The sequence below is a fragment of the Ochotona princeps genome, chromosome X, assembly GCF_030435755.1.
Source record: "Ochotona princeps isolate mOchPri1 chromosome X, mOchPri1.hap1, whole genome shotgun sequence".
Classification (NCBI taxonomy): Eukaryota; Metazoa; Chordata; class Mammalia; order Lagomorpha; family Ochotonidae; genus Ochotona; species Ochotona princeps.
This window is the reverse complement of record NC_080865.1, coordinates 84,297,972-84,561,564: the sequence shown is the minus strand read 5'-3', so window position 1 is coordinate 84,561,564 and position 263,593 is coordinate 84,297,972. Positions and strand designations below refer to the sequence as shown.

Genomic DNA, 263,593 nt, shown 5'->3' with positions numbered 1-263,593 from the left:
GAGTAAACCAACAGGTGGAAGACTCTCTGTAACTCTGCCATTCAAGCAAATAAAATATTTTTTAAGCATGGTAAGAAGCTTAGATGAAGGTGAGATCCACTTTGTTGTTGAAGTTTCTTAGCAGCAAGAACTCTTATAAAACCAACAGAGAAGAAGAGCTGCAAGAACTGAAGGAATGCAGAAGTAATTTCAAACAGTGGATCATATCCAGAAAATAAGAAGAAGCAGAGAAAAAACTGGCTGTGAAACCCACAAAAGCAACAGCAAACTCTCCCAGACAATACTATTCCCAGGAACTATGAATCTTAAGAGTTCAAAAGTGACAATAGCATGAAAAGACAGAAACCAGACCCTGATCCAGATTGGGAGAATCAAGACACCGCATCCTGCATATCTCTCAGAAACGGTTCCCAGAGAGGCCCCTCCACCTGCTGGCTCTCCACTGTAGCCTGCAACGGCCTCCCCAAGGCCTGGGCAGTGACTTTGATTGTAACCCTGATTGCAGAGGCAGCAGGAACACCACTGAGAAGCCTGTCTCCTCCATCTTATGCAGCAGCGCCTTCCTTGAGCCCACCTAGCTCCCCAGACAGTGCATTGTGGCAACAGGCATCACTACTCTCAGAACACTCCCTCGCCTGTTTCCTGTGCATATCTTCATCTCCTCAACCTAATGTACAAATGTGCCAAAATCCACTTGTGTTGAACACAGCTCTCTTAGTGAAGCAACACGTGACAGAGGTACGATGCTTTCCCTCCTGGCAGGAGCCTGACTGGAAACTGTGGCTACTGCCCTGCCCAACTGCATGAGAAAGGATCACGGTGTGTCACACTAGCCTTGGGGAAGACCCAAATTCAAAGCAGTATCTACAGAGTGCATGCTGTTTTCACAAAACCAGCTCATGTATCACCTTGTCCAATCACAGATTAATGAGCTAGAGAGATGATTGCTGTGGTTTTCAGCCATGAAGTTTGGGACTAGTTTAATACACATCAGTTGATCGCTGGAATTCAGGAGAACCTCTTCTCTTGCTTACAGTAAAAGGCCAACTAAAAAATACAGAAAGGTTGACAGAAATACAGAATCATTATTTGGCCTTGATAGTACTGGTTGATCCAGGAAGCTAAGGGTGGTAGGCAGAAATATTTTACAACATTTATTTGAACCATCTGCTGGTTCACTCCCTAAATCCCTGCAACATTTGGTGCTGGGCCTCATGGAAGCCAGTTGCCTAGAATTGCATCCCAGTTTCCCAAGCGTTTGGCAGAAACCCAAGCACTATGTCCATTATCTACTGCTGCCCAGAAGCATTAGCAGGCCCCTGGATCAAAACCATAGGAGCTGGGATTCAAACCTGCATTCTTGTTTGGAATGAAAGCATCCCAAGCAGTGGTTTAACATACTGTGTCACAATGCTTATCCCATGGTAGGTAGAAGATGACCGATAAGCAACAACATGTTGATATAATCTGAGAAGATCTCTTCACAAGATACTTAACAATTACAAAGACAGAAGAAGGGTCCGGTGTGATGGCTCAGTGGCTAAATCCTCAGCTTGCATGTGCCGGGATCCCACGTGGACACCGGTTAGTGTCCTGACTGCTTTGCTTCCCATCCATCTCCCTGCTTGTAGCCTGGGAAAATGGTGGAGGATGGCCCAGGGCCTCGGGACCCTGTTCCTGCATGGGAGACCCAGAGGAAGGTCCTGGCTCCTGGCTTTAGATCAGTTCAGCTCTGGCCATTGTGGCCACTTTGGCAGTGGACCAGCACACAGAGGATCTTTCTCTCTGTCTCTCTTTCTCTCTGTAGATCTGCCTTTCTAATAAAAATAAATAAATCTTAAAAAAAAAGAAATGACATCTTAATGGTGGACACCAGGTGATCAAGATTAACATCACCACTGTCTGGACAGGTTGGCATTGTGTGCCCTCCATGGATTGAGAGGAAAACAGCATCATTTATAGTGTATTCTTGTCAAGAAACATGGCCTGGGTCTAGTCATGAAGAAACAGGTTGGTTACTCTATAGAATGTAACATTGATACTTTCTAAAGCAGAAAGACACAAAAAGATAACATAGCTATATTATATTGGAGGAGCCTGATGAGATATAAGAGTTAAATGCTAGGTGGAGATTGATGCCAATTAAATATTCCTGGCTGAAATTCTACACCAGAAAAAAATAGATGACCTTATTAGAAGACTTGGTAAAGTTGTAATGGAGTCCACAGATTTTTTTTTTAAGATTTATTTATTTATTTGAAATACAGAGTCATACAGAGAGAGAAATCAACATGGACTTTCAGAATTGAAAAGACATATGCTGGTAGGTTAGGCGAGTGTACTTGCTTTGGGGAAGTACACACTGGAATAAGCACCAAACCTTTAGTGCAGAGAAGAGGAAACAAATATAGAGAAATACTAACAACCAGGATGTCAGGTAAAAGGCAAATGGTCATTCTTCATTCTGCACTTGGGATTTTTTTCAGGTTTGAAAACATTTCAAACTACAGTATTTTTAAAAACCACACAGTCACTTATTCTACCGAACCATTTTAGATCAAAGTCTTACTGCTTAATTTTAACCACTCAACCAATTCTATTCCTCAGGGCAAAGGAGTAAAGGTATGGCATGTATAACCCCAAACCACAGATATGCAAATCACATTGCAAACTGGGCCCCCAATTCATATTAATTCATCAACATTTCCATGCCCAGTGCTGCATCAGCACTCTCAATTCTACTCAAGACATCAGTGTTTGCTGACTTCACTTCCAATATCACAGGTGCTCTTTGCTCAAAACAGTCTCATACCGATGTGATGTAACAGTGGTACCCCTTTGCAGTAACAGTCTTTATCTTTCATTTATTAGTTGGGCAAAACTGTAGCCACTGTCTCCCCTGGCCTTCCTTTCTACTTTCTACAAGACTTTTCCTTGTGTCTCTCCAGTTCCTGCTCCTGGTGTCCTGGTGGCTCAAGCAGCTGTTTTGAGTTTACATCCTATCTAAGGAAGACTTCTCCCGCCTTCCCTCATGATTAATCTTGGTCTACAGACAGATAAAGTAGACAACAAGGATTTTCAAATAACTGCATAAAAGAAGTCCAACAATATCGACAAATTAAAAATACCAACTAAACCACAAAAGAACAGCCACTAATTTTGAATTAGTATCAGTCTTCAAAGCACCATGATGGTAATATATAGCGAGGATCATGAGAATCATGTCTTGTGTCATGTATTTTCCATACAATAATCCTATCTTTAGAACTTTTAACAAAAAAAATTGTTCAAAAGATAGACTGCTATTTGTAGTATCGAGAGAATGTAAATCTGTGATATTCATGTGTTATTAGACAAACACTGATAATCTACTATCACCCAATATATGCTAATAGGGAAGTGTATAAAGATTATGATCAAATTGATACAGTAAAATGTATATAGTCATTAAAATACCCAATTGAGACACTCATGTGAAAGTTTTCATGAAATGATGCCAAGTAGAATCCAAAAGTTTATAGGTACTACGCAGAATTACATACATCCTTGAAATTATAAAAATAATATGATAAAACTACATAGAATATAAAATACAACAAAATTAACATTTTTATATACCATGTACACCATACACAGATTAAAACTAAAACAATATACCTAAGTGCTTAACTATTTTTTTCAAATTCTCATGGAATCTCTAGTATTGTTATTCCCATGGTGAAAATAAAGAAAGTGAAGCTCATGAGGATTCTAACGCAACACTAAAACATAAGTTGCACAAAATAATGCTTTCGTCTGTCTTGTTTACTGTTGTTTCTTTAGTGTCTAGAATAGTGCTTCTCATCTAGCAGACACTCAATAAACACTCCGTGACTGCCTGAAGTGACTGAGTCATCACTTGGAGCCCATGTCTCTCTCTGAGCAAGCATGACCCTTCAAATAAACTAGACCCACCAGGCCCACACCTTACATCCTTGCCTCTCCTTTCCTTTCTCTTTTATGGCCTGCCCTCTGGTGGAGGTCCTGATGAGCAGCAGGCGTGCAGGATCAAAGGGGCCGCCAAGCTCACCAGCCTCTTCCTGATATGTAATGACCACCCAATTTCCTCTGCTTCCCTCTAATGTGGAAACCGCTAGACAGATTTTCACCAGTTCAGAGGTTATGTTTCATATGATCTGAGTTTAAAAACATGGTAGTGACAAAATCCACTTTGGGAACTTTGTAGAACATCTTGGTCACTTTTTTTTTCCTTCATGGTAAGTTTTGTGGTCCATCCTTGCAGTGATTTGTATGAGTTGGATTTTTAAATCAATGGGTTTTTGTTTATTTTGAGGGAAAAAAAGCCATACATTCAAAAATTCCATTAATTTTTCCAAATTATTTGTTTACATTTTTCCCTCCGGATAATGAAGAAACTAAATGCTACGGAATTGTTTTCAAAGATGTTATAAATAAGGTTTCAAAGGACCCCAAGATTTTGAAATGAAAATATTTCAGAGATGGAAGCCTAATATGAAAGGGCTGCCCCTGAGAGGGTCAAAGGAAAACAGGGCTGTCACCCGGAACGAGCCCATCGGGCGCAAGGACTCCGACTTCCTGCCTGCTGTGAAGATCCCGCAGCAAGCAGAGCTGGTGGACAAGGATGCCATGTTCCAGATCTGCAAAGTGTACGACACTATGTGTGTGGTGCTCACCAGCTGTCATAAGAACCTGGACACTGTGGCGGGCCGTGTGGACCACAAGTGACATCAAGACCTCGGTGGACTCGGCCGTGGCATCAATGACCTCTCGGTGGTAGTGGACCTGCTGAACATCATCAACCAGAAAGCCTCCCTGTGGAAACTGGATCTGTGCACCACTGTCCTGCTGCAAGTCGAGAAGCTTCTACAGAGCAAATATGGGAGCTATGTGCAGACAGGTTGCACCTCCCTAAAGCTGATCCTGCAGCTGTTTCTGCCCCTCATCACAGGCATCCCAGGCATCCTGCCACCCTCTGTGGGTGTGGGCATCAGCCAGGAGGAGAGGCTGCACAAGTACCGGCTGTACTATAAGCAGCTCAAGAGTACCAGCGGCCGCGAGAGCAAGTCAGGCCTGAGTGGCTGCCATGGAGCCACACCTGCTTAGGGCCATTTTAGACTGAGCATCCCAGCAGGCTTTGGGCCTGGCCTCAGCGTCAACTCCTGCTCCCTGTGTGTTCACCAGCCCACAAGCCCCTGCCTGGCCCCCAGGCTATCCTGGAGGAGGCAACGCTGGCTCCCCAGAAACCTCTGCAGCCTGGAACGCAAGATGATGGACTCCAGCGATGGCTGCCCAGCTTTGCCTGACTTTTGCCTGCTTAGGGCAGTGAACTGAGCCCCAGGGCTGCTACTGTAATTTATAAGGTGAGTTTTATTAAATTTGTAACTCTTTTTTTTTAAAAAAAAAAAAGTGCAAGCAGAATGCTTGGTGCAAGATCAGGAGAACTGCGTTCTTTCATGGGCAGTCGAAACCAAAGTCCAGTTCAAAGAGACATTTGGCTGCTGGTCAGGAGACACATGAGATATAAATTCACATGCTTCTGTTAGAGAAAACAGTGCTTTTAAACTTGAGCTCCAAATCAATTATGCCAAAGAAACTACACCACTTCTATGTCTGGAATCTGAAAGGGTAAGCCTACATGTTCCAATGAAAAGGTCACACTGGAATCAAGTGCTAAGCCTAAAAGTGGCTAAAGTCATTATTTACACTCACCCACAATTGTAATATCATTAACATATAAGAAGTGAAACTGTATATTTCAATAGAGTACAACTGAAAGAAATCAATACTTAATGCCACAAACCCCTGATTCCCTCAAACTACCCCCTTCATCTTTTAAATACCAGAAATGCCAAATGAGTATATTTCTCCTCCTACTGGCTATTAATAAATCCCAAATCCAGATGCCTCAAATAATTTTCATTGTTGTTTTTATCAAGCCGCTTCTCACGTGGGCAGCACTATGTAAAATGATGCTGAGCAGTGAGCGACAGATTTACTCCGGCATGATCAGCGTGTAGCCACAGATACGACCTCTCCAGAGACTTGTTACAGTTAAATATTACTGCGGCTCTCAATTATGCCAAGGAGAGAAAATTATTGTAATTTCCACATTAATATTTTTAGTGTTTCTACTAAACTTTATTTAATGAGAGTGAATTATTTTCCTGTCAAGCCTGGAGAGTTTGTTTCCTAGAGTCACTTTCTTTCCTGCCACTGACAATGAAGGTGCACAGAGTTAACTCCCAGTTTTCTCTCCCTGACAAAAGAAATCAACCCTCCCCATGGCTAGTGCAGCCGTTGGCAAATAATAAGTTCTTAGTAAATATTTCCCGAGTAATTTAATGAATTACCTTCATATGACTTAGGTGGGTTTTTATTATTATTATGAAACAAAATCTAACTCTGGATAATTTAGGGGAAAAGACAATTTGTCAGGAAGATACCCAGGAAGCAAATGAGTTTAAAACAAGTACAGGGAGTGTTCGGCCAGGGGGGCTGGGGCGAAAGGAGCCCTTTGCAGCGTGGTGGCTGTGGGGGGTGCCCGAGCCAGGCCAGACCCCAATGCTTGGGACTCAGGCCATGGACACTGCTGGCAGGCAGTGACCGAGTCCTAGGCTTTGGGCAGCGAGCTCTAGGGTTTTTAGGGTGTGTTATGCTGCCTAGGGACATCCATGGATAAGGCCAATGTGAGTGTAGGTGAGGGATGAATCCTGGGTGATTCTCAACAATGAGGTCACAGAACTTTCTGGCAAGCATGGGGACTGAGACCTGGTGGTTTGGAGGGGAGAGTCCATAAGATCTATTTGGGCCAAACTGATTTACCAGCCCACATGGGAATCCTGAGATGGACTGTTAGCATAGAGCATCACTGACTGCCACACACCAGTCCACACGAAAGCTATGGCTAGGGGCCTGTCTGACAGGGCTAGGTACCAGTACCTGACTGAGTGGGGGAACAGGGGATGGGTCACACTTGGCAGGGTCGACACTAACCAGCACACGAGAGAACCAGGTCTGGGGGTAGATTCTGTGGGGATGTGTGGGCTCAACCCTGTGGAAATACAAGTCCTGCTGCCACTCAAGAGTTGGGGTGGTGACGGGCTGAGCTACATGTGACCATGGAACCTGCCATCACTCATGGGTAAAGGAACCAACAACAGTCTGGGCAGGTCAAGGCAGCAGCACCCAAATGTGCATCCTAAAACAGGATGTGGGGTGGGCAGGGCTGCAACTGGAAGGGGACAGACTGGGCAGGGCCAAGCAAACCTTAGCTCACAAGGAAGAACAGTAATCAGGCTAGAGCACAGATCATACTGAGCTAGGCTCTTACACCGACTGGTCTGCATGAGCCAGGGATGCTAGGCCACAGCATTGAAGGCAAAGGCCAAATCAGATGAGGGGCTATGCCAACTGGGTCAGAGCAACCACTAGGCACAGGCTCAGTTGGGGAGCTATGAGAGTATACCCTTGCTGGGTTAGGGTTCCCACTGGTGAGTGTGGGGGCCAGAGTGGGGGCTGTGTTCTGGTCTGGATATGGCTGTAGTAACCCTCGGCACAAGTGTGAACTGGGGCTGGGTGTACTGAGCCAGGCTAGACTCCAGCACCATCTGGAGCTCTGGAGGACCAGGGTAGATGTAGGACAGACTAGGCTAGGTCTCTGCCCCTACTGAGCCATGTGTAAGCTGTGTCTGGGTATGGATGAGCCTTAGCTGGGCTGAAACATCCAACAATAAGAACCGGAATGGGTTGAAGGCCAGTCAGGAAAGGCCACTGTTACTGCCAGGACAGGAGATGGACTAAGTAGGGCTGGCCCATGGACCCGCCAGTATGCGCAAGATATGGCATTGGGAGAGGTTCGGATGGAGAAGCTTGGGAAACTCCTCTGTCGGGACACAGTCCCTGTAGGTGAGTGCAAGAACCACAATTGGGAGCAGCCCAGACCAGACCAGGGAAAGGTACCCACCGGCATACATTTGGCATAGGTTGGGGCAGACCAGACTAAATCAGTTCACATCACCCACTGGTGAATCCAAGCACAAGAACAGAGTGTGAGTCAGACCAGGTTCAGTCACAACACACACCAGTACAGATTACGGCTGGGATGGGGTGCCGGCTGGGCTGGGCTAAGCTGTAACCTCACCAGGGTCAGCTCGAATTGGGGGTGGGCCGGGCCAGGCTACAGCACCCACTGTCAAAATTCGAGACGAGGCAGGCCATGCCAGACTGGGCCTCAGCACCCAACGAGCACATGTGAGAACCGGAGGGGAGGGGGCAAAGCAGAACCATGTGAGAGCTGGGTCTGGGGGTAGGCCAGGTGGAGTGGGGCTGTGGTACTCAAAAAGAAGACCCAGAATGGGTGTGGGCTGGTTGGGCAAGGCTGTTGTACCTGCCAGGACAGGAGGTAAGCCAAGTCAGACTGGGCCAAGGACCCATCAGTGTGTGTGAAAGATCTGTGACTAGCAGGTGACCTGATGGAGGAGCTTGGTGCACTCCTCTGTCATGATACAGTCCCTGCAGGTGAACACAAGAATCAAGGCTAGGAATAGCCCAGACCAGGCTAGTTTACAATACCCGCTTGCATACGTGTGGGTCAGGTCTGAGAGTAGGCCAGGCTAGGTACCCACTGGCAGATGTGAAAACTAGGGTGGGGTGCAAGACAGGCTGTGTTGGGCCACAATAGTAGCAAATTCACATTGAGCAAGCTGGGACGGGGGCTAGCTGGGCTGTGCTAAGCTATAGCACCCACAAGCATGAGCTGGAACTGGAGGAGGGCCAGGCCAAGCCAGGCTGCAGCACCTTCGTGAATGCCAAGGTGAGGTGAGCCAAGCCAATCTGAACCACAAGCTTCCACCAGCACACTAAGACCCAAGCTGGGGGCAAACCCAATAGAGGAGCTTCAGGAGTTTCCCTGCTGGGCCACTGCTCCCACTGGTGAGCATGAGACCTGGGTTTGGGGGGCAGATCAAGCTGCGCAGGGTGACAACACCTGTTGGCCTGCATGTGAGCTGGGTTGGGGGAAGCACCAGGCTGGGCTAGCTGACTGCACCCACTGGTGCATTCGTGAGCCAGAATGAGTGCAGGCTGGTTGGGCTTTGCCACAGCATTGGCTAAAGCAGATTCTGGGACTGAGTGCAGGCTAGACTGCAGTACCACTTAGAAAGTGCAAGATCTGGGTCTGAGAGTGAGCCTAGGAGGGAAATTGTGAGCGCCTCTCTGATACGCTGCAGCTCCCACTGGTGAACATGGGAACCAGGGCTAGGGATGGGCCTGGCTAGACAGGTGGCAACACTGCTGGCATGAATGTGGGGCTGGATAGTGGGGTCAGTTGGATTGAGGTAGGTTCCAATTCTCATTGATGTGTAGGCAAGCTGAATGGGATGTGGGGCAGACTAGATCAGCCTACTGCTCATACCAGCATACACAGGAACCAGGGCTGGGGGGGGCAGTTCCTGCTAGTGTATGTGACAGTTGAGTGTGTGGTGGGAAGGGGTGCACTGGGCTGCAGCATCCATCTGTGTATGAGATGGAGCTGGGGAAAGAACTGACGAGGTGACTGTAGCCACCAGTGTGTATGTAGGTTGATGTGGGTGAAAGACTGAGCCAGACCCCACACTGGCTGGTACACACAGTGGTCACGTTGGGGTCACCTCAGACAAAGTTTTTTTGGGGACCTCCCCCGACCACCCAACTGGATCACTGGACTCGGAACTCCAACCACAGGAAAATCACAGCATCATGGAGTGCATGTGTCAGAACTGGGTCTCCACAGTTGCTGAATCCAATGTAGTGGGTTGCATGCCCAGATGCTCATGGGGGACATAACAATCAGTTCATTGAGGGCTGTAGGGGATGTCTTGTACCATGGAAAGCCTTACAAATTAGACAGCTCTCCTGGTCAACCTTTGACAGCAAGTATCTGGGTAAATCAAGACTCTAAGGCAGACTATGTTGGCAAATGGACCTTAGAAGGATTTCCTCAACCTTGGAACAACTTAAACAACAGCATCTTGCAACTATTGAAATCACTTAAGCATTAGCCTCAGAACATGCTCCACATCAGGCACCCTGGGATGACATCGGGTGGCCATTCCCCATTCTTGGGTACTGACACATTTGGGCTGCTGGGAGTCACCCTCTCCCATTCTCTCTTCACTTTCTTCAGACACAACATGAAAAAAGGAGATTGGAAACAGTTGTCTCATCCACTTTCCCCCATTTCTCACCCTCCCCACACTAATTGGTGGTCCACATGGGCATGCATCCTTCACAGCTATATAAACATCATCAAAAAGTAAGATGAATTACTATTAAAATATACATATCCCCCCAAAAATGAAGTTAAGCCATATTATATTGCTTTGGTTTGAGTTCCAGTTTCATTTTCCATTTCAGTCTCCTGCTAATACACACCCCTGAAGGTATCTTTGTGGGAGACCTCAATTATGTTCTTGGATCCTGGCTTTGCCTGGGCCTAGCCCAGGCTCTTGCGGGCATTTGAGGAGTGGCCAGTGGATAGAAGACTTTCTCTCTGCCCGTCATTGTAATTATAAACAAATAATACTAAAACTCCAGAAGTAAGACCCATCTAATCTTAGGCTTAAATGTACAAAACTGTGTCCATGATGCTGGTAACTATCATTTAGAATTCCCCCAGAAGAGGTTCGGCGTGATAGACTAGTTGCTAAATCCTTGCCTGGCATCCACTGGGATCCCATATGTGTGCTGGTTCATGTCTCAGCTGCTCCACTTCCCATCCAGCTCCCTGCTTGTGGCCTGGGAAAGCATTAGAGGATGGCCCAAAGTCTTGGGACAATGCACCCACATGGGAGACCTTGGAAGAAGCTCCTGGCTCCAGATCAGCTCAGCTCTGGCCATTGCGGCCACTTGGAGAGTAAAATAGTAGATGGAGGATCTTTCTCTCATCTTCTCTCTGTAAATTTAACTTTCCAGTATAAGGAAATAAGCCCCAGAAGCTATATGAAAATTAGAAAAGGAAATTATGCCCTTTGCCAGTATTTATAGAGTCACTGACTTAATCACATCCCATGCCACACTTAGCACTCAAGATCAGCAGCAACAAGTTTCTGCAAGGGATCCTTGTCACAGGTCTACTTGGAGAAGAGAGAAGAAAGAGTTAGAAGAATCTAACTTGGGATAATGTAAGTGAAAAGAAAACATACTGGGATGATACAGCCAGTGATACATTGGCAAATGTTTGCCAGATCTTCAGGGCACAATCATTTGATTCATGATGTTTGCTTATTCCCATCATATACATACTCCCTCCATGGCCAACTGCAAACTTCCATTATGACATCCTCAGGCTCACAAAATGCCTGAAAAGTTAACAAGAGGCATGAGCTAGTAGGAAGAAGGTGATGGGATGGAGGCAGAATTAGCAAGTACTTGGTTCCAGCAAGAAGCACTCAGCAGAACTGGAAAGTCACCACTGTGTAGCCTCTGCACAGAACTCTGTGTTGTCCCCTGCACTCTCCATTGGTTTATGCCCTTGAAGAGGAAAGTCATTCATTTAACTCATTTACCCTTCTGTGCAAGTCAAAAGGAAGACTTATACCATAGTTGCATTGCAAAATACCCTTCTTAATAGGTCCTGGTTCATACATGAAAGTTCAACTTGCAACCTCCTAAACTGTAGAAAACAAGTTATAAGGAGACATCAGGAAAAATCTGAATCCATGGCCTCTTCCCTTCTTATATTTTAAAAGCATTCCATACATGTGGATCATGTCTGGGGACATGCCAGGCTGAGCCAGTTCATAACATCCACTGGCAGAATGGGGTACAGGAGGAACAGAATAGGGCCACAACACCAACCAGTCCACATTAGGGCTAGGACTGGGAGTTGGCTGGACCAAACCAGGCTTCAGCACCCACTGGTGGATACCGAAGTAGGGGAAGTCATGCCAGTCTGGGAGAGGTGTGTGTTGAGTCTGTGAGCCCCAGGGGTGGGGAATCTGGTGGGGCCCAGATTGCTTGGCCTGGGTCCTTGGCCCACCCACACAAAGGGTGCCAATCCATGAGCCCTGGAGGTGGGGGGTCCTTGGCCTATCTGCACAATGTGTGCCGGGTCTGTGAGCCCCTGGGCCAGGGGGTACTTAGCCCACCTGTGCAGTGGATGCCAGATTCATGAGTCCTCAGTTCTGTGTCGCCTGGTCCAGGTCCTTGACCCACTTGTGAGAACTGGTCCTCTTCACTGGGAAAGAGAGTAGTGAACAGCTGGCCCAGATCCCCATAGAGGATATGGCAACCCAGTGAGCCCTGCAAAGGACATCTGGTATCATGCTAGAAGAAGGAAGACAAATTGGACAATTACCCCAGCCAAACGATGACAGCAAATATCAGAGTGAATGGAGATTCTAAGGTTGACTATATAAGCCAAAGGTCATTGAATGGGTTCCCTCATCCTTGGATTGGCAAGATCAACAACATTTGGGCCCGGCGGCGTGGCCTAGTGGCAAAAGTCCTCACCTTGAACGCCCCGGGATCCCATATGGGCACCGGTTCTAATCCCGGCAGCTCCACTTCCCATCCAGCTCCCTGCTTATGGCCTGGGAAGGCAGTCGAGGACGGCCCAATGCTTTGGGACCCTGCACCTGCGTGGGAGATCTGGAGGAGGTTCCTGGTTCCTGGCTTCGGATTGGCGCAGCACTGGCCGTTGCGTTCACTTGGGGAGTGAATCATCGGATGGAGGATCTTCCTCTCTGTCTCTCCTCCTCTCTGTATATCTGACTGTAATAAAATGAATAAATCTTTAAAAAAAAAAAAAAGATCAACAACATTTAAGAACTATCAAAACCACCCAGGCAGAACCCTCAGAGTGTGCACCAAATTGCGACCCTGTGTTGAAACCAAGTGAACATTCCCCATCCCAGGATTTGGGCCGGTTGGGAGGCTGGATATAGCTGTTCCTCTTGTCTTTCCCCTCACCCCAGAAACAGGAAGAAGAAATAGAAAAATTGGAAACAATCATCACACCCACTTTTTCCTAACCCTTGATCCTGATCTTTCCCACCCTGAAAAACTATATAAACATCATTTAAAATTTTTTTTAAAAAAATTGAAAAGCATTCCATTATGGAAAATTTACACCACACTACTACTACTACTACTACTACTACTACTACTACTACTACAATGAACTCACTCAACATCAACTTACAACCAACATTACACTGGCATTTTGGATCAATTTCCCATTGTTTTTTTTTCTGATTTGTGTACCCCATTGTTTTTTTAATTGTTTATTATTTAACTTCATTAATTACATTGTATTATGTGACACAGTTACATAGATACTTGGGTTCTCCCCACCCCTCCCCAAACCCTCCCACCATGGTGGATTCCTCCACCTTGTTGCATGAACACAGCTCAAGTTCCGTTGAGATTACCCCATTGCAAGCGTATACCAAACATAGAGTCCAACATCTTATTGTCCAGTCAAGTTCAACGGCTTCTTAGGTATGCCCTCTCTGGTCTGAAGACAGACCCAGCAGAGTATCATCCCAGTCAATTGAAAGCTCCAACATACCATCAGCAAAAATTTACATCATTATGGAATTAATTGACATAGTAATGAGTAACCAATATGTTAAAAGTAAATGCGAGTTCCCAGCCACCTTCTGTGACCACCTCACCTATACTTCAATTTTAGTTTATACACAACATATAACATTCAAAACATAACATGTTATACATAACATCATATCATCTTAAATTAAGGCAAACATGTGGTATTTAACCTTTTGGGATTGGCTCATTTCCCTTAGCAGTATGGTTTCCAGTTTGGCCCATTTGGCCACAAAGAACTGCATTTTGTTTTTTTTAATAGCTGAGTAGTATTCCATGGAGTAGATGAACCATAGCTTTCTTATCCAATCCTCTGTTGATGGGCATTTTGGTTGCTTCCATGTTTTTGCAATTACTGATTGTGCTGCTATGAGCATAGGAGTGCATGTTGGTTTCTCATAAAACAAGTGTTCTGGATATATTCCTAGGAGTGCTATTGCTGGATCATACGGTATGTTGAATTTGAGTTGTTTGAATATTCTCCATACTGATTTCCATAGAGGCTGTACCAGCCTGCAGCCCCACGAGCAGTGGAGTAGGGATCCCTTTTCCCCGCAACCTCGCCAACAAGTGTTGTTGGTGCTTTTATTCATGTGGGCCAGTCTTACTGGCGTTAGGTGGTACCTCATTGATGTTTTAATTTGGATTTCCCTTATTGCCAGGGAACTTGAGCATTTTTTCATATGTTTATTTGCCATTTGGGTTTGTTCCTTTGTGAAGTGTTTGCCCATTTCCCGTGCCCATTTCTTGAGTGGCTTGTTTGTTTTGACATTTTGGTTGTTTTGTAGCTCTTTGTATATTCTGGAGATTAGCCCTCTATCACCTATGTCGTGTGCGAAGATCTTCTCCCATTCTGTGGGTTGCCTTTTTACTTTGTTGATTGTTTCTCTAGCTGTACAGAAGCTTCTTAGTTTGATGAGGTCCCAATTGTTTATTTTGGTCTCGATTTCTACTGCATTTGGAGTCTTTTTTAGGAAGTGAGGGCCTACCCCTAAGTGTTCCAGTGTTTCCAACATTTTCTTCCAAAAGTTTGAAGGTTTCTGGATGTAGGTTTAGATCTGTTATCCATTTAGATCTGATCTTAGTGTATGGTGAGAGATGTGGATCTATTTTTTTGTTTCTGCAGGCTATTAACCAGTTGTCCCAACAGCATTTATTGAACAGACCTTCCCATTTGCCTGGATTGTCGTTTGTCTTTTTGTCAAAGATTATTTGGCTGTATCTGTGTGGGTTTCCTCCTGGTGTTTCTATTCTGCTCCATTGATCTTCCTCTCTATCTTTGTGCCACTACCACACTGTTTTGATAACCACTGCCCTATAGTATGTCCAGAGGTCCGGAACTGTGATTCCCCCTGCTAACTTCCTGTTCTTCAGGATGGTTCTAGCTATCCGTGGTTTTTTGTGCTTCCAGATGAACCTTTGGATCATTGTTTCCACTTCCATGAAGAATGTTTTGGGCAATTTGATTGGGATTGTGTTGAATGTATATATTGCTTTTGGCAGTATAGACATTTTGATGATATTGATTTTACCTATCCAGGAGCATGGGATGTTACTCCATCTTTTGAGGTCTTGTTCAATTTCTTTTTTAAGTAGTTTGTAGTTTTCTTCAAATAAGTTTCCTACATTTTTGGTTAGATTTATTCCCAGATATTTCATACTTTTCTCTGTTATTTTGAATGGTATCTTGCTGGTTAAGTCTTTTTCCATCTTGGGGCTGTTCGCATATACTATGGCTGTTGATTTTTGTTCATTAATTTTGTACCCTGCCACTCTACCAAACTCTCGTACAAGTTCTAGCAGTCTCTGTATTGAGTCTCTTGGCTCTTCTACATAAAGAATCATATCATCTGCATATACTGAGAGTTTGACTTCTTCGTTTCCCATTTGGATTCCTCTGATTTCTTTTTCTTGTCTTATGGCCTCAGCGAGTACCTCTAGGACTATGTTGAATAGTAGTGGAGAAAGTGGACATCCCTGTCTTGTTCCAGATCTCAGTGGGAAGGGTTCCAGCTTTTCTCCATTTAGTATGATGCTGGCGTTGGGTTTTTCATATATGGCTTTAATTATGTTGTGGATTTTTCCATTTATGCCTACCTTGGTTAGGGTTTTTAGTAGGAAGTGGTGTTGGATTTTGTCGAAAGCTTTTTCTGCATCTATTGATACTATCATGTGATTCTTGTTTTTCAGTTTTTAGATGTGGTGTATGTCATTTATGGATTTCCGAATGTTGAACCATCCCTGCATTCCAGGGATGAATCCTACTTGATCTGGATGAATGATCTGTCTGATGTGTTTTTGAATTCTGTTGGCTAGGATTTTGTTGAGAATCTTAGCATCAATGTTCATCAAAGAGATAGGTCTGTAGTTTCCTTCTCTGTTAGTTCTCTGTCTGGTTTTGGGATTAAGGTAATGTTGGCTTCATAGAATGAGTTTGGAAGGGTTGCCTCTTTTTCTATTCTTTTGAAGAGTTTGTAGAGGATTGGGGTCAGTTCTGTTCGGAATGTTTTGTAGAATTCTGGAGTGAAGCCGTCTGGGCCTGGGCTTTTCTTTGCTGGGAGGTCTTTAATCACTGATTCAATCTCTGCTTCAGTTATGGGTTTGTTCAGGTTGTTTGTTGCCTCTGGGCTAAGTTTTGGCAGGTGGTAGGAGTCTAAGAACTTTTCCATTTCTTGATGATCTTCTGATTTGTTGGAGTACAGTGCTTTGTAGTAATTTCTAATTATGGCCTTAATGGTTGTAATGTCTGTTGTTATGTTGCCTTTTTCATCTTTGATGCTGTTAATTCTTGCCTTCTCTTGTTTTTTCTTTGTCAGTCGGGCCAGTGGGGTGTCTATCTTGTTTATCTTCTCAAAAAACCAGCTTTTTGATTCATTGATTTTGTGTATGTTTTTTTTTTATTTCTATCTGGTTGATTTCCTCCCTTGTTTTGATGATTTCTTGTTTCCTATTGGGTGTGGGGCTCTTCTGCTGTTGTTTTTCCAATTCCTGGAGGTGTGTGTTTAGTTCCTGTATTTGGCGCCTCTCTTGGGCCTTGACATGAGCTCCAATTGTGATGAGTTTACCCCGTAGCACTGCTTTGGCAGTGTCCCACAAATTTTGGAATGTTGTGTCAGAGTTTTCATTGGTTTCCATAAATTTTTTGATCTCATCTTTAATTTCTTCTCTGATCCATTGTTCGTTTAATAGCATATTGTTCAGCCTCCAAGAGTTTCTGTATTTCCTGGGGCATTTTGAATTGCTGATTTCCAGCTTCATTCCGTGATGGTCTGAGAGGGTACATGGTATGATTCCTATCTTTTTGAAGTTATTTAGGTTTGCTTTGTGTCCTATCATGTGGTCGATCCTGGAGAAGGTGCCATGCACTGCTGAAAAAAATGTATAATCTGTGGCCTTAGGGTAAAAAATTCTATAAATGTCAACCAAGTCCAGTTGTTCTATTGTTTGTATGAGCTCTGTTGTTTCTTTGTTGAGTTTTTGTTTTGTTGATCTGTCTATTGTTGTTAGTGGGGTGTTAAGATCACCCACTATTATTGTGTGCATATCTATGTCTCCCCTTAAGTCCGTGAGTAATTGCTTCACGTAGCTAGGTGTGTTTGAATTTGGTGCATATATGTTCACAATGGTAATTACTTCCTGATGGATCAGTCCCTTCACCAATATATAATGTCCTTCCCTGTCCTTTTTGATGTGTGTCAGATTGAAGTCCACATCATCTGAAATTAAGACAGCTACCCCAGCCTTTTTTTCTCATCCATTGGCATGAAATATCTGTTTCCAACCTTTCACTTTCAGCTTCTTCGAATCTCTTCTGGTTAGATGTGTCTCTTGTAGGCAACAGATAGTTGGGTGCTGTTTGATAATCCATTCTGTTAATCTATGCCTTTTGATTGGTGAGTTCAGGCCATTTGTGTTAAGAGTTAAAATTGAGAGGTTGTGATTTTGCCCCATTTGTGATTTGTGTACCCCTTTGTTTTTTAAGATTAATTTTACTTGAAAGGCAGAGTTACAGAGAGACACACACACAGATTTTCCATCTGCTGGTTCACTCCGCAAATGGCAATAATAACCAGGGCTGGGCCAGGCCGAAGCCAGGAGAAAAAAAAGTATCATCTGAGTCTCCCATATTAGCAGTAGGGCACAATTATTTAGTCCATCTTCTGCTGATTTCCCAGGCACAATAGCAGGGAGCTGGATCAGAAGTGGAGCAGCAGGGATCTGAACCAGCACCCACATGGAATGCTGGAGTTACAGGGGGAAAAAAGCATCACAAGAAAGATCAGAGGAATAGTTAGGTCATTTGGAATTGGAACAAGTGGGTGAAATAATAAGAGTTAAAATATTGAGAATAACCATGGGTTATATACTTATACAAATTGATTTAGATCTTCCCAACAGTTTAGATTAGCATTATTATTAGTTTCTCACACAGGAAAATCGAGATCAGAAAGAGTTAAGCATTTGTCCGAAGTCAAAAGACACTGACAGAATTTGAATTCAAACCTCAAAGGCTAGGAACTATGTGGTATGCAAAAGCAGCAGATGCCTATAGCTGATGCAATTATGAGATTTTAATACCTTGTTTTTGCCCATTTTTTCTGGCAGCTCTATAGTTATTGTTTTTATATTTATTTATTTATTTATTTATTTATTTTGCAGATGGCTGGTTAGCTCATTTGGTTAGAGCATGGTGCTGATAATATTTTTTTTATTTTGATAATCTTACATAGTTGATTAGGGCACAAAGGGTCAAGGGTTACAGGAAAGTAGATAAGACCATTGTTTCCACATTAACAACCCTTGGTAGTATATGCATGGCAATACGATAAGTGGAACCATGATGTTTTTCATCATGGGCTAAATTAGTTTGCCACTATCACATTTCCCTGAAAGAATTTTAAGAAAACTCACTTAAACAAGCTCCTGGGCTTTTTTTTTTTTCTTTTTTGTAGCATTGGCATTAGGTAGAAATGAGCCCAGCAGTCATCAAGGAATTGTTGCTACCTCACATTCTTAAATGTGCTCTGGGCTCACTAAACACAGAATTCAGATAAACACAGCAGTCCAGCCATAAAGAAGTGATCAACCCTCTATTTTCATCACCAGTCCTCTTGCACTACTGCACCTTTTGCTAATTGACCATGACCATGAAGCTGTTAAAGGTGGTGATTAGTACAGAAATCATGTTAATGTGTCAATTACTAAAGACCATTCTGTACCACAATGAGGATACACCTCTCTGCCAAGGTGAACTGGCTGCACAGTGAGTCCACGGTGCCTGTGCACCCCACACACTCAGGTGCATGAACCACACAAAGGATGTATGTGCTTCTCAGGGGAAGTGCAGAGCCCTCCGTGATGACATACCCCAGAGCAGGAACTCTGAGCCTCTGAAGCCAAATACAGTGATGGCCCACAGATCCAGCTGTACTTCATGCCATACTGCACACCCTTAGTGTCCCCATGGTCACAGAGAACAAGGGATGCACTCTCAGCCCCACCAGACTCCCCAACCAGCAGGAGAGTGACGGGGACCCCAGAGCCAGCAGCCTGTCTGACAGACATCATTCAGGGCTCTGCCTCTGCAAGTTAAGTCTGATGCCTTGATAGAGTGAGGAGAGGGAAACAATGTGACCTCACTTCATGACTTCAGGAAATTCCACGTCTCACAAGGTCCAAGTCAATGGGGACTATGCATTTGTCCCTCCAACAAAATCCTTCCATCATTCAGGGTCAACAGCAGTCTCTACTCACCTTGTTAAGGTGGTACTTTCCTCCTGGTGGACAACTGGCTTCTTGGTGGCAGAACGGGAGGAAAGCAATGTAGATATTCCATATAGCATATTAATCACTATACCAAATGCCCATCTCAAATCTTTGAAGGGAGAAATTAGACATGCTTCTAGTTCTAACCTCAGTAACTAGCACAGTGTCTAGGACATAGCAGTGATGAATGTTGAACTAATGAGTGAAACTCAGAACTCTAAGGAGGACAGAACGGGTATCATACAGTACAAATGGAAGAATGCACTTTGAATGGATCAAGAAACAGGTTCTCATTGAAAGAAGAAATAGAAAAGAACCAGAATAATGCAGGAGTGTGCAGGATATGTTGTAAGACCACCCTTTGGTCAGTTTTGGTACCATGATAGTGCAAGATTAAGTCATCAGTGAGTGATGTTACTAAGAATGAGATTGAGGGGCAGCACTGTAGTACAGCAAATTAAGTCTCCATCTCTATGATGCCAGCATCCCATATGGGTGCCAGTTTGAGTCCCCCAGCTGTTTCAGTTCCAGTGCAGCTCCCTGCTACTATGAACTGTGAAAGCAGTGGAAAAATGGCCCAACTGCTTGGTCCCCTGTACCCATGTGGGAAGCCGGGAAGAAGCTCCAGGCTCCAGCCTGGTCATTGCAGTCATTTGGGAACTGAACCAGTGATCAATCTCTCTCTCTCTCTCCTCTCTTTCTCTCTCCTCTTTCTCTCTTTCCTCTCTTTCCCCTCTCTCCCACCTCTCTCTCCTTTCTCCTCTTTTCTTTGTCTTTCCTCCCTCTCTTCTTTCCATAGCTATCTTTTAAATAAATAAAAACAAATCTTTTTTAATAAGAGTGGGATTGATATCTGAGGAAAATAAATCATAAAATATTAGAACTTAAAAACATTTGTGGAGTAATTATAATTAACAATTTTGTATTGCACTTAAATATTCCTTTTTTATAAGTTTTTATACTTCTAGGCTTAAGTTTCATTTTTTTTGAAAGGTAAGAGAGAGAAGGAAATAGAGAGAAAGCAGAGAAAGATTTTCCATTTGCTGTTTCACTCCGCAAATACCCACAACAGCCAGCAAAGGTCTGGGCCAAAGCCTGGAACTTGGGACTCAATCCAGGTCTCCCAGATGGGTGGCAAGGATCCAACTGCTTGACCTTGAACCATCACCTGCTACCTACAAGGGTGCACATCAGTAGGAGGCTAAGCCTAGGCACTCTAATACAGGGTGGCAGGTGTTCTAAGAAGCATCTTACCTGGCCCAAATGCCTGCCCCTCATATAATTCAAAGTAGCTAGAAAAGAAGATTTTTAAAGTTCTCACCACAAAGAATTAGTATTTCAGATTCTGAGTATACTAATCACCTTGACTGCATCCTTGCACAATGCATACATGTATCAATATGTCACACTGTGCCCCATAAAATTATGTATGACTATTACATGTGAATTAAATGCTTTTAAAATTAGAAGACCATGGAGAGGATCTACATAGCTTTCCTTTTATACATAGGAAAATTGAGGCTAAAAGAAAGGCAAACATTTGCTCAGGTCACCAAGCCAAATAGTTTGGTTCATTCATACATCAAATATTTACTAGCTGCTGCTGTGCGCCAGAAGGACCTGGGTGAGGGCTGGAATACAGTGGAGAGCAAAGTAGATATGAGTTCTGCTCTTGGGAAATTTTTAGTATAGTGCGTGAGACACAAAAGCATGGTAAGCACTATTGTGGGAAAAGCTTAAAGTACTTAGGGGAGCACAGAGGAGGAAGTGTAAGAGTTAGCAAAAAATTGAATAGCAAGACTGGTCAGTTGAAATGCCAGCACAGCTGAAGGCAGACAGTGACTTGGCTGCTAACCCGGCAGCAGTTTCGTGACCTAAATGTTATTTCTAATTCCAGAGAGAACGAAAGAAGGCAACTCCCAGGGCCTTGACCCTGGGTCCAACATTCCTTTGTATTTGCTCTTCTCTTCCTATTTCCCAGGTGGACCAGAGGCAGGGGAGGAAAAACACTTCAAAACTTAAGTTATTCAACTAGTGGATTGAATCCTTTCAGGTTCAACAGACCAACAAGCAGGAGCAAAACTCAGGAGTCTTGCTGCACTTTGCCAAGGGCACTCGGGATGAGAAGAGCTGCCAGCACCAGGATTAGCAGGGGTCTTCCCGAGGAAAGCAACATTTGCAATGAGATCCAAGATGACCAGAGAGTGGGCCGCCCATCTGCATTCTGATTCTACTACGTCAACACCTCTATCTGAGGCCCAGTGGTGCTGGAAGCCAATAATAACTTGAGACAATTGTATTTTTGGAAAAGAGCAACTTGAAGTGCATTTTAAAAGTACGACTGATTTAGCATGAAGTAAAACAATTAAATTTTGAATATTTTTCTAATGAAATGATCCCAGCCCTTGGTTTCAGTTCTCATTAGAATCTGCCTCTTCTGCCCTCCCTCCCAGAGTACTCGGTCACAAGAGCTCTATGAATCACAGTGCTGCAAACGCTTCTGGAAGGGTCAGCATCTGCCTCCATGGCCTCCTGAGCCTGCCTAGGAACTGTGTTTCCTTCAGCTGTTGTCCATGTTGCCACAACACAGTGTTGTTAGGGGTCCAGCAGCTCGGCCTCATGCCCGAGGCTGGCAGGTGAGGTCCCCACTGGCACAGTGGAAGCCACTTGAGGTGTAGGAGCAGCCATAGGGCAATCTACAGGTCTCGGCCTCCAAGCCTACCAAGCCTGGGTTGGGGCAAACCTGTGTCTGTAACCAGATGTAGGGACCCCAACCATCTGGTGGGCCTTTCTCTCTTGAGGAGAACATAGTTTCTAAAGGAAGAGGCTGGAAAGGCTGGAGGGACTTTGGGGAAGTGAAGTTGAGAGAGTGAGAATGAGAGCAAGGGATCCCATGCCAGACACCACTACTTAACAGAAATCCAGTTGGGTTTTTGCAGGGAGCAGGCAGACACACTAGATCAGGAACTGGAATTTTGTCCTCAAGTCTCTCTTGCCAACCAGCATTACGGGCATTTCCAGCCCTCATTGTTGCACTATTCCATGCAACGTGCACAAAAAGGAGGTAGATCAAGCACAGGACTCCTACTTGAGACTGAGTCACAGAGGGAACACGGCAACTGTAAGCTGGCACAGCTCAAGGTACCAGCCCCAGCCCCTGATCCTCATACATGCCACCTACTCACATGTGTTTGTTGTTGAGAGAGCCCCCTACCCAGATCAGAGCTCGCCACATGGTGACTGCGTGTGTGTTCTGCATTGTGATTGTAAAAGTACAGTTCCACAGGAAAAGTTGGATTCGATTAGGAGTTGGGGTTCTTCTGTGCCATCACAAAACATCTCATTATAGTCTTTCTTTTTTTAAGATTTATTTTAATTGGAAATTTGGATATACAGATAGAAGGAGAGAGAGAGAGGAAGATCTTCCGTCCGATGGTTCACTCCCAAAGCAGCCGCAACAGCCAGAGCTGAGCCAGTCCAAAAGCAGGAGCCAGGAGCCTCTTCTGGGTCTCCCATGTGGGTGTAGGATCCCAAGGCTTTGGGCCGTCCTCGACTGCTTTCCCAGGCCACAGGCAGGGAGCTGGATGGGAAGCAGGGCCACCAGGATTAGAACTGGCGCCCATATGGGATCCCAGCGAATGCAAGGTGAGGACTTTAGTCACTAGGCTACCACACTGGGCCCATTACAGTCCTTTTCAATAAAGACAGTGAACTGCAAATATAATTATAATGGTCATAAATTTTAGAATAATGATAAAAGAAAGTGTTCAAAAAGTTTGTGCTACCAAAATTTCTTATAAGGGTGACAATGAAAAATTTGAAGAATCACCATTAAAATCCTGGTAGAGAATAGTGTATTCATTTCAAGGACAATACCTGACACAAAAAATTACGTTGAGGGAAGCAAGGTAAAGTTTTTCACTAAATGTATTTTAGGGGCTGTCGCTATGACTGCCATCCCATATGGATGCCAGTTCATGTCCTGGCTGCTCCACCTCTGACCCAGCTCCCCGTTAACAGTCTTGGAAAGAAGCCAAGAATGGTTCAAGCCCTTGGTTCATGCACGCATCTGGGAGACCCCCATGAAGATCCTGACTTTGGATTGGCCCAGCTCCAGCTGCTGCATCTACTCGGGGGAGTGAACCTGTGGATTGAAAATCTCTCTCTCTCTCTGTCTCTTCTCTCTCTGTAAATTTCCCTTTTAAACCAAAATAAATAAATATTTGAACACATTTTTTTTGTCTTAGGTGATGTTTACATCACCTTGATTAAAGTGGGAAGGGTCGAGGGTTAGGAGAAAGTGGGGGATACCATTGTTTCCACCTTTTCTTTTTCTTCTTCCTGTATGAGGGGATCTCCTGGATCTTGCACTTTCCAGGTGGTCTTGCAGTCTAACTTGACAGGATTTACCCCCCCCGTTCCAGCTCTTGTCAGCTGATACTGCAGCAAAGCCCAACCACCCTGCACTCATTCTGCCTTATGCATGCACCAGTGGGTACAGTTGGTTAGGCCCAGCTGGTTCTCCCCCAAACCCACTCACATACAGACTAATAGGCATTGTAGCCCTACCCAGCCTGCTCTGCCACCAATCTCAGCTCTCACGCTTACCAGTGCAGTGGCCCAGTAGGGGAGCCTCCCCCAACCCCCCCCCATCTGCTCCTGGGCTCACACCCCACCCCTGGTCTCACTTGTGCTGGTAGGAGCTGAGGCCCAGTCTGCATGGTCCACCTCACCTTGGCATTTGTCAGCGGGTTCTATAACCTGGTCCGGCCCAGCCTACTCCCACTTCCAGCTCATGCTAGTGGGTGCTATAGCTTAGCCCAACCCACCAGCCCCCAGTCCCAGCCCTAATATGAACTGGCTGGCATTGCAGCCTGATCTGGACTGCCTTACACCCCACTCTGGTTCTCACATCTGCCAGTGGGTGCTATGGACTGGCCCAGCCTGGCCCGCCCCAAAACCTGACCCACACGTATGCCGGCAGGTACCATAACTTGGCCTAGTCTTGGTTCCCAGCCTTGATTCCTGCACTCACTTGCAGGAACTGTGTCCTGGCAGAGGAGTTCCCCAAGCTCCTCCATCAGGTATCCTCCCAGTGGGAGGCCTTGCACATACCACTGGGTCCTTGGCCAAGCCCAACTTAGTCCACCTTCTGTCCTGGCAGGAACAGTAGCCTTGTGTAACTGGCCCTCACTCATTTCAGTTCTTACCACAAGATCTGTAACTGTGTACAGTCCTGGTTGGGGAGCTAAGGGGATGCCCCGCCTGGGTTGTGGTTCCCACTGGTGAGTGAGACAGCCAGAATGGGCGCAGCCATAGCTGGTCAACACCCAGACATAGCTATCACGTGGCTTAGCAGGTATCAAGACCTAGCCCAGCCTGTCTTACATCCTCCCTGGCTATCACGAGCACCAATATGTGCTGAAGTCTAGTCCCAGTCTGGCATAATCCAGACCCAGTCCACACCCATGCCAAGGGATACTGCCGTCATGTCCAGACCAGATTGCTGCGCCCATTCTGGCTGTTTCACTCACCAGTGGGAATCACAACCCAGGCAGGGCATCCCCTTAGCTCCCCAACCAGGACTGTACACAGTTACAGATCTTGTGTGTGCTAGTAGTTGCTCTGACCCAGCTTGGTATAGCCCATCCCCTATTTTGGCCTTTGCCATTGGATGCTGCAGCCTGACCTGTTCTGGCCTGGCCCTAGTCCCAACTCACTGGCAGGTGCTGCAACCTGGCCCTACTTAGTCTGTTCCCATATCTGGCTCACACAAACTGGTAGGTGTGATAACCTAGCCTGGCATGACCCACACTCCAGCCTGGCTTCTGCATCTGCCAGTGGGGTAAGCTTGGCCCAGCCCTGCCTGGTCCACCCTGCCTGCAAAACCAACCCACACACTTGCCAACATGTGGAGCTACCTTTCCCAGCCTGCCTAACACCCAGGCCTCTCCAGTGGAGGTTACAGCCCACAAGGGCAGTTTCCCAAGTTCTCCCACCAGGCACACTCCCAGACCCAGATCTCACATGTGGCAGCGTGAGCTAGGCACTTACCTGCTAATCTGCTATAGCCTATCCCTTCTGTTCCAGCCTTAGTATGAGCTGGTGGATATTGCAACCTGGCCTGCCCCACTCTCTATTCTTGGGTGTGACTGTGGGTGCTACAGTCTAGTTTGTTCCCAACCCCAGTACCCATAAGTGTTAGAGGGTTCCATGACCATGCCTACCTTGACCTATCACTACCTCCAGCTCTTAAGCTAACCAGCAAAAATTACAGTTCCACAGGGTTGGGCCTACATATCCCACACAGAATCTGCTCCTAGACCTGGTTCTATTGCGTGCTGGTTATTGTCATGACCCAGCCTAACACTATCCGTACCCTGTTCTGACTCTCACTGGTGGGTACTATTATCTAGCCCTGCCAGGTAGGCCCCCAGTCCTAGCTTTAGTGTGCACCACAGGGTAGTGTTTGGCTGTGGTCCATGCTAACTAGCCCAGCTGGGATTTCCCACATGGACTGATACATCAGTCTGACCCACAAAAGTCCTGAAGCTTCCACCCTCTGAACAGCCCCTCGCCTTCCTGCAAGTACATTGTCTTTGTAGATGGGAGACCCTCAGAAGTCAATCCCTGCCTGCAACATATTCCCTCAGTGGTCTTCCTTCCCACATATCTTCTTACTCCCTCTGTGATCAACCCACAGACCATGCATGTGGGGAGCTCTCCAGGTTCGCTCCGTGTACCTGGATACAAAGTCCCAGGTTTCCCAGGTGCCCACCAGCACCATCCCTCTGTCACCCCCAAGCCTACACCCCGAGGCTCCCAGGAGCATGGGGCTGGGCTCCTTGCACCCTGGGCGGGGGGCAGACTGCATGACTGGTGCTCCCCTTGGAACGTGGATATTATCTGTCAGCTCTACCTTCAGACCAGAGATGGTCTCCCCAAGAAACTGTTGAATTTATCTGGACAATAAGATGCTGGACTCTATGCTTGGTATATGTTTGCAAAGAAAGAATCTGGACTTAATTTGATCTGTAATACTACAACAAGGTGGAGGAATCCACCATGGGAGGAGGGCACAGGAGGGGTTGGGGGAATCCCAGAGCCTATGAAACTGTGTCACATAATGCAACGTAATAAAAAAAAAAAACCTATTTTAACTTTTTACATTTTTTAATTTGCTTATTATTTCAACAAGAGATTGAGTTGAGATCTGCTGCTTCATTCCTCAGATGCCTGCAGCGCCACAGATGGACCTGGCCTAGGTGATGACTGGATGGGGGATGCAAGTATTATAAGCTCCCTCTTGCTTACAGTTTCTAGACCTCCATTTCTCAATGCTGCATCTCTTGGAACGTTCATTCCTGTCTTCAGATTTTCTGCATGGAGCAGGAAGATGGACCTTAACAGGCCTATATCTTTATAGCTTATATCTAAGCAGGGAAAAACTCTGAAGAAGGATTTTGATTGACACACAGATCAAATGGTTGCATTTTACCAATAACTCAGTCTTTTGGCACAATAATCACTGAGTGAATCACAACTCATAGCTCTGGATTAAATATATATATGTGTGTATACATAAATATACACACACACATATATATGTGTATATAAGTATATATATATACACTTGAGAGACATAGGAGAAAGAGAGGCAGAGATACGGATACCCACCTGTTGGTTCACGTGCTGAATGCCTATAATGGTGAGGGCTGGGCTAGGCCAAAACCAGGAACTGGGTACTGAATCTAGGTCTCTCAAATTAGTGGTGGGGACCCTATCACTTGAAACATCACTGCTGCCTCAGAAGAGTCTGCCTTAACAGGAGGCTGGAGACAATAGCTGAACCAAACACCAAATCCAGGCACTCCAACACGAGGCACAGACATTTCAATCAACAACTTTAAACATTATGTACATAACTGAGGGCCTGGCACAGTGGCCTAGCAACTAAAGTCCTAGCTTTGAACTCACGCACCATGATCCCATCTGAGCACCAGTTTTTTTTTTAATATTCATTTATTCATTAATTACATTGTATTACATGACACAATTTCATAGGTACTGGGATTCCCCCCCCTTCACCCCAAACCCTTACCCCATGGTGAGTTCCTTCACCTTGATGCATAACCACAGCTCAGGTTCCGTTGAGATTCCCTAATTAAAAGCTCACACCATACAGAGTCCAGCATCCCACTTGTCCAGTTCAAGTTCAACGGCCTCTTAGGGAGGCCCTCTCAGGTTTGAAGGCAGAGCCAGCAGAGCGTCACCTCGATCAATCAGAAGCTCCAACATATCATCAGCAACAGTCCAGGTATCATGAGGCTGGTGCAGAGTCCACTGATTGACATAGTCCATCTTAGAATTTCCCCTTGTCCAGTTTTCCGCTGGAAGCATATAGCTGAGGTGGTTGATTGATCTACTCCATTTTCCATCTTTTCTTGGTTAATGCTTTGATTCCTCTATTTTGTTCAGGGGAATCCCCTAAGAAACTTTGAGGCAATTCCCAGTCCAGGTCCCTACATGTACTACTAGTAAGCACAGTGCTCGCCACCGTCCATCACTCCGATCAGCTGGTGGTTTTAACCCCTGGGTTGGTTCTCTTCTGAGCCCCGACCTCTATTGGAACCAATTAGTATTGCAGCTCTTCCCGGCTCTGCCCATCACACTCTCGTCCCTCACCTAAACCAGTGGGAGGTGTGCTGGTCGGGTGTTGCACTCCCTATTGGCACAGGCCATTTCACCTTGGCATTTTGTGTTTTGTACCGTTTTTGTTTTTTTTTTTTTTTTATCGCAACCAAACCCGGCCAGGCCCCCACACAGTTCCAGCACTTGGGCTTGCCAGTGGATGACGTGAACTGACTCAGCCTGGTCTGCCCCAACCCGAGCCAAGTGTATGCCAGTGGGTCACATTCCAAAGCCTCTTCTGGGTTGTTTACCTCCATGCTTCCTGCGTTTATTTGTAGGGTCAGTGTCCTGTCAGAGGAACTGTTCAGATTCCTCCCTCCGACTCCTTCCTGGTGTCGGGCTTCACGCATACCAGCAGGTCCTTCGGCCAGCTCCACTCTTCAATCCATTCTGGTTCCTGTTGTTGAGAGTTTCAGCCCAGCCACGGCTCGTCCATACCCACGTATATCTCATATATGGCTCAGTTGGGGTTGAGGCCTAGCCAAGCCCGTCCCACATCTACCCTGGTCCTCCGGCGCACCAAACTGTGCTGTGGTCTAATCCGGCATGGTGCATCAAGTCCGAATCGATATTTGTGCCAAGAGATTACAACTGTGACCCGACCAGAACTCAGCCCCCTTCCAGTTCCTGCGTCCCTTAGTGGTAGCCTCCACGCAGCCAAGGCCTCCCCCACGCTCCCCAACCAGGCCTGTTGCCAGCCAGTGTTAAGTATGCCAGAGGTTGCTCTGGGTCAGCCCAGCGCGACCCATAGACTGTCATGCCTCCTGCATAGACTCCACTGGCCCTTCTAAACCGTCCAATGGGGTCAGAGTTTCTAGGGGATTGGTCCACGCATGCCTCACACATTCTAGCCCCGAGTATGGTTCTCGAATGCCAGTCAATGTCATAGTCCTGCCTTCTGTGACCCCTCTGCTGATCCCTCATCCTATCAGGTAATGGGGTATCCTGCTAGACAAGCCCGGAATTTTGCCTTTTGAGTGAACTGATGTTGGCAATCGGCACTATAAAGTGAATACAGGTTCTTCAGAAGAAGATTAAATGCCATTGAAAATCTTAAGGACTAATACACATTCTCAGAGTACTGTGGGTTCAGCATGGAGCAACTCATGCAGCATATTAAAGAAAACAAATTCCAGGACTTCCTGGCCGGGCGGCCAGCAGGTGCAGCCCGGCGCCAAATGGCGCACTGGCCGCACAGGAATCGCTCACCCCATGTACGCACGTACGTGGTGGTAAGCCTGGCTGTGCTAGGCTGGAATCGTGGCAGGGACCCGAGTATCCGGGCCGCATGGCTGCCCAGGGTCAAGCCGCTCGGGCCCCCGCCTGGATCCTGCTAGCTCCTCCCCCGCTCCAGCCGCATGGCGCGCTGGGGCATTCCCAATCCGCTCCTCAGGGTCCCAGGACGACCTCCCCACTCCCAAAAGGAGGCCATCAAACCAGGACCCCGGCAAATCAGGAAGCTGCCTGAGAGCTTCTCACCCCGTGTACGTACGTACGTGGTGGAAAGCTTGGCTGTGTTAGGCTGGAATCGTGGCGGGGACCCGAGTACCCAGGCCGCATGGCTGCCCAGGGTCAAGCCGCTCAGGCCCCCGCCTGGATCCTCGAGCACCAGTTTTAATCGTGGCAGCCTCGCTTCCCATCCAGCCCCCTGCTTGTGGCCTGGGAAAGCAGTTGAGGATGGCCCAAAGCCTTGGGACCCTGCACCTGCATGGGAGACCCAGAAAAGTCTCCAGGTTCCTGGCTTCAGATCAGCTCAACTCCAGCCATTTTGACTGCTGGGGGAGTGAATCATCGGGCGGAAGATCTTCCTCTCTGTCTCTCCCCCTCTCTGTATATCTGACTTTCCAATAAAAATAAATAAATCTTTTTTAAAAGGCATGAATTAAAAAAAACCTAGTGAATCCTATGAAAAATGAATCAAGAAAATAATTTTATTTCCAATAACTACAGAAAAAATACCTAATAAATTTAACCACCCAGATAAAAATCTTTACAATGAAAACTGTAAAACATTGATGAAAGAAATTGACAGAAAGAAATCAAAAGACATCCTATGTTTATGGATCAAAAGAATCAATATCACTTAAAGTACAAAGTACCAAAAATAACTTAGAAAATTGAAAGAAATCTCTATGAAAACCCCAATAACATTTTTCACAGAACTAGCGAGAACGCTGCTAAGAACTGAATGGAATCACGAAAGGCCCCAAAGAAGCCAAACTGATTGTGAGCACAAAGAACAGAGTGGGAGGCTTTGAAATACATTCTAAAGTGTCAGTGATTGCAACCTCATAGTGTTGGCATTAAAACAAATCCATAAATCAATGAAACAGAATGGAAACCCTCCAAGTAAACCTGTACATCTACAGCCATCTGCTCTTTGACAAAGGTGCTAAGAGCATGCATTGGTAAAAGGATTAGTTTTTATCATGGTGCTGGCAAAAACCCATATACACATACAGAAGAGTGAAAGTAGACCCCTTCATATAAGCATGTATAAAAGAAGCTCAAAATGGATTATACAACTCAAATGTGGCAAGTGAATCTTTGAAAGTACTAGAAAAGCACATATGGAAAACACATCAGCATGTAGGAATGGGCAAGGATTTTCTAGACTACATTCAAAAGGCACAGGAAATGAAAGCACTAAGAGGCAAAAGAGATTTCATCAAGTTAAAAAGCTTTTGTGCAGCCAAAGAACAATCAGAGACCAGTATGGTGGCATAGTGGGTTCAGCCACAGCCTGCAGTGCTGGTATTTCATGTGGGTACCATTTCAAGTCCTGTTGCTCCACTTTCAATTCAGCTCTCTGCTTATGAGCTGGAAAAGCAGTGGAAGATGGCCCAAGTCCATGGGCCACTGCACCCATGTGGGAGACCCAGAAGCAGCTCCAGACTTTGGCCTGACCCAGTCCTAGCTGTTGCAGTTGTTTGATGAGTGAACCAGTTGAGAAAAGATTTCCCTATGTCTCTCCCCTCTGTCTTTCTGTAACTCCCTTTCAATAAAATAAATACATCTTTTTTAAAAGAACAGAACAATCAGTAACGTGAAGAGAGAACCTACAGAATGAAAGAAAATGTTTCAAGTTATGCAGCTGATAAAGGGTTAATACTGAGACTGTATAATGAATTTTAAAAACTTAATAACAAAAAAGTTTTTATTTTAAAAATTTGCAGGTCCAACACGGTAGCCTAGTGGTTAAATTCTTTGCCTTGCATGCGCCGGGATCGCATATGGGCACTGGTTCGCGTTACAGCAGTCAAGGACAGCCCAAAGCCTTGTGACCCTGTACCCTCATGGGAGACCCAAAAGAAGCTCCTGGCTCCTGCCTTCAGATAGACTCAGCTCCAGCCATTAAAGCCACTCGGGGAGTGAACCAGTGGATGGAAGATCTTTCTTTCTGTCCCTCCTTCACTCTGTATATCTGACTTTCCAATAAAAATAAATAAATTTAAAAAATGGCAATAGATATAAACAGATATTTCTCAATTTACAAAAAACCAAGAGGCATTAGAAAAAAGTGTTCAATATCATTAATCCTTAAGGATATGCAAATCAAAATGACAATGAGGGCCCGGCATGATAGTGTAGTGGTTAAAAGTCCTAGCCTTGCACACGCCGGGATCCCATATGGTTGCTGATTCTTATCCCGGTGGCCCTGCTTCCCATGCAGCTCCCTGCTTGTGGCCTGGGAAAGCAGTCGAGGACAGCCCAAAGCCTTGGGACCCTACACCCGTGTTGGAGACCCAGAAGAGCTCCTGGCTCCTGGCTTCGGATTGGCTCACCTCCACTCGTTGCAGTCACTTTGGGAGTGAACCATCGGACAGAGGATCTTCCTCTCTGTCTCTCCTCCTCTCTGTATATCTGAGTTTGCAATAAAAATAAATAAATCTTTATTTAAAAAATGACAATGAGGGCCCGGCGGCGTGGCCTAGTGGCTAAAGTCCTCACCTTGAACGCCCCGGGATCCCATATGGGCGCCGGTTCTAATCCCGGCAGCTCCACTTCCCATCCAGCTCCCTGCTTGTGGCCTGGGAAAGCAGTTGAGGACGGCCCAATGCATTGGGACCCTGCACCCAAGTGGGAGACCTGGAAGAGGTTCCTGGTTCCTGGCATCGGATTGGCGCGCATCAGCCCGTTGCGGCTCACTTGGGGAGTGAATAATCGGACGGAAGATCTTCCTCTCTGTCTCTCCTCCTCTCTGTATATCTGGCTTTCCAATAATAATAAATCTTAAAAAAAATGACAATGAAAGGGTCAGTTTTACCACATAGTGGATTAAGCCAGCATTTGCAATGTCACCATTCCATACAGGAAGTGATACTTCTGATCCAGCTCCCTCTTAGTAGGCCTGGGAAAGCACCAGAAAATGGCCCAAGTGCTTGAACCCCTCCCGAGACTTTGTCGGAGTTCCTGCCTCTTTGTTTCGGCCCTGGGCATTCAGCGAATGCGCCATCAGAGTGAAGATTTGTTCGCATTCATTCTCATCCTCTCCTTCCCTCCGTTGCCCCTTCCTTCCTCTCCCAAGCTTTCAAATGCCTTTATATATATATATTTATTTATTTATTTATTTATTAATTATTTTGCATTATGTGACAGTTTCATAGGCTCTGGGAATCCCCCCACCCCTCCCCCTCCCCTCCCCCTCCCCTCCCCCCTGGTGGATTCCTCCACCTTGATGCAGTATTACAGTTCAAATTCAATCAAGATTCTTTCCTTGCAAACGTATACCAAGCATGGAGTCCAGCTACTTATTGTCCAGATGGGTTGAACAGTTTCTTGGGGAGACCATTTCTGGTCCAAAGTTAGAGCTGGTAGAATATCATCCCAGTCAATTAAGAGTCCCAATATAACATCAACAGCAATTTGCAATATTATGGAATTGACATGGTTTTGAGTAACCAGTATGCTAAAAAAAAAAAAAGCAAGTCCTAACCACAACCTATAATTAGCTCATTGACATCTCAATTTTAGTTTATATACAGGACCGGACCGGCTGCTATATACCTTAAAATGGCTATAGGCTACCATTCAGCTGTCTCGTGTCTATTTCATTTTAGTATTTAGCCATTTGTTGTGTTGAAGTATAATTTTGTTGATCTTGGCAGATTTTGGGATAATCTAAACTGGCTTGTAACTCTAACAAGATATTTGTCGACATTTAAAGTGCAGAACATTTTTTGGGGGGGGGGGTGTGCAGGAAAATCATCAACACCATGGTGAGGAGTGACTAATCTTTGTGTCCCACCCAGCAAGGCATGAGCCAATCCACGCCAGCTCTTTCCTGTCAGATTTCAAGCTCTACTTTCTGTTGTTTGTCTATTTATTTTAGGTTTTTTTTAGTTTGTATGATTGTTTGTTAAAACACAAAGTGGTAGCACATCACTACAGTAAGACCGACCATTATCGAAAACACAACAACTGTTGGTGACAGTGTGGAGGAACACTTGCACATTGCTGATGGCCGTGTAAATGAGCACCTGGATTGTGGAAAACAGCATGGGAATTCATCAGAAACCTAGAAGTAGAAATGCCATGTGATCCAGCAATCCCACCCCTGGGCATTTCAGTAAGGCAAATGAAATCTAGCTGCCTGAGAGACACCTGTGCACCTGTAATTACTGCAGCACTAGAGTCAATAGCCAAGAAATGGATACATCCCAAGTGTCCATCTATCGCTGAATGAATAAAGGAAATGTGGAGAATGTCTGAGATATTGCCAGCAAACTCAGAAACTGGGAGATGGCCAAACGTTCCCCAAAACAGTACAGCGTCTCACCTCAGTAGTGCAAACAATTCTTTTTGGGAAAAAAAAGATTAATTTCTTATTTTTATTGAAAAGTCTGATATACAAAGAAGAGGAAAGACAGAGAGGAAGATCTTCCATCCAATGATTCACTCCCCAAGTGGCTGCAATGGCCAGAGCTGAGCCAATCCGAAACCAGGAGCCTGGTGCCTCTCCCAGGTCTTCCACACAGGTACAGGGTCCCAAGGCTTTGGGCTATCCTTGACTGCCTTCCCAGGCCACAAGCAGGGAGCTGGATGGGAAGTGGAGCTGCCGGGATTAGAACCGGCACCCATATGGGATCCCAGCACATGCAAGAGGAGGACTTTAGCTGCTAGGCTACCGTACCAGACTCAGCAGTGCAGACACCAACCATATCATTAGGAGAACTCATGAGATAATGTGAGTCATCACATTGAACATATGCAGAAAAACATCACCAACCTCATGACACAGGCTGGGGTAGATGAACAAGAAGGTGAAAATAAGATACCTGTCACACAACAGAGTTGAAGGTTGCCCAAGATTTACACTGAAATCTACAACCATGTGTGTTTCAAGCCAGAAGACCCAATGGTCTTTGACAACCAACCAGTAAGTATACACAGGCTTTATATTGTAAGTGTGCATTCTTGTCATATACAGCTACGTTATACAGTAATTCCCCACCCTCTCCTGTAAAGGAAATCATATTCATTTCTTGAACATGCTATCATAACATCTTGGAACTTGGTTTGTTATGCACTTAATTATTAGCTAAAATGGTAGTTCATAAAAAAAAAGACAGAGAGAGAGAGAGAGAGGAGAGGGTAAGAGGGTAGGAGAGGGAAGTGGGGGGAAGGGCAGCTCCTGGCTTCTGACTTCGGCGTGGTTATGACCTGGCTCCTCCATGGTTGTTGCAGGGCTCTCGCTCGCGCTCTCTCTTTCTCCCCTCTCCCTCACTATCACTGTAATTATGACATTCAGTTAAACGAATAAATAGTTGAAACAAAAAAATGTACATAACTAGAATGGCATAAAACTAAGCCAAAGAAAGGACAAAATCTTGTCGTTTGCAATAACGTAGATGGAATTGGAGGTCACTGTGCTAACTGAAATAAGCAAAGCACAGAAAGACAAGTATAAGGTGATCTGGCTCATATGTGGGCTCTAACACGTACATGATGTCAGGGGCCACTGCAGTGCCTCAACAGGCTAATCTGCCACCTGCTAATCCCATTATCCCACATGGGTGACACTTGGTCTCCCAGCTGCTCCACTTCCCATCCAGCTCCCTGCTTGTGGCCTGGGAAAGCAGTCAAGGACGGCCCAATGCATTGGGACACTGCACCCATGTTGGAGACCCAGAGGAGGTTCCTGGCTCCTGGTTTTGGTTCAGCTGGGCTCTGGCTGTTGTGGCCACTTGGGGAGTGAACCAACGGACGGAAGATCTTTGTCTCTCAAATTCTCTGTAAGTCTGACTTTCCAATAAAAATAGATAAAATCTCTTAAAAAAAAACACCTTAATGTATCATTATCCCTTATATGTGGGAGCGAAAATTTTTTTAATCAAAAAAAAAAAAAAAACAACAGGAAAAAAATACCTGTATGCATCAGTATAGCTGCAAATAGTTTCTACAACTGCACTGAATCTGTTAAAAACTAATTAAAAATTTCAAACAGCCCTTTAAAAGGGAAAATAAAAATGCATTACTGCAGCTGGAAGGCAAATCAATGAGCTTGAATTTCAGTAGAATGAATTATCAATCATACTTCACAGACAGATAAAAAAAATGAAGAGTTAAAGAGAAAGTGAGAAACATAGGAAACAGAAGAATGTGCTAACAGTGAATTTCCCATTAGTGGCAAGAACTGTGTGGTATAAAGGCAGGGAAAACAGTGAGTAAATGATTTAAAAGACATTTTAGTGCAAACCATTTTTGAAATGTAAACTGTGTTTTTTAATTGAAAGTCAGATTTACAGAGAGATCAATAGAAAGAAATATCCTCAACTGCTTTCCCAGGCCACAAGCAGGGAGCTGGATGGGAAGTGGAGCTGCTGGGATTAGAACTGGCACCCATATGGGATCCCAGCACATGCAAGGGGAGGACTTTAGCTGCTAGGCTACCATGCCAGGCTTGAAATGCAAACTGGTTTTTTTTTAATAATACGCATTTCAACATATTACTTTACTTTTGGTGTGTTTCTGCTTAAACATTTTTATTTGATATGTGCAAAGCAAGCAGCACTATAACTCAAGTCTTAATGAAGCTTATCTAACCCGTGCATTTTCACAGCCTTTTTATCCCAAGAGACAGTGGACCAACAAAAAGCATGAAAATGGAAAACATACAACACTGGATAAACGGCAAAGCGCATTCATTTACTACAGTGGGAGAACTGAAACGAGACAGAATAGCACCTTGGTTGATCCCAGCTGGGAACCTGCACTTCAAGTGAGGCAGTTTTTCCTACTCTCAGCAAGTCTGTGAATGATCAGGAAGGTGTTGATATATGGTCACAAATAAACTCCAGCAAGTACGTCAATTTGCAAATATGGACTCTTCAACTAATGAGGATTAAATCTATTTATCAGTGTTCCAGACAGGCAAGAAAAACTACGAAAGACAATATTCTGCAAGATGACTAAGAATTTTCTACAACAGACAAAGAGCACCAATTGACAGAATAAAGAAATCCACTGAATCCAAAGCAGCATAAAAGAAACCCAGCCTTTGATGTGTTACAATGAAAGTGCTGGAAAACCAAAGGCGAATATCTCAAAAGCCAGCCTGATAAAAAGAATAATTTCAAACAACAATGATAAAACTGGTATCAAATATTTACTCAGCAAAAAAATGGAATTCTGGAGAAAGCGAAATTGTGTACTAAAAAGGAAATAACTGCCAACAGTATTTAGAAACTAGTGAAAATATCTCTCAAGAGTTGAGGTGAATCATGGAACAAACTTACATAATGTTTCTTGAGGCTTACTGATCTTTCACAAAGAAAGACTTTTGGGAATGAACCAGAGGATACAAGATTCCCTCTCTGTAAGCCTGTCTATCAAATAAATAAATCTTTGAAAAAGTAGTTGGAGGTGAAATGTTGCAGTGTCATAATGTCGCTCTTAGCATTCTAAAGAGAGGAAGCGAGCCTGGCGCAATGGCTCAGTAGCTAAGTCCTCGCCTTGCACGCTCCAGGATCTCATTTGGTCGCCAGTAGGTTTCCTGGCTGCTCCATTTCCATTCCAGCTCCCTGCTTGTCACATGGGAAGGCAGCAGAGGACCGCCCAAAGCTTTGGGACCCTGCACACATGTGGGAGACCAGGAAGAAGTTGGTTCCTGGTTTGGGATCGGCTCAGCTCCAGCTGTTGCAACCACTTGGGGAGTGAACCGGTGGATGGAAGATCTTTCTCCTCTCTGTAAATCTGCCTTTCCAATAAAAAAAAAAATCTTTTTTTAAAAAACGGAGGAAGCTATGAGAGAAATAGCAAAAGAAGGAATAGAGTGAGAAAGACAAGAAAATGAAGAGAAGAAATATGGCCAACTATTAAAAATTAGCAAATGCAAGTAAATGTGTATAGGTATGTATTGCCCAATTCTTTCAATTTCTGTAAGTTTGAAAAAAAAAATAAAATATATCCAAAAGGTCACATGAACAAGCATGAAAATAAAACAAAGCAGAAAATTTAGTGAAAAAGGAAATGAAAAAATGGTCATATTGTTATTTTTACATGTTGATCTAAGTAATTCTAATAAAAAAAACTAAAGTTTAAGTTTTAGACAAGCAAAACCTAAGAGGAATTTCCACTAAAAGACCCACAACTAAAGGAAAATCTGATGTAGCGGAGGCAGAATCCATAGCATTCAAAATATAAGCATGGAGATTTTAAAAGAAATGAAAAGCAAAGATACCAATATGTACATTAATATTGAGTATAAATTTTGTTTAAATATTGGATATATTGGGCCCCATGCAGTAGCCTAATAGCTAAAGTCCTTGCCTTGCTCACTTGGGATTCCACATGGGTGCTGGTTTGTGTCCCAGCTGCTCCGCTTCCCTTCCATCTCCCTGCGTGTGTCCTGGGAAAGCAGTAGAGGACAGCCCAAAGCCTTGGGACCCTGCACGCACGTGGGAGACCTAGCAGAAAGTCCTGGCTCCTGGCTGATCAGCTCAGCTCTGGCTGTTGCGGCTACTTGGGGAGTGAACCACTAGATGGAAGTTCTTCCTCTCTGTCTCTCCTTCACTCTGTAAATCTGCATTCCCAATAAAAATAAATGAATCATTTTTTAAAAACCCACTGTTAGGTTGTGGCTTTTCATTGGACGGTATAATATTCTGCCAGCTCTACTTTCAGACCAGGGATGAAGAAACTGTTGAATTTATCTGGACAATAAGATGCTGGACTCTATACATCATGGTACATGCTTGCAATGAAAGAGCCATGACTGGATTAAAGTGTAATACTGCAACAATGTGGAGGAATACAACATGGGGGGAGGACCTGGGGAGGGGTTGGGGAATCCCAGAGCCTATGAAACTGTGTCATAAAACGAAATTAAATATAAGCTGTCATTGCCTGAAAAATTAAAGACTTTTAAGTAAAAAAAAACCCACTGATTAAAAAATATTGAATTATTAAGGCACTGTTAACAATTCTTATGTGTATTTTTGAAAATTAAATATTTCATAATATGGTAGTTATCCTGGTAGTTAAAAACTAAGGCTACTCTCAACAACTGAATTGCACATGCCATGACCATAAATAGTTATGAGGTACAGTTAATATCGAATATGAATACTGGAGGAGTGAGTCTTTGATCTAATGGTTAAGATGCCAATTGAGATACCTGTATTGGAGTAACTCTGACTTTCAAATGCATGAACACTTACCTTATCTATAATAGAATTGGGCTTTTATTCAGATGGGAGTGATAATGATGAAAGGGTCAGCAGGTGTTAGAACAGCATACTCTAGTCTCCTTGTGCCGAAGCCCAAACTGCTTGGTTAAAGCTGGATTCTACCAAGTCTTTGCTCATCCCTCGGTATCAGCTGTCTAGTTAATTTTTTATTTCATTTTTTTTTTTAGTGCTTAAAGGTTATTTATTTGAAAGACTGAGAGAGAGAAAAGAGTTCTTCTGCTGGTTCATCCCCAAATGACCACAACAGCCAGGACTGGGTGAGCCTGAAGCCAGGATGCAAGCACTCCACCCATATCCTACAACTTTTTTCTAACTCTGAAATTACAGTAAAATAAAAAGTTATCCAACAAAGTTTGCCTTCTGGAGATCCAAGCTTAAAATAAATCTTGCTTCATATGACATTGGCTTTAAAAACCGTGTATTTTAAACTGTCTCTTTTTAGTTCTTCCTTTTACAGTACATTAAAAGTTTATATCCTTAAAAACTCCAATATTCTTTTTTTAATTAAATTATTTATTTATTTATTTGAGAGCAAGCAAGGCAACATTTCTGTTTGCTGGCTCATCCAAAATGCCCACAACGACCTAGACTGGAACTCCATTTAGGTCTGCCACCTGCGTGGCATGGGCCAAACCACTTGGATCATGGTCCACTACTTCTCCAAGCACATTAGCAGGGACCTGGATTGGAAGTGGAGCAGCTGGGATTCGAATGCATACTAACATGGGATGCTCGCAGAGGCTTTACTCTCTGTGCCACAATGCTGGCCCCAGTTTCAATGCTTGTCAAAATCAAAGTTACTTCTCATTATCTTTTTATAAAGATTTATTTATTTTTATCGCAAAGTCAGATATACGGAGATGATGAGAGACAGAGAGGAAGATCTTCCGTCCGATGATTCACTCCCTAAGTGATCGCAACGGCCGGTGCTGCACCGATCCCAAGCTAGGAGCCAGGAGCCTCTTTTAGGTCTTCCACATGGGTGCAGGGTCCCAAGGCTTTGGGCCATCCTCGACTGCTTTCCCATGACACAAGCAGGGATCTGGATGGGAAGTGGAGCTGCCGGGATTAGAACTGGTGCCCAAATGGGATCCCGACGCATGCAAGGGGAGGACGTTAGCTGCTAGGCTACTGCAAGGGCCCAATTGTCTCCTTATTGTAAGAAGCCTTCATAGATATGGTAGAATTGCCTTAATTTAAGATGATATGATGTTATGTATAACATGTTATGTTATGAATGTTATATGTTGTGTATAAACTAAAATTGAAGTGTAGGTGAGGTGGTCACAGAAGGTGGCTGGGAACTCGCATTTACTTTTAACATGTTGGTTACTCATTACTATGTCAATTAATTCCATAGTGATGTAAATTTTTGCTGATGGTATGTTGGAGCTTTCAATTGACTGGGATGATACTCTGCTGGCTCTGTCTTCAGACCAGAGAGGGTGTACCTAAGAAGCCGTTGAACTTGACTGGACAATAAGATGCTGGACTCTATGTTTGGTATACGCTTGCAATGGGGGAATCTCAACGGAACTTGAGCTGTGTTCATGCAACAAGGTGGAGGAATCCACCATGGTGGGAGGGTTTGGGGAGGGGTGGGGAGAACCCAAGTACCTATGAAACTGTGTCACATAATACAATGTAATTAATGAAGAAAAAAAATAAAACACACAAATCAGAAAAATAAATAAATAAAATAATAATAATAAAAAAGAAAAAAAAAGAAATGCTTTAATACAGAAATCAATGGAGACACTAACAATCACTTGTAAATTCACACAGAAATGATTGGCCATTAACATTTTGATAGACACACTTCCCCGAAATCTCCCCAAGTAAATAGAAACCTGCCCCCGCTCACACTGCCACACCCACGAGCATACTTCGCATTTCGGTAACTAGCAAACATCACTCTGTTTAACTGATTCCTAGTGGCCCACTAATTGGATGTTGCATAACTTACTTAATCAATTCCCTGTTAATATCACTGTAGTATGTTTTTAATAATTTGACACTATAAACAGCACTGCAATCAACAATTGGATAATTACATAGTTATGCACTTCTATGATCACTGTAGAATTAACTCTTAGAAACAGAATTTCAGAATCATCAAAAAATGTTATACTAATATTCATTCCTACCAAACAGTAAAACTCCTTAGCACATGAACACTGTTTTGCTAACTGCAGGTTTTTAATAACTCAACAGGTCATAAAAATCCACTTAGATGGTTAAGAACGACTTTCTAAAGGTGTGCAGAAGAGAAAATGTCAAAAATCGTCACATCCAGATATCTCACAGAACTTTGATTTCCATTATTGTATTTGACAGCTAATGATGTTTGGCAAATCACTCCAAAACTTAGTGGTTTGATGTAACAGCATTAATTGAGAGTGTGAGGATTGGTTGGGGAGTTCTCACCTGGATTATCCTGTGTGGTTACGGTCGTCTATCAGCTAGGGTTGGGGTCAGCTGCAGTCTTCGCTGGGCCCAGAGTGCGAATGTGTGGCTGCAAAATCAATGCTGGCTGTGTGCTAGAAGCTTTCGTGCCTTTTCCATTTCAATCTCACCATAAAACTACTTGAGTGATCTCATTAGCAAGGCAAGCCAGCTAAGACAGCCAGGTAAAAGTTGCAACGTCTTATGGTTTTGCTTCAGAAATTATAGCCCAACACTTCTAACATACTCTTGTTTGAAGCTATTAACAAAGGTCAAGCTAAGTTCAGTGGTCGGGAGCCTGGATAACGCTCTCTTGCGTACTACCATCCAACCTCCCCCTTCCCTCACCTCCCAGGGATGGTTTTCTCATTTTTGTTTGCTTGTTAACAACATCTCCATAAACTAATGACGGGGGAAACACCATTTATCCTGGTTTATACAGTACATATTGTATACATGTATTGAAATGTCACATTGTGACACTCTCTAGCCATGCCTGTTCCAATCCTGGTTCTCATGCTCACCTGCTGGCATGTATGGACTGGATAGTGGGAGTGGTTGGGTTGAACCAGGCTTCAATGCCCATTGACATGTATGAGAGCTGAATGAGATGTGGGACAGACAAGACCAGTCTGCTGTACATACTGGCAAGCACAGGAGCTAGGGCAGGAGGCAGGCCTCATGAGGGTTACTGCAGGTTGCTCCAACGAGGCTGCAGCTCCCACTGGTTTGCGTGGGGGCTGAGTATGCAGTGGGCAGGATCGGCCTGGACTGCAAAACCCATTAGTTTGCACAGAAGACAGGGCTGGAAACAGAACAGACCCTGCAATTGCAATGACCAGCATGTGCATAAGCTGATTGGGACGACGGACTGTGCCGGACCCTGTGCTGGCAAGCACACACAAGAATCAGGTCTGGGATCACCTCAGACGAAGTTTCTTTGGGAATCCCAACTGAACCGCTAGACTAAGAACTCCAACCAAGAAGAGAATTGCAGTTGGAATGCATGTGTCAGAGCTGTGCCTCCTCAGTGGCTTAGACGGCACAGCATACCCAGGTGCACGTGGAGGATATGGCAGTACACTGGAGGCAGCAGAGGACACCTGGCACCACAACAGATGACAGAAGACAGAACAAATCGATCAACTACCCCAGCCAAGTGTTGGCAGTGAATACCTGGGCAAACGGAGACTCTACGGTGGACTATGTCAGCCAGTGGAGTCTGGAGAGATTTCGTTGTGACTGGAGTGGCAAGCTCGGCAGCAATACAGAACTGTTGATCAAAACCACCTGAGCATGCCTCACATCCGGGACTGGGGGTGGATTCTCACCTTACCGCTCCTCTTCCCCCCAGATATAGAAAGGAAAGAAGAGAATGTGAAAACAATGGTCTCACCCATTTTCCTCTAGCCCTTGACCTCCACACCCTAATCAAATATGTAAAAATTATCAAAAATAAAACTTATACAATTAAAAAATACACAGGAAATAAAAAGAATGTCATATTGTAGTTTGTAAATATGAACTTTAGCTTAAAAAAATAAAACTGCCGACAGCTGACCTTCCCCACGCCTACATGTCAGCACCTGTGGCTTATTGTACTCATTGTAGCAACCTTACAGATCACTAACATCAACCTCACCGGTCATTAACATCAACCGGTCCAGAGCCAGACAAGCTCTGCTCCTTATATACTGTCCTCCTCTTCAAAACTTGCCCCACTTCAAATCGTTCTTCCCCGCCCATTTACGGCCAGTATAGATTCAGTGCAAACAATTCATGCTTTCCTTTCCCAAATTCTCATTATAAAAACGCATTTGGCTCTTAGGTTCCACAGACATGTTTCCAACTGCTATCTGGCCTTGCTGCTGCTAGCTTTGGAATTTGTCCAAGATCTGGTCCTTTTGCAGCTAACATCTTTACAGCTAAATAAACCCATTCATTTTGAAGTACTGTCAGTCTCAAAAAGTTTTAATTTAACAAGCAAAAAAAAAAAAATTAATTCAAATCCTGCTGGTTGGGGGGCAGGTTTTGTGGTATGGTATTGGTTGAGTCACCACCAGGGAAGCTCATATCATATTTTGCAGTGCTAGGTTTGTGTTCCAGCTACCCTGCTTCCGATCCAGGTTCCTGCTAAAGGGCCTGAGAGATAAGCACGTGATGGTTCAAGAGTTTGGCCCCTGTTGCCCACATAGGAGACAAAGTTCTGGGCTTCTGGCTTTGATAAGCCTAACCCTGGCTTTTGTAGGCATTTGGGGAGTTAGCTAGCAAGTCGGCAGTCTCTGTCTCCTTCACTCTACCTTTCGAGTGAATAAATTAATAATATTTTTTTAAAGATTTATTTATTTTTGTTGGAAAGGTGGATATACATAGAGGAGGAGAGACAGAGAGGAAGATCTTCCATCCAATGATTCACTCCCCAAGTGAGCGCAACGGCCGGCACTGCACTGATCCGATGCCAGGAACCAGGAACCTCCTCCAGGTCTCCCACACGGGTGTAGGAACCCAAGGCTTTGGGCCGTCCTCAACTGCTTTCCCAGGCCACAAGCAGGGAGCTGGATGGGAAGTGGAGCTGCCGGGATTAGAACTGGCATCCATATGGGATCCCAGCGCGTTCAGGGCGAGGACTTTAGCCGCTAGGCCACGCCGCCGGGCCAAACTAATAATATTTTTAAAAATAATGGGGACAGAATTGCAGCACAGTGAGTTAAGCCACCTCATGTAGCACTGGCCTGCCTTATGAGAACTGGTTTGAGCCCTGATGCTTTATTTCCAACCCACCTCCCTGCTAAGCACCTGGGAACGCTGCAGAAGATAACCTGCGTCCCTAATCCCCTGCAACCCACCTGGAGACCCCGATGGAGTTCCAGGCTAGCGGTTTCAGCCTTGGACCAGCCTCAGCCTTCGCAGCCATTTGGCAAGTGAACCAGAAGATGCGATCAATCTTTTTCTTCACCTCTCTGACACTCCCTCTGCCTATCAAATAAGTTTAAAAAAACACATCTTAAGAAAGATATTTCTTTACTACCCAGAGATGGTTCACCTTCAGTAGTTTCCCAGAAAAATATTTACATCCCTGATCAAAACATCATTCCTTCCCTTTTTGTCCCATTGTCATAGTACATTTGTCTGAACTGGATGGGGTGGGCATAGGGGACAAAAATAGAAAAAGTAGAGAGGGGATAATGGCTAATATTCATAGAGGAACACAATCTTATTTGAAAATTTCACTCTAAGAGTAATAGGATTATACTTCCTTACACATTTTTTACATGAAACAAGTCATATCAAAAAGCCAGAATGTGGCTACTTAACAGCAGAATCTTGAAATAATAATGGAATCGATGCAGATATGTTTAGACTTTTATTGGACAAATATGCCAAAATAATTATACTGTTTTTTTACACTTATGGGAACTTAACTTTTTTAGAAAAATTAATTTGTAAAGCAGAGATCAAAACAAAGAGGGAGAGAGAGAGAGAGCTATTTGCCATCTATTGCTTCACTCCCCAAATTGCCTCAGGGGCCAGGGTGAGCCAGACAGAAACCCTGAATCTGGGACTCCTTCCAGGTCTCCCATGTGGGTGACAGGGGTCCAAGTAGTTATGCCGCCTTCCACTGCTTTCCAGGTGCATTTGCAGGGAGTTGGATTGGAAATGGAGAAGCTAGGACACTATGTGAGCCAGCATCACAGTCTGTGGCTTAATCCATGTACCACAATGCTGCCCCCAATAACACTTTGCAGCACAATTTTGAAACTGCAATTATCCTTACAAAACAATGACCATTTGTGTTCAAAAATATCTTTACTTGCATGAACTATATTCTTGGGTTTTTAAAAATAGATTTTTAGTGGCAAATGTGAGCTTTCAAAGCCAAAAACATGGCTGACATAGAAAAGCGGCTATGTATTCAAACTCCTTTTCATCAGCGATGATCCCTTTAATGTACTCTGTACACACAGGCTGTTGAGTCAACTTTATTATAAATTACATAAGCTGGCTTAGATCCTGTCAAAAATGTTTTCTGAGTTATTGGTGGAATTTTAAAATGTTATCACTTTTACCTTTGTATAAATATGTGTACATATGTATGAGGCCCAATGTGATATTTTGATTTCTGTATACATTTGGGCAATGTTGAAAACAGGCTAATGAACACACACTCATCTCCTTGAACTGTAATCATTTTTTTATGATTACTGCATTCAAAATCTTCTCTTGTGCTTCACAAGGGAGCTTGAAAAAGTTTGTGGAGAAATGCAATTAAAAGATGTTTATTTTGCTGCAACAGATTTCAAAATTCATAGTTTTTCATAACATGTTTTTAATAAACTAACAACCCTAACCCCTTTGCCCTTAACCCCTTTTAAAATGTATTATGTCAATGAGGTGGTCACAGAAGGAGGTTAAGAACTCGCATTTATTTTTAACATGTTGGTTACTCATTACTATGTCAATTAATTCCATAATGATGTAAATTTTTGCTGATGGTATGTTGGAGCTTTTAATTGATCGGGATGATACTCTGCTGGCTCTGTCTTCAGACCAGAGAGGGTATACCTAAAAAGCCTTTGAACTTGACTGGACAATAAGATGCTGGACTCTATGTTTGGTATACGCTTGCAATGGGGTAATCTCAACGGAACTTGAGCTGTGTTCATGCAACAAGGTGGAGGAATCCACCATGGTGGGAGGGTTTGGGGAGGGGTGGGGAGAATCCAAGTACCTATGAAACTGTGTCACATCATAGAATGTAATTAATGAAAAAAATAATAATAAATATTTTTATTAAAATGGAAAAAAAAGAAACGTAAAAAAATATATTATTGCTAACTATATTCACCCTATGAGTCTTAGAACACTGGAACTTATTCCTACTGTCTAACCATAACATTATACACACTAACCACACTTTCCTCAAGTTGTCTCTCCCCTACTCTCCCTGGTCTCTTGTAACCACTATTCTACTTTCAATGTCTATTAGAACATCTTTTTAGATTCCATGTGAGTGAAATCAGGTGGTATTTGTCTTCTGGGATAGATTTATTTCATTTCATAGAATATTGTCCTAGCCTATCCATGTTTGTCATAAATGACAGAATTTCATGCTTTGTTATGGCTGAGTAGCATTCAATAATGGATACATATTTTTTCTTTATTCGTTCACCTGGTGACGAACATGTAAGTTGATGACATATCCTGGCTCTAGTAGTGCCGCAATAAACACAGACATACATATTTGACAGGTTCATTCATTTCCTTTTGGTATATACCCAGGAGTGGGATTGTTACCACATATGGAAGTTTCATTTTTAGGATTTTTTTTTCTTGAGAAACCTCCAACGTGTTTTCCCTAATGTGTATGCTAATTTGTATTCCCCAAAATGGCGCATCAGAGTTCCCCCTTCTCCACATTCTTGCCAACATACACTTTTTATTTTCTCTCTTTCAAAGTTTTGTTTATTTAAAAGGAAGAGTTACAAAGAAAGAAGGAGAGACACAGAGAAAGATGGGGAGAGGTTGGCCATTTTCGGATTCATTCCCCAAAGCCCAAAATACGGGCTGGGACAATCTGAAGTCAGGATTCCAGGGCTCCATCTGGGACTGGCACAGAGGTGGCAGGGGCACAAGTATTTTGTTATCATCAGCTCTTTCCCAAGTACCTTAGAAGGAAGCTGGATCTGAAGCAGAATAGCCAGGACTCGAACTGGCACTACTACAATGGACTGTGTGTATCTCAAACAGTGGCTTCATGTGCTGCACCACAACATTCATCTCAATTTTTATCTTGTTGTTAATAGCTATTCTAACTAGGGTGAGGCGGTCTATCATTGTGGTATTGATTTGCCTTTCCCTGATGATTAATGGTGTTGAGAATTTTATTAAATGTCTGTTGGGTTTTGGACGACTTCCTGTAAGAGATACTCATTCCGGATGTCAGCCCGTTTTAAAATTATATTATTTGGAGTTTTTTCTATTTAATTGTCTGAATTCCTTTTAGGTTCTGGAAATTAATTCATTTTCAGGTATATAGTCTACAATTTTTTCCTCTCATTTGATAGGTTATGTCTTTTTAAAAAATTATTTTTATCATTTTCCATGATACAGTTTTGTAGATACAGGGATTCCTCCCTTTCCCTGCCCCCTCCCTCTCCACCTTTCCCTCCTAGTCTCCCTCCCCCCGTATTATTACACCAGTATAGTTCTCCAGCAACAGTTACAAGTTTAACAACCTGCTACCCATGTGTATCATGGCATTGTAGGTATAGACAAAAGGTAGAAAATTTGGCATATTATTGAGGCATATTTAACAGTTTCATTGGGAGTTCTTCATTTATTCAGAATTGTATACTGCAAGGTATCTGCACTTCCAGCCAGCCTTCACATACAGTGCATCTATGAGAATATGTGTATACACACGCACACACACACTTGTTCACCTATATGTCTAGTTGTTTTGTATTTTGCATGGAGGTTGCCTTATATAAGACAGAGCATGTGACATTTGTCCTCTTGGAATTGGTTGATTTCACTGAGCATTAATGGTCTCTACTTGGGATTATTTTGTTGCAACTAGTAGAATTTCATTTTTTAATTTTTATTTTTCATGTTATGGTTCCTTAGGCTCAAGGACTTGCCCTTCTACCATTTCCCTCCTCCCCCCGCCCACCACTGATTTCCCTGTATTATTACAACAGTATAGTCCTTCAACAACAGTCACACGTCCATCATTCTGCTATTTAAGTGTATCCTGACACTGTAGGCACAGAGACTGGTATAAAGTCCAACATTCGATTGCCAAGATACATTTAACAGTTTCATTGGAAGTCCATCTTTTATTCAGAATTAGAGATGCATACTGCAGTGTATCTCCACTTCATGATACACTTGCCTGCATTATATAGTTCCTCTACATAAATACAGGTATATATGTTTACCTATATATCTGTTGATTTTATATTTTGCATGACAGAAAGAACATACAATATTTGCCCTTTGGGGATTGGCTTATTTCACTGAGCATAATGGTCTCCAATTCGGACCATCTTATTGCAAATTGTAAAGCTTTATTTGCTTTAATGGCTGAGTAGTATTCCATAGAGTAGATGTACTACAGTGTCTTTGTCTGTTCCTTCAACAGGCATCTCAGGTGTTTCCATGTCTTCACTGTTGTCGATTGTGCTGGAAAACAGTGGAACAAGGCCCAATATTTTGGCCCCTGTCACCCATGTGGGAGACCTAGATGGAATTCTAGATTCCTGGTTTCAATCTGTCTCAACCTTGGCCATTGTGGCCATCAGGTCAGATGGAAGATCTCTTTCTCTCCCCCATCTCTGTAACTGCCTTAAAAATCAATAAGTAAGTTTAAAGGTACAATGGCAGTTGTGGCCTTTTCATATATGGCCTTTATTATATTGTGGTATATTCTTTCTATACCTAGTTTATTAAATTTTTATCGTGAAGGAGTGTGGGACTTTATCAGTTTTTTTCTTCATCTATTATGATAATTTATGGTTTTCATCCTTTATTCTGTTGATACAGTGTATCATATTTATCTATTTGAATATGTTGTACCATCTTTTCATCTCTAAAGATTTCTACTTGATCATAGTGAATGGTTTTAAATATTCAACTTTTTTAAAAGTATCGATTTTGTTTCAAGGCAGAGAAAGACAAATGGAAAGTCCAACTATTAATTCACCCCTAAAATGCCTACAACAGCCAGGACTGAACCAGGCAGAAGCCAGGAGCCTGGAAGTTATTCCAGGTCTCCCACAGGTGAATGGCAGAGACACAAGCGCTACATAAGCAGCAGGATGCTGAAATTGGAAAGTGTAGCATGAATATGAAGCAGGTCACCTGATATGGGAAACAGGAGTCCCAAGCAGTGACTAAACTACCACAATACATGCCCATCCCATGAAGGATCAGTTTACTGTACTTTTGAATTGTTTGCTAGTATTTTGCTGAGGATTTTTGCTCATCATGTTCATCACAGATACTGGTTTATAGCTTTCTTTTGTGTTATTGTTGTGCCATGGTCTGGTTTGGTAACGGGGTAATGTTGGCCTTCTGTAACAATTCTGGAAGGATTCCCTTCTCATTAAAAAAAAAATACTTTGAGAATAATTTGTATTAGTTCTTGAAAAATCTGGCAGAATTTAGAAGTCAAGACATCTGTCCTAGGCATTTCTTTGATGGAGATTTTATTCTATTACAGATTCAATTTCATTGCTTATTTTTGGTCTATTCAGGTTCTTCATGATTCTGTTTTGGTGGGTTATATGTATCCAGGAATTTTTTAAATTTCTTGTATGTTCTCCAGTGCTATTGCATAGCTGTTCATAATATTCTCTTATCCTTTTTCTGTGATTTCATTGTAATGCTTCCATTTTCGCATGTGATTTTGAGTCTTCTTTGTAAGATTTACTTATTTATCTAAAAGGTAGAGTTAACGAAAGTTAAAGTAATAGAGAGGGAGAAAATAGAGATTTTTTAAGATTTATTTATTTGTTTTAATTGCAAAGTCGGATTTACAGAGAAGAGAAGAAACAGAAAGATCTTCCATCCGCTGAAGCCAGGAGCCAGGAGCTTCTTCTGGGTCTCCCACACGAGTGCAGGGACCCAAATATTTGGGCCGTCCTTGACTGTTTTCCCAGGCCACAAGCACAGGACTGGATAGGAAGTGGAGCCGCTGGGATATGAACCAGCACCAATATGGCATCCCAGAGCGTGCAAGGCGAGAACCTTAGCCACTAGGCTACCACACTGGGCACAAGATAGAGATCTTCTATCTGCTATTTTTTTTTTCCCACAAATGGACCCAATGGCCAGAGCTGGGTCTCCCACATGGGTGCCAAGGCCCAAGAACTTGGGCCATCTTCCTGTGATTTCGCAGGCCCATCAGCAGGGAGCTGGATCAAATGTGGAACAGTCGGGTCTCAATCCAGTGCCAATATGGGATACTGGCACCACAGGAGGCATCTTTGCCACTGTGCCACAGTACCAGCCTGCTTCTGCCTTTTTCTTGGTCTAGCCATAAGAGTGCCAATTCTTTTCAAAATCCAACTTTTCATTTTGTTAATCTACACTTTTAAGTCTCTTTTACTTCTTCTTTGATGTTTTATTTTTTTCCTTCTGTTACTTTTGGATTTAGTCTCTTCTAGTTTTTCTAGTTTTTTTCAGATGCATTGTTAGGTAGTTGACATCTCTGTATTCTTTTTGATGTAGGCATTTATTGTTATAAACATCCTTCTCAAAATTGCTTTTGTAAATAGGGGTGGGAGAAATGAAGAGGGAAAAACAAAAATCCTTAAAACTTTTGTTGTATTCTGTAAGCTTTTGTAGTTGGGTTTCCATTTTCATTACCTCAGGAAACTTAAATTTTTCTTTTAATTTTTCACCAATTTATTGATTGTTCAAAAACACGTTATTTAACTTCTATACATTTGTAGTTTCTAGTTTAACTCCATCAGTCGGAATAAAGTTGTTGGTAAGATTTTTGTTTTGTTTTGTTCTAAACACAGGGAAAGAGAAGGACAGAGAACTGCAAATGTCGCTGGAGATGGTCTTGCCCGCCAAGTCTCCCACACGGGTGACAGGAATCCAACTACTTGGGCCGTCACCTCTGTTTCCTAGGGTCAGCATAAACAGAAAGCTGGAATCAGGAACAGAACTGGAATCCAAATGCAGGTGCTCTGAGATGCAGGTTATTTTAATTTTTAACTTTATTATTTCTTAAATTTGCATAGGGTCTGGAATTCCCCTTCCACACTCCTCAAATTCCCACCCCCACGACTGACTTTCCCCATATTATTACAATAGTATAGTCCTTCATACGCAGTCATATGTCCATCAGTCTGTTATTTAAGTGTGTCCTGAGATGCAGGTTCTTAACCAGTACCTTCACTGCTAATGGTGGGGTAAATGTTTGTTTACTGATTCTGTTTTCCATAAATCTGTTAAGACTTGTTTTGTGGCCTAACGTGTGACCTATACTGCAGAATTTATGTACAATTGAAAAAATGTGTATTTTGTAGCTGCAGAATGGAATGTTCTGCAAAATGTTTGTATCACTTAATAATTTCTTCTCAGGGCCAGTGTGGTGGCATAATAAGCTAATCCTCCACCAGCATTGCCAGAGCCCATTTGGGTGCAGTTCCTGTCCTGATGACCAAACTTCCAATCCAGCTCCCTGCTTTTGGCCTAAGATAGCAGTGGAAGATGGCCCAAATATTTGGGACCCTACACCCACGTGGGACCCGGAAGAAGCTCCTAGCTTCTAGCTTCGAATCTGCTCAGCTCTAGTCATTGTGGCCATTTGGGGAATGAACCAGCAAATGGAATCACTATTCTTTACTTCTCTCTACAAATATCTGCATTTCAAATAAAAATAATTCCTTAAAAAATACTTCATATTAACAGCATATCTCCCACCATAATCTAATCTTATAGAAGTAAAATAAGATGAAGCTGTTACCAGGTGGTGAAACCAACAATAAAAACTCCATGCTTTATTTTGTTTCACTTAAACCTATGTTTTAGTAGTGAAAGATATATAGCTTTCTTTAAAGCCAAGTATATTGACTTTTTACATTTTCTTCTGATGATAACTTGCTAGAACAATAGAGAAAAAGGAAGGCTTATCTGGATAAATATCTTTGATGAAAGTACACACAGGAAACCCAGCCACTGAGCTATTTCCACTCTTTGATGGGTGTTTAGAGCAACAGAGAGAGGGACATTAGCCTTTCACTTTGGAAGAGTGGCTAAACCCCTCCCCAGCACCAGTTTTATCAGCAGACACCAATCAGCAGGTGGCTTAGAACATTAGGGAAGAGCAAAGCAATGTGTTTGTGGTAGTGGTAAACCTGTCACAGTTTGCTTCTGTTTTTCAATGTACTAGATTTACATTGTCAGAATAAATAGAACAATGACCTAAATGTATTTTCCCATCCTAACACATTTCATATGGTTAACCTGACCTCATTAAACTGATACATTCATGCTAATCTCCGAAGTCCTCACTGTATTATTTTACAACAAACATTGAACATCATGTAGATGCCAGGCTTGGTCCATAATAACCAAAAGACTTAGAAGCAAAGCATTTAAATGGAAATTTCCTGGCATCTAGTCAAGCAGAGAGCTATTTTGGAGGAGGAGTTGGTTACAGAGGCAACTGGCTTGAGGCTCCTGTTCTGTTTAATACATTCCCTAATCTTAATACTTGAGTCAGCTGAAGATTTACAGGATTCCATAAGAATGAGAAAATTCGGCAATAAGTACAAGCCTTTACAAGAATTTAAAGAGAAAACCAAGGTTCTAAACTCTTGGTTTCAGTAGCTTTCCAGTGACTGAAACTGGTGGGGAAGCTTAGAAAACCCTACTTTTGGAACAGCAATTGCGAATGTGTCCTCAACAGTTGTGCTGTAACACATCACTTCACATTCCCTGAAAGAAGCTATGGTGTCAATTCTATGCTCATGGTTTTTTCTGTTTTCTCATTAATGGTTTTCATTGTCTAGCTTGAGGTACACCATATTCTGTTAAGGTATCAAGATTTGATCAAGCAATATTTCAGAGTGATTGCACTTGAATAAGATACTCCAAAAGGCATATAAAATACATACAAAATGAAATCATGGGACAGACTCTGAAGACACTGGACATAATTGAAATACTGTCACATATGCTTCTTCAAGCTACTTCCAGTTGAAACCCATCAGTTTATATGCCCTTCAATAACCCCTACTGTCTTCATATTGTAAAACAAACATCAGTGTACAGGTGCAGGTCCAAAGGACTTTGAAAGAAAAAATAAGCAATATTTGATGAGCATCTCCAAGGATATTCAATGTCACATAGACTGTACACTTAAATGTTTCTCATGCAGGTCAGTCTTCCCTCCATTGTGGTTTCCTTCATCTTGTACAGTAGATAATATTTGAGGTGTCTACACAGCACTGTTTCTCTCAGTACCACTTTTTTGCCTAATAGATAGGAAATCATGTTTATACTGCAATTGCTCCTACATTTAAGGTATTTAGATTAGAGGTGGCACCTCATAAGACTTTACCAGTAAGATTCTCTATTCTGGGAATTTTTCGTGGGGACAAATCTGCTAATCAGTTTCTGTATAAACAGAAGCCAAGAAACACCCTACAAAAACAGATGCAAAGGTAGGATGGCAAAAAAAATAAAATAATAAAATAAAAAATAAAAAAGAATATGTTTCCTAGGATGCCAGGCTGGCTTTCTGGTTCCAGGGTCTCACTTCAGTCTGAGCTGGGACCACATTCCTGCCTAGATGCCATGAGACCTCTACCATCTTCTTTTTGTAAGTGACCAATTATTTTTGCTTAAGCAGGCTTAGGATATTGTTTATTAGTTAAAAGACTAAATTTCACCATGGAAGACTCCACCAAAGAGTAATGAGATAACCAGATTAGTTGGCATCTGCAATACACATACCTGGCACCGGCAAGCAGGAAACATGTAGGAACAGTTTCTCACTTGTTACGCATGCAGGAACTATTCAGAAATCCAGGAAGCTGTGATCTAAGGCCCAACTATGATTTACAGACTCCAGGGACATTAAGAAAGCCCATTCTCATTACCAAACCACACCTTTTGTGACGTAAACATTTGACCTAGTGATAAGGCTACTACTTAATGGGACATTAATGTCCCACATCAGAGTCCCTGGGTTCAACACTCAACCTTCCTAACAAACACCCTGGAAGGCAGCAGTGATGCTCAGGCTCTTGGGTCCATGTCATCCACGTGGGAGAACTGAATTGAGTTCTCAACTCCTCAGTCCAACCCCAACCTTTGTCAACATTTGACAGACAGCAGAGAGGAGCTTTGTCTTTCTGCTTCTCAAATAAGTAGATAATTGTGTCCATGGAATAAATGAATTCATAAAAATATTTTAACAGATTCAAAGTTAGAGGATATTTACATACTCAAAATATTTCACCACAAGATATTTAGCACAAAGCAAAAGGTAGTGACAGTGGAGAAACCCACCATCATAGTTACCAAGTAATCAAATTTAAAACTTGTAATGGGACAAATTAACATGTCTCTCCTGATATGTGCCCCTGCCAAAAGTGTACAGGTTCAATCTAATTCATCACAAGGAGATATCAAGCAAATTCAATCTCAGCAACATTCTAAAAACAAAACAAAAACTGGTCTGTACTCTTAAAAAAAAAAAAAACTAAGGGGGCCCGGCGGCGTGGTCTAGCGGCTAAAGTCCTCTCCTTGAAAGCACCGGGATCCCATATGGGTGCCAGTTCTAATCCCGGCAGCCCCACTTCCCATCCAGCTCCCTGCTTGTGGCCTGGGAAAGCAGTCGAGGATGGCCCAAACCTTTGGGACCCCGCACCCGCGTGGGAGACCTGGAAGAGGTTCCTGGTTCCTGGCATCGGATCGGCGCGCATCGGCCCGTTGCGGCTCACTTGGGGAGTGAAACATTGGATGGAAGATCTTCCTCTCTGTCTCTCCTCCTCTCTGTATATCTGGCTTTCCAATAATAATAAAATCTTAAAAAAAAAAAAAACTAATGAATAATCCAGATTAAAGAGAGACCAGACATGACACTTAGAATCAATATATCAGTTTCTAGACCAAAAAATATTTTTCCTCTTGATATAAGACATGTTAGTTGAACAGTAAGAAAAGCTTAAATAAGTCATACAGATTAAATAATACTATTATGTCAATGCTAATTTCCTCATTTTGTTCATATTTTAGTGACAATCCTAGGGTATTAGGCAATTGTTTAAAGCGTTTAGGACTAAAGAGATATCATGTCTATAATGTCTTAAGTTGGTAAGAAAAAATGATAAATATTGTGAAATATTAACCTGTAAGGGACCAAAGTGAAAAGGCTTACAGGAACTTCGTATACTAATCTCTTCAACTTCTCTGTAACTCAAATTACCTAAGAAACCCATATACCTTTACAACCCAGCTGATGCTCAGGGGCTGAGCTTTAATCAGCACCATGTAGACCCCTACACTCCAAATAATTTTGACTCATTTCGGCATTTGTCAATGTCAGCCTTGGCAGGCCTTCAGGGAACCCCTGGGACTTTGCAAGCCCATGAACTGTGGGATTCAGCTGTGATCAGCTTGAGGCCAATCTGGTAAGCCAGGGAACTGCTTCTTGTCTAACCCTTTTCCAGCCCAGAGCAGGTATCATAGGAACAAGGTCATGGCAATCAATGCAGGACTACTAAAGCCCAAAGCTGGGCACATCCTAACAGTTTCCAACGTCAGCTCAATGTCTGAAATGGAGTCTCTGGATTTACTTCAATATCACATAAAAACAGATTCCCTAGAGAGACAGATTTGCTTTCATGTTTACCACTGCTGGACTCTTGTGGACCTGGCAGATAGCACCAATACTCCACAGGCCTGGTGACTATGAGAGCTAGGTGTGACCCACTTTAGGACTGCCTGAGGAGCTGATGAACTGCCTATTTCATTCCTCCTACAAACTTGGGCAGATGGCAAGGAATCACAGGAATGTTTGGAATTCAGCGACAGGCTAATAAAATTCAGCACTGTACAAATTCTGTTGGTCCCTGGCTCAAGGTCAGTGCTTGCAGACAGGGCCCTCTGCTCTGCCTCAGCGTGCAGCAGAGCTTTGGGTCCTTGGTTGCGCAGTCATACACCCCAGCCAGCAACAAACAACAATAGCTGGTAAGTGCAGCAGCCAGTGAGTCCACTGTGGCAGCAAAACTGGTTCAAAAGTCTAGGACAGGGCCCGGCGGCGTGGTCTAGCGGCTAAAGTCCTCGCCTTGAAAGCCCCGGGATCCCATATGGGCGTCGGTTCTAGTCCCGGCAGCTCCACTTCCCATCCAGCTCCCTGCTTGTGGCCTGGGAAAGCAGTCGAGGACGGCCCAATGCTTTGGGACACTGCACCCGCGTGGGAGACCCAGAAGAGGTTCCAGGTTCCCGGCATCGGATCGGCGCGCATCGGCCCGTTGCGGCTCACTTGGGGAGTGAATCATCGGACGGAAGATCTTCCTCTCTGTCTCTCCTCCTCTGTGTATATCTGGCTGTAATAAAATGAATAAATCTTTAAAAAAAAAAAAGTCTAGGACAACTACACATGAAGCTACATTACTGAAACTAATCCCTCAATGCGCAGAGGATATTGTAGCCCAAAAACATGAGCAACTTCCAGAGGACCACAGCCTCTCCGAAAGAGCAAAACAAGACACCAGAAAGAAACTATCTAGAAAAGGAAATTGTTGAATGTTGGAAATTTTCAAAATAGCAGCTTTATCAAAAATAAATGAAACTAGAGAGAACACAGAAATAATTATGTGAAAATGTAAAGATGAAATTAAAATCAAGTGGAAATACTTCAACTGAAAATTACAGCAAGTGAAATTAAAAACATACTACTATCAATAGAACAGACCAAACAGAAGTAGTAATGCATTTGAAGACAGGCTATTTTGCCAGCATCCCATGTTAGAGAACCAGTTTGAGTCCTGTATGCTCTGCTTCCAATCCAGCCCCCTGCTAATGTGCCTGGGAAAGCAGAATGGTCCAAGTACTTGGGGCCCTGCCTAACATGGAAAACTTAAAGTTCATTAATCCTGGCTTCAGCCTAGCGCATCCCTGGCTGTTGACAATATTTGCTGTATGAATAAGCAGATGGAAGATCCCTTTCTCTCCTTGTTATCACTGTCTTTCAAATATAATTACACATTTTTTTAAAAAAAGTTTGCAATGTGTAGGAATGGAGTACAATTTTAGAGCACCGTATTATGATTTCTTCTTTCAGAACCAGCACCATGGTTTAGGAGGCTAAGCCTTCACCTGCACGGCCGGCATTCCATTTAGGCACAAGTTCGTGTCCTGACTGCTGCACTTCCAATTCAGCTTCCTGCTTACGATTTGGCAAAGTAGTGGAGGATGGCCCAAAGCCTTGGGACCCTGCATCCACATGGCCGACCTGCAGAAAGGCCCTGGCCGTGGATAGGCCAATCTCTGGCCATTACTGACATCTGGGTAGTAAACCAGAGAATAGAAGACCTCTCTATCCTTCTCTCCAAAACTCTGCTTTTCAAATAAAAATAAAATTTTAAAAAGAGATTTCCTATCTTTTTATATTTGTCTCTTTTATTTTTTTTATAACTAATGGCAAGGTGTTATCACTTCAAAAATTGCCAGAAACCAAAAGAAGTTTTTTTTTTTTAAAAAAAAATAACATGTTTCATGGCAACTACAAAGCAAAAACACTTTTATACAGACCTCCAAAAATATAAGCAAGGTGAATGATACTGCATCCAATCCAGCTTCTTGCTAATTTACCTGCAAATTAGGAAATGGAAGATGGGCTAAGTACTTGGGCCACTGAACACCATATGGAACACCAGAAAGGTGTTTCTGACTCCTGAATTCAGTTCGATGCACACTTGGCTATTTTGGCCAATTGGAGAGTGAACCATGAGATGGAACATCAATTTTCTGCTCTGGCTCTACCTTACATTTAAATGATTAAATAAAAAAAAGAAGAAATTAAGTATATCAGTAGATATTCACCTAATTACAGATTAGGATTAGAATTTAGGGACAAAAAAAGAGGGGTCAGTGCTGTGGCCCATAAGGGTGCCAGTTCTAGTTCTGGCCATCACACTTCGTGAACCAGCACAAGGAAGACCTCTTTGTCCTTCTCTATAACTGCCTTTCAAATAAATATGTAACCCTTAACAACAAACAAACAAGACAAAACAGAAAACAGGAACTGCAGTGAAAACGCTAAAGAAGTAGCAAAATGGCAATAGTTAAGAACATATCTAGCAATAATTACCTTAAATTTCAGTGGACTGTCTATTTCATCTCTCAGGTCACATATAGGCAAAAAGTGACAGAACGGAACAAGATATTCAAGATGCACTAGACCTTGGAAAGATTTACTCAATCCTTAAGCAATGAATCTACTAATGTCTCAGAACTATCAAAACCAAAACCTCACATCACTCTTCCCCACATAGGGGTCTCTAAGGTGTCATTAAATGATCATCCCGCCACCCCAGGGTGCTGATACAGTTTGATAGCAAGGAATGGCCTCCTTCTCTACCCTTCTTGCAGAGGAGAAAAAGACTTGAAACATCTGTCTTAACACTTTCTTCAATTCCTTAACCTTCCCCACCCAAATGGTTGCACATCACTCAACTATGTAAACAGTGTAAAAGTTTTTAATAATTTCTTTTAAAAAAAATAAACAATTAAAAAAAACCTTTTGGGCCTGGCAGCGTGGCCTAGCAGCTAAAGTCTTCGCCTTGAACGCACCGGGACCCCATATGAACGCTGGTTCTAATCCCAGCAGCTCCACTTTCCATCCAGCTCCCTGCTAGTGGCCTAGGAAAGCAGTCGAGGATGGTCCAGAGCACTGGGAACCTGCACCTGTGTGGGAGACCCAGAAGAGGTTCCTGGTTCCTGGCTTCGGATCAGCGTGCACCGGCCGTTGCAGCTCAATTGGGGAGTGAATCATTGGATGGAAGATCTTCCTCTCTGTCTCTCCTCCTCTATGTATATCTGACTTTGTAATAAAATAAATAAATCTTAAAAAAAAATTAAATCAAATGTAGTTAAAGAGACCAGAGAGCTTATTATATATTAACTGGCTCAATCCTCAAGAGGAAAATAGCGCCCATAAATTTACACCCATTCAATACTGAGCAACCCAAATTTATAAAGCAATTATTAGTAAAACAGAGCCCAATACAGTAGTAGGAAACTTTAAGAAATGGACACTTTCAGAAAGACAGAAGATCAAAAAGAAAAATCAACAAAGAAATAAGAGAGTCAAACAGCAGCTTAGATCAACTGGACCTAATGGACATCTACAGAATTTTCTACCCAACACATTCTCCTGAAACAGCAAAGAGAATGCATTCCAGGGTAGGCCATATAATGGGTTAACAAGACCCAATACATTTAAAAGAATCAAAAGCATATCAAGTATCTTCATACTGCAATGGAATAAAACTGCAAATTAATAAGAAAAAAATGTTGCAAGCTTCACAAGTAAAACGAAACCAGACAGTTTACTCTTTAATAACCAACAGATCAAAGAGCAAATTAAAACATTTCTTGAAATGATTGAAAATGGAGACATAACACTAAAATACCAAACAAGGAAGTTTAGAGCAATCAATGCCTACATATTAAAACAAAATACCTCAAATAAACAACTTACGACTATACATCAAGGATCTAGAAAATCAAGAACAAGTCAAATCCTAAACTGTTAACAGGGAAGAGATAACAAAACTCAGAACACAAACGACACAGACAGTAACAATTGTACAAAAATCTTAACGCAGAGTTTGTTCTTTGAAAAGATAGTAACTTTAAGCTACACGAAGTTAAAAATAAAAAGCATTTTAAGATATGGAGTCAGAAGTGAAAATTGAGACATTACCAGTGGCAAAACAGAAATAGAATTAAGAGATTACCACGAACACTTCTATGTCGAAAAAGTTTAATAACACATAATGAAAAAAAAAATCTTAGACACATAGACCTTACCAAAATTGAATCACAAGGAAACAGTATATGTAAACAGGCTAGTAAGTAGTGAGAATGAATCAATAATTTTAAAAGCTACTCTCAGAGCTAGCAGAATGTGGAATGGCAGGTAAAGCCAACACCTGTGGCACCAGCATCCCATATCGGCGCCGATTCACATCCCGGATGCTCCACTTTCGATACAGCTCCCTGTTAATACACCTGGGAAAGCAGCAGCAGAGGGTGGCTCACGTCTTTGAGCCTCTGCACCCACGTGGGAGACCTTGAAGATGCTCCTGATTTCTTTCTTTAGACCATCCAGCTGTTACTATTGCAGCTTAATTAAGTTTCCCATTAAAGAAAAGTCAAGACCTAACTTTTAAAGAATTAATATCAATCCTTACTACAAAAAACAAAAGAGGAAATTCTCCCCAAATCATCCTGACTTTAGCATTATTTGATACCCAAATCAGACAAGTACAAAATGAAACAGAAAGCTATCTGGCATTATCCTTAATAAATATGGATGCAAAAATGCTGAAAATTCCTCATAAAAATCCTCAGAATTCTCTGACACTACAGTGACAGTATGTGTAAGTTACTAGTATGTTTAGTAAAAGGACTAATAGAAATTGTGACTTTAAACACAAAATGTGGTGATGGGGGATGTATACTTCAATTTTTTTTACACAAATTACAGTTATCAGCTTAAAATAGCCCTGTCATGATGAAAAGATGCTTAATATAAGTAAGCTTCATGTTAAACACAAAGCCAAAAAGCTATAGTAGATATACAAAAGATTAAAAGTAAGGAATTAATGCATACTAGCAGAAAATCACTTAGCCACAAAGAAAGGGAAAAGGAAACAAAGTAGCTACAAGAGGCCAAGAGGCAACCATAATCAGTAGTAAATCCTTACCTGTCAATAGATGGATTAAAATCTCCAATCAAAAAGGGTTCTGAATGTACAAAAAGGAAAGACCAAATTACAGCCTGCCAAGAGATTTTGCTTCACCTTTTCAGGGACCAACCAAGTGGAACAACAGAGAATGGTATTTTACATAAGTGGAAACCTGAAGAGAGGAGAAACAGCTAAAACTTCGGGTAGAGTCCAGTGCAGCAGCCTAGTGGCTAAGCCCTTACCCTGTATGCTCCAGGTTCCCATATGGGCACAGGTTTTTTTTTCTGGCTGTTCCACTTCCCACTGTGGCCACTTGGGTAGTGGACCAGTGGGGAGAAGATCTTTCTGTCTCTCTTTCTCTTTGTAAATCTGCCTTTCTAATAAACAAAGAAATCTTAAAACAAAAGACTTCAGATAAACTAAAAAAGGAGTGAAGGAGATTATATGATGATGAAGGGATTAATTAATCAGAAGGATATAACAATTACATATACACCCAACACTTTAGCACCTAAATACATAAAGCAAATGTTAACAGGAAGAAGAGTTACTTTATTACACTAACATCAGAGAACTTCAATACCCAAATTTCAGCAATGAGCAAGATGGAAACACCAGAATTACATTGCCTGTTAAATTCAACGGACCTAACACACACACATAGAACTGTACATCCAACAGCAGTCAAACACACACTCTCTTCAGGAGCAAATGGGAATGTTCTAAGATAGATAACAGGCTAGGGTACCAAACAAATCTTAAAAAAACAAAACAAAATAAAACAAAACCAGACTGATACCAAATATTTTTTCTAACCACAGCAGTTTAAAATTATGAACTGCAGCCACAGTGTGGAGCAGTGCATTAGGCTGCCACCGGCAATGTGAATATCCTGTATGGATGTTGGTTTGAGTCCCAGCTACTCTGCTTCTGATCATACTCCCTGCTAGTATGCCTAGGGAAGCAGCGGAATATAGCTCAAGTACTTGGGTCCCATGTAGGAGATCCTGATGATTCTCCTGGCACATGCTCTCTCTACTTATGTCTCAAATGAAAATAAACCTATCAGAAATTAATCATTAATTACAGAATTTTCAAAAGCACACAAATGGAAATTAAATGTTCACAAACAAGCAATTGATCAGTGAAAAATTTAAAAGTGATATACTGAGATATATTGAGACAAACGAAACAAAAACCCAAATATTAGTAATGCACTCAAAGCCAGTTCTATGTGTATAAATAAGCTCTATGTAGAAAGAGAAAAAAGATCTCAAACACAAACAGAAAATGTAGCCCAAAGCTAGTAGAAGGAAAAAAAGACGAAGATCAAAGCAGAAATAAACAGACAAGGAAAGTAGAACATTTCAATGAAGCTAAGAGCTGTTTTTCTTTTCCTGCAAAGATAAACAAAAATCACAACCTGTGTTTGCTTAAGAGACAAATTTAAAATCAAGACTGGAAGAAGACATATTACAGCTAAATAGCAAAAAAAATAAAAAATAAAAAGCACAATATCATATGATCATGAACAATTTCACGCTAGCAACCTAGAACAAATTCCTAGTCACGTCTCATAAAAACTGTTATGAAGAAATTAAAAATCTGAACATACCCCTATTAAATAAAATTGAATTAGTAATGAAAAGCCTGCCATCAAATAAACGAACAGGACCCGACAGCTCCACTGTTGAATTATACCAAATACCTAAAGAAAAAATAGCGATTATTCTCAAGTTCTTTCAAAAACTTAAGGAAGCGAACCTAGTGGCTAAATCCTCGCCTTGAACGCCCCGGGATCCCATATGGGCGCCTGTTCTGGTCCTGGCAGTTCCACTTCCCATCCAGCTCCCTGCTTGTGGCCTGGGAAAGCAGTTGAGGACGGCTCAAAGCCTTGGGACCCTGCACCCATGAGAGAGACCTGGAAGAAGTTCCTGGCTTTGGATCAGCTCAGTTCCGGCCGTTGCGGCCACTTGGGGAGTGAATATCTGTCTGCCTCTCCTTCTCTCCGTGAATCTGCCTAACAACAATAAATAAATCTTTAATAAAATAAAACTGAAGAAAGAATACTGCCAACTCATTTGATGAATCCAGCATTACTCTAAAAACAAAACCAGAAGGATCTTACAAGAAAATGTAACTACAGGACAGCAGACCCTACTGAACATTAGTTTAAAAAATTCCATAAAACACATCCAAATTCAAGAGTACACTAAAGGGATCACTCAGTATCATCCAAACGGGATTATAGGTACACCCACATTTTAAAAATTTTGAGAGACAGAGGAGAAATCTCCCATCTGCTAATCACACCCCAAATGCCAGGGTTCAGACAGGCTGAAACTTGGAGCCACAAACTGGATCTTGACCTCCCATGGAGGTGGCAAACACTGCTGCCTCCCAGAATGTACACTCACAGGAAGCAAGGACTGAGAGCAGTAGCACCCCAATGAGATGGAGGCCTCTCAAGTAGCATCTTAATGCTTGCTAAATGCTGCTCCCTAAAGAGCAAAGATGACTCAACATAAACAATTCCATAAATTCTATATTAACAGTGGAAGATAAAAAATCTTACAATTAACAAATTAAAAGCATCTGATAAAATTCAATACTTTCTCACCATTTAGAACAGAATCTCAGTTACAGAAGGAACGTGTTTTAACATTGCAAAATCCATTTATGACATCATATTCTAGAGTGAAGACTAAAGCTTTTCCTGTAAGATCAGAAACAGGAAAAGGATGCTTATTTTTACTCAATATAGTATCAGTGATTCTAGCCAGAAAAAATTAGGTAAGGGAAGAAAATAAAAGGCATTTAAATGAGAAAGGATGAACTTAAACTGGCCTTGTTTGGAGATAACATGATTTGTATCTATAAAACCCCAAATACTGCTTGAATAAACAAATTCAGTGAAATTGCAGAATACAAATTCAAATACACTGGTACTCATCCATGCAGAATCCTTAAAAGCTCTCTTTGTAGCAAGATATACAAACCTTTTAGGCCATTCCACTTTTGTTATTTCCCAACTTAACTTTCCTAATGGGCACAGGGCTCAATTAGAACTTAGATCTTTTGAGAAGCTAGAAAATCTATTAAGAATGGTATTTATTTACACTACTCAGTTCTACAGGCAGCTGGACTCATTAAAGATGCTCCATTAAACAGTGAATGATGTAGCATTTCATCTTTCTCAAGTTATGTATATTATCTTTATGTGCCAAACAGCCTCCATGATCCCTGGTACTTTTGGCAACCAACCTTGCTAATGCTGCATATTTCTGACCTGTTATTTTAAGCAGGGGTGGAAGCAGTGTGCAGGAGTTGAAGCATAGCAGTTAAGCCTTCACTTAGCAGACTTATATAATACATGGGCATGCCACTTTGAATCTCAGCTACCCCATCCTGGACCCAGGTTCCTGATAATGCATTCTGGGATGTAAAAGTGGTGGTTCAAGTGCTTGAGACACTACCCCCAACATGGGAGACCCAGACTGAGTGTCTAACTTCTGGCCTAGCCAGGCCTGCATAGTGTAATCTTTGGAGAGTAAATAAAAGTGGACAGAAGACCACCAGGAGACAAATGCAGATGTCTGGCATGGCAGTTTTTCTGCTAGTTAGGATACCTGTGTCCCATATTGGAGTGCCGGGATTGAGTCCCACATCTGCCATTCATCCAGCTTTCTGCTGAAGCACAACTGGGGAGGCAGCGGATGATAGTTCAAGTGGTTGGGTCCCTGCCACCCACATGGAAGACCCACACTGATTTCCCAGCTCTCAGCTTCAGTCTGGCCAAATCCCAGCTATTGTAAGCACTGGGGTGTGGGGCTAAGGGTGAAGACCAGATCAGTATATGGGAAATCTTTGTCTGCCTCTATCTTTCAATACGAAGCAGGGGCAAATAACAGACCACCTTCATGAGCAAACCATTAAAAAGAGTACTCAGTTACAATTTATTATTTCATGTACTCATTTTTGCATTTTCCATGACCTATAAACTACCTCAAGGAACATGTTAATATGAATGTTCTAAAAAAAATCATCGAAATATAGTCAGCAAACCAAAGACTAAGTTTTTGTTAAGAATTTAATTAGTAAATTTTGTCTGAAAAGTTCGGTCTTTACCTCCACGTCAGGAGCCCCTAATCTAAGACAGGTGAGGCTCTCGGGCTCTTCTCTAACTCAATCTACCTTGCCAATTTTCTTCCTAGCACTTCTTACCTACTGGATCATGACACATGCCCACAACATAGGAGGCAAGCAAATGTATCCTGAATGAACAGTGTAGGCTTTTGAAAGTAAATTTAACCCATACTACATAAAAGCTCAAGCAATAATGATTATAGGTTCCTATCTTAAAGTAATAATCCAGTTGGGGATTTAGTCTCATTAAAAATACATATGATTTATTAAAATAAGAAACTGTTAATTCTGTCTATAAATTCTTCCCACTCGAACACATTAAAATGTGATAGGACATAATTTGTATATCTGTATAACCACCCTCCCTCTTCGATTACAAGAGATAAAACATACAACACACTGTAGGTTTATTTTTATTCAAAAAGTTACTGTCTCAAGACATAAATACAAATCAGAAAACAGTACAATTAGGACAATAGAATGTGGAGGACAACAGGTTAGAGTAATATATAAAACATTTTAGCTGGTTGAAAACAAAGCTGTAAGAACTGCTTTCACAAAGAAGTACTCTTTCAAGAGTGAGAAAAAAAATCAACTTAAGTTTAAAATCATATATACAGTCCTCTCAGCAGTTCCAGTAAATGCAGTGGTGTGTGAAACAACATATGCAATACTTTCTGCATGTAACAATATTTGCTGATGGAAAATCTGTTAGACAAGTCTCATTTCACTTGTTATTAACCATGATTTAATAAAATAATTGTATTTCAACATGATCTTTAGCTAATCTATTGGTTTTTGGCTACCACAGCCCAATGCTTGTTTGACTTCTGACTCTAAATACTGGGAGCCTTTTGGTATTCACCCATCTGAAGATACTCTTGTATTGCAAGCATATTAAGGCATGGAATGATTAAAATAATATACCTCAAGAACTGAGAGACGACTGACAGGATACACATGTAATATAAGTTAATATTTTGTTTTAAACGATGTCTAGCTGCCTAAGCCTCGCAAAATGAGTTGATGTCAAAATGGCGAGAAGCCACTTTCTGTTTTAAACTAAATTTATTTGTGAAAGGACATAAAATGAAGTTTAAAGCTTAGCTTTCAAAGAATATTATGGGTTATGAATTCTATTATCCCACCTAATTTACATACAGAGGAAATGTACTGTAACCTGTTAGAAGTATCTTTAACCTGAAGACTGCTTGCAAAGACAGATAGATAAAACAATATAAAATACAAATTTAAAAATCATTTTAAAGCATGAACACTCATGCTTTTCTATTTTTAAACATTGTTAAACTTTCAATATATTTCTGAAACCTCATAATTTTAAGTTGGAATTTAAAAGTAAGAAAAAACTAAACAAACTGCGCAATTATAAAATCAGCACCAATTTATATATATATATAATTTTATTTAAAATTTAGAACCCTATTCCCACACTCTAATAAGCTGTATAATTTTTGTTTAGAATTTTTCTGCAAACATACTACAATAAGCTTCTTTTATTTGGAGACAAAATACAGTGGCACTACTGGAAGGAATATCACAACATTACATTTTTATCTTAAAGGACAAGCAAACTTTCAGGGTCGATAATGGGATAAGCAGGTTGGAGACTGGTTACCTTCTGGCAGTTCACTGCATCTGGATATTTCTGAAAAGTATAGAGAAGCTCTTGGATTTTAAAAATATCTTAAAATACATTTTAGATGAAAAAATTGTAAAAGTTCTGCTTATAAGTTTTATTTTTCTCCACAATTACAATATTCAAAACAAAGTTTTGTTGATTGACGTTTTAAGCATTTAAATTTAGAATGCTAAAAACAATTCTATCCTACAATTTCAGGGTGGGGAATAAACTGATTCTTAACTTTGTTTCTTGGATGTAAACAGAAATCCAGCAGAGGTCAACATTATTTAGTACAACCAGTAAATAAATGTGAGAGGATTCATCTGTACCAAATGCCTCTTCCGATTGTTATATTTTTTTTAAAAAAGCATGAAATAATTGATTTAAAAGCCAACTAACAGCGCATAAATAAAATATTTACTTTCTAAGAAAAACTGTAGCTTATCATCAAATTGTTTACTTGTCCTTTACTTTATTCAGGCAAACAAAACTGCCCCTCGATGCACTTGATCTTGGTAAGCATTAAGCATGTCACATTCTCCTTAGAGAAAAATCTGTACAGAATTTCGCTGTATCTACCACACTTTATTTTTAAAATTTCCTCTTCCACTTAGAAAATGACTTCATCACAGATTTAATTGTGTACTGGTATTAAAACATTGACACTCCAAGAACCTAATGAAAGAGAAAGGAAAAAAATATTGTTAAAACAGTCATTGATTTCTTTACAAGTTATATCTCCAAACGCTTTACACTTGTTAGACATCATGCTAACAAAAAACACTTTCAAATTTTACTGCTTCTTTAATTACATAATTCTAAAGTTATTCATCATTAGTAAATTACAAAATAATCACTTGAGGACTAACCAAGATGCTACTTACCTCACAAGTATAAGAGGAAGGGCTTTGCTTTACTTATGTTTTTTATATAATCCTACTGCTCTGAATATAGGCACTCAATATTTGTTGAATTAACAAATGAATGTGCTTCCTGACATACTAGGACACTTCTAAGCTACATCAGCTGAAGAGTTGAAATCTTGCAAAGTAGGCTCTGTGACCCTGAAGTGAGTACTATCTTTAAACAATTAGCCAGACCAAAAAAAAAAAGGTATGAAAAAAAAGAGAAAACTTTCTTTTCGAAAACCTGGCCTGAGTAAATGAACAGATCCATAGATTTAAAGAAATTATACAATTCAACAAGCTCGGAGTTCTCCCTTGCTAGTGAGAGCAAAAGTTTTGGATGATCAAAATGTTTGTATCCATGAAGCCTAGGTGATGTTTTAAGGACAGATGAAAAGGTGAACATTTTTAATTAGCAACTCTCTGAGTGTGGCATGGAAGATGAATTCAAGTTCTTTCCAAAGTGCCTGACTAGAAAGCACCTGAAATCGCTTTGACTGTTGTACACAGATCAGGTCGTAACTAGGTCTTCCTATTGAAACATTAAATTAGCTCCCATTTTTCTGAGTCTTACTTTACCAACTGTACATTACAGCCAATTCTAACACATTGACTTCTACACAAGAGACGAGTAACATGAGCGACACTCCTCTATATTAACATACACCTGTTTCTGATGTGAACATTAACATTTATAAGCCCTTGAAAATATTTTAAGTACAAATATCAGGCATCACAATTGTTTCTAGAAATAAAACCAACTAAATATAAATAATAGTATATTATTGTATTATGCAGCATATTGTACTTTATAGATAACATAATATAAACCACATAAACCTGGAAGCCTATGAATATATTACCCAAAGATGATGTGCTCAGATTTTTTAATATTATCACTCATGATATGAAAATCATGTTACAAAAGATATTTGAGAAGTATACTATAGTAATAATATAGGGGAACTGGGCGGGGGAGGGTTACTTGGGCAGAGGATAAAGGAAATTCTAGGGCCTATGGAATTCTATCATAAAATAATAACAATCATAAAAATACATTTTAAAAAGGACTTAGCAAGACATCTGAAGTTATCTGTATTAGCATGACTTTAGTTACTTAGAATTGGGTTTAAATTTCTGTTTTACTATTGTTTGGATGACTCACTTAGCTTGATTGTATTATCTTAAGCTAAACACATTTTCCTATTCAAAAGTTTCTAAACTATTTTTAAATTTGTAGTTGAGGCAATGTAGAATGAAATTTAATGTTATTTAAAAATAAGCTCATATTTTTTAAAAACATGAAAGATATCTAAGGATACCTGGGATATTTAAAGAATGAGTATTCAGTTATGCGACTGCCGCCATCATGTGGCAATAGTATAACACTACAGTTGTAGGCATATGTGCTTTATCATTGTTTTAGTAGCTGAGGACGCTAAACTACCAGCAAGAACAAATAAAAGCATCTGCAATGATACATTCAGTATACATAACATGCCCAAATTGTTGTAAACAGCATGATGATGCTATTACATCACTATTTTGGGTCTAAGTAGGGCTTTCGTTTTCTCTAAATGTTAAATATTTCTTAAAAAGACAGTTTATACAACTATCTCATTATTTTAGTAATCTGAAGTAAAGAATACCGTTTTCTGAGTGAACGAAGTTTTCCTGACATTAGCTGAATACCCGAAAGAACCAGAAGATCTCTAACTGCCAACATAACTCTGACTATGGCTAATCATTTACATTTCCCAATTATTTTTATACGTGTTTCTCCCAAATGAAGTCTAAGTTTAGTTTTGGGAAGTATTAACGGTAGAGAGCATGAGATTATTAAGCCAAATGGAAGTGGCATCAAATGATACTGCCTTCTGCACTTCTCACAGGGATACTTAAGGGCCACTAAAATATTAACGACTCAAGGATAGGAAGCATGTCTAAAATTTTAGCACCAACTTTCATAAACTTGAAGTATGAGCCTCTCTCTATATATTTATGGATATGTATGAATAGAGCCTTACTGTGGAAAGTGGTCTACAGACCTCAGGAAACATTGCAGACCTTCCGAAGCACAATCTATCTTACAATTTATTAAGATTTCTAGATGATTCAAATGCACATCACACATTGAGAAATATTGACTTCAAAGATCGGGGGTCTGTCCAAAGATTTCTTATCTACTACTCTATGAAATCATCCTTTGGATCCAGTGACCAATATTATTAATACGTTATTATAAATTAGTTTCTTAAAATATTTCTATAAGTTATATAAAAAAAATTATGAGATATGGGGAAGCAAGAAGGGAATGAGAGAACGAAGGGGCCATCCTTGTAGCACAACAGGTGTGGACGCCACCAGGAACGCTGTGTGTGATGCTGGCATCCTGTGTGGTGCCAATCTGTTTCAAGGCTGCTCCATTTCCAATCCAGTTCCCAATTTAAAGGCCTAGCAGGGCAGCAGCAAATGGTCTAAGGACCCCTGCCACGCACAAGGGAGAGCCAGTTGAAGCTCCTGGTCTTGGCGCAGCCCAGGCCTGGCCACTGAAGCCACGTGAGGAGTGAGACAGAGGATGAAGGATCTCTCTCTCTCTGACTTTTAAGTACATTTCTAAAAAATCTCAAAGAAAAAAAAGTCAGACCATAGAGGACTAAGCTAAGAGGATGGTACAATATAGTTACCTGAAGTAGTAGGTGTTAGGAGGAATGACAATAAATGGGAAGATAAAAAGTGAGTAAGACGATTTAAACTGTAAGATCATATATGCATTTTAAAATCTAATCTCAAAAGAAATATCAAGGGGGGAGTGGAACAGCAAAGTTTTAAAGGCTCCACAATAGCATAAGTGAAAATGGAGCAGAACTTGAAGAACGAGGAATTGAGAATATGGCACAAGGGACTTAGGAGAGGGACTTTCTTAAAGAACTGGAAAAACTCATTAATGACCAATTAAGGGTTGGAGGAGGATAATGAACTATTCATTCTATACATCCCAATACCTTATCTTCATTATCAACACTTTTGTTCAAGTTCTCATTATTTTTCACAATGCCTTCAATAGAACAATTATTCTCCCATTCATCTTACATATCCATAAGTGCCAAGAGAATCTTTCTGAAACCTAATTCTGATCATGCTGTCCTCTCATTTAAAATCCTTCAATGGAAATTTCACAACTACAGAAAAAGATCAAATTCTTTAACAAGTCCCAGTTAAGTAGTAATTTGAAAGCATTTTTAATTTATCATCACTGCTCCGTCACCCTCTCCTCTCTCAACAAATTCCTGACTATCTGCCTGCCTCTTTCCCACATCCAATTGTTTCCATCAATTCTCAATATGCTGCCCAAGATCTTTAACCTTCAACACAGAGTTTGCCTGTATTTCTGATTCTGCAATACTGATGTACACTCAAATTAAACGTACTGAGTCATCCATAATTGAAGCTGGATCAAAGAAATCAGGCTTCAGTTCTGTTCTCTCCCGTCTGTTCTTTGATGGTGGCTAAGAAATAAAAGGAAATAAGGTGACATGTGCAGTATCTATAAAGCAGACAGTATCTGAAAATAACCAAATAAATAATTAAGTGTTCAAAAGGTCTGTGATCACAAATATAACTTACAATATTTCAAACAATATGTATTCAAGCTACAAAATGCTTAAAGGTACAAAAACAATTCATTTGTAAAAAACCATTTTCAAAAAATAACTTCCCATATGGCAATATACAAGATAAAAAAAATCCCTCAAATCATTTTCTCTTAAAAGTGCCAAATTATACTACTCTGAAGAGATGCCACAGTAAATTATTTCTTTCATTTAAAGGAGAATATATGAGACATACAAAAGAGTAGAATCAAAAGACCCAGCTTACAATTAAACCTCAGCTTTATTGTTTTGTTTCCAGGGACATGCTAAACTAAGGTTTAGTATCCCCTTAATTCTCTCAGCTTACCTCACAAAATCAAATGAGATATTCAATAAAATATGCAGAACTTCATATTCTATAAGTTCTGATCATGCATTGGATTAATTATTTATAAAAATTTATTCTCATGCTTCTAACTTCAGTTCAAATAATTTTCCTGCATTACCTGATTTGGAAAAGTTGACTCAGTAACACAGTAATATCAAGTTAGCATAGTTTTGATAATGGCAATTAAGTGGAATAATGCAAAATGAAGTGAAATTTAGCATACAAATCCATATTTTTGAGAAAACATAACTAAATATTTGACTTTTTGTAATCAAATTGACATCAAGCAAAAATGTCTGTTAAACACATGTCCTTTATCTCAAAAGCAAACATACAATTTTTATCATTTTAAAACAATTAAAATCTAATGCCTACAGGGCCCGGCAGCGTGGCCTAGCGGCTAAAGTCCTCGTCTTGAATGCCCCGGGATCCCATATGGGCGCTCCCTGCTTGTGGCCTGGGAAAGCAGACGAGGACGACCCAAGGCTTTGGGACCCCGCACCTGTGTGGGAGACCTGGAAGAGGTTCCTGGTTCCCGGCATTGGATTGGCGCGCACTGGCCCGTTGTGGCTCAATTGGGGAGTGAAACATCGGATGGAAGATCTTCCTCTCTGTCTCTCCTCCTCTCTGTATATCCGGCTTTCCAATTAAAAAAAATAATAATAATAATAAAATAAAATCTAATGCCTACAGCAACTTTATCCTCACCTCCTTTGTTTCTTACATAAACCCCTAGCAACTACTTCATTTATTATTTGTGCAAACATATTTTTGGTGGCAAGTATTTCTGTAATAAATATCCATCTTAATTTTCAAATGAACTAAACTGAACATGTTTTTACAAATACTAAATTTCTTACCAAGTCTATATCCATAGTATCAAAATCCATTCCCTCGTTAAGATCCTCAATCCTCCCTTCTGAGGACATCATGACATCTTCAACAATTGGCTCTTCATCGTCTTCCATTAGGCTTGCACCACGCCGACTAGAAAAATACAAAACCAAGTCAAGATCTGAAGAAATGTTGTAACTACTAATACATAGGAAGCAATTATGTGGCTCTCTATATTCAAGTATAATGGAAAATGATGGAATTAAAGGTCAGGGAGAATGATTAGGCATTGATTATGTTGTCGATGATGCCAAAACCCCAATGTTCATGTTTGATTGTCTAAAATGATAAGGAGTTATATTTCTTCTACATTACTTCAACACAGCTTGATAGTTCTGATATCCCAAAAATAATAAGGTTCAATGAGTTTCCCACATGGTAATGTACAAGATACCTCAAATCCTTTTTGAAAGTAAGCAGGGCACAAATTAATAAACAAATATAAAACAGAGACCAAATAAATTGCATTTTCAAAATATATATTTTCATCAACATGTAATGCTAATTTTACCTATCACTCACTCAGCACCTAATTTTACCTATCACTCACTCAGCATGCATGTGCTCACTCATTCCCACAGTGTCTACTATGTGACAGGCTTCTCCTACACCCTATGAATAACCAAGAATAGAAAACAAACGATGCTTAAGAGATGGTTCCTGCCCCAAAGGAGCTCACAATCTACTACAGGAAACTGGGATAATCAAGATTAATAACTACAAAAGAACATGACAATAGAAGTCAGTGTCAAGTATTTTAAGTATAGTGAAAGGAATTAATTAACATTTTGTTAAGAATTGGATTATTACTCCCTGGAAAGCCCAAAACTAAAGCTACACAGAAATGACATAATGTAGTGAATAAGCTAAATTCACAAATGAAGCACATCAGCATAAAGTTACCAAAGTAACAGTGAAACTGAATGTGACTTCTTCCCCCGTTTGGCTAACACTGATTGTTTTGCATTTTTTTTTTTTTATTTTTTTCAAATCTAAAGACCTCCTTCTTTCCACATCGCCCAAAAGTACCAGAATCCTAACAACCATTTACTACATATTTAACATTCTACAAAACACTATGCTGGTAAAACATTTTGTATAAAAAGGTAACAAAACATTACATCATTCAAACTACATGAAAAAAAAATCCATTTCTTCACTACTCAGGACATCAGAAAAACTGATTTCGCTATGTATAATGGAAGCAATTGAGAAATGAATATATATGTTTTGGGCTCCATGTTACCAAAAATCAAGAATCTAGTCTGTATTTGGTTTGGAGTATAAGGCAGAAAACATGTAAGGTAAACTATGAAAATAATATAAGCTTCAGAACATTTTCCAGTTATAGAGCAGGTATTATTATAGAAAAATCACTGCATAACAAAAACATTAAAAAGTTCCATGCAACAGTCCATTTACAGTTCAAGAACAACCCAAAAGAATCCTTGGGTAATGGTTGTTTAACTGAAACAACAATCCCTTATAGTAGCCTGGGGCAGATGACCCAAAATTAGAAATTAAAACAAACTGCAAACAAAAGAATATTGATAAATGGATTGAGTAATGAGAACCTGTAGAGGATCTAGAATTTTTAGGGGACAGTTACAAACCAAATGATTGTATGGCAGAATTCTGGCACACTTGGACTGCTAACTGGTTGGAAGAAATAAGCATTAGCTCCCAGCATGAAATAAGAACAAGAATGTGGCTATAGAAATACAGAAAATGAAAGTCAAGGAATAGTAGAGATGATGGCCCTATGAACTAAGCCAGGTTATCTACACACACAATAAAAGTAAACTTCATGGGACAGCTAATGTGAATTTATATAGGTTACCTCTCTTACGGCAAGTGATCATTTAAGAAAAAGCAAGTGAAATGCTCATCATTTCAGAATCAATAAAGACAGACAAAATGAAAGTTTAAAAAAGAGGGTAACAATTACTATCTCACAGCACTAAATCATGCCACATTATGTAACAAGTACAATGCTTTCAATTCAATAACTTTATTAGTCAAAATCATTAATTTTTCCCTTGTGTAGCGATCAAGACACAAACAACATTATCTGTCTGCTGTTTCTTTTAGAGCTAAGGCTTTATAAAGTTCTCATAGAATTCAGTAAAAGCAAAGTATCTAAAAGGCAAAATACAATTTCTTAACACTGCACAGATATTCACTCAACAAACATTTTTACTTAGTACTTTTCATAAACCAAACACTGAGAGGCAATGAATGCAGTCCCTGCCCTTGAGGAGCTCACATTCTAGAGAAAAGGGACAAATTCAGACATATAGTTATAATACAAGATGGCAAGTGCCATAAAAAATATAAATGTATACAATGTTACGGAAGCATCGATGACGGCAGCTTCACTTAAGGTGACACCTGAGCTTGTTCTTTTATGACGATTTCACCAGTTGCCAGGGAGTGGAATATGATACTAACTGTAGGCAGGGGTCATTTTGTCAAAGATCTTGCATGCCATGAGCTAAAGAGCTTGGAATTTATCCAGCAGTCAATGGGGAGTCATGGGAAGATTTTTAAGTAGAAAAGTTACATGTTAAGACTTTTATTCTAGAATACTAACTCTTAATGGCAGTGTGAATGATGGAGTGGTGGGAGGTTGTGAAGGGAGGGGTTTGGTGAGAGGATAAATGGGAAGTCTGAGGGAAGAAAACCAGTTAGAAAACTAATACAATAGTTCAGGTGAGAGATGAGGGCCTGAACTAAGGTGGGGAAATATATTAAGATATGACAGAACTATATTTAAAACTCTGTGTACCAAAATAAACAAGGATTCATATTTAAACTTTTCCAACAGATAAACCTAAAATTGGTCCTTTGGCTGAACTGGTTAATATTTAACTTAAAATATATATTTTTTTCTGTTGGAAAGACCAATTTTTAGTTCCTTGATTATTTCAGCTTAGTTACTTTAAAGAGCTTGCTGAAATTTTAGATAAGGCACACATTCAAATGTTAAAATGAATTAGTGAACTTCCTAGACTCAGACAATAAGGCACTCTCACTTACATGGCATGCTGAAGATTAGTTCGCAGTTTAACATAGCTCACTGCTGCTCTCTCCTGCTGTTGCCTTGCTTCCTCTTGTTGTCTTTGAGCTAACATCCATGTTACCTGCGTGCTTCAAGGAGAATTTTATTCTTCTTTTAACTTAACTTTTCTCCATGTAATTAATAAAGTTCTAGTACAGAAAATGATCAAGTGCACTTACTTATAATCAAGAGGAGTTTGATGATGTTCACTCTGCATTGGATAGACACTCATGAAGCTATCCTCAGGTCGTAACCTCTTGGGCTCTCTCATAATAGTGGAGGTGAGCTGTGGTGTCTGCATCATCACAGGGGTGTGCAGCGTTTGTTCTCTGCTTAACCACATACTATCACTACTACTGCTTTCTTCAGCTGAAAGGGATAACAACAATCAAGGTCAGACACTAATTAGGATTAATCTATTTGGGTGAACAAACATTTCTGGTTACTTTCTTTCCACATACTAATGGATAGGAAAAGGATACAAGGGTATGGAAATCATGGTATCAAGTATGACCTTACATATGTAACAGTTACACAGAGAGAACAACCAGGCAATTACACTACTGTGTGCTAAGTGCTAGGAAAGATGGAGGGTGGGGCGCAGAATGGGAACAGTCAGAGATCAGAGCTAGTTACCCCAAAGTAACTTCAAACTAGGTACTGAGGCATTAAACATTAATGAAAGAATCATAATAATCAGTTGACACTGACTGACACACTTATGGTTCAAATGGGCACTCTGTTATTCCTGGGCCATAAGCATGGTAGCAGTGGTGAATGATTGAATAAAGAAGTCTAAATCAATTGATGCAAAGTCTTGTAAGCTGTGTTGAGGTGACAGCTGACGGCTGCTAAAGGCAAGCAATTCAATGTGTAGAAGACAGACTTATAATATTGAATGAAAAGGAAACAGGTTCATCAGGAGGCTAGATGTGCAGCTCATCTGAGATGTGCTAATAGGAAATGGACACTATAGGAGATTTGTTTCCAATATATGCGATACAGACTGCTGAGCAGATAATGAGAACAATTACAAGGGGTTCACAAGCCCATACGTAAATTCAGCACTAAAATCAAGGAAAAACATCTTCTACTCCTTTTTTCCATATGTTGCTATGATTAATAAAAAGACAAACATACAAATGTCACTGGGTTAATGTGATTTAATTTTTTAAAAACTTAGCTTAAGGGGCCCGGCGGCGTGGCCTAGCGGCTAAAGTCCTCGCCTTGAATGCGCCGGGATCCCATATGGGCGCCGGTTCTAATCCCGGCAGCTCCACTTCCCATCCAGCTCCCTGCTTGTGGCCTGGGAAAGCAGTTGAGGACGGCCCAAAGCCTTGGGACCCTGCACCCGCGTGGGAGACCTGGAAGAGGTTCCTGGTTCCCGGCTTCGGATTGGCGCGCACTGGCCCGTTGCGGCTCACTTGGGGAGTGAATCATTGGACGGAAGATCTTCCTCTCTGTCTCTCCTCCTCTCTATATATCTGACTTTGTAATAAAATGAATAAATCTTAAAAAAAAAAAACTTAGCTTAAAGGGAAATAGGAGACATGCTGGGGAAAGGCGAGCAAGCAAGGTTATTTTCACTCCCTTAACACCTTCAACAGCTGAGGGTAGGCCAGGCCAATTCCAGGAGGCTGGAAACCTATCTGGGTCTCATACATGTGTGGCAGGGACCCAAGCACTTGAAACACCATCTGCTGCCTCCCAGGGCATACGTTAGCAGGAACTGGAAGCTAAGACTGGACTCAAATCCAGACACAATGATATGGGATGTGGTCATCCCAAGTGCTGTTTAAATGTATTAAGCCAAATGCCTGTTTTGACAGTTAATGACTTAAGAGGTAAAAGCACTTGGGAGACTGTGAGTGCAGAGCAAAACAATTATTAGAATACACACGTTTCTGAGGACAGAGTAGAAAAAGAAATGTATTAATACCGTGGTAAAAGGAGGATTAGATATAAACTTCACATTTTCCAATACAAAACTAGGAGAGAAATATCAGCCTTTAAGCTCTACTGTCTTTAGCCTCCAAGAGTACTTTGACTTTTCCCATCTTATAATTTGGTTCACCATCTTCTAACTAATGCCTCAATTTTGACACCTCATCCCAAAAACTAGATGAAAAAAAAAAAAAAAAAACTAAAAATTGTATCTTGTTTGATAATTTGTAAGATGACATATAAAGACCAACTCCTTAATTATTTCATGAATTCTAAAGAAAAGGAGAAATGTGATGCCCTGGCACAAATCTACAGCTATTGACTATTGCTTCAGAATTAGAAGAACATTTTAAGACTTACAATAGCAAACAGAAAATATCTTTTCAATTGATAACTTCAATATTTAAAAGAGAATTGCTTTTTCATTTGCAATAAACCAACAGCCTGAACAATGAGAGTAATTCAAAACATTCATGAAAAAATTATGCTTGGATTTCAGAAAGTTTTATACTAAAATAAATTTATGTTTTAAGCCTGATTTTTCATGAGCATTTTTTAATGCCCTCAAATTTTAACTAGTCAAGGATACCTGAAGATAATATCCAATCAAGATAGTATCCCAATTAAGATATTTACTAATGTTCACTTATATAAAAAAGTAAAACAAAACAGGGATTCTATAACTATATAAAATAAGTCTAAAACTATCCATGTATAAAGTTGTACCTTTATTCTACTGAACAAAATGAATCCATAAGGCAACTGAGCTTTAAACATTAAACATCTGATGATAAATATGGCTAACAAATAATGTTGCAATTTTCAAATACAACCCGCTCAATGGTGCAAGCGCACCACTTGGGACGCCCACTTCCGCATCTGAATGCCTGATGTGCATAATGGCCCCTCCATATTTGTGACACAGCTTTCTGCTAAATGTGACCCTGAGACAGCAGATAGACTAGTTACTTCCTGCCACCATATGGGAGACCCACTGGGTAGTTTCTGGATCCTGGTTTTAGCCTGGCCCAGCACTGACTACTTCAGGCATTTGGGGAGTGAACTACTGCATGGGAAGACTTTTATCTCCCCTACATACCCCTTCAATATTTCAAATAAATAAATATATACTTAATAAAAATAACGCTCAGAAACAACTATCACCAACACATTAAAAAGTGGGGGATTTATGTCCCCTCCACTACAGTTTCAGTGATGGCTTGGCCAACACAAAATGGTAAATGCTAGGTTCTGTGAATTTTTGGATCCAGTCCTTAATCAAGTGGCAGTATCCAATTCCTATCTGTTGGAATGATAGCCACTGGAGTTCAACAACATGTTGACATGGAAAGGTCTTACACAGGTGTCTTCCCTGACAGACTAAATTCCCAGCCAGCACCAAGCATGTAAGCAAAAGTAGCTTCATGCCATTCTTTCAGTCTTTTAGTCTTATGAGCTGAACCACAGACATCATGGTCCCTGCTAACAATGGGCTGTTACTCCATGAAAATTACCACAAAAATTTTGTCATGCAAATTTGTTTAGAAGCTGCTCAGAAAAGGAACAAAAATCTCCCCATGGACTCATTTTGAACTAACCCCAGACAGCTAGTAGACCAAGAGAAGAGAATCAGCTCTGTAGTGCATTTCTACCTCTACTATGAATTTTTATGACGTGTTTCATGATTAATGAACGATCTCCTCATAGAAATCCAGAAGTTGCATCTCTCTGAATCTCACTTGCAACCAGGTGATAATAATCAATCTATTTCCCTGTGCATATCGTACAGCACAGAGATTAAAAGGCAAGCATTCTACACTCAGACTACTGGGTTAATATCTATGTAACTCAGGCAAATTATTTACCTCTGCTAATTTTCTCATTTATAAATGAGGATATATCTGAAGAGTCACGCGACCTGAATGTATGCTTTAAATGACACATTTACATAAAACTGATACATAATGTAAGCTATGGTTGAACAATATATTTCCAATATAAAATAAGGTAAACCTTAGTGATAATTCCATCAGCAAGACATTAGGGATTTATAAAGAGAATAAACTATATTCTTACTGAGCGCAAGCTGCATGCCCTCAACCACTTTCCGTTTGCCTGTAGATGGTTTTGATTTTTTACTCCGCACAGTTGACCCCCGACTGCTGATTCCACTGATGACTGACATAGTGTCATCATCACCACCAGCAAGCAAAGAATTTCGGTAAGACATGAGTGGAAGCCACACATCTTCTCTTCGGAGTGACATCTGAAAGGTCATGAACTTTTCCAAGTAAACATACCTTAAAAAGAAGTAAAAATTGTGAATTTTGAGATATAAAACTACAAGTTCTACCAACTTCTAACTGTCTGAGCATGGATACAATCCTTCACTATTCAAATGTCAGCATCATGAGGAGACTGATTAATAACTGTGCATCTAGCAAGACTTTCACACTGAATGAAATAATTAAGAGAATTTCAACTTAATATTTGTTAAGTATCATGTTCTATGCATGAGGAATAGAAACAAAGTTGAATTATATATGGCCCTCGCGGGGAAATTCAAAAGAAAAAGTTCAGCACGACAGATATAATAAATGCATCCTTGGATTCAACAAGGAGTTTACAAATGTCTAATTTTGTCTATCAAAATTCAACATTCATGTAGCAACTATAGGTTAGGAATTTTCTCTCAGCTTCTTCATTACTACAGTTTTGTAAGGGAAATACACTTTCAATTTACAGACAAGGAAATAAAGAACATGAAAAAAATGAGTAGGCAGCATAGTCATGATTGAAGAACCACACTTTGAATTAGAGTTCAGTAATGTTAATCATGCTAAAAATAATTAATTGTCACCTAACTAAAGTACAACTCAGTATCTGCTGTGATTACAATGATTAATTCTAATCTATTTCAATGTATCAGCTGAGAACAGAAGACACCAATTACAAAACATACTGCCCTGTGTTAGTGGTTCAGTGTGCCTCTTTATTTACAAGCTGCTCAGTTACACACAGCAGTACAACACTCCTCACAGTGTGGCCTGGGAACTGGCTACCCTGTCTGAAAACTGTTACCAATCTGTGACAAGATACAAAATTGGACTCAAGATAAACTCACTAATGTACAAATACATACTCACTACACAGCTTGACAGAACATTACAGATAAGTAGTCCTCACCAAGTCATGCACTTTTCTCTTCCTTCCAACTCCTCAAGGTGAACCACTAACCAGAATTTTCTATTTATCATTCCCATGCAATTTCCATAGTTTTAATACAGCGGTTTCTTGAAACATTACAGCACAGTTCTGTATGTTGTCATTTGTACTTAGTGCTATGTTTTAAAAATCTACCCATTTTGAGCATTCTCTGATACTCCATTATTTACCAATCTTCTGATTTGTTTTCTAGTTGGTGGTTATTCTCTCCTAATCAAACACTGTGACAACTAACATTTGTAACTCAGTAACATGAGTCTCCTTGTGCAAATGTTCAAAAGTTTTTATACAGTATCTATCTATGAATGAAAAATTAAGTAGATTCTTAAACTTTACTAGGCAATGTCAAGTAACCTCACAACTTACTGTTGCCAGCAATGGATGGCCCTATCGATCTACAAATTTGGCTGAAATTTTCTGTTAAGCTGCTAAGAAATGGCACTGCAGGGGGTGGCACAGTTATATAGCTGGTAAAGCCACCACCATGATGTCAGAATCCTTTATGGCACCAGTTCAAGTCTCAGCTGTCCCACTTCCAACCTAGCTCCCATTTAATGTCCCTGGGGAAACACCAGATGACAGCCCAAGTGCTTGGGCACCCGTACTGACATGGCAGACCCAAAAGCTCTTGGCTCCAGGCTTTGGATGAGCCCAGTCAGGCTGTTGCAGCCATTAGGGAAGTAAACCAGTAGATAAAAGACTTTCTCTCTCTTCCCCTCCCACCCTGTAAATCTGACATGCAAATAAAATAAATAAACCTTTAAAAAAAAATGACACTGCACTGCTTAAGTTAATTTTATCATTAACAGTGCCAATACACAGTTTTCAGAAGAGACTAGCTATACAGTCAGGCATTCACATTTTTCTACCCACTTGTACCCTCAAAGTCAAGGGGAGCAAATGCAAAGATTATGAGAATTTAAATCCATTTTGAAGCTGTATTACAAGTCATTTAGGAGGCAGTATTACAACCATTTTAGGAGGATATCCCCAGAAAAGTGCCCTATTTAAATGGTTGTCTGAGGACAAGCACAATCTACAAAAAAAGAGATAAAGCAGGGAGTTCTACTTTCTACTGTAGAACTGGAGAAACAGGAAAACTAATCTCTTCAGGTTGGATCATAAATATTTAATATTTCACTTTTAAAAGATCCCTCCTTAGTTGAGTAAAGCAAGAATGCAAGTAAACAAAGAAACAAATCTCAAAAGCCACAGCTAGGGGCAAGCATTGTGACCCAGTGTCTAAGACTTTGCTTATGACCCTAGGCCATGTTGGAGCGCTTGGTTGAATTCTACCTTCGCTTCAGCTTCCTGCAGATATACACCCCGGAAGGAAATAGATAACTCTTGTGCTTTGGTATCTGCCACGCAAGTGGGAAACCCACAGTGAGTTCCTAGGCTCCTAGCTTCAGCTTGGTCCAGCCTCGGCGAATCTAGGCATTTGAGCAATGAGTCAATGGATGAAAGATCTCTGACCCTGATGCAAATAATACTTTCAAAGTCATAACTATACCTGGGGACGCAGTAACTTACAAGTTCCAATGCAATAGACTGCACAGAATGTAGTCTATAAAATTCTTAAATTTTATAAATCACTGAAGTACATAGTTTATACATTCAGGCAACCCTAAAATTCTATTAAGAACTGCAAAGTGAATGAAATAGAGTATCTCTAGCAAATACATACACTGTTCTTTTGTCTTGTCGTAGCAGTTTGGAGGAAAATTCACTGAGAATATCAAGAAATGCCAAATTTAAAGGAGGGTGACTCTCCCCTTGTGGATTAGGCTCTTTAAAAGCAAATTCTATGCCGTCTCTATAAAGAAAAAAAATGGAGATAAATATTGTATAATTGAAAGTTTTAAAACTTAGGAGATTTTACTCAATTTTCTTTCTACTACTAAGATACTACCTTGGTCATGCTTTTGAGCTCAGGAATATTGAAAAGGAGGTTGTGACAATGAGTCAATCTATTTATATTTCATATCACCATTCCATTCTTTAACGCTAAAGACATATAAAGATAGGCAGGCATACATACACACTCATACACACACACGGCATTCAATGTAAATGTGGTTTGGTATTTCTACAGTCTATACTCCTTTCCCACACAAAACTACCAAAACTATCACCAATAGGGGTCAGCATCTGGCCACACTGACTTAAGCTGCAGGTTGTAACACTTGTGTCCCATATCATAGGGCTGGTTCAAGTCTCAGCTACTCTGCTTCCATCTAGCTTCTTCCAACTCTGCCTGGAAGGACTTGGGCCCCTGCCACCCATACTGGATATCTAGACAGAGTTTCTGGCTGCTGACTTCAGCCTGGCCTAGCCCTGACTGTTGTGGCCATATGAGGTGTGAACCAACAGAAGGAAGATCTTTCTCTCTGTATCTTCCTCTCACTGCATTACTCTACATTATCTCTATTTTCTAAGATATAAAGATGATCTACCCTCAAACACACGACTAATGAAAAAAAATTATTCGTGAGTGTTTGAAACCCCATTTTAGAGCAAAGTTTTAAAATTCAACTCCAACCAGAACCCAGTCTATTTATATATTATGTGGCTATAAATAGCTTTACTGATCATGAAATCCTAACATTATGCAATATGAAACATAACTGGGTAAGACATAATCCAGATGGAGTTAGGGAGAAACAGAAAGTTACTACAGAGAAACTCATGCAATACCTCTCAAAAGAAGTTGTTGAATGTGTGAATCTTAGATAATACCTAAAAACAACATCTCATATATTAAAAGCATAAAAGTGATTTTAAGAGTTTTAAATGTGGTGAAAAAGAGGGTCAATTAATGTTTTAATAGATATAGGCAAAAATTAAGGAGCAGCAAGATTTCTGCTGAGGCATCTACCGGACATGACGGTCAAAGTACATAGGTTCCTATGACCCAACCACTTGGGTCTCTGCCTCGAAAGTGGTCAACCTAGGTGGAATTTCAGGCTTCCAGCTTTGTTCCGAGAAGGCCCAGCTGGTAACAACATTTGGAAAATGAACCAGTAAAATGAAGTGCTCTTGCCCACTCGCTCTCTCTCTCCCTTTCAAAAAATTAATCTTTTAAAAAAGAGCAAAAGAGGCTTAGGAGAGATTAAAACAACAGAATTGCCAATGAAAGTCCCAGTCTTGATTTTCCTGAAAAAATGCAAGGTTCTTTAACCCACAGTTAAGAAATAAGGAGCTTTAATATACAAATATTGGTTACACTGAAGCTCTACAATGTACTTATAATAAAAAGGGAAGCTTCATCATTAAATTCCATGCCTAATAACAAGTTAAAAGAGTGGCAGCTCTAAGGGAATGAAGATACAGAGAGAGAAGGCTGTGGTTCCAAGCAAAAGGTCACTCTAAAAACAAAATTAGAAGAAAACTTAACACAAAGGAATCAAATCTAAATGATCTCTCTATTTAGCAGAAAAATTATTAAAAATAAATCTGGTAAGAGATTTTTGCAATTTGATGGACATAAGCTACTTCACATTACTTATAAGTAATTGAAAGAATGACTTTCTTGTAAAGGGAATTATAGTCCCAAATCATTTGTTAATTGAGATTGTACTATAAGTGATACTTTGAGAAAGGAAACAGCATAGACTTATGAATAATAAAGCGTAAAAATAATATAGCTACTTCAAAAAGTTAAAAGATTTTGATTACTAGCAACTGGGAAGGCGGATGGGGAGGACATATAGTGGATAGTTAACAGAAAAGTTGGATAAGGGGCAGGCGTGATGACTCAACAGGCTAATCCTCCACCATGCAGTACCACCATCCCATATGGGCACCAGTTCTAGTCCTGAGTGCTCCACTTCTGATCCAGTTCCCTGCTCATGGCGTGAGAAAGCAATGGAGGGTATCTAAAGTCCTTTGACCTCTGCACCCATGTGGGAGACTGGAAAGAATGTCCTGGCTTCAGATTGGCTCAGTTCCTGCCAATACAGCCTGTTGGGTAATGAACCCAGTGGATGGAAGATATTTTCCCCCTCTCTCTCCATCTGCTTTTCAGATAAAAGCATAGATAAATCTTTTTAAAAAGTTAGATAAAAGGAGTAATATCTAATTTTATACAGCATAGAATATTTATGTAGTATTTACAACAGTAAGTTGTACATGTCAAAATAGTACATAAGATTCTGAATGTCCCAACACAGAGAAATGAGAAACACACACACCATTATATATACCAACTATCTTGATAAGATCATACTACACGCATACTGAAACCCAGCTCTATGCAATAAAAATATATAATTACTACACATCAGTTAAAAACAAAACACATTCTAAAAGTATAAGAACTGAATAGAATTTTGGGAGATTACTTATGCAGCATGGCAATGGCTTCTCTTGTTTTCAACTGATCAAGTCCAAAAGTTAAAGCAAAACGCCGAGCAAGTTCTTTTATGCCGCTAAATGTTGAAGATGATCTATCAAAATTATAACCATTTTCTTGGATCATTTCATTAAAAAGCTGTTTGGAAAGAAAGAAAGCATGTTAAAGGAGGTATTAATATCTATACATTAACATGTTTTAAAACATTTTCTAGTTAAAATATAGTAGATGTTCAGTAAGACATATCATTATTCCATCTTAACACATAGACTTCAGGCATCGGGATTGTGATGTATCAAGTTGAGTCACTGCCTGCTGTGTAAGCATTCCACATGGGTATCCGTTCAATACAGTTTGATTCCATTTCTTGCCCTGCTTCTATCCAGGTCCCTACTCGTGTGCCTGGGAAAGCAATGGAGGATGGTCCAAATGTTCGACCCGGCACACACTTATAGCTTTGATCTGGCCACTGCAGTGATTTGAGGAGTGATTCTGCAAATTGAAGATCTGTCTGTCTGTCTGTCTCCCCCTACAATGAAAAATCTTTCAATGAAAATAATAAACACTGAGGAAAGAAATCATCACTGACACACACACAAAGGAAAGCTATTCCTTGCTCATGGACTTGAAAAATTTATGTTATTAAAATGCTCATTCTATCCAAAGCATTATACAGATTCAAGGCAATGACTATTAAAAAATACAAATTAAATTCTTACAGAATTAGATAAAATAATCCTAAAATTCATATAGAATTTTTCCCATCTGAACCAGGGTAGGGGGCAGAACTGGTGGGGGTTATGGAGAGTCACCCCAACTAGGCTGCAGCTCCAATTGGTTTACGTGAGGAACAAGTATAAAGTGGGTAGGATCGAGCTGGACAACAACACCTGTTGGTTCACGAGGAAGACAGGGTTGGAAACAGAACGGACCCAGCAATTCCAACGACCAGCATGTGCATAAGCTGATTGGTGTGACGGACGGTGTTGGACTGTGTACCAGCAAACTCGCGCAAGAATCAGGCCTGGGATCATCTCAGATGAAGTTTCTTTGGAGATCCCTCCAACTGAACTGCTGATCTTAGAACCCCAACCATGAAGAGACTGTCAGCCAGTGGATTCTGAATAGGTTTCATTGCGATTGGAACTGAGAGACTGGCAGCAATCCAGAACTGATGAACTGTCAAAACTATTTGAGCAGGACACTCGGAGCGCACCTCCCGTTGGGGATCTGGGATGGGTGGGAGGTTGGGTGGGGCTTTTCCCTTTGTTTCTCCCCTGACCCCAGATACAGGGAAAAATAATAATATTAGTGTGGAAACAATGGTATTACCCACTTTCACCCTGTAGCCCTTGACCCTTTCTACCCTAATCAACTAAGTAAGATTATTAAAAAATATTAAAAAAAAAAAAAAAGATTTTTTCCCATCAACAGCCAACATGATGAGGAGCAGGAATCAAGTTGGAGGCATTAGAATATCTGATTTCAAAGCAAACAACAAAGATGCAGTAACAAAAACATCATGGTACCATGAAAAAAACCTAGATTGGTCAATGAAAACAAACTCCAGAAATTAACATACATTAAGTGAAACTAATTTTTGACAAAATGCCAAAAACATACACTGGAGAATATCTCTTCAACAAATGGTACTGGCAAGATTGGACACATACATTAAAAATTATATTAGATAACCAGCTCTCAACATATACAGGAAATCAAGCAATGATGGATCTAAATATAAAATTCAAAATGACAAAACTGCTAGAAGAAAATATAGTGAACGCACCTCAATAGGCTAATGTCGGCAGCAATTTATAGATAAGACTACAAAATTACAGGCAACAAAAGCAAGAGTAAAACTAAATAAACAGTATCACATCAAACTCAGAAGATCGCACACTGCAGTGGAAATAATCAATAGAGTGAAGAGACATGTGACATAATGAGAAAATATTTTCAAGCCACACAGTCAGGATTAATATCCAGAGTATCAGAAACTAACAAAAAAGGGAAGAAACAGGAAGGTCAAGCAATGAGGCAAGACAATATGTTGTGTTTCTCTCCCACCTTCCCCCAGGAAGAGGCATTGCTTTTCTATTACACCCTAGAGGTTATGGAAGAAAAGATAAAGGGTCAAGGTTCTATTGACTGGATGAGCCCTCTCCTTGGTCCTCCTCTCGAGGGTCCTGGCTGGGAACACAGGAGGAAGGCTGCGATTGTTTGGTTGAGCTGCTCAGGTACCTAAGCTGACCTCCCAAACCCTAAGCCTCTCTAGTTCAGGAGGTGACCCTAGGTGCTGCATGAGAACAGACAATTCTAGCCTGTGTCCTCTGTATCTGCAGTCTGTCAAATGAGCCCCAAGCATACCTCCTGCTCCACTATCATTTCCTGAGAGGGATAACCTTTGTATGCTTGTCAAGTTTATGAATTATCAGGAGGGCCCATTTATTTTACACACAGATGTTTACAAAAAAGAATAGGAAAGAAATCAGTATAGCTGAATAGGAAAAAAAAAATCTGTATTCACCTCAACCAGGAAAACGTTGAAGAGTAAGGGGAAAATTGCACTTCTAGAAGATTGTCTGGGGAAAAGTTTTAGTGAAGAAGTGATGGGAACTACAAATATGAAGAGTTTGAAAACCAACAAACAGAAATATAGTGCACTGCCATTCAAACAACCTTGCTAGGAAATAAGTTAGATATATAAAATATTAGTAGGACTGTGTCTGGCATTGTTGCACAGCAGGTTAAGTTGCCACACTGTGACACTGGTGCCCGATATCAGAACATGGTTCAAGTCCCAGCCACGCCTCTATTGATCCAGCTTCCTACTAACCTACCTGGAAGGCACCAGTTAAAAGCTCAAGCACTTGGGCCTCTGCCACACACACGGCTGACCAGGACGGAGTTCTGGGTTCCTGGGTTGAGCCTGCACTAGCCGCAGTCACTGCGGCTGTCTGAGGAATAAGTAAGTAGATAGAAGAGGCCCCTCCCTCCTTCCCCTCACCCTGTAAATCCTCAAGGACTTAAAATATTAGAACTCAACACAGTGCAGTGGAGTAGGAGGTAAAGTTGTCATCTTGCAGCTCTTTTTCAAGCACTGGCTGCTCCACTTCCAATAAAGCTCCCTGCTAATGTGCTGACAAAGCAATTGAGGGCACAAGCGCACCCATATGGGAGAAGCTTCTGGCATCTGGCTTCCGACTGGCCCAGCTCCAGCTGTTTCAGCTATTTGGGGACTGGACCAACTGATGAAGATGTCTCTCTCTCCCTCTCATACTCACTTTGGCTTGCAAATGTATAAATAAATAAATAAATAAATAAGCAAGTAAGCTAGAGCAGAGGAGAATGATGGACACTTCAGTTGGAAAGTGACAGCAACTGAAAATAGCACAGACGCTGAAAATTAGCAGATACAGAAAAAAAAAAAAAAAGCCCAGTAGACAGAACTAAAAAGTACAGTGACTGCTGCACTACTCACTGCTCCTTCCCCAGCTGCCCTCTAAAGTAACACCATCTTACTGCTAAGAGAGTCACTGGAATGCATCTGCGGTGACCTACCTGCACCACTTCAGTTCTCCCGACCAGAGCCCTCATCACAATGCGCATTCACTCTTTTTGATGGCACAAAGTTCCCTTAACATCTCCCAGTTTTGGGACTGGGGTTTGTGGTGCTCCAGACCCAGTACCAGTTCCTCTCACACAACAGCACCTGGGGAAGGACCTATCCACATCCAAAGAGCCAGTCATTGATGCCACAAGCCCCAGCATCACTCATCCTTGCCTGACACAACCACAACCTTTATGTCTCAAGGCACCAGAAAGAGGGCTACAGCCTAGTGTGATTGCTTCCCAACTCTCTGGGAAGTAAAGATACACCCTGTCTGAAGCTCACGTCTACTTTAAAGGTGTATTACTTCCTTCACAACCTGCTAAAAATTAGACAAACTGTGATTCTAGGAGACACTAACAAACTAAATATCAGTGAACATATCTCCCAGAGCCTACATTTCAGGGCTTACCTGGAAACAAAGCCAAATCAACAAAACAAATGACACCACACAACCCATCTAAACAAAGAACTCTTTTCCAGCAAAACATACTTAATAAAAAGGGGAACTATTATAGCAGATGCACAGTCAATGGAGGGATACAGGAAACTGGAGGAAGCAAAGAAGCAGGACACATCCAAAAGAACACGTAATTCTCCACCAAAGATCCTGATGTGAAGGAGGCCTAGGAAATTCCTGAAATGGATTAAAAAAATGCTCCAAAGGAAATTCAATCAGATGTAAGAGAATACAGCTTGATAGTTTAAAGAAATACACGATGTGACATGAATGAGAAATTCATCAGACATAGAAATCATTAAAAAGGACCAAACAGAAATTTTGGAGCTGAAAACTTTAATGAAATTAAAAATAAAATTCAATTTAGAGCTTCAACAATAGAACAGAACAAGTGGAAGAATGCATTTCTAATCTGGAAGTCGAGAATGTTGAACTAACTCACAAAAACAGACTAATCAGAATCAACAAAGCTTATCTGACAAATGGTGTATTATTAAGAGTGGAGATATTTACAATAGACACCTGAAAGAGAAGGAAAATAACATTAAGAATCCTTTGAATGAAATAGTTGAAAACTTCAGATGACTCAAATCGAATACAGATATCCAGACACAGAAAGCACAAAGGACATCAAACAAAATTCAGCCAAAAAAGAGCTACTTCAACACAGATTATATTCAAACTGTCCAAAGTTAAACAAGGGTGGAGCTAGCATGGTGGCATAGCAGGCTAATCCTGGTATCCCTTATGGGCAAAATTTCCAGTCCCAGCTGCTTCACTTCCAATCTAGCTCCCTATTTATGGCCAGAGAAAGCAACAGTGGCTGTCTAAAGTCCTTGGGCCCCTGCACTCGTGCTGCAGCCCTGGAAGAAGCTCATTGCTCCTGCCTTTGGATTGGTTCAACCCTGGCAATTAAGGATATCTAAAGAAATCAACCATCAGATGGAAGATCTATCAAACTCACTTTCTTTCTCTCTCTCAAACTGTCTTTCAAGTAAAAGTGGAAGGACTTAAAAGTTAAACAAGGAGAGAACCCAAAGAACAGTAAAGAGAAAAAAAGCCAAGAGACATAAAGATAAAGCAGTTGGATTAGTAGTAAGAGAAAACACTGTGTTGAAAGCAAAAGAAAACTTACAGCCAAGACAATTATACTCAGTGAGACTATCCTTTAAATGTGAAGGAGAGGGGCTGGCATTATAGTGTAGCAGATAGTCACTGCCGGAGAAGCTGGTACCCTTATAGGCACCAGCGCAAGTTCTGGTCATTCAATTTCCAATCAAATTTCCTGCTTGTGGCTTGTGTGAAAAGCAGTAGAAGTGTTTGAGCTCCTGCCATTCATGTGAGAGCCCAGGAAACAGCTACTAGTTCCATTGTGACTATCTGGCAAGTGGACAGCTTTACAAGAAATCCTGAATAGAGTCCTATATTAGAAGTAAACCTCATGGGTCCTGGCACAGGTGAGCATAGTATGCTAACCTTTTTCCTGTGGTGCCAGCATCCCAAATGGGTGCTGGTTAGTACCCCAGCTGCTCCACTTCTGATCCAGCTCCCTGCTTATTACATGGGAAAGCAGCAGAGGATGGATCAAGTCTCCAGGTTCCTACAAGAACATGGGAGACCTGGATGGAGCTCCTGGCTTCAGATTAGCTCAGCTCTGGTCATTGAGGCCACTAGGAATGAAGCATAAGATGGTAGATCTGTCTTATCTCCTCTCTGTAACTCTTTCAAATAAAAATAAAGAATTTTTTTTAAAAAGAAAATATAACAGACAAGTGCTGTGGCATAATGGATAAAGTTGCTGCCTGCAACACCAACATCCCATACAGGTACTAGTGTGTGTCAAATCTGCTCCACTTCTCATTCAACTCTCTGTTAACGACCTGAGAAAAGCGTCAAAAATGGCCCAATATTCGGTGCTATCAACCATGTGGATGACCCAGACGAAACTCCTGGCTACTTGCTTTGGCATGGCCTAGCATTGGTGAGTGAACCAACAGATGGAAGATCTCACACTTTGTCTGTCCCTCCTCTATGTTTTCTTTTCCTTTTCTTTATTTATACTTTTAAATTTATTTTTCATGATGCAGTTTTATATCAAGATTTTCCCTTCCCTTTCTTCTCTTCCTCACTTTCACCATTGCTATTCAACATAGTATAGAAAGTCTTTGGTAGAGTTATTTGGCAAGAAAAAGAAATTAAGGGAATTCAAATTGGAAGCAAGGAAGCCAAAATATATCCCTGTTCTCTTTCTCTATTTGTTAACTCTCCCGAGCTTGGTAGCAGGTCAGGCCAGGCAGGGCTACAGCATCTGCTGGGACACAAGCGGGCCAGGTCTGGGGGAGGACCAGGCTAGGCCAATCCACAACACCCACCAATTCACATGAAGGCCAGGATTGGAAGTAGGCCAGGCTGAGCAAGCTGCAGTACCGGCTGGTAAATGTAGCCTGGCCATTTCAGAGTGGGTTGCAGCACCTGCCAGCATGTTGAGGACCTGAGGTTGGGAGCGGGACTAGTGTGGGATCTTTGGGTAATCCACTATTGGGCTGCTGCTTCCACTGGTGGGCATGAGAGCTAAGACTGGTCGCAGGCCAGGGTAGGCTAGGTTGCTGCACCTGCTGGCACTTGCCTGAACCAGAATGCGTGCAGGCTGGAGTACACGTTGGCAAGTGCTGCGAATGGATACAAATCATGTCAATTTAGAAAACAGTAACCTCTGGCAGTGTCAAGATCCTGGGCTGGAAATAAGCATGACAGAGAACTGTGGAAATTCTCCTGCTATGCTACAACTTCCAGTGGTGAGCACAAAAGCCAGGACTTGGGAGCATGCCAAGATGAACCTGGGACAGCATCATCATGCTTGTCAGGCCAAGTCTGAGGATGCAAAGGGCTGACTTAGCTCACAGTACCCAAGGCATGCTCAAGAGCTGTGTGGGATGTGGGCTGGGCTGTGCTATGCCACAGCACAGACCAGCATGTGCAAAAAGTCAGGTTGGGGGTGGGTTTGATGAGGATTTTTCAAGTTCACCTTGTCTAGGCCATGGCACTTGCTGATGTATGTGAGGACCAGGCCTATGGTAGGCTAAATTGGGCTAGGATGCAACAGCTGTTGGTTCACATGAGAGGTGGGATTGGTTGTGGAACTGACCAGGCAACTACATCTACAGTAAGAGCAATGGATGCTGTGGTGGACAGACCGAACTTGACCACGCACTACCTGGCACACACAAGAAACAAATCTGAGCCCACTCCAAGCAGTTTCTTGGGGGACTCCCCAACTAGGTCGCTGGACTCAAATTCAAGCCACAAGGAAAATCACTGTGTGGTCTGACATTGGAGTACAGGTATTAGGACTGAGCCTGCTCAGTTACTGACGTCTGTGCTCAGATGCACATGGGGGACATGACAACCACCTCATCTAGGCCAGTAGAGAATGTGGAATACCTTGTCAGAGGATAGAAACTAGAAAAGGATGCACAAGATCTCCTGGCCAAGAGTCTGGGTCTGTTGATGCAATTAACTGGGCTTGCCCAGTCAGTGTATCTTGCAGACTTCCTCAACCCTGGTGCAAAGAAGCTTACAATGTCTTCACACCACCATGGGAACATTATTCTGCACATTGGGGTCTTTAAGCCATTATCAAATGACCACCCCTGAATCCTCGGGTGCTAATGTAGTCTGGCAGCAAAAAGCGGCCCCCTCCTCCACTGCAAACACAAGAGGAAAAAAAGAAACTAAAACATTTGCCACCCCCACCTACCTCCATACCACAACTCTCCCTTCCTAATCACAGACCCACATGAGCATGTATCCCTCTCTACTATGCAAATATTAAAAATAAAAATATTTTAAAAGAAAAAGGCATTATATACATACTGACACAATGACAAAAGGATCAATTCAGCAAGAGATAACAATCTTAATATGCATATATTATATACCAGATGTTACTAGAACTAAAGGGAGATAGATTCCAATACAAAATCAGAAGTGATGTCAACAACCTAACTGTCATCAGTGAACACAGCAGCCAGAATAAAAGATCAGCAAAAGAATCAGAGCCCAGTAATAACACTGAGGAAATGAACCTTACAGCCCTTTACCATCATTTTATTCAAAAGCTACAGAACATGAGTTCTTCTCATAAGTACACAGACAACTTTCTCGGATGGACCATAAATCAGGGTTCAATAAACTAAAAAAAAGATTAAAGGGCTTTTATTGTGTCGCAGAATGTCAAGCCACTGCTTCTTGACAACAGTATCCCATATCTGAGCACCAATGCAATTCATGGCTTCTCTCCTTCCCTTCTAGCTGTTGGCTAATATGCTAGAAGGGCAACAGAGTGAGTTCCTGGTTCCTGGCTTAGCCTACCCCTGGCCATTGTAACAATTTGGGGACTGAACCATCTCACTCTGTCAAGGTGCCTTTTAAATAAATGAATGAAAAGATTAGCATTTCTTTAGAAAGATACTGAAATTATACTATGTGTTTTCTCAGGCCAGAAGGCATAATAACAAAAGCCAACAATAGAAATTACATAGAAATTAAACTAAGAGAACAATGCATCTTTAAGGAAATTAAAAAGAAAATCAAACTGTTCTTCAAACAAATGAAAAGACACAGCATATCAAAAACTGTGGCACACAGCAAAAGCAGCATCAACAGGAACTCGCAGGCAATAAATCATTAAATAACAGAAAGATGCCATACCATCCAATCCTGCATCTCAAAACTTAGAAAAATAAAAACAAATAAAACACACAGTAAGAATCAGAAGAGAAAAAAGTAACTGGAAACAAAAAAAGAAGATGAAAAAGGGGCCAGTGTTGTATAGCGGGAGACTGCATCAGAAGCTAGCATCCCATGTTAGAGTGCCAGTGTGAGTCTTGGGTACCTCCTGCTAATGTACCCGTAGGAGTCAGCAGGAGATAGTCCAGGTATTTGGGCACCACCACAAACAAGGAAGACAAGGATGGAGTGCCAAGCACCTATTCTCAGCCTAGCCCACTGCACTCATTTGGGGCAAACAGCAGATGCAAGATATGTTTTCTTGCCGTCTGTGTGTCAAGCTGCCTTTCAAGTAAAAATAAATCTTCAAAAGTTAAAAAGCAAAGATCAACAAAATGAAAAGCTTTTTCTTGAGATTAACAAAATAGATGAACCTTTATCTACACTACCAAAGAAAAGCACTCGAAATCAGTCACTACCACAGAACTGATACCAAGGAAAACAGGAACAATTACAGGGCAATAATTTAGAAAATCTCAAAGAACTGGATAAATTCCTGGATTCATAAAAAGATCATGAAGAAAATCTGAACAGAGCCTTCCTAACAAGCAACAAGACTGAGGCAGTAATTAAATGTCTAAATCCTGATGGCTTTGCTATTGAGTCATCAAAAACATTAAGAGGAAGTAGGTCCAATTTTTTTAAATATTCTGAAATTTTCAAGAGGATAGAGCTCTAACTTTTTTTAAAAAAAGATTTATTTATTTTCATTGGAAAGGCAGATATATAGAGAGGAGGAGAGACAGAGAAAGATCTTCTATCCAATGATTCACTCCCCAAGTGACCACAAGAGCTGGTGCTGTGCCGATCCAAAGCCAGGATCCAGGAACTTCCTCCAGGTCTCCTTTGTGGGTGCAGGGTCCCAAGGCTTTGGACCATCCTCAACTGTTTTCCCATGCCACAAGCAGGGAGCTGGAAGGGAAGCGGGGCTGCCAGGATTAAAGCCGGTGCCCATATGGGATCTGGGAGCGTTCAAGGCAAGGACTTTAGTAGTAGCTACTAGGCCACCGCACTGAGCTCTCTGTCTAACATTTTATAAGATCACCAAAACTCTCATCTCAAAAAAAGATACAAAACAAGAAAACCAAAAGCAAATATCATTAATGAATACAAATGCAAAAGTCCTTGATAAAATGTCATTATTCATATCAACAGAATGCAAAAAAAACAAACCCATGATCATTTTAACACACATAGAGAAAGAATTCCATAAGGTTCAACAATCCTTAATGATAAATATCCTCCACAAATAAGGAAGAGAAGAAATAATATATAAAAATGATAAAAGGCTTTAAAGTGACAAACTAACAGTCTGTATCATATTGAAAGGAGAAAAGCTAACAGCGTTGGCAGCTCTACTTCCCATCCAGGCTCCCTGCTTGTGGCCTGGGAAAGCAGTGGAGGACGGCCCAAAGCCTTGGGACCCTGCACCCGCATGGGAGACCTGACCTGGAGGAAGTTCTTAGCTCCTGGCTTCAAATTGGACCACTTAGGGAGTGAATCATTGGATGGAAGAGCTTTCTCTCTCTCTCTCCTCTTCTTTGTATATTTGGCTTTCCAATAACAAATAAATAAACTGTGAAAAAAATAATAATTATGCACGTAATTTAAAAAATGAAATCCTGCCACTTGTAGCAAAATGGATGGATCTGGAAAATATCACGTTGAGTTAAATGAGTCAGACAGAAAAAGACAAATACTGTGTTCTTTATGTTTGGATGTTTTAATACAGGAAGCTCTAAGTCTCCAGCAACAAGAAAAAAATGAAATGTAGAGTATGCTCACTTGATCAATGTACTTCTTTATCAACTATTGAGGTTGAATATTTTGCATTCGTACTCTTATGAACTGTCTGTTGCATACTTTGCCCAATTATACCTGCTACCTTGTACACTGCTAGATATTGATTCCATTAGCAACAGTTTGTGTTCTCAACAACTTACCTGCTGCAGGCTGAGAATGAGGGTCTTAGCACACTGAATTTTGTCTATTTGCCTTGTTTTGCTCATTGTTTCTTTGATAATATCTCCATAGTCATTATAATACTGGAAGAGAGATTTGTACAAATTAGGTTTTACATCTTAAAATAAGACAGGAAAATTAAATTTAATTGGTAAGCATGTCACTTTGTATCTGACCAAAATTATATTTTCAAAGGTACAAAGGAACGTTACTATAACTTCAAGATTATTAATAGACAGATAATCTGTATCTTAAAAATATTCAGAATTATCAAACCATTAGGATGCAGATTTTTGAAAGTAACAGAAAACATATAATTCCTCCTTATGAGCCAGTAACACTATGAGTACTCCATTATCATAAGCATTCCCAGAATTTATTCATTTCTGTTGAGGACACAGGCCATGAGCAGCTTATAACTTTTCTAATTTAACTTAAAGAAATGGCCTGTGGACAACCTAAAAAGACAACTTATCAAATTACAGAATTTACATTACACACTATGCATAACATTTTTTCTAATGTAAGATCATGTTTCAAAATACATGTGACATTCAGAGATATCAGAAAAACTGTGATCCAAAGACCAATAATATGCAGCATAATCTAGACTATCTCACTGTAAGACTTTAAAAATTTGTTAAACAACTTCATAAACACTAGCATTTTTAAGTGTAACAGTTATGCCAAATATTTTAAGTTCCAGAATATCTTTTATTGGTTTTAGAATTCTTTCATGAAGTTAAATAGAGGACTAACTAGACTTTGGCAAGTTTACTACATATTCCTAATTCCTAAAAGAAATTGCTTTAATGTTGGGAGCTAAGGAGTTGATTAGCCCCCAACATTAAAGCAATTAGCCAGTTGATAAGCTGAGCCAGGAAATGGGCTGGTGGGCTAAAAGCACCTGGTCTAATGGGACTCATTGGCATCCTATTGTTTGGTTAAAGGGCTTGGGGGAAAGAGTATATAAGGAGTAATAAAGGGAGGCTTCAGGGAGACTTCCACCATCACTGGTCTCCGTTCAGTGCCTCATCCCCAGACCCTCTTGTGTCCACGTTACTGGCTCTGCTGGCGAGAGCACTTTGAAAAGTTTACATTTGTGCTCTAAAAATATCTTACCATATTTAGTCACATATTTAGTTAATAAAATGAAATAGTAGCCTTTCTATTACTACTACTACAAAATTAAACTCTAACATATACTTTAAAAGTTAGTAATAATCTATTATAAATCAAGTTACTTTAAGAGCTGAGAGGAACATTAACAGTGGAACAAACGGAGAAAAAATCTATTGAGCTTTCTCAGGCTCACAAGCTCCAGAGTAATCAAGCCAAAAGAGCAGGTGTTTTTTTTTCCCCACTGATTTTTTTTTTATTAATTATTTTGCATTATGTGACAGTTTCATAGGCTCTGGGAATTCTCCCCACCCCTCCCCACGCCCCTCCCCCCTGGTGGATTCCTCCACCTTGATGCAGTATTACAGTTCAAATTCAATCAAGATTCCTTCCTTGCAAACGTATACCAAGCATAGAGTCCAGCTACTTATTGTCCAGATGGGTTGAACAGTTTCTTGGGGAGACCATTTCTGGTCCAAAGTTAGAGCTGGTAGAATATCATCCCAGTCAATTAAGAGTCCCAATATAACATCAACAGCAATTTGCAATATTACGGAATTGACATGGTTTTGAGTAACCAGTAAGTTAAAAAAAAAAAAAAAAAAAGCAAGTTCTTAACCACAACCTATGATTAGCTCATTGACATTTCAATTTTAGTTTATATACAGGACCGGCTGCTATATACCTATAAGGTACCATTCAGCTGTCTCGTGTCTATTTCATTTTAGTATTTAGCCATTTGTTGTGTTGAAGTATAATTTTGCTGATCTTGGCAGATTTTAGGACAATCTAGACTGGCTTGTAACTCTAACAAGACATCTGCCGACAATTAAGGTGCAGAACTTTTTTTTTTGGGGGGGGGGGGTGTGCAGGAAAATCCTCAACACCATGGTGAGGAGTGACTAATCTTTGTGTCCCACCCAGCGAGGCATGAGCCAATCCACGCCAGCTCTTTCCTGTCAGATTCTAAGCTCTACTTTTTGTTGTTTGTCTATTTATTTTAGGTTTTTTTAGTTTGTATGATTGTTTGTTTGCTATGAGGGGTTTTCGGAGTGATACCGATGGTCATTGGGAGGGAGATGTTACACCAAGCAGAGGAAGATCACTATTTCATTGTGCTTAACTAAATAAAAATGCAAAGTATAATCATGGAAATTTAAGACAGATTCTTTCCAATATGTAAATGAATACAATAAATCCAAAATGTGCACTGGAAGGATTTGGAAGTCTGAGGAAGTGTTACAAAAATTAGGAACTGTTTTGAAATACATGTATATGAGAAACGTAATTCACAGTGGAAAAATTACAATGGCAACAAGAAAAATGAACCATGGTTACATTTCCTATCATGCATTTAAAACTATCTTGCCATCCATGTTACAACTTTACCTTCATGTACTGCTTGAAGATATCCGCAGCTGTATTCATCTCCACCACAGTATATACAATCAGCTTACAGAAGGCTGCAAGTAAATTTCTCCTCTTGTGCAAAGCTTCAATTTTACTGGCTTCATCTTCCTGTTGACCATCTGGGAAAAAGTTTCAGACATTGAACTACTTGTGTTTTACTTTTTTCATACTGAAAAAAAAATCCTCACCATAAAACACCAACTTATAGAATAATGTAAAAAAGGCACACAGCTAAGTTAAAATGATAACCATTCAATTTATTCCACTAGATCAAACAATGCTACTTGAGATAATGAAGTTTCTTAACAAACATTAAGTCAAAGGAATTGGTGTTTAAGAGGTCAGATTAATTATTTTCTACTACGTTCAGATACTTCCCTAACAAGAGAGTCTTTCGATGGAACCTGCACAATGTCTGTTACCTTAAGGCTCCTTCATACTCAAACACAGCCAATTTCAGAAATGCCATTCCTTCCAACGATGGTCTTACCCTTTGCAACTCTGATTCCTGAGGGCATTTTTTTACTAAATTTCTCATCAGGCAATCTCCGTTGCATTTTCCAAATACTGCTAAAGATTGCATTTAATTATTTTAAAATGTTTAATGGTGAATATATAAGCTATGCATTTGTTAACGACTCTATCACAATAATCAACGGCTGCAACTAGTTAACATTTCCAATCATGTAAGTACTGCACACAGGAACTATAGGTATGTACTCCTTTCCCCGACAGAGTAAAACTTTATAAATTTTAGGATTTTAAGCCACAAATTTTATTTTATTTTTTTTTTCAAAAAATTGGCTAACATTTCTCTTGTGGAGACTGAAGAATGTAGAAAATTACCTAATACACATTATGCCTCTCTTAGGTGCCAGTTGCAATGATTATTATGTTATCTAGTAGCATGTACCACCTATATGATCATTCACACAAAAGATCCATGGTTTAAAAATGTGCAAAATCAAAGTGTAGACGTACGAGTTTTTGTTTGGGAAAGCAATTGTCTATAAGAAAAGTGAAAGAATTATGTGATTCCAGTTATACAAATGAATTCTTCTTGTATAACTGCATTTAACTTCGTTTTTTTCTTTTATTTTTCAATAAAAACCACTTGAAATAAATAGGACAAAATTTGGCAAAAATGGTGAATGGTTATAAACAAATTTTGTTTTTCGTGTTTTTCCAAAGCACTTGAATATACTTCATTTCAACAGCGTAAACTGAAAAACCACATTTCAAGAGATGAGACTGCAGGTGAGGAAGGAGAACAGAGCAAACAGGAAAACTACCCCAGCAAACAGTGGCAGCAAAAATCTGCATGAATGGAGATTTAAGATCAACTATGTCAGCCACTGGGCATTAGGAGAGTTGCCTCACCCTTGGACAGGCGAAACTGCAGCATTTCAGAGCTATCCAAACCGCTTGGGCAGAACCCTCAGAACAGGCACTACAGCGGGACCCTGGGTTGATACTGGGTGGCGGTGCCCCATCCCCGGGCATTGGGACATTTGGGAAGCCAGGATTGGCTTTCCCCTTTATCTCTCCCCTTCCCCCACAGACAAAAAGAAACAGAGAATTTGGAAACAATGATTTCACCTAACCCTCAATCCTTCCCACCCTGGTCAACCATGTAACCATCATCAAAAACGAAAAAGATTTTGAAAAAAAGGACTTCAGGTGATTTTATGGGGCTCCTGGAAGACTTAGAAATCATTGAGAATCATTCATTCAATTTTCCATGATAATTGTGTATGAAAGGAAAAAGGTTCTAAGCCCTATATGAAGCTACGGCAGTTGCCAAGTAACAAAATGGTTATATGTTGAAAATTATTTTGTATTATGTTTTAAAATACAAGTATGTCTCATAGAAGACATTCTATTCATCCTTCAAATCCTTCTCGTATGTAACCTAACTTCTGCTAAAGATGGATATACTCCTGCAGAATAGTTAGAACACTATTATATTTTCCATAACACTTCGTAAATGCTTCCATTGCTTTGTTTTACTGTTTTGCACCTGAATTTAATTATTAAACATTTGCTTTAAAACTATTTATTTATTTACTTATATTTATTTAAAAAATTCTAATCCAACTGCAGCTGCTATGAAAAGGCTGCTTGCAAGCTGTTGTATACTCATCTTTATAATATAACCTAAGAAGCCAAAACCTTCTCATTACAATGTTAAATCTCCCTCTTAAAGTGAATATAGGAAGCAAATAACAATTATGATAATTTAGCGAGTGTATACACCCATTTTAACTATGCCTAAGGCATCCTAGAAGTTCCCTGAAATATAAAATATATGACCATCCTAAATAAGAAGCAGGCTCTGGTGCAGTGGTTAAGATAAAATGAGGGATGTGTACAAGCTTTACCAAAGGGCCTAGGTTCAAGCCACAGCTCTACTGCAGATCCAGATTCCAAATCACTGCTAATGTGCAGTGCATATGAGATAGCAGGTGATGATTAAATTGGATTCCTACAACCCTTGTAGAAAACTGGATGGAGCTTCATGCCCCTTATACCTGACCCTACCTTGGCTATTGCAAACATTTGGAGAGTGAAGCAGCCAAAATAATTTAATTCTCCCCTATACTTCCTCCCTGATATCATCTATATATATATATTTAAAGTAAACTCTAAACAACTACTGGGTCACAAGATGATCTTAATCCTGTTTGGCCAATCCAACTAATATAATTTTTTTCCGCTTACAGCTCAAATCATCGTCTCCAGGATTCCACTGGCAAACATAGCAGACAAGAACTGTTGGATATCTTGTATGCTTACAACACTCAGCAATGCTGGTATGGTTATTACCCCATGAACATTCTAGACTATCTGAGACTTTTACAATTCAGTTTGTAACATTGAGAAATCACATTATTGTATAAATATCCTGTTATACCAGTATAAGCAAGAAAGTAAACACTTCAATGTTTTCAAATTACCTGAATAAGTGTAATTAATGAAAAAGGTGAATTAACTTTATTGAGCACCTACTATAGGTCCATTCACTGCAGTAACCACCGTTCAACTGTAATTGGTACACAGTCAAATGAGGGACTACAAGTTGGAAAAGCATGCCCAAGGCCAATTTGAAGCAGAGATTTGACTTGAATACCTAAGGTCCGTGAATACAACTTCCTTATTTTTACAAAATTTTAATGAACAAGTATATGGTGGAATGTATACCTGTGCTTCATATTTTAAACATTAAAAAAAGTTTCACAGTGAATAAAACAGATCAGTGGATAGACAGACTTAACAAAAAAAGTAACAATAATATTACCTGCACTATTATTATCATCATCCTGTTCAATGAAGACATGATCCAAAATAAAGCTGAGCAGTTCAGACTGTAGTGAAGAATCAGGTGTGTAAACTAAAGGCTCTAACATGTCTCGGCCTCCCGACATAATCTGATGGCTGAAGATCATCAAAATATCACACAGAATAGTGAAAGCCTATTAAGTAAAAAAGGAAGGAATACCGTAATTCAAAATTTCTCACAAACTACTATGAACAGCTCACATAAATAATGTACTTTGCATATCTAAAACTCAGAAAAAGTGTATTTTCCAAAGATTTTAAAATTCAAAAGTAAACTTCCTATAACAATGATTAATTCTTGAGTAATGCTCTATTACTAATAATTACTATTATTAATTATACAATATTTTCACAAATATCCTCTCAGTATCACTGACTTGTATAGTATGTTAACATTGCAAAAGATACAGATTTTTCTGACTCCAGATCCCCTATCATGAACTTGATCACAATGTCAAATGCTCTTCATTGCCATGTAAAAACCTGGTACCACTGATCATTTTGTGCCAGATGAGTAAAAGAGCAGACAGCACAAAGTCTGTGGCACTTTTGAAGTACATTTGTTTGTTAATATGTGTAGGGATCAGGCAAAAGATAACTAGATGTGGGCTTGCCTACTACTCATCAGACAAATGCAGCAGTCCCATCATAAACATAAGGCTGAGAGTATAGCTCAAAGAATTTAATAAAAACTTCTTTCATTGTTTTAAATGCAGTCAAACACTAGAAAATTAGTCAAAAGATAAGCAAATAAGCTAACTATTAGGACAGAAATGGAAAAGAATTTGAGAAAAATATGCTTATTAATTGTGACAAATATACTAATAACAAAAAGCTTGGAGTGGGTATACAGGAGTTTTTTGTGCTAGTTTGAAATTATTATTTTGTAAACTTAAAAGTTTTCTAAAACTAAGTTTAAATCTTAACAATCCTGAATTAGGCAAAGACATCTTATGTATTACACCAAGAACAAATTGTATTTCTTCAAAATTAAAACCTTTTCGGCTTCAAATGACACCATTCAGAAGATGAAGACAACTCACAGGATAAGACAAGTAAGTTTATAAATTATATGTCTGGCAAGAGAATTGTAGTTAGCATACAAAATCAGCTTATACAACTCAAGAACAAAAATGAATGGAGTAGTAAATAGGACAGTCACAAAGACTACACAGATATTATTCCATTTATATTACATGTCAAAAATAGGCAACTCTATGATAAACAAAATACTAACTGTTCAGCGCTTAAAATGGGGTGGGAGCTTTCAGGGGAAACTGGGAGCTCCTACTAATGGGTATGGGATTTCTATTTGGGATACTAAGAACATTCTGGTGATGATTGGCCATTTTGTAAATATATTAAAAATCACTTAATGTCACACTTTCAGTATATGAGTTGTATGGCATTTATGAATTAGATCACAATAAAGCTATTAAAATGATTTAGAAGAAAGCCTACTGCTAGAAAATTATAATAATGAGTATAAAACAGGTTATTGTAATACTTATCTTTTTAGAACTAACTAGCTTTGCTTTTTTAAATGACTTTTATTCCTTAAACCTCTTCTCATTTTATTAATATAGTATTATATTAAATCCATCAAAACATTTTAAATTTTTAAAAATGCAAAATTGTTAAATACAGTCATATTTACTATTAAGGTGAAACGGCTACTCAAATGGGCTGACCAGGACATATTCCAGAAAATTATATTAAGATGGACACAAAGAACATTTAGAAATCATAAAATTAATATGAATTAGTAAAGAGATTATAAAGGAGGTCACATAGTATAACCCACTAAGATTATATGATAAAGCTCTAAAAACAGGTAATGTTAGACTGAAAATCTTTTTTGAGGGGGAAAAAAATGATGCCATCGTATACTTCATGAGCACGTGATGAATTCTACTAGAGAAAAGATATTATTTGGAAGCAACCAAACTGAGATAAAAACATCAAAACACATGGGATACAGCCAAAAAAGCAAACAGACAATCAAAAAAACAGTATAGATTGGACTGTTGGAGTTACACTTTCCATGTTGGCTTCCTTATATGAGAGAGAATATGTGGTATTTGTTCTTTTGTGATTGACTCATTTCACTGAGCATAATGGTTTCTAGTTGGGACCACCTGGTTTTAAATATAATAATTTCATTCTTGTTAATAGCTGAATAATATTCCATGGAGTAGATGTACCACAGTTTCTTTAACCACTCTTCCTTGGATGCACATCTGGTTTGTTTCCATGTCATTGCTATTGCAGATTGTGCTGCTGCAAATATAGAATTACAGATCCCCTTCTCACATGCAGATTTCACTCCTTTTGAGTACATTCCTAGGAGCGGGATTGCTGGGTCATATGGCAGGTTTATTTGCAGCTTTCCAAGCACTCTCCATACTGATTTCCACAGTGGTTGTACTAGCCTACACTCCCACAGCAGTGAAGGAGGGTGCCTTTCTTCCCACATCCACGCCAGCAGGTGTTGTTATTTGAGTTCTCAATGTAGGCCAATCTCACTGGAGTTAGGTGGTACCTCAAGGTGGGTTTCATTTGTATCCCTCTGATGGCTAGGGAGGCTGAGCATCTTTTTATCTTTTCATATGTCTGTTAGCCATTTGAACGTGTTCTTTTGAGAAATGTCTGTTCATTTCTTTTGACCATTTTGTTACTGGGTTGTTATTTTTGCTGTCCCGGGGTTTCTGAAGCTCTTTGTAAATCCTGGATATCAGTCCCCTATCACTTGTGTAGTAAGCAAAAATTTTCTCCCATTCTGTTGGTTGCGTCTTCACTTTGTTAATTGTTTCCTTTGCTATACAGAAGCTTTTTAGTTTGATATAGTCCCATTTTAGACTGAAAATCTTGATGGCACAAATATAAAATATTGTTTCATTTATCAGATCTAATTTGAGCATACTACACTAAAATCATATGCCAAGAATTTAAATCTAAATGATATACTATCATCAGAAATATTTTTATTTGAATTATGATGGTGAATATTACCTTTATATACCCTTTATTGCTACACTTCAAAACTCTGTACTTACCATGAATTCAACAAAGAAATCTTTATGACACTATGCTTCAGATGTTTTATAAGACAAATACAAAATTTTATTGCTACTTCTTGGCCATTAAATAACTTCTAACTTATGTTTGCTCAAACACCCCTGTATTGGAGATACAAGAGTGAAGACATGTTGAAGCATACATCTCTAGTCCTGAGTAAGAGGAGGGCTCCCAAAGAAACTGTTAGATCTACCTTGACAATAGGATTCTCAACTATCTTCCAATGTCTATGTGCACAATACCAGCAAGTAGTAGGATGCTGCACTTGTGACTGTTGCTGAAGACTATGTGATTATAATAATATGGGGGATAATAGTGAGGCAGGGATGGGGAGGAATCTCTGTGTCTACAGTAACTGAAAAAAAAAAAGTTTAAGTAGACATAAAAACAAACCGTTGCTTACTGAACACAAAATTTTAACTACAAGCAAGCCAATTAAATTCTGCTGAAATTGCTATTGATACTCAAAATGTATTAACACAGACCAAGTGACAAATCACTAGCATATTTCAAAATATTTCATAGTAATTTTTAGAATTAACTTTACTCTAAAATAACATTAAACTAACACACTCAACATACTATAGCTTGTAAAAATAGCATTCGGGTGTGACTTCAAGGATTCAGACCAAAAATACCTAATGTTAAGCCATATAAAATTGTCATAAAACCCTTGGGGTCACTAACTATTATAACTATCATATATTCATATTTTCATTTGAAATATTTATTATCTCAAAAGCATGTCTCTAATAAACCTTGATTCTCTCTATAATAGAATTAGAACTAAAAATGTTATAAGTCCAAGGATAAAATCAGGTCTTTTCATGATCAAGGCTTATAACATCAAAAGCATTGGATAAGAAAGTCAACACTTGGAATAAAGTGATTCAAGTTTCTACTTAAGACAGAGTTCACACAAAGGTCATGATAGGCAGGACTGTCAATGTTCTTACAAATGACAAATCCTATGGAACATTCCCCCTGGAAGTAAACTTGTTACACTTGTTGCAGGCAAGAATGACTTCGGCTATTTCAAATGTGTGTTGGGAAGAAACATTGTAAAAATAACAACAGGGAATTGTAGCGAAGTGGCTAAAGTCCTAGCCTTGAATGCATCAGCATCCTATATGGGCACTAGTTTTTATCCAAGTAGCCCTGCTTCCTATGCAGCTTCCTCCTTGTGGCCTAGGAAAGCAGTAGAGGATGGCCCAAGGCCTTGGGACCCTGCACGCATGTGGGAGACCCAGAAGAGGTTCTGGGCTCCTGGCTTTGGATTGGCACAGTTCCAGTTTTTGCAGCCGCTTGAGGAGTGAATCATCGGATGTAAGATCTTCTTCTCTGTTTCTCCTCCTGTCTGTATATCTGACTTACCAATAAAAATAAATAAATCTTAAAAAAAAAAAGAAACCCACAACATAAAGGCTTTGTATAATGTAATCACAAACACATAAAATCAATTAATTACATTGTGTACAAATTCAATATAATAGTATAAAATGTTCTGTATTACTTCGCATTTCATCTATGTTACTGTAGTAATTACTAACCTGTTCCTTAACAGTAGTATTCACATTGGTCAGGTAATGCTGACATATCTGACAAAATACCCTCATCTGTTTTTTCAAACGAAGTAAGTCCTCCTTGGAAGAAATAAATAGAAAACATGTTTTACTGAAATGCTCTACTACAAATGTTTTTCTACAAATACACACACACATTTATATATAAAGTCAATTATTTTTACTGATACAGTCATATAAATCAATATCTACATTTGATTTACAGCTACATCTAATTTTATCGTTTTATCTTCCCAAATGGCAATAGTTAAAACACCTGATATATTAAATGATAGAGCAAAAGTAATAGAAATATTAAATAAAACAGGTTCAACCTGAACATCACATTTTGTGAAAATTCTACCAAATGTTAGCACAAATAAAGTTCACCTTTTTTAATATTCAAGCTTTTTTTCCTCCATTTTAATTTTCAATTTTCCAAGTACAGGCAGATAAACAAATAGGTAAATAAATACTATTTTGAAGGCCATAAATAATGCTTCTTCAAATATAAACAATTCTTAAATTTTTTTAAAAAAATGATTGATACTCTTGAATTATGTATCAAACTACAAAGAGAATGTCAATGGTACATGTTCATAAAGACATGAGAAAGCAAGACAGACTTAATTGAAATAATTGGTCTTATTAAAGACTTTGTTTGCTGAAAAGTGTTGATTACATTTATTTTCATGGAAATACCACTAAGGCAGCACAAACCTTTGTAGAGCTGCTCTCGGTAATCTTAGCAAGCTGCCAAAGGATTACATAGTGCGTACACTGCAATGCGTGGATGACAATCTGTAAAGAAAATCAAGAGAACACACTTAAAGTTCAAGTCTTAAGACTTTATTGTAAAAGTTAAATATGCAATTTGAATACAAATAAAAACCTGCTCAGGCATGTCTCCATTTTCAATCCCGGTTTTCAAGAGTTTGTAGTTACAAGCAAACAAATCCCACTTTGAAAGGTCATGAGCACTGGAAAACAAAATTACGTCACATTACAAAGCTAATCAAGGTGTGTTAGACTGCAGGGTTCACAAAATGTTATGAAATTAATACAGTAAACTGATTAACATGCTGCAATAATAAAAAGTAAATTTATCTTTTAAAAAAAGATAGATAATAATTTATAAGGCACTCAACTCAAACCATAGCTTAATCAAGGACATCTCTCCCAGGAGACCAAGTGTGGTCATGAATTTGGTGACAGTATCACCTACAATTCACATGAGTGGATTTGAATATTCACATGAGTAGTTTGAATAAATCAGAAACTTACTTATGAAATGCTGTGATCCTTTTCAGTGTTGATAATACCTGATATGCATCGTCTTCATCAGGTTCTTCACCCTATGAATATTAATTATACATTAAAAACAAAACAGGCAAGTTAAAAACAGGCAAAGCGAAAACTATTATCCTATCAAAATGCTGGTACCAGATTAAAATAAATAGCATCCACAAGTTAACTTTGTCATTTAATATGTCAATTTGGTCAAATTAAGACAACTGTGGCTATGACAACAAGTCAATACAAAGTTGCTATCAAGAGTACATTCTAAATAAGAGGGAACCAGATTGATATTATTCTACATTTTACCATTAAGTAAACCATTAAGTAAACTGGAGAAAAACTATGAAGATACTTAATACATCAAAATAATGGTGCGACAACAAAGAAAACCACACCACAAAAGAAAATACCTAAAAACAAAAGCAATATTAAATATAGTAATTGTGAGCAAGATATATCATACAAGTAAACAGGGTAAAAAAACCACATGTAAATAATAACTAGATATTCTCATCCTATCTAGATATCTATATATGTATACAAACTTTTCCAATTTAAATAAGTTCAATTTTGGAAAAAGCCTGGGTACATGAAAACAAAGTTGTATAAGCATCACTGAATTCCAGGTCTTTCAAAAAATATTTACTTGTTCTTAAACTTTTTCTACAGAGTAATTAAACCTTAATAATAAACACTTTTCTGATTCAAAGTAACTAGTCCTAATCAGAATCATATTCAGCCAAGATTAGAACCACTATAACTTCTAAGCATGTGACCACTATACCAACATATTTGCACAAACTTCCTATCAGCAATGTTATGCAAAAAAGTTGAATAATTAACTGATAAAACAGGAAAACCAGTTATGAGAAATCCCATTATTATTTTTACAGTATTTATAAAATTGGTACACAAATAACTAACAACTTTGACAATTTTAATTTTTTTTTACTCAAATTAGTAAAAATCTAAATACATATATCCAGGGAAAGTAATTTTTAATTAATAAATGGCTAGGACAGCAAGTGTCAAAGACCTAAATGCCCTTCCTCACGCAGCACTGCCAAGTACTAAAAATCCCATGTGTTTAGGTTATCTGCTCTCAGCCCTCACTTCTGTTCCATTAAGAGAAAAGAGGTGGGAAAGTTCATTTTCTTTCACATTATGCTAGTTCAGATTCTTATCACTTTCCTGATTTGGTGGAGAGTAAGTCACAGCATGAAAAAGCCTGAACACTTTACTGGGTGACTACACAGACAGGGGCGTAGTGACAAAATGCTAATAATACAAACCTCCTGCAGAAAATCTTCAAGAAGACGGTTAAATTTATCTGCTAATTCATCAATCAGTTGGCTTCTTGAAATATCAACTCTGTTGAAGATTGTGAACTCTTCATTGCAGAGTGCATGGTAAGTTTTAGAACATGCCTCCAAAACGTCTGTATCTGTGTGCTTCTCCACAATGTTCCGGATCTGTCGCAATAAGGCATCCAAATGCTAGAAAGAAAAATTCTTCTCATTAAAACTAAGACATGTAGAATAGTACTACACTTCAATTCAGGACATACATTTTAAGGTGTTTTTCTACCCATGGTGAGCAAACACACTGAGTCACTTGTACTTTCTTCCACAGCATTAAGGGGAAAAATAAATCTCATGTGCATGCACACACGCATTTGTACTGTACAGTTAAAAAGAATAGTTCATTTAATGTAGTACAAGAGTTCAATGAATATTAGATGTTTTATTCTGTTTTCCTATTAACAATTATCCACCAATTTTCATTAATAAGCACTAATATAGTCACATAATGACCAAAAAAGAAGATATTCCTGTGGGTATGACATAAAGTGAACCCTTATTAAACACCATTCTCTAAATTCAATCAATCTAAGATGTTGAAAGTAGTAGTTTTCTTTTAATATTGCAAATAAGCTTTATTAAAACATAAATAGCATGATAGACTAATTAATTAAGCTTGAAGGTTCGCTATACACAGAAAAAAAACTTACCTTTTCTAATCGTCCAGTGGTATATATTTCGAGATCAAAGTACTGAGGCAATTGTAACAAATTAGTCACCTTTTCAGCATCTATAGAATACTTTGAGATATAAAGATCATGTTACAAATAACAGAAAATGGTAAGTAAACACTGTAATCTATTTTGAGTAACTCAAAAAGAAACCTGTGGTCTCTGTGACAACAGGTTGTTGATCAAACTTACTTTAGCTAGCAACTGAGGAAGGGCCACAGCAAAAAGTTCAGTGATTTTTGTCCTGTCATCCAACTGGGTTTTCTTTTCTTTTGCTGTCAGCACCTTAATTAACGCAAATTTGACAAATATTTGTTAAGCCCATAAACAGTATTAAGTGCTCAAATTTCAACAAAACATACAAATAACAGAAATAAATCTTAAATGTGGGATACAAAAATGTATACTATAATACTATACCCCTAATGTAACACAAAAGAAAGTAATTTAACACACTGTATCAGGAAGTTAAGCGGCAGACAGAAGGTCTCTCAGTCCCATCCCCACCCCACGCCCACCCCAGTGACTCTGTATTTCAAATAGAATAAAATAATTCTAAAAAATAAAAAACACTGTCATAGAGCATCATCTCCGCTTACTCCAGAGGCTGTGGACCACGTATTATTAACTGAAAATGGAAAACTGCTAAGCAGCAGTTGGAAAAAAGCAGAATAAAAAGTTTTAAAAACTAGAAATAGAAAAAAATTATTTGGCTGTTTCAATTTTTAATGGAATTTTGCCTTACCTATACACTCAAACACATTACACATATACTCTAGGTTACAAGTGTTTTTAGCTTTACATTAAAAACACTTTAAAATTCGGTGCAACTGTAAATATGCAAAATTACATACTATGTAATATTATATTAGTAACATACCAGATAATAAAAATGTAACAGTTTTAATGAATAATGCCCATTTTTAATTTCTAATTTTATATAATAACAAGGACAAGAAATCAATAAATAAACCAAAACACAAAAAATGACCTTTCTAAACTGGTGTGCTACATGACTTCCAAGTAGTAACGGATAATCACTATATCCTGTTCAATAAAATATGGAACCCATTCAAATACCTCAAATTGCTAATGCTTATAAATTTGCTAATACCACACATTTCTAAGCACAAGTTATTTGCAAATAAAAATATAAGTTCCAAAAATTTTTACCATATGATTAAACAAGGATTTTTTAAAGAAACACTAAGGAAAGAAAAATATTATTTTAGAATAGTGAAAATACATTGACATACCCTTTTCCCCGTCCCTCTTCCCACAGGAGGATGACATTCAGCTGCTTGTCTAATAGTACAAAGCATTATTTCAATCAGAGCACTTTCTTGCCTGTCTGTCAGTGCTATAAAAGAATTTAAAAATAAAAGAGTTAACCTATTTCTTCTCCTTACCTGCCACTTACAATTATTACATAACAATTTCTGCTGCCTGTGAACAGTCTGACCTAATGTACTAAAGAAAATCCCATTACAGAACAAATTAAACCTTCCTGAAATCTCAGCATTCCAAGTTGTCCACCACTGATCTACACATTTTACCAGAGAAGATGTAAAGCTAGATATTTTAAAATGTATAAACATCAATGTGGCATCTTTCCTTATAGCATGACACACACATGAAAACAAAAAGGTATTCTGTCAATTATTTTAACATAATAATAATAACAGGCCAGCACAATGGCCAACTGGCTAATCCTCTGCATGCAGTAGCTGACATCCCATACAGATGTAGGCTCATGTTCCAACTACTCCGCTTCCCATGCAGCTCCAAAGCCTTGGGACCTTGTACCCACATGAGAGCCACTATTACAGCCATGTGGGCATGAACCAGCAGATGAAAGACCTCTGTCTTTCCTTCTCTCTCTCTAAATCTGCCTTTCCAATCAAAATAAATAAATCTTTGAAAAAAGTGAAATGAGCAAAATGTTTTAAAAACTGTGTAAACAAACAAACCAGAATTAAACATGCTTACCTTCCTCTCCACTAAGTGGCTCCTCCAACAACAGGCTATTCATACATTCCCAGTCTTTCAGCAGTTCAGTAGCACAGTCCCACATGCTATCCACAAGGTAAGCTGCATGCTCGTGTAACTAAAATTAAAAAAGAGGAATGGGCTCACATACTGTCCTTGAAGATAAAGAAATGAAGCTTTTGTTGACATGATGTTAAAACTCTGAAAAGTCATCTATATTTGCTTTCTACTGTTTAGTGAAGAAAGGACAGAAAAGAAATTGTGTAAGCATACTATAGATAAATAAACCAGGTAGCATCACTCAATGTTCTTCCAAAACAACCAATAAAAAAGTTACATGAAAATTAATTCTCATAGAGTGCTTATCTGGATAGAACATTAGATCACTTAACTCTCCATCCTCAAATATACTTCGCATTTTAACTGAATGCAAATGATAGTGGCTAATTAAACCAGAAAATGTACTTGTCAAGTCAACAAATAAACAAATCATTCTCCACAATCTAAGACCCTATGCTTGCCAGCTCATTGTAGGTGTTCAATATAACCATGATGTCAAAATCTATTAAATGTAGTTTCAAGAAAGTTTTAAAGCTATAAACAATACTCCCTCATGAACCTAGAGGGATCTTTTCAAAAACTGGCAAAGTAATTCAATCATGAAGTCTTCAAAATTTATAGAAAATGAAATGATCTTCTAATTCTACCTTCCACAAATTTTTAAGTACCTTCATACCTAAGGACCAAGCTGACAAGAATTTCTGAAGGGAGTCCTGTATTAGAACCCTCCTGGTGCAATGGTGTTGCATGCTGATCCTCTGCATTAAGTCTGTGCATCCTACATGAGAGCTACTTTGCAACTCAGCTGTTCCACTTTCAACCCAGCTAATGGTCCAGGAAAGCAGCAAAGGATGGCTCAAGTCCTTGGGCTCTTGTCACCCACATGGGAGACCTGGAAGAAGCTCCTGGTTCCTGGGTTCGAAATGGGTGCACTTTGACTAATGCAGCCATCTGGAGTCAAACAGCATACAGAAAATCTTTCTCTCTTCTCTGTCTCTCCCTCTCTCTGTAACTGACTTTCAAGTAAAATAAATAATTATTTAAAGAATATAAGATTAGCAGATCATGACCAAGAAAGTTGTTTCCCTTGATTCAACAGTCAAAAACTCCTAAGTAATGGAAGGAAAAAAGAATCATCTTAAGGAATGCAGAATTTTTTTTTAAAATACAATATCCATTCATGTAAGAACCTGCCAGCAACAGATGGTATAGGAAACATCCGCAATCTGTTAATAAATAACTACATAACACTACATAACCATAACATAATTCACTTTTAAATACCGGATATCTATTTGCACCATAAGATCAGAAACGATTACAAGTATGTCTATTATCACTACCTCTACTCAACACTCTAGTTATAGTCCTACTCAGTAAAAAAGGCAAAAAAATATAATTGGAGAACAATGCTGGAAAGGAAGAAGCAAAATTAATATAATGAGTATTTATATTTTAGAAAACACCAAGAAATCTATTTAAAAATCAGTAAAGTAAGTAAAATTGTAGATAGGAGTTCAATAATCAGATGATCATGTCTCCACACAGAAACAGGTAAATAGAAAATTAAACCAAAAGACCACAACACCAATGAAACAGTATATAAATCAGAAATGAAATTTTAGTTCTCTAAAAATCTACTAATCAATTTTCAACTTTAAGCACACTGATACAATTCTATACCAACAACAGTAATACTAATATCAATTAAAAACTTACATTGTGCTGGATTTTTGTTAGAGTTTGTTTATATGGAATACCTCAATGATAACTAAGAAATAATTACCCACTTTTTCAACTGGGAACTGAAATGTGGTTACTAAACGAAGATTACAGAAAATAGCCCAACTAGCAATCAAAATTTTCTAACTCCAAATTCCAATTCTCTGTGTATACACATAGATGGTAATGTTTGACAAGCTTGCTAAAAATGTAATTCATTTCTTAAAAAAGTGTGTGAATCTCTGTTCTATTCAAAATTTTCTGCGTCATATGAGTTTAAATTTTAAATCTTCCCCGAAATTCTTTGAATGAAAATATAAACATGGGCAGCTAATTGAACTGCCAACTGCAAAAGCAGAATCCCATATGCATGCAGGTTCAAGTCCTGGTTACTTAACTTTAAATCCAGTTCCCTTCTAACTTGATTGGAAAAGCAGAAGATGACATAATTCCTTGGGCACCTGCACCAATCAACAGGAGGCGCCTGAACAGAGTCCAGGGCTCCCAGCTTCAGCCTGACCAAAACCTGATCATTGTTGTCATTTGGGAAGCAAACCAGCAGAAAGATCTTTCTCTATTTCTAGATCTTTAAAAAAACAAATAAGTAAGTCTACTTTAAAAAAAAAAAAAGAATAAATATTCACTAACCTCACTTTCAAGAAAGAAAAAAACCAATGTCTTAACAAGGTTGGCATTTGGACCTTGTCTTCCCCTTCTTTTCATCATTCCATCCTCCTCCGGATCTCTACGACTGAAGAGCCTGTGACAAAGGACACATTAATATTAAAACAAAACACATTTAATTTCAAGAAACCCAATGCCTGTATTCCACACATAAGCAACTACTAAAAGAATAAAGGGAAACTGAGGATGGCACAATGCCAGCTCTATGGGATGCCTGGGCTGAGTTTCTTGTGTCTTCTGTTTCCAAACTCACCCATTCCTAAATGCTCTCAGGATTTAGGGAGTAAATCAACACATAGGAGCCCTCTGTCTCTCTACTTCTCAAATAAATAAATAAGGCAAGTGTTCATGGTAGTCATTATAATCCTGCTTAGGAGTCCTATATATATTGGAGTGCCTAAGTTCAAATCCCGGCTATGCTTCCAATTCAAAGTTCTTGTTAACACATATCACACATCATGAAAAGCCACCAGTTGTTGATGAGGGAAGTACTTGGGTATCTGTCACCTATGTGTGAGACCAGGATTGATTTCCAACTTCCTGCACTCAAATTACACAGCCTCTTTTGCGAATCTGAAGACTGAATTAGTGGATCAAATAAAATGAAAAAGAATAAAAAACTAAGTATACATTTTTCTTTGAATCAACACATATGTCTGCAGTAAACTCAGCACAACTGCTTGAGATTCCTGCATTCCACAACAGAGTATCTGGGTCCAGCTCCTGACTCTGATTGCATCTGTAGCTTCCTGCTAATATGCACTTGGGAAAGCAAAGGTGACATGTTAATTACTTCTGCCCTGGCACCCATGAAGGAAACTTAGAATGATTTCTAGGTTTCTGTCTTTGAGCTCGTCATTTGAGGAACAAACCAGCAGATAGAAGACCTCTCTGTGGCTGGCTATGGTATTCTGTCATTCAATAATATTTTAAACATAAAAATAAATAAAATTTAGCATATTTTTGCCTAATATCCTTAAAAAATATCTACACTGAGTAGCCTCTTACTCTGGCCAGCAGAGGTACTTTTCTCCATCAACCAAAAAAGGAAACCAACTCTGGACAGAACACCAATTGGACATTTCATAAACTCATGTCACAAAATTAGTTTCATCATGTAATTCAAAATTTTGTTTTTAAAAGCCATTAGATATTTTTGTGATTAAATATTCACATTATTAAGAATTCTTAGGAGTCTCATGTCAAGAATTAGGGCTAATAAGTACCTACCTGAAGAACAGTAGTTAAAACATCATGAGCAAAGTAAAAACAAACTTATGACTAAATATGTCAATGCATGCAATATTAGGAATGGAGCCAGATAAAAAGAAGAATGAAAAATGAGGAAGAAGTCATCCTAAAATCTTCATATAGGATAAACACATGTCTTAAAAGACATTGCCTCTATTTCCTCTTAAAGAAATTAACTCACTAAATCAAAGAAAATGGAGTAGAACTCTATTCTGTAAAAATACAGAGACCGCCATTATGGCACAGAAGATCAGGATGCCAGCCACAGCACCGGCCTCTTGTATGTGCTCTGGTTCAAATCCTTGCCCTTGCTGTTTCTAATCAGCTCCTTGCCAGCATGCCTGAGAAAGCAGCAGAAGACGGCCCAAGTATTGGGCTCCTCCCACCTATCTAGGAGACACAAATTAAGCTCTTGGGTCTTGGTATTGTATTGCCCTGGCTCAGCTATTGTGGCCATTTGGGGAACAAATCAGCTGATAAAAGAGCTGAATGTCTATCTATTTCTCTTTATATTTTATTTGGTTTTTTTTTAAAGATTTTATTGTTATTGGAAAGCCGGATATACACAGAGGAGGAGAGACAGAGAGGAAGATCTTCCATCCGTTGTTTCACTCCCCAAGTGAGCCGCAACGGGCCGATGCGCGCCGATCCGATGCCGGGAACTGGAGCCTCTTCCAGGATCTCCCACGCGGGTGCAGGGTCCCAAAGCTTTGGGCCGTCCTCGACTGCTTTCCCAGGCCACAAGCAGGGAGCTGGATGGGAAGTGGAGCTGCCGGGATTAGAACCGGCGCCCATATGGGATCCCGGGGCTTTCAAGGCGAGGACTTTAGCCGCTAGACCACGCTGCCGGGCCCTATTTTATTTGTTTTTTAATTTTTCATGATCATGTTCCACAGACACAGGAATTCCACCTTCCACCGCCAGCTTTTTCCCCCATACTATTACAATAGTATAGTCATTCAGCAACAATCACAAATCTAGCATTCTGTTAATTTTGTACCTCAAAAAATAACTCAATTATTTTCAACAGTGTGGAAGTTTCAACCGAACACAAACTAACACCACTGGAGACACAGATATTTGGCTCAAACACTTGTGCCCCTGACATCAATATGGAAGACCTGAATGTAGCTCCTACTCCCTGGCTTCCGCCTGGCCCAGCCCTGGCTGTCACAGGCACTTAAAAAGTAGATCAACTGATAAAAGAACTCTGTCTGCCTATTTGCCTCACTGCCATTCAAATAAAAACTTAAAGAATTTCTTGAAACGGATAAATTAAAAAGTGAATATACTGGGCAGTGCAAAAAAAAATAAAAAGAAACTCATACATGAACTTTTGAAAGACCTCATGTATACATGGATTACAAAGATTTTTTTTTATAATTTTAAATCCATTTTCTAATATCCTTGTAACTTTGAGTACCTATATGTAGAATAAATTAACTATTCTTAAAGCATACTTTAGAAAAATGATCTGATGGGGTTGGACTGTGGTGTGGCAGGTTAAGCAATTCTTGCAAAAGCTCACATCTCACAGAAGCGTGAGTTCAAGGTCCAGCTGCAACATTTCCAATCCAGCTTTCCACTAATGCAGCTGGGAAAACAGCAATTGATGGCCCAGTTAGAGAAACAGTTAGAACTCCACACTCCAAGTTTTGGCCTGATCCAGCTCTGATAGATTTCTCTTTCTCTCATCTTTTCCCCAAATTGCCTTTCAAATAAATAAAATAAATGTTCAAAAGCAAAGAATATTTTCAGAAATACAGATTTACTTTTTGTAGAGAAATTCTCCAGCTGCTACTGCTACTGGTCGGTGAGCTGAATAAACCAGATGATAAACATTTTCACAATCTTCTGCAGTAAGGACTTCTTCACTACTCCTAAAAAAATTAACAGAAAGTTAGTAGTGCCATTATCTTAGGCATAGTAAGAGTACAAAATTCAGGCCTATATATTTCACATATTTGCATTAAAAATAAATTAACATTACCTAATTAGCATCCATTGGTAAACACTGATGCCAACAAAAGAATTGAAACTTATTGCAAATACAGATTATAAAATGTAAATACATAAATATTGAAGGTAACAGTATGGCATGGATGTTAAAGACAAAATATGGAAATTTTTAAAAATGATAGTACAATAGTACATTAAATACTTAAAATGTGTTTCATAAAAACATAAAGAAAAAAAACCATTAATGTTAGTCATCTACTTATCTAAGAACAAGGAAGAAAATCAGATTAGGCAAATGCCAAGTTATACCAAACAATTAAAAATCAAACACTATGCCAAACATCTTTAATTGCAATCTATCATTGGGAAATCTCACTAAATTACAGCAATCATCATCCTGACTGTATTTGTATTTAACAAAAAAGCTTAATACAATCTTCTTGTTAAATCATCCATTATAGGAACCTATCAACCGAAGCGTTCCAGAGTGAAATGTCTTGTCTTTCTCCCATGGGACAACATTCAGGGTTCTACCACTCTGGCAGATCTTTCCTTCCTCTAATGCTTCTAATCGCCTGTACATCAATTTTGGTATTTACCTTCTAACCACAGAGAAAAGCAAAACATCAGGTTTTAACTCAAACAGCACTTTTTACTTCTTTACTGTGGTAAAAAGCTTCCACAAAACTGATTTTTAATATATATTATTTCTTTAAGACAGGGAGAGAAATTAAGTTTTAAAAAGTTTAATTTAGGAATTGATGCTACGGAAGAACAGGTGGCGTTGCCACCAGTAATACTGGCATTCCACAAGGACACTGCTTCAACCCTAGCTGTCCCACTGCAGATCCCTGCAAATGGCCTGGGAAAAGCAGCAGACGCCTTTCACCTGCAAGATTCAAGTGGAAATTCAGGCTCTTGGCTTTGGCTTGGTCATTTAGAGAGTGAATTAATGAATAGACGGCATCTCTCTTTCTAAAGCCACCATGTAAATGAATTGTTAGAAAACAATACGAGAATTTTTAGAAAAAACAAAACATGTAAAACTGTACATTTTTTCTTTATTTTTAAAGGGAAACCAGCCACTCTTTTCTTTTTTTAATTAATTTATTTTTTATTGCAAAGGCAGATATACAGAGAGGAGACAGAGAGGAAGATTTTCCGCCCAATGATTCACTCCCCAAGTGACCACAATGGCCGCAAGCTGAGCTGACCTGAAGCCAGGAGCCAGGAGCTTTTTCTAGGTCTCCCACATGGGTGCAGGGTTCCAAAGCATTGGACCATCCTCGACTGCTTTCCCAGACCACAAGCAGGGAGCTGGATGAGAAGTGGGGCTGCCAGGATTAGAACCGGTGCCCATATGGGATGTCAGCGCAGGCAAGGCAAGGAATTTACCCACTAGGCTACCACGCCCGACCCGAAGTGTACTTTTAATCATTGGAATGTGGACCATTTCTCACAAACATGGAAATTATCATACCATGACAAGTCTGTTGTAATAAGTGAAATTCCTATTCTATTGATAAACATCTCAGTTGCTTTCAAAAGTTTGGTTTTACCCGTCCCCCCCCAAAAGTGCCAAACTATGAACAGGTCAAGTTTTCACAATATGAAGAAGTTTTCCCTGATGGGATAAGACAAACTGATGTTCCCACTAGTTACAAATCAAGGAGGGCCAGTGTAGTGGCACTGGGGTTGGTTCCGATGAAGCTTCAGCTGGCCAAGCCCTGTCTACTGTGGCCATTTCGGGAGTGAATCAGCAGCTTTCTCTCTCTCTCTCTCTCTCTCTCTCTCTCTCAGTTCATAGGGACAGGTTTTTGCTCTAGCAGTGAAGAATCCACTTTAGAGGCTGGCACAGTATCTCAACAAGCTAATCTTACACCTGCAGCACAAGGATCCTAACTGGGCACTGCTTCATGCCCAGCTGCTCCACGTCCAATTCAACTCCTTGCTTATGAACCGTGAAAATAGCCGAGGATGTTCCAAGTCCTTGGGCGCCTGCACCTGCGTGGGAGACCAAGAAGAGGTCCCTGGCTTTGGATCAGCTCAACTCTATTAGGGCCATTTGGGGAGTGACCAACAGATGGAAGATTGTCTCTCTCTTTCTCTCTCCCTCCATCCCTGTGTGTAAGTCTCCTATCTGTAAATCTGCCTATCAGATAAAAGCAAGCAAATCTTTTTGAAAAAAAGTTTTGCCAATCTCTTCAATAGCTCGAATTTCAGCTATTGCCTCACTGACTGCATGATGCAAAAGGTATGCATAAGAAGTGCCACTACCATACTGCACGAGTTGCAGTTCATTCAAGAGATACCAAGTGCTCCATACCCGCTAATAAAATGCCACCATCTTAGGTATTACTGCGGATTACCAAGCAGAAGTGAATCAAGGAGCCAAACAGATTATTCAGCAAAGCATCAAATCATAAATATCTAAAATGCTGCTTTAGACCCCCAGATTGCATATCGGAATGCCTAGGTCTTACTATTAACATGCACCCTAAATAGTGGTGTCCCAATCACAAGAGTGGGAGACCTGGAATGGATGCCTGGCTTACATTTTCAGCTCAACACAGTTCGGGAAATTTCAGAACTAATCAGTAGACTTGAAGTCTTGTCACTCTGCCTTTTAAATAAATGAGCAAATCTCAAAAAAATAATTTTTCTTTTTAGTTGTTTTTATTTAAAAAGTATTGTATGTGCTTAGTTCAGAGGCTAGGGATCTGATTAAGCCACTAAGGAAGATGCTCACACCCTGTATCAGAGAATCTGAATTTGAAACTCAGCTCCAGCTCTTCATTTATTTATTTATTTTATTGGAAAGTCGGATATACAGAGAAAAAGATCTTCTATCCATTAATTCACTACCCAAGCAGCTGCAATGGCCAGAGATGAGCCAATTTGAAGCCAAGAGCCAGGAGCTTCTTCTGGGTCTTCCACACAGGTGCAGGGTCCCAAGGCTTTAGGCTGTCCTCGGCTGCCCACCGAGGCCACAGCCAGGGAGCTGGATGGGAAGCAGGGCCGCCGGAATTAGAACTGGTACCCATATGGGATCCCAGCGCGTTCAAGGTGAGGACTTCAGCTGCTAGGCTACTGTGCCAGGCCCAGCTCCAGCTCCATAAGCCAACATCCTGTTAATGCAGATCTTGAGAGGAAGTGGTAATGGCTGGTGCTATGGTTCCTACCATGAATAAATATCAACCATTGCAGGCAACAGGGAACTGAATCAGTGGGTGAGAGAGAGCTCTTTTTCTCTCAATCTGCCTAACTAATTCTACTTTTTTTTTTTAACTAATTCTACTCTTTAAACATAAACTACTGGGTAATGAGAATTCCAAGATTTTTTAAACTGCTGATGGGAATGTCAACTGTTTTGACTATTACATAAAACATATTTTGGTTTCTAAAGAAAATTAAACATCACATGATTTAGCATTGTCAATTCTGGGTAAACACAAAAGGACTGCAAGCAGGAATATGAATGCACACTTGCACACCTAGGTTCAGATACATTACTTGCAACAGCCAAAGGTTAAAACAGCGAAAATATTTGCTAATAAACAAACATAATCTGATACATATACACAACAAAATGTATTACAATGTGGAATATTAAACGTATGTTAAACGAGAAAAGTCAAACGCAACAGGACAAACATGGTATCATTTCACTGTTTAAAATGGGCAGTCAAAAAGAACAGTGGCTACCAGAGTCTAAGGATACTGGGAAAATGAAAATTAGAATTATGGGTGGGTGGGGGAATTAGTATTTAATGAGGACAGAGTTTCACTATCTAATGATAAAAAACTACTGGAGATAAATAGTGCTGACGGCTATATACCAATGTGAATCACTGAACATATGCATCAAAATTGTTCATGTAGTAAAATTTGTATTATATGCATATCATATTTTTAGGTAAGAAAATATGAATAGTGTAACTAAAAAATTAACAGATTATTGTTAAAAAAAATCTTATGATCACATTTTAATATACTCAAACTAGTAAGTTTATTTGAATAGAACAAAATAAACAAAGTAGGAAAAAATAGGCCAGATGACATGAGCACAAATTCTGAGCTTAGAATCTCACAGGCTCAGTAGTTCTAAATTCAATTTTTTCCTTAAATTTACAAGAAGAAATTAAACTTCTAGCTATTAAGACCCCATAATTTCAGCTATTAAAATTTAAATTGAGATGAATTAGATGAAAATACCCTAATGTATTATTCAGATTTCCGCACATTTGTAATATGCAACAAATACATACTTACTGTAAAACAAGAGTGAGTAATTTTATTGCTTGTACTGCAACATCATATTCTTTGTCAAGGGTCATAGACACAATTCTGTCCTGTTGCCAAAAAATTTAAAACATTTTTAAAATAAAAGCAAGAGAAAAGTATTTTAAAATTACAAGTAGTATTTCAATATTTGTAAAGCAGTACTAACCTTGAACCGACTGGTGAAAAGCTCCAGTTTGGAATTAAGCTCTTTGTTATAATAAAGTCCTTGTAGAGCAGTAAGACACTTCAGTCTTACCTCACCTTGCTAAGAGAAATAAAAGAAGATATACCAAAATTTCTCAAATTTTCAACTTGAACATCCAAAATTTACACAAAATTTCCTACTCCCAACTTTTAAATATGTTCTATACAATAGTGTTTCTTTAGAAACTTCCATCCTTGACATAGAAAAACAATGAGCAGTATATACCAAATTATTGGTCTTTTTCTGGAAGTCAAATGTATTTTTGAAAACTTCTTTAGAATAAAACTATCATAAAAGCAGCATTATTCACAATAAGTTTCTGTACTGAAAGTATTATTGGGGAAATACATGCAAGGCATTTAATCAGGGCTAGTGAAGAGGGATCCTAAAAGAATGTAGTTTTTAAAAAGATAGAGAACACACAGTAAGACATAAACTGGCAAGTAAATAAATCTTTAAAAAAAGAAAAAAAAGGAAATGTCTCACCACTAGTACCTAACCTTAACACCACAGCACAAAATCACTTCAATAATGACAATAAAATCAAGTGTTCGAGAATCAAAAAAATCCAGGGGCCTTTATAAGAGAGATCAAATATTCACAAAGAAGGAAGAAATTATAGAGCCTTGCAGGAATATGGCCCTAAGTGTGCACCTATGCAGACAACTAATTCATGAGGCAACGCTACAAAACTGCACATCTACATATACATAAAGAAGCAGCAGTCTCTAGGGCGGCCCTTACCTTATCATGCATAGTCCAACCAACATATTTTAAATAACTGTCATTAAGAAAGGCATCGCTATACATCTTCATCCATATGCCAATCTCTTCAATGCATATAGCTCGAATTTCAGCTATTGCATCACTGAATGGAATAAGCAAAAAGTATGCATAAGTAGTGCCACTATATCACACAAGTTCCAATTTATTCAAGAGATGCCAAGTAGAGTCCATGCCTACTATTAAAATACCACCATCTTAGGCATTACTGAGGATTACAAAGCAGAATGGAAGCATGGAGCCAAACGTCAATGTTGTGGTTTATTCAGCAAGGTGTCAACACATAACATAAAATTAAGCTAAAACTTTAAGCAAAATTACTTCCCATCTTCTACACCATGCCACATTGAAGATTTTACTTACCTGTTAAGCACAGTATTTTCAGAATATAGCACATACTAACTGGACGCAGCACTATTTCCAGATGACAGGTACTTACACAAACCCTGAGAGCAAGCTTAATAGGGATTCAAGTAAATTGCTTTAATTCTGTTCAGGCCAGTGTCATGGTGTAGAAGGTACAAAGAATCCTAAATGGGCACCAGTTCATATGAAAGATGCTCTATTTTCAATTCAGCTACATGTTTATAGCCTGGGTAAAGCGGCAGATGGCCCAAGCATTTGGGCCCCTGCCATCTATGAGAGATCAGGATGAAATTTCCGACTTGGATGGGCCTGACTCAACCTTAGCCATTACAGCCATCGAGGAGTAAATCAGAAGATGGAAGCTCAGTCATGCACTTTCTCTATCTATGAATATATGTATGCATAGTTCTTCCAACAAATCAATAATAAATTAGCTAAATTTCCCACTGATATTCAAATGGAAGAGAAAAATCAGGATTGAATATACACCGTCTCTAACCAATTGTGCATCATAAGAAATCAAGTGTTTGGGATCTGATGTGGTAGCTCAACAGGCTAATCATCTGCCTACAAGTGTCAGTATCCCACATGTGTGCAAGTTGGTGTCCCAGCTGCTCCACTTCCAACCCAGCTCCCTGCTTGTAGCCTCGGAAAGCAGCAGAGGATGGTTCAATCTGACCACTGCAGCCATTTGGGGGGTGAACCAGTGGACAGAAGACACTCTCTCTCTCTCTCTCTGTGTCTCTCTCTTTTTCTGTCAAAATTGCCCTTCCAATAAAAATAAATAATAACATTCAAAATTTTTTTAAAGAAATTAAGTATTTTGTACCCAGACTCATACTAGCAATAGCTCCCAATGGCAACAGCTACAAGTCAAATACAGCATTATCCAGTCATTCAGATGAGAAAAACCAAGTTTACAGCAATTGACTAATCGTGATCAAAGTGCATTAATGAAAGTTTAGATTCAAACATTCATCTTACTATAGCTCTATATTCACTAGTTTATACTTTCCAACCAAGTAATTATTCAAATTTGAAAAACAAAATTAAATAATGTTACATCTGTAAAAAATTGCTCTGACTTACCGGTATCTATGTACAAACACTCCTTTAAATATTGCATTCATCATATTCTCTATTTCATCTTGATTTTCTTGAAGCTATAAAAAAGAAAAGTATTTTTTATTATAAAGAAAGACAATAAACTATTACAACCAACAGGAAAAAAACAAGTTTCTTAAATATTTGGTCAATTACATCAAATTCTAAGTTCTGACAGGCATTAGAAACCACACAGAAAAATTAAGTATGTAACAGCTAATTTAAAGACTAAGATTGTTGAAATATATGAGATTTGACTTTTAATATTTAGCTGGCAGATTAATTTCTTTCTAAGGCATAGTTTCTACTGCATAAAGGAACTATGAAGTAATCTGTTAAGTAATTTACTGTTGCATATCGTCTATTATATAGCATGCATTCCTACAATCATAATTTTTTTCTTTTTCCCAGTCTTCATATTCTAAGACACAACAGTTACACGTTAAATAATGCCCACTCAAATAATAAAAGGAATTAGAGAAAACCACCTAGAAAAAAAGTTAGTATCCCTGTTCCATTCTTTTGAGAATTAAAGATCGACCTGAAACAAACAGGTTAACGGTTCTAATCTTTGCTAACCTATCTAATTAAATATACTTTCAATTTGGGGCTTACAATCTAAAGCGTTCAATTCAGAGCTTAGAATCTAAAAACAAATTAGCTTTTAAAATGTTTTATGCTTTTGAAATTTGTATTTTTCTTTTCATGAACATAATCTTGTATTTCCAAATAATGCTGATAGAAACATGCACTTGCTGTATTTGCTATCACAAAGACACAGATTGTATTTCCTTGCATTTAAAACCTGTCATTGGCAACAAAATGGTTTCAACTGGAAAAATCCAGTACTAAAAGGACAAATATATGTTCTTTCTAATATAAGACCACCTTTATGCAAATTATAAAATAAAGATACAGGTAATCAAGTATACACATACATTCTCACAGATGAACAGGATAATGAAGACTAACATACTGGCAAGTAAAGCCATGTCGCAGTTTGTGTCCCTACTCACAACTGGAAGTAGGACTCCCAATTTGAAATATGTAAATATAGCTGAACACTATGATACTGATTTTCAAACTTTCTCCATACCTATCAAATCAAGATATTTGAAATAACAAAAAGTTAATCATGTAATTGTTGCCAAGGGACTACATTATAATTTGGGGAATAACAGCAGAAGTGCAAAATGGGGAGGGAGGAAAGAATCCCTATACGTGCAAATGTAGATTATGGTAAATATGAAATTCATTTTTAAAAAAACTGGACGCCAGCCCAAATGCAGTAATTTCTTACATCTGTATGGGAGTATATTAATGTTTAAGCCTTTTTTATCTTTACTATTTCATTCTATACTCACAAGCATAAATTCATGTCTCAAGAATTTCAATAGCTAGATGAAGATAAGCTTTATTCTCATCTAATAAAAACAAGTCAATCTTTCACTTCAAGCAAATTATGGAGTACCATAACTATTGGACCTCAAATGTATTATCAACATTTCTGAAGTATTAAATTTGAGACACAAACATAAATTTTTCATGGTGAAACAGAATATTTTGTCACCAATGAAGAGAGAATTTAGATGACAAACCACCAAAATATTTATTATTATCTACCCTAAGGAGAAAAAAATAAATTCTCTTTATTCAAAGCTGAATTCATGGTGTGCAATCTATGTTAAACAAGTATTGTCTTTCGTAGAAAAAGCAAACACTGATGGTAACAAACAGCATAAAAAGTTATTTCTCCAATGATCTCCTAGAACTGGGAAAGCTGGAAACAATGTGAGAGAAGTAGTGAGAAGATATATTTTGACAGTGAGAATGAATATTAAATATTGGAAAAATTGTCAGACCGAGGACTCCAACTGTAAAGGCTAATATTTTGGTACACAAAAACAGAAAGCATATATTTAATATATTATTGAAATGGATTTTCAATGAAAGCTTAATTTACACATATAGACTATTTAAAATGTACTTACATTGAAATGAGAAAAAAAAATGCATGAGTAACCATAAAGATGTATAAGAATTATCAATCACACTGGTCAAACAGTGACAGCGTGAATATTCACCAGGAAAAAAATATACCTCTTTTCGTTTTTGTAGCAGGAGTTCTAGCCTCTCATTGGCTCGTTTTCCAATCATTTTACTCCGTTCAGCTTCATATTGTCTTTGTGTATTATCCATATTAATGCTAAGATTTAGTGCCACGTTCACCAAAGCTGTCATCAACTTCATAGCTATTTTTAAAAGGGTAGAATGTTGAAATTAGTATAACAAATGCAAAAAGTGATGAAACAAACAAAATTAAAAGAAAACAACCCAAATACCTATGGAAAAAAAAAGTACCTATGAAACTGTGTCACATAATACAATGTAATTAATGAATTGAAAATAAAAAAAATTAAAAGAAAACAAAGATAGGGCACACAGTTTCCAACAAAAATCTACAGCTTCCAACAAAGGCTAAATATGATAAAATAGCTATACTGTGTAAATACCAACTTGTAGATTATCTCCCAACCCTTATATTACCCATCAAAATATTATCCCAATTTCTTTCATGAAGAAATTGAAGCTCAAGAAGCTTGTATTAGATCACATCATTCATATTAAACAAACCAAAATTCAAACAAATGTAATATAACTGAAAACTACTGTTAAAATTCTGTATTCCAAAATATGTCCCCTACGACAGATTTTTTTTTCAAATAACATGATTCCTCCTAAAAACAAATTTTAATTCACATGGAAGTCAATTAGCTACTCAAAACATAAAATTTTAAGGTGAGAGAAAAAGATGCTGCTAGATTTACAAATGTTCAAGAGTTCTATCAGCATATTCTTAAATGTCATTCTTCTACCTAGCATCATAAACACAATGATGAAATTGTGACTAGATCTTATGAAAACAAGAAAAAAAATGCAATAAGATGGCATTCTATAAGGTCCTTCCCATAAAATCTCCAATGGCTACCTTCTGTTCTGAACTCTTATCCATGAGGTAACACTCCAGGGATTTAAAATATAATAAATGGAATATCTGATCATTTCTTAATTATTTAAGAGGCACAGAGAAAAACTAAGAAAAAGTTCACATCTAGTAGTTCAAACCGCATTCCCAAAGCTGAACCTAGACTGAGACTAAGAACCCAAAACACAATTTATGAGCCTTACTCCAGACTACTTCTCAGACTTACAACATTCTGTAAACACTGTATAAAACAGTATTTCAATTTTCTACTCAAAGCTAATTTACGTATTCAGAAACCTAGACTGTCAGCCTGATCTAAATTCATTCACATTACGCCATATTTGTTTTTATTTGTTTTCAGCTTCAAGTTCTTGATATTGAATGCTACCTTAAGTACATAAAACAAGGGCTGCTGCAATGGCTCAACCGGCTAATCCTCCACCCGCTAGTGCCGGCATCTGACATAAGCACCGGTTTATATCCCAGTTGTTCCAGTTCCCTTCCAACTCCCTGCTTATGACCTGGGAAAGGAGTAGAAGATGGCCTAAAGCCTTGGAACCCTCCACACAAGGAGACCGGGAAGAAGCTCCTGGCTTCTGGCAATGGATTGGCACAGCTCTAGCCATTGTAGCTATTTGGGGAGTGACCCAGTAAATGGAAGATCTGTTCCTCCTTCTCTCTGTAAAAATGTGTCTTTCCAATAAAAATAAAATAATTTGTTCCAGAAAGTATACAAACTGATGAAGCATTCATTTTCTCACTTTGAATCTAAACATGAAAAAATGAACTTATAGAAAACCATGTTTTATCTTTAAAATGCAAAACAGAAAAGCGTATCTTTAATCGTAGCATTCATTGTTTGAGGATAAAGCCTAAAGGAAAAAAATCTCAACAGACATACAGTGAAAATTATATGAAGATTGAAATCAAAATGCAACCAAGACTTAAGAGACTAAAATAGCAAAGCAAGAAAAAATACAGGCTATATGATTTGTTTAACCTCAAACCAAATAGACTATATTCACTAACAGTGTACTATTATCAGCAATTTTAACCTTAACACAAAGAAATTAGCAAAGGATTGTATTCAGGCAAGCATCACTAACCAGTGTCATAGAATTAACTAACTTTTGTAAAGTATCAAATTGCAATTCTTTTAACTAACATTGAAGAATCAAAAGAACTTGACAAAATATAAAGTTCAACTACAAACAGAAGAAAAATCAGCTTTTCTAAGTGTGGTTAGCAGAATAAGCATCAGTCAGTAGGATTTATCCTACCTGGAGGAGCTATGCATAAACAAACGTTAGGGTCATTGGGAGTACATACTTAAAATAACTGTAACAGCCTTCCCAAATGTGCCCATATTATCTTCCCTGATAATACATCTCTTAAGAAGCCTATTGGCTATACAGTTCAGGCAATCAATTATGTTTATCAAAAAAATTACTACGAAATAAATGTGTACATCATTTGCTCACATTGTTATTTTATATGAACTTTTGTATACTAGTTATAGTATACCTTCACAGAAGTAAAACTGAAAATACCATCTTATTCAAGTAAAAAAAAAGGAAATATGCTTTCAGTGAACACTTTATAAATAAATGTAGTTCATATCACTATTATGTCCATTGCTGTTTCAATTATTTTAGAGATAAAAAATGGCAAGGTGGGGCCTGGTGCAGTGGCCTAGCGGCTAAAGTCCTCGCCTTGAACGTGCCAGGATCCCATATGGGCGCCAGTTCTAATCCCGGCGGCCCCACTTCCCATCCAGCTCCCTGCTTATGGCCTGGGAAAGCAGTCGAGGACGGCCCAAAGCCTTGGGACCCTGCACCCACGTGGAAGATCCGGAAGAGGTTCCTGGCTCCTGGCTTCAGATTGGCACAGCACCGGCTGTTGTACTTCCTTGGGGAGTGAATCATTGGACGGAAGATCTTCCTCTCTGTCTCTCCTCTCTGTATATTTGACTTTGCAATAAAAATAAAAAAAAAAAATAATAAAAAAAAAGGGCAAAGTGGAACAGACCAACGAAGTCAAAGTCAAAGCCTGGAGCCAAGAACATAACCCACAAGTGCACACTTGAAAGCTAAGTCAGGCACTGAACCTAGGCATTCCACAATGTGACATGTGTGTCTCAAATGGTATTCCCATGCCAGCCAAACGTCCACTCTTTTTCTGTTATAAAAAGAACCTTTTACAAGTATAACCTCAGCAACACATAGAGAATCTAATTACTAACCTGCCAGGGTGCTTGTATGTCGAAACGCTCTGACCTGTGAGTCAGACAATCCTGTAAGAAGTGAGATAACGGTGTCCATCATGTACTCGTCGTATATGATACTATACTGACACTGCCGCACTAATACACCAATGAATTCACAAAAACTGGATTTGAATTTTTTCCATTGAGGACCAGCCATGGTAAGTGGATAATCTCCACTATCCTAGAAGAAAAATTATAAAGAGTGGTTTACTTTTTAAAACGTAACTTAGTGTGTAACTTTGTTTTACTACAAAAGTTTCTTACTAAACAACTAATATTAAAAGATCAAGAAATATCATTATTCTCATAATTACTTCTCAACCACCCAGGGGCTGATTAATAACACCTTACCGATGACTTGTTTTAAGATGATACTTAAAAGTTCCTTTATGAGAACAAGCAAGAAAAAAATAACTACATAAAATTCCAATGAGACTTTTTTGCTGAAAATTCATAATGAAAGCTTTTCAAAAGGTAAAACTACTGGTAACTAGAACAAAGCTGCAAACAAAATAAACAAAATCTCACTTCCCAGAAGGAGTTTACATTATAGTAAATTTACATTTGTGTTTACTGGTAACATTGAAAAATTTGCAATAGTTGAAAGAGAAAAGCTTTTATACTCTATTTAAATCTAAACTACTATTTGGTTATTCAATGCTGTTTTTAATATTCCTAGGCAAAACACAAAGGATCATGCATATCCAGTTCTACAAACTACCTAATCCCTTAAATATTATCCAGATATCCCTTTTACAACATATCAGGTTATACTCCTAGACACTACATTACACTTTTTTTCTTAAAATCTTGACAAGAGTAGGCATCCTATATTAAGCTCTTGCTTTATGCCAGAAATTATAAACTGCTAATCAATTTTCAAATATTGCTTAATTCAAATTTTATAACAATAACTGCTTATGGAAAAGTGTCATTAACACCAATTAACAGATAATGAAATTGATTTAATAATTAATCCAAGGTCGAATATTCATCCTCTGATTAAACCTAATGGTAAAAAGAAATACAACAAAATTTAACAGTAAAGTTGTTATTCATTACATTAATACTAAAATTTAACAATACTTTCAGGAATAACATCATCAAAACATTCAGGCTAGTTACCTCATCAAATTCTTCAGTCATTTTTCGAATTATTTCAGAGTTCTGCATATGTCTAAACATTTCTGCAGTGACAACTCCTGAAATATGCAAGTGAGAGAAGTAAATAAAACCAATAAATAAAGCACAAATAGCAGCAGCTCTTCGCTTCTAACAGAGCAGATTCGGCCATTTCTACTTGACTTACTTTACTCATGCTAGTACAGTGTTATCCCTGAGAATCCACCCACAATTGGCTTCAAGAATCCTCCACATCAAAATCTGCTAGTATGTGCCAATATCCTACACATATCTTCTTGGATATTTTAAATACTATCAAGACTACTTAAAAAACACAAAAAAACATAAATGCCATGTAAATACTTGTTCCTACCAATACAGGAAATAATAACAAGAAACAAAATCTATACTTACTAAAGGAACACTTTTTTCCACAAAAAGTTCTATTATATATATGCAGGTATGTGGAAACCCAAAATACTTAAAGGCAACTGTACTGATTTTGCCCATTTGGCACGAGTGAGGCAACATGGGGGTGGGGTGAAGCAGGCTAGGCCACCTCTTGCGACACCAGCATCCAATGATCTAAGTCTGGGCTGTAGTTCTGCAAAGTTGCTTCCAACCCAGCTCCCTGCTAATGCCTTTAGGACAGCATGAAAGATGGCTCAAATGCCTTGGCCCCTGTCACATCTGCGGTAGGTCAGGAGGTAGCTCCTGGATTAAATCTGGATCAGCAGCAACCATTGTGGAACATTTGGGGATTGAATCAGTAGATGGGAGATATCTCCCTCTTTATTTCTTTTTTTTTAAAGATTTATTTATTTTTATCACAAAGTCAGATATACAGAGAGGAGGAGAGACACAGAGAGGAAGATCTTTCGTCCAATGATTTATTCCCCAAGTGAGCACAACGGCCGGTGCTGTACCGATCCAAAGCTGGGAACCTCTTCCGGGTCTCCCACACGGGTGCAGGGTCCCAAAGCTTTGGGCCATCCTCGACTGCTTTCCCAGGCAACAAATGGAGCTGCTGGGATTAGAACCGGCACCCATATGGGATCCTGGCACGTTCAAGGCGAGGACTTTAGCCACTAGGCCATGCCGCCAGGCCCTCCCTCTTTATTTCTAAAATAAACATTTTTTTAAAACACACACAAAGCCTTGAGAATAAACCAAAAGTTAATAGGGAAAATAGTAGTAGGTAAAATTCACTTTAGCCACACTTTTTTTTTTTATGTATTAACTAGCACTATATATAAGGCAACAATATGCTAGCATCCTCCAAAGGGGTTGTAAATAAGTAACATCTGAAACATTACAGTCTCTACTCATTGAGAAAATAGTAATTCAGCTGAAAGCAAAAAAATAAGAGTGGGAAAAAGGAAAAAAGAAATAAATTATTAAAGATAGTACACAGCAGAGGATAGGCCAAAGCCTTGGGACCCTGCACCCACTCAGGAGACCTTGAAGAATCTTTTGGCTCCTGACTTTGAATTGGCTTTGCGCCGACCTTAGTGGTTACTTGAAGAGTATACCAATGAATGGAAAACCTTTCTCTCTGAATCTCCTTCACTCTGTAAATCTGACTTTCCAATAAAAATAAATAAACCTTAAAAATAAATTAAAAATAAATGCCCTAATTAAGAGGCAAGAAAGAATTTGATAAAAACCTTCAGAATTTTCAAGGAAGATGGGAGATCACAGAAGAAAGAACACACATTAAAACAACAGTGAAAATTATACTGATGGGGCACAAAGATGAAAAGCAGTATTTCCGGGAAAACAAATTTTTTTTTACAGGTAACAATGAAAGCAGATCAGACGCATGAATTTCCTATGATGGGACAGCAACAGAGAAAAGGAGTCAGGGCAGAGAAGGTAGGGCAAGGATGACGGAGGCAGAGAGGGAAGTAATATAACTGCAAACACTGCACTTTCAAAATCATATTCTTATTATTGGATTATTTACCTACCAGTCTTCCTACTAAGAATATCATAAATATAGTAATATCGAAAAGAATGTCTTATCACAAAAGTTATAAAACTGGTTATAATATATATGCTTGTATTTCATGTGTGTATGTGCACATAGCAGCAAGGTTCTGAATATATCATGAGGAAATGAACTCTAATGCTCACAGAAATTCAGTAATTTTGAGATTAGTCATGCATGTCATGTACTCCTCCCTGGGAGAAATTAATTTCTAGTGGTGCCCTCAATGAGCCCCTATTTACCAAAATCTGAAAAAAACACAAGTAAATGCTTTTAAAGACAGGCTCATTAAGTGAAAATAAAGCAAAATTTCTCTGGTTAGAAACTATCAAAACTCTTTTCAAAAACCTGAATTGTAACCTAGATTCATGTTTATCTTTTCATAATCCTCACATACTAATTTTAACTAGGTAGAGCCTGTGTACCAATATTACATAAGGACAAGTACTCAAACCCTGAAATAATTTATCTAAAAACAAACCTATTATGCATCCCATTTCTAATTCACTCTTTACACACAAACTATATCACAGCCAGAGACTCAAATACAATGGTACTCAGAAGCAGAAAAGAAAAGTATCTTTAACTCCAGAAGCAGGCGTGAAGCCACCAGTATGACAGCAGACTAGGCCCTAGTGCCCTAAACATATGGGGGACATGAATTGAGACTGAATATTCAATGACATAATTTTTTTAATTAGATAGCATCCTTTGGGTAATGGTTGCTTGAATCTAGAAAACTTGATATGCAAGAAAATATATCCAAATGTTAAGTCAGGTGGAACAAGAAAAAAGGTGACTCTTTAAAAGAGTTTCTATTTCCAAAATGCACACAGCTTACCTTTACAGCCTGAACACTGAATAAAAAAGTTGATAAGATCAAGGAGTGCTATATCTCGGTCATGCTTGTATGATTCTATCCAATCATCTACCACCGACTACAGAAAAGGGAAAAAAATACAACAATCAGCATTTTCTTTTGTTAAGAATCGAATAAATCTGATGAAAGGCATAAAATATGACAATATGAAGTATCACATTAAATTAATGTTTGTACAATGAAATTTGAAGTTCAATATAAAAAGTAAAACAGAAACAAATTTATTAACGTAACTGCCTGATAGTATGAATTTACAATCTGCTGTAATTATAAGACATCTGAAAACTCCAATTCTGGTCCAAAAAGTATAATTACTTATTATTTCTTAATGGCATTAAAGGCATCTTAGAAAATACAAACTTTCAACACTCAGTTTCTAATTTTGTTTAAAAAAAGTATAACTGACAGTATTTGAATATTAACACTATAATACAATAAAACTTCAAAACAATTTAAAGACACAGAAACCTGAGAAAAATGAGGAAATGTTAAATAAGCATTTTTTTTGAAAAGTCAGCAATCCCATATACAATCCCAGTTTATGCATCTGGAGACCAAGTACTATATCAGATGTCCAGGCTCCAGAGTTTACCCAGAGATTCATTCCAATTTCTTATCAAAATTTCAATTTACTGTATTGCAGAAAATAAAGTGCTGATTCCAAAACTCTTATGACAGTGCAAGTGATCATGAATAGCCAAATGAATCTCAAAAAAAGGAAAGTTGGAAGATTCACACTATGATTTTTGAAACTTATGCTACAATTGGCAGGACAGACAAGTGGATTCATTGAATAAAATAAAATTCAAAGTTCAGAAATACACTCTTATATTGATAGTTATTTGATTTTCAATGTGTCAAGACAATTCACTGTGGGGAAAACAGTGTTTTCAACAAATGGCCCTAGGACAGTTAGATATCCTCCTGTAGAAGAATGAAGTTGGGCTCTAACACTCTGTACTATTAAGTTCAAACAGATCAAGGACCTAACCAAAAAGCTAGAACTACCAATGTCTTAGCAAAGCTAAATCTCTGCACTCTTGTATTTAAAAGTCACGTCAAAGACTAGACAAAAGGCAAGAGCAATGAAAGGGGACGTAGGGAATCTGATTCCATTAAAAAAAAAAAAAAAAAAAAACAGAAAGAAAGAACAAATCACAGAATGGGACAGCATAACTGCAAATCATGTATTTGATAATATATGTGACAATTCAAAAAAAAACCCAATTAAAAATATGGGAAGGAGTGGAATTTTGGTACAACATTTGAGATGCCTGTGTATGAGCTTCATATGGCTTCACATGAGCCCTGGCTAATATGCTTGTGCACAGTTTTTTCCTAATGAACATCCTGGGGACAACAGGTACTGGTTCAAGTGCTGAGTTCCCTGCCAACCATTTTGGCAAACCAGACTGTAACCAGAATCTTGACTTCAGTCTGGCCCTGCCCTAGCTAGCTGCTACAGGTATGTATGTGTGTATGTATATACGTATGTATACATGCATATATATGAAAAAAATCATCCAAATAAACAAGATATGCACATGAAAAGTAAATGCAAATCAAACTAAATACTACTCGCTCTATAATCTATTAATATGTTTGTCACAAAAAACGTAGACAACGCAGAAATAGAATACTCAAACTCTTCTGGTTGGAATTTAGAATGGTGTAGCCAGTCTGGAAGAAGTTTGGCAGCTATTCAAAAGGTTAAATATAGAGTCACCATATGGCACTGCAATTCAACTCTCAGATATATTATTACCCAAGAGAAATGTGAACACATGTCCAAACAAAAACTTGTATGAGAACACACTTGGCAACATTTTTCACATTGGTCAAAAAGTGGAACTAAGCCAAGTGTTCATCAAGAGATGAATGGTCAAAGATAGGTGGTATATACATGCAAAGGAATACCATTAGACAGTACAAAGGAATGAACTTATAATATTAGCCACAACACGATGAACCTCAATATGCTAAGTCAAAGAAACCAGACCTAAAAAAACAAAAACTGCATGATACTACATACATAAAAATTGCAAAGTAAGCAAATTAAATAAAGTGAATCCAGGGTGTCCTATAGACCTTTGAAAAGGAAAGTGATTGCTAATAGATATAAAGGTTCTTTTCCTAGGATGGTGAAAATATTTTAATATTAGAAAGTAATTGGTTGTCCACACAACTGGGCGAATACAGTAAAATCATTTAAAAAGGTGAATTTTATGGCATGTGGAATTAAAGTTACTCTTTGTATTTTTATTTATTTATTCATTTATTTTTGTAAGCTGTTTGTAGGACAGTGGGTAGAGAGAATGGGAAGAAAAATCACCTAACTGCTTTATCAATCATTAAATGCCGTTCACAGCACCTAAGACTGGGCCAGGCCAAAGCCAGGTGCCAAGAACTGTGTCCCATGTGGGTAGTAGGAACCCAAGAATCTGAAACTGCTGCCTCTTAGGGTCTATATTAGCAGAGAAATGGAAACAGTCACAGGGGGTGGGAAGGCAGCATCAAGATTCAAATCCTAGTGCTCAGAAGGGATGGTGGTATCCCATCAGCATTTTAACCACTATGCCAAATGCCTGCCCCTCGTAATGTTTTTAAAAAGAAAATAGGACAGCACCAAAAATAAAAGCAGTACTTCATTCCTTGGGTGGCAGAAAAAGTAAAACAAAACTGACTTTTAGAAAAAATGTAATAAATAAAGCAAACCAAAATCAGGATGATAAACAATAACTAATATTTCAAAACAAAAGGTCATGAGGGAAAAATGTTCAAGTTATATATGAATATAGAGCTCAGGCATAAATAATGACTAAAAACATTATTATTACTATTTCTATTTCACAGTTTTGTAGCTTTCTCCCTTTACCTCTCCCTCCAATGAACAAAAAAAGATATGATTACACAATTAAGAAAAATGAAGGAACCAGTACTTTAATAATTCTTGGCTGACACATATTGACTGGAATTATTCTAAAAATTATCTAACTTTCACCTCTTAACCTTTTTCTGAATTTCACAACAGCTTCTGCACATTCACCAAAAACATTTTATAATTTATTGTCCCAAATACAGTATGAGAAACAGCAAAAGAAAATATTACAAGACTGTTATAATTTAAAAATATGTACATATTCCTTTAAATTTAAATGAACTTGAGTACAGCTCTAGCCCAGATTCCAGTTTCCGTCAATACAGATCATGGAAGGGAAGTCGATGGCTCAAGTAGCCGGATCTTTCTCCAACATGTGGGAGACCCAGACTGAGTTTCCAGATCCCTGGTATTTGGGAAGTGAGCCAGTGCACTAGAGGGGTAGATGTGAGTGTGTGTGTCTTAAGTCAAATTTTTAAAAGAATGAAAGTGTAACTGCAAATTCGTTTGCATTTCTATAGTAAGAGGTAGGATCTATTCACCTTTCTCTAGAATAGAATACAGTGATGTGACCAAGATTAGATCCCAGAAGACCATGTAACCATCTGTATTGGTCTGCTGAAGCACTAGAAAACTGAACTCTGCCTCTCAGAATATTTTCTCCAGGGCCCAGCGTGATAGCATAGCAGCTAAAGTCCTCGCCTTGCACACGCTGGGGTCCCATATGCCCGGCAGCCCCGCTTCCCATCCAGCTCCCTGCTTGCGGCCTGGGAAAGCAGTCGAAGATGGTCTAAAGCCTTGGGACGCTGCACCCGCGTGGGAGACCCGGAAGAACTCCTGGCTCCTGGCTTTGGATTGGCTCAGCTCCAGCCGTTGCGGCCGCTTGGGGAGTAAACCATCAGATGGAAGATCTTCCTCTCTGTATTATCCACCTTTCCAATAATAATATTATTTTCTCCAAATTCAGCTGTTCTATAAGCTCAAGCAACACAGAAAAGACAGTTTTGGGAACCAGAGATAGCAGTTCCAACAGAGCCAGTCTTACAGTTACTATAGACTAGTCATCAAATATGAGAAAAGAAGCGTCCAGCTGATTGTGTTCTCAGCGTTACTAAGAGGCATGCAAGATATCCCAACTTCAGTCTCAGCCATCATGAAGCAGAAGCAAATCCCACAATACACTGTTAAACTGCAGACCCACAAAATCATTAAACATAAAAAATGATGGCTATTTAACATCACTATAACACATAAAGAGATCATTACATCAAAACAAATTTGTAAAAGGTAGGGCCAATCTTGTGGCACATCAGTTCAAGTCTCCACCATGCTGGCAAGTCATATGGAAGCCAGGTTGTATTCCTGCTGTTTCACTTCCAAGCCAGCTCCCTGGTAATAAACCTGAGAAAGGTGGCCTACATGTCTGGACCCCCGCCACCCACATGGGAGAGCAGGATGGAGTTGTTTGTTGGCTTCTGGCTTAGGCCTGGCCCAGCACTGGCTGTTGTGTCAACAGGCAGGCAGAAGATCTCTCTCTTCCTCAATAAGACTGCCTTTCAAATAAAGAAAGAAACAGTGCCTGGCTTATAGTCAATAAATCTTTTCTCTCGTTTTTCTTTCCTGGAGAAGGGAAGGATCTAGAACAGTACCTGGCATATAGTCAAAGAAAGAGAGAAAGAAATCTTTCGTAAAGTTAATAACCCATCACATAAAGGTATGTCCAAACATTTTAAGCATAATATAAATGTTGATTGGTCCCATTGATAAAATTAACCCAAAAGGGTAAGCAGATGGGAAGAGGAAAGTAATTTTTTTAAATAAGGAGCAACTATATAAACCAGACAGTAATTTTTAAAGCCAAGTGTACATTTAAAAACAATCACTTAAGACATTAAACAAGACAAAATTCTACATTCTGACTTTAACTAGAGAAAAGAAAATTTTAATAGACAAATATGTTTCAGTAAGAATACTGAAAATGAATATGCTATCAAATTTCTTTGCCCAGTAAAACTAACAAAAAATACCAGATAACTAATATTTTTACATGCAAAATAGCCCATTAGTGGGCACAGTGCGATGGCTCAAGAAGCTAATCCTCCCCTTGCACACAGAAAGATCCCATATGAGATCCCATACGGACGCAGGTTCATTTGTCAACTGCTTCACATATGATCCGGCTCCCTGCTTCTGGTCAGGCAAAGCAGTGGAGGACGGCTCAAAGCATTGGAACCCTGCACCCATGTGAGAGACCTGGGGGAGGCTCCTGGATTCAGTTCAATTCAGTTCCAGCTATTGCGGCCATTTGGGGAGTGACTCAACGGATGAAAGATTTTTCTGTCTCTCCTTCCCTCTTTAAATTTGCCTTTACAATAAAAATAAATAAATATATATTATTTTTAAAAATTATCCGTTAGTCCCAAATGATATTTTGATTTTTATTTGCAGAAACTCAAGTATCAAGTAAACGCTGTTTTTATAAGTTTTGCACTGTACCTAAAGACTAGATCGCTACTTCTCAGAAAACCAACAACTGTATGTGCCTATTCATGATTAAAGTTGAAAAATTACTCCACAATTTGATAATTGAAATAAAACCTCAGTATGCATATTCACTGAGTTTGGTATTCAGCCTCTAGAAACCATATGGGTTTAGCCAACAACATTAAGCCCAAGTCCGTTAATTGTCATAGATTGTGCAGATAGAATATAATTAGGAGGATTTGACATGACTATAACTCCAACTTTTTACTCTTCTCCTTTAAATCAAGCAAAAATAATAAAATCTACAATAGACAACTGTGATCAAAATCAATCAATCCACTGAATTGATGAGCATTACATTGGATCATTCAATCAAGAAACCTACATGGTTCAGGATTTCATATTTTAACAGCACCTATAAAAATTTAGGGAAAACTTGAGCCTCATAGCGAGGATTCATCAATACAAGTTTTTGACAACAGCTTTTTTATTATAGTTCGTACCATTAGAGGAAAATAATGCTGCCAAAAATCAATCAAAACACAGCTTTAAGGTCCTATGTCTGGACAGATCCTTAGAATTTTTTTACTACTTTTTTCACTTTTTACACTTTTTTCAAGTATGCAGTTTATTTTTGAAATGCAACATAAAAAAAGTTTAAAACTTAAAAATTAAGTGGGAAGAATAGATTTAGATTTACCTGCATAGCACTTTTGCCCATTTTAACAACTTCAAACAACATCATGTTTTCCACTCCATTCTGTTGATGATGACCATTCATTCGGTTTGGCCCAGAAGGAGGTTTCCCTCCACCATTTCCACTTTTGGCCTTTTCTCCTGGGGCCTTTTTGCCTTTTTTACAAGTCTACATAAAAAAATACAAGTTGGTTACATTACAGTACTATCCTTAAAGAGTTCAAAACAAAGCCACAGAAGCAGCAGACATGGCAGAACAGTGTTAAAACTTAACTTACAGATGGCTATCATCCACATATGAGGATACTTCAACCAACTTACAAACAATCAAAAGGGAACTTAACATTGCCACAAAAACATTTTTTGAAATCCATTCATAGGGTTTTCACAAAATATACTCTGCATTCACGTTTTGCAAATACCAATGACAGAAAACTACTACTAAAAAGATAACTGAAACATAACCAGAGAAATTTCTATTAGTGTTGTAAAACAAGGATGGCTATCTTTAAGCTTTACAACAGCTTCTCTTGCTTCATTAGGGTACAGAGCAGGGTAGAAAGTAAGAAAAAAACTATTAAGTACCTTATTCTTAACTCAACATTTTAACTATTTTATTGTGATCCTTATAACTTAGAACAAGTAATTCTGAACATGAATAGGTCCTCATTCTTGTGCTAGATTCCCACTCCAACGCTTATCATGAGTATCTGATCATAACCACTACAGAAATGAAGTCCCCCTACAATAAATTGTCAGTAGATGGTGGGTACTTCAAGCATTACTGAAATGTTTCCTAACGTGCTTAAGTTACAAACTACTTAGATACAAACAACACATATATAATACCTTGGTAAAGAAAAGAAAGGCTATTCCATAACATCTTCCTAAAATACCAGAGTTGTATCAAAATGTGCAGGAAAAAAGTTTCCTAAATCTTGGATTTAATGATTTCTAAGGTCTCTTTTAAGCCCACACACTTATATAGTCTATGTAAAGTGTCAGAGAAGGGATATTTTAGGTTTTGTAGGCCACACAGCATCTCTGTCAACCATCTTTATCTTTTACAATCATCTTAAAAATGTAGAAAAAAATGAAACTTCTTAGCTCTTACCAAAAAACAAGACATTGCTCGTAGATCCCTAATCTACATTCATGTCTTACAAATTTCCGTGACAGCCTGAATGTTTCTGCACTTTCTCCCAGAGTCGCACTTGCTTCAAGACTGCAAAACTACTTCCTACTTTTAATCATCCCCAACAGCTTAAAGTTTATTACTTGCTAATTCAAAGTATTCCTGTTAATGACATTCAGTCACATCTAAATCACTGAAATTCTTAATCACAGATCTAAAGGCTTTTGTTCCCACTACAAGGAATTTCAGATAAGGTTGAAAAGATAACCTAAGAGGTCATCCCAGTTAAAACGCTTAATCTGCTGCCTTGCAGCGTTGACACCCCTGAGTTACTGCTGCTTTTTCAATCCAGTTGGCTACTCTTAGAATTGGAGCACAGCGGAGAATGGTTCAAGTCCTTCCACCACTGCATCCATGTGGGAAACCTGAAGGAAGCTACTGGCTCCTGGTGTTGGATCAGATTGCATCGGATCAGTTCCAGCCATTGTGGCCATTTGGGGGGTGGTGAACAATCTATTTGTCCTTCCTCTCAATAAATGTGCCTTTCCAATAATTTTTTTTAATCTTAAAAAAAGAGGGCCCAACGTGGTAGCCTAGTGGCTGAAGTCCTCCCCTTGCATGCACCAGGATCTCATATGGGCACCAGTTTGTGTTTCAGCTGCCCTATTTCCCATCCAGCTCTCTGCTTGTGGCCTGGGAAAGCAATTGAGGACGGACCAAAGCCTTGGCACCCTGCACCCGCATCGGAGACCAGAAAGAGGCTCCTGGCTCCTGGTTTCGGATTGGCTCAGCTCCAGCCACTGTGGCCACTTGAGTAGTGAATACTCTGGAAAAGTGAATATAAAATGGGGCTATGTGTTTGTTTACCATTATGCCTCAATATTATGTCAGTATGAAAAACCAATTAACACAATTAAAATGGTTTTCGATGGATATGTTGTTCCAGGAGAAAAAATGTGCAAGAAACATTCAAACCTAAGCAATCATGTAGAGAAAAACCAAAAAGAATTCAGAAGATGGTATTGTACCATTAATTAGGAGCACAGAACTGGACTCAAGTCCTCTAACTACTAAGCATCTCTGCATCCAGTCTCCTACGTATAAAATAAGCAAGTTTTGTTATCCATAGAGTTGTGAGGGATTAAATTATATAACCTATAAAATTATAAGCACAGTGTCTGGAGCATACATTGTACAGTGTCAAAATGTAGTTGCTCTAACTGTGATACATCCTTGATCTGATCCCTACCACCTCGTATCTCTAGCAGTGGCTATCCAAACTTAGCCAAACTCCAGCATAAACACATTATTCACATATTACTGGGGCATTTTGTCACAACTAGTAAATTAAATCAATGCACAGGTTTTTTTTTAAAAAAAAAGCAATTTTATAATGAATAACTGTCTTACCAACTAAAATTATGGCCATCTTTGTCAAGTCATGGGTTAACATTTTTATTTATATACACTCTTTCTAAAAACTTTTTTGAGGAAGATTTTGTAAAACTATGAACACATGAATTATGGGCACTCCAAAAATATTGTCAAGGGTTAACTGAACAAATCATGTTCCATACATAAGATGTGATATGCCACACTTAAAATTTATAGAAAAGGGGAGTGGACATTTGGAACAGTGATTAAAATGCAGTTTGAAATGTTAAATCCTGGTTCCTTTTGATTCCAGATCTCTGTTGATGTCTACCCTGGAACACAGCAGTGAAAGTTCAAGGATATGAGGCTTTGCCACACTAGTGGGAAAGTAGGATTGAGCTGTCAGCTCCCGGCTTCTGCATCATCCAGCCCATTACTGCAGGCATTTGTGGAATCAACCAACACATAGTAGATCTGTGTGTCATTCTCAATGGCTTTCAAATGGACAAAAATTAATTAATATAATTTTTTTTAAAAAAGAAGAATCACATTGGGGCAGAGAATGGCTCAACAGGCTAATTCTAAGTGGCTGGCCGAATCGCTCAACTGGCTAATCACCAGCTTCGAACTGCTGCATTCCATACAGGTGCCAGTTCATGTCCCAGCTGCTCCATTTCCCATGAAGCTCCCTGCTTCTGCCTGGGGAAGCAGTGGCCCAAGTGCTTGGGCCCTGTACTCAAAAGGGACATCAGGAAGAAGCTCCTGTCTTTGGACTGGCTCAGCCCCAGCCATGGCAAGTACATGGGGAGTGAACTTACAGATGGCAGATCTTCCTGTCTCTCCTCCTCTTTGTACATCTGCCTTTCCAATAATAATATATAAATCTTATATAAAAAAAAAAGACTCACAGTTATATTCCCTGATTGGAAAGTTGCTGTCAACATATCACTGATTTTTAGGAAACATTAAACAGATTTTTTGCTATGATTCAATTTATTTTTGAGAATCTATGTTTAGATTTGTGTTTGTATAAAAGTATGTTTATCAAAATATCCAAAAATTAGCTTATAACCAGTTAACATGAGTTTAGGAAAACATTATTTTGACTCTATTACTTACATTTTTTAAAAGTAAGTATTTCAAGAGAAAATACAGATCCAAAATTCATTTTGATGGATAGTACTGGAGAAAAACAAGTCATTTTTTGCACAAAATATTTATACACATTCATTCCAAAAATCAAAGTGATTTAAACTTTCACCAAGTCATTCTTAATCCTCAGTCAACCCATTTGAACTTTACAGTGTAATTTTATCAATGCAGAACTTCATCAATTTTCATCCTTGACAGTATTTTTTTACATTATACTTTACTATTTATGGGGAAATTTTTAAAGTAAACATATCACATTTGTTTACTATAATGTTCCTCCCCCAAAAAAACAACTAGTACTAGAAACAATGATATATTATTAATTCCAATTTTACAGCAGTGGAAATATGTCACAAATAATTCCAAATGCTCTGGTCTAAAAGCCAAAAAGAACACATGCATTCAGAATGCTGCCTTACTATACCAGCCTCCCCCAAACCAATTGTTAAAAGACAAAAACACCTTAGATATACCTAAAAGTGTTTTCATGTGAGTGTGTCTATGAGCTTAAGGATCAAAATAAAATAACATATTTGGTACATACTTTGCCTTTGCCCTGCTTTTGGTTTTTTCCTTCAATGTCTTCAAAATCTGTGTCAGATGAAAAATGTGTCTCTGACTCCCTGTGACACAAAAAACATAAAATAAAACCTTCATTAGAAATGTAGATGGCATTTATAATTGTTGTCATACTTTTCCAAAAAAATCAACAATTCATAACCAACTAAAAAAGCAGCAATATAATCATCTGAACTATTAATTGTACTTTAATTTTCAATCAAAACCTACAAAGTATACTAGTGATTCTCAATTTTTAAACCTAGAACCACAGAGTCCTGTTATACTGGCTGCTTCAAGACCTCAGTGCTAAAGGAAATTGCATTTTAATACCAGGCAACAAATAAACTTTATTAAGGAATGTTATCAGTATTATGGAGCTTCTGATTTATCTTGCCAAGCTTATCATTTATAAATCCATGATCCACTAATGACATGCCTTTCTGAAAGGGGGCATATAAAGCATGTTTAGCAACAAAATCATTTGAAACACAGTAGAGAATTATGCTAACCAATCACAATTCCTTTTAAAATGAAAATGTGCTAATGTCAGGAAAATAAGTTCTAGTATTTTTTGTGTGATTTTGTGTGATCTTTTTGTGTGATCTTCCACAACAGGCATCTTTCAAATCTTAAATAACTATAAACAGGAAAGAAAGAAACCTCTGAAGTATCTTCAATGTCCAAAACATAAACCTTCAGATCTATGAAATCATGCTTTATTTTGTGTTGGATCTTTTCTATTCTCACATATAAGGAAGCTGACTGATTTAAATAAACATGTGTGGTGCTTTGTATATATATAAATATGAGTCTATCTAAAGAACAGTGAAATAGCTTCATTTAAATGCTTAAGGCAATACATACCTACATAGTTATTTGGGCCACACTGGATATCAGAATGTAGCCACACCCATTAAAGATAAAGATTAAAGACAGTCTAGATTTTTTCTACTTCCATTTTTATTGCTAAACTAACTTGTTGTTTGGATGCTATGAGATTGGCATGTCACATACCCAGTGATAGTTAAAATGCCAAGAGTAAAACAGCTATTTATAGCACTTACCTGCAAAGAATTTAAACAATGTAAAGATAGCAATGGCAATCCTACTGATGTCCTATAATATTCATGTTCTGTAATATGTCCTGTAATAAACACCGTTTTCCATAGTTCACACACTAAAAACTGAATAACCACTATTTATTAATTCTGAAGTTCATGACTGCTACAGCTTGGGAAGACTGACAACAAAATTCTTCTCAAAAGCATGTATGGCTTTGAAACAACAGTAGAAAATGTTTTAAAATATTTTAATTATAAGTAATAGTCCTTTCATCCCAAGACATCTGTGTGAAAACCAGCTCTCTCAGCTCAGTAAATGCTATTAACTCTGAACAAGAAAACACCACTAACAACAGAATTGTTATATATTAGGTGAAATAACATATTTACACATTTACAGAGTCATCTATCGTACAACTGGGTTTTTTTGCCCCCTTTCCTGTGCTTTCCTGCCCACACACTGTCTCTATAGGGTAGGTCTTGTTTGTCCCAGATATTCTAATGGACAATACTTTCTAATTAGTGTCTAGGTAACAAATATGTAAATTAATTCCTCAGAGAATCTTATACAGAAAAATATGAAACTCTAACATAACATCAAATTCAGATGCTGGCTGCCATTATATGCTGTTCTTCCAAAACTTTTAGCATCCAAGCTCTTTTCGATCTAGTGTCATAAAGAGTCTAACAGGAAAAGCAGACACTGCAGCACAGTAGGTCAAGCTGCTGTTGTTAGAACACTGGCACGCCAAACATTCCTGGCAATGCACCTGAGAGGGAATGATCATCAGCTTCTCCCATCTGGGTGATAGGAAACCAAGTACCCGAGTTCCTGGTTTCAACCTGGTCCAATGAACCAAGATGAACAATCCCAATTCTTTTCTCTCTGAATTTCAGATACACATGAAAAAAAAAAAAAAAAAGGATTTCATTTACAAAAGTTTAATGGAAAATTGTGTGTATGCACATTAGAATTTACTAGGTTTGCTTCACTGAGGCTCCATGTGAAACTAGATCTTAGTATGGAAATCAATGTTTAATATGCACAGTCTTCCAAACGTCCGTGAAAAATGCATATTATACAAACAATGTGCATGATTTCATTTTAGACCCAAATAAACCTAGCCATTGAGTCTATCAAAAAATTTTTAACTGTTCTCAGGTATTACTTCAACTTATTTTCTATCTTAAAAGCCAAGGATCAATTATAATAAAAGTAGTCTACGGATACAGACTACTAATATCTTTTAAAACAGGAGAGGGTAAACAAAGCTGAGAGAATAGTTAAAAATATATTTATGTTGAATCACTTTAAGGGATAGTTATTTGTTTTTGCAAAAATAACAATCTTCCCTATTTTCCTATATTTGTTTTAGCCTTTGAAATCCAATATTACATGTTAAATGTTCCTGGATATATTGTGCACCAATTGGAAATTGGTTCAGAATGCCACTATGCTCCCTCAAACACCTGTTATTGCGAACCTAAGTGCAGACTCAGAACACCATAGAAAAATGTGCAATATATGTAAACTGAAAAACCAAAAATATTAAATTACTATCACAGAGCTCAATGCACATTAATATAGACTGTTGCAAACTACATGCAATTTTATATATTAGATATCCTCAAGAAGAAAAATTTAACTGAAATTCATATACATTCCCCATCCTATGGGAAAATGCAAATATTTTTAAATTATCACAATACTATTTACTTACTGTAGTAGATTAAAATCAGTTGGTATTTCTGGAGCTGCTATCATTTCTTTATCATCTTCTGGAACACTCCAGTGTCAAAAATATATTCATATATTTATGTGAATTATAGTTTGCTTCTTTCTTCTAAGGCAAATAATACCTGTTTAAAAAAAAAAGAAATAACACACTATGAACATCCCAAAAATACTGAGAAAGGGATATCCACACATTAAAGCTAAATTCTCTGGTATCAATTAATACGGTTTTAATAAGTAATATTTATTTTTCCTTTACATTTGACTGTTCTTTCCAGGTATGGAAACACCAAAATAATAACAATGTGAAGGAAAACTAAAAAGCAGGGCTGGTGCATTGGCTTAACTGGCTAATCTAGCACCTACAAGCACCACACTCAGTAATGGGCATTGGTGTCCCAGCTGCTCCACTTCCCATCCAGCACCCTGCTTACAATCTGGGAAAGCAGTGGAGGACGGCCCAAGGCCTTGGAACCCCACAACCACATGGGAGACGACTGATTAGATCCCCGATTCTTCTGCTTCCAATCCAGCTCCCTGCTAATGCACCTGAGAAAGTACTGGAAGATGGCCCAAGAGCTAGGACCCCTGTCACCCTAGTGGGAAACCTGGAAGAAACTCCTAGCTTTGGAGTGGCCTAGCCCCTGCCACTGAGGCCATTTGGGGGACTGAAGCAGCAGATGGGATACCTCTGTCTCCCTGTCTCTTTCTGGTAACTCTGGTTTTCAAATAAATAAAGTATTTTAAAAACAAACCACTTTAATAACAGGTTTTTCTACTCTAGAGGAAATGCATTCCAAAGCCAAGCTTAGAAATAAATAACCACCTCTTGGTAACACTGCATTGCTGCAAAAGCCAAGACAGAACAGGGAAGATATGATCTATTCCCTTCATGGAACTTACAATCAGTTCAAGCACTAATGTCACACGAGTAACAGACGAATGTCACTTGTGAAAAAAGTACAAGCCTGGCCTTAATAAGGGTATAATTTATAAGTTTAAAGGTCCAAGATGTATTTTCTAGGTGAGAAGATAATCTAAAAGCAAATGATAGCCTAAAAAGAAAAAGAAAAGAAAAAAAAACAGGCTAAAGTTTCTAGTCTTACATTTTATAAATTTCTTATGTTTTTCTTTTATTATCATACACGTGACTCTACCACGTTTGGTCACCTGAAGTCACCAATTAATAACAAATATGCAGTAAAACATAATGATGAACCAAGAATGGGCATTTCACAAAAAAACACAGGGTCCCATTTATTTGACAAATATGAAACATACATAGATCCTTCAAAAAATTCTTAGAAAATGCAGGGTTTTTTTTTTTTTCACACAAACTTTTTGAAGTTCTCCTGTACAAATTCCTAATGGAATCAATCTTAAATAACAAAAAAATGCATAACCTTTCAAAATAAGAAAGCACTAAATAAAACACACACAGTGTGGTGTACCACATTCCTCTAAATAGCACAAAGTTAACAACTTGCAGTATAAAACTAAAAAAGTCTTATCTTAGATGGAACCTGAGCCTCTGAAACAAGGAACTGAGAAACAACATGAATTTCAGATTTTGGAGCATTTCAGATGTTCCTATTAGGAATGCCTAACTGAAAATATTCCAAAATGCTACATTTCTGGAAAAAGAATATCCAATCGACCTATTCAGCAAATAATAAATATTTGATAATGAGATCAAAACAAAAGCAAACCCTAATATTAGAATCTCAAGATAAGGTACCTATATTTTTAAAAGAATGTTGCATTAGAGTAGGACAATTTTGGGGAAAAAGTCATTCAGCTGCTCAACTGTTTGCCAGTGAAATACTGCATCTAGACATTTCTAAATATTAAACAGTTATGCAATCAAATATACCATGTGTCAAACGTGGTACTGGACACTAAGAACACAGCAGGGAATAGGAAAGTCATCAAAATTACTGAAGTTGTTTCGTAATTCAGCAAGGAAAATAAAATGGTAATCTGGCAACAGGAATAATTTAAAGAGTACAAACTTTACATGAAGGGCTGATAATGTCTTTATTTTAACATAAAAAGAATCAAAATGTATTTAAACGTATAAAATTATTTGACGAGTAGAAAAGTTCAAATTAAGAGTTTAAACGTCAAACTAAATACAATTTCTGGGCTAGTACAGGTTATTCATTTCTTTAAAATATATATATATATATGCTCAAAGATCACAAGGTGGAGCTCTCACCTAGTGTCGAGAAGAAATTTTGAGGTCTTTATCGCATGTAAAAATTCACTATGCTATAAAAGAGTTAACACTCCAATAGCTTTGGAGGATAAACCATAGAACTGAAACCTACATGACGTCTCAAATCACTACTTCTTTAGGGGTGGGAGGGGATTCTAACAACCAACACCTACCCCAGCCTTACTAGAAAACTAAGCATCACTTTTGCAGACTGAACAACATACATCAAAGGAAAATTATTTATTTAACTTCATACTTACACAGTAGTCCCCTCACCCATAGTTTAACTTTCTATAATTTCATTTACCAACACTCTACAAACCCTTTGAAAGCATTAAACAGAAATTCAACAAAAAAGCGACTGCTGATTTTTACAGTAACTGTTGTTATAAGTAACAGGATGATATGTGGCACTATGATGCTTCAAGCCACCCAGGATATGATTCACCCCTTTGTCCAGCTTATCCAAATTGTATATCCTACCCATTGGTTAGTCACTTCATCTTCTCTATCAGAATACCTGATGCAATGTCATTTACTTTATGTCCAAGTAATCCTTACTTCATCTAATAATGCCTCTGCAGTGCAAATTTTTATATATTTATATATTGCCTTACATTGTCATTGTTATTTTCTTCTTATTTCTAATTTATAAATCAATTTTGTCATTTAGTATGTATGTGCAGGAAAATAACAGTACAGTACAAGGTTGATCACATTCAATAGTTTCAGGTTTTCACTTAAAGTCTTAGACTAACTTCCCAATAAATTAGTTTGATTACAATGCTATCATTAAAGGTTTCAAACATCTTACGTAGTACTGTTTCTGATATAGAGATCTTTTTTTTTTAAAGATTTATTCATTTTATTACAGCCAGATATACACAGAGGAGGAGAGACAGAGAGGAAGATCTTCCGTCTGATGATTCACTCCCCAAGTGAGCCGCAACGGGCCGGTGCTGCGCCGATCCGATGCCGGGAACTGGAACCTCTTCCGGATCTCCCAAGCGGGTGCAGGGTCCCAATGCATTGGGCTGTCCTCGACTGCTTTCCCAGGCCACAAGCAGGGAGCTGGATGGGAAGTGGAGCTGCTGGGATTCGAACCGGCGCCCATATGGGATCCCGGGGCTTTCAAGGCGAGGACTTTTAGCTACTAGGCCACTGCGTTGGGCGCCGAAAATTAACTTTTTAAAAACATATTTTAAATCTATGATTGTGTGGCTAATAATGACAAATAAATAATTAAAATCTGAACTACCTAAGGAATTACAAACTATACTGTTAAAGCCTGATTATTCCACATTTCACATCTATAACACTAAAGCATATGAAAAAAACTATGATTTCTATCATAATATTTTTCGTGTTTGCATACTCAAGATCAATAGTGGATAGAAACTTTCTTACTGACATTGAAACCCAAAGATACAGTCTTTTATTGGCCTACCCACTTTCTTAGGAGCTGGAAGACAGAAGTCTGTTATTTAGTTCAAACTTATAAATGCTAAAAGGCAGATTAGTTCCTACAATAGAACATTTGATGAAAACACTAATGTTACCACTATTCTTATGACAAATGATACATAACGACTTTGAGCACATAGAACAAGAAGTGAAAAGTTCACCAAATATTTAAATTAGCCAGAAATACCTATCCAAAAAAGGAGTAAAAAACTCCTGCTGCCCCCTGTATGACCGAATCACTAGATAATCTTTTTTGCCCTCTGATAACCACTCCAATTTGCTTTTATAGTCCTTTGAGTAATTCACACAGTGAAAAGAATGGTAAGCCATGTGTTATCATAGTAGTAGTAGTAACCTAAAGGTTTCTCTTTTTACAAAATTCTTGATTTGAAAGGCAGAATGGAGAAATGGAGAGGCAGATTGGCAGGGAGGCAGAACGAGCTACAGAGTGAGAGGGAGAAAGTGAAAATCCACCCATTTTTACCCATTAGATCACTTCCTAAATTCCTGCAACAGTCAGGTGGAAGCCAGGAGCCAAGAGCTCCATTCTGGGCCATCCACGTGAGCAGCATGGACCCAAGTACTTGAGCAATTATGCGGCACCTTCACAAGTGCATTTACAGGGCCCAGCGCCATGGCCTAGCGGCTAAAAGTCCTTACCTTGAACACCCCGGGATCCCATATGAGCACCGGTTCTAATCCCGGCTGCTCCACTTCCCATCCAGGCTCCCTGCTTGTGGCCTGGGAAAGTAGTCCAGGACAGCCCAAAGCTTTGGGACCCTGCACCTGCGTGGGAGACCCAGAAGAGGTTCCTGGTTCCCAGCTTTGTATCGGTGCAGCACCGGCCGTTGCGGCTCACTTGGGGAGTGAATCACTGGACGGAAAACATTTCATTTGGATACAGAAATTCCAATCAGTGGCTTAATCTACTAAGCCATGATGCCTAAAGGCTCCTTGATAACATATATTGTAAATATATAAATAATGTAAAAAATTTGCAAATAGTATCTTTTCCACAAACCTAGATGGAGCCCTAAAGAATATTTGTAGCCCCTGGAAAAATGTGTATAGAAGTCATCTGCATACATAAGAAAACTGACCTTGTCTACATCTCCTAATTGTAAAACAGACCCAATACATTTATTTGCAATCTTTAAAATCAACATTAAGAAGGGCGATCAAAAGTTAAAGGTTTCTCTGAAATAAGCATACAAGCTGAACATCTGTAAGGCCAAAAGAGTTCAAAAATTAGTTTTGTTTTCAGAAAGAGAAGGAGTAAGCTGGGGCAGTCTACACAGATATGGCATCAGTACACTCTGCCAGAAACTAAAGCCAGACAGAACTGGAAGCATCCACCTGTTCCTCTCCTATTTTTAAGTATATGGTAGTAGCATATGATTGCTCAGCAATCTTCCTACTTTCCTTGTCAAGCAAAGATTCCCCAGTATTTCCCAAATGTTATTCAAGCCCTCACCACACCAGATGTCGCCTGGACCAATCTACCATCTCAACCTACTCCGGTTTATAACCATCAATTCTGATTTCTATAGAAAATCCAGCATCCCACTTCTCAACAAGTACTAATCAGCTTGTTATGGAAGTGGCAGTGGAGCAGGTGAGAAACTGGAGATGGGAGAGGACAAGAAGAGTCCATCTATCTTATTCCTACAGCTGCAAAACTACCGACTTGTCTTCAGATTTATTTTGTAAATGTATATACAATGATCATACTCTATCTGAAATGTCCTTTCTGTAATACATTCACCACCCAAGCCCAGGAATTGTAATCCTGCCCATGAATCCAAACTAAAACCAGACTCCCTGTGTTCTTTGAGTTGCCCTAAACTAAACGCCACAATATTGTCCTTTCATTTGTCTGACCTTAGTGACACCAGCTAGACAACATGTATCAAATAAAATTTGACACAGTTCTGGCTTAACAAATGACAGGTGAGTAAACAATATCTGACTCTATTCCAACACAAATATCAAAATAAAACAGTTATATACAATCATCTTACAAATCACTTCTCTGGAACCAGTGTTGCACCTAGTAGGATAAATTGCTGCCTGTAACACCAGTATCCCATATCAGTGCCAACTCAGGTCCCAGTCGCTCCAGCTCCTAGTAAATTCCCTGAAAATGATCCTGGGAAAGCAGCAGAATACAGCTCCAGTACTTCACTCCCTGCTCCCCATCTCAGAGACCCACGAGGCTCTCTTATTTCTGAAGTGTGCCCGACCCAGCCCTAAGCATTGCAGACGTTTAGGGAGTAAAACAGCAGATGGAAGATTGATCTCTCTGTAACTCCAGATTTCCAACATATACGCTAAACCTCCATCTGCAACGCCAGCTTCCCCCATGGGTGCCAGTTCAACTCCCAACTGCTCTACTTCTTATCCAGTTCCCTGCTAAAGCACCTAGAAAAGCAGCAGAGGATGGACCAAGTCATTGGGCCCCTGCACCAACATGGAAGACTGAAGAAGCAACTGGATCCTAGATTTGAACTGGCCCAGCTCTAGCTATTGCAGTCATATGGAGAGCAAACTAACAAATTGAAGACCTTCTCTTTGTCTCTCCTTCTCTTTCTCTCTCTCTCTTTCTGTAAAATCTGCCTTTATACACATACACAACAAATTATAGGATGCAAATTTCAGCTGCATTTCAATGCATTAAAATTAAATTAATAAAATGAAAAATATAAAAAGATAATTAAGAAAACTGGAAATAACATCAAAAAGAACATAGGACATAGACGTAAACTTAACATAAGAATATGAAGATATGTGTATCAGAAATGTAACGATACTGAGAGAAATTAGAAACTACACACAATCAATAAAAATGTTCGAGCACTAATTTTGTTATTTTGTTATGCTATCCTTATCACTCAAATTAATCAAGTTCAACACAATCTCTACCAAAATTCATTATCATTTTTTGTAAGGAAAAAAAAAAACCACAGAAACAAAGAAAACCTAATCTTAACATTCAAATGGTAACAAGGGACAAAAACAGGCAAAATGTAACAAAAAATTTGGAAGACACATTCCATGATTTCAAAAGAGAAAGAAAAACCATGATAATGCTATGAAGACAAATGAACCAATGGAATATAGAATATGAAAATTAATCCAGACATGGTCAAGTGCTCTTTGACAAGTCTGTCAAGACTACTCAATGTGGAAACAACAGTCTTTTTAAAACAGTGCTTGGAAAACCAGATGTTCACATTTTTTAAAAAATGACATTAGAACTTTATTTTATACACCATTCAAAAATTAATTCAAAATATATCAAAGACCTAAATGCAAAACCTAAAGCTATAAAACTTCCAGAGAAAAACAAAACAAACAATAAAAAACAGGCCTTATGAACACTGCAACCAGCAATCCACTTATAAGACACAAATCTAAAACACAGGCAACAAAAGCAAAACTGGACAACCTAATTATATCAAGCTTAAATTCTTGGCCTAGTCAGTTTGCATACCAGCTGCTCTACTACCTACCCAGCTCCCTGCTTATTGCCTGGCTCAAGTCCTTGGGCCATCCTCCAATGTTTTTTCAGACCATAAGCAGGAAACTGAAGGAAGTAGATGAACCAGAACACAAACTGGTACCCTTTTAGGATGTTGGCCCTTGAAGTTGGAAGATTAGCCAGTTGAACCATCTTGCCAGGCCAATGGTTACTAGTTTTCAATGATCTATTTGAAAGCTAGAGTTAGAGAGAAACTGAGAATAAGAAACCTTCCATCTATCTAGTTCACTTCCTCAAATGGCCCCAAAGACTCAGAGCTGGGTCAAGCCAAAAACTGCAGTCAGAAGCTCACCTGGGTCTTATACATGGGTGGCATGAACCCAAGCACTTGCACTATCTCCCACTGCTTTCCCAATCACATTAGTAGGGAACTGGATCAGAAGTGTAGTAGACAGGACTTGAGCCAGCACTCACATGGGTTGCTGGTGTGCCAAGTAGCAGCTCAATCCAGACTCACAATGCCAGCTCCAGAATGGTTACTATCAAAGGGAGTAGGCTTTATGGTGCAGCAGGTTAGTTAAGCCACAGCTCCCAATACTAATATAATTTATGGAGAGTCAGCTCAAGTCACGCCTACTCTTGCTTCTGATTCAACTTTTTGCTGACTCACCTAGTAAGACAGCCGATGATATCAGAAATATTTGGTTAGCACACTGAAGACCAATTGATCATGCACTCTGCCAATCTGCTTTACAAGTAAACAAGTAAATATCTTCTTTTTTAAAAAATAAATTATCGTGTGTTAGGAAGAATGAATATACTAGAAACAGAAATCCCTGTACTTGCAGTGGGATTGTAGCAAGCTAGAAAAAGCTATGTAAAAAGCATGGGTGTTCCTTAAAATTATATAAAAATCATATAATTCAGCATCACCCTTCTAAGAATAGACCCAAAAGGCCTGATACTTGCAAACCTACCACATTTTATAGCACCACTATTCACATCACCAAAGAGGAAGTACCTCAAATATCCACCAACAGATGAATGAATAAACAAAATATGATATACACATAAAAATGGAATATTACTCAATCTTAAGAAAGTCTGCTACACACTACAACATGAAAGAACACTGACAACATTATAAGTGAAATAAGCCAGTCACAAAGATAAATATTGTATAATTCCACTTACGAAGCATCTAAAGTACTGAAATTAATAGAAATGACAAGTAGAAAGACAGTGAACAGAGTAAGAGTAAAGAGCAAGTTTTTGTTTAATTTGCATAGAATTTTGGATAAACCAGGGTGAAACATTTCTGGAGAATGTTTTTACAAAAATCAGAATATACTTCAGAGGCTGGCATAGTAGCACAACAAGCTAATCCTCCACCCTGTGTGTGGTGCGCGAATCTGCTATGGGCCTTGGTTTATGTCCCAGCTGCTCCACTTTCAATCCAACTCTCTGCTTGGGAAAGCAGAGGAGGATGGCCCAAGACCTTGAACCCTGCACCCACATGGGAGACCCAGAGAAGCTCCTGGCTCCTGCCTTCAGATGGGCTCAGCTTTGGTTGTCACAACCATTTGGAGAGTGAAACAGCAGATGGTTTTCTCTGTCCCTCCTTCCCTCTCTGTAAAATCTGCTTTTTACACTTAAATAAAACAACCCTTTAAAAAAGAGAGAATATTCTTCAATTTACTGAAGTTTATATTTTAAAATGGCTAAGATAATAAATTACCACCTTCTGCTGCAAATAATTACAAAAAAAAAAAAATGTGCCTCAGGGTAGGTATTTGGCCTTGGGGTTAAGTGGCAGGTGCATATCAGAGCACCTGGGTTTAAGTCAAAGCTCTCCTTTCGATTCCAGCTAACAAACACTACAGAAAACAGCAGTAATGACTCAAACAGTCGCTCTCTTCCATCATGTAGGAGCCTCTGACTGAGCTCCTGGTTACCAGCTGCATCATGGACTAGTCCTGGCCATCATGGGCATCTGGAAAATGAAATCAGTGGGCAAGAGTTCTCTGAACATCTATTTGTCTCTGCCTGTAACATCATATTAAATTTTAAAAATGTAAGAACCTAAATTGTAACTCCTTATCAAATAAACTTTTCCCATATAGACTCACAAGAATTTATTTAAATCATCAAACATCTGAGAACACTTTTCTACTAAGCAAGCATACTATTAACATTAAAATGTTATCTTTTAAGATGTTATTTCATAAATTAAGATACTGGCAATTGCTTTCTAAAGCCAGATTACATTATGTTGGCAAGACATTTTGTCTCCTACTAAGACAAAAGAGCATCACATATATAGTTTTAAACAAAATATAAAAAGAAATGATCTAGTTATTACTTGGTTAAACAACATTAGTTGTTATAGCTACATTTTTAGTTACTTACTGCAGAGTATGAAAACTGTAACTAAAATCCCTTTTAAAAATACTCAGTACTTCCATCCCTTGTTCAAAATTTGCCAGTAGGGGCCAGCATTCTGTACAGTAGGTTAAGCTGCCGCTTACAACAACCAGCATCCCATATCCTAAGTTTGCATCCTACCTACTTCAGTTCTGAAGCAGTTGCCTCATAACGCACCTAAGAAAGCAGCAGCAGGTGGCTCAAGTGGTTGAGCCCCTGACATCCACAGGAGTGTCAGAGCTCCAGGTTCCTAGCTTCAGCCTGGACCAGCCAGGGCCACTACTCTGCCCTGCTCTCAGACCCGCTCCCCGTTGCTACCAGTTTCTCTTTCAAACTAACATAAATAAGTCTTCTAAAAAATGATGGTATAAAAATCAAGGTTCGGGCCTGACGCAGTGGCCTAGCGGCTAAAAGTCCTCACCTTGAACGCCCCGGAATCCCATATGAGCGCTGGTTCTAATCCCAGCAGCTCCACTTCCCATCCAGCTCCCTGCTTGTGGCCTGGGAAAGCAGTCCAGGACAGCCCAAAGCTTTGGGACCCTGCACCCGCGTGGGAGACCCAGAAGAGGTTCCAGGTCCCCGGCATCGGATCAGCGCATCGGCCATTGCGGCTCACTTGGGGAGTGAATCATCAGACGGAAGATCTTCCTCTCTGTCTCTCCTCCTCTGTGTATAGCTGGCTGTAATAAAATGAATAAATCTTTAAAAAAAAATCAAGGCTCATGGGTACTTATCAGAGTAGAACACACAAACTCAAAGACAGGGGAGAAAAAAAAAAACCACCAGGTGTTTGGCTTATCAGTAAAGACACTTACATTCCTTATACAGTGCCTGGATTCTGAATCCTGACTCTACTCCCAACTCCAGCGTCCTGCCAATATGAACTCTGGGGTGCAGCTCAAGTTCTCGGGTCCCCGCCAAACATGTGAGAGATGTGTATTAAGACCCTGGCTCCTTCCTGGCTTCAATCTAGACAGCGCCAAGCCATTGCAGGTAGCAGATGAAAATTCTTTTCCCTCTGTCTGCTTTATAAATAAAAATTACAGCAGTTTAATAAAAAAAAAAAAGAACATGCTAGTACCAATGCAATCAAGCTGTTCAAGGATTACCACACTACTAGACTCATGTGATGAAACTCTAAAGACAGGCAGATCAAGCTGCTATTTAGGATCCTCACACATCTCATACCAGAGTGTTCATTCTAGTCCTGGCTACTCTTCTTTCAATCCAGGTTCCTGCTAATATGCTTTGGAGGCAACGACTCCAGTGCTTAGTTTCCTGCAAACCATGTAGGAGATCCTGATGGAGCTGCTGGCTGCTGGCTCCTGGCTTCAACTTGACTCAGCCTTCAGCTATTGCAGCCATTCAGGAGATAAATCGCATGTCAGATCACTTCTGTTTCTCCCTTTCTCTCTGTCATTTAAGAAAGTAAATTTAAAAAAAAATACTTAATATCGAGTCCTGTGCAGTGGCCAGGAGCAGTGGCCGAAGTCCTCACCTTGCATGCTCTGGGATCCCATGTGGGCACTGGTTCATATTCTGGCTGATCCACTTTCCTTCCAGCTCCCTGCTTATGGCCTGGCCAGTGGGGGGGGGGGGGGGGGGGTAGAGCACAAGCCAAAGCCTTGGGACTCTGCACCCACATGGGAAACCTGGAGGAAGCTCCTGGCTCCTGGCTTTGGCCGTTGTGGCCCCCTGGGGAGTGAACCAGCAGACAAAAGATCTTTATCTCCTTCTCTCTGAAAATCTGACTTTCCAATTAAAAAATAAATACATCTTAAAAAAATACTTAGTAGTTGGGCCCGGCGCAGTGGCCTGGCGGCTAAAGTCCTCGCCTTGAACGCCCTGGAATCCCATATGGGCGCTGGTTCTAATCCCAGCAGCTCCACTTCCCATCCAGCTCCCTGCTTGTGGCCTGGGAAAGCAGTTGAGGACGGCCCAATGCATTGGGACCCTGCACCCGCGTGGGAGACCCAGAAGAGGTTCCAGGTTCCTGGCTTCAGATCGGCGCAGCACCGGCCCATTACGGCTCACTTGGGGAGTGAATCATCAGATGGAAGTTCTTCCTGTCTCTCTTCCTCTGTGTATATCTGGCTGTAATAAAATAAATAAATCTTAAAAAAAAATACTTAGTATTCCTAAAATGTAATATTTGATCCCATTAATCTAGGAGGAAGTTGAGGTAAGTAAATATCAGGGACAAGTTTAAACCTAGCAGTTAATTTCCAATTCAGGTTCGTAAGTTCAGATCTCCACAAATGCTGATGCTGGATGGAAGTAGTGACAGTCCAATTAACTGGATTCCTGTCACCTGCACATTAAGTCTGGATTCAATTCCCAGTTCCAAGCTTCAGCTTGGACCAGCTCAGGCATAGCCCTTGTGGGCATCTGAGGAGCGAATTATCAATATATATTGCTGGAGTCCGTGTGATGGGTGTGGAAGACAGGAAGGCGTGAAGAGTATTGTTCCATTGCAGGCAGGGCCCAGTGGATGCCTCTACAACCACCTGAATGCAGTTCCACCTCCCTTTGCATGGACACTGGACAACCCCACTGAGAATTCTGTAATCTATTTATGCATTGTCTGCCTCTGCGGAGTTAATGTTTACTACCAATGTGAGCTTGGAAGTTGATGTTGCTATTACCCTTTTAGCAAAAGGGCCCTTTATTATTGCTGCCCCCATTGACCATATGCTAATCAAGGGTCCTTCCAGTGGGAATCTATTCTTTCTCTCTGTCCTTGATCTTTAGGTCCTTCCTTCTGTGATGCATTTCCTCCCTTAACTGACTCAAGATTAAGTTGTAGAATGAGGATTGTAATAGGAATGTGTTACTGATTGATATGTACCATCTACTCAGAACTTCCTGACCACAGGGTCAGGATGGATAACACCCTGCTTTAAGGTGAAACAAACGGCAGAAATATCCTTGGAAACACCCACTTGACCATTATGTAAAAAGTCTGAGCCAGAGTTTGACTGCTTCTGTATAAATAAGCGCACAGCTTTCCCACATTGTCCATTATGATCATGAAATCGTAGTGGTCCATTTTGTCTCTCTTTGCGCCTCATCCATGCACCCTCCGCGAGTTCCGAACTCAGCTGGAGCTGGACACACACACACACACACACACACACACACACACACACACACACAACAGTATACTATTCCTTAAAAGTATGTTATATGGAGGCCATTTCTCACTACAGGCCACCTACATGTCACTTATGATCTACCAGATTTCCATTGTCTTTATACACCCATGAGTAAATGTCATCCAATTTACTATGTCATTCAATAAACCCACTCCCAATCGGAGCTCAAGATCACATTAATTTTTTAAGATTTTTCAAAGATGGCAATTGCAACTTTTTAAAGATGTGTTTTGTCTATTTAAAAGGCAGATGGGGAGAGAAAGAGAGAAATCTTCCATCCCCAAATGGGCGCCACAGCCAAGGCTGGGCTACACCAAAGCCACGAGACAGGAGCTTTATCTTGGTCACCAATGTGTGTGTAAGAGCTCAAGGAATTGGGCCATCCTCAACTGCTTTTTCAAACACATTTGCAACCACTGAATCAGAAGCGGAACAGTGAGAACTCAAACTAGCTCTTATATGCAATGGCAGTGTCATGGAGGCAGCTTTAACTGTCAAACTGCAATACCAGTCTCTACATGGCAATTTTCTAGAAATACTGACACCAATACAAATGCCTTAAAGCATTCCACAAAACACCAAAGGACTACCCAGATGATAAGAACTAAGAAGAGCAAAATAATGAAGCAGCAGATTTATTATTATTAGGAACAAATATATACTGGGGCTGGCGCTGTGGCATGGTATGTTAAGCAGTACCAGCAACTCTTATGGGCACCAGTTTGAGTCCTGGATGATGCACTTCTTTCCTTTTTTTAAGATTTATTTATTTTTATTGGAAAGTCAGATATACAGAGAGGAGGAGAGACAGAGAGGAAGATCTTCTGTCCATTGATTCACTCCCCAAGTGAGCACAATGGCCAGTGCTACGCTGATCCGAAGCCAGGAGCCAAGAGATTCCTCCAGGTCTCCCACGCAGGTACAGGGTCCCAAGGCTTTGAGCCATCCTTGGCTGGATTCCCAGGCCACAAGCAGGGAGCTGGAAGGGAAGTGGGGCCACCAGGAAAAGAGCCAGCACCCATATGGGATCCAGGCATGCTCAAGGTGAGGACTTCAGCCACTAGGCTGCAGCGCTGGGCCCAAGATGATGCACTTCTAATCCAGCCTTCTGCTTATGACATGTAAAAGCAGTGCAGAATGGCCTAGGTACTTGGGCCCCTGCACCCATGTAGGAAATCAAAATAAGCTTCCAATCAGCCTGGCTCCGGCCATTGCAGCCATCTGAAGAATAAGCCAGTTAATGGAAAATCTCTTGTCTCTTCTCTCTGTAAATTCTACTGCTTGAATAAACAATATTTTTTAAAATATGCATCTTACACACACAGAGAGATGGACTAATATTTTTAAGACTTGAAAATATATTAGGGTGGGCTTTGTGGTACACCAGGTTAAGCCATCACTGGGGATAACAGTATCCCAAATCAGAGTACCTACTCAAGTCCCGGCTACTGCACTTCATATCCTCCTTGCAAATATGCCTGGGAAGGTAGTCGCTAATGACCCAAATACTTGGGATAGTGCAACCACATGAAAGACCCAGATGAAGCTCCTGGCTCCTGGCTTCAGCCAGGCCCAGCTCTACCTACTGCAGTCAGTTGGGAAGTAAAGCAGCAGATGGAAAACCTCTCTGACTCCTTTCTCTCTCAGCCACTCTTTCAAATGAGTAAATCCTTTTATTAAAAATAAACAGTTGTAGAAAACCTGAAATAACTATCTTAAAGAGATTCTTAATTACTGCAACGTTGCTGTCATGACTTTGTTTCACAAATGGTTTATCTGCCAAGTCATTAGCCAAAAAAGAAACACTTCAGTGAAAAAATTCTTTGTACACAAAAACATGCCTTGTAACAATCTACTTCACAAATAGGCATCTGCCAGAATAATGTAGCAACATTGACAACAGGATATGGTAATATGCTAGGATCTCCCATCCTTTTTATCCTGTAACTTTGTGGCAAGCATACTCAAAATCATCTTGTTAAAGGCCAGCATTCTGACACAGCAAGCTAAGCACCACCTGTAATGCCTAAGACTCATATCTGAGCACAGGTTCAAGTCCCAGCTGATCTGCTCCCAATTCAGTTTCCTGCTAATTCTCCTGGGAAGACAGCAAATGATGGCCCATAAGCTAAAATCTTTCACTTACAACATCAGACCTGCTGTTCAAGTTCAAACTGCTTTGCTGGAAAGTCTGTCCCTCTCGCCTCTAACACTGTATCTTAGAAATGGATAGATAGATGAATAAATAAGCATGCTTTTTACTTGATGAACTCTATTAAGTAGAATCATTAAGCTTTTGGTTGTATAAATTTAAAATGCTATCTCAAAAAAATTGTACATGTCGCCCCAAAAAGAATGATCAATATAGGGGTGCAGCACAATAGCCTAGTGGCTAAATCCTCGCCTTGCATATGCCAGGATCCCATATGGGTGCGGGTTTGTATTCTGGCTGCTCCACTTCCCATCCAGCTCTCTGCTTGTGGCATGGGAAAACAATGGAGGACAGTCCAAAGCCTTGGGACCCTGTACCTGCATGGGAAAGCCAGAAACTCCTGGCTCCTGGTTTCCAATCAGCTCAGCTCTGGCCATTGCAGCCACTTGAGGAGTAAACCAGCAGACAGAAGATCTTACTCTCTGTCACACCTTCTCTCTGTGTATCTGCTTTTCCAATAAAAATAAAATAAAATAAATCTTCAAAAGAACAAAAGAGTCAGTATAGAAGATTCAATGTCACATCACAAATTGCCCATAACACAACTCTGAAGATGGTTATGGTAAATCTGGAACCTAATATCAAAATTCACATCAAATCATGTTGATCAATAAGCTACCTTTGACACGGTTGGGATGGGGGGGCATTTTGCAAAGTGATTTAAGATGACACTTAGAAGGGACAGCACCTTAGCATAGTGGCTACTGCTCTAACTGTGGTGCCAGCATCCTATATGGGCACCAGTTCATGTCTCAGCTACTCTGCTTCAGAGAAGGATATCTCATTGCAGAAGAAATCTCCTGGCTTCAGATTGTCTCAGCACCCATTGTTGCAGTATGTGGGATGCTAATAAGCAGATGGAAGACCTCTCTCACTGTCTTTCCTTCCCTAAAAAAGGGATGACACTTGGAATACCCACATGTTGTGTCAGAGTACTTAGAGTCTGGCTTGGCTTCAAATGGCAGCTTTCTGGTAGTGCACACTGTGGAAGGCAGTGAGGATAGCCCAAGTACTTGGGTCCCTGTCACATATATGGGAGACTAAGCTTGAGTCCTGGGCTACTGGGGGAGACATGGCTGTTGCAGCTATTTAAGGACTGAAACAACAGATAAAAGTGATTCTTTTTCCATCTCTCTCTTTCTCTCTCTGTCTTTCTCTCTCTGTCTTTCTCTCTCTCTCTCTCTCTCTCTCCCCCTCCCTCTTGTTCTCTCTGTCCCCTTCTTCCTCCTTGCCTTGTCCTGCATGTGTGTACCTTCCAAAAGAATTATGAAAAGATAGATGCATTTGCATAAAACATACTGGATGAACACACTAAAACAGAGGATACCTCTGTTTCTTTCTCTCTTAAGCAACTTGCCTTCAAGGGGGAAGGAATAACAAAAGCATTATAGGAAGTAGGAGTCTGTGCAAGACTTTGATATATACCCTTCCATTTAACCTGCGCTAAAAAAAATTACCCAAAATAGGCATACTACTCAAAAAACAAACTTAATTTGTAGGTAATATATACCATGAAAGTTTAGCACACTATTTATCCATAGCAGGATGAACTCCAAAGACCCCCCCGCCCCCCAAAAAACCTTCACGTAACAGTTATTTCTTATACTATTTAATTCTACTATTCTTTTTTGTTTGTTTTTGTTTTGTTTTGTATTTAATTCTACTATTCTTAAATTATTTTCTTTATGCTAAAGGAGAAACAAAGCAAGCAGTCAGGCTAACGATGTTCAGAATCAAGATTTTAAGTGTAAAAGAGATAATTAGCAGGGAAACTTTTAAAACACACTAAAACTGAATTTAAGGAAATCTAAATTAAAAATCACAATGATAGAGGTACACATGACCTGTAATGCCATCCTCTCATATCCTGGCTGCTGCATTTCCCATCTAGCTGCCTGCTAATAATGGACCTGGGAAAGAAGCAAAAGATGGTCCAAATACTTGGGACACTACCATCCATACAGGATTATCCAGATGGAATTCCAGGGCTTTGTATTTCTGTCTCCCACCAGCCTATCTTGCTTTTGAATTCAGCCTTCCAAACAAATAAACAATTAAAAAAAAAAATGAGGCTGGCGCCACTGCCTGAAACTGGCATCCCCTACAGCAGTGATTGCACTCCGACTGCTCCACTGCCAATTCAGCTCCCCACTACATGCACTGGAGAATATAGGAGAGAAGAGCCCAGGTCCTTAGTCCCTTGCACCCACGTGAGAAATACATAGGAATTTCAGCCCAGCTCTGCCCTGCCCTGGCTATTACGATCATTTGGAGATTGAACCAGCAGATGGAGGATACCTCTGTTTCTTTCTCTCTCTCCTACCCACGCCCCCCACCCCACTGTAGATCTTTCAAATAATAAAATAAGTCCTTAACAAAACAAAAACAAAAACCACAATGAGTGGCAAAAGCACTTCCCCAGCAATTAAGATGCACCTGTCTCACACTCTAGTATCTGGGTTTGATGCCTGGTTCTGGCTCCTGACTCCAACACCCTGGCATTGGATTCCCATCTCAAGATCTTGGGAGGCAGCAGTGATGGTCCAGCAACAAGGTCCCCAAGATCCATGCGAGACCTCGACTAAGTTTTCCCATTTACCAAACTCTGTCCAAGCCATTCCAGGCAACTAAAGTAAGCCATCAAATGGGAATTATGCCTTACAACTAAATAAGAAAAAAATTGCAATGAAAATGAGATCTTAGTACACCAAAACAACAGCCACAATAACAGTGACCAAATGCTAGCAAAGAAGCCAGAAGTCAAATCTCACACACGGCTGGTAGAAACGTAGAATGATATGGCCACCTGGTAAATTATGTAGAAGTTTCCTTTTAAACTGTATACACACTTCACAAATAACCTGCAATCCTATTTCTGAGCATTTATCCTGGAGAAATGAAATTCATATTCACATAAAAACATGTACATGAATGCTCACAGAAGCTTTCTTTATAATAGCCAACAACATAGAGCAATTCTATTATGGATTAAATTATCCAAACCAAACCGTCAAAATTAAAACATGTCCAAGTTCTAACCAGCAGCAGCTAAGAATGTCATCTGGTTTGTATGCAGGGTCTTTATGGAAGCTACCAACCTAAGATTGTCTTGAGAGCAGGCATTAATCTAAGGAGCTGTATCCTTATTAATAGAGGGAAATATAGACCGACATGCATAAGAGAACAAAATGTGAAAATAAATTTAGAAATGAAGTGGTGTTTCAGCAAACCAAAAATACCAAAGATTGCTTGCATACCACCAGAGGCTAAGTAAGAGAAGGTGGCAGACTAGATTCTTTCTTACAGCCCTCAGAAAGAACTGATTGTGCCACCTTGATTCTGGATTTCTAGCCTGTTATTTGGGGTACTTTTTTCTGGCAACCCAAATAGATAGCTCTCAAAGAGTGAACAGCTAAACAAACTCTAGTACATTTATAAATTAAACTACATCTCGGGGGTCCAGCATTGTGGCATAGCAAGTTAACTGCCACCTATAACTTCTGCATCCTGTATGGGGGTCAGTTATGTCCATGCTACTTCACTTCCAATCCACCTTCCTATTAATGGTTTGGGCAAAGTAGCAGAGGACAGTCCAACTGCTTAGGCCCCTGAAGCTCCTGGCATTGCAGGCATTTAAGGGATGAACCAACTGACGGAAACTCTGTAACTCTGCCTTTCAAATAGATAAAATACATCTTTAAAAACACCTCTATGCTCCAGAAATCAACCAACTGTTAGGGACCAACATGATGGCTCAACTGGCTAATCCTTTGCTGGCAAAGTGCCAGTATCCCTTAAGAGTGCTAGTTTGTGTCCCTGCTATTCCACTCCCCATCCAGCTCCCTGTTTGTGGCCTGGGAAGCCAGTGGAGGACGGCCTAAAGCCTTGGAACCCTGCACCAGCATGCGAGTCCCACTGGAGCCTTGAGCCTTCAGCATCCTGGATCCTAGCTTCAGATTGGTTCAGCTCCAGTAGTTGTGGCAATTTGGAGGTGAAACAGCAGACGGAAGATCTTTCTCTCTGTCTCTCCTTCTCCCAATAAATTTGCTTTTCCAACAAAAATTTAAAAGTCTTTAAAAAAAGAATTGCTAGATTTTAATAACTTGTTTGAATCAAAAGGGAATTGTGTAAAATACTCTTCATAGGTAATATAATGTTTGATTTCTATTTTCATGAGATTCTGAGAGTCAAATAAATATTCAGAGTAGATTAGTGATTAATCCCCAGGGTTTAAGGAAGGGACAGATTAAGAGGACAGGTAAATGAGCAGCACAAATAATCTGTCATGATAGGACAGTCTTCTATCCTGATGGTGGTGGTGGTGATACTATCTCCATGTTATAAAACTGCATAGAGTTGTATACAAACATTATCAAATAATTCATGCATAATTACCAAAATTCAAATAAATTATATGTAAAGTACTAATGTCATTTTCCCTGTTATCACACTATAATTACGAAATTTATTACTACTGAGGGCACCTGAATGAAGGGTGCCCAGGATCTCCAATTTTTTCAACTATATGCAACATACAGATTTTAAATTTAATTTGTTTGACAGGCAGAACAACAAAGGGAAGAGATACAGACGGAGATGGGGTCAGGGGGGTGACGGAGGCTGAGGGAGGGAAGTTGGGGGGCAGGAAGATTAAGAAACACGTCTGCTTCCTCACTCCCCTATATTACTGCAATGGCCTGGGCTGGGCCCAAAGCAGAACTCCATCAATTCACTTGTTATTTAGGCCCTCAAGAGCTGCATTCAGGAGCTCATTAACAGGGAGCTAGACAGGAAGTGGCGTACCCAGGAGTCAAACTGCCACTCTACCATGGAATAGTGGCATCACAAACAGCAACTTAAACCACAGCCCCACCACTCTAATACACAACCTTCTGTGTAACACACAAGAAACTTTAGGGCCCAGCACAATAGCCTAGTGGCTAAATCCTCACCTTGCATCTGCTGGGATCCCATATGGGTGTACAGTTCATTTCCCAGCTGCTCCACTTCCTATCTGGCTCCCTATTTGTTGCCTGGGAAAGCACTAGAGGATGGCCCAAGGTCTTGGGACCCTGTACCCATATAGGAGACTCCGGAAGAAGCTCCTGGATCCTGGCTTCCAATCAGCTCAGCTCCAGACATTGCAGCCACTTGGGGAGTGAACCAGCAAATGGAAGATCTTTCTCAGACTCCTGTTCTTTTTGTATAGGTGCTTTTCCACTAAAAAAATAAATCTTAAATCTTAAAAAAGATACAGGAAGCTTTTTAAAAATGTTTTTTAAATAATAACATGATAGTATGGATTGGAACAGATATTTGTATATCCATATTCAAAGCAATATTATTCACAACAGGCAAAAGGAAATCATCCCAAGTATATTTACCAAGGGCTGAATGGATTAGAAACATGGTATGGGGGAGCCAATTAGGCTAACAGACACCAGATGGTTAACGTCAAGCACATCCAGGAGTTCTGCTCTTGACTAGAGCTCCTGACTCCACTCCACCTTTCTACTTATGCAGACCACACTTGGCAAAAGCGGTGATTCATGTAGCTGGGTTCATGCCACCCACATAGGAGACCTGAACTGAGTTCCCAGTTGCTTCAGCCCAGCCCACCCTACTGCACTGCAGGTATATGGGGAATGAACCAGCAGGTGCACATTCCTGCTCCAATGTGACAGTTGTAACACAGCAGGTGAAGTGACTACTTGTGATGCCAGCATGCCATACTGCAGTGCTGGGTGTCATCCCATCTACTCTGGTTCCAATGAAGCCTTTTGCCTTCCCGGGAAGGGACTGGAAGATGATCCAAGAGCTTGAACCCTGCCACCCATGTGGGAGATCAGGGTCCTTCAGCCTGGACCACCCTTAACTCTTATTTGTGGAATGAACCAAGACATGGAAGATCTTCACTTTTCTCTCTCTGTTTTTCTGCCTTTCAAATAAATAAATAAATAAATAAATAAATAAGAATTGAATTTCACAGGCAGTAAATGGCTTAGCGGTTTACAATACCAATTGAGATACCCGTGTCCCACATGTAAATGCCTAGTTTTGGTGTCTAGGTCAAACTTCCAGTTTCTGCTATCTGCGAAAGAGGAACTTGGACAATACCAGGTCATAGCTCAGCTGGGTCCCTAGCACAAACATAGGACCTAAATTTCATTTCAGGCTCTAGGAATCATCCTGGCTCAGGCTGGCATTGCAAGTATTTGGGGAGAGACCCAGCAGATTAAGTTTTTCAAGAAGTATAACTGAGGGGCCAGCACTAATGGCATAGCAGGTAAAGGTGATGCCTGCCATGCCAGAGGCCATGGGTGCCAGCTCGAGTCCTGGATGCTCTACTTGCAATACAATTTCCTGCTAATGTGCTTGGGTAAACAGCAGAGGATGGTACCTGTGCCAATGTGGGAGATCTGGATGAAGTTCCTGGTTCCTGGCTTCAGCCTGGCCCAGCCCTGGCTATCGTAGCCATTTGGGGAGTGAATCAGTGATAACTGATAGTTCAATATTTATCTTCTCACTCTCTCTGCTTCTCCTTTCAAATAAATAAATATTTTTTAAAAAGCATCACAATTGGGCTCGGCAGTGTGGCCTGGTGGGTAAGGTCCTTGCCTTGATCCCATATGGCTGCTGGTTCTAATCCCGGCAGCTCCACTTCCTCTTTATCTTTCCTCCTCTCAGTATATCTGACTTTGTAATAAAAATAAAATAAATCTTTAAAAAAAAAAGCATCACAATTGAATGTGCTAAAGTTCTCCTTTAAAGGAACCAGCATATACAGAATGAAAGACAGAAGTTTAAAATTAACACAAATCATAATTAACTCCAGTGAAAGAATTAAGGCTTATTTGCTTTTTTAGAAGTATTAGGTATAATATCATCACAAGATTTAATTAAAAACAAAACCATACACTCTGAAAAAATATTAGGGATACAGGTGACATTGAACTGGCCATCTCTTAATTTTCCCTCAAATTATGTTTTACTCACAAGTTAAAAACCAAGCACCGTAACAGAGGTTGAGTCACTCCACTAAGCCATATTAACTATCATCATTAATGTGTCTCCTGAAAAAATGTCAAATATTTAAAAATCAGCTAGAATGTGTTCCAACAAAAAATATTTAGCTTCAATTCATGAAGGCTTTAAATGCAATCCCCACTATAGGAAACACAGGGGGAAAGATTCTCAACCCGACATAACATTCATAGGAAGGACAAGAACAAAAATGGCAAAAAGAAAATGGTTGTCCCTCTATTCAACAAGTTTTCACCACTACAATTGAAGAGATGTGGCAGCAAGTGTTTGGCACAATGTTTAAGCCACTATTTGGGATGTGCACATTCCACATCAGAGTGCTTGGGCTCATGTTCCAGCTCAGTTCTCCATTTCTGCTTCACTTTAACTTGTCCTCTGGGAGGCAGCAAGTGATGGCTGAAGGACGTGGTTTCCTGCTACCCTAGTAGCAGGCCCAGACTGGCCCTCAGCTTCGGATAGGCTCAGCTCTGACCATCACAGCCATTTCGGGAGGGAATCAGCAGATGGAAGACCTTTCTCTCTGTCACTCCTGGTCTCTGCATTGGTAGAAAGTCTAGTATCTTACTGTCAAGATATACATTAACAGTTTGTATGAAATAAGGCAATCCGAAAAGCACAAACATATGTTCGTTCTGATATAAGGCAGCATTCATGCAAAACGTAAAATAAACATATAAACATCTACATATATTCTCACATTTAAACTATATAACAGGGACTAGCATATATGTTGTAGTATAAGGATTCCCAACAAAACTGGCTTTCAAATTTATGTACAAAAAAGTTTTAATTTTATTTTCCATAACCGTCTTCAAGTACATGCAATATTTACAAGCATTTATGTGGGCCTAGCACAATAGCCTAGTGGTTAAATCCTTGCCTTGCATATGCTGGAATCCCATATGGGCACTAGTTCGTGTCCCAGCCGCTCCACTTTCCATCCAGCGCCCTGCTTATGACATGGAAAAGCAGTGGAGGATTGCCCAAAGCCTTGGGACCCCACACCCACATGGGAGACCCAGAAGCTCCTGGCTTCAGATTGCCTCAGCTCTGGCTGTTGTAGCCACTTAAGGAGTGAAACAGCTATTGGAAGATCTTTCTCTCTGCCTCTCCTTCTCTCTGGAAATCTGCCTTTCCAATAAAAATAAATAAATCTTTAAAAATAAAAAGAAGCATTTAGTACTCAAATTCAAAAAGGTACTAGGACTTAGGTGTGGGGAGAACTGGAGAGTTATTGTTTATAGGTATAGAATTTCAGTTTAAGAAAATTAAAAACTTCTGGTGGTGGATGGTGGCAACAGCTGCAGAATAAGCAAAGGTAATATTGCCACTAAACTATGCACTTCAAAATTGGTGGACAGGTGAGTGATTGGGACAACACTTGCGATGCCCGAATGCTTAGTGCCTGGCATCAAGTCCTGGCTCTTCTAATTCCAGCTTCCTGCAAATGCACCCTAACAGGTAGCAGGTAATGGGTCAAATACATGGGTCCATATCACCCCAGAAGATCTTTCTGTCTCTGCTTCTCTCTATAAATCTGCCTTTCCAATAAAAATCAATTTAAAAATACACATTGAGGGACATCAGCTTTCAATGCTGAATGCTGGTTTGAGTCTTAGCTATTCTGTGCTTCTGTTAATGTGCCTAGAAAGAGCAGTGGAAGATGGACTAGGTACTTGGGTTCCTGCCACTGATGTGGAAAACCCAGATAAACTTCTTGCCTCTGGATGTACATAGCTCTGCCTAGCTCTGGCTGTTTAGGAATTTGGCAAGCGAATCAGTAGATGGAAGATCTCTCGCCTTTATCTTTATTACTCTGCCTTTCAAGTAAATAAAAACAAAAAACTTTTTCCCCTTTTATTTAATGGGAAGGAAGGCAGAATCAGTATTAAGTTCTTGATACCTGGCCCAGCCCTAGCTGTTGCAAGCATTTGGATTGAACTAGTAGATCAAACACTGGTTCTGAATGGAGTTCTAGGCCTCTGGCTCTGCCTGGCTCAACCCAAGCCACTGCAGCCATTCAGGAGTGAACCAATTAATAGAAGATCTATATCTATATCTCTACCCTCCACCAATTCCACTCTTTTTCCCAATTCTACTCTTTTCACTCTACTTTTCATTTAAATCTTTTAACAAAAAAAGACACAGTTTTTAATGTTTTTAATTAATACACAATATCGGAGTGCTGGAGATCATTGCCAGCTCCATTTCTAATTCCAACTTCCTGCTAATGTGCACCCTGGGAGGTTAGCAGGTGATACAGAAGTACATGGGTCCCTGCCACATACATGGGGCACCTGGATTGAATTCCAGGCTCCTGGATTTGTCCTGCTACAGCCCTTAGCTATTTCAGGCATTAGGGAGGGATCCAACAGATGAAAGGTCTAGATTTAAACATTAAATGCTAAAACTATAAAAAAACTTCTAGGTAACTATATTTGTAATTACCAAAAATAGACACAATTCAAATGTCCTCTACTCACTGAACACATAGCTAATTATGTTATTTCAATACAAAAGAATACTAACTAAAAAAGAACAATTTTCTTCTATACATAGTAACATGAATGAATCTCAGAAGCATTATGCTAGAGTGAAAGTAGTCGCCTTAGGTCTAGCACTGTGACATATCAGGATAAGCTGCTGACTACAACCACAGCTTCCCATATCGGTACTGGTGGGAGCTCCAGCTAGTCCACTTCCAATCCAGCTCCCTGCTAACGCACTTGGGAAAGCAGCAGAGGATGGTCCAAGTACCTATAATCCTTTACTCTTGTAGGAGACCAGAAAGAATTTCCTGAATCCTGGCTTGAACCTGCCCCAGACCCAGTTATTCAGCAATTTGGAGAATGAACAGCAGATTAAAGACCTTTCTCCTTCCCTCCATCTTTTTGTACCTCTGCCTTTAAATTAATAAATCTTATTAAAAAAAAAAAAAAAACAGAGGAACCAACTCAGTGGCACAGCAACATAACCCTATGCCCTGTGGCACCAACACCCCAGAAGGACTGTTCCACTTCTGCTCCAGCTCCCTGTTTATGACCTGGGAAAGCAGCGCAGAACGGCCCAAAGCCCTGGGAGCCTGCACCCACATGGGGGACGCAGCAGATGCTCCTGGCTCCAGATCAACTCAGCTCCAGCCATTGTAAACATTGGGGAGTGAATCAGTGGATGGAAGATCTTTCTCTCTCTCTCCTTCTTCCCATACAACCTGATCTGCCCTTTCAATTAAATTTAAGGAAAAAAAAAAAAGAATTCTTACCAAAAAAAAATTAAGCACATAATGGCATCCCATATGGACACTGATTTGAGTCCTAGAGCTCCAATTCTGATTCAGTTAATATTAAAGCATCTGGGAAAGCAGTGGAAGGTCGCTCAAATACTTGGGCCTGGCACTCGTGTGGGAGACCCAGATGAAGCTCCTGGCTCCTAGTTTCAGCCTGACAGAGCCCCAGCTGTTGCAGTCATTTGGGGAGGGAACCAGTAGATAGAAAAGATCCATGTGTGGGGAAGCGGGTGTCTTTCCATTCTATCCTAACTCTGCCTTTCAAATACATAAGAAAAAAATCTTGTAAAAAACATTTTAAAAAATAAACATAACTTCCTCTAAATACTAATCAACACCAAATATTTTTGTAAAGGCTAAGAGCAGCTATTATGAGGCAAAAATTTGAGTTTCAGCCATCTTCTACATACCCTTTCAGAAATACATGGCTGTTTTGCTAAAAAAAAAAAAAAAACTGCCTAAGAGCTTTGCATAAAGGAAATTATACTGTTAAAACTATCCTGAACTGCTGGTGGGGCTGCAGATTGGTACAGCCTCTATGGAAATCAGTATGGAGAATATTCAAACAACCCAAAATCAACATACCGTATGACCCAGCTATAGCACTCCTAGGAATATATCCAGAACACTTGTTTTATGAGAAACCAACATGCACTCCTATGTTCATAGCAGCACAATCAGTAATTGCAAAAACATGGAAACAGCCAAAATGCCCATCAGCAGAGGACTGGATAAGAAAGCTATGGTTCATCTACTCGATGGAATACTACTCAGCCATTAAAAAAAACAAAATGCAGTTCTTTGTGGCCAAATGGGCCAAACTGGAGACCATAATGCTAAGGGAAATGAGCCAATCCCAAAAGGTTAGATACCACATGTTTGCCTTAATTTAAGATGATATGATGTTAAGCATAACATGTTATGTTATGTTATGTTATGTTATGTTATGTTATGTATATTATGTCATATGTAGTATATAAACTAAAATTGAACTGTGAATGGGGGGTCACAGAAAGTGGTTAAGAAATTGCATTTATTTTTAACATGTTGACTGCTCAATACCATGTCAATTAATTCCATAACGATGTTAATTGTTGCAGATGGTATATTAGTGCTTTTATTTGACTGGGATGATACTCTGCTGACTCTGCCCTCAGACCAGAGAGGGTCTACCCAATAAGTAGTTGGACTTGACTGGACTATAAGATGTTGGACTCTATGCTTGGCATATACTTGCAAAGAGGGAATTTCAACTGAACTTGAACTATGGTTATGCAACAAGGTGGAGGAACCCACCATGGGGGGAGGGTGGGGGGAGAATCCCAGATTCTATGTAATTACAACACAATGTAATTAATGAATAAATTTAATAAAAAAAAACTATCCTGAATAACTCAACTGCAACTGTAAGTATCTAGAACCATCGTATAAAAACTCATAGAATTGCTTACACATTATTCAAAACATGAAATAAAAACTGTTAGGGCCAGTGTCAAAGCACAGCATGTTAAGCTTCTGTCCATAATGCCAGCATCTCATTTTGGAACCACCAGTTCAAGTTCTACCTCTTCTGTTTCCCATACAACCCTCTGCTAATGTGCACCTGGGAAGGTGGAAAACAGCCTAAAAGTGTCTGTACCCCTGCCACCCATGTGAGAGACTCCAACGGAGTTCCATACTCCTGGTTTCAGCCTGGCCCAGCATCAGCTGTTACATCCTTTGGGGCAGTGAACCAGTGGACAGGGTATCTCCTTCTCTGCCACCGCTGCTTTTAAAATAAACATTTGGAAACAGTTTCCTTGCAGCTGTTTAAAACAAACAAACAAACAATATCTCTGGCAAAATCCTGTGCAGCAGAAAATATCCAACAGCTGTTTCTTATCATCAGTCTTTCAAAGCAATAGGTAATTGTTCCTGTAACTGAAATCCCTGAGAAGGGAATGGCACAGTGGCTCAACTGGCTAATCCTCCACCTCATGTCCACCATATGACATCCTATATGGGTGCTAGTTCATGTCCTGGCTGTTCCACTTCCCATCCAGCTCCCTGTAGCCTGCGAAAGCAGTCAAGGACAGCCGAAAGCCTTGGGATGCTGCACCTACATGGGAAACAAGGAAGAAGCTCCTGGCTCCTGGCTTCAGATTGGCTTGGCTCCAGCTGTTGCAGCCACTTGGGTTGGGGAGCGAACCAGTGGATGGAAGATATTCCTCTCTCTCTCCTTCTTTTTATAAACATAACTTTCCAATAAAAATAAATAATAGATCTAAAAAGAAAAAAAAATTCCTGAAAAGTAGCTTAGTCCCATAGTGCCTATGACTATTTGATAAATGATGGAAAATTCTATTCCTCCCAAAATTTTCTCTTTTTTGGCTTTTTTCCCCCAAAATTTTCTTAAATTCAACCTAAGAATCACACAGGGGCCACCGTGGTGGCACAGTACACTAAATTTCCACCTGTAAGTACTGGTTGGCATCTTACCTGGGCACCAGTTTGTGCCCAGATGCTCCACTTCTGATCCTGCTCCCTATGGTCTGGGAAAGCAGTGGAAGATAACCGAGGCCTTGAGCCTCTGCACCCACATGGTAGGCCAGGAAGACGCTCCTAGCTCCCAGATTTAGATCAGCTCTGCTCTGACCACTGTAGCCACTTGGGGATTGAAACATAAGAAGGAAGGCCTCTATCCCTCTTCCTTCTCTCTGTAAAAATCTCCTTTCACATAAAAAGTGAATAAATCATTTGAAGAAAGTCATAGAAAATGTTAGGACAGGTTTTTGAGATTGTTTGATACCTATATTCCACTCAGGTGCCTGGGAGGCTAATGCACCTGGGAGGCAATCATGACAGTTCAAGTATTTGAGGCCGTTCCCAACCACGTGGGAGTCCCAGATGGAGGTCCAGGCTCCTAGCACAGCCCTGGTTGTTGTAGGCATTTCAGAGTGAACAAGTGGACAAGAACTCTGTCTCTCTTATTTTAGAGAAATAAACACTAAAAAAGGTGGAATCACAGGCTTACTCAATAGATCTGTAAGTAAATTTCATGGTCATATATTCCCTAATATAGGTGGATTCACAGCCCACTTTAAGAAAACTTGTTTGTAAAATCACGACCCAGTTTATACGACCCAGAAGGCTCGAGCAGCTAGGGAAGGGGAGTAAAACACACTTCCCCCTTCCTTCAGTGGGCCACTTAATCCTCTAAACCTGATTCACTCAAATACCAGGACTCAGCTCAATGACACATTTCCCCTAAGACGCATGTCCTTACGATGCTTCCCAGAGACTAAGCCACCAGTGACCACCAGTTTCTTGCTCCAAAAAATATGCCTTTTTTGAAAGCTACCTCCCAAATTTGAAATTACCAAGACTGAAAATCTCCAGAACGTTCATTCCACATAAATTTCAATTCAGCACTTCAATCTGCGACCTATTTGCTTCCACAGAAACACTAGAAAGCTACCAAATTATGGTCTGAATAGTAAAATATTCAATCAAAAAAATCTAACAGTTTTAAAAGGCATATTTTCTGAACAGTGATTCAAAAAAATACAAGGCAAAACTTCCTCAGGCATTTATTTCAAAACCACAAATCCCTATTGCAATCTAAATATCCTGCTCTTTTAAATTAATGAATCAAACCAGGGCTGGTGGTGCGGCACAGCAGCCTGCAATGTCAACATCCTATGTGGCCACTGGTTTATGTTCCAACTGCTCCACTTTCGATCCAGCTCCCTGCCAATGGCCTGGGAAAAGCCATGGAGATGGCCCATGTACCTAGATCCCTGTCACCCGTGTAGGAGAACCAGATGAAGCACCTGGCTTCAGCTTGTACCAGCCCTAGCTATTGTGGTCAATTTGGGGAGTGAATATGCAGATGGAAAATCTCTCTTACTCCCTGCCTCTGAAACTCTTTCAATGAATTAAATAAATCTTTAACTTTCAACCTATTGCTCTAATTATACTTACTTGTTTCATTACACAATGCAAAGTGCCAACTGCCATTTCTGTTTCTCCAGGCTACAAGCATAACTACGTCCCCTTTTAATTCTTTCTTTTTAAAGATTTATTTATTTTTACTACAAAGTCAGATATAAAGAGAGGAGGAGAGACAGAGAGGAAGATCTCCCGTCTGATGATTCACTCCCCAAGTGAGCCACAACGGCCAGTGCTGCGCTGATCCGAAGCCAGGAACCAGGAACCTCTTCCAGGTCTCCCACGTGGGTGCAGGGTCCCAAAGCCTTGGGCCGTCCTCGACTGCTTTCCCAGGCCACAAGCAGGGAGCTGGATGGGAAGTGGAGCTGCCGGGATTCGAACCGGCGCGCATATGGGATCCCGGTGCGTTCAAGGTGAGGACTTTAGCTGCTAGGCCACGCTGGGACCCCCTTTTAATTCTTGAAGCACAGTTAAAAACCCTAGCTGCAATTTCAGCCCTTGGTATCTGCCTCAGTTTACCTACAAACAAGCTACTAAATCCACTGCCTAGCTGCCCTTTTCTATTGACTTTATTTCAGTCTTTAAACCAGGGGTGGGGAGCATCCAGCCCACAGGCATGACCCACACAATCATTCAATCTGGCCTTGCAAAGGCAACCACAAGCAGGATTTGAAACTCAATAAATCTATAGAAGGCTAACTTATAGGTTGATAATTTTGTATGGCACACCAATGTTAAAATGGCCCCTGGCAGAAAAAAAGATTCTTCCTCCTTGCTTTATACAAAAAATTCATATAGCCATAATAATCTGTTGCATGAAATTTTCTTTACTGTCATTTTCAATGAATGAATTGCTGCTTTCAACACATATGCTTACATACAAACACAAAATTTACATTTTCAGTATAAATACTGTCTGTATTAACAGCACAGTAATAATTCGAATGATAAAAATAACACAATTTTTAAGATTTGAGGATTAAAAACTATAAATTACCATAATTTTATCTTAAATTTGTTTTAATGTTTATGGCTTTAGGAGTACAGTAATATCTACAATTTACTGTGAAGGGAGCTGAAGAAAGATGAACAAATATCTGACGAAACAAATATGTCAAACTATCAAAGGTCAACAATGCTGTGGCACAGTGCGTTAAGTCACCAACTGCAATATCAGTAGCCCATTTCAGAGTGACTAAGTCCCCACTGATCTGCTTCTGATTCAACTCCCTGATAATAAGCCTAGAAGGCAATGATGGAAAGTTTTGGGACCCCCTGCTACTCATGTGAGAGAGTGTGATGGAGTTCTAGCTTCATTTAAAATATGTGTGTGTGTGTTTCTTTCTTTCTTTTTTTATTTATGGAAAGGCAGATAAACAGAGATGAGGAAAGACAGAAAGATCTTCCATCTATTGATTCACTCCCCAAGCAGCTGCAACAGCCAGGGCTGCACCAATACAAAGCCAGCAACCAGGAACCTCCTCCATGTCTCCCACGCGGGTGCAGGATCCCAAGGCTTTGGGCTGTCCTCGACTGCTTTCCCAGGCCACAAGCAGAGAGCTGGATGGGAAGTAGAGAAGCCGGGACAAGAACCAGCACCCATACGGGATATCAGCACTTGCAAGGCAAGGATTTAGCCGCTGGGCCATAGCATTGAGCCCTGAATTCCAGGTTTTGGGGATGAAGTTCTGGGCTCCTCGCCCGGCTTTCACTGATATAACCATTTGGCTCATTTGCCTTTCAAACAGATTACATTTTTAACATTAAAAGCCAAATCTACCTGATAGGTATATGAGTGTCTCCATTGTACAATTACAAATGTTTGAAGTTTTTATAATTAAATCTTCAAAGAAAATGAATAAAGCACTCTCCCCTATGTCTTTACATGACAGTACTGTGAAGTGTCACACAATTACTATAGAGTACACTGAAATCACACTGACACAAATATGTACAAGAAGCATAAGGAAGTGGCTCTTGAGTGAGAAAGGGGAGCAAAGGCATGACTGCCCGGTGAGCCCAACCGAAATTTCGAAGGTTATACATAACATTATGCCGGCAAGTGGATGCAGGAAATTTCTAGGCATCTTGAATAGCTCAAGCACAGAAAATATCTAGTAACCAAATAAGTCCGATATTTTCAGGGCACTAAGAACAATTAGACGCTAGTCCAATGTATGACAAGAATGGGATATTGGGTAGTAAGTTCTCACTGACCCTCAGCCCCGACCTCCCGTTCCAAAACACAGTCTCCCAGATCACCACTGCCACTTTTTGTTCTATACTTTATATAAGCTTCCACCATTACAATCAAAACTGAATTTTAACATTTGCGATCCTCGTATGGAGGCTGTGGACTCTTCGGGTATGTGAACTGCATCTTATACACAAGTAACTTAGAAAAGACACCATTACAATACATAAACTTTGTTATTTTACTATAAAGTACACCCTAAATCATATTGCCCATGAATTTCCTACACCATAAAAAAAAAGTATGGCAACTTCGTATAGAGAAATAATTATACAACACAATTTTTCCAGGCACACACTCAAAAAAACACTAAATAACATACATACCCAAATTCTTTTTTGCATTTTTCATGTTACATTAATGATTAAATTTATAAATATAAAATATGCTGTGCTAAAAGATGTGGCTGATAATGCAAAATGTAAGATAGTATCATTAAGTAAAAATAACAAGTTAGGGCTCAGCGGCGTGGCCTAGTGGCTAAGGTCCTCGCCTTGATCCCATATGGCCGCTGGTTCTAATCCCGGCAGCTCCACTTCCTCTCTATCTCTCCTCCTCTCAGTATATCTGACTTTGTAATAAAAATAAAATAAATCTTTAAAACAAAAATAACAAGTTACAGAACAATATGTAAGAATTTATTTATTCGTAAGGCAGAATAACAGAGAAGAGACAGAGAGGTAAAGATTTTCCATCTGCTGGTTCACTCCACAAAAGGTCCCAAGAAAGGTCTGGGCTAGGGCAATGCCAGAAGCCCAGTTCCACATGCGTGGCAGACACTCAATTACTCGACCCATCTTGTGCTTACTGCATTCCCAAGTGCATTAACACAGAGCTCAACTGGAAGCAGAGCCTGCGCAGTGGCTCCTATATGGTATGCCAGCTTCTCACAGCAGCTTACCCTGCTGAACAATGCCAGAGCCATACTGAGAAAACCACTAGGAAACAAAGAAACTAATAGTAAAAGTAGTTTACTCTAAAATTTGGAATGGAGGGATCAGAATTTATTTCATACTCACTTTGCAATGAATTTTTTTCATGGGCCAGAATCATTATGTTTATATAATTAAAAAGTTATTTTTTGTTGTGAAACAGTAATGTTCTAAACATTTAAAATTCAAGGCATGGTGTTATCCAACAGGTTAAACTGCTACCAGTATCTAACGACAGAGTGCAGGCTTCACTGCTTCCAATCCAGTTTCTCACTAATGTGACTGGGAAGGCTGCAGGCAGCTGACAGCAGATAACGGTCTTCAATTACCAGAGCCCCTGCCACTGAGAGAGACACAGATGGAGTTCCAGGTCCCTGGCTTCCACCTGGTCCAGTCTGGCTGTTACAGGCATTAAGACAATGAACCAGAAGCAAGGAAGACATCCCATTCTCCCTCTTCTTATTCTGTGCTTTAAATAAACAAACAAATATCTTAAGCAAAAATTCCTTTATGCGGCTGCTGTTAAGACTTCTGGATACTACTTCAACACAGAAAACACACAAAAACCAAGAAAGTTTTCAAAGAATCACAGTACAAACAACAAATAACTCAGTCAGTGGTTTTGCTTGCAGGCATTCCATCCAAGGATTATTTTAAAACAAGTGACAACAAGAAAAACACAGATATGCACACTGTGACAGACACACAGAGAGCCTTATCAGTTTAACAATATGCTAAACTGAAAACAACTGGTAAACAAACCAGCATTCTGATAAATTTCAAACAACCAAAACTGATACTAATTAACTTGCAAATTCTGTTCAACAGGCTTCTTTTAAATCTGAATATAAATGAGGAATGCATGATCTATTGTATTACTCAAATGAGAAAGAAAATGTATCGAACAACTTAACCAATCTTTTAACAGAAGCAATCAAACAGAAAAGAACACAAGTACCATAAAGTGCATGAAGTAATTCAGGAGACAGAGAGTACTTTGCTTTACTGATTGACAAAGTAAGCTACACAAAAGCACTGGGAATAGAGGATTAAGATGGATAATTTTCCTTATAATACTGCAACGGACCATATATCTGTGCTTAAGGCATATTTCTTTAATAACACCCAGAAGTTAAAGATTCTCAAACCCATAAAGTACAAAAAATATATAAATCTACTTACTGCTGCTGTTAATTTTCACAACAGAAAATAAACTAACACCTTAGTAAAAATGTAATCAGTTGAATGATAATGGGCACTAACTTTACTAATAAGGAATAAAATAAACAGCAGTTGAAACCATCAAAGGTTCCACCAAAATAAAAGAAATAATCTACAAGAACATGTCAACTAAGTGCAATCCTAGAATATTTTAATATCACTGTTCTTCAATACACATTATATAGGAAGTATATCACTGTTTAACCCCATTTTATCATGTAAAATTATCATCTAAAAAATTAAAAACAGGAGTGGCTGGTGCAGTCAAGACATCACTTGGGTTGCTCTCATTTAATGCCGGAGTGCCTGGGTCGGAATCCAGGTTACCCTAATTCCTATCCAGCTTCCTGCAAATGAACCCAGAGAGGAAGTAGATGATAGCTCAAATTCTTGGGCACTTGGCCCACACTTAGAAGCCTGGAAATGGTATCTAACTGACCCAGTCCCAGCACTGCAGACATTTGGGGTATGAAGCAATGAACAGAAAATATCTTCGCCAGCACAAGTACACACAGCAACCCCCTATCACTCTACCCTTTAAGTACACAGAAGAAATACGCATTTTAAAATGACAAATGTAGTGTCCGGCACAGTAGCCTAGTGGCTGAAGTCCTCACCTTGCATCCATATGGGCATTGGTTCATGTCAGCTGCTCTACTTCCCATCCAGGTTCCTGTTTGTGGCCTGGGAAAGCAGTGGAGTGGGGCCCAAAGCTTTGAGATCCTGCACCCACATGGGAGACCCAGAAGACACTCCTGACTCCTGATCAGTTCAGCACTAGCCATTGCAGCCACTTGAGTGAACCAGTGGATGGAAGATCTTTCTCTCTGTTTCTCTATAAATCTGACTTCCCAATAAAAATAAATCTTTAAGGGCCCGGCGGCGTGGTCTAGCGGCTAAAGTCCTCGCCTTGAAAGCCCCGGGATCCCATATGGGCGCCGGTTCTAATCCCGGCAGCTCCACTTCCCATCCAGCTCCCTGCTTGTGGCCTGGGAAAGCAGTTGAGGACGGCCCAAGGCTTTGGGACACTGCACCCGCGTGGGAGACCCGGAAGAGGTTCCAGGTTCCCGGCATCGGATCAGCGCATCGGCCCGTTGCGGCTCACTTGGGGAGTGAAACATCGGACGGAAGATCTTCCTCTCTGTCTCTCCTCCTCCTCTGTGTATATCTGGCTGTAATAAAAATGAATAAATCTTTAAAAAAAAAAATAAAAATAAATCTTTAAAAGAGTAAAAGCACAAAAATAAAAATGACAAATGTGAAGTTACTAGCATAGTGCCTGATGCTCGGTAAAACCCAGGAAGTGCAATTTGTATTAAAAATCTCACGTTCACTAAAACTTAAGACCATAATAGTTATGAATGTTAACTGGTATGAAACATTTGATCAGTGGCAGAGGGGAAAGGAAAGAGTGGGAATATAATCCAGGTCTCTCAGTAGGTGGCAGGGATCCCACGACTTGAGCCATTACCCTTGCTTCCCAAGGCTGCAGCAGCAGGATGCTGGAGTCAACAGTTCGAGCTGGTATTAAACCTAGCCACACTAACATGTGGGTTTCTTTTTTTTTTTTTTTTAAGATTCATTTATTTTATTACAAAGTCAGATATACAGAGAGGAGGAGAGACAGAGAGGAAGAGCTTCCGTCCAATGATTCACTCCCCAAGTTTGCACAACGGCCGGTGCTGCACCGATCTGAAGCCAGGAACCTCTTCTGGGTCTCCCACGTGGGTGCAGGGTCCCAAGGCATTGGGCTATCCTCGACTGCCTTCCCGGGCCACAAGCAGGGAGCTGGATGGGAAGTGGAGCTGCCGGGATTAGAACCGGCGCGCATATGGGATCCCGGGGCGTTCGAGGCGAGGACTTTAGCCACTAGGCCACGCCACCGGGCCCAACATGTGGGTTTCTTATGTTAGGTTAAACACCGGCCTCTCATTCCTGATATTTTATAAAATGTTAATATTATCAAACACACTCCCTATGTCAGAGTATCTTCAATTATGTCAAGGCAAGTGTTATCCTGCCTACAGAGAAGAAATTAATATCTAAAAGGGCAGTGAGTTAAGAATGAAAGGCAACATAGGATTCTAATTTAAACGTGCTTGGCTCTAAAGCTTAAGTTCTCCCCACCATTCTAACATTACTCCAAATAAATTCCAATGTTTTGGGAAAGCAGTCACAATTACAAATACAGACATGCACTGAACTAGAAAAAAAATTAAAAATTAAACACCAGGGCCTGTATGATGTCATAGTAGGCTAAGCGTCCTTTTGCAGCACTGACGTCTAATATGGGTGCTGTTTCAAGTCCTGGCTGCTTCACTTCTGCTCCAACTCCCTGCTTATGGCCTGAAAAAGCAACGGAAGAAGGTCCAGGTCCTTGGGCCTCTGCACCCATGTGGAAGATCCAGAAGCTCCTGGCTGCTACATTCAGATCAGTTCAGCTCCAGCCACTGTGACTATGCAGGGAGTGAGCCAGCAGATGAAAAATCTCTGTCTCTCATTCTCTGTATTTTTTAAAAAGAAACCTGAACACCTTTATTATGAGGTAAGCAAATCATTCAGTAGCATACACATTTCCTGGTCCAAATCATGTAAGATTAACAGGGGGAAAAAGGAAAAAACAGCTAATCTGAGGAGATCTCAGATGGAATCCTGGTTCTGCATATTAGCTTTGTAATGGTAATCTATTTCATTCACATATATGAATAAAGAAGTGTCATTCCTTAAGGCTTGTTCCTGCTCTAAAATTCTATGGTATAAAAACCAGGAATCAGAACCAAGGGTGAGAGAGTACATGGCCTTGTGCTTATTTGACCAATTCTACTTGTGGGAACTACTTAGGCGAACCAAATTGCCTACCTACTTTTTTAAAGGTTTTTTTTTTAGTTGGAAAGGCAGTTTACAGAGAGAAGGAGAGACGGAGAGATCCCCAGATGGCAGAAACAGCTGGAGCTGAGCTGATCCCAAGGTAGCAGGCACCAGTTTCTTCTGTATCTCCCATGTAGGTGCAGTGTTCAAAGGACTTGAGAGATCCTCTACTGCCTTCCCAGGCTGTAAGCATGGAGCTGCATTGGAAGTGGAACAGCCTGGACTAGAACTGCTGCCTATATGGGATGCCAGAGCTGCAAGGCAGATGATTACCCAACTGAGCCATCAGGCTGGCCTCTAGCTACTTCTTACAGTTCATTTATTTACTTTAAAGAGAGGGAGGGGCCCGACAGCATAGCCTAGCAGCTAAAGTCCTTGCCTTGCACATGCTGGCAATCCCATGGGAATCCTATGAAGAGAAGTTGCAAAGAAAAAAAAAAATCAAGTATTGGCAAAAACTAAAATGAATATAAAACAAGATGGTTATATGGAAATGGAGAGGTTGAACCTCGCAGATTGTATTTAAATATACAATGTGAGCCCAGTCTTGTCGCTTAACAGGTCAAGTCACCAACTGGAATCCCACATGGGGTTTGTGTCAGTTTGTGTCCCACCTTCTCCAGTTCTGATCCAGCCCCCTGCTGATGTTTCTGAGCAGGCAGGAGATGTATCATGTGCTGAGGCTCCTGCACCCACTTGGGAGACTCAACTCCTGGCTCCCGGCTCCTGGCATCAGCTGGCCTACCTGTGACCACTGTGGTCATCTGGGGATTGAACCTGTGGGTGGAAGCTCTCTCTGTAACTCTAACTTTCAAATGAACAAATTTTTTATTTATACATGTATGTATATATGCGAACATATGTAAATAAAACATGATCACTTTAAGCAAGGCCCTAAACAAAACATTTTTATCACCCCAAATAAACCTTAATCCACAAAGGCGGCTGTAAAATTATTCTGTATTTTCTTTTTCTCCCAACTTTTCTTTCTGGACCTGGAACATTTTCCAAGAAGTTGCCAGTGTCTCTTAGATTACCCAAAATTAGACAGCTTAGACTATTCCCAGATCTTGCAAGACTTGTCCCTAAGAGGGAAGAGTTTGGAAGACCCACATCCCATATCAGTATGTCTGCTTTGCTCCCAATTCTAGCTTCCTGTTAGGGAACCCAGGGAGGTGGTAATGATGGACTACTTGAGTTCCTGCCACCCACGTGGGAAATATGGATAGTTTCCAGCTCCTAGCTCTGGCCTGGCACAGCTCTGACTGTTGCAGGCATTTGGGGAATGAAACAGCAGAAAGATATCTTGTTCTTTCTCTGTCACTCTACATAAAAATAAAAAATAATTTTAATTTGATGCATTAAACTTTTAAACATGAGAAAAAAGCAGAGGAGATTTCCATGTGGCCGGTGCCAAAGGAATGTGATCCTGTAGAAGTTGATAATGCAATATGGAAAAGCATTTGAAGCTTCAGGCTCTCATTTCACTTAACAGACACATTTATAACCACATAAAACATATACATGGCCCCTATTACTTCTCCCTTGTGTAACATACATGTAACTATAACTGCTTATTCAACATTTTCCCCGACACTACAAATTATACATGGGCAAATACCAGGCCACTCTTGTTGACTGCTACATCTCCAATGTCTACTATTATCCCTAGACATTCAAAGCCTTGTGGAGCAAATCCATTTGAGGATATATACCAAAGAATTGGAAGGAAACGGCTTCAACGGACATTTATACCCCAATGTTAACATGAATATTCATAATAGCCAAAAAGTAGAAGTAACTCAAACATTCATCAGTGAATAAACACAATATGGTATCTATGTACTGTGGGTTATTATGCAACAATAAAAATGAATAAAAGAGGGCCAGAATCCATAGCATAGCAAGCTAAAGCTAAGCCTCCCATATGGTGCCAGTATGGGCACCAGTTCACATCCCACCTGTTCTACTTTCATTCGAGTTCCCTGATTATGGCCTGCAAAAAGCAGTGGAGACTAGCTTAAATCCTTAGGCCCGTTGCAACCATGTGGGAGACCCAGAAGTTCCTGGATCCGGATTGGCTCAGCGCCAGCTATTGTGGCCATGGAGAATGAATCAGATGGAAAAACTGTCTTTCCCATTAATCTACATTTCAAATTTAAAATATATATATATTTTTTTAATTGTTTATCAGAAAGTCAGATTTACAAAGAGGAGAGACAAGAAGATCCATTCAATGGTTCACTCTCCAAGTGGCCATGACAGCCAGAGCTGAGCTGATCTGATGCCAGGAGCCAGGAGCCAGGAGCTTATTCCGGGTCTCCCTTATAGGTACAGGGTCCCAAGGCTTTGGACCATCCTCGCCTGCTTTCCCAGGCCACAAGCAGGGAGCTGGATGGGAAGCAGGGACCCAGCACCCACATGGGAGATCCAGAAGCAGCTCCTGGCTCAGCTTCAGACTGGCTGAGGTCTGGCCATTGAGGCCATCTGGAGAGTGAACCAGCAGAGAGAAGATCTTTGTATCACCTTCTCTTCCTAAGTCTGCCTTTCCAATAAAAATAAATCTTTAGAAATGTTAAACAAAAGAATCACATAAAAGGACAAATGCTACATGATTCTACTTACGTGAAATTTCTAGAATAGTTACAAATCAAGACAAAGTAATGGTCATTACCAAGGATGATGGCTATTCCATATAGATAGAATCATTTAATGGGTACAGTTGTATTATGAAATCACAAAATCTCCTGTAGATGGATGGTGGTAATGGTTGTAAAACAATGTATACTTGCCTAATGTCATTTAACTTTACATTTAAAAAGTTCAGATTGTAAAATGTTTGTATATTTTATTTCAAAATAGCAAAATGTTTCAAAATAATAACAAGTAAAGTATTCTTGGTATAAATAAAATAATACAACTGAGTTTATACCGAAATTAACTTCTCTCTGAATTATTAATCCAAGCAAAAAATTCTGAAGCATATTGTAAGATACTCATCTCTAGCATATTTCTGCCCAAGGGACAGTTGCCACACATTTTGAAGAAAAACTAAAGCGTTTGCATATGTACGTATTTCACTGGAAGTACACAAGCAAAAAGTTTTGCTTTTCAAAATAGACTCCAAGTTCAAAAATGCCAGAGCTATTTTGAAAAGAACAAATTGCGGCACTGAATTATCCTAATATCATTTATATGAGTTCTATTACTAACACAAATATTTCATACAAAATTCCAATAAAAATTTACTTGGCTTTTTGGAACTCAGTAACCCAGATACATTGTCCCTTCTTTCCCAGATTAATCCATTCTTCTAACTTTTTAAGAGATTACTTAAGAGAAAGGGGGACCGAGACAGATATTCCACCACATGGTTCACTACCTAAGTGCCTGCACCAGCCAGGGCTGGACCAGGCTACACTAGAAGCAGGGAACTCCACATCTCCGATGTGAGTGGAACGAGCCCTCGGCTGCTTCCCAGCACGAGCATTAGCAGGAAACTAATGAGTTGGGACTTAATCCCAGGCACTCCAATATGATACAGGTGTCCCAAACGGTGCCTTAACTTGCTGTACCACAAGGCCCGCCCCTTATTCCCATTGGTTTTTTTTTTTTAATTATTGAAAAGGCAGATTTACGAAAAGATAAGGACCTTCTGTTCACTGGTTCATTCCCCAAGCAGCCACCATTGCCAGAGACAAGCAGATCTGAAGCTAGAAGTCAGGAGCCTCCTTCAGGTCTCTCATGCGGGTGCAGGGTCCCACGGCCTTGGTCCATCCTCTACTGCTTTCCCAGGCCACAAGGAGGGAGCTGATGGGAAGTAGAGCAGCTGGGGCACAAACTAGCACGTGCAAAGTAAGGATTTAGCCACTGAGCCATTATACACTGGCCCTATTCCTATTCTTGATAACCCAAGATCCCACCCATGTGGGAAAAGAACCCAACTCCCATGAGACATCACAAAGAAACCAATCTTCATAAGCATAACTGCTGCTTTGATCAGTTTTAGGTCAGTTGAAGGACATAACTGAAAGAAATTTTTATGCTGTTTACAATTTTGCAATCTAGATTACATGGAGATACCCTGGAGCGGAAGGGGGTAGAGGAGAGGAGGGGAATGTAATTTGAATTCTTTTCAAATTTGAGGCACTTACAATTTTTCTATCTTACATTATACTAGTCTCTTACACATCTCTGCCCTACTTCTTTAAGATTTATTTGACAGAGATCATGCATCCACCTACTTGTTCACTCCACAGGTGGTTGCAATGGCCAGAGCTGGGTCAGGCAGAAGCAATGAGCTTTTTTCAGGTGTCTCACATGGGTAGCAGGGGTCAAAACGTTTGGGCTATCTCCCACCACTTTCCAGGCCATTAGCAGGGAGCTGGACTGGAAGTGCAGCTGGGACATAAACTAGTGCGTGTATAGGATGCCAGAATTGCAGGCAGCAGTTTTACAAGCTATGCCACAACTCCCACGGCTCTAATTCCTCCTACCTACCAGAAGATGAGGCTTTCACCCCCTCATACACTGCTCTTGAACTGTTAAGTTTTCCCCTTTAAAGACCAATATACCCTATGCATACTGATACCAAACGCACACCTCCTGGTCTTACCGAACTACAATGGCATATTAATGTAGCATTAGTCTAAAATCCAATGTCACTTTTTCTCTGAAATCAACTACTATTGTATGCAGAAGTCAGTGCACAGGAGCAAGCATTGCAGCAGAGCTAGTTAAGCCATCCATCCCTGTGATAACAGCATCTCTTATGAGCACCAATTTAGGTTCTAAACTTCCATTCCAGCTCTCTGCCAATGCACCTGGGAAAGCAGCCAAAGACTGCCCAAGTGCTTGGGCCCCTACACCACCCATGTGGGAGAAACAGTTGGAGTTTCAAGTTTCTGTCTTCAGCCAGGCACAGCCGAGGCCAGTGTGGCCATTTGAACAGTGAAGAAGTAGACAATTCTCTCTCTTTCTCTCCCTCCCTCTCTCCCTCCTTCCCTCTTATTCTCTTTCAACTCCAACTTTCAAAGATAAGTGAATAAAATAAGATGAAACCAGACTTGTCGTGCAAGGGGTTAAGTCACACTATTCAATTCTAACCCAGCTGCCCACTAATGAGTCTGAGAAAGCAGAGGATGGTCAAAGTGTTTGGGCCCCTGCAACCAAATGGGAGACAGATAAAGCTCCTGGCTCCTGGTTTTGGCCTGACCCAGTCATGGAAATTGCAGCCATTTGGTGAATGAACCAGTGGAAGGAAGATCTCTTTCTTGCTCTCTATAATTCTGCCTTTCAAAAAATTAAACAATTCTTTTGAAACATTAAAAATATGCTGTCTACATTACTGCAAGAAATATTTTCAGAAAAAGAGCATTAGAAGACTATTACTATCAAAATATTACATATTAACTAAAATTAAATATCACAAAATTCAATACATTATATAGCTGTAATATGCACACATCAATGTCTCTAGGAATATAAATATATGTATGTTATAGATGTTATCTTCTACATTATAATTGGCAAAGCTATCTGAAAGCAATTCAGTGTTTCAAATGTTGTTCCATATTCAGCACATCACACATATACTATAAAATCATTGAAAAAAAAAAGCTTCAGTCAAAATGAGCAATCAGAAATTGAGACACAGGGGAGTGGTGAGTTGAGCCCCTATTTGGGATGTCCACATTCCAATATTGAAATCCCTGGGATAGAGTCCTGTCTCCACTTTCAATGCAGCTTCCTGCTAATGGTGCCAGGAGGCAGAAGATGGTATGAGCAGGCTTTAGGTTCTCACTACCTAAGACAGATGTGAATGGAATTCCTGCCTGGCCCTGCCTCCAGCCCTAGTTTTTACAGGCATTCAGTGAATGAATCAGCAAGGCTATCTCTATCTCTATCTCAACCTCTTTCCCTTGCTCTCCCTTCCTCACTCCCTCCCATCACTCTGCCTTTCAGATAAACAAACTTTTTTATTTTTTTAAGAGATATAGGCCAGCACCATACCGCTGCGGGTAAAGCTGCAGCCCCTAGCGAAGGTGCCTGGAAAAGCAAAATCCTAATCACTGTGCCAAATATCTGGCCCAGGATCAGCGCGTCACCCAATCCTCTTCCAACCTCCCAAAATGCCTATAAAAAGGCAAAAACATATTCCACAATTAAATACCCACTATCGGGAAGTGAATATTTGGTTTATTGGTTTAGCCACTGTTTCGGATTCCTGTGTCCCACGGAGTACAGATCCTAAGCTCTGGACCCAGCTTTCAGCTCTCCTACAAAGCTGCAGTGGTGACTTTAGTAATCAGATCCTGACACCTCATAGGAGATCAGGACTGAGCTCCTGGCTCCTGGCTTCTTATCCATCCCCATTACAGATCTGCAAAGGGAACCAGTAGAGAGCAGCTCTGCCTCTGCTTCTCACAAAAATAAAATTTGAAAATTAATTTTAAATTTTTTAAATGAGGAAACCGTTCATTAACATTAATGTCCATTCATCAGCAGGATGAAAAGCAAAGTGCCAAGAACACAGACCCAGCCGCCACATTTCCCTGTGTTCAGATCCAGGCTCCGTCGCTTCCTGAGCATGCATCCCTGAGCCAAGTGAGCTTCTCTGAATCTCCACTTCCTTACCATGAAACAGGAAATTATAATAGTACATATCTCACAGGGTTGTTGAGATTATTAAACTAGTTAGCTTCTTACACCATTATTCTTTTGGTGCCTAACACACAGGGCTAAGTAAACAACATAAAAGGAAAGAAGATAGTTATCAACATTCTTTCTTTGGAGAACCTTAGAAATCCTAAGATACTGGAGCTGGTGGTGAAAACTGCAGCTCAGCAAGTTGAGTCTCTACTTGGAATGTCCACATTCCTGTACTAGAGTGCTGACTCGAGTGGATTCTGGTTGCGCTGCACATGACCAAGCTTCCAGCCGATGCACCCGAGAGGCAGATGACGGTTACCCACGGGGGAACCTGGGAGGAGTCAAACACTCGTGTCTTGCACTGGGCCCAGCCCCACATGCTCCAGACATTTGAAGAATAAGTCAGTGTGTGGAAGATTTCTCTGCCTCCCTCACCCCACTTTTCTGTTTTTCCTTCTCTGTCACTCTTTCAAAAAAAATTTTTTTTCTTTAACATCCTGGAGGTAGAAAGGTGGAAGAAAGGCTACAGAAACAATAAAACACAAATGGGCATGGACGATGTTAATCTAGATAAAGTGTTTTTTTTTTTCCCATAAAGATTTATGTGAGAGTTACAGAGAGGTAGAGGTAGATGTGTGTGTGTGTGTGTGTGTGTGTGTGTGAGAGAGAGAGAGAGAGAGAGAGAGAGAGGTAGGACTAAGCAAGGCAAGAGCTGTGAGCCTAAAGCTCCGCACTGGTTTCCCACATGGCTGGCAAAGCCACAAACACTTGGGCCTCCCCTCTGTTGCTTTCCAAAACACAACAGGAAGTTAGCAAATGGTTAGATTAGAAGCAGAGCAGCCCACATTCAAGCTCACATGGCATGACCTTCTGCACCACGGCTGGCCCCAGAAGCTGTTCTTATTAGAAACAAGGTATACTTTAGCAGGAACAATACTTTTGAGCCGGTGAGAAATACACCAATGTTTCTGATAACATTTTGTTTCAAAGTACATTTTATAAAAGTTCAATTGTTCTCCCTTCTCTGGTAGCCAGCAGGATTCGTGGTCTTCCCTGCCTCTGGGACCCCGTGTCAACGTCCACTTTGAGCACGATGAGCCTATGAAAGGAGGTGATGACATTAAATCGCCCCCGATCATTGGAAGATTTGGAACCTCACTGAAAATTGGCATTGTTGGGTTGCCGAATGCTGGGAAATCTACCTTCTTCAATGTGTTAACTAATAGTCAGGCTTCAGCAGAAAACTTCCCATTTTGTACTATGGACCCTAATGAGAGCAGAGTTCCTGAGCCTGTTGAAAAGTTTTTCTTTGCCAGTACCCCAAACTTGCCAGCAAAATTCCTGCCTTTCTAAATGTAGGGGACATTGCTGGCCTTGTGAAAGGAGCTCACAATGGACAGGGCCTGGGAACTGTCTTTTTATCTCATATTAGTGCTTGTGATGGGATCTTCCACTTAACACATGCTTTGTTTTTTTAAAGATTTATTTATTTTATTTGAAAGGTAGATGTACAGAGAGAAGGAGAGACAGAGAGGAAGATCTTCCATCCAGTGATTCCCCAAGTGAGCACAATGGCAAGTGTTGCACTATCCCAACCTGGGAACCAGGAACTTCTTTCAGGTCTCCCACGAGAGTGGCAGAGTCCCAATGCATTGGGCCGTCCTTGACTGCTTTCCCAGGCCACAAGCAGGGAGCTGGATGGGAAGTGGAGCTGCTGGGATTAGAACCGGTGCACATATGGGATCCTGGTGCATTCAAGGCGAGAACCTTAACCATTACGCTATCACGCCGGGCCCAACATGTGCTTTTGAAGATGATTATATCACCCATGTAGAAGGAAGTGTAAATCCTATTCGAGATACAGAGATAATACATGAAAAACTTCAGCTTAAAGATGAGGAAATGGGCCGGCGGCGTGGCCTAGCGGCTAAAGTCCTCACCTTGAACGCCTCAGGATCTCCTATGGGCACCAGTTCTAATTCCGGCAGCTCCACTTCCCATCTGGCTCCGAGATTGTGGCCTGGGACAGCAGCCGAGGACAGCCCCAAAGCCTTGGTACTCTACACCTGTGTGGGAGACCTGGAAGAAGTTCCTGGTTCCTGCCTCCGGATCAGCTCAGCTCCAGCCATTGCAGCCACTTGGGGAGTGAATCATCGGACAGAAGATCTTCCTCTCTGTCTCTCCTCCTCTCTGTATATCTGACTTTGTAATAAAATAAATAAATAAATAAATAAAGATCCTACTCCAAATTGTTAAAGCCGTTCAGAAGCCATATCACTCTCATGGTGCTTCATTAATCTCCATCATATACGCCAAGCCTGAGCACAATGTGGCCAAGCCTGAGCACAATGTGGCTTGCTGCTTTTTGAATCTTACAGATAATACATGCTTTACAGTAATCCAGATGTCTACACTCAATAAAACACCTGACAAAACAAAAAAAAGTTCAATTGTTGCTTTACAAAAATTATAACAATGTAACAAGGATGGGTGCCTGGAGCAACAGTGTAGACTGCTTAGGTTAACTCCCAAGCTTCCCAGAGAGCCCCAGACTGCTTAGGTTAACTCCCAAGCTTCCCAGAGAGCCCCAGACTGCTTGGGTTAACTCCCAAATGATGCAAATGATGTTTCAAAAAGAATACACTAACAAGTTTTATCAACTCCTATCCATCAGATCCTTTTCTAAGTATTCATATTTATTGTAAAATACAAAGCATAAGGTACTACTAAGGATGATTCAGCTACCACCAATTCTCAGCCAAAAATAAGGTTTTCAAGTACTCTGAGAATTTTGACTTTAACTTCCTCCTGTATCTTAACCATTTAGAATTGCTGCCTCTAATTTTATGTCCCCAAGAGAACGTTACCATTATGTGATCTATAAATCATCCCACTGGAAGGCAGTGTATCATCCTGTAAAAAAAAAAAAGGATCTGAAATTTGGCAAACTAGTTCAAAAGTAAGTTCTGGCTCTTACTAGCTGGACCTCACTAAATGAAAATACCACAACTACCTCACATGGGTTATTGTAGTAAGCAAAAAAAAAAAAATAAAATCAAATAAATAAATAAAATGTTAGGAAGACTAACAACTTGCTGTATACACAGATGCTGTAAATGGTATCCTGTTGATTCAAACTTTCTCATTAATGCAAAGCCAACTAAGGGAAACTAATTGACTACTTCTCTTCCAATATACAGCTCTTGACCATGAATACTAACAATGTAATTACAATGCAGGACTACATTTCTAGAAAATCTAAGGGTTTAATTCAATTACGGTCCAAGAACCTGTATAATGTATCCTGCACAATGAGACAAGGATTCAAAATCCGATAAAAACATAGCTCCCTGACAGGAAAGGTTAATCTACTTATAAAAGATAAATGTGAAAAAAAAAAAAGTTAAATGTGGATACAGTCCAACACTATACATTTAAGTAGTATAGATTTCCATACACACCATACACAATTGTTAACCAAGTTGGATTTGCTTGGTTAGGAAACTTGGTTAATTGATCCAGTCTAACTTCAAATGCTCAAGATCTATTTATTTAAAAGACCATTTCTAATAAAATGTTGTATTGCCCAAATGGTGCCTTTAAAATTTTCCAAGTATATTTACTTAAATATGAATGCTATTACTGAATTAACCTTAGCGAGCAGAACTTTATGTATTGGCATTCAACCAAAACTCAGAAACATAGCTATACTCAGACTTGAATAAATCCATTGGTCAGCAAGTCTGCTTTTCAAAAACACACCTTCATTCCTCTGCTTCAGAAGTTCAAGTCTACAGAAAGTCTCTGGGGCTAAATGAGCGGTGAAGAGGGAGGAACACAGCCCAATGGAGTAGTATTATAGCTCTGCTAATATTCCCTACATTTTCCTTCCTTTTGTGTAGTAGGAAAATTTGCAAGAATTCATGTTCATACCTAACTTCAATACTATTTCTTTAAACCACAAAATAACCTTATTAGTAAAAACATATCAAACAAGCTCTTTGTAATAACAATTCTGTCATCAGAATATGTATATTAGACACACTGGTGAGTGAAAACAAATACTTGAAGTTGAAAAGAGAAAAAATTGGAAATCTAAGAAAGGAGACATCACAATTTAAAAAAAAAAGATTAATCTTATTTTTATTGGAAAGTCAGATTTTACAAAGAGAACGAGAGACAGGAGAAAGATCTTCCATCCACTGGTTTCACTCCACAGCAGTCACAACGGCCCCAAGTTGCACCAATCTAACACCAGGAGCCAGGAGCCTCTCCCGGGTCTCCCATATGGGCACAGGGTCCCATGGCAGCAGATGACCCAAATCCTGGGTCCCTGCCACCTGTTTCAGAGACCTGGATGGAGTTGCAGGTTGCTGGCTTCAGCATGGCCCAGCCCTGGCTTTTATAGCTATCCACGGCACAATCCAGCAGACAGAAGATGTGTCCTTTTCTGTGTCACTCTGGTTTTCAAATAATTGAAGGTGCTCTTAATAAACTGATGAAATGCACACACGCATTTTGTACATAACCTTAGGTTACTTCTAAGCTTCCATTCTACCCACACACCCACTGGTCACTAAGTCACCAACGTATTTGTTCATCTGATTAAAAACACAATACTTTTTCAAGCTAATCACACTGTGGTTTCAATGAACTAGAAAATACTTTTTAAAAAACTGAAAGAAGGGAATAGGTGTTTAGCCTAGTACCTCAGGGTTAAGACACCCATGGTCCTACATCCCAGTACCTAGCTCCAGCTCAGCTCATGGTTTCAGGTTCCTAGTAAGATTCCTAGGCAGCAGTAATGGCTCAATAAATTGGGTGCCTGCCACCCACATGAGACCTGGACTTGAAGTGCACATGGGTCCCCATCAGAGTGCTAGCTCCCAGTTTCAGCCTGCTGCAGCCCAGGTTGTACCAGTTATTTGGGGAGGTAATGAACAGACAGAAGGTATATCCCCCTTCACCTTGCTTCGACTCTGCCTTTCAAATCCTAACAATCTTTTTTAACAAGTTAAAAAAAGGGGGGGGGGGGGGGACCTGGTAGCTCAGTGGCTAAAGTCCTCACCTTGCACAAGTTGGGATCCCATTTGAGTACCAGTTCTAGCCCTAGCAGCCCCGCTTCCCATCTGGCTCAGAGATTGTGGCCTGGGAAAGCAGGCGAGGACGGCCCAAAGCCTTGGGACTCTACACCTGTGTGGGAGACCTGGAAGAGGCTCCTGCCTCCTGGCTCCGGATCAGCTCAGCTCCAGCCACTGCAGTCACTTGGGGAGTGAATCACTGGACGGAAGATCTTCCTCTCTGTCTCTCCTCCTCTCTGTATATCTGACTTTGAAATAAAAATAAATAAATCTTTTTTAAAAAGAAAAAAAAACAAATTGCTCAGTGAAATAATAAAATAGCCAAATATGAGCACAGAAAAAGCCTGAAAGACTTCTTCACATCAAATCTCCACTACTAATTCAGGAAAGAAAACAAAAATCTTAGTTTGTAATATGGGCGACCCACAAGCATGTTAAAATCATTTTTCCTGATTAGAATTCACCTTCATTAACTCTGAAGGGAGTAAGAAAGGGAACCACAAATACAAAGAGGTCAGACATGCAAATTAAATAGAAATAATCATACATTGAAAAGAACTATTATTTCTGGAAATAATATATGAACTTCTGCAAGACCAAACTCTCAAATTATGTTAGGGTCAGTTTAATTTCAGATAAATCTCTAGACATAACTTTTTCCTTTTTTAAGATTTATTTACTTTTTATTGGAAAGGCGGATATACAGAGAGCAGGAGAGACAGAGCAGAAGATCTTCCTTCCTATGAATCACTCCCCAAGTGGCCACAACGGCCGGAGCAGCGCTGATCCGAAGCCAGGAGCCAGAACCTCCTCGTCCGGGTCTCCCATGTGGGTGCAGGGTTCCAAGGCTTTGGGCCGTCCTCGACTGCTTTCCCAGGCCACAAGCAGGGAGCTGGATGGGAAGCGGGGCTGCTAGGATATGAACCGGCGCCCACACGGGATCCCGGAACATTCAAGGCGAGGACTTTAACCACTATGCTGTCGCGCTGGGCCCTTTACTTTCTTTTCTAATATTACTTCTTCTTAATCACAAAATTATTTATCCTTTCAGTTGTCTTCTCAAAAGAAATTTTTCTTGGCAGATTCCCTATAATATCATACAATCCACATTTCCCCCCTAGCAAAATGTAAAGTAAGACTGGGTAATGGAAATAAACTCAAATATAGCTATCTTGGAGTTTCCTTGTTTTTGCTACTTTGATGAACATTATGAAGTTGCTTTTAAACATCAAAAAGTATAATCACCCCAGCCTAACAGTCACTTGCAATAACCCAAGTGTAAATTCTCCTGGGTTTTAAAAACACTGTATCTTATCTTTTACTACTGACCCTATACCAATAAAACTCCCCCAAAAGAGTAAAAGTAAACAAACTCACTCTCAGATTATGACAATTTAAAGTAATGTAAATCACTTTCATGCCCGCAGAAATCTATGTAGGGGTTTCAAGCTGCTTCTTAGCACTGACTCTTGGGAAAGTTACTTGGCCTCCTTAGGATCTAGTTGCCTCTTCCCATCAAAGGGGTATTGCTTAGGGTCAATACCCCTGAGACAGTCCTAGTTTATGTTACTAGCCCAGCGTGCAATGGTTAGGTGCCCCCCCCCTTTCACTCTCTGGTTTGAGCAATAAATCACACGCTTATCCGATGTACAGAGCTGTGAAGACTAAGTGAGCATTTACACAGAAAGCATTTAAAGACTGTATAGGATAAAATAAGAGTTCAGTGGGAAGGCAGCACCTTGTCAGGGCAGCCACAGCTTCCATATGGGTGCCAGCTCAAGTCCAGGCTGCTCCACTTCTGACCCAGCTTCCTGCTAATGACCTGGGAAAGCAGCGGAGGATAGCCCAAGTCCTCAGGCCCCTGAACCCACATGGGAGACCTGAAAGAACGAATCTCCTGGGTTCAACTAGCCCAACTCCAATATCTGCAACCACAACTGAAGAAAATCAGCGAATGAAAAATCTCCCTCCCTCCTTCCTTCTGTAATTCTGCCTTCAAAATAAAAATTAATAAATCTTTTTTTAAAAGCTAGCATGTGGATATTTCAAAAACTCATGGGAAAATTAAATTAAAAGTACAAACTTATTGTGATACATGTTTCTCAGAACATAAGGAAAATGAGTATTAGGAAAAAAAAAACTGCATGTGAAAATTCTGCTTAGTACCAAATCAGGACCCTTAATATTCTAAGAGTCTTGTCTAAATGAAAGTTACTCAGGTTATCTATGGAAAGTAGAAATTTAGTAACTATTTCCTGAACTCTCCCAAGGGCAGTACCCAACTATCTTTCAAGATGGAGAGACAAAAAATGATTCAATGGGTCCAGTATGACGGCTTCAATGGCTTCATTGGCTAACCTTCCAACACCACATGAGCTCCCTGCATATGGCCTGGGAAAGCACCAGAAGATGGGCCAAGTCTTTAGAACCCTGCATCCAAGTGGGAGAACATCTCCTGGCTCCTGGTTTCAGACTGGCTCAGCTCTGACCACTGCGGCCAGCTGGGGGCTAAAACAGTGGAGATGTTCTCTCTCTGCCTCTCCTTCTCTCTCTAAACCTCTTTCAAATAAAAATTTTTAAAATATTAGGAAAAAGTGATTTAGGGCCCAGCGTGGTGGCCTAGTGGCTAAAGTCCTCACCTTGAAAGCCCCGGGATCCCATATGGGCACCGGTTCTAATCCCAGCAGCTCCACTTCCCATCCAGCTCCCTGCTTGTGGCCTGGGAAAGCAGTTGAGGACAGCCCAAAGCCTTGGGACTCTGCACCCGTGTGGGAGACCTGGAAGAAGTTCCTGATCCTGGCTTCAGATCGGGATAGCACCGGCCGTTGTGCTCACATGGGGAGTCAATCATCGACGGAAGATCTTCCTCCCTGTCTTTCCTCCTTTCTGTATATCTGACTTTCCAATAAAAATAAATAAATCTTTTTTTTAAAAAAAAGAAAAAGTGATTTATTATACACAATGAATATATATACTTGGATATACAGTTCCTCATATTCTTGGAATACAAAAGACAAAACATGAATAAAAAACTGAGTATTAAATACACAGTTTGGAGAGTGTTTTCCATCGCCTAAAAACAAATACTTCCAACAGCACAAAGCTTAAGGGAATGATCAACATAAAATACTTAGGGAGCAGTGTAAGTACTGGCATTCCATATGGGTGCCAGTTCATGGCCCAGCTGCCCCACTTCCCATCCAGCTCCCTGCTTGCTTGTGGCCTGGGAACACAGCTGAGCATGAGCCAAAGCCTTCAGACCCTGCACCCACAAGTGAGACCCGGAAGCTGCTGGCTCATGCCTTCAGTTCAGCTCGGCTCTGGTCATTGTGGCCCCTTGTGGGAGTGAACCAATAGATGGAACATTTTTCTCTATGTCTCTCCTTCTCTTTGCAAACCTGACTTTCAAATAAAAAATATTTTTTTAAAAAGTTACATATGCAAATTCTTCTTTCCATATGCAGGCCTCTCAGAACCTGCTAATCTTCAGGAAGATCTTCAGTTTGATGATTCATTCCCCAAGTGGCCACATGGCATGGAGCCGCTTCTGGGTGTCCCACAAGGCTTTGGGCCGTCCTCCACTGCTTTCCCAGGCCACAAGCAAGGAGTTGGATTTGGGAAGCTGAGCCGCTGGGACTAGAACCAGTGCTATATGGAATACCAGCTTGTGCAAGGCAAGGATTCCAGCCACCTGGCTACCACACCAAGCCCTCCACTAATTTATCTTAGGTGAAAAAAATCGAACATCCAGATTCCTTCAAATGAGACAAGCTTTAGTTTATAAAAAGCAGGAAGGAAAAAGAACAAGAGAAAGAATAACAGATCAAGAAACTGATCACTAACGAATAATAATTTACAGTCTAACAAAAATTTTAAAAACAAAGGGCAATAAATCTAAAAGGTGAACTAAAATAGAATAATAAAAGCAAACGGGCCCGGCGGCGTGACCTAGCGGCTAGAGTCCTCGCCTTGCACGCCCCAGGATCCCATATGGGTGCCGGTTCTAATCCCGGCAGCTCCACTTCCCATCCAGCTCCCTGCTTGTGGCCTGGGAAAGCAGTTGAGGACGGCCCAATGCATTGGGACACTGCACCTGCGTGGGAGACCCGGAAGAGGTTCCTGGTTCCCGGCATCGGATCAGCGCAGCATCGGCCCGTTGCGGCTCACTTGGGGAGTGAATCATCGGATGGAAGATCTTCCTCTCTGTCTCTCCTCCTCTCTGTATATCTGGCTTTGTAATAAAATAGATAAATCTTTAAAAAAAAAAAAAAGAAAAGAAAAGCAAACAAGAGACATATTAGCAAAAGGAATGAGAAATTTTTTAAGCTGTCATGAAATAGAAAACATTACGAGGCCCAGCACCATAGCATAGTGGCTAAAGTCCTCGCCTTGCATCTGCTGGGAGCCCATGGCCGCGCTTCCCTTCCAGCTCCCTGCTTGTGCCCTCGGAAAGCAGTTGAGGAAGGCCTTGGGACCCTGCACTCGCATGACAGAACTGGAAGAAGCTCTCAGGCTCCTGGCTTCAGGTCGGCTCAGCTCCAGTCATTGCAGCAACTTGGGGAATGAATCACTGACGGAAGATCTTCCTCTCTTTCTCTCCTCCTCTCTATATATCTGAGTTTCCAACAAAAATAAATCTTTTAAAAAAATATTCCCCTACAGAACTGAAACAGCACAACAGTAGATTAGCCTAAATTCATTTTTATTATTTCAAATTAACCACTCAAATAATAAGCCATGAGACTAGGGAACTAACAGACACATTTAGATGTGAACACACGACAACAGAGAAGAAAAACTATGACACTCTTCTACATATATGATATGCCTTCCAACACAAAGAATTCAACATATTATCCCACAGACTAGAACATGCGCAAAACCAAATGTCATTTATTTCAATTCTTTCAACTATTCGTATATAACACAACATAAACTGGGGCTGGCACATCCCATAATAGGTGTCAGTTCACATTCCTGCTGCTCCTCTTCCCATTCCACTTTCCCACTTGTGGCCTGGGAAAGCAGTGAAGGATGACCGAATGCCTTGGGACCCTGCACCTGTGTGGGAAACTTGGCAGTGGCCCCTGGCTCCACACTTCAGATTGGCTCAGCTCGGCTCAGGCTGTTGTGGACACTTGGGGAGTGAACCAGCAGATGGAAGATCTGTCTGTCTCTGTTTCCCCTCTATGTAAGTCTGCCTTTTCAGTAAAAATAAATCTTAAAAAAAAAACATATAAACATTATATTTGGTATCACTCATCTGACCCTGAGTTAAAACATCTGCCTTTACTTTGCACTCCATACAAAAATACTTTCTAAGATACTGAAAGGGTGATGCCTGCCTTCCAGTTAAATCAATCATAGATACCACATCCACAAACACACTGAGGCCAGGCCATCCAAGCATGACTTGGGACAAGTCACCTCTCCTGAGAGCCTCAATCTCCCCACCAGCAAAATAAGGACCACCTAACTTGCACCTTAGTTGAAAAGATCAAACACCTTATGTTAAAACTTCTGCTCTGTATTACAAAGGCATTCAAATTAAATTTCATCAGAATACCTCTGGTTTCACAAACTTACAGGCCAAACCTTATTAAAACAAATATTATTCTTGCAAAAATGCAAAGAGGATTTACTTTTCCCCCCATGAAACAAGGTCCAGAATTTAATTAGCCTGTTTCTTAATAAAGGACTTGTACCTTAGAGTTGTATAGCTTTCCAGAGTTCTAGTCATGTGTTTTCCAACCATAATATAAGAAAGGATCAATGATAATTCTTTATTTTGGGGATAAAGTGTGTGAAACAATTTTAGTAAAACTACATAAAAATTTCTTGGTGTCTACTGGCTAGTATCAAAGAACTTTAGACTGCATACATCAAAAATACAATTCACGTCGTGGATTTCCATAGCTTCTTAAGAAGCATACATTTCTTACATGTGCAAAATACTCCACAAAGCCTTATCACTTACACAAAATGCACACAAGCTTTGATTAAAGTGATGCAAGAGCTTAGAAATCTGACAATTTTGTATTCTCATACCTTTGTCAAACAGAACATGCAATGACCACCATATATGATAACTTGAGTTAAAAAGAAATATGAGGCTGGCTTTTTGGCATTGTAGATTAAGGCACTACCTTCAACACTGACATCCCACATGGGTAAAAGTCCAAGTCTAGTCATTTTATTACAATGCCTGCTTAATGTGTCTGGGAAAAGTACTGAAAGATGGCCCAAATACTTTGGCTCCTCCCACCAATGCTGGAGAACCATATGAAACTTTTGGAGCCTGGCTTCAGTCTAACCCAGCCCTGGGCCACTGTAGCCACCTAGAGAATGAACAAGCAGATGGAAGATCACTGTGTCTCTCCCTATCTCTTGATAGAAATATACAGAACAAACTTTCAAAACAACAAATCTTTTTAAAAAATAACGTATTTTTAAAGTACTGAACAACAAATGAAAAACCCTAAAAATATTTCACACAGAAAATTACAAAAAAAAAAATGTAATGAAATTCTAGAATAAGCTCTATCTTTCAAGTTCCTTCTACTCTCCAGAAAAAATATTTCAGGGTATACTGAATGACTTCCATAGCCAACTGAAAATAACCCCTTCCTTTTTCTCCCCCAACTTCCAAAAACAGTGCTCTACTAAAACTTGAAATTTTTTAAAATTTTATTTGAAAGGTAGAGTCTCCCCACCTCCCCACTCACACAGACAGAAGAGAGAAAAAAAAAATATTTTCCCTCTACTGGTTCCCTCCCTTAAAGACTGCAACAATCAGGGCCCAGCGTGATAGCCTAGTGGCTAAATCATCCCCCTTGCACTTGTCGGGATCCCATATTGGAACTAGTTCATGTCCCGGCTGCCTCACTTCCCATCCAGCTCCCTGCTAGTAGCCTGAGAAGTCAGTAAACAATGGCCCAAGGACTTGGGACCCTGCACCTTGGGAGATCTAGCGGAGGCTCCTGGCTCCTGGACTCAGATCAACTTAGCTCTGGCCAGAGCAGCCACTTGGGGAGTGAAGCAGCAGATGGAATATCTTTCTTTCTCTACTCTCTGGAAATCTGCCTTTCCAATAAAAATATATAAACCTTTAAAAAGAACTGCAACAATCAAGCCTGGACTAGGCCAAAGCCAGGAGTCTGAAATTCAATTCTGATCTCTGACATGTGACAGGTGCCCAAGCACTTGCCCCATCTTTTACTGCCTTACAATGGATATTAGCAGGAAGCCAGATTAGGAACGGAGGAACCAGGACCAGTCAGAACTCTCTAATATTGCCAGTGATGGCTTAACCCACTCCACTGCCCTACAGGTGGCCACTGTAAATTTTAAGTTCAAAAGTTAACCTAAAAAAAAAAAAAAAAGTTAACCTATAGGCCCTCGCCTTGAAAGCACCAGGATCCCATATGGGCGCCGGTTCTAATCCCAGCAGCTCCACTTCCCATCCAGCTCCCTGCTTGTGGCCTGGGAAAGCAGTCGAGGACAGCCCAAAGCTTTGGGACCCTGCACCCGTGTGGGAGACCTGGAAGAGGTTCCTGGTTCCTGGCTTCGGATCGGCGCGCACTTGGGGAGTGCGGCTCACTTGGGGAGTGAATCATCGGATGGAAGATCTTCCTCTCTGTCTCTCCTCCTCTCTGTATATCTGACTTTGTAATAAAAATAAATCTTTAAAAAAAAAAGTTAACCTATAGTATCAAAAACTGAAGTTTTACAATTATAAAGATCCCAAAGGAAAGGGGGCAGAGCAGTGGTGCAGCAAGTTAATCTGCTGGCACACCACATGAGCTGGCACACCATATGTGCACAAGTTCGTGTCCTAGCTACTCTACTTCCCATCCAGCTCCCTGCCTCTGGCCTGAAAAGCAGTATAATGGTTCGATGATGGTTTAAGTCCTTGGGAACATGCACTCATGAGGAAGATTCAGCCTGGCTCCCAGATTGGATCAACTAAGCGCTGGCCTTGTGGCCATTTGGGTGTGAACAAGTTGATGAAAGACCTTTTCTCTCTCTCCAATTCTTTCAAGTAAAATAAACATTCCAAAAAGAAAAAAAAAACAAAGGAAAAAACAGTATTATTCTTCACTGTTTACTACCTTCCCACACATGACTGTGGGTGGTTTCAGTTAAACATGCAGAATATTAAGCATTACTAAACTGTCAAGCGCATATTTTCACATCTGACCATATATTTCCAGAAGAACAGATGAATCTGTCCCCACCCCCCTACCTCATTCATTTTAATTTAAAGTTCCTCAGGGGAGCACAAGAGTCAGTAACGTTGAAAAAAAAATGAAAAAATTTAGAATTCAGTTAACAAAACTTTGGCTATTTGAGATATCCAAAAAAAAATCCTAAATCAGGACTGGCACCAGGGTGGAAATAAGCTAAGCCTCCTTCTGCATTGCTGGCATCCCATATGGGTGCCAGTTTGTATCCACTTCCCATCCAGCTCCCTGCTTGTGGCCTGGGAAAGCAGTCGAGGATGGCCCAAAGCCTTGGGACCCTGCACCAGTGCAAGAGACCAGGCATGGTAGCCATGTAGGGAGTGAAACAGCGAATCGAAGCGATCTCTCCCTCTCTGGGTCTCCTCTCTGTAACTCTGTGTCTCAAAAACTAAATAAATAAGTCTTATAAAAATCCTTAACAGGGCTCAGCATGGTAGCATAACAGCTAAAGTCCTCACCTTGCATGCCCCGGGATCCCATGTGTGTGCTGGTTCTAATCCCAGCACTTCCCATCCAGCTCCCTGCTTGTGGCCTGGGAAAGTAAAAGACCAGGAAGCAGCCCCAGGCTCCTGGATTCAGACTGGCTCAGCTCTGGCCCTTGCAGCCACTTGGGGAGTAAATCAATAGACAGAAGATCTTACTTTCTGTCTCTCCTCTTCTCTCCTCTTCCAATAACAAAATAAATAATAAATAAAAATCTTTAATAAACTTCAAAGTTACCAAGTTCAAAATCGGTTCATTTAGAAGTTTAGCTTATTGCCTCACCACAATAAATCTGAAACCACAATCTCATAATTTACTTAAGAATTTACATATAAGTAAAAATATAAAATATGTAAAAACTTCCTTTAATATCCTTCTAAAGCCAAGACTTTGAGTATGAAAATACAGACTAACGTTAGCAATTACAAGATATTCACCCCCACCCTAGGTGAGATTTTGCTATAATTATGGTTTTAAGAATAAACGCACTCCACCAAATATAAAGATGAAATGTCCAATATTTTAGATTCCTCTAGAATTTTGACATATGTTCAAAAATACAACTCACAGGGAAAAAACAGACCTCCCAATAAACAATGAGAAACTGCAAAACATAAAGCACTTAAAAGAATTGAGGAGCACTTCATAAAAACACAATCATAAGAAGACCAAACATCTTCATTGCAAAGTACTTTTTACTCCTAATGAGTAACGGTCAGGAAGCACTGAAACACCCTGCATAGCAATTTTTGACTAGTTCCAGGACCAGGTCATTGAGCGGATGTTAAATAATTTTAAATATCAACACTTATTTTCATATCAGTTTAAGAAAAAACCTACTCCACCCTCCCTGCTGGCCTCTGATACCTTAGACTGCTGGTGTTAATTCACAGTGAGAAGGAATGGTTAATAAGTACATTTCCTTTCCAATCTGCTTCTCTACCCAGGCATTAAACAACAAATACTGAAAGTGAATTCAGCTACCTAGATCCTCCTACCAGAAATGTTCCCCACAATACCCCAATCCGTTCCACTGTTACTCCAATTGCCAAAGCCCCTCCTATTAATAGCAAATCCCTTTCGTGCCTGCTCACTTTAACTCCAACTTGATGAAGTAGACACCACTCAGAATTTATAAAATTGGCAAATGGAATTTTCCTCTTCTCATACAATCAAAAAGGAAACTAAAAATAGGGTACATTCAGAGTAAGACACAAACATTTAAAGTTCAAGCAACTTATACACATTTGTGGTGCTTGCTCTACACTGGTTCAGCTCAAATTGATTTTGTGAAACTTTGTTGCCAAGCATTCTGTAATTACTTTTACCTCAGGTGAGTTTCCTGTGCAATTTCACATGTAAATATAAACTAAAATTTTTACACCAAAACTCTAAGACAATTAGGAAACTTCAAAATTTCGGGTTTGGAGAAATTTTCACATACTCACAAAACTAAAGAATAAAAAGGAACTCTCCTGGATACATGCATGTACAATCATCAACTGGAGGCGACTTCTTTTTCCACTTCTCCCTCCTACTCATCCCTTTCCCCCATTAGCATCTTCAATAATGATTAAGACATGGTGCTCAATAAGTAAACAGAAAAAGCACAAACACAGCAAAACTATCAAGGCCCATGAAACTGCTAAGTCCAGCAATGTGATTATACAGCCACTCAACAACTCCATGATAGGTGATAAATCCAGGAAGCAAACCAAAAAACCAAACAACCATCTTTAAGAAATGCAATAAAGACCAAAAAAACCCAGATACATTTAAAATCATATATAAAAGAAATATGTAATGAAAATGAACTTAAACATCTGCAATTAGGTTGTATCCACATAGCACCTTAGCTCAAAACGGAAAAAAAAGACTATTTAACATAATGTGTCATAAAATTACAATTCAACCACTTGAAAAACCGCTGAATACTTATGCCTTAACTGGTCCTTCTGAACCCTAATTATAGATTGTTATCAGTGTGGAAAGAAAACCAGGCATTTTAACCTAAGTGGTTTTAAACGTTCAAAATTAACCCCACTGTTCATTGGAAAATATATGAAAGCAAGTCTAAACTACCTGAATTGTATGTCATTAACAGAAATGTAGCCACTTCCCAGGGCCGATTTTCTTAAAAAAAAAAATAATAATAAGTTCACATATACCCTTAAATACAACGCGCTAGGCTACAGACAAAATTAGGAGACCGCCTCCTGCTTTCGCTGCTAACCAATGCGCAGAGAGAGAAGGTTGGCAGCAAAGTGCAGCGAGGACAGTAACAAACACCAGCAGCTCCGAGCAGGCCCTGCTCGAGCCAGGAATGACGCACTTCGGTAACCCGACTCTTTCTCCCCTGCACCCCCGCCCCCAGCAGCGGTGCTGACACCGCCAACAGCCCGGAGTAGGGAAAAAAGACAACAGAAAAAAAAAAAAAGGCAGAGGTTGCACCGCACTAGGTTTCATCAAGAAACCTCGATTATTCCTCTTTCGACACTAACCACTAGGACTAAACAGGAAAAGAAGCTTCGTGCTTAAGCAAGTCCCATCATGGTGGTTTAAGAGTCACTAAATTAAGCTGATAATGAGTCCAATCCACAGAGACAAATACAGGGTGTGGCTGCTGTGAAATACGGCGGTCCGTGGGAGAAAAGGGGTACGAAATTTACACTCCGGCGTGAAGGAAAGACGGGGCTTGACGGGGGGTGGGGTGAGGCGGCCCGCGCATTTTAAGGAACCATTGCAAAGCAACACAAGCTTCTCCTTGACTTAAACCTAACCCTTTACACGATCAAAAGTTTCTAATAGGTCGCATGGAAGCGCCAAATAACCAATTAATCAGACACCATGACCCCCAATTTAAAAACTACACCCAAGAGAAAGGAGGAGGGAGAGGGAAGGGGGTGCTGGGCAACAACATAAAAAAAAAAATTCTAGGCCACGGAGAAAAAGTCTCACAGACCGGATGAAAGTACTAATGCAATATTAAACATTTCAGCCCAACACCGAAGCCCGAAAAATCACACGAGAGCCCATTACTGTTAAGGATTAAAAATAAAATGACACACCGAGGAAGAGCACAAACTAGATGTCGAAAGTACAGCGCTTCGTAAAAAACTAGAGGCAAAACAAGACATTCTCGCGACGGGGGCGGGCGGGGGGGAAAGGGGAGCCGAAATCAACAATACGTTTAGAATTCTAGGCCACAAGAAAATGGGAACGGGGCTCAAAGTTTTGCGGAACTACTTGATGCTGTTTCCCACACCTTCTCTGCCATGGCCCATCCGATCCTTTTCGTCCTAAAAAATCGCCGGTCACGGATCTCCGGGATAGAGAAGAAAAAGAAAGTCGAGCGTGAGCAAGAATAAAAAGTGTGGAGGGAAAAAGCAGAGGCTGCCTACCTGGGGCAAGGATCAGCTCGGTTCGTGCCTTGCGAAAGACAGTGCGGTGGGGGTGGGAACGAAAAGCAGCACTAAAACTAAAACAAAAGTGGCGCCAAAACCCCCCAACAAACAGCCTTCCACTCCCGCCCTTCCCCCCCTCCGCCCATGCCAGGCAGGCAGGGCCCCCTTCGGGGCAAGGTCTGCGCGCGGGGGCCAACGCCGCCAGACCCCAACCGATTTAGCAAATTGTTGCCCTAAGAAAACTGACCGAAGTCGGGCCTCGGAAGGGATGCAGAGATCGATGCCAACCGCTTTCCCAAGCAGTTCCCCCACCACGCGCTGGAGATGATGGGGCGGGGGAGAAGCAGAGGGGCCCGTCACATGAATGTTGTTCCCTCTCTAGGAAGGGAGGAAGAGAGGGAGGGGAGGGAGGGAGGGAGGGAGGGGAGGAAGGAGGGGAAGGGAGAAGGGAGGGGGCACGAGGGAGGGGTGTGATCCGAGTAGATTTTTCCTCGCCTCCCTCGGTCCGAGGCCCAAATATACACAACTGAGCCTCCTCTTTTTCCCCTCCCCCCCAGGCTCCCAGCACCACCATTTTGCTCTCGTCTTTCCCCTCGCCACGGTACCGCGCTCTGCCCCGACCCCAGCCTCGGCCTCCCCGGCTGGCCTCCCCCGACCCCGGCTCGCATCCCACCCCACCTCCAGTTTGGGTTCTCAGAGGCTTAAGAGCCTGCCGGAGAAAAGGAACCTAAATCGACTGCCACATAGAGGAGCGGAGCCTCCATCTTGCGCTGCTCCGCGTTCTCCATTTTGGGCCACCCATTGGGGCGGGGGGGGGGGGGTCCTCCGTAGAGGCCCCGAGGGAGAGTTGGGCGAGGGAAGGAAGAGCAAAGCTTCAGCGAGGGTAGTCGAAAAAGAGTCGTCCTGCCGTATAAAGCCACTCTAGGAGTAGGAGGTAGGGAGCAAGGGGGCTGGAAGTTCCTTGGAAGTGTTGGGGGTAGCGACTGGAGGGGAGAGGGCAGAAAGGAGGGCTGGGGGTGCTTGCGGGGGCGAGCCCGAGTCTCCCCGCCGGGACTCAGCCGCCCGCTGCATGGCTGCCCCCCAGGGGAGCCGAGGAAGCAGAGGAGAAATTCAATGGCAACAGAGTGTCCAGGCTCTTTCCCTCCCAACTCCTGTGTCTCGCCCTCTTTCAACCACACAACACATCACGGTGGGCCCCGCGCCCTCCGGGTGCCCCTCCAAACTTCTAGAAGCTTCGCCTCCGCCATTTTATAACTTACCTCCCCCCTCAGCGTACACAGAGGCAGCAACGAGACTGTTCGCCTCCCCCACTCCTTCCTTCTTTCTCAGGCCGGGGGCTTCTTCACCCCTGGGCTGGTACAAGATTTTTTTTTCCCCCTTCCTCTTCTTTACACCCTCGAATTCTACTCAGGGACGGAAGCTCCCGCGGTTCTAGAGCGGTGGGGGGTTTTGAAAGTGGCGGTCGGATCCGGCGGGTTTTTTTTTTTCTTTTTCTTTTTTTTTTTTTTTTCTTTTTTTTTTTTTTTTTTTGGTGGCGCTTCGGGATTGTTTGGGGTGTTCGCTCTTCGGCGACTTGGAGGCGAATGGAACGCGCAGGCGCCATCTGTCGGCCATGAACCCGCGCCCGGCTCCCGTTGGGAGAGAGCGGCATCCAGCGGCAGCCAGCGGGCACTGCAACGCGGGCCCCTGGCCCTCCCACCCAGCATCCTCCTCCCAGTCGTCAGCCAATCGTGGCCGAGTGACTCCCGGGTTCAGCGTCTCCGACGCCGCCTGCAAACGAGGCGCCCGCAGGGGCGCGCCGCCGAGTGGGGTAAACAAGGTGCCGTGCCCGCGCCTGACTTACTCATTGCTTGGGCCGCGCTTCCACCGCGAACCACGGTTCCTCTGGCTTTCTTGGGGCCGGCGGGGAGCCGTGGGGAGCGCCGTAAAGCAGGTGTGGCGGAGCGCCGGGCGGTGGGAATTCAGGAGCCGAACTCTCTCAGGGACTGATTGTCCGGGCCCCTCCGGCCCTCGCGCAGCCCCACGCCGGCAGTCCAGGCGGGCATCACGCTTACAAGTCCCGTTCTATGACGTACCCCAGCGAGGGCCCTGCAGCCCTAGGGCCGGTCTCTGCCTTCTCCATGGACCCTACCGCTTCCCACAAAAAGTAAACTCGCCAAACTCCAGCTCCTGACCCTAGGTGGCTGGTTTAACAGGATTTAAGAGGCGGTAGTTTTAGGGATTTTTTTGTTGTTGTTGTTAGCTTTTTGCTTCAATTGTGGAGAGACATCTAAGTGATTCTCCACCAGGAAGACCTAGCGTGGTAACGAAAAATATTTATTTATTTATTTTCTTTGCAATCAACTACTCCCGTCAGGAGAAAATGTGGAGTGTCTGCCCAGGGTCTGAGTAAGCTCGGGAATTGGTCCACTGGGCTAGGCAGGTCTTAGAGGGACCCGGACTGAAGTGAAGGGACAATCGCAACCTGAGCAAAAAGCAGTGAGGGCAAACTACCCCCTCTGTTCCCGCCCTCCGCGGTGCCTTTCCAGTGCCTTCCTGGAAAGGGGGGAGGGCAGCGTGGCCACACCAGTAGGTATTTAAGGTTCCTAGCCACCCCCCCCCCCAAAAAAAAACCCGTAGCACTGGACCTGTTTCCGGTATTAGCTCAAATGTTTGTCACATTGATTTTGGTAATTTTTTTTTTTAACACTTGTACATAACATTTATATGTTCCAGCAGTTTGAAGTAGGTAATCAGTAGGAAATTTTCTTGATGTGACTTAAAATTGTTGATAATACATTTATATTTAAAGCTACAATACAGATCCATTTTTTTTTCTTTCAAAAGCTTATGTAAGGACAGTGTTGTGGTACAGCAACTTAAGATGCCAGTACCCCATGAATGCTACTTCCATTTCCGGCAGTTACCTCCAGTGCAGCTCCCCATAACGCACCTAGTTGAACAGCACAGGACACCGAGTGCTTAGGCCCCTGCTGCCCATGTTGAAAACCCAGCTGGAGGGCCCGGCGGCGTGGCCTAGTGGCTAAAGTCCTCGCCTTGAAAGCCCCAGGATCCCATATGGGCGCCGGTTCTAATCCTGGCAGCTCCACTTCCCATCCAGCTCCCTGCTTGTGGCCTGGGAAAGCAGTTGAGGACGGCCCAATGCGTTGGGACACTGCACCCGCGTGGGAGACCTGGAAGACATTCCTGGTTCCCGGCATCGGATTGGCGCGCATCGGTCCGTTGCGGCTCACTTGGGGAGTGAATCATCGGATGGAAGATCTTCCTCTCTGTCTCTCCCCCTTTGTGTATATCTGGCTGTAATAAAATGAATAAATCTTTAAAAAAAAAAAAAAAGAAAACCCAGCTGGAATCCCAGGCTCCTGTCATTAGCAGAATGAACCAGAAGACAGAAGAGCTGTCTCTCTGTTTGTCTTTTTAAATTTCTTTTTAATATTGTTTACATAATTGAGAGACGCACACCATGTGAGTCTGCAGTTAGGATGGGGAGAGTTGAGGTGTGGAGAAAGATGGGTGAAACAAATGTTTCAATTGTTTTTAATCTTGTGTCTACAGCAGCAAAGGGGAGGGGGCCACACCCTGGTGTGAAACTACAACAGCACCCAGGGATGGAGCATGGTCAATTGATGATGCGTTAGAGACCCCGATATGGGGAAGACTGTTCCAAGGGAGGTACTTGAGTGGTTTTGATAGCTCTGAGACATCATCAGCTTTGTAGCACCAGAGTTGGGAAAATCTTTCCAAGCTCTATTGGCTGACCAACTCCACTTTAGAGCAACCACAGGGCTTGGAACGTGCTGCAAAGCTGGGCCAGGAGAGTGGGCCAACCAATTTGCTTTCCATGCTCTGATGAGACACTCAACATCTTCTGCCCTAGATGAGCTGAATGTCATGTCCCCTGTGTGCTGTCCACTGCACAGGTGTCAGCAACTGAGGAGGCCCAGGCGGCTACCCAGGTTGTGTTGTACCTAGGCAATTATTACACTGCTGGGAGAAAAGCAGCCAATAGCTGGCAGGCACTCTGGGCCTGGTTAATACCAGCTTGTATTACCTATGCCAGTGTGCCAGCTGCCTATTCTATTTTTTTAAAGCTATGTGGAGAAGTCAGGGAATGCCAGGTTGGGACATGCCACCCCACTCCCCATGTGGGGGACCTGCAAACCTGGGGAGGGGGCATCTGGGGACATATTGCAGTGGGAGCAGCCGAGGGCATGTTTGACAGGGAAAGAATGACTTGTGCAGGCTTCCACGGACCAGGGCACTGCACTTGCAGGTAGGCAAGGGAGCTGAGAAAGAGTGGTTTCAAAGGGGAAAACCAGAGGGCATGTGTGAGTCAGGCCAAGGCACACACCCACATGGGAGACATGGGCTGAGCTAAATAGCATTAGCTGCCACCCACTGGTACATGCAAAATCTGGGGCTGGGGAGGATGCCTGGTTGGGCTAGATCATGGCACTTGCCCATGAGTGTCAGAGCAGGGGGTGGGACACATCAGGCTGGGACACAGCACCCACCAGAACACGAGAGAAGAATCAGATATAGGGGAAGAATCTGTAGGGGATTTGTGGGCTCACCTCTATGGGACTGCAACACTGGATGGTTTGCACACGAAGCAGGAGGTGTGGAGGGGTCAAACCAGGCTAGACCATGGAATTCACCTGACATTCGCAGGAACCAGTGCTACGAGAAGACAGGTCTGAGTCAAGCTGCAGCACCTGCCAGCACATACTAAGGCCAGGACTGAGCACAGACCATGTCAAGCAGGGTTACAACACATGCTAGAACATGTGAAGTCCAGGGCTGGGAGTAGGTCTAGTAGGGGAATGTGTGGCACTCCTCTACTAGGCTACGGCTGCTAGTGAGCATGAGGGCCGGGACTGAAGGGAGCCCAGGACAGCCTCAGCTGCAGCACCCTTCAGCATGTGTGAGCCAGGTCTGAGGGTAGACTGGGCTGGGCCAGGCCACAGCACACACTGGCCTGAGTGAAAATGAGGACAGCATGCAGGCCTGGCTGGATAGGATTGAAAGATCCACCAGTTCATATGAGGGCTGGGGGCAGGCCTGGCTGGTCAAAGTGGTAACACGCATTGGCGTACCGGTGGGCCAGGTCTGGTAATAGGATGGGCTGAGCCATGCTGTAGCACCTATGGGTGTGCATGAGAACCAGATGGGATGCAGGATGGACTTGGCTAGGCCTCAGCACATGCCAACACGCAAAAAAGTCAGGACCGGGCCCGGCACAGTAGCCTAGCTGCTAAAATCCTCACCTTACACGCAACGGGATCCCATATGGGCAGCAGTTCTAATCCGAGTAGCCCTACTTCCCATCCAACTCCCTGCTTGTGGCCTGGGAAAGCAGGCGAGGACGGCCCAAAGTTTTGGGACCCTGCACCCATGTGGGAGACCTGGAAGAAGCTCCTGGCTTCTGATTGGTTCAGTTCCAGCCTTTGCAGTCACATGGGGAGTGAATCATTGCACAGAAGATCTTCCTCCCTCTCTCTCCTCTGTATATCTGACTTTCTAACAAAAATAAAATAATTCTTTAAAAAAAATCCAGGACCCGGCGTGGCCTAGCAGCTAAAGTCCTCGCCTTGAACGCCCCGGGATCCCATATGGGTGCCGGTTCTAATCCCGGCAGCTCCGCTTCCCATCCAGCTCCCTGCTTGTGGCCTGGGAAAGCAGTCGAGGACGGCCCAATGCATTGGGACCCTGCACCTGTGTGGGAGACCTGGAGGAGGTTCCAGGTTCCTGGCTTCAGATCGGCACGCACCGGCCCGTTGCGGCTCACTTGGGGAGTGAATCATCGGACGGAAGATCTTCCTCTCTGTCTCTCCTCCTCTCTGTATATCTGACTTTGTAATAAAATGAATAAATCTTTAAAAAAAATCCAGGACCAAGAGCAGACCTGGTAGGAGTTATTAAGGGTATCCCTGACTAGGCCATGGCACCCTCTAGTAGACAGAGCCTGTGCTAGGCTAGGCCCCAATACCCATCAGTTTCCATAAGAGATGGGACTGTGGCAGTACTGACCAGGCAGATAGTTTTTGTTTGTTTTGAATCCACTGTGCTGTACCTTTGACCTTCTCATGAAAGAAAAAAAGCCTGAGGAGGCCCAGGACAGGAAAAAGTTATCGATTACAGTGTCTGCTTTTTTTTTTTTTTTTTTTAAGATTTGTTTATTTTTTCATTGGAAAGTCAGATATACAGAGAGAAGAGACAGGAAGATCTTCCGTCTGATGATTCACTCCCCAATTGAGCACAACAGCCGGTGCTGTGCCAATCTGAAGCCAGGAGCCAGAACCTCCTCCAGGTCTCCCACACGGGTGCAGGGTCCCAAGGCTTTGGGTCATCCTCAACTGCTTTCCCAGGCCACAAGCAGGGAGCTGGATGGGAAGTGGAGCTGCCGGGATTAGACCCAGCGCCCATATGGGATCCCGGGGCTTTCAAGGCGAGGACTTTAGCCACTAGGCCACGGTGCCAGGTCCTACAGTATCTGTTAATGTCTCCAAAGTACCTAGACTCACAGCAAGCGTCTAGTTAGGGGCTTCTGATCCTTTTCAATTCTTCTCCTCCTCCTCCTCCACCTCCGCCTTCTCCTTGCTTTGTTATAATTTTGTGATATTGTTACAATATAGTTAAGAACAAGATGTATTTTCCAAAACAAGAGCACAATTCCTATTGTAATTCATGAAGGTTTCACCTCATAGGGCATCTAAAGCCTTCCTAATACAATATACAAAGATTTCCGGTCTTTAACTCATTCCTTCCATGGCCCTGTCTTCATTCACCTCCCAGCCCCCCTGGTGACTGGCCTTGCTTTCTGCAAGTGAAAAAGAGAAACTGCATTACATTTAATCAACTGAACAGTAAAAGTTAAGCAAAAACATTCAATCAATAAGAAATAAAGTCTGGGACATTTCAACTTAGCTTTAAAGCTTTGGGGAGTGGAACACTATTCAAAATAAATTTCCATTTCTTTTATGGACCATCTTTGGTAGAATGTGATTGTTTTTATAGATTCAAGTTACAGAATGATGCAGCTAGCACAGTCAATAAGGAACAGCGGAAAATTTGCAGAGTTACATAAGGGAATGCAAACTTTCACTTGAAGAAATAGAAAAATTGGACCATGCACCAAATCATCTTACATTGATTAAGCTCAACTGTGCCAATTTTACATCAATTGATACTAAATAATTTCCTAGTTTACTATTAGCTGAAGACAACTGATTTTCTGATCCAAGCTTGACATTTCTGGTGCAAGGTGTAGTTTGTCACGTATTGTATAAATGTGTGTCCATCTGAATGTGTGGCAACCAAGACCTGATACAATTTTATACTTTGAACAAAAGTGAGAACTCCCTCAGTTTGGTAAACTTGTTTTTATTTTGTGACAACTATCCCTGAAGTTTAGTAGCTATAACAAAAAAATCAGAAATAAGGGTTTGCAGCAAATTTACAGTGAAATCCAAGAACATTTTACAGTAGCTCCTACAGGTACACACTAGAATTCACTCAAAAATATTTTGTAAAGTTCTTCCCCCGCCATCACTTTGTTGAAAGACATTAATTTTCATTTGAAAGAAACAGAGAAAGAGCTACTCCATCCACTGGTTCACTCCCAAGTGGCTGCAACTGCCAGACCTGGGCCAGTCCAAAGCCAGGAGCCAGGAGCTTCTTCCAAGTCTCCCGTGCAGGTGCACGGTTCCCAAGGACTTGGGCCATTTTCTGCTGCTTTCCCAGGCCATATGTAGGATGCTGTATGGGAAGTGCAGCGTCTGAGACTTTAGCCAGTGCCCATGTGGGAGGCCAGCACCACAGTCAGAGGCTTAGCCTACTATGCCATGATGCCGGTCCCTCAAAAAATGTTTTTAGCAAACATTCAATGTGTACACATCACAGGGCTATCAGTACATCCCATCCCTGTGTTAAATGTGGTTTATTTCATTCAGTACTGAAGACCTAAGGAGTGTTCCCTTTACACTTGAGGACAATGTGAGAAAATGCTATGAAATGGCCTATGTAACTGATGTAAAAGTATTTGTACTATGTCCTTCACAACATAAGATTATTAAGACAGAAGTTTTCAGTGCCTAATAAGAAATATTGGAGGATACTTGCATAGTTACACTCTAGGAATGTTTAATGGCATGTAAAGTGCATGAAAACATTTAATGCAGAAGTCTCCTGGTCAGCAGAAGTACACACTTGTCAGTGCAGCCGAATTCTCCAGCTTAACTCTTGTCTAATAACACACACTTTTTCCCTTTTTTTAAATAAAGATTTATTTATTTTTATTGGAAAGTCAGATATGCAGAGAGGAGGAGAGACAGAGAGGAAGATCTCCCATGCATTGATTCACCCCCCCAAGTAGCTGCAACAGCTAGAGCTGTGCCGATCTGAAGTCAGGAGCCAGAAACCTCTTCTGTGTCTCCCACGCGGGTGCAGGGTACCAAAGCTTTGGGCTGTCCTGGACTGCTTTCCCAGGCCACAAGCAGGGAGCTGGATGGGAAACGGGATCTATGGGAGTAGAACCAGCATATGGGATCCCGGCACATGCAAGGTGAGGACTTTAGCTGCTAGGCTAGTGCACCGGGCCCACTTCTTTTGCTTTGATTTCATGAAAATAGCAATAAACTCCTGAGTATAAATTTATTATATTTTGTGTTTTCTATCACCATTGGAAACATGACCTAAAACTCAAAAGCATGAAAATGAGTAGATTTCAGTCCCAGAAATTAAAGATACATATTTTGAGGTCAAAAGAGTAAGTATGGGGAGGAGCATGCAGGTTAAGCCACTGCCTACAATGTTGGCATCCATGAGGGTGCCCCTTCAGCTCCCAGATACTCCAATGGTACCCACCTCTCCGCCAAAGGGCCTGAGAAGGCAGCAGGAGATAGCACATGTGCTCGGGCCCCTGCACCCATGTGGGGAATCGTGGCGTTAGACCTGCCCAGCTCTCGCTGTTTCTGCCATTGGGGAGTGAACTGGCAGATGGAAGAACTCCCTTGCTGTTCCATCCCTCTCTGCCCATCTTTAAAAGAAAATAAATGAATCTTCCATTTTTTTTTCCGATTTATTTTAATTACAAAGTTAGATATACAGAGAGCAGGAGAGACAGAGAGGAAGATCTTCCGTCCGATGATTCACTCCCCAAGTGAGCCACAACGGGCCGGTGTGCGCCAATCCGATGCCGGGAACGTGGAACCTCTTCCAGGTCTTCCAGGTCTTCCAGGTCTCCCACGCGGGTGCAGGGTCCCAAAGCCTTGGGCCGTCCTCGACTGCTTTCCCAGGCCACAAGCAGGGAGCTGGATGGGAAGTGGAGCTGCCGGGATTAGAACCGGCGCCCATATGGGATCCTGGGGCGTTCAAAGCGAGGACTTTAGCCGCTAGGCTACGCCGCTGGGCCCTTGTTTTCTCTTGTTGTGGCCTGGGAAAGCAGTCGGACGGCCCAATGCATTGGGACCCTGCACCTGTGTGGGAGACCTGGAGGAAGCTCCTGGCTCCTGGCTTCAGATTGGCACAGCACCGGCCGTTTACTTGGGGAGTGAATCATCAGACGGAAGATTTTCCTCTCTGTCTCTCCTCCTCTCTGTATATCTGACTTTCCAATAAAAATAGATAAATCTTAAAAAAAGAGAGAGAAAAGAAAATATATTCATATAATGGAATCCCATGCCCACCATAAATAACAAGCTGATATTTGCCCTTTGATATGAAAATATGTCTAAGATAAGTGAAAAAGTAAAATTGCAAATAACTTTCAAAGTGATCCCATTTATGAATATATATTTTATGTATGCACATATATTTGCCTGTATATGCATAAAACGTTCGTGAGAAGTGTACGAGAAAATCTATCAAGAGTTACCTCTCAATAAAGAGGTGTGGACTAATTTTATTTTTCATTCTATATATTGCTATTTTATTTTAATTCTTTTAAACAACAAGTATGGTTTATTAATGTAAGTTTTAGGTTTCTATACTGCTTGCTCTGGATAACAGTTTAGCACTTTCTTTTTTAAAAAAAAATATTATTTTTCCAAGAAAGGCAGATTTACAGGGAAAAGGAAAGATAGAAAGATCTTCCATCTGTTGGTTTACTCCTCAAATGGCCACAGCATCAGAGCTGAGCTAAACCAAAGCCAGAAGCCAGGAGCTGCTTCCAGGTCTCCCACGGGGGTGCAGGGTCCGAAGGCATTAGGCCATTCTCTACCACTTTCTCAGACCATTAGCAGGAAGCTGGAAGGGAAGTGGAGCAGTTGGGACACAAACCAGAGCACATATAGGATCCCAGAGCTTGAAGGGGGAGGATTAGCCAATTGAACCACAGCACTGGGCCCAAGTACTTTGTTATAATTGTACATTTACTATATGTAGATCCAGCAAGCTTACCATGGAATATTTATCCCATCCACAGGTGCCCATAGCAGCTTTATTTGTGGTGGCCTAAAATTTGGAAAGGCATCACTGTCCAGCAACTAGTGAATGCTTAAGCAAGCTCGTGCACTCCTAGTATGGAACCTCAGCGATAAAAGGAACTATAGGTTAACGAAACAGCTTGCATGGATCTTACGGCATCATATCGAGTGGAAGAAGCTTATCTCAACGACTTACACACTATGACTTCATTATCTGATACTCCCAAACTGAAAAAAAAAATTAGACTAGATTGGTGGCTGACAAGGATTAGGATTGATAAAAAAAAAAGGGTATGACTATTAACGAGTAACATGAGGAAGCAGATGGGATAGCTGTACATCCTGTTGTGATGGTTACAGAAATCCACATATATGATAAAAGGGCACAAAATAACACATACACATAAATTTGTGAAAAAAAATATATACAAAGTCTGTGCATGAGTTAACAGTAATGTGTCAGTATCAATTTCCTAGACTTGACAATGTACCATGAGTATAGTTACAATTATCCTGAGCAAAGCTGCCTGAAGGATACTTAGGAATTTCTACACTATGCTTGCAACTTAATGTGAATTCTAAACTAATGGAAACACTTTTAATCGTATTTGTATTCGTGCACCTCTCCAGCCTGACCCAGCCCTGACTGTTGTGGCCATTTGGGGAGTGAAACAATGGATGGGAGATCTCGGCCTCCCCCATTCCTTCTCTCTCTCTCTCTTCCTCTGTAACTCTGCCTTTCAAACAAATAAGTCAAAAGAAAAAAACCTGGAAAATTGAATTTCTACTTTACAAATCAGCTTTTTGTGTACTTGGATATGATAATTTAGGTTCCAAGATCCTTATCATTTCCCCTGTGAGGACGCACAGGATTAAGAAACTGATGCTGCAATATTCAGGAGTAGACCTTGGACCTGCGGCGTCAACAGGAAATAGGCATACCAATAAGCCTTGTCTAAAACAGTGACACCTTTTAAGACATCTTAAATACTAGATTGTAGGATTAGCTCTTTTTTTAACTTTGAATAACATGCAATGTTTCCATTATGAGTTAATGGAGCTGAAGCTACATCTACATACTAACAACTTGATCTCTCTAACATCCAACCCCTCTCATTTCCTGTCTAAGCTACAGTAATAGTCTCCTGTCCAGTTTCTTTCTCATTCAATTCAATACTGATTAGATTACAACCTTGTTTTTCATGCTTACTCATTTGTCCCCTTAGTTACTCTATTGCTTCCTCTCATTCACTTAGACTCTCTTATTGGTTCAGTTGGCCTAGAGTTATGCTCCTCTAACATTAATGGGTGTAAGAATCACCTGGGAATGGTGCTCAGATGCAAATTCCGATTAAATAAAGTTGTGGCCAGGGTGAGGCCTGAGAGTCTGCATTTCTGACAAACGCCCATGCTGCTGGTCTAAAGTCCACACTGAGTGGCGAGGATCTGAAGAACCAAGTATAAACTCTTTAGAATAGATTTCAGTGTCTGCCACAGCCTTTCCCAAATCTCATCATGCATGATGTTAAGTCACCTGGGGCACTGTGTGTATCCCCTGCCCTTAGTAGGAAACCTCAAAAGGATAGGTGCTCAAAAAGGATTGTTTGGGGCTGGCCTATGGGACGGAGGCTGAGATGCTGCCTTGACCTATGCTCCAGATCAGAGGGCTTGAGTTAGAATCCAGTCTCTGCTTCTAATTCCAGCTTCTTGCTGATGTGCCCTCTGGAAGGCAGCAGCTCGTGGCCCAAGGATCGGGTCCCTGGATGCACGAGCGAAGCCTGGATTGAGTTCTTTGTCCAGCCATGATTGATGTGAGCATTTACAGAATGGGCAAATGAAAACTGTATTCTCTCTCTCTCTCTCTCTCTCTCTCTCTCCCTCCCTCCCTCTGTGTTTTAAATAAATAGTTGGTCAAATGAAATAATTTTTTTTAGAGATTTATTTATTCTTATTGGAAAGTCAGATATACACAGAGGAGGAGAGACAGAGAGGAAGATCTTCCGTCTGATGATTCACACCCCAAGTGAGCCGCAACGGGCTGGTGCGCACCAATCCGAAGCCAGGAACCAGGAACCTCTTCCAGGTCTCCCACGCAGGTGCAGGGTCCCAAAGCCTTGGGCTGTCCTCGCCTGCTTTCCCAGCCCACAAGCAGGGAGCTGGATGGGAAGTGGAGCTGCTGGGATTAGAACCGGTGCCCATATGGGTTCCCGGGGCGTTCAAGGCGAGGACTTTAGCCGCTAGGCCACGCCGCAGGGCCCAAACGAAATAATTTTTTAAAAACCTACCTGCCTACTACTCATATGCCACACACTCTAAACAACCTATTTATACCATTTTCTCTCCTTTCCCAAGATTCCCCCATTCAAATTCCCTATATCCTTAAATGTCCAATTTAAACAAGAATATCTCTATAAAAGTCTTTTTTATTGTACCCATATGAAAATAATATCTTACTTTGCAAGTCTTATTCCCTACCAGAAATTTAAATGCCTTGCTAGTAATAATCAGTAACCTTGTTTTGTACCCATTGGCAGTGACCCATTGGCATTGAATAGAAAATCAGCAAACATTCATTGAATTAAAAAGGGAGAAGAAATAATTATTTAGGTAAGCACTACTGAACTTTGTGCAATGATGACAATTTCTATAACCTGTGTTGTCCACTCTGGTGGACACATGTAGCTACTGAGAATTTATGGCTAGTGCAACTGAGGAGCTGAATTTTAAAATTGTATTTAATTTTACTTATTTAAAATGTAAAAGTGAATGGGTACGTGTGGCTAGATAATTCCCATTACAATTGTTCTTCACTCAAAAATATTCACTTGTGTGACTCCTATGGACCAGACACATACTCTAGGGGCTGGTGATCAAGAAATTAATAATTCATGGCTCTTGATCTCATGAAGTTGCAACCTATTAGGAAGGTAAAATTAAATAAATCCATGTGCTATTATAGAAAACAGAGAATGTGTGCACCAGGAAGCTGGGTGATAAGAGCTGAAGCAACATAATACAAATTAAAAACATAAAACAAAGAGCTTTGCCCAGGAAGGAATGTGAACATGGAAAAATCAAAACAGAGAGCCCTTCTCCCCCTGGAACTCCAAATACTGCAAGTCGTTAGGCCAACATCTGCCACATGGAAGCCAAGTGACGTCTGGCAAATTGGCTGAAGACACCACTTGGGACACCTACATTCCACACTGGAGTGCCAGGCTCTGCTCCCAATTCCAGCTTCCTGCTGATGTGCTCCCTGGGGGACAGCAGTTGATGGCTCTGGTGTTTGGATCCCTGTCATCCACATGGAACACTTGGATGGAATTCCTCCCTCCCACATCAACCTGGCACAGCCTGAGCTGTTTGGAACATTCAAGGCAGTGAACAAACAGAAGAGAGCTTGCTGACTCACTTGCTGTTGCGTGCTCTCTCTCTCTCTCCGAGAGACAGAGAGGAAGATCTTCTGTCCGATGATTCACTCCCCAAGTGAGCCTCAACGGGCCGGTGCATGCCGATCCAAAGCCGGGAACCTGGAACCTCTTCTGGGTCTCCCACGCAGGTGCAGGGTCCCAATGCATTGGGCCGTCCTCAACTGCTTTCCCAGGCCACAAGCAGGGAGCTGGATGGGAAGCGGAGCTGCTGGGATTAGAACCGGCGCCCATATGGGATCCCGGGGCGTCCAAGGCGAGGACTTTAGCCGCTAGGCCACGCCGCTGGGCCCAAAAAAAAATTTTTTTAAAGAGAACAGGAACTAGAGATGCAAGTCTTTGTGCTGGAGATATGAATCTAGGTAGAATCAACCGTCACAAAGGACTCTCTGCAGTGCTGAAGAAGGGTTTGGGCCTCCGGAGCCATGGAAACAACAGGCTCAGATTGGGACATGGTAGAAAGATGTCGCCGGATGATGCATCCGTAAGGGGTATGCACTCTGAGAGGTGATGGGACTTGAATGAGGCAGTGGCAGTGAACATGTATTCAGGTTTAGATACAGCATAGACTTTTTCTTGCAAGGAACAAGATATTACAGCAAACATCTTCATGTTGTTTTAATTTGATAGTCCACTTCATTTTTATTTATATATGCACACATACACATGCCAAAAAATTCATGGAAAACAGAACCGAAAGATAAGTTTATTTTGCTGCCATTTTTAAAAAATCCGTGTAATTTTTTATTTTTAATTTTTAAAAATGTTTATTGCTATCATTTTCCATGATACAGTGTTGTAGGTATAGAGATTTCCCTCATCCCCCGCCCCTGCTTCCCTCCCCATTTTCCCCTCCTACCATTTCCCCTCATTATAGTATTATAGTCCTTTAATAACAGTTAAAAGTTTAACATTCTGCTATTTGAGTGCATCATGGCAATGTATGTATAGAAAATAGTAGAAAATCTAGTATCATATTGTCAAGGGAACTTTCATTGAGAGTTCTCCTTTCATTCATGAGTATAAATGCATATCGCAATATATCCACATATCCTGATAGCAATTTTTTTCTTTTTTTTCTAAATATTTATTTATTTATTTATTTATTCATTATTGGAAAGTCAGATTTACAGAGAGAAGGAAAGACAGAGAAAGATCTTCCATCCGCTGATTCACTCCCCAAGTGGCGGCAATTGTCGGAGGTGAGCCGATACAAAGTCAGGAGCCAGGAGCTTCTTTCAGGTCTCTCTCATGGGTGCAGGGTCTCAAGGCTTTGGGCCATCCTCGACTGCTTTCCCAGGCCACAAGCAGGGAGCTGGATGGGAAGTGGTGCGGCCTGGATAGGAAACAGCGCCCATATGAGATCCCAGGTTTACAAGACAAGGACTTTGTCCACTAGGCTATCGTGCTGAGCTTGCCATGAACTTTATTAAAAAAAAATTTTTTTTTGAGAAGTAAAGAGACAGAGAGAGAGCTTCCTTCCTTGGTTCACTTACCAAGTGCAGCAACAGCTGGGGCTGGCCAGGGCTGAAGCCAGGAGCTGGTGGCTCAATCCACATCTCCCAGGTCCCCAACAGGAATGCCAAGTGCCTAACTTCTTGAGTCATCAACACTTCTTCCCAGAATCTACATCAGCAGGAAACTGAAATCAGGAGTTAGAGCCAGTAGTCCAACCCAAGCACTCAGACGCACTCAAAGATTCCAGCACCCTAATCAATTGTCCTAACTGCTAGATCAAACACACATTCTGCCATGAACTTTTTGAAGTGCTCTCATGTGTACACGTAACAGTAGAAATATTGGGTTCACTGAATGGCCTGTCTTCATATTAGAAACTTATGAACATTTGAATATTTTCAGGAAAAACAGCCATCTGAGAAATACTGGCCAAAATAATTGATTCCTATCAACAGCTAATTCTTTCACCACTTAATTTTTTCTTTGTTTCTTAATTTCTCACCACTCAATTTTTTTTTTAGATTTATTTTATTTTTATTACAAAGTCAGATATACTGAGAGGAGGAGAGATAGAGAGGAAGTGGAGCTGCCGGGATTAGAACCAGCGGCCATATGGGATCAAGGTGAGGACCTTAGCCACTAGGCCACGCTGCCGAGCCCTCACCACTCAATTTTGGCACTGGTCCTAGTTATCTATGTGAAATAGTAGCTTGTCATTAAATATGTGTGGACAGATAACATTTGCATTATTTTCTGAGTGCCAATGAAACAACAAAACTTATTTATCAAGGCCCAGGAAGCCCTATCAACTCAGCCTTAGAGGGCCTATTGTGATACAATGTTTTCAGGAGACATTTAGCATTGTAAATACATGTATATTTAATGATTATATTATTCTTCATATTTTTTCCTGTTCTGGAGTTATTGCTGGAAAGTGGTTTTCTATAAGAATAGCAATAATGAGGGGTTATTTTTGTTTTTAAGCAAAAGTATTAATACTAGAAAAATATTTGGCCCTATCTCCCGCAAAAGACACAACAACAAAAACACACTTTTGAGGTATTTCCCTATATTGCTGAAAGTGACTTGGTTAAGAGTATCATTTCTGAGAACCTCCAACATAATTCTCTTTTATTGGCATATGTACAAACATCTAAAGCCAAAGTCATATTAATAACAAGAATAATGCTTGTATTAACAAACACTACTACTAAGTTTAAGTTCAGTAATTACTACTAGTAACCACCAACAGGAAGTAAAATTCAAACACTAACACCACTGCCAGTCAGCATTTTTGAAGACTTATTTATTTGAAAAGCTGAGAGAGAGAGGCCTTTCCATCCCTTAGTTCACTCCCCAAATGGCTACAGGATCCAGGCCAAGCTGAAAGAGGAGTTAGGAACTTCATCCAGGTCTCCTACATGAACCCAAGAACATGGGCCATCTACAGCCTCCCCAGGCGCATTAGCAGGGAGCTGGATGGGAATTAAAGCAGCCAGGCCTCGCACCTGCAGTGACATGGGATACCAGCATCTCAATCAGCTGCCCAACCCACTGTGTCACAACACTGATTTTGGCATTGAAAACGTACTTTTAATATTTTTTGCTTTTATATTTTATATACAAATATTTTCTATTTATATACATTGACATAAATTATACATTTTATTATACATGTACACCTATATAAAAAATATATAAATCCTGGCTGAAGCCAGGAGCCAGGAGCTCCATCCAAGTCTCCCACATGGGTAGCTGGGCCCCAGTACTTGGGCCATCTTTTGCTGCTTTCCTGGGCACATTATCAGGAAGCTGGATGGAAAGTGAAGCAGTCAGTCCTCAAACCAATGGTCCAATATGGGATGCTAGTATTGCAAGCAGTGCTTTAATCCATAGCAGCACAGCACCAACCCCCACTGTCAGCATTTGATGCCTACCCTTGGTAGCAAGTTTACTGTTACATGCCATTAGCACTTCTAATGTTAAACCCTATAAATTAGTGCTAGAATTGTTTCTGGAAAGACTAAAGAGGTGCAAAGAAAGGATGAGTGGATATTTGCAAAGTAGAATAGAGATGGAAACTTCTGAGAAAACATATTTTATCTTTAAAACATAGATGATACTGGATCAGGTTCTGGACTGAGCCTTATCATTTTTTAAAATGTTGTTTACTTGAAGGGCAGAGAGAGAGAGATTGAGCCTCATTGTTGGTTTACTCCTCAGACATGCACAACGGCCGGGAGAGCTGGGCCAGCGCAGAAGATGGGAGCTAAGAACATGAGCCCGGTCTCCCACATGGTGTGGCAAGAACACCACTACTGGAGCCACCACTGCTACTTGCTAAGATAGGCGTCAGTAAGAAGCCAGAGTCAGGAACTGGGGTGGGAAATGAAACCTAGCTACTCTGAAATGTAAAACAGAAATTTTAGCTAGTATGTTAAATGCCCACTCCTGTACCAAACCTGTTTTAAGGCTATTCAACACATTGTTAGGACAATTAGTAAAATTTGAATAAAATCTAGGATAATGTAATGAAAGTATGCCAGTGTTTATTTTCTGGTTTTGATAATTATATTGTGATTATGTTGGAGGATGCTTTTATTCCTAATACATACTAAACCATTTAGAAGTATAAAGGGGCATTATGTCTGTAACTTACCCTCCAGTGGCTTTTGGAAAAAGGCAATTGTAACATATTCTTTATGCATACCTTATGTATGCTATAGTGTGCTAGTGCCAGCTGAGGAAGGCTGATTTGTGCACATGTCTTCCAAACTCTAGTGCAGTGATCTCCATATTGATAACGTGAAATAGCCATGCTGGGAACACTTACACCATACAAATTACAAAGAACAATACAAAGGCTGCGTTTTCCCCCTAGAAAGTCACAATGTTACAATGTATTTGTCATGAATCAAAATGAAAGATAATGTCCAGATTCATGAATTTTTTGTGTTTTCATCATCAATGTGTTTTTCTATTTTGATTTAAAAAAAAAATCCACTGGAATCCAGTAGACTCAAGAATCAAGATGGCAGAATAGGGTAAAGACACGTTTAAACAGACAGAGAAACATTAGCCAGTGTGAAGCAGAGAGAACACATTCCAGGAAACAGGAGAGGACAAAACAGCAGAGGGGCACCTGGAGATTGACAGATTCGAGAAAGCAGCGGACACAACAGTGTGGTGCCACAGTGACCAATACCCCAGCAGCATTCAGTGATCTGAATTGTAGTGGCAGCCAGAACTCCACCAGCAACAATGTAGGAAGGGACATTCACTAGGAGCTCAGGAGGTGAACCCTGACAAAGAACTCCCCATCCTGTTGGTCTTTTTTATTTGACCAGGAGCAGAGACACAGCAGCAGGTCCCAGACAAGCAGTGCGGGAACAGGGTGGATTTCACAGCAGAGTCTGCCCCCTAGAGCCAAATCAGGCACCATTTTGTTTAAGGAGACAAAGGCTATGGGGCAGGACTGAGCATGCACTAAGCTGGGGGTGAACTCATTGCAGTCTCAGTGAACTGCAACAACGTGGCATCCTACAGATTCCACCAAAGATAGATTTACCAGCAGATCAAGAACTCTAGTAGTGGCACATCAGGTGCCATTCTGTACAGAGTAGCAAAGGTGTTAATAAGACTGCAGGGACAATAGTGAGCTGTACATGTGAAAAGCTAGGAGTGAACTCACAGACCAGTACATTGCACTGGTCCCACAGGGAAAATAATACCGACTTTGGCATCATAAGGGTCAAAATAGGTCCATGTAGCCCCCAGACTTAACAGCCAACTGGTTATGGCAAGATCAGCACCACCAACAACTTAGCTATAGAGGACACCTGGTGTCTCCCTCATCCTGGGACCTGCTCCAACCAGAAGTGGGAGAAAGGTTGCATGGACAATGGTACAGGATCAGCACAGTATCACAGGAGGTGGAGTGTGCTGAGCCAGGAGCTGGGGCTACGGAGACCATGGTGGAAATCTAACATAAGAACCCAGACCTGGAACTCACTGGAGGAAGTAGCACAAGTGACTACAAACAAAGAGCCATGTACCAACCACAATAAGTCAAATTGTAGACTTGTGGGTGACACAGCTAGAAACCTGCCCCAAGGAGAATAATCTGATAACCAGAAGTACAATGACCAAAAGCAAAAGAGCTAACAAAGGCACAATGAATATTACTAAAGACTCCCCCGCAAAGGAACAAAAGCCTTTGCTAACCTCAGAGTTAACTGAGGAGTACATAGAGAAAATGAGGGATATAAAATACAAAATACTTGCTATAAAGCTTCTTATCAACATCGAGAAGCTCGTAATACAGGAGTTCAAAGAATTTAAGGAATATGTCACACAGGAAATGAATCAAATAAAAAATGAAAAATATAGTGGAGCAAATTACAAGTACAGTGGAGAGTCTCCAAAATAGAATGAAGGAGGCAGAAGAAAGAATCTCAGAATTGGAAGATATTTCCTGTCACCAGGGGAAACAAACAAAACGCTGGAAACAGAGCTGGATCAGGCCAAAAAAAGTATTCAAGAATTGAAAGACTCTACTAAGAGGCCTAGTAGGGGTCCGGCGGCATGGTCTAGCGGCTAAAGTCCTTGCCTTGAAAGCCCCGGGATCCCATATGGTGCCGGTTCTAATCCCGGCAGCTCCACTTCCCATCCAGTTCCCTGCTTGTGGCCTGGGAAAGCAGTTGAGGACAGCCCAAAGCCTTGGGACCTCGCACCTGCATGGGAGACCCGGAAGAAGATCCAGACTCCTGGCTTCGGATTGGCTCAGTTCCAGTCGGTGTGGCCTCTTGGGGAGTGAACCACTGGGTGAAAGATCTTTCTGTCTCTCCTCCTTTCTGTAAATCCGCCTTTCCAATAAAAATAAATAATTTTTTTTTAAAAGGAATATGCCTCTTCCAAACCTGCCCTACAAAGGATACTTAAAGATGTTCTCTTAACAAAGAGGAAAAGCGCCCACCAAAACCAAAGCAAATATGAAGAACATCCCAGTAAAATAACAGCAGAAGATTAAATCAATAAACAACCCATTGCTGAAATGACAGGACCAAATTATCACCCATTCATATTAACCCTCAATGTAAATAGCTTAAACTCATCAATCAACTATCAGATTAGTAGTATTAAAAAACCAAACCCATCTATTTGTTGCCTACAGGAGACATATCTCACCAACCAAGATCAGTGGAAACTATAGCTCATAGATTTTGATGATTTTTAAAATTTATTTATTTGGTTTTTTGTATTTTATTTTTGTTATTTCTTTATTTTTTAATTTAGTTGCATCTCTTCAAAACCTTTTCCTTCTCATTAAATTCTTCACTAACTCATAGATCATACAGTAGCATCATTTTCAAGATGGTTCTTGATTTTCTTTTTCATTTCTTCAGTGACACATCAGTCATTCAGTAGCATGTTAGTTAATTTCATGGTGTTTTTAATTTCTTCTTTTCTTCCTGTTGTTGATTTTTTCTTGCGTGCAGCTTTTCATTTAAGGGGATGTACAGTAACTGTGTAATGGAGACTATCATATCTAGCAGCATGTCATTTAACTTCATGTCATTGTAAATTTCTATTTTTCTTCCTGTTGCTGATTTTGTATTGTGGCTTTTCATTTAAGGAGATGTATAGTAACTGTGTAATGGAGACTGTCATATCCAGATGTGAGGATACAATGCAGTATGCATCTCTACTTCCAGACGAAGATGGACTTACAATGAAGCTGTTTACTCTATCTTGACAATAGAATGCTGGACTCTCTGCCACTGTCCATGCCCGTAATGATGGACATATGACTGTGTATGAAAAACTATACTAGGGCTCGGCAGCGTGGCCTAGTGGCTAAGGTCCTCGCTTTGATCCCATGTGGCCGCTGGTTCTAATCCCGGCAGCTCCACTTCCTCTCTATCTCTCCTCCTCTCAGTATATCTGACTTTGTAATAAAAAAATAAAATAAAATAAAACTATACTATAGTAACAACAAAGGGGAACTCAGTGTGGTGGGGAGGGAACTTGGGGAGGAGGTAAGAGAAATCCCAGGGCCTATGGAACTGTATCATAAAATGATAATAATAATTTTAAAAATCCACCATTGTCCTTTAATGTTTTTATTTATTTATTGTTTGAAAGCAGATACACTGAGAGAAAACCAGAGAAAGAGATCTCCCACGTGGTAGTCAGCTGTGAAATAACAAAAGTCACATCTCTAACCAGTTAGGAACCAGGTTAGCTAGGCCCAAATACACTCTGCCTCCCAAGCCTCCACTTCCTTCCTGGGCCTTTGTCAAGCCTCGTGTTCCCTCACAGGGTCTCTTTCGAATGCCGTGTGCCCAATTCATCTTTTCGTTGCAGTCTATAGAATTCTGTGTGTGGAAGAAGACTCGGACGAACACGCAGAGCAGCTCCCATGTTTTACAGAGAAAGGGAAAAGCCTTGAGATGAACTTCCTGGGAGTAACACAACGTCCAGGGACAGAGTTACAAGCAACATCCTTATCTTTTCACTCCTAATCCTGGGCTATTTCTCTAATCCTCTAGACACCATATCTTCCAGACCAGAGTTAGCTCCAAGATCAGAGCTTTCTGCTTCAGAGCTTTCTGCTTCCTAGCTGGATCCAGTATGCTTATGCCTGTCAACAGCAGGAACATCTATCTAACACAGTATGTGCTTAATAAATAAAAGTCAGTGAGCAATAAATACTTGCTATGTCCATTACTTTAGAATGCCTTTCATATGGTCCTTTTCTTCAAAGCTGCTTTTTGATTTATTTACAATGTTATAAACCCTGACATGTATTTTTTTAGGAGTTGTAAATGAAGAGCTGGCTACCAACAATGGAAGCAGATGACTTGTTTCACAGAGGGTGGTGGCACATCCAAATGTCTAGGTGCCAAATTATAAAATGAGATCAGCCTTGGAGTCTTTCAAATTTAAATATGGTTTCTCAAAAAAACTTTTAAAGTCACTTCACGAGGCGAAACTTTATAACCAATTAGATATTTTTAAAGAAGTGTATTGATTAGTAGCATAGACAAAAATAATGTCTGTCCAGTTATTTGTCTACATTTAAAAAATACGTTCTTACAATCTTTATAAAAAGAAAATAATAAGATGTGAGTATTACAAGTTTTCAAAAGACCTGTCAGATGAAACTTAATGAGGTTAGTAGTCTATTTAACATCCCAATCATCAGAGGCTTTTAACTGGGGGTCTTTATTCCTTTATGAGTTGTTGAAACATTCTTAAGGTTTACAGCCTCCCATTCAGCAAATTAAGACCAATAAAACACCCACTTGACAAATTCAATGTTATTTCTCAAGAAGAAATAACAAAACAGTAAGAGTTGGAAAAGACATTCATTCCTTACAACTGTTTTGACACAGCTCAAAAACCTTTCAAGTATAGTGATCAATCAGTTTTTATGTGTGGTATAAAAGTCGTACGCTGTTTGGAGGTCAGGTACTAGCCTTCTATCTTCAGATCGCAGTGTGTGAAAATTAAAAGGGAATAAAGATTTAATAAGACTAGTATTTGCTGCCATGAGTTCATTACTTCAAATTGTGATTTTTTTAAAAATGTATTCATTTGTTTATTCGAAAGACTGACAGAGGTGGAGGTGGGGAAGATAAATTCCTTCCCCTGGTTCACACCCCAAATGCTTGCAACAGCTGGGACCTAGCCAGGCCACACGCAAGCTTGGCACTCTATCTAGGTCTTTCGTATGGGCGGCAGGGGACCAGGTTCTTGAGCCATTATCTGCTGCCTCACAAGGTGAGCATCAGTAGGAATCTGGATCGGAATAGGAGGTGAGACTCCAACCTGGGCACCATGGTAAGTGGAGGTAGCACTGGATCCCTGGCACTTCAACAATGGATGCAGGCTGTACCACAACACCTGCCCCACAGCCCAAATCATGATTTTAATGCTTAAGTTTCATTGCAAGTGTTTACAAAGTCACAAACAATATTGATCTTAAAGACATGAGAACTGATGAGCCACAGTTCCTTTGCCTGTGAAAAAGAAACCATGGCTACAGTTTTTTTTTTTTTTTTAAGATTTATTCATTTTATTACAGCCAGATATACACAGAGGAGGAGAGACAGAGAGGAAGATCTTCCGTCTGATGATTCACTCCCCAAGTGAGCCGCAACGGGCCGATGCGCGCCAATCCGATGCCGGGAACGTGGAACCTCTTCCAGGTCTCCCACGCAGGTGCAGTGTCCCAATGCAGTGGGCCGTCCTCAACTGCTTTCCCAGGCCACAAGCAGGGAGCTGGATGGGAAGTGGAGCTGCTGGGATTAGAACCGGCGCCCATATGGGATCCCGGGGCGTTGAAGGCGAGGACTTTAGCCACTAGGCCACGCCGCCGGGCCCTCCAGCTGGGTTTTTAAGCTGTATCTTTCTAAGACTGCTTAATTGAAGATGAAGAACTTTACAGAAATTTTCTCACACGTGTGCTCAAAAAGACAGGTATGGCTGTTCATTGGAGCACTTTTGAAATGGAAACAACTTGCATGACCATTACAAAAGAATAAATATCCTGTAGTATATTCATATGGTGCAATACTATATAATAGTAAAAATGAATTCATTATATAAAAGTGTGCGCTTAATTTAATTTTCCAAATGTTTTATACATATCAATTAATTTAATCCTTAAAGCAACATTATCAAATTAGACACTACTATGAATTCTTATTTTATGAATAAGAAAGATGAGATGCAGAGAAATGAAGTAAATTTCCCAAACTCACACAGTTAATAGTATTACAGCAGTATGCCTCTATGATTTATTATATTACACATTTCTATAAAGCTTAAGGTATGGAAAATAATATATAAAGTGTATGGATAACTACATATGTGATAAAAATATAAAAACATGCATGGAAATGAAGATAAGAAATCTGTTATCGTGGCAACTTCACATTAAGGAAAACATAGGAAATGAATGGGGACAAGGAACTTCAATTGTGGCTATAAAGTCTTATTTTCTTTAAAAAAATAACTCCAGTAAATATGAAAAACTTTTACGATTTAACAATACAGGATTATTATATTATTTTCTACATTTTTTGCATGACTTTAAGATATTTTGGGGCCCTAGGAGCTACAGTCCTCACCTTGCACGTCCAGGATCCCATGTGGGCGCCGGTTCTGGTCCCAGCAGCCCCACTTCCCATCCAGCTCCCTGCTTGTGGCCTGGGAAAGCAGTCGAGGACGGCCCAAAGCCTTGGGACCCTGCACCCACATGGGAGACCCAGAAGAGGCTCCTGGCTCCTGGCATCAGATTGGCTCAGCTCCGGCCATTGCGGCCGCTTTGGGGAGTGAATCAACAGATGGAAGATGTTCCTCTTTGTATATCTGCCTTTGTAATAAAAATAAATCTTTAGAAAATATATTTTGTAATTTTAAAAATAGAAAGCTTAAGAAAAAAGACTGAAAAGGTATAATAGAAAGCCAGAATAGTTGTCATGGATCTCAAATATAATGAACTTTTGGATTGTAATTTTAATTATTTATTCAAAGATTGCAAAATAAAGACTGAAATCTGGGGAAACCTTTTTATTTCAGCTGAAATACACTGGATATTTAATACAAGTTCAGCGTTAGAGTGAGAAAAATAAGATTCTATAGATAAAAGTAATGAAAATTTCTTAAAAAGTATTATTAGCATACTGTCATAGAAGCACTACATAGAAGATCTCTTGTAAGACCATGTCAAAATTCAAAATAGGAACCCATGCAATCTTTTTGGAATTGCTTAAATGCAATAGTGTTGTTTCATACATTTAAATGACATTGTTTAAAGAAAGTCATATTCGCAAAGAGGAAGAATTAGGAAAGAAACAGCTTTCAGGAACATCCTGATAAACTCCCAGATTTGATAAACATTTTTATCAGGATATTTTGTGCAGCAGTACATTTTTTATTGGAAATTCTGACAATTGATTTGGCATGAAGGAGATAGGGGAGGCTGCAGGTGCACAAGGCCTGCTAGAATCTAGGAGGTGGGAGCTTCTTAATTTGTGGAAAAGGGTTTTGAAACATTCTTGAAAACAGAAAAAAGCACTTTCCATTCCTTTTTCTGCGTTCTTAATAAAACTAAATCTCCCAAATACATTTCATTTCAATATATCTTTCCTTAGGAGTACAGGCCAGAGAGCTCAGGATTTTATAATATTCACATTAAGTTTTCCTCCCTTTTACATTTTTTCCTGCCTTCCTCTAATGTTCATATTTCAAAGCACATTTTTCCTGTCCAGAATAATTATCCTACCCCATAGCCTGAAAGAAAAAAATTTCCACAGAAGTGTTGCTTGTTAAGCTACTGTTCCCATAAATGATGTTTCTAAAACATTGATTCAATGATTTCCAAACCTGCATTCATTCACTGCATGCTTCGGGGGTTGGGAGTTAGATTACATTTGGCACATTCTCAAATCTGGAAAGTAACATGGTGTGAATTACCATGTTTATGAGACATTTGTGCCTCCTCTCTTCCTCGGTGTGTGTGAGCTCACGCTTTGCTGTGGAAGATCTAAGAAAGTGAGAAGCAAAAAATCAAGAAATGATAATACCTTTGACTCCTGAGTCCTAACTAGTAGCTCCCAATGCTTTCATACTCTAATGTTGCATTTGTCACACAACTTCCCTGGGAATTGTGTATGTGAAGCTAAGGGGAAAACTGGGACCATCATTTAATCTTTCAGTTTTGTTATGTATTCCCTGGAAATAACAATACAGGCTTGACATATTTTGCGTCTTTGAAGATGGAATTAATAAAAAATAAGATACATGAATCAATTCTGCTTTGAGAGATCAGAACATTGAGAAGATGCAGTGAAAGGGGTGGATGTGTGGCACACACAGAACTTGGGGTGCCCCTGTCCCATGTCAGCATGCAGGCTGAAGTCCCAGGCTCTCCGTTTCTGATCTAGTTTCCTGCTAATACTGCCGACAACCAGAAAACTATGGTCCAGCTACTTGGTTGCCGTCTGTCACCCATGTGGGAGACCAGGATGTTGATTCTGCGTCCTGGCTTTAGCTTGACAGGCCTCAGCTGTTGTATTTGGAGAATGAATCAACAGACGCAAGATCTCTCTCTCTCTCTCTCAATCTACCTTTCAAACAAATATAAGTTATTTTAAAAGGTTTGTGAGAAAATGGATCTAAATATAATAGATGCAATTTCTTAAATTTTTTCTTTGTGTGTGTGTAATGGGTGGGGGGGAAGCAGGATCTGGTTAAACAGGCCAAGCCCAAGGTCGTCATCCAACTCTTCCGATTCTTCCTTTTTCTACTCCTATTTCTCTTCCACTGCTGTAGGGGCGGAGCTCGGGATAGCAGGCATGGCCAGAACCCCACTGCTAGGTACACTGGCCAGCTTGCCAATGCCCTGCGAGATGACATCCTCGATGTTCTTGCCATTGAGCTCGCCAATGACCTTGCTGAGCTGCTCGTGTCTGCCTCGACCCCACACTGTCCAGGATGTTCTTCATGACACTTGGCCACTGAGCAACGCTTCCCCCCACCCCAGGGTGGCCAGCAGGTAGGAGGTGACATAGAGCATGGTGGCAGCAGCGGCCTGCCCCTTGTGTGTGTCCTAGGTGGCGTCCAAGGCAGAAAAGTTGCAGGCTTTTTTCTTATAAAATTATGTGGAGGGGGGCCTGTATGGTGGTTTAACTGCTAGTCCTCATCCTTGGAGTGGTGAGGTTGACAGCATTTCAGAACTGTTGAAACCATCTAAGCAGAAGCCTTGGAGCATGCTCCACACTGGGGGCCCTGGGATGACATCAGGTGACTGTCCTCCATTCCTGAGTACTGAGGAGGCTGGGAGACTGGGTGAAGTGTCTCCCCATATTTCCCCTCCCCGCCCGAGATATAGGAAGAAGAAAAAGAAAATGTTGAAACAGTGGTATCCCCCACTTTCTCTCAACCCTTGACCCTTCCCTCCTTAAGAAATTATGTACACATCGTCAAAAATAAACTAAAATAAAAAAGATGCCAAATGGTAGAAATAAGGACATCTCCCCACCCCTGTCCTTTCCATCACCATGTATCAGATCTGTGCAAATGTCTTTCAAGTTCTACTTTGTCCCATTCCTAAATATCACCTGACTATAGCCAAGATGACATTGAATGCATTATTTCATTGCATTTTCCAAAATTATTAAAATTTCTATTCTGGTCAAGTTGATACACCTTTTTAGATAGCCTTTGCAGCAGCTGTAATTCCTCTGAATCATAGGGTTCTTTTCATTTCTTCCTTACTGTTGAAGAACTGAAAGAAGAAAGTCTTGCTGTTACCCAGTGTCTTGTTCATTCTACTAGCATTTATTTCCCTTTAATAAAATACTTTGCTTGTATTTTTTCCAAGTGCTCACAAAACATCGGTAAACTGACAAAATGTATCACCCGTGCGCAATCCTGTTCCTTTCCTTAGCAGAAATTAGCTCTTTATTACAGAATACATGCAGTTCTATAAGCATTTTTATCTTTAGTGACTCAAACCAGTGAGGTAGAGGACACTTTCAGGAGTCCTCTCGCCACCCGCTCATCTATCCATCTACCCAACACACGTTTACAGAGTCTACAATGCTACAGGAACAGCGATGTTAGGTTCTAGAGATCAAACAATATATCTGACAGAATTTCTATTCACCGGGAGGAGACCTTTAGGTAAATTCACAATAATATAGCATGACAAGTGCTGTGCTAGAGTGGGAGTATAGTCTCCTGGGTTCAAACCTTAGTCCTCGGGCCAGGCATCAAGGTTCAGATGCCATCTCTGTCACTAGCTGCCACTAAAGAATCTACTCCACGTCGTTGGTGCGAAAAGAGAGTTATTCATGTGAGTGATTGATAACTACTGTTAGTATGAAAGTAAGTACCAGGTATTATCACAATATAGAGGAGGACTTGACAGACATGAAGAGAGGTCCAGGGAAGCATTCCTAAAGATTGAGTCTTGAGGGGCCCAGTGCAGTAGCCTAGTGGCTAAAGTCCTCACCTTGAATGTGCTGGGATCCCATATGGGTACCGGTTTTAACCCTGGCAGCTCCATTTCCCATCCAGTTCCCTGCTTGTGGCCTGGGAGAGCAGTTTAGGACATCCCAAAGCCTTGGGACCCTGCACCCATGTGGAAGACCCAGAAGAGCCTCTGGGCTCCTGGCTTTGGATGGGCACAGCTCTGGCCATTGCGGCCACTTGGGGAGTGATACAACCACTTGGGGAGTGAATCAATGGCTGGAAGATCTTCCTCTCTGTCTCTCCTTCTCTTTGTATATCTGACTTTCCAATAAAAATAAATAAATCTTTAACGAAAAAAAAAAGATTTATTTTTATTGAAAAGTCAGATATACAGAGGGGTAGAGAGACAGAAAGGAAGATCTTCCATCCGATGATTCACTCCCCAAGCGGCTGCAATGGCTGGAGCTGAGCCAATCCAAAACCAGGAGCCTCTTCCAGGTCTCCCATGTGGGCGCAGGGTCCCAAAGCATTGGGCCGTCCTCAATTGCACTCCCAGGTCACAGGCAGGGAGCTGGATGGGAAGTGGAGCTGCTGGGACCAGAACCGGCGCCTACGTTGTATCCTGGCATGTGCAAGGCGAGGATCCTAACCACTATGCTATCACGCCGAGCCCAAAATAAAATAAATCTTAAAAAAAATATATCGAGTCTTTGGGTTCCTAGCATGGAAGCCAGTGGCTAAGGTCCTCGCCTTGCATGCACCAGGATCCCATATGGGCACCGGTTCGTGTCCCGGTTGCTCTACTTCCCTTCCAGCTCCCTGCTTGTGGCCTGGGAAAGCGGCTGAGGACAGCCCAGAGCCTGGGGACCCTGCACCCGCTCCTGCTTCCTGGCTTTGGATCAGCTCAGCTTGGAGCGTCGCACCTACTTGGGGGAGTGAATGAGCAGATGGAAGATCTTCCTCTGTCTCTCCTCCTCTCTGTAAATGTGACTTTCCAATAAAAAAAATAAACAAATCTTTAAGAAAAAAAAAAAAAGATGGAGTCTTGCGGAGGAAAAACTGGGAGTTCCCAGGCAGAGAAGGGGACCATCAGTCTTTACAACAGAGTGTGGGTGTGGGGAAAAGGAGCTAGGGCTGCTGGGTACTGCTCAAGTGTAATGAGTAAGAGCAGCAGGAGGTGGAGGGAGATTAGGCAGGGGCCTATTTGTGGAGAGTGCTTACAATTAGTGCTAAAGCCCGGACTTATCTTGAGAGTGCTGGGGATCCCTGAGGGCTTCCAATGAGTGGGCTTACATTAGCGGGTGCTGCTGAAAGTACGCAGTACAGACATGGAGACAGGCAGCTATTAAGGAAACCTGTTCAGAGTGTGATACTAGATCAAATCACAAGGCCCTAAACAAAGGTTGTGGCAGTATAGATGGGACAATGGGCACAAAGTTAGAAAATACTTAGGGATTTTAGCTAAGTAGATCTTGAAACCCATTTACATGAAAGTGATATGTGATAGCCATGATGGGCGTAAGGCATCTCTATTTCTGCCATTCACCAAGAGAGGAAAACAGGAGAAGCAGTCTGGGGTGAGAAGAGATTCTTGACTTTCTGTTGACTGGTAAACTACTGTTTGAATTCCTTCACGTATCATTCTAGGTCCTCCACGATGTGACCCTTAACTATACTCCCAACTTCATCTCCCCACTCTAAGCTTTCCCTCTATCTGATTGTTGAAAGCTGTCCTTCATGACTGAGTACAAATTCCCTAAACTCCTAGTTCCTTTTGCAGGACTTTGTCATTGAACCCTAAGTAACCGAGACAAGCTGGAAATGGAAAGATGAATTGGGAGTTCTCCAGGAAGGGCATGGAAGGAAGGAATTTCCCAGGCAGAATAGATATTATGAGCAAAGACCCAGAGGAGGAATGGTGAATGTGTGGCTAAAGGGAAAACAGAAGACACTTAGCAGGGAGGTGCTGATGACAGGAGAAGCTGGGGGTAAGCCTGGAAGAGAGGAGTGCTGCCACCAGCTGTTATTAATGTTGAATTTGGCTATATGGCATCTTAGAACATCACACTCAAATTGAGTTTCTCCTGCACCCTTCCTTTCCTTTGCACACTACTTCCTGGTCTCAACATTTGGAACAGTGTTTAAGACACGCACATCACATATCAGATTGCCTGGGTTCAAGTCCCAGCTCTCCTCCCTTTCCAGCTGCTGCACACCTTCGGAGGTAGCAGGCGATGTCTCAAGTCCTTTGGTACCTGCCACCCACACAGGAGACTTGGACAGACTTCTGGGCTCCTGCCTTGGCCTGGCTCACCCAAGCTGTTGTCAGCATTTGGTAAGTTAACCAGAGGATGGGAGCACATGAACATATTCGTTGTCTCTGTGAATTTTTCTCTTCTCCTCTTTTCCTCCCCCCATCCATCTATCTCTTTAAAATAAATTTTAAAAATTAAAATGTTTAAAAAGACACGAAGTGAGTAAGCACAACTCAAATCTAAGTGTTAAAAAGGAAAAAGTGATTCCGTTCATTGTCTAGTTTTGTTCAATGCCACAATGATAGAGATTACCCAGAAAATCATGGAGGGTTTACCAAGAATTTCCAGAATTTAGCTACCTGCCTGGCAGGTAATTAACATTAGCTTTCATTTTTACTGGTTGCTTTGCTGTTTGTTTCTTAAAGAAGCAAATATTTGTTGAGTTCCTAGCATATGCCTGGCACTTGACATAATGGTAAGCTACAGTTATTACCTTCTAGTTTATAGTTTATCTGATGAATAAAAAAGTATAATGCAACATGCTTAACCTTAGAGAAGAAGGAGAGATTTTCCTGGTTATTGTTATCCAAGAGAACGCTACATTTTCAGAGAAATCTCCATCAAGCTATGCATTCGTTTCTGAAATAATACACTCCAGGTTTTTAATTGTCTGGGAAGCTGTGATTGGTTTGATGTCCCCTGCTTTGGTTAGAGATCACCTGGACTACTCCGATGTGAACATACACTTTACTCCAAAAAAGTCAAATTATGCATGCCTAGAGCTCCCCTGCAGTGCCTGGATAGTGCTTAAATCCTTACTTTTAAAGTTCATATTATTTTTTTTAATCATTTTCTTCTTTCAGCTTAGGATCAGGTCCAGATTTTATATGATTTTCATCTTGTGTGCACTTTCTCAGCCACGTAGAAGTCTTGCAATCAGTTATTAAAAAAAATAAATAAAAAAAATTATTGACTTGAAAGGCAGAGTGACAGGGAGAGAAAAGAAGACAGAGGGATCTTTTATCTGCTAGGTCACTCCCCAAAGGCCGGAAACAGCTGGCACTCGGTCATGCTGAAGTCAGGAGCTAGGAAATCCACATGGGTGTCAGAGACTCCAGGATTTGGGCCATCTTCAGCTGCTTTCTCTGGTGCAGCAGTAGGGAGTTAGATGGGAAGTAGAGGGGCTGGGACTCAAAGAAGCACTCCAATATGGGAAGCAAGTGTCTCAAAAAGCGGCCTATCCTGCTACACCACAATATTTGCCTCCAATCATGCATCTTTGAAAACCCCTAGGAGTGGAGTGGGAGTTTTGGTACAGAGTTTAAGAAGCTGCTTGGGATGCCCATATGCTATCACAGAGAGCCTGGTCACACACAGCTCTGCTCCTGATTTAAACATACCTGTTAATGTGCACCTTGCAAGGCAGCAGGTGATGGCTCCAAGACTTGGGTCCCTGCCACCCATGTAGTAGACCCAAATTGAAAACCTAGCACCTGACCTTGGTCTAGCCAAGACCTGGCTGTTTGGGGCATTTGGGGAAAAAAAAAAAACAGTGTATGGTAGGTCTCTCTTCTCTCTCTCTCTCTCTCTCTCTCTCTCTCTCTCTCAAATAAAGTTTTTGGAAGGGAGGGAGGGACGGAGGAAGGAAGGAAGGCAGGGAGGGAGGAAGGGAGGATTGATGGGAGAGAGAGAGAGAAAGCAAGCCTTAGGGAGAGCAACTCACTCACATGTTGTCCTGCACGTGATCACCTCTTTCCTGCGAGGTTTGAGCTCTAACAGCCTCCTGTAAAGTATTTTCCTTGTTGCTTAGATGATATCCTTCAAGCCTTTGTGAGGTGGAAAAATATCTTACCAACCCTTCAGGGTAGTTTAAAGGAATATTATTATTTTCTGGGGATATTTCTGAAATAGGTGGACTTTCAGTATATGGATCTTTTATTACACAACCACACCTACTTTGTGTGTTATACCAGTATGGTTAGAAGCAGAAATTTGACTTTGATGAGGAACTTTTTTCAGTTCTAAAGCAAACTGTTAGTTTGATTCATCTGAATTACCTCATTATTGACAAAGACTAATTTAGAGCAAGATTTAATGCTTTAAAAAGGGAGGGATGAAAGCCCAGCACGGTAGCCTACACCAGCACACAGCAGGGTATCCCATGTAGGCGCGGTTCATGTCCCAGCTGCTCCACTTCCCATTCAGCTCCCTGCCTATGGCCTGGGAAAGCAGTAGAAGTTGGCGCAAAGTGTGGGAGATGCAGAAGAAGCTCCTGGCTCCCGTCCCCTGGCTTCTGATCAGCTCTGCTCTGTCCGTTGTGGCCACTTGGGGAGCGAACGAGCGGATGGAAGGTCTTTCTCTCTGTCTCTCCTTCTCTCTGACTTTCTAATTAAAAATACATCTTTAAAAAAATAGGGGATGCACAGATTTTTCTTCTGTTATTCCCTCAGGATAACAGTAATCTACAGAGAATATCAGTGGTTACAACGAACTAGTGTCTTATTTCACTTTGGTTCCATATGCTGCTGCTTTTTTGTTTCAAATAGTTATTTAAACCCCACAACTAGTATTTTTTTTTTACTTTTTTTTATTCATTAATTACATTGTATTATGTGACACAGTTTCATAGGTACTTGGATTCTCCCCACCCCTCCCCAAACCCTCCCACCATGGTGGATTCCTCCACCTTGTTGCATAACCACAGTTCAAGTTCAGTTGAGATTTCCCCCATTGCAAGCATATACCAAACATAGAGTCCAGCATCTTATTGTCCAGTCAAGTTCAACGGCTTCTTAGGTATACCCTCTCTGGTCTGAAGGCAGAGCCAGCAGAGTATCATCCCGATCAATTAAAAGCTCCAACATACCATCAGTAAAAATTTACATCATTATGGAATTAATTGACATAGTAATGAGTAACTTATATGTTAAAAATAAATGTGAGTTCTTAACCTCCTTCTGTGACCACCTCATTGACATTTCAATTTCACTTTATATACAACATATAACATACATAACATAACATGCTATACATAACATCATATCATCTTAAATTAAGGCAAACATGTGGTATTTAACCTTTTGGGATTGGCTCATTTCCCTTAGCATTATGGTTTCCAGTTTGGCCCATTTGGCCACAAAGAACTGCATTTTATTTTTTTTAATAGCTGAGTAGTATTCCATGGAGTAGATGAACCATAGCTTTCTTATCCAATCCTCTGCTGATGGGCATTTTGGCTGCTTCCATGTTTTTGCAATTACTGATTGTGCTGCTATGAGCATAGGAGTGCATGTTGGTTTCTCATAAAACAAGTGTTCTGGATATATTCCTAGGAGTGCTATTGCTGGATCATACGGTATGTTGAATTTGAGTTGTTTGAATATTCTCCATACTGATTTCCATAGAGGCTGTACCAGCCTGCAGCCCCACCAGCAGTGGAGTAGGGATCCCTTCCCCCACCCCCCCCACAACCTTGCCAACAAGTGTTGTTGGTGCTTTTATTCATGTGGGCCAGTCTTACTGGCATCAGGTGGTACCTCATTGATGTTTTAATTTGGATTTCCCTTATTGCCAGGGAACTTGTGCATTTTTTCATATGTTTATTTGCCATTTGGGTGTGTTCCTTTGTGAAGTGTCTGCCCATTTTCCGTGACCATTTCTTTTTTTTTTTTTTTTAAAGATTTATTCATTTTATTACAGCCAGATATACACAGAGGAGGAGAGACAGAGAGGAAGATCTTCCGTCCGATGATTCACTCCCCAAGTGAGCCGCAACAGGCCGATGCGCGCCAATCCGAAGCCGGGAACCTGGAACCTCTTCCAGGTCTCCCATGTGGGTGCAGGGTCCCAATGCATTGGGTCGTCCTCAACTGCTTTCCCAGGCCACAAGCAGGGAGCTGGATGGGAAGTGGAGCTGCTGGGATTAGAACCGGTGCCCATATGGGATCCCGGGGCGTTGAAGGCGAGGACTTTAGCCGCTAGGCCACGCCGCCGGACCCTCCCGTGCCCGTTTCTTGAGTGGCTTGTTTGTTTTGGCATTTTGGTTGTTTTGTAGCTCTTTGTATATTCTGGAGATTAGCCCTCTATCACCTACGTAGTGCGCGAAGATCTTCTCCCATTCTGTGGGTTGCTTTTTTACTTTGTTGATTATTTCCCTTGCTGTACAGAAGCTTCTTAGTTTGGTGAGATCCCATTTGTTTATTCTGGTCTTGATTGCTATTGCCTTTGGTGTCCTTTTTAGGAAGTCGGGACCTACCCCTAGATCTTGCAGAGTATTTCCAACATTTTCTTCCAAAAGTTTGAAGGTTTCTGGATGTAGGTTTAGATTTGTTATCCATTTAGATTTGATCTTAGTGTATGGTGAGAGATGTGGGTCTATCTTTTTGTTTCTGCAGGCTATTAACCAGTTGTCCTAACACCATTTATTGAACAGACCTTCCCATTTGCCTGGATTGTCGTTTGTCTTTTTGTCAAAGATTATTTGGCTGTATCTGTGTGGGTTCCCTTCTGGTGTTTCTATTCTGCTCCATTGATCTTCCTCTCTGTCTTTGTGCCCAACTAGTATTTTTTAAGAAAATATTTATTTATGCATTTATTTGAAAGGCAGAGTGATATATATTTATATATCTAAACTGGTTCATTGCCCAAATGTCTCCACCAGGCAGGTCTGAGTCAGGCTGAATCGAGGAAGCACTCTATTCTGATCTCTGTCATGTGGGTCTTCTCTCTCACTTAGGCCATTGTATGCTGCCTTCCAAGCTGCATGAGCAGGCAGTTAGATTGCAAGTGGGGCAGCTGAGACTGGAACAAGCACTCTGATATGGGATTCTGATATTCATTGCAAGTGACAGCTTAACACACTGTGACACAACACATGCCCTACTATCTCTTCCTTTCTATTTTTTAAAAATTTTTATTGGAAAGTCAAATATACAGAGAGGAGGAGAGATAGAGAGGAAGATCTTCTGTCCGATGATTCACTCCCCAAGTAAGCACAATGGCCAGTGCTACGCCGATCCGAAGCCAGGAGCCAGGAACTTCTTCCAGGTCTCCCACATGGGTGCAGAGTCCCAAAGCATTGGGCCGTCCTCGACAGCTTTCCCAGGCCACAAGCAGGGAGCTGGATGGGAAGTGGAGCTGCCGGGATTAGAACTGGCGCCCATATGGGATCCCGGGGCGTTCAAGGTGAGAACTTTAGCCACTAGGCCACGCTGCCGGGCCCTATCTCTTCATTTCTAAAATAAGTCAGCTGCCTACAAGCTGTGCTGCCATTTGGTACTCTCAGGTGAGGATTCAGCCTTTCAAAGATGCATTCATTAGCAAAACAAATCTGAACCAGCCATGGGCAGTGATGGCACCTAGGTTAAGGCAGGTTTCTGTCCCAGCATCAGCCTGGTTTTTCCCATGCATATTTGTGGAAATACAGTTCTACAAAGAAACAACTAAATAAATATTAATAACTATTGCTGTTCGCAAAAGTTCGTGTCTTAACTTTCACATCAAATAGACAAATATAAAAATTCAGCATCTTTCTTATGAATTTGTAAACTAAATTCTTTACATGGAATGATAAGTTGTCATGAAAAATCTTTTTTTCTTCTTTTCTGATTCATCACATGCTGCTTGTGGGTCACTCAGTCTTCAGAGACCAGCTTTCTTCTTGTCTCTGCCACAAGGCAGTTGATTTCCTTCCCTCTACTACTTGAGTGGGACGTGGAAAAATACTGGCTGCATTTTGAATGACATTTTTATTGAGATAATTGTACATTTGCAGAAGAAATAACTGAGAGAAACCTTGTATACATTACCCAGTTTCCCATACTGGCACATCTTGCAATTTTGCAAAACTGATCCAATTCATTGGTCATACTAGACTTCCGTGGTTCTACTTGTTCTCCGTGTGTGTGTGTGTGTGTGTGTGTGTGCGTGTGTGTGTGTACCTGTCTTTAGTTTTGTACAGTTTCAGCATACTTATGGGCTTATGAACCAGGATGCTAAACAATTCTAAATACAAGGATCTCACCTTTTTACAACCTTTTTTCCCTACCTCCATTCTCCTCTGAAGTCCATGACAGCACTAATCTGTCCTCCATTTCTTAACAATTTGTCATTTCAAAAATGCTTTATAAATAGATACTTTTTAGAAGTTTGCTGCACTCAGAGTGAGAAACATATGCAGTGCTACAGTATTTTGAGAAGAGTAGAAAGCCCTCTTGTGCTCCTTACTCCATTTGAAGAAAAATATTTCCTACCAGCAGAAGAGTAAAACAGACCTACAGTCCAGCTTCTAGTTTTGTGATGGTCAATCAAATGCCCTGGCAGTGGACTACTGCTTTGAGTAGCGTTTTCTGGGGATGAAACTCGTCCCTTTTCTTCCCCAGGTAGTTCAGGAAGAGCGCTGGGGCTGGAGAAAAGGAAAGAAAAGATTTTGCCTGAGGTTCATATATCAAAACTGTCACACATATAGATAAGGGACAGAATTCGAACCTAGTCTCAACTTGTATTTCATGTTGCATCTTAAAAAAAAAAAAACACAAGCATTCATGTTCTTTGAAGCTATCAAGCAAAGTGTCCCTTCCTTTGAACATGCAGGTGTCACATGTTTACAGAGTTCATGGGAGAAAGAAGCTTGGTGCTTTTTCTGGAACGTGGAGGTATACTACACATCTGTTTTCTGGTTTTCTTCCCCCAGATGGCAAAAGGAGTTTGTGGATAGGCTGCCCTGGTTAGAGGCCAGGGATTCTTTTCTCAATGGTCTTTGTTGTACAAGGTTTCCCTTCACCACCCAGAGAGACAGGGATATTGTTACAACATCTTGCTTGGAACTCCTCCTTTGCTTTTGGCTTGGCCAATCCCTTTCCTTCCCTGACTCAACAACTCCACATTCTGATTTCATCCTGGCAGTAAACTAAAGAATTTCACCTGCTGTGTGTTTCCAACAGGCCAGTTCAAAATGGGAAGAGAAGGAGGAAGGAAACAAAAGGACTAAGAACAGCAAACAAGAAATTACCAGGTACTCAGCAAAGCAAAGAAGGCCCTCTTGCTAGGTTGCAATGAAGTCACTGAGCTGATCTTCTACTATCATTAGGGATTATTGTCAGAAAGCAGAAGAGTGAGCCAACTGAAGTGGAAAGAATTGAGAAATGAAGCTAGAGAGCGATCTAGCAAACCATATTCCCCCAAAAGAAAGACTGAAAGGATCCTAAAGCCCAAAGAATTAGTGGTCTTTACTATGCTGTGGGTTGCATTCTACCTTCAAGGGAGCTGGTGTCAGTGACTAAATAATGTGCTGGTAACTTGAGAACAAGGAAGACCTACCTGAGCTGTCATTTGGAATGCCTATTAAAGAGAGTGAGTAGAAGAAGCCAGTCTGAGACTCACCGCAGTGTGTAATTACGCACTTTGAAAGCACAGTTCAACCATGGATCTCAAAGCACATTATCAACCTTCATTATTTTTCATGACACCTCTGTGAGACTATTATTCCCTACAGACAAATGAAGAAACTGAGACAGGTTTTTAGGCACCACCATTCCCCATGAATCATCTGCCAAGTTGCCCCTGTTCCCTATTTGTCATTTGAATTAATTGACCATTTCCAAAAGAGAACGTATTTGTGTTATTGTTGTTGTTTAGAGGTAAGGGAGGAGGAATTCCTTCTGAGATGGAATGCTGTTTGAAGAGTTATTATTCAATGGAATGCCTATGGGAACCTATTAACATATTCAAGACACATGCCAGCCCACACAGAGAAGTCTGTGCTGCAACAGCCTTTTGTCCTCCACCATTAACCTTGCATAGCAATCCAAACAAAACACAGTAACAATAATATGTCATATACGAGGGTACTTCAGAATTTTCCTGGAAAAATGGATTTCAAAGTTCAGCGTTTCTTGCTGCAAACAAGTTTAGAAATTCATGCATGCTTTAATTTATTTTTTTCCTAATCAGTCATTACCACAACCTTTTGAAGGCCCCATTTGTGCGTAATTTTCAAGCTTCTTGGCACCAAAATGAATTTATCTTCTAATTTCATTTTCCAGTACATTTTTGAGGGACCCACATCCAATCATAAAGCTTTAGGATCTGGAACAACCTCTGCTGCTTCAGAAAGCCTGCTCCAAGTATGGGCCACGCCCTCATTTGTCCTTCTGGATTCCTGCTGTGACACCCATGACCTAGTACTGTACCTTATTGTATTTACACTCTCTTGTTCCTTTGATTTTTTTTTTAGTTAAATGATATAAGTTATCAATGGTCTTGGGATTATATTAGCAATGAAGGAATACCTTTCAAGGGTGTGTGTAATTTCTTTCTGTCAAGAAGCTCTAGGAAGGCTGAGTTTCACTGTCATTTCCTTGCATCCTACTTCTCAGAATTTCAGAGTACACAGCAATCATTTAATACGCATTGTTAGTTTGATACAATGGGATTCAGAGGTGTTGGTGGAGTCTAACAATGAGGTGGAACAACATTCCATCAACTATTCATCTGACCATGTATTTCAAAGAAAAGAGAACATATGTGAGACTAGTATAATCCAGCCAGCTCTAGCAAAAGCTTAGAATAGGTCACGGGTGCCTGGTGAATTAACATCCTTTTCTTTAACCAGGAACATACATCATAAAACCTGCTTTAGAAAACTTACTAGTTCCTTGCTCAAAAACCCAAAACTAAGGGATCGGCATTTGGTGCAGTACTTGGATGCCGGCATCCCATATCGGTGTACCCCTGCTCTCCATTCCAGCTTCCTGGGAGGCAGCGGGCAGCACCTCAAATACTTGGGTCCCTGCCACCCATGTGGGAGACTCAAACTGAGTTCTGGCTTAGCCCCTGCTTTCATGGCCATTTGGAGTGGCCAAGTGGCAAATGGAAGATCTCTGACTCTTTGTCGCTCTGCCTTACAAATAAATTGGAGACGTATTTTCTCCTAAATGGGTATCCAAGGAGACATAGTACACATATTAAAAGCCCTCGAGGCTTCAATAAATGGCTTCAGACCTCTCCTTGCAAGCCTCCATTTTCAATTCTTCAGGCATGGCAGACTTGTGTGATTCTAAGCACTGCACACCTTGCTCTCCCAGCCAGGATTCCCTTCCTCCACCTCCTTAAGTTCTTCACGATGGCTTTCCAGGGCAGCCTACCACAAACAAATTCAGTTAGATGCAGCTCCTCTTGCTGTACAATGCTCAATGACAGAATGGATTCCATAGTAGCACATAATAAGTGTTCAAGGTTTATTGTAGAAAGAAAAACACGTATAGAAAATCAGTCTTGAAGTTGCACTGTGTTTGTCAATCCTCCACTTTCAGCTGGGAATGCTTTTCCCACTCTGCTCCTTCATTCATACATCTTTATACTGAATAAAAATTAACTCAGTTCCTATTCAAGGGTAAGACAACGTGCTGGTCATTTCCAAGGTTTGCCTTGTCAGTGGAGTTGCAAGGTCTTTCCCATGTTCAAACATGGAGATCAAAAACATAATGACAAACTTTGTTTTTGTTTTTTTTTTTTTAGACTTTCCTTAATTCTGTAATTCTAATTGAATAGGGATGCCAAGGACCACATATACCTATTTAGCATTTCCCATTTGGTTTTGTGGTTTGGTATCATATGGCCAGCCAGGTCTTGCCATTCAAAATGAGCCTAAATTTGGAGATATATATATATATATATATATATATATATATATATATATATATATATATATATATATCAGACAGAGAGGCAGCCAATTCAGCTAATTCATGACGAACATTAGCTAGAAACAATTTCACTGCCTATAAGAATGGTTTGGCTGCATGATTCACCACATGATTTAGGTGAGTCACATAACCTCTGTCTGGGGATCCTCAGCTGCAAATTACAGAGAGAGGGCTATCACACCATGGCATGGTGCAAGAGGACCAGATCAGAAGCCGGGGGCTAGTTATGGCTTTACCTGTACTTCTCTGTATGACCTTGGGCAAGTCATGCAACTTTTCTGTGGCTATTTCATTATCTGCAAAATAATAACAGGCTACCCATTTCAGAGAGATATTATGAAATAGAGTATGTAAACTGCTTTAAAAATTAGTTTCAAAGATGTGTCAGCTGACATCACTGTCGTGTATCAAAAAATCAAGAGATCCCGTGGCTGCCCAAGCTAAGAGTTAGTCTGGGAGAGACCAACCACAGGGTGACTATTGAGAATATAATTATGATCGTTACCTTTTTTGTTTTCTATTTGAAAGGGAAAAGGAGAGGTAGGGCAGTGGTAGGAGAAAGAGACAGGATGTCCCATCTGCTGGTTTAGTCTCCGAATGCCTTCAACAATAGCAGCTGACCTGGGCTGAGGCTGGGAACCTAGAGGCTGATCCAGGTCTCCCTGGTGCACATCAGTAGGAAGCTTAGCAGGGAGCAGACGGGACTCAACTCCAGACACTCTGACATGGGAAACAGGTTTCCCCAGCAGTGTCTAACTGCTGGGCCTAATACTTGTCTCTAGGATCATTTTTTTTTTTCTCTTAAAGAGATCATGTGGCAACACAAATTACTGTTTCTAAATATATCTGATTTGTATGTTCTGGTTTTCACATGCTAAAAAACAGAGCTGATTTAACTGTCCATGTAAATCTACTTCAGTGTGCAGTTTAATACAGTTTCCACATTATACATGGGAAGAATTTTTCCAACGATCTCCATGACATTATCCATATACAGTTTTTTAATTTAAACACAATTAGTAGATACATAGAGTATGGAAGTCTAGTTGTAATAGTTTCATTTCTAAGGATTTATTTATATATTTGAAAGGAAAAGAGAGAAAGAGATATCTTCCATCCATTTGGTTCAGTTCTCAAATTCCTGCAACAGCTGGGGCTACACCTGGCTAAAGTCAGGAGCCAAGAGATGTATTAGGATATCCCTCGGGAGAAGCTGCAACCTAGTTACTTAGGTCAGCACCTTCCCTGGGTGACATTAACAGGAAGCTGGATAGGAAATGTGGAGTAGCCAGAAATCAAACCAGTCACGCCAATGTTTGAGTTTTGAGAGTCATGGAAATGGACAAAAAAACACTATCAGGAAATTTCATCACTCTATATATTCCTGATACAGGCACTGGTCCACCGTGATTCACTTTGTGGAAAACTAACCCACAATTTGTTCAATAAACTCTAATTAGAGGGCTGATTCCTTGAATTCATATCAAGAGGTTTTCTACTTTTGGAATCTTGCCCACATACATTTTTCCATATGATCCTCACAAAAATCTTTTAAGGTAGGTGGAAGAGGAATTATTATTCCCCATGTATTAATACTATTCACATCCTTCATTTCATATAGCTGAACAAATACTAATGTATAACTCATACTTGATATAAACCCTTTAATTTAATTGCTACAGAAAACATATGAACATATCTGAAAAAAAAAGATGGCAATGGAAACTAAACTGAGGTCCAAGATATAGAAAACATGAGGCATCGGCTTGCTTTTTAAAATTTTTATTTTTTGGGCCCGGCGGCGTGGCCTAGCGGCTAAAGTCCTCACCTTGAACGCACTGGGATCCCATATGGGCACCGGTTCTAATCCCAGCAGCTCCACTTCCCATCCAGCTCCCTGCTTGTGGCCTGGGAAAGCAGTCCAGGACAGCCCAAAGCTTTGGGCCCCTGCACCCTCGTGGGAGACCTGGAAGAAGTTCCTGGTTCTTGGCTCCGGATCGGCGCAGCACCGGCTGTTGCGGTCACTTGGGGAGTGAATCATCAGACGGAAGATCTTCCTCTCTGTCTCTCCTCCTCTGTGTATATCTGACTTTGTAATAAAAATAAATAAATCTTTAAAATTTTTATTTTTGATGATGTTTACATAGTTGATTTAGGTGGGAAGAGTTGAGGGTTAGGAGAAAATGGGGGATAGCATTCTTTCCACATTTTCAGTTTCTTCTTGCTGTATCTGGGGAAAGGGAAGAGATAAGGGGAGAAACTGCACTCAGCCTCCCAAACACCTCAGGATCCAGATATGGGAAACCGCCACCCGATGTGATCGGGGTCCGCAGTGTGGAGCAGGCTCCAAGGGTTCTGCTTAGGTGGCTTCAATAGTTTTTAAATGCTGTCAGTTGGGCTCGGCGGCGTGGCCTAGTGGCTAAGGTCCTCACCTTGATCCCATATGGCCGCTGGTTCTAATCCCGGCAGCTCCACTTCCTCTCTATCTCTCCTCCTCTCAGTATATCTGACTTTGTAATAAAAACAAAATAAATCTTTAAAAAAAAATGCTGTCAGTCTTGCCACTCCATGGATGAGGAAATCCTTCCAAGGCCCACTGGTTGACATAGTCCACTTTAGCGTCTCCATTCACCCAGATATTTGCTGCCAACACTTGGCTGGGGAAGTTGACCAATTTGCTCTGCCTTCCATCCTCTGCTATGGTAAAGGATGTCCTCTGCAGGTTCCAATGGACTGCCATATCCTCCATGCGCAGCTGGGTATGCTGTCCATTGCTCCATCTAAGCCACTGAGGAGGCCCAGCTCTGACACATGTACTCCATGTTCAGACCATAGATCCTGCAATTATCCCCATGACTAGAGTTTTGACAGCAGCACTTCAATTGGGGGAATCTGAAGAAAACTTGTCTGAAGTGATCCCAAACCTGACTCTTGCATGTGCTTGCCAGTTTGGGGTCCGGCTCAGTCCATCACACATATTGGCTTATGCACACAATGCTAGTGGCAAAGCTGAGATAATTCTATCTCCAGCCCTGTTTCTTAAATAAACCAATGGGTGCTATGGCCCAGCCCTACTCTGCCTACTACACACTAGGCCCTCATGTATACCAGGGGAAACTGCAGCTTAGTTGGAGAGACACCCAATAACCCCTACTAGGCCTGCCCCCTGACCCTGATTCCTGTGCTTGCCAGTATGTGCAGCAGTCCAGTCTGTCCCACATCTCATTCAGTCCAGTCTGTCCCACATCTCATTCAGCTCTTGTACATGTCAGTGGGCATTGAAGCCTAGCTCAATAGAGCCCACACTCATGCTGGCAGGCACCATTACCTGTCTAGCCAGGTTTGCCCCCAGCCCTGGTTCTCATGCCCACCACTGACAGTTGCAACCAACCAGAGAGGTGCCCACAGTTTTCCTACTGGGCCCACTCCAAGTCCTGGATCTTGCATTCTCCAGGAGCTTCTGCAGTCTAGCCTGACAGGATTTGCTCCCAATCCCAGCACTTGACAGCTGACACTGTGGCAAAGCCCAACCAGCCTGTACTGACTGTGGCTAATGCATGCACTAGTGGATATAACCCTGGTTAGCCCAGCCTGGCTCTCCCCCAATCCAGCTCACAGGCGAGAGAACAGGTGTTGTAGCCCTGCCCGACCTGGTCTGCTCCTGATCTCAGTTCTCACGCTCACTCATGGGAGCAGTGGTTCAGTATGGGAGCCCCCCCGCAGACCTCCTTCTGGGTTCGCACTCCACCCCTGGTCTCACGTGTGCTGGTGGGTTCTGTGGCCCAATCTGGCATGGCCCGCTTTACCTCGGCCTCTGCCAGTGGGTGCTGTAGCCTGGCCTGGCTTGGCCTACCCCAATTCTAGCTCATGCTGGTAGGTGCTCCAGCTTCGCCCAGCCTCGCCCAGCCCCGCTCAGCCCAGCCAGCCCCCAGTCCCAGCCCTAATGTGACCTGCCTGATGTTGTGGCTCACCTGGCCTGTCCTGCACCCCATCCTGGTTCTCAGATCTTCCAGTGGGTGTTATGAACTGGTCCATCCCAGCCTGTCCCCATACACGACCTCCCCATGTGCTGGTGGGTACTGCGACCTGGCCTAGTCTGGGCTGCTCCCAGCCTTGGTTCTTGTGCTCAACTGCAAGTACTACATCCTCATATGGAAGAGTTCCCCAAGCTCCTCTATCAGTCTTCTCCCAGTGGCAGATCTCTCACACCCTGGTGGGTCCTTGGCAGTTCCTTGGCCCAGACAGCCTCAGTTTACTTCCTGTCCTGGCCGGAAAAGAGGCCTATTTATTATTATTTTTTTTATTGCAGAGTCAGAATTTCAGAAAGGAGAGACAGTGAGAAGGATCCTCTGTCTGCTAGTTTACTCCGTAAGTGACTGCAACAACCAGAGCTGAGCAAATCGAAAGCCAGGTGCCAGCAGCTTCTTCCAAGTCTCCCATGTTGATGCAGGGTCCCAAGGCCTTTGGCCCATCCTCTACTGCTTTCCCAGGCCACAAGTAGGGAGCTGGATAGGAAGTGGAGCAGGCCTGATGCGTGCAAGGCAAGGACTTTAGCCACTGGTCATCCCTGCAGGGCCCGATGGGCTTGCTTTTAATGACTCAGTGTCCTGTTCTTGCTCCCTCCCTTGCAGGCCATCTAGCCCGGGTGAGGCGTTTCAGGACCGAACCTGTGGGGCATGCTCGGCTGTCATCCAATGGAGCTCAGCTAGGACCCAAGGCACACAGCATGTGGTGGCTGAGGTGATTTTCCTCTCTTTTATTTATTTATTTATTTATTTATTTATTTATTTATTTATTTATTTTTATTGCAAAAGCAGATCAGATTTACAGAGTGAAATATATATATATATATATATATATATATATATACATACATACATACATATAAAGAGAGAGAGAGAGAGAGAGAGAGAGAGAGAGAGAGAGATTTTTCATCTGCTTGTTCACTCCCCAAAAAGCCACAGTGATCAGAGCTGAGCCACTGTCAGGAGCCAAGAGCATCTTTCGGGTCTCTCACATTGATGCAGGGTCCCAAAGCTTTGGGCCTCCTCTACTGCTTTCCCAGGAAGTGGAGGATCTAGAACATGAACTGGCACCCATATGGGATGCACCAGTGCTTACAAGGAGAGGATTTAGTCATTGAGTGATTGTGCCGGACCCTTTCCATCACTCTGTAGTCATTTTACCTACTGTCATGGGATGAGGCAGCAAGAATGCTCCACTAGATCCTAGCCCCTAATTTTATTTATTTGAAAGGCAGACTTACAGAGAGGGAGAGACAGAACGAGAAATTCTAGCCACTGGTTCACATTCCAAAAGGCCACAATTGCTGGGATTAGGACAAGCCAAAGCTAAGACCGTGAAGTTTTTTCAGGATCTTCAATGTGTGTGGCAGGGGAGCAAGCGTTGAGGCCATACCTCACTGCTTTTCCTAGGGACATTAATTGGAAGCTACATCAGAAGTGTAGCAGTCAGGACTAGACCTGGTGCCCACTTGGGGGTGCACCTGTGGCAGGTGTCAGCCTTATCCACTATGCCACAACATCAGACCAAGATTCTAGTCCTTTTAATATTGGATTTCTCAACCTCCAGAAATGAGCAACGAGATCCATGAAGATCTAGTAGGGAAAAGCCACAGTAATTGCAACTGGGCTGAGATACAGAAAATAAAACAAAGAATGGACCACATTTTCAGGAGTTTGGCAGAAATTTTCAGTGGACATGCAACAACAATGAAAAAAACAAAAACAACAACCCCCCCCAAAAAAAACACCCCCAAGCAAAATTAAAAAAAAATGCAGACTCCATGGGACAGTGCAGAAGGAGGACTTGAGACAGCTCTGAGGCCAGCCATGCAGCACAGCCATCTGCCAGCTGAAGTAGCCATCTTAGCAAGTCAAGGTAAGAAGTCGTTGCCGGCTGCACTGCCACCCACACAGCTTCAGCTGAGGAGAAATCCACATCCAGCCGCTGTCACTCCAGCCTAGGGTTCTGACTGGACTCTGAGCAACTGTTGGGCTCTGAGAAGGGACGCCACCTTGCCTCTGTGCCCCCACGCCCGCAGAGCGCCAGCTCTGCTGTGGAAAGTCATGCATGTGATCTCTACAACTGCTACACGAAGCAGCAGCGTCGGCGCAGCTTGAAGGTAGAGGACAGATAAGCTGCAAGCCACACCTGGGAGTGTTTGTGGGGATTCGCCCTGGAGTTCCACACGCTTACTCACTCTAAGCCAGGGAGTTCCCCTTAGCTTCTGGGGACCAGCACTAGCAGCAGCCCATAAAAATTCATTTCCATTCTAGGAAATCTGGGTAATGGCCGCAGCGTACTCTGCAACACCACAACTGTAACAATCAGCTGTAACTTCCTCAACCTCACTGGAATCGGCCTGGCAATGTAGAGAAGAACTTAGCTGTATTCTACCGCTCTGGACCTACACGGTCCAGGGTAAAATGTCCTGTTTACCTTGATTCAGTTCACATCTCCCAATGCTGGTACCAGCACTGTTGGTATTAAAAGCCCCAGCACCAGTTGCACTCATTTAGTAGGACTTGAGGAAGGGTCCATCCACATTACACAGTCTTAGATCCACAACAATTGGACCACAAGCTCCAGCAACACACGGCTTAGTTATAGGACACAGAGCAGCCAACTATGTCCCCCTCAGCATCAGGAACAAGGCCCTCTATCACAATTCCCATTATGATGGACACCAAACTCTCTGTGGACTGAAGAAACACAGTCTAAAAAACCCATACTCATCTCCAAGTCCCATTTCCAACACTACAAAGTGTAGCAGACGAATCGCTGAGTCACTTATAGACACAGCTGACATTGATTAAAGCAAAAGAAATTACTCAGAGGCAGCACTTCTTGGCTTACGTACAACCAAAACCAAAGAAATCAGGCAAGTAATATGCTGAATTCCATCTAAGCCTTAAAATCTCTTCCAATAAAACCTACCCCTTAAAGAAGGGACTATTACATCAGATGCACAGACATCAACAAAGGAACACAGAACCACAGGAAGAAACAAGCTAGCATGACGCCTCCAAAGGAACACAGTAACTCTAGAATTAGATACTGATCTGAAGGCAATCTATGAAATTACAGGAATAGAATTCAAAATAATGAGTGTAAGGAAATTCAATATAACGCAAGAGCATACTAATAGATTGAAGAAATGAGGAAATCAAGGGATATGAATGAAAATATTACTAAGGAAATAGAAATAATCCAGAAGAACCGAATAGGAGTGAACACGTGACTCAGTAAGCTAATCCTCAGCCTTGAAGTGCGAATGCCATATGGGCAACGGTTTGTGTCCTGATCCAGCTCTCTGCTTTTGGCCTGGGAAAACAGCGGAATATGGCTCAGGTCCTTGGGAACCTTTACCCATGTAGAAGACCCAGAGGAAGCTTCTGGACCTCAGCTTTGAACTGGACTAGCTCTGGCTGTTGTGGAGTAAACCAATGGATGCAAGAGCTACTCTATCCCTTCTTCTTTCTACCCTACAAATAAAAATTCTTAAAGAAAAAGAACAACCGTGCCCGGTGCAGTAGCCTAGTGGCTAAAGTCCTTGCCTTAGCTGTGCAGGGATTCCATATGGGTGCCAGTTCACATCCTGGCTGCTCCACTTCCCATCCAGTTCTCTGTTTGGACCTGGGGAAACAGCCAAGGATGGCCCAATGCCTTAGGACCCTGCACCCATGTGGAAGACCTGAAAAAGTTCCTGGCACCTGGCTTGGGGTAGGCTGAAATCCTGCCATTGTGGCCATTTGGGGAGTGAATCACCAGACGGGAGAGCTTTCTCTCTATTTCTGCTTCTCTCTATAGATCTATCTTTCCAATTAAAAAAAAAAAAACTCTTTTAAAAAGAAAAAAAAACAAAAAGATGAACCAAATGGAAACTGCGGAGATTAAGCCTTCGATTAATGACAGCATTAAAGCAGAATAAACCAAGTGGAGGAAAGAATTTCTGACATCAAGGACAAGATTTTTCAGGCAACCCAATCAGACAAAATTAAAGAGAAAATAATTTTTAAAAATTAATAAAATCTATATGAAATTGAGATGCCCTTAAACAACCAAATATCACTATTAAAGACCCTTTTAAGATGAGATGGAAAAAGATATTGAGAGCCTGCTAAATGACACAATAGTTGAAAATTTCTCAGATGTTCAAAAAGATACAAAAATCCAGATACAGGAAACTCAAAGGACTTCAAGCAAACTCAAACAAAAAAGGCTTTCTCCAAGGAATATTGTAATCAAACTGTCAGAGGTTATAGGCGAGGAGAGAATACTAAACACAGTACAAGAAAAGAATTAAGTTACCAATTAGTCTAACTTCAGGCTTCTCATCAGAAACTCTACAGGTCAGAAGACAGTGGAATGATATAAACAATGTCTTAAAAATACTTGCACCTGAAAATAACAGATACAGGAAAACTATCCTTTAGACAAGAAGAAGATAGATGGTATTTTCAGGTAAGCAAAAAACTAAGAGAATTTGCCACCACCTAATCAACCTTACAGGAAATTCTGATGGCAATCACGTGTTAGAAGTTGGCATCAGGGAAAGAGAGACCACCACCAAATTAGCTAACGGAGCAGGTAAAATCAGCATCCAATTAATAAAATGACAGGTGTTAGTTCTTATCTATCAATATAATCTTGGATGTAACTAAATTAAAGTCAACAACCAAAAGATCTAGGTTGGTGGAATGGATAAAAAATAAGACCCCCGGGGCCCGGTGTGGCAACCTAGCAGCTAAAGTCCTCTCCTTACATGCACCAGGATCTGATACTGGCACTTGTTCATGGCCTGGCAGCTCCACTTCCCATCCAGCTCCCTGCTTGTGGCCTGGGAAAGCAGTCGAGGACAGCCCCAGGACATGGGACCCTGCACCTGCTTGGGAGACTTGCAGGAGGCTCCTGGCTTCGGGGTTCAGATCGACTTAGCTCTGGCCGTTGCAGCCACTTGGGGAGTGAATCAGTGGATGGAAGATCTTCCTCTCTATCTCTCCTCCTCTCTATATATCTGATTTTCCAATAAAAATAAAAAAATAAAGCTTAAAAAAATTTTTAAAAAGAAACTCACTTCACAAAAACATACAGAGACTGAAAGTGAGGGCTGGAAAAAGTTATATGAGGCAAATGTCAGCCAAAAATGAGGAGTAGCTATCCTCACATCAGATAAAACAGACTTAGAGTGAATAACTGTAAGAACATTGTAATTTTTATAAAAGTTTAGATTCAGCAAGATTTAATAATCATAAATATATATGTATGAATATATATATGCACTCAACCCAAGAGCACCTAGATATACACAAAAATGCGATTAAACTTAAAATGATAGACACCAATACAATGATAGTAGGTGATGTCAACACCCTATTCTCATCAATGGACAGATCATCCAGGCAGAAAATCAATATACATACATCAGTTTTGAAACATACTATTGAGGAAATGGACCTCACAGATATTTAAAGGACATTTCACTCACCAGCTATAGAAAACACATTTTTACCGGGCTAGGGAACATGTTCAGATGGACCACATATCAAGCTCAAAATCAAATCCTGAAAAGACTATAAGCATAGCATGTATCTTCTCAGATCACAAGGAATAAAACTATAAATAAATCTTTTTAAAAAGTATGCCAATAAACAAAAAATTTCAAAAATGAATAAATTCTTGGACGCACAGTCTACCACAATTAAATCAAGAAGATATGAACAATCTAAAGAAACCCAAAAGAAGCAATGATGATGACAGCGATTAAAAGTTTCCATCTAAGGAAAGGTCAGGACTTGTTGGTATTACAACCAAATGTTACAAAACATTTAAAGAGGAACTAACTCCAATACTGAGGCCGCTTTCCACACTCTTCTTGGAAGATTCCAAGGTGAGGCAACAAAGGCCCCATGGAAGACCACCAGAGAAAGGAGACCACCTGGAGTCAACCAACCAATCTATTTGTTGAATCTTACAATTGAAGCTTATATAAGCCCAGAACACTAGTAGCAGCAACCTAATTTGCCTCCCAACCCCCCCTCCCCACAACCACCAATCAACTTAAAGCTACAATCTGCAATCCTAACCTGACCACAGCGACCCCCGATTGGTTCCCTCATGTCCCCACTGCAAGGTGAGGACCTTCAAAGCAGAGGAAAACAGGCTTATTTCAACATGATGTCCTCCAGTTGTATCTATTTTCATGCAAATGATAGAATTTTATTTTTTTTTAAATATTTATTTATTTTACTACAAAGTCAGATATACAGAGGAGAGACAGAGGGGAAGAACTTCCGTCCGATGATTCACTGCCCAAGTGAGCCGCAACGGCTGGTGCGCACCAATCCGAAGCCGGGAACCTGGAACCTCTTCTGGGTCTCCCACGTGGCTGCAGTGTCCCAATGCATTGGGTCGTCCTCAACTGCTTTCCCAGGCCACAGGCAGGGAGGTGGATGGGAAGTGGAGCTGCCGGGATTAGAACCGGCACCCATATGGGATCCCGGGGCATTCAAGGCGAGGATTTTAGCCACTAGGTCATGCCGCCAGGCCCTAGAATTTTATTTAAAAAGATTTATTTATTTTTACTAGAAAGGCAGAATTACAGACAGAAGGAGAGACAGAGAGAAACATCTTCCATCTGCTGGTTCACTCCCCAAATAGCTGCAACAGCAGAGCTGAGGTAATCCAAAGTCAGGAGCCAGGAGCTTCTTCTAGGTATCCTATGCAGGTACAGGGTCCCAAGGTTTTTGCTTTGTTTTGTTTTTAAATAATGATTACATGGTAGATCAGGGTGGGAAGGATCAAGCTTTAGGGGAAAATGGGTGAATTCATTGCTTCCAGATTTGCTATTCTTGTTTTTCCTGGGGCAAGGGGAGAGACAAAGGCAGAAACCACTCATGACTTTCCACACGTCCCAGTACCCAGGGATGAGGAACCGCCACCTCATATCAACCCAGGGTCTCAATGTGTACATATTCCGAGGGTTCTGTCCAAGTGGTTTGGATAGCTCTGAAATGCTGCCAATTCCACTGATTCGAGGATGATGCCACCCACCCAATGTCCATTGGCTCCATTCACCAAGATTTTTTGTTGTCATCATTTGTTTGGACTAGTTGTCCAGTTAATTCTGTTCTTCTGTTACAGCATCAAATATGCTGCCATATTCTCCTTTTACAACAGGGCCTGTGTCTACTGCTCCACCTTTTTCATTAAATAGGGCATGTTCTTGCAGGCGAGTCCAAGTAGCTGTGCCAGTTGTCCCAAGCATCACTGGATCCCTCAACCCTGGGGCTCACAAACTCGACATCCACCTAGTAGGCAGGCCTCAGGGCTCAGGGGAGGAGACCCAAGCCCTGCCGGATCCCCCACCCTGGGGCTCATAAATCCGTACCCACTTCGCAGTTAGGATCCAGGATCCAGGACCCGGGCCAGGCGATCCCGCCAAATCCCCCTCCTCTGGGGTCACGAACCTGGCACCCACCTAGTAGGAGGGCCCTGGGTCACAAGGTTTTTGGCTATTCTCTGTTGCCTTCCCAGGCCAACAAGCAGGGAACTGGATGAGAAATGGAGCAGCTAGGACATAAACTGGCACCCATACGGCATGCTGGCACTTGCAGGTGGAGGATTAGCCAATTGAGCCATTGCATTGCTTCAGAATTTCATTTATAGCTTTTATTTACAAACATATACAATATATAATATGTATAGTTATATATATTATATATAGTATATATATATACACATTATATATAGTGTGTGTGTATATATATCCTCTGAAAATTCAACTCAAGATGTGTAAAAGGCATGATTTTAAGGTCTGAGTCTATATAGTTGCCGAAGGAAAATGTAGGGGAAACACACCAAGACATTGGTGTCAGTGACAACGTTTTGGATAAGACACCCAAAGCACGAGCCATAAATGGGATTATATCAAACTCAGAAGCTTCGACACAACCAAGGAAACAACAGGGAAGAAATATCCAATAGAGTGAGAAAAAATATTTGTGAGGTATCTAACCAACAGAAGATTTATATAAGCAAGGCAAAAAAACTCAACAAGCAAGCAATCCAGTGAAGAAATATGCAAAGGACCCCACTAGAGTGCTCAAAGAAGAAACTAAATGGCCAATAAACACTATCCATCAGGAAGATGCACATCCAAACCACAAAGAGATATTACCTGCCACCCGTCACAATGGCTGTTACCCAAAAGTCAGGGAGCAACAAACGCTGGTGAGGATGTGGAGAAGCGAGGCTGTTATGCTACTACTGGGGGGATGTGAATCAGTGCAACCACTAAGAAAAATAATATGGAGATTCTTTAAAAAACAGAAACAGACTTGCCACATGATCCAGCAACCCCGCTAGCTGAGACATGGAGAAAAAAGACAGGAATACATTGTATCAAAGATTCCTACCCAAGTGTTTCTTTTTTAAAAAAAATCATTTATTTTTATTGGAAAGTCATATATACAGAGAGGAGAAGAGACAGAGAGGAAGATTTTCCATCCACTGATTCAACCCCCAGGTGGCTGCAACGGCCGGAGCTGAGTGGAATTGAAGCCAAGAACCAGGAGCTTCTTTTGGGTCTCCCCCATGGGTGCAGGGTCCCAAAGCTTTGAGCTGTCATCCACTGCTTTCCCAGGACACAAGCAGAGAGCTGAATGGGAAGAGGGGCCACAGGGACATGATCTGACACCCATATGGGATCTCAGCGCATGTTAGGCAAGGACTTTAGCCACTAAGCTACCGCACTGGGTCCTGCCCCACTGTTTCTAGCAGCACTGTTAACAATAGTCAAACTATGGAATTAATCAAGGTGCCCATCATCAGATAAGTGGATAAAGATTATACAGTATAGATTATACATAATGGACTATTACTTAGCCATGAAAAGAATGAAATTCTACCATTTGTATGAAAGTGGAAGCAACTGGAAGACATCATATTGAGTAATAAGCCAGACACAGAAAGATTAATACTGCATGTTGTCCTTTATTTGTGGGAGCTAAAATTAAAAAAGAAAAATATCGAAAGACGAGAAACAAAAAATAGTCTGTGTATCAGGCAGGGTTGCTGCAAATATATTTTTTTCAAATTTTGTTTTACATCTTTGTCAAACTAATGGTTAAGAATGTTATACACTACTATATTTGGAATGATCTATGATTATTTTAAAATTTACTGTACGGGGCTGAACTGTTCATCTTTCCACTTGTTCATTATTTATAGCCCTGGCATGTATTCCCACTGAACTAGGATCTTTTTACTTTTCACTTGTTGATTCCTCGCCTGATAAAGGATTGGACAATGACCCAAGTGCTTGGGTTCCTGCACATGCGTGGGAAGGTTCGGATGACGCTCCTGCCCTCAGCCTGGCCCAGCCCTGGCAGTTGCAGCCCCTGGGGAGTGAAAACAGCCAATGGAAGATCTCTCTGTCTCTCCTTCGCTCTCTGCAGCTCTATGTGAAAAATAAATACTTTGTTAAAGGATGAGAGGGAGGGGAAAAGGTGAGAAGGAACTAGAGAATATAATTTTTTTCTCAGAATTGTACCTAGGAACTACACTGAATCTGTTCTCTTGGTAGTAGTAGTACATTAACATAAAACTAAATTATCAGAATAAGAAAGAAAATAAGAAAGGTATATGTACAATACAGAGATCACATTCTTTTTAGAAACCAAATGACAGCAAAGAAAAAAAAATGTAGTTGAAAGAAAAACAGGTTTTTCCAGATGAGTTAGGTCATTCTCTTTACCTAATGATTAACAAGGGCCTTTGTTAAATTTCTACTAAGAAATCAATGTGCAATGTTTGGTTAATGAAAAAGAAAATGATTTTTAACAAGTCCTTCTCTACTTCAGAAGATTAATCTTGTGGGGGGAGACTTGGAGTCTTTACTTGGAATCTGCATTCCTCTGAAACCCCAGTGAAGTGGTCACCAGCATGACTCCCGTGTTCTCTTTTTCCTCCATAGTACAATTGGCAGTAATCTGGCAGAAGCACCACCTAATCTCTGCCAAACAGAATTCCAGTATTTAATAAGAAAATACATATTTGATGCTTTTGCCAGAAATGCAAAGCCCCTTATATAAGCTAATGAAATTAAAAAGAAATCCCTAGTACATAGTAACAGAATAAAGCGAAACACAACTCACACACTTAAAGAAAAACACCTCTCAAAAGTTTACATAGCAGAAGAACAGCTGTCATTTTGTATGGAAAATCTATTTTGGAACAGTAAAATCCAGTCAAACGAAAGTTTCATTTTAAATCCAGATGACTGCTTCAATACATATTAACTCAACTAACTATACGCTAGTCTCGTAAATTTCAGTTCTGGGAAACCAAAGGAGGAAAACAACAGAGTTGGATTTCTCTCGGATTCTGTTTTTCATATTTGAGAAGCCCAGTGACAGGGCAGAGACAGACTGAGCTTCTGTCAGCTAGCTTACTCTCCAATTGCCCACACAGGTCAGTGCTGGGCAGATGGTAAATCCAAAAGCAGAAACACAATACAGGCCTCCAACATGGGAGACAGGGTCTCAGTTGCTTCAGCCATAAATACTGCTTTCCAGGATTCAGGAGGCAGCTGGAGTCAGGAGCTGGAGCTGGGAATTGAACCCAGGTAAGCTAATGTGGGACACTGGCAATGTGTGGAATACTTATTTGAAAGGCAGAGTTGCCTGGGTCTTTGGGCCCACCTGCGTGGTGAGTGCTGGGTCCATGAGCCCTAGAGGTGGAGGATCAGTGGGGCCCAGGTCACCTGGCCTGGGTCCTTGGGCCTGCCTGTGTGGTGGGTGTCGGGTCTGTGAGCCCTGGGAGTGGGGGCATCCTGTGGCCTGGGTCAGGTGGCCTGAAGTGCCAATGGTGCCAAAGCTCACTGGCCACTCGGTGGCACACTGGTGGGGACTTGGTGTGTGGGCTTGCAGGGGTCTGGAGATGGCACAGGTTGACGATTTGCAGGGACCTGGTGGTGGGGGGGTCTCAGGTCCAGGATTGTTGGTCTGACCATAGAGTACATGTGTCAGAACTGGACCTCTTAAGTGGAAAAGATGAACAGTGGATGGCAGGCTTTGATGCGCATGGAGGATATGGCAGCTCACCGGGGCCTGCAGAAGACATCTGGTACCATAGCAGAGGAAACAGAGAACAAATTGATCAACTACCCCAGCCAAATGATGACAGCAAAAATCTGGGTGAATGCAGACTCCAAGGTGAACCATGTCAGCCAATAGCCACCGGAAGGGTTTCCTTATCCTTGGAGTGGCAAACTGTATGCAAAATGAACTGTATGCAAGCCATTTTTTAAGATGTTAAAGTTTTGTTTATTTTTATTGGAAGGGCATCCATTGGTTCCCCCCCAAAATGGGAGCTGAGCTGATCCAAAGCCAGGATCCAGGAGCTTCTTCCAAATCTCCCACATGGATGCAGGGCCCCAAGGCTTTGGGCCATCTAGCTTTCCCAGACCACTAAGTAGGGAGTCGGATGAGAAGTGGAGCAGCTGGGATACATATCAGTGCCCACACGTGATCCCAGATCTTGCAAGCAGAGGATTGATCAATTGAGCCATCTCACCAGGCCCAACATGTTAGTTACACTTTATTCCTTCATGTTTTGGTCTCATCAGAAAGATACAAGATGGGTCCACAATGAATTATAGGGAAAAATAAGGTGAACAACAAGTTATTGGGTAAAATAAGAGACAGGAACTCGTTTGCCAAGAACTCTATCAATTTTTGTTTTAAAGATTTATTTTATTTTTATTACAAAGTCAGATACACTGAGAGGAGGAGAGACAGAGAGGAAGTGGAGCTGCCGGGATTAGAACCAGCAGCCATATGGGATCAAGGCGAGGACCTCAGCCACTAGGCCACACCGCCGAGCCCCAACTCTATCAATTTTATGTATAGGTTTCAGCACTTTAGTTCTGGATTCAGACAATGTATCACATTCTAGTGTTTTTCAAATTTTAGCCTGCATCTATACTACTTGGAGAGCTTCTTGAAACAGAAAGCAATAAAGCAAGGGGCTGGAGCAATGGCTCAATTGGCTAATCCTCAGCTTGCAAGTGTCAGCATCCCATGTGGGTGCTGGTTCATGTCCTGGCTGCTCCACTTTCCATGCAGCTCCCTGTATGTGACTTGGGAAAGCAGCAGAGGATGGCTCTTGAGAGTCCTTGGAACCCGGTCCCCACATGGGAGACCCAGAAGAAGCTCCTAGCTCTTGGCTTCGGACTGGCTCAGCTCTGGCCGTAGTGGCTACTTGGGGAGTGAACCAGTGGACAGAAGATCTTTATCTCTCCTCTCTGTAGATATGCCTTTCCATCACGCTCATTCTACAATTTACAGTCAAATCACTAGTAACATACTGAGAATGTGGCTTAAAGGTAATGTTGAATGAAAACACCAGTTTTCAGGGGATTTTACTTCTTATGTTCAGATTAAGGGAAAACGGATTTTAGTTTTTGTTCAAATGTCCATTAAAATTCAGCAGTAAGCCTGGTGAGTTAACAACTCACATACTTATGTGAAGTATTCTGTTAGAGCTTCATAATGAGGTAATCACAGGAGAAATGACATGATGTCTAGGATTTACTCAAGGCCATGTGCAGCCTGTGTACAGTATTTGGTGACGAGTCCTAGAGGAAACGCGCCTGGCTCAAAGCTGATTACAATCCCAGCGGATTCCTGCTTATCATGGGTTCTGTTTACTTTTCTAGCTACTTGAGTCTGACTTTGAAAATCTCCATTTGGAAATCTCACTTCAAAATA

General features: G+C 40.7%; 1 protein-coding gene and 1 long non-coding RNA gene across 7 annotated transcripts; one reads left to right on the top strand and one right to left on the bottom strand.

The window, feature by feature from the left end:
- Window positions 1–65,195: 65,195 nt before the first annotated feature.
- Window positions 65,196–208,081, bottom strand: STAG2 (STAG2 cohesin complex component). Of its 5 annotated transcripts, none has more exons than XM_012927705.3 (34): window positions 207,801–208,081; window positions 146,177–146,315; window positions 143,378–143,456; window positions 139,177–139,341; window positions 133,076–133,172; window positions 130,248–130,324; window positions 129,099–129,303; window positions 125,971–126,122; window positions 123,856–123,929; window positions 122,362–122,485; window positions 121,579–121,677; window positions 121,401–121,480; window positions 116,942–117,049; window positions 113,883–113,994; window positions 111,453–111,570; window positions 110,720–110,823; window positions 109,656–109,748; window positions 109,443–109,532; window positions 108,724–108,927; window positions 107,417–107,487; window positions 107,025–107,112; window positions 106,853–106,933; window positions 106,121–106,213; window positions 101,452–101,626; window positions 98,133–98,272; window positions 95,606–95,707; window positions 84,791–84,939; window positions 82,135–82,263; window positions 79,299–79,522; window positions 75,458–75,647; window positions 75,257–75,367; window positions 72,184–72,310; window positions 70,774–70,851; window positions 65,196–67,112 (listed from the first exon to the last, which is right to left on the bottom strand). In XM_012927705.3, exons 2-34 carry the CDS (start codon window positions 146,218–146,220, stop codon window positions 67,089–67,091), a joined length of 3,807 nt encoding a protein of 1,268 aa, XP_012783159.1. In that variant the 5' UTR covers window positions 146,221–146,315; window positions 207,801–208,081; the 3' UTR covers window positions 65,196–67,088. The 5 variants fall into 5 exon arrangements, with proteins under 5 accessions (XP_012783159.1, XP_058514692.1, XP_058514691.1 ...); XM_058658709.1 differs by lacking the exon at window positions 207,801–208,081 and adding an exon at window positions 207,220–207,338; XM_058658708.1 differs by lacking the exon at window positions 207,801–208,081 and adding an exon at window positions 206,789–206,943.
- LOC131478533 (uncharacterized) lies at window positions 207,402–209,483 on the top strand. 2 transcript variants are annotated; one of them, XR_009244540.1, is made up of 3 exons: window positions 207,402–207,475; window positions 208,898–209,113; window positions 209,368–209,483. It is a non-coding gene; the product is annotated as an uncharacterized LOC131478533 (long non-coding RNA). The 2 variants fall into 2 exon arrangements; XR_009244539.1 differs by lacking the exon at window positions 207,402–207,475 and adding an exon at window positions 208,359–208,720.
- The last annotated feature ends 54,110 nt before the right edge of the window (window positions 209,484–263,593 follow it).

What these genes read in the sequence shown, in the direction of transcription:
- STAG2 (XM_012927705.3), bottom strand. Translation starts at nt 146,220, where the DNA reads ATGATAGCAGCTCCAGAAATACCAACTGATTTTAATCTACTACA. An exon ending in GTGTTTGTACATAGATACCG is followed by an intron (nt 122,486 to 123,855) that starts GTAAGTCAGAGC and finishes TATTCCATTCAG; the next exon opens with TGATGCAATAGCTGAAATTC. An exon ending in CAAACTCCTCTTGATTATAA is followed by an intron (nt 75,368 to 75,457) that starts GTAAGTGCACTT and finishes TTCTCCTTGAAG; the next exon opens with CACGCAGGTAACATGGATGT.